The 242,558-nt window shown below is 37.3% G+C and overlaps 13 protein-coding genes and 2 long non-coding RNA genes across 22 annotated transcripts; 7 read left to right on the forward strand and 8 right to left on the reverse strand.

The window, feature by feature from the left end:
• Positions 1-9,825: 9,825 nt before the first annotated feature.
• hccsb (holocytochrome c synthase b) lies at positions 9,826-15,715 on the reverse strand. Its single transcript, XM_082185014.1, has 7 exons — positions 15,610-15,715; positions 13,705-13,839; positions 13,469-13,623; positions 13,242-13,390; positions 11,966-12,085; positions 10,876-10,962; positions 9,826-10,783 (listed from the first exon to the last, which is right to left on the reverse strand). The coding sequence occupies exons 2-7, from the start codon at positions 13,823-13,825 to the stop codon at positions 10,585-10,587; spliced, it is 831 nt and encodes a 276-aa protein (XP_082041140.1). The 5' UTR covers positions 13,826-13,839; positions 15,610-15,715; the 3' UTR covers positions 9,826-10,584.
• Positions 15,716-16,693: 978 nt separating this feature from the next.
• Positions 16,694-35,135, reverse strand: tlcd4a (TLC domain containing 4a). 3 transcript variants are annotated; one of them, XM_082183705.1, is made up of 7 exons: positions 34,798-35,135; positions 29,684-29,853; positions 28,086-28,175; positions 27,881-27,939; positions 26,408-26,502; positions 20,169-20,242; positions 16,694-18,561 (listed from the first exon to the last, which is right to left on the reverse strand). In XM_082183705.1, exons 2-7 carry the CDS (start codon positions 29,836-29,838, stop codon positions 18,246-18,248), a joined length of 789 nt encoding a protein of 262 aa, XP_082039831.1. In that variant the 5' UTR covers positions 29,839-29,853; positions 34,798-35,135; the 3' UTR covers positions 16,694-18,245. The 3 variants fall into 3 exon arrangements, with proteins under 3 accessions (XP_082039831.1, XP_082039830.1, XP_082039832.1); XM_082183704.1 differs by lacking the exon at positions 34,798-35,135 and adding an exon at positions 30,218-30,388; XM_082183706.1 differs by lacking the exons at positions 26,408-26,502; positions 34,798-35,135 and adding an exon at positions 30,218-30,388 and having other exon boundaries at positions 27,912-27,939.
• Positions 35,136-42,911: 7,776 nt separating this feature from the next.
• Positions 42,912-57,874, reverse strand: cnn3a (calponin 3, acidic a). The gene is made up of 7 exons (XM_082183617.1): positions 57,400-57,874; positions 46,132-46,253; positions 45,576-45,642; positions 45,098-45,235; positions 44,842-44,958; positions 44,278-44,424; positions 42,912-44,182 (listed from the first exon to the last, which is right to left on the reverse strand). The coding sequence occupies exons 1-7, from the start codon at positions 57,454-57,456 to the stop codon at positions 43,841-43,843; spliced, it is 990 nt and encodes a 329-aa protein (XP_082039743.1). The 5' UTR covers positions 57,457-57,874; the 3' UTR covers positions 42,912-43,840.
• Positions 57,875-60,378: 2,504 nt separating this feature from the next.
• Positions 60,379-72,214, reverse strand: alg14 (ALG14 UDP-N-acetylglucosaminyltransferase subunit). Its single transcript, XM_082183618.1, has 4 exons — positions 71,889-72,214; positions 71,035-71,186; positions 70,162-70,284; positions 60,379-60,757 (listed from the first exon to the last, which is right to left on the reverse strand). Exons 1-4 carry the CDS (start codon positions 72,043-72,045, stop codon positions 60,527-60,529), a joined length of 663 nt encoding a protein of 220 aa, XP_082039744.1. The 5' UTR covers positions 72,046-72,214; the 3' UTR covers positions 60,379-60,526.
• Positions 72,215-94,126: 21,912 nt separating this feature from the next.
• Positions 94,127-98,417, forward strand: f3a (coagulation factor III, tissue factor a). Its single transcript, XM_082183649.1, has 6 exons — positions 94,127-94,350; positions 94,495-94,603; positions 95,426-95,619; positions 95,712-95,896; positions 97,106-97,274; positions 97,710-98,417. Exons 1-6 carry the CDS (start codon positions 94,272-94,274, stop codon positions 97,853-97,855), a joined length of 882 nt encoding a protein of 293 aa, XP_082039775.1. The 5' UTR covers positions 94,127-94,271; the 3' UTR covers positions 97,856-98,417.
• A 1,170-nt stretch (positions 98,418-99,587) lies between these two features.
• Positions 99,588-104,822, reverse strand: acp5b (acid phosphatase 5b, tartrate resistant). The gene is made up of 6 exons (XM_082183647.1): positions 104,617-104,822; positions 104,242-104,432; positions 102,474-102,601; positions 102,190-102,381; positions 100,145-100,292; positions 99,588-99,987 (listed from the first exon to the last, which is right to left on the reverse strand). The coding sequence occupies exons 1-6, from the start codon at positions 104,684-104,686 to the stop codon at positions 99,742-99,744; spliced, it is 975 nt and encodes a 324-aa protein (XP_082039773.1). The 5' UTR covers positions 104,687-104,822; the 3' UTR covers positions 99,588-99,741.
• Positions 104,823-106,316: 1,494 nt separating this feature from the next.
• Positions 106,317-117,495, reverse strand: abcd3a (ATP-binding cassette, sub-family D (ALD), member 3a). The gene is made up of 23 exons (XM_082183668.1): positions 117,314-117,495; positions 116,716-116,749; positions 116,329-116,427; positions 115,751-115,839; positions 115,173-115,242; positions 114,810-114,907; positions 113,731-113,854; positions 113,558-113,614; positions 113,331-113,473; positions 113,170-113,239; positions 112,386-112,455; positions 112,198-112,295; positions 111,959-112,050; positions 111,740-111,831; positions 111,583-111,649; positions 111,428-111,491; positions 109,990-110,067; positions 109,816-109,881; positions 109,642-109,731; positions 109,412-109,531; positions 108,734-108,838; positions 108,551-108,607; positions 106,317-107,131 (listed from the first exon to the last, which is right to left on the reverse strand). Exons 1-23 carry the CDS (start codon positions 117,421-117,423, stop codon positions 107,054-107,056), a joined length of 1,971 nt encoding a protein of 656 aa, XP_082039794.1. The 5' UTR covers positions 117,424-117,495; the 3' UTR covers positions 106,317-107,053.
• Positions 117,496-118,654: 1,159 nt separating this feature from the next.
• Positions 118,655-125,420, forward strand: fam168b (family with sequence similarity 168 member B). 4 transcript variants are annotated; one of them, XM_082183708.1, is made up of 7 exons: positions 118,655-118,804; positions 120,076-120,164; positions 120,321-120,404; positions 121,567-121,709; positions 122,063-122,258; positions 122,334-122,453; positions 124,218-125,420. In XM_082183708.1, the coding sequence occupies exons 2-6, from the start codon at positions 120,095-120,097 to the stop codon at positions 122,441-122,443; spliced, it is 603 nt and encodes a 200-aa protein (XP_082039834.1). In that variant the 5' UTR covers positions 118,655-118,804; positions 120,076-120,094; the 3' UTR covers positions 122,444-122,453; positions 124,218-125,420. The 4 variants fall into 4 exon arrangements, with proteins under 4 accessions (XP_082039834.1, XP_082039836.1, XP_082039837.1 ...); XM_082183710.1 differs by having other exon boundaries at positions 122,081-122,258; XM_082183709.1 differs by having other exon boundaries at positions 118,656-118,804; positions 122,078-122,258.
• A 3,987-nt stretch (positions 125,421-129,407) lies between these two features.
• Positions 129,408-131,400, forward strand: LOC309509155. Its single transcript, XR_014209810.1, has 3 exons — positions 129,408-129,969; positions 130,160-130,325; positions 130,758-131,400. It is a non-coding gene; the product is annotated as an uncharacterized lncRNA (long non-coding RNA).
• Positions 131,401-132,196: 796 nt separating this feature from the next.
• On the forward strand, positions 132,197-137,585 carry cremb (cAMP responsive element modulator b). The gene is made up of 3 exons (XM_082183725.1): positions 132,197-132,334; positions 135,774-135,924; positions 136,436-137,585. Exons 1-3 carry the CDS (start codon positions 132,259-132,261, stop codon positions 136,578-136,580), a joined length of 372 nt encoding a protein of 123 aa, XP_082039851.1. The 5' UTR covers positions 132,197-132,258; the 3' UTR covers positions 136,581-137,585.
• Positions 137,586-138,054: 469 nt separating this feature from the next.
• cpne3 (copine III) lies at positions 138,055-151,951 on the forward strand. 2 transcript variants are annotated; one of them, XM_082183680.1, is made up of 17 exons: positions 138,055-138,275; positions 140,040-140,194; positions 140,281-140,460; positions 140,560-140,634; positions 141,251-141,322; positions 141,402-141,482; positions 142,778-142,867; positions 145,952-146,050; positions 146,140-146,226; positions 146,326-146,385; positions 147,185-147,318; positions 147,423-147,477; positions 148,242-148,293; positions 148,389-148,522; positions 148,602-148,838; positions 150,115-150,229; positions 150,973-151,112. In XM_082183680.1, the coding sequence occupies exons 2-16, from the start codon at positions 140,045-140,047 to the stop codon at positions 150,223-150,225; spliced, it is 1,617 nt and encodes a 538-aa protein (XP_082039806.1). In that variant the 5' UTR covers positions 138,055-138,275; positions 140,040-140,044; the 3' UTR covers positions 150,226-150,229; positions 150,973-151,112. The 2 variants fall into 2 exon arrangements, with proteins under 2 accessions (XP_082039806.1, XP_082039805.1); XM_082183679.1 differs by lacking the exon at positions 150,115-150,229 and having other exon boundaries at positions 150,973-151,951.
• An 840-nt stretch (positions 151,952-152,791) lies between these two features.
• On the reverse strand, positions 152,792-167,265 carry cngb3.1 (cyclic nucleotide gated channel subunit beta 3, tandem duplicate 1). Of its 2 annotated transcripts, XM_082183660.1 has the most exons (18): positions 166,928-167,265; positions 165,962-166,031; positions 164,788-164,923; positions 162,646-162,809; positions 161,669-161,968; positions 161,373-161,581; positions 161,239-161,289; positions 161,073-161,159; positions 159,789-159,853; positions 159,342-159,464; positions 158,897-159,038; positions 158,462-158,621; positions 158,231-158,328; positions 157,956-158,039; positions 155,993-156,111; positions 155,739-155,891; positions 155,484-155,637; positions 152,792-155,331 (listed from the first exon to the last, which is right to left on the reverse strand). In XM_082183660.1, exons 1-18 carry the CDS (start codon positions 167,066-167,068, stop codon positions 155,299-155,301), a joined length of 2,289 nt encoding a protein of 762 aa, XP_082039786.1. In that variant the 5' UTR covers positions 167,069-167,265; the 3' UTR covers positions 152,792-155,298. The 2 variants fall into 2 exon arrangements, with proteins under 2 accessions (XP_082039786.1, XP_082039787.1); XM_082183661.1 differs by having other exon boundaries at positions 152,792-155,637; positions 164,788-164,911.
• A 424-nt stretch (positions 167,266-167,689) lies between these two features.
• Positions 167,690-177,998, reverse strand: LOC309508818 (cyclic nucleotide-gated channel beta-3-like; the record flags this gene model as incomplete). Its single annotated transcript, XM_082183288.1, has 17 exons — positions 167,690-167,991; positions 168,693-168,852; positions 169,719-169,871; positions 169,961-170,079; positions 170,151-170,234; positions 170,319-170,416; positions 170,504-170,663; positions 172,327-172,468; positions 172,948-173,070; positions 173,443-173,507; positions 173,646-173,732; positions 173,832-173,882; positions 174,066-174,274; positions 174,473-174,835; positions 174,982-175,142; positions 177,431-177,644; positions 177,920-177,998. 17 exons carry the CDS (start codon positions 177,996-177,998, stop codon positions 167,971-167,973), a joined length of 2,289 nt encoding a protein of 762 aa, XP_082039414.1. The 3' UTR covers positions 167,690-167,970.
• A 5,230-nt stretch (positions 177,999-183,228) lies between these two features.
• Positions 183,229-239,446, forward strand: cnbd1 (cyclic nucleotide binding domain containing 1). The gene is made up of 11 exons (XM_082183719.1): positions 183,229-183,329; positions 185,689-185,808; positions 212,025-212,170; positions 214,269-214,360; positions 216,275-216,412; positions 217,313-217,452; positions 226,470-226,554; positions 226,715-226,865; positions 227,029-227,099; positions 227,394-227,453; positions 237,649-239,446. The coding sequence occupies exons 1-11, from the start codon at positions 183,259-183,261 to the stop codon at positions 237,760-237,762; spliced, it is 1,188 nt and encodes a 395-aa protein (XP_082039845.1). The 5' UTR covers positions 183,229-183,258; the 3' UTR covers positions 237,763-239,446.
• LOC309508719 lies at positions 196,819-197,956 on the forward strand. Its single transcript, XR_014209691.1, has 2 exons — positions 196,819-197,010; positions 197,739-197,956. It is a non-coding gene; the product is annotated as an uncharacterized lncRNA (long non-coding RNA).
• Positions 239,447-242,558: the final 3,112 nt, after the last annotated feature.

A 242,558-nucleotide genomic window follows, 5' to 3' on the forward strand; every position in this document is an offset into this window, starting at 1 on the left:
CATATTGCTAATGACAGCTCGGTTAATTCGCTGACAGAAGACCCCATCACTTCATGCAAGAGTGGAGGAAGGCAGAAATAAACATTTCTACAGGCTTATACACAGTCTGACAGTAAGTGTTATTTAAAGAAGCCCAATTAAGCATAATTCAGTGCATAATGTGTCTATCTACTCTCATTAATTTGAGTTTATATTTAAAGGGACTTATGATCAGATGTGACACATTCACCCACGCAAAGAGAAAGCGGTCACTTTGTTGAAGGGCAACGGTGTCCTCTTGTGGCTCACGAGCAACACTACAGCTCAAAGAAATGAGTTACATCAAGCACTAAAAGTCCTGAATATGCATTATTCAAAAATTGATTTTCACATAAAAGTGCAGAGAAGAAACCATAATTCATAATTTGAGGTTAAAATGCAACCTGACCATGGCATATGTCATTCAGAAGAATGTGGCAAAATACTGTAGTGTTTGATTTGACACAAATTTCAACAATAAAATATATTGCATCCAATATATCCAGCCTCATTAAGCAAATGCAGGTGTTTGTCTCGTTACAACCTGCCTCGACTGAGTGAATACAAGACATCTGCACAACTTTGATACATATTTCATGAGTGCACAGGGTGCATGCTAATGAGCTACTGTAATCTGGCTGTTTTTGTAATTAAGAAACCGTAATGATAATTTGACAAGGCCAGGGGACTGACTTGTAAGTGCACTAAACTGCACACTACCAGTATAAAAAACACAGTGAGACTCCAAACTCCACAGAAATGCTATTATACTTCTAAAATATTTCTACATTATTCAAGAAATGGCTTTAAAATACATACAGTTGTGAGAAGAAATTTGTAAACCCTCCAAATTGCACCTTAGAAGACATGTTTAACTTAAACAATGCTTTTTAAAGCATCATTCAGTCTATAATCAGGCAGACCAAGGCAATTCTGCACCATCACATTCTCTCTGGAAGCAAATTTGCTTTTTAAACCATTTTTACTGGCACTTGAAAAAATGTGTTGCTTGTTACTTATTGAATTACTACTAGTGGCTCCAAAAGTGTTTGCACACTTAAAATGTATGAATTTTAATTTAATATCAAACCACATTTTGTTATTTTCTAATTATTTTTTAAATAAATTTATTTTCTTCTTTTAAATAAATACATTTATTTGAATTAGTTTGTGTCATTTATTTTAAAGAAAGATAGCACAAGCATAAAACTACTACTAAAATAGTCACTGAAAAGTTGGTAACCCTTTGTAAAACTGGGTAAAAGTGAAAGTCTCAAGCATTATTTGTTTGCAGCAGTGTTATTTTAGTATCATAGAGATCATTATAATTTTTATTATTAGTTTTTTTCTGTATCTATATGGTTTTATTAATTTTTATTTCAGTTTTAGCACATCAAATTCAACTAAATGAAACATAAAAATAGGTTTAAGTTTTTTTTTATATTTAGTTTTACTTCAAGTAACAATTTTTTTTGTTTATAATGGTTTTAGTTTTAGTTAACTTTAATAACCATGGCCGGTCTGCAGTTTTGATATGTTGTTACCTAATGCAATTTTAGGCATGATTAAGGGTGTCCAGATTCTGAGGTCACTGTATATTTAAAGGCCATTACTGCACAAATCTAGATGATTAGTTTTTCCTCACAACTTTGTTTAAAATACTTTATTTATTATGATATGTTTTTAATGAGATTAAAGCTAATAACCTAACTAATGAAGCCATGCAGAGAACTTGATGTAAACAAAATACTAACTTTAAAACCGTAATCACCTCTCAAGTGTTTCTAAAAAAAAAACACACTTAATAAAGCACAATAATCCACCCACACCATTTTAAAGGCCATCCATCTACAGTCATTTCACAGAGAACAGCAGAAATCTACACTCTCAAGTTAAAAGTTTTCATTCTGCTTCGATGTAGAGCTGAGAAAATGAGTTGAACCTTATCAGAAAAGGTTGGTTTTGAGTTTAAAATCGTTCTGGGAAGCCAAACATCCCGAATCCCACCTACTGACGTGCCGCAGGGCGTCCGTTCATGTACTTTATCGTCTGATTACAGTAATCTCGCCACAGCCTGTGTCTCTCACACACACTGTTATTATTTAAGACCTGCGGAGATAATAGCAGCCGTGCTCGGAAATGGCTGTGTGTACATCTTTCCTCCCGGGGGCCACTGGGGCTCCTAACCTGAGGGAGCAGGAGTGTCTTTCCTCCTCTCTATTGTGCTGTTTGTCTTCGGTGGTCTATCTCTCTGTCTATCTGACTGGGTCCCTGTTGAATAGGGTCAGAGGTTCCTTCAGCCTTTATCATTTATCACAGCCACAGAGCTGATATCTGGGAATTGGGGGGAGGGGTGTCAATCTCACGTTTCCTTTTCCTGAGAAAACGCCGGCTCTCGTCCCCTCCCGTGGCCCTCAAAATCCAGTCCAATCCAGCAGGTCAGAAGCGGATTTATCCCGCTAATGAATCCAACCTGAGCCCACAAACACAGGTAGCCTCTCAGGTCACCAGCCAGTAATTGGATAAAAGATCATCATCAAAAGCTATTACCACTCATGGCCAGATAGGAGCACCATGGTCGGCCATTACAATGAGACGGGTATAATTAATCCACTGTGCTCTTCAGACACCCAAAAGAGCTCATTTTAATTCAACATCAAGGATTAATTCAACTAAAACACGCCGGAAGCTAAAAAAAAAAGAGAGAGGGAAGGATGTGTGCGATTAGACGTATGGTCATGTGGAAAAGAAACTTTATTGGAGGGTTTTTATATGGCATTTCTTTTCTTTCTCCACACTTTAAACTGGAAAATGTAATTATATATGCAAAAAATATATATTCTTGACATTTAAATCGTTAAACTGAATCTCTTTGGTGAGTTTGTGAATTAATGTGTGAATCAAATATTTTCATTGAATCATTGATTCAGTTCACACAACCCATAGATATCATATAATAAAGGCTAGATGTCTCGTCCGCGCTGCTGGCCAATGGAGGTCGACGTCCGCACACGGCGGCCATCTTGCCACAGGGAGGTCGCTCACTCGTAACATTGTGTTTTAATGGTGCATGTACTTTCAAATAACCATAACTTGCTACATTTTCTACCGATTTTCAAACGATTTGGCTTGTTATAAACGTCAGAGATGTAGTTATGACACTGCATACATATGAATAATTATAACATACATGTTCAAGCATTCGGAATTATAGCCACGTTAATAACGTTTGTAAGAAACCAAACCGTTTGTAAATCCGTCAAGATTTCAGCGAGATAAGAGGATTTGTGTTCGTGCTGATCACTCACCTTACATCAGATACCACAGAGCTCGCCATAAAGCTTCCCTGTGACAAGATGGCCGCCGGTGATGCCGTTCGCAACTCCGCCTTAAGACATCTAGCCTTATATGGATATCTATGACACAACCTGTCTGAATGATTCGTTCATTAATCGGACTGATTCTATTGTCGAATTCAACTCATTGACTCAGTGATCCATTTGCCATGGTCAAAAGTAGTTTAAAACGACATTAGAGTGAGTAAACAATGACAGAATTGTACTATAGTACTTTAAGCCCGATGACAGGCGGTCAAATCAAATAACTATAACACATCAATAATTCTTATCTCAGTTTCAGAAACGTTCACTCGCACAAAATCATGAAGCAGTGTGGCTCCAAACGTCTGGTTACATTTGATTACTTCAACAACTAATCTAAGAAATAATTAGTGTAGGTGAGAAGTATGTTTTGGGTCATGAGCAAAGCCAATCAGACAGGATGAACATCCATCCAATCGTGATGAGACAGAAAATGAGGTCACGATGGCGCAAACAATCGAAACAATTATTCTACAGCTGCTGATATTCCATCTTTTCAGAGCGCGATAAGAAGCCCCAAGTGAGGGTGGGTTTATTGATCAGGGTGGAGTGTGAGATGTCTGATCATTGCAATAGTCATTATGCATGGGCTGGTTTCCCCCCCTGCACTTATTAAGCTGCTTCGTTTTCTACCTGTTTCCATCAGAGCTCATTAAAAAACAATGCAGAAGGCCTGCCTATCTCAGCGTGCTGGTTGACTGCACTATAAAAGTCAAGAACTCATCACTTCCAGTGCTGCGATAAGCCCACGGCACAAATTGAAACCGCTTTGATTAGGCCTTGTGGAAGGCTCTCTCTCTCTCTCTCTCTCCCTCTCTTTTTCCAGTGGGCTGCGTATCAAATCTCCCCTGAGGGTCGTCTGAGATGGATCCACGCCAATCCTTTGGCCACAAACTACTCGGGTCCTTTCAGAACATGACCTGTGGTGCACACATAAACTAACAGTGTGAGGTCCAGTCGTGGAGCCTAATGTATTCAAAAGCCCTCTGGCGGTGTGCTGTGTGCATAAATTATCTGAGGTGAGGAAGTCAGACTGGATGTTGAATGTTGACGTCTTTGGATTTCTGCAGCCTAAGGGCTGCTCGGACTGACTTGATGTTGTAAACGCCTTAAAGACCTCCCAAACTTTCTCGGGTCAAGGATAAATTTCTCTTTTCTAATTCTGGGGCCTTGCTTTTCCTTGTTGCATGGAACCGCACGTATTTGGCTAGAGGAAATTGACAAATTTTGGGCAAAGCAGAAAAGAAAAAATAAGTCACAGAGTTAAAGCATTCACAATCACACCTCTACAAGCACCATAAATATTGTTTTGCTACACACTTCGAATACAAGATGTAAACAGATGAAATAACAAGTGTGTGTGTGTGTGTGTGTGTGTCCAGAGGGGTTATTGGTTTTTAATATTTTTAATATTTTGTTGGTTCTCTCTTGTTTCTGCACGTGTATATCATTTCTTTGTATGACATCCTGGCCAACAAATTATGTCCGCACAATTTGTCATGTTTCATTAATTTGCGATATCCAAAATAAAACTATTAACTCCACAATACGCTTGTTACAAGATGTACATATTTCTATGCCAGACATTACTTTTGGCCACTACAGTTCATTAAGTTTAGCATTTTTAGCTGTTGATCCGTTTAGTTTTAATCTGCTTTGGAACTATTTAAAGGGATACTTCACCTCTAGAAAGATGAATGTGTATTTAAAATAGGTCATTTATGTAGAAGAAGTGTGAAATTATTTTTGAATTTGGAGCTTTCTAGACTGAGAAAAGCCAGAAAATGTATTTTTGGCTTATGTGGATGAAAGACAACAACTCCCAGAATGCACTTGCTTCGCTGCTCTACAAGGCCACTCCCAAGCCACGCCTACCGGTAAGAGAGCGCAGTTGAAAACAACAAGGCTAGGCTACTAGTGAGACTCCGTGACGAGTTTGCCCAGGATTTCGAGATCGCCCAAAATGTCCGGGATTCGGCTTTTGCGTTCTACAGTCGCCATTCATTATGTTTACTGTGGCGAGCAGGACGAGGCTGAGGGGCGCGGGAGAACGGCGCGAGGCCGGCGGCGTGATCACTGAGACGCATCTCTCACGGAGGAGCGGGAATTTTCTTAGCAATGTTAAAACGCACATCAACCGATCACTTGTTTAGCGTTCATGTAAACACTACATTCAGATTCACCAATCGGAATGAATTCAGTTAGATTGAAACAAAAGGTGTGCATGTAAACAATGAATGGCGACTGCAGAAAGCAAAAGCCGAATCCCGGACATTTTGGACGATCTCGACGGTTGGACATGTCCGGGAAAAAGAGGATGGTAACCCCTACTACTCAGCTTTCTCCTACTACTCAGCTTTCTCCACAGAACAAGAGCCTGCTAGCTTAGCTTCCAAAGAAAGACGGCTGACACTGTGTACATTCTGTGAGTGAGATCCCACCCTCTATGGGCTGGTTGAAAACATGCGGGACAGCCCCTCCTACTGGCTGTAGTTTTCAGCCTCTGGCCAAAAAATCCTCCGATGATGCAAAATGACGATTTTTGCGTCATCGGAGGATTTTTTCCAGACAAAAAATACATAAATCTCTCATCTCAGGGGGATATGAGGGTGGAAAGCATGGTAATTCGAAAATACTACAGGTTTTCTACTAATACAAAGCTTAATGCTAAATCCTGAAGTATCCCTTTAAATAAGCTCTAAATAAATTAGAATTGAATAAATTGTACCTAGTTTTATATTGTATAAATCAGCAGAGAGACTATTTAGGATTTATTGTTATATTGACAAGGTATGTCATTACTTTTGAAAGGTATTATGGCTGCCAACTTGAAAATGTACAATTAATTTTCCTGAAATTCTTGAAATAAACATTGCTTTTTTAATTTCAATGAATATTTTGACTACTGAAACCTTTACTGAGAACTGTAATAAAAATTTTTTTTAAACCTGATGTATAATATAACTGCAAAACAAAATGCATGATGTGTGCAGAATAAACTCACACTGATTGTACAAAATGGTAGTGGAGTGTCATAAAATTGTCTCCATGGTTACTACATTTTACTTTCAAATAAAACTCTTAAGTGCAGTAAAGCTTCCTATGGGACTCTTGTCTTCCTGTTGTAGGCCCCAGACTGACAGCCCTTAAACACTCTGCGTGCATTCATTTTGTTTTAGCATAATGCTCTTTTCTTTATTATTATCATGTAGAAGAGCACAATTACCTATTCAGTGTGTGTGTGTGTTTTTTACTGATGTGTGTTTACGGTAAAGTGTGTGGGAGAAGTGGTCCAGATGCAAATCATGCATGGGATTTGCATTTAAAACAGTTGCTGATAAACAAGCAATTTCACTAAAACTGGGGAGAAGACACAACATTACATGGATTCACTGCGGCAGCTTTTCTCACTGCTCCAGATAGGGCAGATACATATTTTGTATAAATATGCAGTGACCCTAAAACCAATTTCGACACTTATGCCACTTAAAAATGCATGAATGAAAGTGTGCTTGCACTATCCATCCTTCCAAAAAATGCCACATGGATTTATATAATTCAGTGACATTTATACATTTTTAAGTGCGGCCTAAAGATTCAATAGCCTACAAATATGCCTGGTTTCACAGACACGGCTTAAAGGAACAGTACACCCAAAAATTTAAATTCTGTCTCCAAACACGTAAGACTTTCGTTCATCTTCGGAACACAAATAAAGATCTTTTTGATGAAATCAGAGAGCTTTCTGTCCCTCCATTGACAGCTTACGCAACTACCACTTTGGCCTCGTTTACACTGTCAGTGAAATGTGACCCAATTCCGATTTTTTGCTCATATGTGACACAGATCCGATGTGTTCTATGACAGTGTAAACAGGAAAAAAACGCATGCATTCGGATATTTCGAGATCGGTTTCAGGCCTCATTCATATGTGGAAATAAATCGGATATGTGCCAATTCCTGTCATGTAAACAGGCAGATCGGATTTTCTGAGGCATTAGGCAACGTCTCCGCGGTTTAATGACGAGTGAAACCGCGACATGCATCTGCAAAGTGACGGATGACCCGACGAAACGTTGTGTCGTAGGAGAGGAATGTGAACAAACGTTGACACAACAAAATTTCGGACCCACTGCTCCTCGTTAAAGCCAATGACGAGCCAAAGATCTCTCTCACACACAATAACTGAAGCATATGCGCAATGATGGCACTTTTCGTCCTCCTTCGCCTCAAAATCATGGTGATGTTTGGCGAACTTCGCATATATCGCAGAGCTAGCATCAAGCATATTTCGAGTTCGTCCATCTGTGCAAGATAATTTACCCCTTTAAGCATGCGTGATGTTTCAGATAGTATGGCAAGTGTAAACACATGAATCGGATATGGGTCACAGTTGAAATTACGTGTAAACGGACGGTCAAAAAAATCGGATAAAGGTAACAAATCAGAATTGGGCATCAAGACCTGCAGTGTAAACGAGGCCTTTGACCCTTAGAAAAGTTCATAAAGAGATCGTAAATCTAATCCATATGAATTGAGCGGTTTAGTCCAAATTTTCTGAAGAGACACGAACGCTTTATACGATGAACTTAGGCTTCATGCATTTATCTTCTAACTGGTCACTTTTAGACAAGCTCGTCATACCTGAGCCTTTAAAATACAGTAAGTCAGATGGAATCGGCAAACCACAAGCTTTTCCAAAATCATCAGCATTTGCAATCAATACAATAGCAAACACATCAGCCAACATCTGAACGTCCATGTCAGGTCAGGACCACCACTGACCCGCTAGCTAGAAACTTTCCAACTGTTACTCCTTCCCATAGTTAATGTTACAGTTCTGCAATCTAGACAAGGCCTGGTACTTGGCACAGCTGGGCATCTTTTGGTATGTAAATGAAACAGACTGGAGGGATTGCAGGGGGTTTGAATCCCCCCCCCGACAGACTTGACTGCCACGGGCTGTTTGTATATCTGTTCTGTGCACTACAAGGGGCTTGTCTGGTTCCCTGCCAAACAGAAGCCCTGACAAAAAAAAAAACCAAATACAAACATACAGTATCTTTGTCGCCACACATACATTATTCAAAAGACCAGGGCGGCAAAATGAACTCAATGGACCCCAAACTGCTGGACTGCTGAGAGATCAGTCACAATTAAAACTCTTAAAACTCAGCAAAGTTAGATTCCCATCTGTAAAGGACGGAGAGATGGAAACTTACCCCCCGGAGGATGAGGTTATTCTGGGCCGCGAGTGTAGATTTCTTTCCCACACCTACTCACAGATATGAGGAACCTCTGCTTCTCCTCTTGGGGCTTCAAAAAACTCTCACAGGATTGACTTCATCACCTTTAGGGTAAATATACTGTTAAACACCAAGTGGCATCATCTGAAGCAGCTGTTTTTGTTTCTATCTATGGGCAAAGGATTCAATGAGGTCTGTAATACAGGTGCAAAAACACAACTAACAATAATAACTGTTGGGAAAAAATATTGTGTTGACCTTCTTACTATAATTCTAGATGTGGTCACATATTTTAACCCAGTCTAGATTAGAAGCCTGTAGTTTTAGGCATTGGCAAATCTAACTACTTATCTCAGAAATGCTCAATGTAGCATCATGCTGCTAACCCCTAAACCAACTTAAAAATGAAGGACTCATTGTAATATAAAACTGTCAGTGTGCAATACACATTGGACTACAGAAAAAGGGTCCAAATTAAGGGCTTATTACATACACTGACTTAAACACACTATGGCTCGGTTTCACAAACAAGATTAAGACAGGATTAGGCCTTAGTTCAATTAGGACATTTAAGTAGATTTTATAAACACGCCTTATCACTGGTGTGAATCTTGAGACAAAACAATGTCACTTGCATGATCACTTGAACAATGTCACTTCGCACAAGATATGTGCGTGCAAGTTGCTTTCAGTTAAAACAGCACAAACATGCATTAGTCTCTTGTCTTGTATTGAATAAACCTGTCCTCCATGGTTCCTGTTCTTTCCGACAACGAAGCACTTGAATGAGATCAACTCGTAATCGCGTCTTGAGAAGTGGGAAGTAGGACTTTACCGAGAAGTCAGCATTTAGTCTGCAAGTGCTTAGCTGACTGACCTAAATTTCAGTTAACTCCTCAAACCAAAGGTTCATGATAATTTCATAGGAAGCTTTAAAAAAAGTTAAATAGTTAGTTAAATTAAATCCTTAACTCTTATAAATCATCGGTGACTTTGTAAATTATCAGTTTTAATACTGATAATTTACAAAGTCACCGATGATTTATAAGAGTTAAGGATTTAATTTAACTATTGTTCATCATCACCGATGAACAATAATGAAAGAAAATAAATTTGAGGAAAGTGCACCACCTGCCGGTGTGATCTGGAAAGTGGCAGAAATGAAGAGCAGACACCCAAGCAAAACTATGAGAAACGTGTATTTGAACACTGTTGATTTACTTCCTGGAATTGTTGGTAAAGGTCAGATTTAAAACAATAGAAATGGGTTACAAATTGTATTTAGAGATTTTCTTTTTTCAGGAACACTCACTCAAAAGAGCACAGTCAGCAATACATTAGCATACACACAGACAAAAAAGCAGTTTGCGCAAAATAAATAACATCAGGTATGAGAAATGACATTTTAAAACTGAACCTGAATATGGAAGAGCTGAACATGGGCTTTTAGTAAAAAAAGCCAAAATATGTTATGATTCATCAGATCAATTCATGAGCAAAGACTACCAAACCGTTTGGCCAAGCTACAAACACCAACAGCTGCCAGTCGCTCTGCATATGAACTAAAACACTCAATAACTAGCCTTTGAAAGAGAAAAACAGCCAGCAGATATGTTTGACCTCTGGGTAAGATCAGATAGCGAGCTTTCAATTTAATAACCATCACTCAAAAAGTCGAAAAAGAGATGATTGCCAACAATGAATTCAGAAACTTTATCAGCAGAAACCCCCCCCCCCCACTGATTTATTTTGCTCTCCAACAGAGGATCTTAACAACCTGTAATTTTCTCAATGTGCAATAACTTGCAAGGATTCATGTTAAAGTCAGAACTCAAAGAAAGTTGAGCAACAGCCAATCTCAGAGAACGTCGAATTTCTAGTATTTTGGTACCAATGTCTTATAGTGGTGCAGAAATGCTAAAACTGTGTTAGGATGGATTCTACGATGTCCAGCGCCACCAGGCCACCTTCATCCGATCCCAGACGGCCCCCATAGAATCGATGGCCGGACGCACGTCCAGGATGGAGAACTGGTAGGTGTCTTTATCGATCTCCCCGTCGTAGTAGTCAATGACATAGCGGACTTCCTTTCCGCAACGATCTACAATCCAATCATGTCGGTCGAACGGCAATTCATATCTACAGAGAAAGTTAGCAGAGAGAAATCAAGCACTCTGCAGTGTATTAAACAACATGAGAAAGATCCTTTGGGATTCACTTTTATATCTCACCCCATCCAGTGACGTATTCTGGCTCTGGGTGAAAACTCTTTGGCTTTGCCCCCGAATCTCTTCAGAGTTGGACCGCATGGACACTCGCTGCCAGAAACAAACATGTGTTTGAAACTAACGGTAGTCTAGGGCGCTATGATCATTCTTGCATACTTGGCAGTTTGTAAAAAACAAAGCAGATCACACTGCCAGTGACCATCAAATGACAAACAGAAGGCGACTAAACACAATATTATCACCTCGTTTATCTGGCAGCAACAGGGCTGCAGAGGTGATGATGCAGCTTTTGTTTGTGTTAACAATATAAAAACTGCATTGGAACACATTGTAGTACAGCACAAAGTCTGTTATACTCACCAAGGCTGCATTTATTTGATCAAAACTACTGCAAAAACACTGATATTGTTAAATATTCCCTTTTCTATGGAAACTCGTTTCCGCCATGGAATAAAACATTTAATTGGGGGGTTTTTACCTCACAATTCGGACTTTTTTCCCGTCGCAATTCAGAGTTTATATCTCACAATTATGAGAAACAAAGTCAGAATTGTGAGATAAAAAGTCAGTAGCCTTTTGTCATTTCGAGTTTATGACTTCTTTTCTCAGAATTGTGAGATGTAAACTTTGAATTGTGAGGAAAAAAAGTTTGAATTGTGAGATATAAAAGCAAAAAAATGTCTCTATCAATTGCAAGTTTATATCTCACAATAATTTTTTCTGAGAATTGTGAGATTCACACTTGGAATTGTGAGTTATTAAGTCTAAATTGTGTGATTTAAAAAGTCGTAATTACCTTTTTTTATTTTCTATTCCGTGCCGCAAACAAACTTCCGTAGTTTTCTATTTTAATATTTTGAAATATAATTTATTCCTGTGATATATGTTTTTAAAGATTCTTGGATGAATATAAAATTGAAATCTTTTGTAAAATGATAAATGTCTTTAGTGTCACTATTGATCAGTTGAATGCATCCTTGCTGAATAAATGTATTAACTTCTTTTAATTAAAAAAACACTTTGCTCTCTGAATCACACAGTAAAGTGATTTCAATCACTGATCGTGTTGAAATGAGAGTTGTGTTGCAGTCACCTGACATGAAGGGCTTCCCACTTCAGGATTTCCTGCCAGGCTTGATCGTTGTTTCGATTGTGGATCTTGATTATATTGGTCATGTCTTTGGGATCAAGACTGTCATCCTTCCAGCGCCACCTAGCAAAACAACAAATAGCAATTAGCTATTAACAGTAATTCATGACAACAACAACAACAATAAAAAAAGAGCATGACTTGTCTGCAAAGTACCTTAAACAACAGCTCTGTTCCAAAACTTAGTGTGCTCCCTACATAGACAGCATTTTTAAAGAATCATAAGCACACTCCTGACATTAATTTTAATGTGTTTAAATTGGCTACTTTTGTTTGTAAAGCCTGGATGCGGCGGCAGACTTGTTTATTTAAATAAGTTCATGTATGTTGTGCCTACTGTCTTACAACTGGTTTTTTTGTTGGTGATATTGGTGTCTTACAAGCCCATTAGGGCTGGGCATACAGTAGTATGCAAGACACAATAATAAAAACTATTCATTCATTCATTCATTCATTAAAGCTGTTGTTATTGTTGGTTATTCTTTTTTAATATTTTACACACACACACACACACACACACATATATATATATATATATATATATATATATTATGTTAAAACTTTTTAGTAAATAAAAAAGTATGTTTTTATTTAATAATTTATGAAGAATAATTAAATAATAATATTTATTATATTTTTTTATAAATTATATATTTTTTTATTTTTATTATTTTTTTTATTATTTTTCAGCAAGGATATATTAAATTGATCAAAATTGATAGATTATTAGAATGATTTCTGAAGGATTATGTGATGACACTGAATACTAGACTAAAGGCAGCTTTGCAATCACAATAAATTATTTTAAATAAATTTAATTAAATAAATATTGTAATAATATTTCACATTATTACAGTTTTACTGTATATTTCATCAAATAAATGCAGCATTGTGTTATAATCTTACATAAGTATAAGAGACTTCTAACATTATAACATTCAAATAAATCTTACTGACCCCAAACATTTGAACGGTAGTGCATTCGCCCTAGCTCATGTAAAACCACTGTTGTTGTCTCTTTCTTGACATTGGAGAATAATGTACAATATTTTCTATGTGGGTAATCAAGTTACAGCACTCACAGACTTCCTGAAACTAAGCCAAATGACATATCAGCTCTCCAAATCATGAACAGAATGTATCTGGTTGTAAAACATGGATTTAGGAATCTTTATACAAGCGTATGCTTTTGTACATAGTCCAGCACGCCGAAACTCACCCCTTCCGCAGCATGGCATTCCAGAACATCTGTTCAGAAGGATAGACCCAGTTATTTTCCGAGCCTGCTCGAGGGATTTTAGACTCCTCTCTTTTGATGGACAAAGGGAATGGCTGGTCCGGGGCGGGCACCTGGTTTGGAGGGGGCATCTGTGGTACACAGAAAAGCAACATTAACACACATAAGCCAAAAACTAAAATCAAAATTTAGGGAAGTGCCCAGCTCACCATATTTGTGGGATCGACGGCTCCTTCAGAAGCTCTCATGGGACATTCGACAAACTCGTACGCTCTCTCCTGGTGTGCTGGACTGGCCGGAGTCGTCTCCGAAGGCGACGGAGACGTCTGAGCCTGATGCATCGGGCACTCAGGAGGAGGAGAGCCTGGGTTTATATTGCACATTACAAATGATTAGCCTACATATATGATATACAGCTCATGATAACAGATGGAGTATGACTCACTTTTAGGGATCTCTTGATGCATGGGACACCCAGGGGGTGGGGTCGCCCCACCAAAATGAGCCGCTGACATTGCAGACTCTGCCCGGATATTGGGGGCAAGACTGGATACGGATGCACCCATGACAAACACCAGTGCTGAAGAGATCAAGGACACCCTGTCGCATCATTACTTGTGTTATGCTGTTCAAAATCTATATCACATGACTTTAAATATTTAAAAATATAGCCTATTGGTTGTCCTGCATCCTCAATAAACAAGCTACAGTTAGTCCAAAATGCCGCCGCTAGAGTTCTTACGAGATCAAGAAAATATGATCATATAACACCGATTTTATCATCACTGCATTGGTTACCTATAAAGTTCCGTATTAATTACAAGGTATTGCTACTGACTTATAAAGCCCTAAACGGCTTAGCTCCAGTCTATTTAACGGATCTTCTATCGCCCTATAATCCATCGCGCTCTTTAAGATCACTAAATTCAAGGCTTTTGGTCATACCTAGGATATCCAGAACCACCAAAGGAGGGAGAGCATTTTCACATTTGGCTCCAAAACTCTGGAATAGTCTTCCTGATACTGTTCGTTGCTCAGACTCGCTCTCCCAGTTTAAAACTAGATTAAAGTCGCATCTCTTCAGCCAGGCATTCATATAATCCTACAGTTCAAACTACAATCCGGCCTCTAGCTCATAAATGCCAGAGGAGAACTGGCCCCCGACTGAGCCTGGGTTCTCCCAAGGTTTTTTTTTTCTCCATTAAGGCACCTGATGGAGTTTTAGGACACCATTAGGTCACTTGATGGAGTTCTTCGGTTCCTTGCCACTGTTGCCTTTGGCTTGCTCAGTTGGGGATATTTTGGGGATATTTAATTTAATTTTATCAATCAATAAATTCCTCTTGAAACAAACTTTGTTGTATTATTTTAATTTAATACTGTGAAGCTGCTTTGATGCAATCTGTATTGTGAAAAGCGCTATACAAATAAACTTGACTTGACTTGACTTGACTATTGCTGAATGATGTTAAAGGGACAGTTCACATTGACTTCCATACAATTTTTTTTTTTTTACACTATGGAAGTCAATGGGGTCCATCAACTGTTTGATTACCCACATTCTTCAAAGTATCTTCTTTTGTGTTCGGCAGAAGAAAGAAGTTCATACAGGTTTGGAACAACTTGAGGGTGAGTAAATGATGACAGAATTTTTTTATTTTTAGGTGAACTATACCTTTATTTGAATAGTTCACAAACACGTACACGCAAATTAAATGAATTGTTTATTAATATTCATGTTGTTCCACAGCTGTACACTTTCATCTGACAAAAAAAAAAAAGGATCATACAGTTTCCATAAAATAGTCAATTTGATAATATTTAATCTTCTGCTCTTAAGACTAATTTGTGGGGTTTTAATATGTGCATCAAATTTGGTGTTGTTTTTAGTTATGAAAAGAAGAAGTGACATTTGGAATAATTTATGTCAAACCTCACGTGAGAGTTTGATGTGTTATATTTGAATATAGGCAAAATATGGCACAAATAGTATGAACCTTATAGTGCTTTTTATTGTCATTTTTGGAGCTGGTCACCATTCAATTTCATAGTTTGTAAAATAACATCGTAAATATTCTGTCATACACATTCAGAACAATATTACAATGTTGTTTCGGGTGAACTATTACACCTTTCACTATTCTTAAAAGTGATATTTAAGAGACAAATCCTAAAATGTAAGAGTTACAAAATAAGTTATATAACATCATCCATACAGTCATGTAACAACATAACTGAATACCAAATCACATATTCCACTACAAACTCCATTATAACAACCAGCTTTTTAAATATCTTCACATAAGTATCTCAATTACTGAAGGTCTACAGTTTTGAGAGCATAACTCACCTTTCTGTGGCTCTTATGTGTGGATCGGACGCTCTGCAATGTCAACGTGCACCACTACTTCCGTTTCACCCAGTATGCAATGCGCGCGGGGCGGGACGAAGACGTAGCTCATGAATATTAATTAGCCAATGTCCATGATACACTTTTCAAAGAGGAAAACATTTTATTCATTTAACTTTTTTTTCATGGAACATATATTTTTTTAATTACAGTACTTACATTAATAATAAATATGTGAAATCTTTAAAAGCAATCTCCGTTCTGTGTGCTTTCTTGTTGTAAAAAATAATACATTAATTAAATGATAAATAGGAAAGGCATATGCCTACAAACCGAACTGAAGAAGAAGGGACATACAAAATGATTATGGATCAAAATGAGCATATTGCTTTATTGAGGCAAATGGCATAATGTGACAAATTAAGGTGAAAGAATAAACATGTTCAAAAATAACTTGTGTCATTCCTCGTGTACATGCACTTTCCTTCAGTATGTGGGAACATGATCCCTGTGGCCACTGTAAGCACATATGTAAACATTTACATGGCAACAATTTCCTGTGACATTATGGAACGTATCAGCAATAAAAACACATACAGTCGTGATATTGTGCATCTCCACATTTATAAACCAAAAATAAATGCTGAATACTGAGGGTTTGAACCTTTGTGCATTGAAAGGATTTCCCAAAAATCATCAGAACTGGAAAAGTACAATTCAATATTGTCTTAGCAAAACAAACAAACTCTTGAATGACATCTAACGGTCCATATATTCGTAGATCAATCCTGTCTTGGAAGTGATCTGCAACAGGTCATTACAATGAATAAACTGTCTTCCCTTGTTTTCCTTTGCTTGCTTCATATTATATTTGAACAGTGTTATAATGCCGAAAACAGGTGTGTAACCACTCACTTTCTTATTAATATGCAAGATTAAGAACAGACTTCAAACAGCCATTCTTACTTCTGACCTTTGGTTGCAACATTTGTGAGAACTAAAAAGATAAAACAATCAAAGTGATAATCATTCATCCTTAACATGACTATACAATGAACCATGTGGTATAAAATGACACGAGAAGTAGTAAATAAAGATGTTTATTGAAGAAAACAAAAAGGCATTTTAAGTGATTGAATGCAAAGGCAAAAATCACAACATGGATTCCTGTATAACTCGTGCCAATAAAAGACAATTCTTCATAGGTCTGTCGCTCAGAACAACGCATTTCAATATTCAAGTACCAAGTTCAATAAAAACAGAACCGATTTCATATCGTTTCAACGCAAATCGATGTAAGCCATCTCTAGCTGTCTTTCATAATCAATAAAACTACTCATGCACTCAGATCTGTGCCGCCACTGAATGCATGTGTGTACAGCATGAATATTCTACACTATATTTGTCTTACATAGTGACTATGAATTTTAAAACGGATTCATATAAGTATCTCTGTATTGTGAAATCTCTCATATGCTGTATATCTACTCGGATACATTGACGATTTTTATATCTTTCTGTTAAAAAATAATAAATATGTCGTACAAACATTACCATGCCTTCCCAGTGTAAAACTGGTTCAATAAATTAGATACGATGCAGGAAAACTAATCGACACCGGCGTCGAGAACTCTTCGGCTCGAACATTCATGAGCTACGCAAACCAAAAAGAATTTCCTTTTAAACCCCATTTACCAAAATCAAAATCGATAATTTAAAGTTCAGTATTAATCGGATATACTGTACACAAACGTAATTCAAATTATTATTGTATGTTCAATAAAATTTCTATGTACAACGCAAACATTCAGAGAACAACATATTGCCGCATGCAATTAACTGTACAGTGCGAACAAATCTGGACGTCTGTTTCGTGGAAACACAACTGAATCCGAACGGAATCTGGAGCGAGTGTAAACCGATTTCATTCTTAAAACAGTTTCGTATTAATGTAATCGCAATAAGAAGAGTTCACCGCTCGTATCTGGTATACATATAAAATAATTTGGCTATTTAAACCCACATTTGACCACGTCGACAGAAGTCAGATCTCAACAGTCCCATAATTCCCAAAATACATCGTAAGTACAGCATGACGGTGGATTTTCCAAGAGGTTCGTCTCGAGTGCGCTGATCCCGGTCGCTGATTTTCCTTGTTTAGTGCAGTGCAGTTGTGTGGATGAAACGTTCACAGTCAGTATCCGCGGCTTTGAAGTAAACGTGAACATCGGGTGACTCACTGACCGCTTGGCCCCTTTGCACAGTACAGTGATTGAGGGAGACGGACTGAACTTTGATGAATAAATAATGTGGTTTACCTGCCCACAGTTTGAAATTAGAAACGTACAGTAAAATACAGTTCAGCCGGTGGTCTTGTACAGTGCGTCGTTTGCACATCAAGGTGTACAGTTTTTAAAACAAACACAAAATAAAAGTGAGCGGCCAGTCTTTTCTGGTGTACTAGAATCTCTATTTGACACTTTGTCAGAGTTTCAGGTCTTAACTCTGTGAAATATTGCTCTGGGGTGGTTTTCATCCTCGACCGGTCACTATCATGCAATAGCGTCCGCTTCCCTTGAAGACCGTCAGTATGACAACGACCCTGTTTGTGAACAAAATTCGAATGTCCCGTTTGCTCAGTCGGTTTTTCCATTCTCCTGGATCTCAGGTTTGGGCCTCCGGCTGGATCGCAGGACTTTGTAGCAGCCGCGGGCGATCTTATGCATCCACATGACGTTCATGATGTCCAGACAGATGCTGGAGAAGATCCAGGCGCTACGGCCACCGAGGGTGACCCTGTAGAAGGCCTCCGTGCCGTACACGGAGAACATTCGGCTGTAGTATAACGGCATGACAGCGATCCGCACCAGGAAAAACACAGCCGCCATCAGGACCCCGTTAGCCATGTTGGGCTTGGACACTTTGGGGTAACCTAACACTTCAAAGAACCAGCTGGAAAACACAGGTGAGCAAAGTGACATGCTGTAAATGTATTTACTAACACAACATTTCTGTCATTTCTTATTAAAGACAGCATGAAATTGCATTTGATACATTTAATTAGGGATGTCCCAAACAAGTTTTTTGTGCCCCCGATCCGAGTCAGTGAATATGCCGATGCCGGGTCCCGATCCGATACTTGTATTTTACTATTTTACTCCAGACTAACATTTGAGAGCAGTGGCACCGGTGCCACTAAGCCACCAGCACCTGATTTGGTAGATTGGGTGGATTGTTAATCATAAAGGCAATTTAATCAAAATATTACTATTGTTTTGCATAATAAGTGCAGTTACTAATAATATTACATGTTTTTTTCTTGGAAAACATTTGACAGTAAAGCACTGAGCATGAGTTAAGATGCAGATAAAATTAACTTTTAACAACAACCTCATTTTTATAGGGAAATTTTTTAATATTGTACTGTTATTAAAGTGTTCTTCTATAGCATTGTTCCATCTATAGTATCATACTGAACTGACCAACAGCTACAGTGATTATAAAAGGAGCGCTCTTTGCTTGCTTTCTGTGTAATTCTGCACAATTTGTTTTTCGTGAGACTTCGTGACTTGTCCTATTTCATACTTCAGTACAAAAAGTGTCAAACCTTGACAAAACATTTTTTCTTGATTTCTTTATAATAGGGATTTCATAATATCTAAATATAAATTTAAAAGCAAACCGAGTGAAACAATTTTTTAGGGAGTGGACATGGCTATAATAAGCCAATAAGTGCTCCTCTGCCGCCATCTACAGGTTATAGAGGTAATTTCATGTCTTAATTATAAAACAAAATTATAAAAAAAAAAGCGTTTGTTGCCAAGTTTTGTTTTTCCAACATCTTGAAACTTTTCGTTTTGCAAATGAGTACCATCTTTGATAGATGAACAAATAATGTTTTTGGTCATCACTTTAAAAAAATAAAACTGGATAATATTTAGAGTGTTGGAAAAGCGTGAAGCACTTGAAGGCTCTCAAAAGGTTTTACAGCCCTGAAGTATATTAAAGTTCTTAAAATCAATCCAATGTATACAGGGCCGTGCAGAGTGTTTCTCAGGGATAAGGGCACAAAAAAGGGGCATCCATTACTAAGAAGTAATTCCAATATAACAATTATTACCAATCCTTGAGAAACTCCTACAAATGCACATGCATTTTCATTGTTAATTTCACACTGAAATATTTTCCTTAAATTAAATTCCTTAAATTTCACAATTAAATTTTGTTTCCTTAAATTGCATTAGGCAGTTATTTATATAAGCTATTTATTTTGTTTACGTTCTGATCTCAGAAAAGTTAACGCAATGTTTGCCGGTGCGCGCGCTTGAGCACTTCATTTATATTTTAAATGCTCATTATTATGGTTTAGTATTTCTCCCCTGACTAATCGACTAATGACTTAAGATAGTCAACTAGGCTTAGTCAACTTTTATTCAGGAACATTTACTAAAAGTGTTAATTTAGATTTTATGTTGTCTTTAATGGCTTTAAGACATGGTGGGCGACATTAAAAAGTGTGCCTGTAAAATATTTTGAACTTTAATCAGCCAAATACCTACCGTTGGTTTACACACGGTGTGGAAAACTCTGCAAGCAGACGGAAGTTAGCAAAATAAGGCAACATTCCTTGACCCTGGAAAAACAAGGCAAAGAACAAACAAACAATGACACAGACACGAGTTATATAGAAAGGCACAGGCTCATGACTCAGCTCCATGAACAGTCCCAATCTCTCCTGCTGTCAGGTACCACAGTAATTGCTTGGGTGCTGAGTTATGATACATCACTCTGACAGACATAAAAAAAAAAAAAAAAAATTTTTTTTTTTTTTAGATCAAATAATGCCTTTTAGCATTTACTGCCTATATTTAGTGTGTTATTTTTGATAAATTACTTGAATTGTGAGTAAAAATAATAGATTCATGATAATTACAGTGATTATGTTAATATATCAAATTTATGATCTGTTAAAGTCATACATCATAAAGGATTGTCTATTTTCCCTTAAATAAATAATCTGACTTTAATAGTGCAGTCAAACTGAGCCAAACAAGTTTTTTTGTTGATATCACTGATATTTGTCCCTGTAATAATTACTGTAAAAGGTTAACAGAAACAAGATCTAACAAATTAAAAGTTAATTATGAAATCAAAAACCAAAACTTTGTTGTCAATAATAACGGTCAGCATTTCAGATAAGCCACATATTGTCAGGCACATACAGTCTGAGTCCAAATATCTGAGACCACTAGTGCAAATTCTATTTTGATTTATTCACTATAAATTATATCAGATAATATTACTGAAATTAATCAACAGTATTAGACACACACATATATACAGTACAGGCCAAAAGTTTGGACACATTACTATTTTTAACGTTTTTGAAAGAAGTTTCTTCTGCTCATCAAGCCTGCATTTATTTGATCAAAAATACAGAAAAAAAAATGTAATATTGTGATATATTATTACAATTTAAAATAATTGGTTTTCAATTTATTATACTTTAACTTATCATTTATTTCTGTGATGCAAAGCTGAGTTTTCAGGATCATTACTCCAGTCTATCACATGATCCTTTAGAAATCATTCTAATATGATGATTCATTATCAAAGTTGGAAACAGTTCTGCTGCTTAATATTTTTTCATACTTTTTTAGGATACTTTGATGAATAAGAAAAAAAAAGGAAAAGAAAATAGAAGCAAATGTTTTAAAAATAGAAATCTTTTGTAACAACAATATACACTACTGGTCAGTAATTTGGGGTCAGTAATTGTTTTTCTTTCTTTTTTTGAATAAATGCAGTTCTTTTTAACCTTTTATTCATCAAATATATTAGGCAGCAGAACTGTTTCCAACACTCATAATAAATTAGAATGATTTCTGAAGGATAATGTGATAGACTGGATGTCACATGTGACACTGAAGACTGCAGTAATGATCCTGAAAATTCAGCTTTGCATCACAGGAATAAATGATAATTTAAAGTATAATAAATTGAAAACCAATTATTTTAAATTGTAATAATATATCACAATATTTTTTTTTTTAAAAATCTGTATTTTTGATCAAATAAATGCAGGCTTGATGAGCAGAAGAAACTTCTTTCAAAAACATAAAAAAATAGTAATGTTTCCAAACTTTTGGCCTGTACTGTATGCGTATGCGCGTGTGTATATATATATAGATATAGAGAGATATAGAGAGAGATAGAGAGAGATATAGAGAGAGATAGAGATAGATAGAGATAGAGATAGATAGAGATAGATATATATATAGAGAGAGAGAGAGAGATAAAAATATAACAAAGATTTTTCAATTGAATTGACTTTATAAGTTTACATAATGTGACGTCATGTGCATGGACTCTACTCAGTCAGTCAGTCAGTAATCAGTGTTCAGACTAGACACAGTGTTCCTTTACAAAGTGGCATCATCAAATACTGGCATGCATAGTAGTGTTTTTATTTGTTTTCGTGGATCCGTGTGAACGGGGATCATTTGGACAACGTTGTCATCTATACACGAAAAAAGCAAAGGAAAAACCTTTCCGTTTTTAGTACATCATTGTCATGTAAACGTATCCCTTAAAGGGATAGTTCACCAAAAAAAGAAAAATTGGGTCATTTAATTACTCACCCTCAAGTTGTTCTAAACCTGTATGAAGTTCTTTCTTCAGTTGAACATAGGAGAATATATTTTGAAGAATGCAGTTGCTGGACATCCATAGAATGAAAAATTAAACTTTTGTGTTCAGCACAAGAAAGAAATGAATACAGGTATGGAAGAACATGAGAGTGAGTAAATGATGACAGAATTTTCATTTCTGGGTGAACTACTATAATAAAATCCCAGATTTGCAATGTGGTCTCAGACTTTTAGACCCCACTGTATCAGTGCAGCAATGGTCAGCCATGCATGTTTTCTCAGAGAATGAAGCCTTTCCTTGAGTCTGTGCCAATGAAACATTGCTCTCAAAAAACATGATCGTTCCTGAACATTTTTGCATCTTGGTAACACACTTACCTTGAGGGCTGCAATTAAAAAACACATGAGAATACTTACTGCAAAATGGACCATATATTAGAAATAAAATAATCAAATAATATTCAGGTTGGCTAGCAGATGCATGCTGGTACCCCTAAGTACTGGTAAGTCCATACTGTAACTGGGCTTCAGTAACTGCTCAGAGTTCCATAACAGCAGAACAGCAGACAAGACAGGAGAGAGTCCATCTAGATCAGCCAAGCCTATAGCCCTCATCTCCTAACCCCACTAAAAGTGACACTGGTAGTTTTTGCATGAAGGGTTTTGCTGGTCAAAGGAAGTGAGGCTGCGTTATTCAAGAAGTCATGTTAGGTGGGACAGAGACAGACTGACAGACAGATTCTTGGAAAAAAAGGTGCAGAAAAAAATGCAAAAAGAACGAACGACAAAAGCAGCAACAACATTTAAGACTCGTTGGACATGCACTATGAGGAACAAATCGCACGACACACTGACAAATTAATTCAATCTTACACTACTTAAAAATAATAACGTTTGCTATACTGTTAAGGTTATGTGCCAGCACTAAATACAGCGAAACGCTTTGTCCTTAATATGAAGCACAATTGTTAAACGCTGAAAAGACTGATGGGGTTTATTATGCTTTAAATGTTCTAAAAAGAAGGCGAATGTTATAATTTTGTCTGGGAAGTACGTAATAACAAAAAGACACTAAAAAGTTCTGCTTTGAACACTAATAGCATTTCTAAACACAGGAAACAATAACAACGAATGACATTTCGAACGACAGACTTGACTACTCAGTGAGACCCAACAGAGACTCCCAGATCCATGTTAAATTACATCTATTATCATGTAATAATTTAGTAAAAAGGCTTGTAAAGGCAGTCATAAAAGTGACCAGTGACAGTATGGTCTACATCCTGACAACAAAATGCACGTTCAGGTTTTGAGGCGATCCTCAAAGTTGCATCAAATCAAGGTAACTAAGGTATACAAGCAACAAAGCCATGAATATCATCAGTCGCTGCCCCAGATGCATATTTAGGAAGCAGATTTTATGTTTTTGCAGCTGATTTTTAGAAATGTACACACTAAGACAACAAATTAAGCCACCAGAAATCATTTGTCATGGTCATTGTACATAACGTGTGCCTTTTGAGTCCCTGTTGTTTAGTAATATATCAGTGAAATTTAAAATTATTGTTATCATCATCATCAAGGTACCGGTAGATATTACAGCTGATCGTAAGTAATAATACGTTACAGTATATGACAATTTTTTAGTGCACACAACGTGCAAGCATGACCAAGAAACATATATGTTAGTTATGTCAGGTCACTAAGGATTATATATTAATGACTTGAACAAATAAATGCTAACTATATGTATATACTGTTTATTGAAAATATATTTGTCCTAACATCAGCAAAATATAAATTTGTATTTTTTAAGATAAATGACCTTTCTAATACCAGCGTAATATTGTAGCGTCATGGCTTTGAATGAAAGCTAGTAATATCTATAAAAAAAATTATCTATCCTAAAAGTGAGCTGTGCTTTGCGACACAAGAAATGGGGCTGATGCAATATGACAAAACAAGATCATTTCAATTAAAAGCATAGTGAAGTTGGAAATCTTCATTCATTTTAAAGGGAACAATCTAGTTGTCACATCGCATCAACCCTGTTACCTTGCTGAAATTGCTAACATTAAAATCTCAATTTAGCTTGAAATGGCACAATGCAATTTATTATCATTTCAAGACATTCTTTGTCTGATATACTGTTAAAAATATTAAAAATATTACCAAAGGCACCCATTTCACAGAATCACCTATGCCAAACAACTGAGCATCAACTGGTGCTGTTTTAGGTGTTTGTTTTCTTTCAAATTTCTATCAAAAAGCACAATGAACAACTTGTGCAACAAGTTTCCCAGTTGTGTAACAACTTGTGTAACTAAATGTAGTTATTTAGAATTCAGTTGACGACCAGATCAACCTGTTATTCTTCAAAACCCTGTGTGGATTATAGAGAATTTCGACACAGCCCAACAAACAAGTGTTTTCTCGCTGTTACTCATCCTGCAGTTGAGATGTGGATGTTAGGTTTCAGAAGAGAAAGTTTTTAGGAGGAAGATCGGCTCAAAGCAGGGGAAGGTATCAGAGCATGCACACGGGAAACCCTCCAACGGCACCACAGGAGCAGCGAGCATCAACACATGCACACAATCCGGTGCAGTCTGGCCCGAGACCGAGACCCGGGCCACAACTGACCGTTTAGAGTTGCTGGGGGGGGGGGGGGGGGGGGGGGGTCAGTGAGGTAGAAGAGGAGTTGAAGAGGAGAGAATGGACTTCTGCATAACCGTCAATGAGCATTCCATGCAAAAAATACCATCATCATCATCATCATCATCATCAGCTACAGAACCTGGTGACCTAGAGGGTAACCGTACAACTGAACCAAGAGTGAACAGCAGTGGCCTCAGTGGGTGGTGTAGTCTAGTGGTTAAAGTTCTGGGCTGGTAAATGCAAACATTTGGAGACCAAACTAAGGATAGAGTAAATAGGGATGAGCAAAAAATACAAGTTTCTTAGAAACGGTTTACATAAGATGTGTTATTGTGCTCAAAACTAGACAGAGCACAACAGAACAGGACAGACTGCATAGCTTAAGATTCATTAAAAAATTCCAACTCTTTAACAAAAATGTTAGCCTGAATGTGTTGTACGTAACGGTGGTGCTTTTTCCAAGACAGCTGTACAGTGCAAACTAATAAATAGTACAAAAAAACTCACATAATCAACTAGTTAGTTGGATTGCTCATCCCTAATTGTATATTTTTTACAAATGAGAACTTTGAATACATTAGTAAAGAAGTAACAAGGCCCTTATTTCTTCAGAGAAGGTCACAGGCCCAATATGGGGTCAAATTTTGTTATAAATATCCAAAGAAGGTCACTAAACCAGAATGACAGTGTGCGGTTATTTGTACAATAATTCCTGGACATTTAAGAAATACAATGTACGTCTGTTATTATTGCTTATTGCTAAATAAACCCTATAACGTTGATACAAGATTCCCCTGTTGGGGTTTATGTATCCAGCTTATTACACTGATACTTGTATGCATAGATAAATAAATGCATCAATAAATGCATAAAAAAAATAAAGATTTTAGTTTAAATGATGTGGGAAAAAGACAGACCACAGATTGTAATGACACACATGAAACTAGCTACTGGTGGCCTGCTCCTGTCATTATACAAATATATTTGCTGCAATTTGCCTGTGGTGCCACAGAAATGACCAATCAGATTAGTATTCCAGAAAGCCAGCAGCTAACATTCACTTTAAAGGGTTAGTTCACCCAAAAATGAAAATTCTGTCAGTAATTACTCACCCTCATGTTGTTCCAACCCCGTAAGACCAGTTCAGTCTTGCGGGGTTGGAACAACATGAGGGTGAGTAATTACTGACAGAATTTTCATTTTTGGGTGAACTATCCCTTTAACAATGTTGGAGGAGTGCTCTAAATGCTTAACATGTCTGCAATACATTATAAAAAGGTGACGCGTGTATAGTGAATGGAATGACACAAATGGGATAAATCCTTCTGAAGAAAATGACTTCCAGCAGAATTCTGTTCATTCTGTTCCTCTGTTTATAGGGAAACACAGAGCTTTCAGCACCAGCTGCACACCTGACACTACCACTGCTCACTCTTGGTTGTCTCTTTCCCATCTTGCCTGCATGTTCTGTTATGGGACAACAGGGAACTCACCAGTACAAAGTAGTAAGCATACAATGCCGCCAGGTGGTGGATTACAAAAAACTTGTCTCCTATTGCTCTCCAATAGTAAAATATAAGCAGCAGATCTGAAAAACACACAGAACAAAAAAAGGCAAGAAGAGTCAGAACTACTTTCAGGAATATGAATTTAGCATGTACACAAAACACTGCCACAAAAGTGACTTAATACATTCAAAGAGCTACTTTTTGGTTTCCATGTGAGATGAGGCCATATTATTGTTTAATAACATGGCCTCATCTCACATGGACATTTATCTAGGGGCTTTTGCAGCATCTCTGGTCATTTTAACCTTGTTTCAGAGTATTCCTTAAAGGGATAGTTCACCCAAAAATGAAAATTCTGTCATTAATTACTCACCCTCATGTCGTTTCAAACCTGTAAGACTTTCGTTCATCTTCAGAACACAAATGAAGATCTTTTTGATGAATTCTGAGAGCTTTCTGTCCCTCCATTGACAGCTACGCAACTACCACTTTTGACACTTCAAAAAGTTCATAAAGAGATCGTAAAACTAATCCATATGATTTGAGCGGTTTAGTCCAAATTTTCTGAAGAGACTCGATCGCTTTATATGATGAACAGATTGGATTTAGGCTTTTATTCACAAAAACATTCATCAACTCAAACATCAGTTGTGGTAAACAGAAGCTCAAACATGTTTGCTTGACATGCGAGAACCAATGAGGTTCATTCTCGTGTTACGCGGGTTCGGTTGAGCTTCTGTTCATTTTCACTGATCAATGTTTATATGTGAATAAAAGGCTAAATTCAATCCGTTCATCATATAAAGCGATCGAGTCTCTCGAGTAGTTGCGTTTGGAACGACATGAGAGTGAGTAATTAATGAAAGAATTTAAATTTTTGTGTGAAATATCCCCGTAAAGTCTCTGCCAACATCGGATGACTTTGATGGCTGTGAAGCTGAGAGAACTTTAATGCAAATATTACATTACGTTATCAACTTATGTCAACTTATCAACCCTTACCCAGCATCACAATCATAAGAATATAAGCATTTTCATAAATTGAAATAAAATAAATAAAAATAGAAAAACTGAGACTAAAGTAAAATCCATTATAATAAAGGTATCATTTGAAATGAAACATTGATAACACTTTACAATAATGTCTTGTTTGTGAACATTAATCATCTAAAACCAGGTTAAAAGGGCCACATAGATGGTGAAATCTTACTAGAGAGACATTTCTTTTGTGAAACTGGACTGACTAACAACTTAAATATGTCTGTCACATATATCTTTAAATATATCTATCAGAAACTCCCAAAAATGCAATCAGGGGCAAGAACAAGATATCACATGAATTTTCAAATCAAACTCAGTATTACAACAAACAAAAATATCCTGCATTTCTATGCATGATGCAGCTCTCAAACAAAAACCCTCCACCTCCAAAGTCAGACATCTGCCGTAAGCTCTCACCAGATATGAGGTAGCCTGTAGTAATGCTCACGTTTATCTTCACCAGAGTAGGATCTCCCCTGTTGTGGTAAAGATGAGAACAAGGCACTGAGATTACTGCAAGACCATGTTACAACAGTTACTGAAAGCGTCCTGCTAGTCTGTAAAGAGCAGTGCTTTCCCAGCATGCAGTGTGACGGGTCGGTCTCGAGGGCAGGGCGCTCACCATACGGGGTCCTGATTGACGGCCTCATCGAAGAACAGGATGTAGAGGCAGAAAAGGCCGACCAACAGGGCGTGGAGCGTGGACACTGTCCTGCAGACACACGCAAGGGAAAGGGTTTAATCACACATGACAGAAGTCTTTACAGTGGGTTGCTTCTCCCGTAGAACCATGTCAAGTTGAAACAATCGAAACGGAGCAATTGACTGCTGTCAATCAACCACATACTGTGTGCCCTACATCTAAAGATCTCCTCCAACTGGCTGTTCTCTTGACAGCCCGCTGCAGTGAGCAAATGATCACTGCTATCTTCCCTCAGTTTCTTTCTGCATACACAGACATTAGTCATTCTGAGTGACAGCTTACAACCTGCTCTCCGTAGGTTCTCCTGATAAGACCTTTAACAGGGAACTATTTAAAGTGCCACTGCGAATCCACTGGCTATATTCAACATACTGCCTGTTAACAATGGCTCTTAGCCTATAGTTTGACATTATTGTAACTGTATGTATAATTGTAATTTTACTGTAGTGTGATTCCTGAACAAATGACTCAGTTCTTCTCAGTGAATCAAAAAACAGTTCCCTAAATGATTCCTAAACGAATGAGTCTGAGTCACTTAAGCATAGTACAGTTCCTAAACTAATTACTCTTATGTTATGAGCCATGTTTTTTTTTTTTTTGAGAGAATCAAAAACATACAGGACATACAGTGATTCTTTTTAGCGATTCAAACGGTGCAACCAGTGTAATTTGATTCCTCAACAAATGACTATTACAGAATGTAATTATTTTTTGTGAATTTAAAAACACAGTGCAACCAGTTTTTCTAAATGATTCCTGAACAAATGAGTATTTCGAGTTCTTTTTAGTGAATCAGAATTCCTATCTGATTCCTCAACAAACGGCTCTTATGAGTGAATCAAAAACATACAGTGCAACCTTACCACTTTTGTCTAAATTATTCCAGAATGTCTTTTGATTCAGTTCTTTTTAGTGAATCAAAACCACGCAGAGCAACCGGGTTCATCCAATTCCTAAACAAATTACTTCTGAGCATTTTTTTTTTAGAGAATCAGAAACATACATTGCAACCAGTTGTCTAAATGATTCCTGAACAAATTAGTCATTCGAGCCAAATCACTATAGTAAACCAAACACATACAGTGCAACCAGGTGTTTAAAAGATTCACAAATACCTAAACAAATGACTATTATGAGCCAGTTCTTTTAAGTGAATCAAACCATGTGTCTAAATGATTCCTGAATGAATGAGTCAGTTCTTTTTAGTGACTCAGAAACACAGTGTGTGACCAGTACAGTCCATTTCCTAAACGAATGACTCTAATGAGGCGGTTCTTTTTAGTGAATCAAAAACATACAGTACATAAAATGAGTCTTTTGAGTCAGTTCGTTTAATGAATCAGACCTGCACAATGCAACCAGACTAGCATGATTCCTAAACAAATGACTTTTACCAACTGACATGTTTTAGTGAATCAAACACACACAGCTATGTTGTACATAAACACTGAATATCTACAGATATATCTGATCATGAGAAGACAACACATACAAAAAGAACAAGCATGCTTCATTACCTTGAGTTCCACTCGATCTTCTGTTTGTGGGTGAGTTTGAGGAAGCCAGGGCTGATTCTGGACGACACCCAGGGGCTCACGCTGTGAAAGAGCCACTGGAAGGTGCAAAAACTCACCACCGAGATGAGCAGGATCAGCTGGCTGAAGGGGTCCATGGCCACCCGACCCCACTGCAATAAAAAGAGCACAGGAGACAGTTGAAGTTGCTTTAGAAAAAGACATGAACATCAATGTGCCGTAGAGATCACACCACGGAAAAAACTCTAGCCAGGAGAAAAGCTAAGTAAATGTTTAACAGACATGCCCTCTGCCATTATGGTGTTAGTGAGGAAAAACAAATGAGGTGATATGAAGCCCATGTCTCTATCTCACACTCAGAAAGCTAAAACAATCATTGGTTGATATTAATGCAGCCAGGCATGACGTAAGAGTTTGTTGACCATTCCAAAAGACTCCAAAATCTCACATTCTGGTTACACAACTGTTCTGGAAATCAACAGTGGGCTTTTGTTTGTAATAAACGAGAATACGTACGTAATCCTTGATGGTAGCGCTGTATATACACATCATACTGAGCTCATATCTAAATGTCAACCTTCTCCTAAAGGTGAAATCATACGTCTGGTGTTTAAAAAGAAAGCAAGAGTTTGAACAGTTCCTCTTTCAGCCTGGCTCATTGTGCACCAGAAAAACAAGTCTGTCCCCTTTGAAGCACATAAGGAAGCAGTGATCCATAATGATAATCCTTTGGCCAAAATAATCACAGCATTCCAGCTGGGTTTAGCAGGAGTAAAATTGGCACAAAAAGCAAAAGACAGACACTGCATTCATGCTCACCTGAGCTATTCTCACTTCCTGTAACAAGCGCTTTTACTTTCTTCCATATATGGTGGTTCAGTGGAAATAAAAGCCACAGGGTTAACATCCAAATGGTCAGCTGGACTAAATCTAGTTTGAGGCTTTGAGCAGGGTTTTTCCTTTTTTTTTTTTTTTACCTTTCATTTGTAAACAAGCAGTTAATTCACTGAATTAAGTGTGTGTGCGTGTTTGACGTCACTGCCTGGAAAAATTTTATTTCCTAATTTTATCTATCTATATTCTAGTTATTTTAAATATATTTATTCATATAACAGTATATTTACATAACACTGATTCAATATTTTTGCTGAAAAATTCTGTGAAATAAACTGTTATATCCTAATACAGAAGACATACAAGTATGTCCTTGAAAAATAGAAATTCTAAAATACTCATGGAAGAAGCATTATTTTACAAGATATCTTCCATTGGCCATCTAAGTGCTCGTAAAATTCCCCGCTGATCTACTTTCATGACCTCTGGCCCATAGCGACTAATGGAAAACATGAATTGCACTCTTACCTAAGGCTACAAGTGTTCAAAGGACGATAGAAATATACAAAACATGAACCGTTTGAACTGAGAGTGTAGTGAAAAGAGACTGACACAGATTTGAAAACCATGAAATTGGAGTTTTGTGGCTTTTAGACCATGTGTACTAGCTTAGAGGTCATCTACACTGTAGAGCACTAAGTTTAGCAGAGATACATATTTAAAGGAGTGGTTGATTATGATTTCACTTTTATAACTTTAGTTAGTGTGTAATGTTGCTGTTTGAGCATAAACAACATCTGCAAAGTTACAATGCTCAAAGTTCAAAGCAAAGGGAGATATTTGCTTTTAAAGAAATCGTTTTTTAAGGACTACAACAAACGGCTGGTAAGGACTAAACGACATTCCTCCCGGGTTAGTGACATCACTAACCCTAAAATTTACATTAACCCCACCCCCGGAACACAACAGAATATGCTAATCAATGACTAGAAGATAACTACACATAAGCTACATAAATTCATCAACTAACCATTCAGAAATGTCCTGTTGCTTCTACATGTTGTCACTTCTTCTTGAGTCTCTCCATCATTGTCTAACTCCGGTTTGAACATAAAAGGCTAAAAGTTTTTGAAATGTTCAGTGCATGTCTGTGTGAGTGCAAGCTGATGAAGCTCCGCCCTCTGTGCCGGGAGCAGCAGCTCATTTGCATTTAAAGGAACAGACACAAAACGGTGCATTTTTGCTCACCCTCAAAACTTGACAATTTTAACATGCTATATAAAAATATATGTGGGGTATTTTGAGCTAAAACTTCACATGCACACTCTGGGGACTTATTTTACATCTCGTGAAAAGGGCGTTATACCACCTCTCAAAAATGTACATTCTTTCAAATATTAATGATCCATCTTGTTCACGGGGGTGTTTAATTAAAAGTCAGCCACTCATGAGTCATAACTATCCTGACATGCCTTAACTTGCTAATTATTGTTACAACAAACAGTGCCTAATCAAATCTCCCCAAACAAGGGTATTCCAACGACCTTAAAAAATAAAAAGTGTCCCACTAGCGGTACCAGAACTGCAGGTTTCCCTACACTAGTCTTCCCCAAACTAATGTTTAGCAACTAACGTGGCTGTCTGTAAATCGGACGGTTCATTACCATACGATCTGATATTGATTCTCGTAGCCAGCGATACAATATTTGCTGATGCCTCAAAAAATCCTGCGATACGATTTGATTAGATTCATGGGTATATGGATCTATATAGTGGTATGTGCCTATTTTACACAACCAGTTACATTTTTATGAACTCTCAAATGCAACCAAAATATATCAAAAGAAAACTTCTCTGAAAATTGTACATCCCGTGCAAGAAGACATGACAGAAAACTTGCTTTCTGTGGGCACGCTACAGATGTGCGCGCACAAAACTTCTCACACAGTGCACGAGTAAGGAATTTAATTCTCTTTCGTGTCTTTTTTGCGCTTGAATAATTAAATTAGCAACAAAGTCCCTTTAAGACAAGTCATTTCACTCGGCGGCCATCTTTGAAACTCCTCTCGGGCTTGAAAGTGCAGCTCCTTTCTCTTTGAATGGGGTAACATCAAATTGTCCAAAACTGTTCGCCAAGATTAAATTTCATATTTGAAGTCAGCAATGAAATATGACAACAACAACAAAAAAAAGGAATTTTCCAGGCTGGACCAAGCTAATGCGCATGCGCAATCATAACCGCGCGTCTCAGAACACTACCTGTTTCTATAGGAACCGGAGATTTCTACGGCAGCAGCAGTGACGTGATGACTTTCCCAATCAGCGATTGGTTCTTATTTAGAAGGCAGGGCTTATTTAGCCATACTGCGCGTTACACTTTCTACCATTCATAGTAATACGAGTGCACCATCTTTCTAAATATAGTCTTTGTTAGCAAGGCTTAAAACACATTCAACTGTCCTGAGCATCTTTGTGTTGTTTGAGTGTCAAAATAAAGGTGCCTCTTATACATATATAATAAATATATATAGAGAGAGAACCGATTCAAATCAAGAAATCAATATATTTCTTTCACCCAGCCCTAATTGTAACAATACAAAAGGCGGTTGAAAGCTGCATAAGCATTTAAGAGGATCTAAACAATTGAGTTGATAGTAAACGAAACTGGTTCACTTACCATCTATATTTTAGAACATGGTCAAAGAACGGAAGGAGATGTGCTGTGACATCAGCACATCTCCTCATGGGGTGATGGGAGTCAAAAAACATGCAGCGACTAAATTTAGATGTTCTTTATGATGCAATAGGTTCCATGCACACATGTCCACCCAACTCAGGGGGAGGGGTGGGGGTGAGTGTATTTACAGTCCCTATACAGGTTCATGCAGGTTGTAAAGGGCAGGCATCCAAAGAGGTCAGGAAGCAACGTATGGAAATGGGTGTGACATAACAGGAAGTTCAGCAGTTCTCAGTCTCACAGATGAACACGTGTGATTGCACGTCTTCTGCTGTGTGTGCATGTATCATGAACAAAAAAAAACCCCAAAAAACAGTAAAAGCCTTCAGTGCTGGAAAAGTCTTGGGTAGATTAAGATGCTTTCCATTCTGATGTACAGATTTATCATGTAGAAGGCAGATCCCAGCATTGATAAAGCTGCATTGCTGGCATGCTTTAGTGCACTGAGTGAATGCATCATATATTAAGAAAAGCAGTGTCGCCTTATGAATGAAAGATTAGCTGAGCAAAGCAAGGCTCATACAGCAGCAGAATGGATGAAATGGATGCTTTAATAAACACAGAGGAAACTGCAAAGCAAAAGCAAAAAATCTGCAAAGTACATATACAAAATGAGAATTATAGTCAGGATTCAAAAATTCATGATATTTGTAAAATTATGTTTGTCTTGAAAAGAGGATAAAGGAAATGCTTTACCATTGCCTGATGGTTGTACCACCAGACATTAACATCAAAACGTTTGTTGAAAAATGCCATTAAAGTTTTTTTAAACAAAACTTGACTACAAATATTACATTTCTAAGAGTTTGGCAAGTGTTTTAAACGATATATATATATATTTAATCTCTTTTCATTGGTTATTTTTTCCACACACACAGCAGCTCTCAAAACTGAAAGTAAAACAAATAAGAAAGAGCAGAATAAAAGACCCCAGAAGAAAGTTTTTAGAAGTCAGAATGAAACATAGTTTGATGAAAAACCTCAAACACTTCCGCAAAACCTGTGCTGCATTTCATATTTTCATTAGATAAAGTAAAAGTTCATGTTTTTCCTAGTCACAAACCTAAACAAAATGTTTCCCTTCATACTGACATGTATCTTCAGTGCAGAGTCGACCATATAGCCTATTTAAATGTTAAACTCAGATATTGGCCTTTAAATGTCATTTTAGCCTTCATTTGTCAAAGTCGGTCATATAACTTCGACTGATATACTGCATTGAACCGCATGGCTTGTGTAACAAATGCACATTATCTATATTTTTGCTTTGATGTGCATTTTATGAAGACGGGCGCGTGTCAAATATACATCGACTGCAATTCAGCACTGACTATTTGATAACACATAATGGATCACATCTCTATAAAAGGTCTCTAAAAACATTGCGATGGACGGAAATCGACTCGTGTTGTTACCGACATGCCTTTCTTTAGGCCAAATCACACCGCAATGCTGGCTAAAAACACAGCGCTTATGCAATAAAATATTGTTTGATATCATATGCATTAACCCATAATATGCTTACCTCTTATCAATCATCAATAGTGTCTGTTGGTTAGTTGTGCATGGTGTCTGAAAACATGGGCTGATAAAAATCCGTGTTTTTTCGTCAGTCAGACACATGCATGATTCTCCTCTCTCCACGGCGATATGAAATGCATGATTTCATATCAAACAGAAACGTAAGGTTCTTATAATATTCTCAATCTACGATGCGTGTGGGTTTTATAAACGCGCGTCGGTGAGAACATGTTGAGGATGACTGAAACTGATGATGGCTGTATCTGCTGCTGGTGAAAGGATCAAATTTCAGCTTCATTCTTAAAGAGATATTCACACACAAGGATACACTACCACTCTCTTCTGGTGGGAATTTTGATTCATCGGTGAGTCGAATCTTTTGGATCCGACCAACAAGATTCGTTTTGAGCGAGGCGATTTCTACAGGATACGTCGGTTACGTCCATGGTTACGTCCATGGTTACGTCGAGTTGGCGGCGAGACGTGAGTGACTGAATAATTCCCTCAACCGATTCGTTAAAAAAAAGAGAGAAAAAAAGGGGTTGTTCACGAAATATGAGTTTTCTATGGAAGCTAATTGTTTCCGCCACAGAATAAAAAAGGTAAGTCACACTATGCAAGATTAATATAACAGCTTCTAAATAATTTAGATGGTAAACGAACTGATTGTCGTAATCAAGCGAATCATCCTGATAGCAAAGAAAAAGCGCTGGAAAAACCAGCAATGCAAGTTTGAGAGGTGGCGTCCCGACAAATCTCGCGAGACTTTTTTCTCACAAATACGAGTTTACATCTCACAATTATGACTTTTTTCCTCAGAACTGGACTTTATAACTCACAATTGCGATTTTATATCTCGCAATTCTGACTTTATAACTCACAATTGAAAGTTTATCTCACGCAATTCTGAGAAAAATTGAATTTTTCTTCTCAGAATTGCGAGATGTAAACACAAGTTTGAGGGGGAAAAAGTTAGACTTTTTCTCACTTTATAATGATTTTTGGGGGGGACTTATGCGTAGCTGTGATGGTAATATCATTGTACTTTGATACTTTTAATAATTTTACTAATTTTAAATTGAATGATTACCACATTCACCAAAATAAATCTGATTTGGATAATCATCTAGAAAGATTTTAAGCTATTTTTGTCCCACAAAGCTAAAAATAGCTAGGTCAGAAATGTATTTAATTGACACACCATCCGTCAGTCCTCTCCTCTAATCACCATTCTCATTATTAAGATATTTTTAGGATATTTTAAATTTTTTGTCATTCATGAATTTGGGCCTACTGGATGTAGAGTGAAAAGGATTTCCCATGACTGAGCTTTCACCTAAACTAAAATTATATTATGCAGTCCCATTGTCAGAAATGACACAAAAAGGCACAATATTTGATCTAGGCCTACTGTTTTAATTCTAGAGCCATAATATAAAAATACCCTTTTGTCACTTTTGGTGGCTTTATACCCTTGATAATTTCTGACCCATGCAAGCCACTTCACAAAAGACTAAACTGAGGGCAATTTTCCAGGTATTTTTCACCAACTTGGATTATGATATAACTTGAAGTTTGGTACATATGTAACAGAGGCCAGCTAGTGAGAGCTAAATCTCACTCCCCTGATCTAAAGACTGCGGTCTCTAGCTCGTAGCGGGGCGGGACGGACCGGAGGGGTTACACATACACAAAGTTCACATTATATTGACCAAACAAACAGGTGGGATGTTAAAATTCTGACCCCTGCCCTGTTGTGGTAGAACTAGGGCACTAGAACAGCTCTTTCATCACACTTGGCAGAATGCTCATAACACACATGCCAAGTTTGCATCACACATGCTCCCATATCTCAGGACATCAGACAGGTGCCAAACCATCGTGACAGTACAAGGGAATACAGACAATGAGACTCTGCATTTGTACAGGCGCCAAGAGGCAGTATAAACCACAATACATTGTTGTACATGACACCCACACACAATGCAATTTCTTCCACTCACCACCAGAGAGCAGTCAGTCTACAGGGGTGTCATTGCGATTTTGAGCAGGAACTAGAATAGCACAGATTTGATACAGCATTCTTATTTTCCACATTTTTACGCAAATTACTACAGTAATCAGATTAATACAGTAATTTAATTTTCTTGTTGACTATCCAAAAAACTAGTTCATGGTTCCAGGATTATTCATGCTGTGTAAATCAGATCCATCAACACGATTTTCCTGCATGTGTGTCACTCTCCACCCTCCACTTCATTAGCCCCCATGCGGAAAGGATTCCATTCTCCAGACCTTTTCCTGAGGAAATGGAGTGGGCTAACTTAGCTAACACGTACAAGAAAAATGAAACAGGCCTGACTAATAGGAATGTGATTATGTAAAATCTTCTTTGAACTTTCATTTTTATTAATAGTCTGTGCTGTTTGCCAATGTACAATGTGAAATTTCTAGAACTCCAGCTGTCTGAAGACAATTATGAGTGTCAAGTTATAATTCTGGAATCAATTTTGGGGCCTCAGGAGGGAAACATTATGAGTGTGTTGTTGTTGCATAAATCAGACTAAATTTTATATTTCACCAGCACTCACCTACTTGGTCATGTAAAAAAATATATAATACATAATGTTAATTAATGATATAGTTTTTATTATTTTAAATTTTAAATTAAATTTATATTTTAATTAAATTTATATATATATATATATATATATATATATATATATATATATTCTAAATTAAATTTGTTCATCATATAAAGCAACCGAGTCTCTTCAGAAAATATGGAATAAATCAGTTAAATTCATATGGATTACTTTTATGATCTCTTTATGAACTTTTTGAAGCGTCAGAAGTTTCAGTTGCGTAGCTGTCTATGGAGAGAAAGAAATCTCTCAGATTTCATCAAAAAGATCTTCACTTAGTGTTCTGAAGATGAACGAAAGTCTTACGGGTTTGGAACGACATGAGGGTGAGTAATTAATGCCAGAATTTTCATTTTTGGGTGAACTATCCCTGAGCACTAACAAATCAAACTACTTCTGTTCATTCATGACAACCTAAGCAAAAAACGGTTGTTTAACCAGAGGAACATTCCTCCCTCCAAAGAGAACAGGCTCAAAGTTACAGACAACCCTCTGTTTGGATCAAGTCAGTCCAGCATTCTGAAAAAATACTGATGTGTGTGTGTAAGAGAAAGAGAGCAGTGGTTTATGCATTCATAGCAAGGTTATGTAATGTTCCAGAACCTTTGCATTACTTAGACCAGAGAGGTCTAGGCTCTTCAGCTGGATTCCTCTTCAATAAAGCCGTTCAAAATGGCTCTCATGCAACAGACTGGACTCTTTGGCAAGAGGCCAGCCAGCCACCAAAAAAAATACAGTAGGAAGGTCTGTTTTTCTTCCAGTGGATTCACTGCCAAAGTGAACGGCGATTTCCTTTCTACCACCGTGTCTCACATGTGTGCTAGTCTTCCCTCTCGACGTGCGAGGACATTCCTCACTGGTTGGTGATTTATCTCAGAGGACTTTTATAGAAGTTGAGAGCATGTCATAATCCCTAGGGCCATAAATGCCCGTGTTGTTGTAAATCTAAAGTCAATGCATCTGCAAATGCGCTTCCATTGACATCTAGAATCTTGAAAATCAAGGTTCCAAATAGAACCGAAAAATGTTTTGCAGTCAGTTCTCTAATAAATACTGTCCAGTTCTTTCAAAAACCATCTATGAGCAGGAAATAACCTATCAATCAATATTTAAAGAAACTATAGGATCATGTAAGTTTTTAATATCCTAAGAACCATATAAATAATCAATTTGGCCTTCAATGAAAATTGTTCCTAAAAAACATCTTTACAATGAACTTTGACTATTGCACTGCAAAAAAAAAAAAAAAGTCCTCATCAGTATTTTTCTCTTGTTTTCTAGTACAAATATCTAAACATTCTTAAATCGAGATAAAAAAATATGTGCACAAGACCAAGAAAGTGTTTAGAAAGTATATAAACATGGTCAATTTATCGATTTCACGCTTACTTAAACTGAAAGATATTTTATTAAATATTTGGTTTTTATATATTTATTACATTCTAACATTACTTATAGTCCGGGATGATTATAATTCAGGCCGGTTGCTGTTTTCCGCCTGTTAATAGAACAAACTATTTGACTAATTGGTTGTAAAACAGAGGAAGTCTTACCTCCTCTTTTATAAGCTGACTAAATGTGAGAAGGTTCACATCATGCTGGAGAAATGTGTGTTCAGAAGCTGATGTCATAAACTTCCAGGTAGTCCAGAAACCAGAAATGCTCTTACTTTGCTGTAAATTCACCTTTGTCTGCTTGGGCGTCACGACATATGAAAATGACTTTGGGCTTCATGAAGATAACATATGATTCTCAACTCAAATCCAGCTGTTTTAGATTAACAGGAGGTACTGTAACAGAAACTCCTTTTAATTAATAAAGAAAACCTTTGTGCATTCCAACATACAGCATGATTTTCCTTCTCTCTGCTAAGAAAAGATCCCTCCCTTTCAGAGTTGAATATCTGGGGGATGAATTGAGATGGCTAGAGGCCACTGGTTTGGATTTGAAAGCTGAAGAATCAATACCGAACTCTTCGTTTTGAAAACCGTAGAGTCTGAGCGGCCAGGGAATGTGAGGGTTCTGCAGCAAAAAAAAAATAAAAAAAAAAATATCCACAGGCATGTGAGGAAGTCTCAGATGTCACAGACACATGGTTTCAGCTTGTATCCAGGGAAATTTAAACTGGGAGAGCTGCTATAAACCATCTGTGGTTCTCATTAAAGCCCACTTCTCAATCTTTCACCTACAATAATGATCGTAATAATGTGTAATATACATTTAAATTGATGGAATGGTTTGGTTAAAAGAAAACTGAGGCAATCTGAGCACAGACAAAACATTTGAATGCATTCGTAGAGCAAACGCAACCAGATTTTAGAAAAATGGGCAGCTTTGATCAGATTTTTTAGCTTGAACCCATTTCATAGTGGGCCGGAGAGTCGCACAAACAAACAATCTTCGCCCACGTATCCTCACTGATCTTTCATCAGGCCTGTTTTCTCACAAGCGAGGATTGAAGTCCATGGTGATCAGCAATTCCTCCAGGCGTGCTTGTCTAAGGATCAGTATATCTTTGTCCTTCATCCTCTCCCCCTCTGTTCATTCCAGGCTGGTTGCAGTGAGGCTAAGAAACTGCTAATGAACTCCAGGCTGTTTCCACTTCTTTTATCCTTTATTGTTTTTGGGTCCACAACATGCCTCTGACCACCTTGGGACATAAAATTCAATAGACAGCTACTTTTATATATGTGAAGCATACCATTTAGCAAAGCTCATATCTTATAATCAGATACTATATATTTTCATTATGAGTTTTGGTTTGCTATGCGTAGGAGTTCTGAATGGTTTTTGGTGTGTTGCTATGCGGATGCTATGATTTTCTGAATATCATACAGCATTACCCAAAAAATTTAATTTCTGTCATTCATTTCTCACCCTCATTTCATTCAAAACCTGTGAGACTTTCGTTCATCTTTGGAACACAAATGAAGATCTTTTTGATGAAATCTGAGAGCTTTCAGTCCCTCCATTGACAGCCTACGCAACTACCACTTTCAAAGCCCAGAAAGGTAGTAAAGACATCATTAGTAAGTAATCCATGTGACTCCAGGGGCCGGTTTCACAAAGCTATTTTAGACCGGTCTATAGTGTTAGACAAGTCTAAAATTTGCTCATAGACTAGTCTAAAATTTGCTCATAGACTAGTCTAATGCAAGTTAGACTGTTTCACAAAAATAAAGACTGACTTAATTTAGACCAAAAACATTTGACACCTTACCCCCAGGCTAACTTAGGTCTAAGACTCTATGTTACCTTGGCAACCAGCATTAACAATCAGTTACATTACAAACAGCCAAAAGAATAGGGAAAATAACTTCATAATTTAAACATTTCTTCTTGTTACTACATTCTCCGCTAAATTTCCCATGTAAAATGTCCTTGTATCTGTTATACTCCTCCAACAAACATATTTTCCGCTGGGGTAAACTGCACTGAGCGATTGAATGCGCTTACTCGATCCGCCATGTTTTTTGTTTTGAAAAGTGTCTTATTTTACCCAGAATGCATTGCAGTGTAGTCCTACTTAAGATAGTCAGAGTCTTAAGTGCTTTGTGCAACGGTCTGATTTAGATGTCTATCTGAAGTCTGACTATCTACTATATAAGCCATAGTCAAAGTCTATCTTTGTGAAACCGGTCCCAGAGGTTTAACAATTTTATGAAGCGAACCGAGTGCTTTGCGCCCAAAAAAAAAACCCATAGGACTAATTTACCACTTTATTTACAAAATATTAATCTCCAACACGTTCACAAGAGCACCATGACACATGCGTGTTGTGTTGACGCGAGAGCAGACGTTGTTGCGTGAACGCGCGTTGGAGATTAATATTTTTTTAAACATGGATTACTTTAATGATGTCTTTACTACCTTTCTAGGGCTTGAAAATGGTAGTGGAGTAGGCTGTGAATGGAGAGACAAGCTCTCAGATTTTGATTTGTGTTCTGAAGATGAACATGTCTTATGGGTGAGTAATTAATGGAAGAATTTTCATTTTTGGGTGAACCCTTTAAGACTTCATATTAGCAATAATAATAATAATAGCGATGCTTGCCTTTACAAACACCACTAGCTCATGCTTTGGCACAGTGATGACTGCACATGGTTTTGGCCCCGGGCTCCTCAATAGCAGCGTGACGCAGTATACAAAAGCTGCGGCACCGGTTAAGTTCACGTCTGCCTTTAAAGGCTTTTGTGGTTGCTGGGGTAACAGTCTTTTTCGGACCTTCTCTATAATTGAGTCTTGCGTTTTTGTCCCGGATTCCACAGCCAGCACAAAGCACTGATTATGCCGGAGTAACTTAGTCGGGAGGGGCCGGGGGCAGCACTTGAGTGAATGCCATTGCTTTCTCATGAAGCCGATTGTCCTGTACGCACGGTTATACTTTTATATGGTCCTCCCCTCATGTGGACCCACTTATAGCAGTTTAACAGAGTTCACGGACACCCAAATTTAGCACGAACATGTTACTTAAATTAGTAGACTCAGTTCTTCATTTATGACTGGAACCACGAGTGCTTTTCTGAGGCAATGAACTACGTATTGAAGAGAATTCTTACATATTATTGGCCTTTCATTGGCCCAAATCACTATGGAATCTCGGAATGACCCAGAATGCAACATGCAACATGTTATTTTCTGCACATATAAATCCCCTTCTGCTCTCGATTCGAGGCTGCCCCCTCAATCCAGCTCAAACTAGTCCAATACTTCTGGAATGTTCCATCATGAGCCCCATCACACCATTTTACCATTCCGTCATGTTTCGGTTGACCATGCAGCCCATGATAATGGAGAAAGGTCACGGCATGGGAAGCGTAATTCAATTCAGTGGTGCGCTACCCCGTAGCACCAAATCCCTCCACAGACGTCGGCTGAACTGAAGTCATCAAGTGCAGCATTTCATTCACTTAATTGAAGGTTTATAATGCAAAGACGCAGAGCATTTTTTTTTTTTTTTTTTTGACACAAACAAATGTTTTCAGTAATTCATTTAAAAACTAAAATATGTAAGAATATGACACATACAAGCACAAAATGCAGTAGTTGCTGCACAGACACCGACTTGCTCTACTTTAGATTCTGGTTTTCACCACTTTGTGTGGTTATATAACTGTTTCCAGAAACTCTGGGCTATCGACACAAGGAGCAGCTTCCAAACGCCTCTGAGGCTAGCCTCAAAAACACAAGATTTATGGCTCCGCTGTGATATTCGGGCAGAGTCAGCGCACATCTGAGGCTCTGTGCCACTTCAATTCACCCTCATAAAAGATACAAGAGCAAAGAACCAAATAACAAAATCAGGGCAGTTTCAGAAACCACACCTCAGCTTTACAAAAACTCTGAGTGCTAGGAAAAAATGTGTTATTTAATCCTAATAAAACCAAAATCAATAAGGATTTATAGATTATCAAGCAGCTATTTTTAAATTTAAATGCAATAATGGTCAAAACAATAGACATACATGGAGAATCAAGTATTGAAGACATTCAATACTTTATTTATAACATAAAATTTATTCATAAAAGAACCATATAACAGAAGGTTTATAATGAAAAGCAGGGCAATAAATACAATGGGAAAGATTTTTTTCCGAAATCATGGCACAAAAAACTAAGCAATAGCGAAAAGTTTTTGGTCGTCCAGTCAGCTAATCTTTAAAATGCTAACATTTGTAGCTTGTAAAATTTCCAGGCATTTGGAATTCTAAATGGAATGACTAAGGAAGGAATGTCTTCGGAAGGCTTTCAGTCCATAGCAGTCTGTAAGAGCGGGATTTCAGTGGTGGATTAGCTTTAAAACTAGTAAAAATACTGATTTTCTGTGATGCAAGGCCAAAATAAAACTCAAAAGACAAGGCATAGGGCATAAAACAAAGAATCATACTGCAAAAACTAGATAATTCTTTTAACAGTTCTCCATACTTCATAAAAAACACTTAAAAAATTATAAAAGATCAGTTTCACCATTGTTAATGTGTGGTCACATTAGCGATATTTCAGGGAAATTTTGCAGGCAAAAAAAGGTCCATTGTCTCTTGTCAATAGCATAGCGAAGTATAAAGCACCGCGTAAACAGAACTCACTTTCAAACCAAGAAGCTTAAACTTGAGTGAAATGTGCATGGGGAATTTTTGCCCACGCACAAAACTCAAGAGGACTCCAATTGGAATGACTGGATTTCACCCGCAAAATTTCACTTGAGCTACGGTAAATGTGACCGCACCTCTAGGATGGCAGATTGTAGATTATATCTCACCACTCACCATCATTTTACCCAAACACATGCGCTGGGAGGGGAAGGGTAACTGTGAGAAGCAAAAGGCATTGCAAAAAAACTTGCTCTGTTGATATACATGGTTGGTGTTAATACTGCTTTGACTAACAGCGCAGCAGAGTTCTCTAGTAGTCGATACCCTGGTCGTTGTAGTGCCCTCTGTACTCATCGTGGTATTCGCCCTGGTACTCCTCCTCCTGATATTCAGCCTGATAGTCACTATCGCTGATTTCTGAGCCATTCGTGCCTGTGCCCTGGCTGCCATTGGCGTGGATCATGGGCTCCGTGGGGGTGGCGCAATACTTGGGGTCGTAAACCTGCCGTCCCAACCCGTACACGCTCATGCCCTTCTGAGAGGCCACCTTATTGGTTCCCATTTGCAATGAGATAGTGGAGTTGTCAACTGGTTGCAGAGCTGCCTTCTGGTCATAGATGTCCCTCCTGGTGCCTGGGGCAGACATACCAGCCTGGAGAGAGATAGACACAAGAAAAACATGTCATTTTCGATAACTTGACCTATTTGTGTGCTATATTGTTGGTACAAGTCAATCTTTGGGTATACCTGGCTGGCTCCTTTATTGGTGCCCATTTGCAAGCTGATGGTGGTCTGGTCGTAAGGTTTCTCTGTCTGTGTCTTGGGGTCGTAAAGGTGTCTCCTGGTCCCGTAGGCGGTCATACCAGCCTGGCTTGCGCATTTGTTGGTTCCCATCTAAAACGAAAGTCAGAAACACTTCAAAAAGTGCTTCAAAAATCACCTGTAGATGATCCTAGATGGTCATTGTTACTCTCCTTACTCTTTATAAACTACTCCCAGAAGCAGCTGATACTGGTTGTTTAGCGGTTTGTTTCTAGATTTGGTTTTGTGATTAAAGGGTTTTAGGTTTAAACGCCACAATAGGCGATCCTTGATCTATCACTATTGTGGCCTTTAGTAGCCGCCTAACCGGAGGTTATTCCAGTCGCTTTCGATAAAAGCATCAGCTGAATAAGTCATTCGTAATGCGCCTTCCCTTCATGCCCTGTCACAGATCAAATGAGGTAACACTGTGGTCAGGCTTCCTCTAAAAAAAAATTTATGATATTCATCCAGAAACATTATGGGAGTTCTAGGAAAAGTGCCTATAACCTGAAGTCCGATGACACACTGGCCAGCCTTCATTTTCTCGTCATCAAAATGTCTCTGCTGCTTGTCTGCATATTTCACGCCAATGTCGACATTTGTTTCCATGCCTTTGGTCTTTGCCTGTTGAAAAAGAAATAAACGTTTCATAGTTGCAAAATTTAAAATGTCAATAATATGTCTAAAAAATGCCAATTTCTGGGATTTGCCGAATATTCAACAAGATTAAAATTTAGCAGAATTGAAGGACTTGTAGACGTACCATACTGGCCAAAGCGAGAAGTGTGGTCTGGACTTGCGTCAAGTTCCCGTTTTCGAAGAGGTCGTTGGCCTCAAAGATGTCGTTGGGCTTCAGCCCGTAGGCTAGGATGGCTTTGATGAAATTCCCAAGGTTCTCTAGCTGAGGGAACAATGGTAACAGTAAGGGTGTGTTTCTCAGTAAAATGATTGGTTACCTCATTTTCAGATAAAAGAGTTAGAGATAAATCAAAGATTGCATGAATGGGTCCATTTATTCTTACAGATTCTTCAGAGCTTTTATACTATAGGGTCTATCTGCAGTTGTTAGGAGCTTCTTCTTCGTGCGTCATGTTTTCTCAGCTGCCTTTCCTAGTATTTGCCAATAATTTGATTTGAACACTGTATTGTAAGTCACTTTGGAAGAAAAGCGATTCTCACTTTTTTTTAAAGGGACTGATGTGGATGAAAACAAAGACCTCAAGAATCTCTAAAACATTTACCTTATGCCAGTTTAACTGTGTATGGTTTATTTTCTTTATCGATCCAGGCTGAAGCTTGTTTATCAATCTGAAAAGAATAAAAACAGAATAATTTCAATTCATTTATTTTCCATATCCATCACATATATAAGCATCTTCTATGGGCACATTGAAGGTCAAGCGTGTAATAGCATCACCAAATTGAATTAAGAAAATAATGATTGTTTCAAACAAGTTTTCTGCCATTGGTCAGTCAAATAGATAGTCCCACCCCAAATTCATGTCATTGGTTGAGCCACTGTCATAACATCTGGCCGGTACGCTTAAACAAGCAATGTCATGATAGTCTTCAAGCCTGACAAAGCTGGTGTTTAGTAGGTTTAGCTGGTCAGACAAGTGGCCTCCCATTCTGACCAACTGAAAAGTGCCCAAAACCACTCTAAAAACTGAGCAACTCTGAGAAAATCCAAGACCAGCAAACTAGCGTAGGCTGGTTTAAACAGTTTTTTTTTTTTTTTGTATTTCAGCAGGGAAACCTTGCCCACGTGGCCAAGTATATTTATGTTTACCAACTCACTCGCACAGTATGACGCCATCCTTAAGGCCTTTCTGAAAGCTGTCTCCGATCGGCATGCCGGTCACCTCCTCGATCCAGAAACGAAGCTCCTCCTCCTTCTGTAGGTCATATTTCTGTGCGATCTGAGGAGAAATAAGCCAATCAGTGAGTTGGCCAATACACATCAGTAAGTTATGAGTCAAACCGGCTCTACGGGATCATGGTTATGTATCCAGGATAATCTTACTTCAGATTCTATAGTTATGTGTCAGCATGCATGCTTATCTCAACTAATGTAATGTCAATACACTTTGCTGATACTCGCACACAACATGTTTGACTTCAAAACACATGACACAGGACCAAAACAGCAGTTTGAAACATTAAAAACGCCTCTTTGCCTGTTAAAAGCTGCATTAGAGCAAATGGAAAATCATCAAATGCAGCTTAATCAAATCAGATTGCCAATAAAACCTCTTTTCTGGCTTCCTTTGTATTTTTCCTTTATGAATAGAACTGTTTGCCTTTAAAGCATGTGATGCAACGCCGTCATGCGATTCCACCAGCAATAGAGCATAAAATCCCCACAAAGAGTCGTCGCATTAATCTATTCAGGCCGTTTCGCTCTTTCTCAGGACTTTTCTGACTGTAAATAGCACCGTTGACCTGCTGACATTGAATAATGTACTCAGAATGGACAACTACGACTAACAACAGAATAAACTAGATCTTTACAAAATGGCAGAATGTAATGTGAGAGTTGTTTACCAGTGCAAAAGCATCCTATGGCATTTGCAAAGGTATTCGGAGGGCTTTTTAGTGCATTGCTATGGGGTAATTGCTAGATAATTGCTTGCTCTCAAAAGAGCCCATCCTTGTTGATATTCTGGTCATAAATATGGCCTCAGTTGTGCCTTTAACGGACGTTTAGTTGTCGATCCAGTAGGCGATAAAGTAAGTCTTAGAAAAGTAATAGTACACCTCTAATTAACAAGCTGCATGATTGGAGGCATCAAAGTTTAATAGTAGGGTTTAGTAAGTTTAGTAATTGGTTTATTCAAAGAGCAAACCCCAAGTATGAGTAATAGTAAAAGCGAAGCATGCCTTTGCAAGTATGTTTTTCTTCTTCATGAGTGCTAAACACTACTTCATCTTCAAGTACAAATCTTCAAAAACAGATTGCATGATTTTGTTTTTATTCTGTTAATAAATAAAAGGGCATTAAATGCTTCAGTTTCCACACTTACAGCAAGATTATACCCATTTAAAGCAGCTATTAATATAAGTTCCAGGAAATGGCTTTTATCACAGAGACTCCATTTCAAGCTCAGTGTTCAGGGTCAGACTGTACAAAGACAAAGCTAAATGTGGCCATCAAGATTGATCATGAGAGAGAGGGACAAAGAGACATACAGTACAGGGAAAAAGGGTGGAGAAGATATTGTCAGCAGTTGGCGTTGGACAGAGGCTCCTGGAGATCCTGGAGTCTCACTATACAGCCAAAACATGATAAGAGCTTTCCTCGCGTCCTTCAAGAAGCAGTCTGCTATCTCAAACCTTATTTCCAGCACAAACACAGTCCTAACCCTTCAGATTTTACACAGAAACTCTTCCTTATTCCTCTTAGTGTTTAGCTTAGGTTCTATGCTAATTTCAGGAACTTCATTTCCTTCTCAGAAGCGGAGGGAAACGTGCGCCAACAACAGCAATATTTTTTGGTCATGGTAATATTATGTTACAAACTGCAAAAAATTATTCTGTTTCTGTCAGGTAACACATGTGCTTCGTTTATACTTCTGTTCAAAAGTTTGCGGTTGGTACGATTTTTTTACTGTTTTTGAAAGCTTCTTATTCTCACCAATATTACAATCATTTAAAATAATGTTTTTCTATGTGAATTTTTTTTTAAATGTCATTTATTCCTGTGATTCAAAGCTGAATTTTTAGCATCATTACTCCAGTCTTCAGTGTCACATGATCCTTCAGAAATCATTAGATTATGCTGATTTGCTTATTATTATTAGGGATGCACCAAAATGAAAATTGTAAGCCGAAACTAAAACCGAAAATTCTGGATGCACTTGAAGGAAAACTTTTTTATTTTTTATTATTTATTTATTAATTTTAAATTAGCTTTTTTTGTATAATTGTATTAATATTAAGAGTTTTTAATGAAATTCAATCATTTTAATGATACTGAATTTAAAAAATACAAGCCAATAAATAAAAAAGTAACACTCTAAAATTGGACAGAAAATTATTTAACAGATTTATTTTTTAAAGTCCTACAAAGAAAACCATGATACATTTTTTCAGGATTTTTTGTAACATTGTAAATATCTTGACTGTTACTTTTGATCAATTTAAGCATCCTTGATGAATAAAAGTATTTATTTCCTTCAAAATGTCTTACTGAACCTAATTATTTTTCAAGTAAACTATTAACATGAACTTTACTCCATTAATGAGACATTTTTAAGGGACAAATCAGGTGAAAACAGCTCCTTAGGGAAACAATTTCACAGTTTAAGTGGCACGTTTTTCAAACAAGTGCCATGAACACACTATTATTATACCATTTAAACACTATGGTATGATACTAATTTAGAATCACAACATTATGAAAGAGTGAACAATGTCTCAAAGTGATTTCAGTATGATACAGTAATGTTTCAGCTCTAGACTCTTACTGTATGCCAACAACTGTCTCATTTGTGCCTATTTTTATTTCTCCTGAGGGATTTTAAGATATAGCTCGGGGCCCATAAACTTCCATAGAAGGTCTCTGAGCAAGCTGAAGATCAATAAGACATCCTCCCACACTGAAGCCCAGCAGTCAGAATATGAGACCACTAGGAAAAAATGGTGTGTGGGGTGTTGTGGCAGTTCACTTGTGCAATTTGAGGTCAGCCGAGATGACTTTTCTCCTATAATGACAGACAAAAAAGCTTAACCGTACACAGTCTCTCATCTTTGAAGAACTGCAGAACTTTTGGTATGCTTCAAACAGTTCAAAAGAGCACTGGAAGATTTCAGATGTAGTGGGAGACAAAGAACGTTATATCTCTGATATAATGAACCATTGACTGGGGTGATTTATAGTAGACATAAATCGGAAAAATCTAAACTGACAAAAAGGAGGGGAAAGAACAGAAGAGCTCCACAGAGAGACTGAGGAAAGATTGGAGAACCATGTGCCTGTCTTGTCCTTCCTTCCAGTCCACTGGGAAACCAGCCAGTGGTAGAAAAAAAAAGAGAGAGAAAATGTGGAAAAGTGACCCTTGATGGAGATGTTGGAGGCATTTGCAGAAGAAGAACATTCTGGAAGGTTGTGGGCTGATCCCGCTAGAGTCCGACCTCTAGCTCTCCTCCCCCACTCATAATTCTGAGAGCTTACTGATGACAGCACAAAAACCGAGCAAACATCTGACTGAAAAAGGTCAGGGAGTGAAAAGGCTCTCAATGTGACACGATCAATTCGACAAACAGTCCCTCAGAGATCGATAAAACAGTAATGACAACGGATGAGGGGAGGGGTGACCTTTTCACCTTGAGTTTTTAGGCTAACATAACATACAAACACAGAAATCTATAGTTTAGAAACAATCTACTAGAATCTACAATCCTCTAACAAAAATCCTATTTGTTTCCAAAATAAGCATAGCTTCTATATGATCAAACTCAGTTTACAGAATGATTAAGAATTCTGCAAACTTTACTTCGCAAAGACAAACTATGAACAAAAGAACGCACTCACTTAACCTTCCTCTCAGACTAATATTGAGAATTGTGCTGAAATCAAACATAAATGCCCACTTATTTGCATGTGAGCAACTAGTTCAGCCAGTATTAGGCAATATTTAACCATGCGCTCTGGAAATATTTGCTCTACTTTTACAGTACCTGTGAATTCAACTGAAAAATAATGTTTAAATCACAGAATGCCAGACAACATTCATCCTGAAATACAGTAGTAACTAGTTTTTTTTATTTATTTTGTGTTGAAAATGTGTGGAATATTCACGTTTAGCAATGCTAGGGGGCATAGCTAGATGATAGCTGAGTGGTTGCCAGGTTTGCATAACAAAAGCAGCCCAATTGCTATTCAAAACCCGCCACGGGAAAACCACGGAATTGGTGATTGATTGTGCATTGCTAGGTGGTTGCTAGGTGGTTGCTAGGGTGTTCTGAGGGGTTGATAAGGGGTTACTTACTGGTTTCAATCAAAAGAGCCCACCCTAACAAGATTGTTTTTATATTTTATGAAGAAAATGTGTGTAATATACCGCAATTCTAGTGCATTGCTAGTAGGTAATTGCAAGGGCGCTCTGATTGCTAGAGTCGAGTGTAGAACGGCACGATTAATCCTTAAAAGATCGCGATCTCGATTCAAACACCCACGCGACCTTATTCCTAAATGACAACGATTCGCTTGTGTCTATAAAACATTTGACAAAATCCCACCAGAACATTCAGATCTGCGTTGGCGCTGAGCCAGAGAGCGCAGTTGTCATGTATAGGTGTGAAACAGTCTTTTCAACCACACAGTATGGTTATTTCTGTTACAAATATTTTTTACTGATGTCTACGGTAGCGAACAAAATAGAGTAAATAACCTTTTGAAAGTAACTTGGCGCTTCATTGTATCAAATACAAATGACTGTTAAAAATGAAATTGCCATTGAATCATTCACTCAAGAGATTCATTCAAAAACGCAGATTCAACCAGTAATGAAACAAGTGAAGACTTTATGTGAGAGTCATTGAATCACTCATTCAAACAGATAAAAAAAACATTCATTTAAATTAAATAAACATTTTTAAATAGACTGCAGCAATTAACATTTTGCCAGAACTTCGAGTAGATAAAGTTTTTTTTTTTTTTTTTGTCTGTTCAGAATTGCTGTAGAATCGTGATCTCTGTTTGAAACTATATAATTTTCATATATATTATATTACTCGTGTCTCAGAGCACGCAGACGAAATGCAATAAACACATTTTGGAGGAAGATGCCTGCTGTTGTCATAACAGTTTGACGACAGACTTTGCTCAGGCATTTCAGAAAACAGCATTTCAGATGCTGTGCAGAAAGATCGGTCCGGTGGTTAGTCCAGTTATGCCGTCCCATCATGCAAAGTCACATGATTTTTTTGGATGCGCATCGAGGAATTTATTCTGTAAATGTGTTTCCATGATAGTTTATGCGCATGCTTTCTTATCAGATAAAACAAAATTATCCGACTCAAACGAGCGCAAGTTTTTTTTATGCACATTTTTAGAATTTATGCGCATCTTGGTGTTTCCATCCAGCAGTTTTTTATGCGATATCCCAAAATGCGCATAAAAATAAGTGGGTGGAAGCACAGAATGACACAAAAACCACAAAGCTCTTAAAAGCTTTAGAGTGCAGAAAAAAGGTTCAGACAACAACTTAAGACAAAAGCTGTTGTCTGTGAAACTTTTTCCTGCACTCTAAAAAGCTTTCAGACCTTGAATAAACGTTGATAAACTTAAAAAAAAGGCTTTTCAAAGATTTTTCTTTTCAATGTTTACACTGTTATAAGATCCTGCTGTACAACAGATGTTAAACAATAGCCTCAGGAAAACACACTTTCCTGTTCTTCCTAAAATGGCAACACGGGGTTAAATCACTGTGGCCACACTTTGCAGAGCCTCATACAATCCTAGAAAATATTGCTGATCAGCACATTGTGGGGAATGTAATGGCCCCTCACTGGGCCGGCTGCCCATCAGCAGTCACAGTATGGCAGTAAAAGTTTTTTTACGCCGAGGATCAAGATGGAATGTTGGAGAGCGACGGATCAAAGCCGTCAGGTTAACCTAAAGTCTGGGTTTACCCAAGAACCACCGTGACCTCCCCAATCTGACCCACGGCCTCTCCCAGGACACCGGTGCTTGAGCTGTGGGCCCAGTACTGGCGTATTTTCAAAACTGCAAGACGGACATGTACGCTAAGATAGATGCAGAGTGAGATGAGCGTGAGAGCCAAGAATAATTACAATTTATTACAGTCTGAAAAAGTTTTCCCCCCATGTCTGATTCCCAAGAATCAGGGTTTCTGTTGAACCACATCCAAACATTTCAGGGGGAATTCCTGCATATTTAATGTTCTGACAACGGAAAAGTCTTGGAAGCAACATATAAGACAATGTATTAAACTAACTACTAAACAGAGCTACCAAAATCAGAAACATTTCTATTGAACATTGCCAATGGCTCACAAAAGCTCACAGTCAGGAAAGGCTGTTCTTCTATCCACTACCTGGGGGAAAACAACTGATGTGATTAATATAATGTAACACAAATGGTCAGAATAAAAATAGGTTGTTAACTGACATCTCTTCCATGTGTAAAAATAAACCAGCCTGAACAATATCTTCACTGTGCTGAATTTAAACAGATGATGATGCTTTGGCAATAAGCCCGTAATGAACGACCCCTTGTGTCTGCTGTTACATAACCAGAGAGGGTCATTAATTTGGTAATACATCCTTTTCTATTATGTCATTTGTGGGTTATATTTTAAGGGATAATTCTATTTGACAAGGTGGCGTGATTCGTTGACATTTACAGGCTGATGTACTGGGAATCTAACATTTTTAAATCTCACTGTGAGCTTCGACTTCCCACATTTCCAAAGTTCAGCTTGCAGGAAAACAAAGGCAGAAAACAGCTCTCAGCTTTCAGCAGAGCAAGAGTGCTGATGAAACTCAAGAAACGAGACAAACAAGTCTTCGGAAATCACATGACCTATAAAAGGTTTGAAACAAACCTGGTTAGGAACGTTCTCGTAGTTCCAGGTTAATACCGCTTGAAAGGTATAGGTATTTATTATATGAATAGCATAAAAATGTTTGCTTATAAAAAGTGTATTATTTATCTGGACATTAACATGGATGCCAATCAGGCTTAATGAGCCACTATGATGTATTAAAGTGTCATTAAAGTGACAGTAAATATATGCATACGTTACATTTTTTATTTCACAATATTACTGTTTTTGCTGTATTTTGATCAAATAAATGCAGCCCTGATGAGCATAAGAGGCTTCTTTCAAAAAAAAATTTATTAACCTAAAACTTTTGGACATGTGCTCAATTTGCTATTGAAATATAAGGATTTTCAAAATGCTGAATATACTTCAAATCGCTAATAAATGCCTGAAGAGTCAGCACAGCAAGTCAGTTCTACTAGTATTACACATGAAGAAGTACACGCCAAGATCAACGGCACTTTATTGCAATAAACCTCAAAAGCATACTTTAAAAAAAAGGACCTGTAAGGAGGCAAGGGACTTTTCCTGTAGACTTTCATTGTCCAGACAAGTAAAATGGAAAATAAGTCATGGATTAAGAGGGGAAATGGTGTAATGGAACTACTTTCCACTAGAAAGTAGTCAGGATCAACGTTGCAATTTTAGCCACATGCTTTTCATTTTACACATAAAGGACCCAAAAAATTGAATGCTGTCATCACTTACTCATTACTTTTATATGTTTTTCCAAAACTCTATGTCTTTCTTTCAGCTGCGGCACACAAAAAATGAATTTTTGGGCAACATTCTGGCCCCTCTTTACAATAATAATTGAAATTGGAGCTCCAAAATGGCAAGAAAGCAACATCATATGTGTTCTGTCTTCTGAAGAAATGATTGACACCTTCATAAAAGTTCAAGTAGCAATTGGTGAATTAATCATTTCTTCAAGTTTAACTAAACAATTTTGATGATTTGAATTTGATTCTTGAGATCAACTCACTAACTCAATGCTTCTGGATGCAGCAGTTTACAGCTCACTTATGAGAAGATTGCAGAGAACAACAACTTAAATATTTGTTTGTTTGTCACACAAATATATGGTTTCAGAAGACCGGAAATCTAGCACACAAGTTAAATAGACTACTTTTAAGTGTTTTAGCATCCTTTCTGAAACTTGAAAGCCTTCCAGCCTTATTGCAATTCTCTCTTTGTGTTGACGAAAGGTCATAAGGGTTTGAAACAACATGAAATTACAAAATTTCTGGGTGAAATATTTCTCGTAAAGCATCTGGCTAAAAAGCAACGTTGTTTCTTTGAGCTAAAGAGGTCATTATCGCAATGCACACTTTGACAGTTCAAAGCCATAAACTGAACTCGTCTGAATGAAACAGGATCATACACATCACAGCTGTTCCGGCAACGTCGTCACATTTTAGGAATGCTTAAAATTCCAAGATGAAATGCTTACTTCCGAAGGGGTAGGATGAAAGACGGACAGATACCTACCAGGATTGCTCACTTCAGAAAAAAAAAAAAAAAAAAAGTTTACTTTACAAGGTTTCTATTTAACACCGTGGCTAGACTAACAAATAAACAGACGTCACCCGAACAAAATATCCCGTTACAGTTCAGTAGTAATGATTTCATGAACTTCTTCACTGAGAAAATAGAAAGCATCAGAACCACAATTATAAACGTTCAATCTTCAATCGCGCCTTACAATTCAGCTTCAATTATCACCCCGAAAGAACAATTACAGTGCTTTACAACTATAGAACAAAAAGAGTTAAATAAACTTATCACTTCATCTAAAACAACAACATGTTTATTAGATCCTATACCAACTAAACTACTGAAAGAAGTGTTATCTGTAGTGGAAGAGCCTCTCCTCAATATTATTAACTCGTCTTTATCTTTAGGTCATGTTCCAAGAACATTTAAACTGGCAGTTATAAAACCTCTCATTAAGAAACCACAATTAGATCATAATAATCTAGCAAATTATAGACCCATTTCAAATCTTCCATTTATGTCTAAAATATTAGAAAAAGTGGTGTCCGCTCAACTGGGCTCTTTCTTGCAACAAAATGATATCTATGAAAAGTTTCAGTCTGGATTCAGACCGCATCATAGCACTGAAACTGCGCTCGTTAAAATCACAAATGATTTACTTTTAGCTTCTGACCAAGGCTGTATCTCAATACTAGTTTTACTTGATCTTAGTGCTGCGTTCGATACTATAGATCACACAATACTCTTAGATCGACTACAAAATTATACTGGTGTTCAAGGACAAGCACTAAGCTGGTTCAAATCATACCTATCTGACCGCTACCATTTTGTCTATTTAAATGGAGAAAAATCGATCATAACTCCAGTAAACTATGGAGTGCCGCAGGGATCTGTATTAGGCCCTCTGTTATTTTCAATATATATGATGCCACTTGGAAATATTATAAGGAAACATGGAATTAGTTTCCATTGTTATGCTGATGACACTCAAATATATATTTCATCACGGCCGGATGAAAACGCTACATTTTCCAAATTGACAGAGTGTGTTAAAGATATAAAAGATTGGATGACGCGTAATTTTCTTTTATTAAATCCAGACAAGACAGAGGTAATACTTATCGGTTCAAAAAACCGCCCACAAAACCTCGCACAATACAACTTTAACATCATAGGATGTCCTGTTACTTTATCCTCTACAGTAAAAGACCTGGGTGTTACACTCGATTGCAACCTGTCTTTTGAAAATCATATTTCTTATGTTACAAAAACAGCCTTTTTCCACCTTAGAAACATTGCTAAGCTACGTAATATGCTATCAGTTTCTGATGCAGAAAAGTTAGTTCATGCATTCATGACCTCGAGACTGGATTACTGTAATGCTTTATTAGCTGGTTGTCCTGCATCCTCAATAAACAAGCTACAGTTAGTCCAAAATGCCGCCGCTAGAGTTCTTACGAGATCAAGAAAATATGATCATATAACACCGATTTTATCATCACTGCATTGGTTACCTATAAAGTTCCGTATTAATTACAAGGTATTGCTACTGACTTATAAAGCCCTAAACGGCTTAGCTCCAGTCTATTTAACGGATCTTCTATCGCCCTATAATCCATCGCGCTCTTTGAGATCACTAAATTCAAGGCTTTTGGTCATACCTAGGATATCCAGAACCACCAAAGGAGGGAGAGCATTTTCACATTTGGCTCCAAAACTCTGGAATAGTCTTCCTGATACTGTTCGTTGCTCAGACTCGCTCTCCCAGTTTAAAACTAGATTAAAGTCGCATCTCTTCAGCCAGGCATTCATATAATCCTACAGTTCAAACTACAATCCGGCCTCTATCCAATGCCAGAGGAGAACTGGCCCCCGACTGAGCCTGGGTTCTCCCAAGGTTTTTTTTTCTCCATTAAGGCACCTGATGGAGTTTTAGGACACCATTAGGTCACTTGATGGAGTTTTTCGGTTCCTTGCCACTGTTGCCTTTGGCTTGCTCAGTTGGGGATATTTTGGGGATATTTAATTTAATTTTATCAATCAATAAATTCCTCTTGAAACAAACTTTGTTGTATTATTTTAATTTAATACTGTGAAGCTGCTTTGATACAATCTGTATTGTGAAAAGCGCTATACAAATAAACTTGACTTGACTTGACTTGACTTTAATATACCTGTACTAAGATTACTTAAGTCTAAAATAGCTCTTTAGCACTGATGATGTCATGCTTGAGAAATTTGAATGGGGGTGTCCTTCTTTACCCTGGTTCACTGGCTTTACTTATCTTTACACATAATCCTGTCTGATTAATTTGAGGAATAATATCCTGAATAAATCACTACTTAGAGACAAGATATTAAACATGCTCCATTATGTTTTCTCCAAATTACCCTCCTGCTTCTTTTGATGGGGATGTTTTCACTCAACAACTTTTTTTATATGACAGTCATATTAAAAAACTAAAACATGGAGATCACCTCTGACCAGCTCATCTCTGAACTGGGCAAGCTCAACTTTACGAGAATATGTCTTGTATTTAATATGATTTTTTTAAATCCGAAACTTTTTTATTGGGGGATGCTTACTTAGCACATTTTCCATTTTAACCAATTAACTCAATACTAAACACAATACATCATATTAAACATTTAAATAAAACATTATTAGTATTAGTTACTTGTATTAGTATTATTAATGTGCCATTTCATTCAAATTCACTTGGATTCAACCTCCACGTAACGTTCATGGCCATGCTTAAGTCTTATCAATAATACATTGGGAAAACAAAAAGATAGGTTTAAACTATTAAACATATTAAAACCAAACTAACAATAGTAACGTTATCAAGCACAAACAATAAACTACTTTTGAAAGGTAACGTTACAGTAGCCTAGTTTCCCCATCCTATAATAGATACATCGGATAACCTGAACCACACATACCACAAATGTATAACGTTACATACAAGGCTAAATTAATATTCCCAAAAATATTTACCTTGTTTTTAACCTCCGCAGATAACCCGTAGGCTGGTCCCTTGTTAAATTGGGTCATGATTCACTTTTTGAGTTTTCTCCTGAAGTCAATGAACTGGCCAACAGAGAATGAGAAAAGTAAAGTCCTAAAGCTGCAGTAAAAATCACAGTACAGATGATTCGGTGCTCCGTGTGAATGAATAATCCTCGCGCACAGTGAGTTTACACACAACAGACACTCTCTCGCGCAAAAACTTCCAGCTACTATCGCGGATTTGGGGGTGGAGCGAAGTGACTGGCGCGCCTCTACAGCCAATCAGAAGCCTAGGCTCGTCTATTGTTTCTCCGGCTCTAGGTGGCCAAAGTAATGGATCACTTGGCAAAACCATTGACGAGTTTCTGTTTACTGGAAATCTGTGGCTTATCTCTAGAACTGTATGGTGTAATAATCCTTCCTTTGTCTTTTTCGACGTTTTTTTTTTTTTGCAAGTTTAATAACTGCAATAACAAGATAAGCATTTAATTGTAACTTTTTTAACTAAAGTCAATTTGTGAGGTAAATTCATGGGAGGTAAATTCAAATATGACTATATTAAACTAAATGGAAACTATATTAATGCAACTTATAAATGATGAGTAAAAAATTATTTATCAATAATACATATAAATTAAAAAGTTAAAACCAATATATATATATATATATATATATATATATATATATATATATATATATATAATTAAATAAAGCAACATTTTATAAGATAATTCTAACAATTTGACTGTACATTGATCTGATTAATGATGATTAATTGATAAACATTACATAATTTAATAATATATTATATAGCACATAGGGCAAATTTATTAAAAACAACAGAAGCTGACCAAGTTATTTCTAGATAAGAGTGAAAAATAAAATAAAAAGCAAATAAGACACCAGTCTTTTACTGCTGTAACAATAACTATGGTAAAATATAGTGTCAAAAAATAAAATAAAATAAAATGGTTACTGTGGTTTGTGTAAAGTATTGCTTCAGTATAGATTGTTATTATTGCCTGAAGGGAAGAAACCAGTTTTGATATAATAAAAAAAATCAATTCATAAACAGAAATCAAACGCACAACAGACACATGCAGGCTCTGTATGATCCAATTTCTGCATTATCATGTTCGGTATCATCAAGTAGCTTTAAATAACCATTTGATGCTTTGAGCGTGATGTGAGGGCTCTAATGTCAGGGTTTGTTCTTGTCTGAAAGGTTGAAGTGAAAACATGAAGAAAAAAACAACTATCATGGAGGTTGTTTGTCAAAGGAGATCAGTATGTTGAATAAAGAAAACATGAAGACATTTTTTCAAAGGTTGCTTTCTATTTGTGAATATTTCTAATAACTTACATATTAAAGATTAAGCAGAATAGCAACCTGTTTGGAGTTTTGCCATGTGTTGTCTGTCCCTGACAACTTGATGTATTTTATCAGACACTGAAGGCCTTTTGCCAGTTGAAATCAATTGCAACATAGAATAATACGAGCGAAACTGAAGGGACATTCTGCCTGGTCGGCTGGGAAAGATATTGATAAGAGGTGCTTTGTGATGTAAATACTAACCAGTCAGTCAATGAGAAATAAAAAAGTTCCTTTTGATAACAATCAGGTCTTTCTTGATAAGAGTCTGTAGTTTATGACTAGGTTAGTCAGCACGTTTTTGTCTGCAAATCCAGGCGATAAGATGCACAGAATGCATAAACATGAGCATGTTAAATGTTTTTTGTTGTTGTTGTTTTTAGATAAGATTAGGATTTCAAACTCAATCTGGATTAGTTCTAGATTTACAATATTATTTTCGGTTTCTCTTAAACTAAATCACTTTTGCTGTTGGCATTTGGTCTTTACCCCCTCCTCGAAAAACGTTCACTGAATTTAAGGTCTGGACTCAGAGGTTCACTTCATGTGTGAAAATGATTCTTCATGCTCCCTCCTAACCATTCTTTCACAATTTGAGCCTGATGAATCTTGATATTGTCATCCTGGAATATGGCAATGATGCGTCTTCCTACATGGTGGTTAAAGAAATAAAAAAGCTAGACACCATCAATTAGAGTTAGAAGAACTGTTGCCAAACATATAACATGCTAGAAACATAATCACTGCAATAATGATGCAATAATAGACTCTTAAGCATTTAAATCCAATTTGGCCGGGCGGTGTTTCATCACTTATTTTCGAAGATCATGGTAAGTCTGCGTAGAAATGTTTATGTTATTATAAATAAAAAAATGAATGTGATTTTAATTTCTGCAAGACTCCATCTATGTTCATAATAACCAAATTATACGTGACATCACATACCTCTGACAGACATGTTTGATGAGATCATCCACTTACAGATGTTCAGAATCGTCAAAGTCGAGGAACTTAATGCTGAGAAGTAAATGACTAAGTTACCTGCGTGAACTTGTCCTGGCAAACAAAAGAAACCATCAGGGTATGTTCTACCTCATGCTACAGGTATAAGAGAGCCACAAAGAATAACAGGAAATTACAGAGCAATAAAATAAGATCTGCAGCTGAGAATCACAGCTTTTCCATCTCCTCTCACTGTTTAGTCTTTAACTCACACCATTTCCTCAACCACACGCCAGCACAGGAAGAGATCAACAATGAAGTACTGCTGAATAGTGTAGTGAGCTGGACAATTTTTCGCAAAAACACTGAGGTACACTTCATACACATGTAAGAATGAGGTATGGCTATCTAAACAAGTCTAACCTTTGAAAGGGACAAACCTGTGATCAAAAGCCGATCTTTTTCGTGTGCAGTGTTGGAAAATGCTGAAACTATGAATGGAATTAGAAGCACCTGCACATGTAAAAACTTCTCTTTGGTTGACTGTTCAAGGGCGTAAAAGGTAGAAAAGGTGTGATAGGATATTTCATCAGCCCTATCGTGACTGTTTGGCGTAAAAAAAAAAAAAAAAAAAAACAGAAAACGCTGATGCCGTTGTCATAGTTGTGTATTCAGCACGTCTGTAACTGCATAGGAATGATTCGCATCAGCTTCACTGAACAGTATCAAAATGCATGGAATTCTCAGTTGAATTCATGAAGTCATGCAAAAAGAAAATTTGGTTTTCTGTAAATGTTCTCCTCACTCCAATCTCCCTAGGTAGATGGACTTAGGGTATTTGTCTTTCAGTGGTGCCCACTGCACAAAGAAGTAGTCAGAAAGGTAGTAGAGGATCTTCCCAGATAGAGACAGTGTCTCCACGCGACAGATGCTCTCCACGTAGACGATCAAGACCCTTTTAAGGCCCAGGACGCCCAGGAGCAGCCCAGCGGCACACAGTGGGACACACGTCCCTGGACCGTTACACAGCACCTGAAACACACACACACACACACATACACTTTAAAAATACAAAAAAGCACACAATAAGATTGAATTAATTACCTGTAGTCATGAACCAACAATGAACAACATTGTTTACAGCATTTGGTAATCCAGGTTTATGTTCATTTATAAATATACATTATTGCTCACTGTTAATTCATGTTTGTTCATAATAGTCAGTGTTAATTCATACCATTTAAAATTTAACAACCAAACTAATTAAATGCTGTAAAAAATATTGTTCATTATTAGTTCAAATGCATAGCTAACATTGTCAAAGTGAACATTTATTAAATGTTACACAATGAAAAGTAATGTTATATTAAATCAATCAAGTTGTCTTAATTAAACATAATAAATCATTACTTAAATGTATATTTGAAATAAATTAATGCATTAAATTAATAAAACATAGTAAAGACATTTACATTGTTACAAACCATTTATTTTAAATAAATGTCTATTCATCAAATATCACGAAAGAAAAATATTAAGCAGCACAACTGTTTTCAACATTAATAATGATAAGAATGATAATAATTTTTGATAAGGATAATGTTTCTTGAGCACCTAGAATATATATATAAATTTGAATGATTTAAAAATCCATAAAATGAAGATTTTTAAATAAAAAAAGAGATTTTAAAATTATTTTTTTTAAATACATTTTAAATAAATAAATACATGTAATAATTAGTAATACTGATTAAATCTCAATTTTAACTTTTATTTTTGTATTGTTTTAACAGAAATGCAAACCTTTAACAGGTTGCAATAGTTTTCTTCTTCTTTTGATTGCTGATGTTGCTTTGCTCCAATTGGAATAGAGTTTTCTTTCTATACCGTATGCTATAATATGACTTATTTCCATTTAACTAAAATTATTAAGGGACGATAATGGTATTTTTATTATAAATTCGTGTAATGCCAACTTGCAACAAGTTATCTTTACATAAATGGTTAAGTTCACTCTTTGAGATAAACATATCAGGTGAACTTGTTGACACACACTTTGAGAAACACCATTCATTTGGGGATTTACAAGTTTCTGTAAAGCTGTTTTTGGATTTTGTAAAGCAGTATCATTAAAAATGAACTGAACTGATTTGACTTATATAGGCTATAGGACACAAAAACAGAAAGACATCTGCATAAAGTATCCTTCTGACTATCCTTCTATACTTCAGTCCTCTGAGCTGGAGAAATATGAGCTTTCTGGTTCAAAACTGGAGACAGCGAGCGGCACAGGAAGGCGGTTAGACTTCGGTGGAGACGAGCCATGGGGTCTGGAGAAATCATCTTACACCGACTGCTCAGACACATTAACACTGGAAAAATCCAGCCTCTGTCTGCTCAGAGCCGAAACTGATACGACGCAGGAACCGAGGACAACGACCGAAGTGAGAACATCAGAGGTGAGGGACGTTTCCACTCACATAGGCTTCAGTTCTTCCCCCTCAACTCATTTCTGTCTGCTTCAAGGTCCACTGGTGCTCGGATTCGGTTTACTGCCAGTTTCCAAACAGTCTAAAACACTCCATTTCCCATCCAGCACCTGGAGACAGATGAGCGATGAGGATGGGCATGGACGGAGCACCAGGTGGGCGATCTGTCTCGGCCCGTGTTTACATTTCACACACACCTGTGAATTCACCTCGGGGAATGAGATCACTCTCACCCAACAGAGAGACGCTGACTTCAGCTCTGAAGGGCTGCTGGATTGTGTACAGAGATTGGTGAGTGTTTGCTATGGGAAAATGCCAAACCGCCAGAGTGCTATTTGAGTCTGTCATCAGAGTGGTGCAAATTTAAATGGCCATTTTGTGAAACTTCAACACGACATAAATCAAACGTCAGAAAAACTCAAGTCTCTCTATGTAATAAGGAGAAAAAAGCCTAAGAGTGAAAGCTCGATATGAGGCCGTCTCTTTTTAGCCTCTTCCGCATTTTCCCAAAAGAAACACATGGCACTACCAATCATGAACTAAAACACTAAAGCTAAATCACTGTTCCACCAAGCTTGACATAAATCTAAACAAACATAGAAATAGCTGGATCAATGGTACAGTCTAAATAAAAAATGTTGCCAATATTTGTGTGTGCTGCTACATATAGTTATGCTCATACAGTATGGTGCCGTTAGCAAAGCAACAAGCAAAAAAAAATCTAACTCTAGATAGATAGATAGATAGATTTACATAAGCCTGGGCCAACATTAAAAAAACTGTATTTTTGAGCCCTGAAATGACTCTAGTAATCATGGAACCAGAACCACTAGTTCAAACCTCTACACTTCACCACATAAACACGACATTTAGCTCATACAAGCAGTAAGTCATACAAGCAAAGTGAAAATCTTAACATCTGTTGACGGCCAGTGTGTTTAACTGCAGAGTGGGGATTATACACTTATGAAGAATCAAAGGCCTTCTGGAGTGATTGTTCCTGTGATGACATCACTGTGAGACATGCTTGTGTCACAGCTGACAGACAGGTGAGGACGCCGGAGGGAAGCCGCATGCGCAGGTGCTGATACATAACTACTGATGAGGTCATCGAGGTCAGGCCACATCATACAGAGCAGCTCCAGGTGAGATTAAACTGTTACCAGGTTTTGTTACTTCTCTTCTCAGGCTTCAGATGAGTCAGCACAGACCAGACTGAAGGTGTCAGGTCTATAAATGACAGACGAGTTCATTCTGAGTTTTGTAAATCAGTAACAGAAGAAAGTTGTCTAGAGCGTTTTATGATTATGATTATTATTTTACAGGTCTGTATCTTCTACCACAATAACGGCACAATTGGATTGGATGGATGGGTGGGTGGGTGGGTGGATGGATGGATGGATGGGATGGGATAGATGGATGAATGGATGGATGGATGGATGGATGGATGAATGGGGGGGTGGATGGATATAATGGATGGATGGATGGATGGATATAATGGATGGGATGGATGGATGGATGGATGGATGATGGATGGATATAATGGATGGATGGATGATGAATGGATATAATGGATGGATGGATGGATGGATATAATGGATGGGATGGATGGATGATGGATGGATATAATGGATGAATGGGTGGGTGGATAGATGGATGGATGGATGGATGGATGAATTGGTGGGTGGATGGATGGATGGATGGATGGTGGATAGATATAATGGATGGATGGATGGATGGATGGATATAATGGATGGGATGGATGGATGGGTGGATGGATGGATGATGAATGGATATAATGATGGATGGATGGATGGATATAATGGATGGGATGGATGGATGGATGGATGGATGGATGATGGATGGATATAATGGATGAATGGGTGGGTGGATGGATGGATGGATGGATGGATGGATGGATGGATGGATGGATATGATGGATGGATGGATGGATGGATGGATGGATGGATGGATATGATGGATGGATGGATGGATGGATGGATGGATGGATGGATGGATGGATGGATGGATGGATGGATGGATGGATGGATGGATGAATTGGTGGGTGGATGGATGGATAGATGGATGAATTGGTGGGTGGATGGATGGATGGATGGATAGATATAATGGATGGATGGATGGATGAATGGGTGGGTGGGTGGATGGATGGATGGATGGATAGATAGATAGATATGATGGGTGGGTGGATGGATGGATATTTTTTATATTATTTACAGAAGGAACTTGTCATTTTAATAAGCCTAGCAAAATTAGATTGTGTCCTTTCTGGCATCTTGTACATTAATGTTTATATTCTGTTTCTCACTTTGTTATGGTTTGATATTAGATTTGTGATTAGGAATACACAACTGCATGCACGTTCTGACATATTCTGACATGCAGACCCTTTTATGACCTATCCATCACTGATTCTCATCAACACATGGAGGAACATTAAATAAATAAAACATATGGAGCTCCGTCCACCGCGCTTTCCAACAATTTCCAAATAAGGCTAAGATGAAACATATGGAGTGCTGGGGTGCACAAACAAAAAAAACCAATGTGCAGACTCAGAGGAACAGTGAGGAGTCTCTCTGGAATGTGTGGGACGTCCACCGCACAACATCCAGACCCCTGTTATTTGTTATTGTAAATCAACCCCCCCCTCCCCCCCTCACTAAACCTGTATAAAACAGATTCTTTAAATTGTTTTCCCAAATTCGTTCTCATTTTGGACTTGCGTCACAATTTGACTCACTCATGAAACAGACTCCATTTCTCTGACAATCAGCATTTCTGCGCATTTCGGTCAACAAGTTTAAAATACAAGCTTCAAGTGTAATCTTATCAAAGCGAGTCTAAGCGGGAGGAGATGAAGAAAATAAATAGCAGAAATCATAACACTCAACCTTTTTGATTACAATAGAACATTTTTACTTTAACCTAAAAAAATAAATCATTTTGTTTGTGATTTGAGCTAAAGAAGCTAAGTATATAATACCATTGTTGTCAATTTTATTCTAAATAAATGATTTAAATATATAGACCTGATGTAGCCCCGCCCCTTTTTCAGTGCTGCGCTCGTTCTGTTCTATATTTCCACAGTATGAAGGTAAGATCTTACCGATTCATGAATCTTCGTTAATCATTTGTTATGACATCCCCTTCGACCATTACAATGCTCAAGATAACTTTCGTTAACTCTACAATAAGTAAATTCACTTCACCAGCTAAATACTCTTCGACAGAGATGCCATAGAAATATACAGAAAACTGAAGTTCAAACACAAAATTCTAAAGATTGATGCAAGCTTGTTTCTCTGGCGCATAAGCTCAACAGTCTTGAAAGTTTTGGAGATTTTAGTCTAAAAATGAGCTGTAATTATTATGCAAACATATTACTTGCATAGAAAATTGATTTTTAATGTCTTTAAACTAAGCTAATATTTATGAATAATAGTAAAATTATACAAATGCAGGCACTTCAGTCTAGACTGACGTATTGATAAACTGAAGCTGTAAATAACAGGGATCAGTAGTATTCACTATTAACTGCTCCTCACGGCATGCAGAATCCAGGACGCTTGGCTTGTGCTGACACATCTGGAGCTCATGAGTACCCATGACGCACTTATTTCCTTTTATGGCTAAAAGAGGACTGAATCCACCCCCTCTTCACCTCCGGATTTCAGACCTGACCCCCCATTTCCCCCAATTCCGCTCTGGTATGTGGACGAACGGGCCTCGGCTCCTCACCGAAATGCTCAGGTTTGGTTAAAACAAACAGCTGACATTTGAGTCACGCTGAAGGACGCTCCCTCACCGCGCAGACACAATAGGGGTGCGGGACCCCCTAAAGAAGATCTTAGACATTGTCTGCTGGACTAAAAAGGAAATCCTGCTGTTGAAGTCCGATGGCGGATCAAAGGCCACCTGGTACTTATATTTTAATCTCACATTACAAATAAACAACAAAACGTAAGAATAAAATATATTAAAAAAATAAATTACATTTTATATTTTATAGCTTTTAAAAAACTTCTAGATATCTGCCATATTTATTTCATCTTCATTTAAAAATTTATATTATATTTTATTATATACTTTTTTATATTTTTTAAGAATTTTAAAAAGCATTTTTATTAAAAAATAACAATAGTTATTGTGTCCAGATAGGGTGATTTGTACTGTTGAGACATGTGCTACTTGTAATTATTGAATTAGTGTTGTTATTAAATTAAAAGTTTGTTTGAACTAAAACAAAGTAAAAAAAAACAAAAATAAATAAAAATCAGTAATTGGAATAAATAATAGAAATAAATAATAGATGAAATAGAAATAGAAATATTGCCATGGCAGCTAAAATTACTAAAACTAAAAAATTACAAATTAAAATGAAATAAAAATATATTAAGGCTAAATAAAAATACAAAAACATATGTAATAAAAAAAGCTAATTCAAAATACTAAAATAAAATACTATAACAATATATAAAATATAAAATAACACTGCAATGTGTCACAATGCAAAAAAAATCTTAAAGACATATATAATATATTATAAAATAAATAATATGATTTTATAATAAAACAAAGTAAAATTCATTTCCTAAATTTTTTTTAATTTTAGGGAAAAACGTAAAAAAAAAAAAATTCTGAGCTAAAGCAATTTTGTCTAAACTCTTTTACCATGAAACTAATGTGACAACAGTCAAAAAAGGCCCCGATCGTTCTTTAGTTTCCTAGAAATCTGTAAACCTCTTTCCCATTAAAAAACTGGCCTGACTGGAAAACTAGGAAATGACGTCAGCATGAGGAGAGAGGGCTCTAATTAGAGCTGAACAGAATACTAGTGTGGTGGTCCGTGAGAGATTTGTCTGGTTAGCTGTGACCTTTGAGCTCTGCTGCTCAAGCACTGCAGCGCGGGCCGCTTAGTCACGCTCCGCCTCCTCTCAGCTGGTCTCCACGGCAACACAGAAACCCGAAACTGCTTGGCTCCGAGTGAGAGGAGTCAGGCCGCTGGGCCAAGGAGCCAGTCAGGTCTCGCCACATCCTGAGAACAAGACCCCTCGGCTGCCCCGCTCACAACCCTTCATTACACAACCACAGGAGGAGGAGAGAGAGAAAGGGGCTCTGGATTACGGATCATTCCTGAAAAAGGGATTTAACGCTGCCCATCCCTCTCTTTTTTTACTAAATCAACCCCCTCGCTCACTTTTTTATCTATCCTTGAGTGTTTTCCCAGCAGCTCTCTCTCTCTTGCTGAAGACAAGCAGAGAAACAGCAGGATTAGTGTTTGCTTATACAGCAGATAGTCTTCCAGCGGTAATATGATAGTCTTATCACCTGCTGAAGGAAAAAATGTCTTTATCACCTGCTTAAACATTCCCTTTGCTGCTTTGTGACATGCACAATAACTACTGCTTTTGTGTTAAAGGGATAGTTCATACAAAAATTGCCATCATTTACTCACCCTCATGTTGTTATAAGAAGATATAGTCCAAAAAACATCGGATCCTATTGACTTTTATTGCATGGGCAACTAAAACACATTTTTCTAAATAACTTCTTTTGTGTTTCGCAGAACATAGAAAGTCTTACAAGTTTGGAATAAATAATGACAGAATTTTCATTTTTGGGTGAACTATCCCTTTAATATCTTGGTTAGGGATTTCAGGGAATTTTTTGCCTTTGAATGTTATTTCCATCTAGCCTGGAAATCCAGACCTAAATCTAGAAGATTAATGGTCTGGCGTCGACTAATGAAAATCGGCAAGCTCGAAGGGCGGCACCAAGCATGCATTTGAAAATCTCACTGCACGCAATTGGATAACACTACGACCAATCACAACAAGTTATCGCTTAGCTACCAGGGGAGCTAACTGGTAGATTAGACTCTTACCGTATCCGGTCGGCAAAACAGCAAAAACGTCCTTCTTGCAAAGGAACGATTCGAGCGGCGTCTTCTGTTCCTTTTTTAGATAAAAAGCCAAGTCTAACTCGATCATTGTAGCGGCCAAAGCCATTTCAAACAACTGGTATTCATCCATAGCCATCTTGCAATGTTTACTAATGACTTCGACGTCACAGCGCTGTCGTCATCTCGCCTCTGGCCCGCCTATATCAGATACCCCGATGTGATTGGTGCAGCTCAGATAGAGGGGCATATTTAATGAGCATCGTTACCCGACACCAGAGTAACTCGCTGAGCAAATTCAACTTGTGCTCTCGCGAGAACTCTGGATTACCAGGGTAATTTCCATCTATTTTTGGTCAAGATCTTGTATTGACAATGCAAGAGTCCAGCACTCTGTAAAGTCTCCTCCAGCACATCCCAAAAACTTTCACTGACTTTAAGGTCTGGACTCAGAGGTTCACTTCATGTGTGAAAATGATTCTTCATGCTCCCTCCCAACCATTCTTTCACAATTTGAGCCTGACGAATCTTGACATTGTCATCCTGGAATATGGCCATGATGTGTCTTCCTACAAATCGCAAACACATTGCTTTTGTATAAGTACAGAATTTGGACTACATTTCGCAGATGACATGGCCTCTATAAATAATAAAGGGTGGAGATATTTATAAAAAGCTGTTTTCCAAAACAGTGCACAGGGTGTTTGAATTCTCAAGGTTATGGACCGGGCAAAAGACGCCACAGTGTTAATCTGAAGGACACGCAGTTACAGAGATTCGCTTTAGAAAGCACATTAAAGAATGACGAACAATATGGAACATTAATAATACAGTATAATAAATGTACATGTTACTTAAGCTGAATAATAACACTATTGTCTTCTGTAGAGCTGCTTACACCTGAACTGAACTTTTTTGAACTGGTGCATAGATATATACACTAGATGTCGCCTTAAAGACATTCGTTCAATGAACTGCCGTAGACAAGGCGACATCTAGTGTGTATATATCTATGCACCAGTCTGCGCACACGTCAGATCAGAGCACTTCGACATGGCTGCGTATAAGAGGTAAAAACGATATAAATACTGTTCGTTTTCTCACACAAACCGCTCGTTTCGTGTCTTAGGCCATCAATGTGTACTTACGATGGGGAATTGTTTAATTTGGACGACGGGGAATTGTTTTAATATGGACTCTGTGCTTGCTCTTTGAGACAGTGACCATAGACCTGCATTATATGACTGACAGACAAGAACGGTTTGACCTAAAAATATAAAAATTTAAACTACTGCGGAAAAAAAGACACCTACATCTTGGATGTCCTTGAGGTAAGCTAAAACATACCAAAAATTAATTTCAAAGTGAACTATCCCTTTAAAGAATGACGAACAATATGGAACATTAATAATAGAGTATAATAAATGTACATGTTACTTAAGCTGATTAATAACACTATTGTCTTCTGTAGAGCTGCTTACACCTGAACTGAACTTTTTGTCTTTTTTGTTTTTATAATTGATGAACTTTGCAACATTGACAGCTATTGAACTGAACTGAAACCACACTGAACTAAATTGAGCAGAATAATGACACTATTGCCATATGTGGAGCTGCTAGAGATGACATTAAAGTTGTTTTAATTGATTCATAATTTTACAACATTAACACTGTTATTTATGTTTATTAATGGGACAATCTGTACTGTATAAAGCGTTATATAAATAAATGTGACTTGTCTTGACTACTTAATAACATTCTCGAATCTGGTAATGCAAACTTAATATTTATCATATCCATAAGTATGTTTGGATAATTCTTATATTTAAATATCCATCTAAATTTGAATAAAAGGCTCTCATCATACTCAAAACAGAGCTGGGCTGCCCATAGGCACAATCTCATAAATATGTTATGATGTGCTATTTCTGGAGGGTGTTATACAGAATACTCTGCAGAAAAGATGAAATGAATACTTAATGAGGATATGATGGGGGGATGAATGAGAGGAGAAGTTAGTTACCCACCATATCCGGCTGAAGCCTGAAGACCAGCGGTACGGATGACATCAGAGCGCTCAGGGAACTCAGAACGGAGGAACTCCATGACTGACGAACCTCCCGACTGCGAGGAATCCGGTGGAGAGTGAACTGTGAATAGTAAAATAAAGGAAAACATGACAAATGTCAGGGTTTTAATGAGAATAAAAGCAGAAAAACATTTTACACCTGACTGAATAAGGGAATAAGATTAATATCTATCTATCTATCTATCTATCTATCTATCTATCTATCATTTCAAAACCACAGTCAATACATGAAAAGACAAAGGAACTGCTGCCATCTGCTGGTCAAAGTAAGACAAACCCAATGAGAGTTTTGAGTTCCACAGAAGAAAGTGTTTTTGGAGTAGAAATATGTGTTCAGTTCAGATCCATCACATATTCTGGAGTAATGTTAATGCCTTGATTGTCCAAAATGTGTTCTGTGATTTTTCCATATCTTATAGACTCATTCTTTTGGGGTTTTATATTAATGACAAGAATCTAATCAAAGTAGTTTTTTTGTATTAACCTCCTTTTATTTATTGGAAAGTTGTATATTCATATATGTAAATATACAAAGAGTAAACCCCGCTTTGACATCTTCAAACAAGAATTGAAGTTGTACTTTGTACCATGTTTAATATTATTTCATAATATGCTTTTAATTTTTTTGTGCCCCCACTTTTTTCTCTTTCTAAATAATTTTCAATAGATAAATCAGGCTTCTTTATATCATTTATCTTGTTAACTATTGATCTATAACTTGTTGATTGTCTGAAAGTTTGTCTGTTTTTGTATCTTACATTTGTAAAAAAAAAAATATATATATATACATATATATATATAGATCCATCACCTGAGAGGATGAATCATTTTTCTTCCGCTCTGCTTCAAAAGTTCGGATCTTCTCTTCACTCATTTTGTCAGTGTCTGCGATCACATAATGTCGAGGGTTATAAGACTGAGATAAACTCCCCAACAGACGGATGATTTCTGTTGTGTGTCCTCCTAAGTGAGACAGAAAAGAAACATTTAGAGTCAATAAAATAATAATAAAGGATTATTGTTGAAATATTGCTAGTTGGCTAATAAAATGCATATTACCTTTTTATGAATATCAAAACATTAAGTTAAAATATACAAATGTAAAAATTAAATGAAAGAATGAATCTATCCATCTTCTATCTATCTGTCACTATTTCTTTCAGCAACTTTAATCACATTAAAGCTACATTTTAAATGCAATTTTGGTGAAATTAGAGAAATTATGTTTATTCAGATTTAAAGTACAAAAAAAGTAAAATGCACAGAAAAATTTTAAGAATTGTAAAAAAAATAAAAATCATATAGGGGTGAGTTTCAAATAAATTCTATTTCGTTTTGAGCTTATTTTCCAATCCCTTTAACTAATAAAAGCCAGTTCCTCAAAGGCATCATCCTGCAGGAAGTGACATCATTTTGGAGGATAACAACAACACAAATGGATTTTATGAATTTGTGATGTTTTATGGTATTAATTGCTGTGTTATTATGTTGCTGTCTATGCATGTACGCTGCTACGAAACAAATTACCCTCAAAAACAATAAAGTTAAGTTAATTGGCTATATATATATATAAGCGTGTAATATTATAGTGTAGCATAGTTTAGGCTATTGTTTATTATTACTGTGGTTAGTATAGTATAGTTTGTTTACGAGGTTGATTCTTACCTGATCCAGCCACCACCAGCACCGACACATAACCCTTCTGTCCTGGTTTATATTCCGATCCATGTCGCAAAATCCCAAATAATCGTACAATAAACACTGTTATTAATACTACAGCAGTGAGGATGACACCACTCACCACAGCATACAGTAATGCCATCAGTTCCCAAACTAAACGCTATCAGTTACTGTCTCAAAACGTTAGTAGACTCATGTTCGTTAAGAAATAATGCACATTTATAATTTAAACTACTTTATAAACTAAATCTGAAATAAGTGTGCTGTAGTTTTGAGAATGGAATGATTTGTACACGTACAGCTGCTACGGAAAGTCATATGGGACAATAATGATATTAGGTTTTCACTGGAGTTTAGAAACAGCGACGCCTACTGACCACTTTGAAAACTGGATCAAATGTATCAGGCTGCAGAGTGTGTACGTTACAGTAATTGTGTACACTTTTTTTTCCCCCAAAGTTTATTATTTAGATTATAAATTATTATTATATATCCTTTTAGTCAAGTGAATATTTTCAGCTTTTATTTTTGAAAGTCATGTCTGCTCAGACCATGGCGACACAGACACATAGGCCTACCTTAAGGTAAAAAAAAAAAAAAAAAAGCGGCATTTCCTGATTTCAAACCCAAACATAAACAGTATTCTGCTCGGAATCTTTCCGATGAATGTATTTATTTAAGCTTCTCTGAGGTTCTGTGGGAAGTTTTCTGTGTTTGTTGTCTCATGGAAATGGTCCTCAGTTGTTTTGTCTATAGTGCTCCGGAAGTGCTTCAAGCGCAACATGCCACTTGAATGTCTTGTAAACTGGCATGAAATAAATATTTACTAGTGTGAAATTTTAGACTCATTATCACAGCTTAATGTCTTGATGAAACTCCAGGCTATTTGTCATTGTCAGTTTAGTAATGGCTCGTTATTGTAATCAGATGAGACACAGTCTCAGTAAAAACTTTACTCAGTCCGCTCAAAGCCAGACCATCCACAGCTGTTACTGTCTGGGATTTATAAAGGGAACATTGTCAATTACCATCTGACACTGTTCAACAATGGCTCTCAAGATGTCTTAAAACATGTTCAGGTCTATTTTGTTTTTCAGTTTCAAGTTTGCATGGTTTGTGATGATTTGATGGGTTTGTGGCTCAGAGGAATAGACTTTTCCTGACCAGGGCTGAAACATTACAGTAGAGTTTTCTGGATATTAAATCAGCTCTCGCATCTTTATTATATTTTTATCTGTTAGTGAATAATGAGAGTTTTGGATCATAATAGTAATAATGAAATGTTATTATTATAATTTATTATTAATATTGTTGTTATTATTATTATTTAACAATAAGTACAACACATAAATGCACAAATTAATTGTTGTTTTCCCTTGTACACCCAATATATATGGCATTTAAGCTTGAAGGATACAAAAAAAATGATAACACAATAATAATTTTATATATAATAACACACTATCTTAACATTATTATTATTATTATTTTGCCAAGAAATATAACATCATAAATAAATAAATAAATGCACAAATGGATAGATTATTGTTTTCCATTGTTCACCCAACAACATTTATGATTACATTGAAATGTAAGCTTGAAGGAGACCAAAAATGTAAATATTAATATTTAAATAATATAGGTTTTTATTATTCTTATTATCATTATTCTTATTATTATTATTTAACAATAAATTAATATAATGCAATAAATAAATGCACAATGCGATAGATTAAAATGTTCTTTTTCACCCAATATACAATATATCATGATATCGGAAATGATTAATAATATTAATAATTCTAATTATTATTATTATTATTATAACATTAATAATAATACATGAATATATTTATTAACATAAGTGCTCAAATAGGCACCATTTCTGGTGGTCACTGAGATTCTACTTTTGGTCTTTTGGCTAATATTTATCTAATATTTGGTTTGCCACAGCCAATCACAGCGGGTCATATAGTTCCACTGACACGTTTCCTCTCATTTGACTGGGCCAGCAGATAATTAGCTTGAACTGAATATGTTCGGACTGAATTGCTTACGGCCTGTTTAGAGAACCAGTCATGCTCTGATTAATAACTCTGTCATGTTGTTGGTTAGATCTTCATTCAGGCATCAGCTTTTGGACTTTATTTGTTCAATGTCCACCAAGATTCCCAGCAATGCAGCCAACTGGCTTTTTTTAAAAGGGTCATTCTCAGGGCATGAGGTATGTAAGCCTGTAATCATTCTTAAATGTACCACAAGGGGACAGACTGCACAGGGCATTTTGGTTCAAATTCCACAACACAAGCCTTTGGACTAAAATAGAGTCTGATAATTAGTGCAAACATGCATTGCTTTGATGTTAAAGATCATTTATATATCTCATACTATTTTCCTTTCCCACCCATCAAAGTATAATTTCTGTTAAAAGCTTTCCATATCCATGTGTCCTAATAAAAAATGCCTTACATCAATAACACAAGAATTTACAAGCTGCTTATGTAGAGAGACCCTGACCTTTGCACCAGATTCCAGACAATTACAGCTTCCTTCATATTCAGACGGATATGAAGGCTGACCATTTCACTCAACACGACACTGACTTTATTTCTCTCACTGATTTCAGTCAATCATTTCTCACTTACAACCTCTGTTCTCTGTCCAGAAGCACAACAGCATCATTTGAACTAGTAAGGAACAAGCATACTGTAGGGAAACTGGGGCTAGTTGTCACACAGGCTATCAGTATCAGTGACTGAGGTTTTGGGTTAAAAGTCCTATTGTGTAAATGCTTGTTTTCTTTAGCAGTATTTCATATGGTAGTTTCTAAAACCTATTTTAACACTTTGTAAATTCTATTCTCCAATCTAAAATTCTAGGGTCAAAATAAGGGTCAAAACAGATTTTAAATGAAAGTTAACTAAAACTTTTATTAAGATAACAGTATTCATCATAAATGTCAGGAGGCACTTTATTTGTCACACAATTTGTTATAGTTGTCATTTTATACAACTGATTTAATTTCTGCGGTTTAATATTAGCATGTTCCTTTTTTCATTTCTGCCGTTTCATGAAATATTTTGTGTTTCATAATAGTTGAAAAGCTAATAAATACATTTACACACTGACATTTTGTGGGAAATGTCGGGCGGGGGGGGGGGGTAATATAGGGGTACTGTAGGGTACTATATAACCCTATAGTATATACGCCTAAATGTACATATGCTAAATACTGTGTTTGTTCTCATTGTGACAACTTACCCCAAATAGTGCAAAAATAAAATAAAATTGTAAGTGTTTAAAAGCTTATTTGTAGCAAATACTTTAAAGTACATATGCGTACAAACCTTGATTTATAAAATAACCCAAACCTAATAAATATTCACTAGAGTAAAAAGTGTGACAACTCGCCTCAGTCTATTAAATTACAAAAAGTGTTAAATAAACATGTTTAATTTAAGTTTAATCTCAGAGCAGATCATTTATCAACCGTAATTCGAGACTCAGATATGAATATGCTGAGATAGACTGGCAGATCAAACACCAAACCAGTTTCCCTGGATTAATACATGCCAAGATTCCTGTTCCAGGTTGCCAGTCTATTTGCACAAAGCTCCTTTTGTAAGTGCATCTGGCAAAAGAACTGCAGGGTGTATCCAGCCTTCGGGGAGCATGTGACCCTCCGAAATAACACACCATTTCAAGAGTAAAAGGTGAGGATCAGGTGCCTGACGATGAACAAGTTTTAATTGCAATGGAACGTAATGAGTCAATCACCTGGAAAAGGTTTTTCCTGGAAAATAAACTTCCTGGCTTATTTGTTGCGTCTTTGTTCATGTGACTTTTGCTTTGACTACTGGGCAGGATGAAGCAACTTTCAGGTTGACACACCTGTATGCTTTCTGCTGTGAGAGAGGGGTGACTGATGTTTCATTCTGATAAAGGAGAAGTATCATCCCTCGCTTCTGTCATAAATCCTTTTAAGGAGTTTAGGATGTGGGCTTAGTGGTAGGTCACTCACCGACCGAGGATATGAGCTTAGAATCATTGCTAAAGGTCCCCATAAATGTGTTGACGAATTTTAAAATAGGATTTAAACTAAGCAAACTAAAAACTGATAGGAAATGGTTTGCTGGCATTGCAACTCAGTGCTCACTGGCTTAGAACAATTGTTAGGCCTATATTAACACTCTCAGAAAAAAAGGTACAAAAGCTGTCACTGGGACAGTACCCTTCAAACGGGTTCTAATATGTACTCGTTTGGTACCAATATGTACCTTTGAGGGACTTATATGCACTCTTTAGGTACAAAGGTGTACCTTTTGAAAAGGTACCGCCACAGTGACAGCTTTAGTTCATTAGCTAATGTCAGTATTTTAATGTGTTGATGTCGTTTAGCGTTTAACAAAATAGCGTTTAATTTATATCAGCTCGGTCAGAGCTGTTGAGCTCAGTAAAGCTGCAGTTTCCTCACATTAGTAACACAAACATGAAACCAGACTTTATTTGCCCCAATGGGAAGTATATTTACACTGTCTGAATCGTTCTCAATCCCCTATATAGTGCACTATGTGCCATTCACCAAGTGACTGATTTTAGCCGCAGCTTTGACGTCTATTTGGGGGCGGGACGCTGTAGATTCTAGAGAGCATTTGATTGGACAAAAAATCTGACGAGAAGCTGAAGTGCAGCGTGATGTCATCAAAATCACTGATTCATATTGGCAGAAGTGAGAGACTGTATGTTTTAATTGCTTATAATTTCTAAATGCGAATTTTGTCATTGTTTTGGAGCCCACAATAGCTTATAGAAAACAGTAAGGCTAGATTCAAACTAAAAAACTTTTATTTCATGGGGACTTTAAAAGGGGCACTTCATAAGAGACATTTGTTTCAGAATCAGACTACAGTGGTCGTGCTGCAGGTTTTTGATCCACTAAAATTAACCATGAGAGTCACTTGGTGAAGTGGACAAGCCAATCGCGTTGAATTTTGATCTAATCTTGCATACAGCCCGTGACAATGGAAAGACCTTTCTTGCGACATTATTTCACGGCACATTGTATTTATTGCATCACATTCATTACAGACTGAACTATTCTGTAACTCAGTCATTCATAAATACTCAGCTGAATGAACTCACAAAGAAGAATCAAACCATATAGCTAGAATATAACTTGACTTCACTATCTTCTTTGCTTAATTAGAGATGTCATCAAAGGACTGTAAGAAAAAACACCTCCATATATGAACACAGGGAGGTGTCATTCTCAAGTGCTTCATTAATAGCTCTTTATTACTCTTCAGTGTCACTACAGTTTCACACACACTCACATAAGTAAGCAGTGACTCCTCTTCTTGGTCTCTCAGTATGATAATGCTGCAGTGGGAACGGTGATGTCATGCCCCGTCAGCAGCTCTGAGTGGACGGCTGATGACATGAACCATGATGAAGAAGCTTCTGGAATGCAGTGACCCCGTCAGGCCTCCATCCATGTCCACGCCTGATAAATATGTCACTCTTCAAACCCGTTCAGGGTCGTGGTGTCTACTTTGGCGCTTACCTGCCATTCAAGGATGTTGTTTAAGTGGTTTGTCCTTATCTAAGCTATTGTGAAACTATCCAAGGCCAGTTCATATTTCCCTTTAGACATTCCCCTTGAGGCCCAAGATGATTTTGGCTGAAATGAGGGATTCTGAGACTCCTTCACAGGAAGCTGAAGTGATTTTGAGGACCAGCGTCTGAAGTATTGTGAGAAAAAGCTGAACGCTGGACAGAAGTGATTTAGGCATGAGCTCTAGAGACTGAAGGACCACAGAAATTATGTGAACGTCTGATGCGTGGTAGCTGGTTTAATGCTTCACATGGTTTTCTACGATTTTCCAGATATGAGAAGAAGTATCAATGCTGGCCACCCAAAATCTTCACACCAAAACCATATTTCTAGTACTATTTTTAACCAAGAACGAATACTAAGCAATGTAATATTTAGGGTAACGCTTTACAATAAGTTTCCATTTGTTAACCCCGTAAAGGCAGACATGAAATACGTTTTTTTTTTTTTTTTTTTTTTTTTAAATAGAACAGTTGAACTTTTAGCAAAAGTTTTCATATGTGCGTTAATTTGTATTAATTTATATGATTGCTCATTTATTATGTAGTAAGAATATAGAGTCACTCAAGGAGGAAAACAAACACCTCAATTTTATTCAGAGGCCCAAATGGAGCAAATATATGCAATCCTATTATTTCCATAAAATGCATATACAGTGTATATATATATATATACCAGTATATCAGTTGTCAGCTATATCTCCCAATAATATGTCTTAGTAAATTATATTTAAATGCTTAGTTTTATGATCAAAGCTCTGTAGTTGTATTCATGGGCACAAAATATATAATATAATTAAATAAACGTTCCTCAAAAGCCTGTTGTATCATATTAGATACATTTTAACAAGATTTTTCTTAAAATTGATGTATGGATAATCAAGTAAACCATTGCTTCAGTCCAGTAAATGTTCATCTTGAAATATTAATAACAATATACAAGTTATTCTTACATTTACTTTATAAAAATCATGAAATATTTCACAGAAAAAAGTGTGGTTGTAATGTTAACAAAGATTAATACTGTAACAAAAGTATTGCCATAATACGGTGTAGAGATGTTTATTTGTGTTTGCTAATGTAAGCTGTACTAATTAGTATGTAGGGTTAAGGATTTAAACAAATCCCTAAATATTAATATATATATACACACACACACACAAAACAGGTATAAAAATATCTCGTAGATTTACAATAAAGAGATCAGAACATCATAACAGCCACCTAGCATTCAAAACACCTTAACCAAAGTAAAAAGTTGGCAGCATGAGGTGGGAAGTTCTGTATAGGCATGTAACTACCACCCACTAAAATTATGTAAGAATTTATCTTTTGTATCTGATGTTTCAAGTCTAAACGTTTAAAGTTTATTTGAGTCAGAAAATTGAAACGCTGTCGGGAAAGCAGATGATGACAACTCAAGCTCCAAGAGGAATTCACAACTGAAGTGGAAGGATTTGACCCCTTTTGAGGCCCCTTTGAGCCCCAACACAGCTCACTAGCTCAGAGGATTTTCCCCTAAAGTTCCTCTAATCTCCATTTAATAAGCAATCCAGACACATACCGCTTTGATGACAGAGACTATTAAAATGTTGGTTTAAAGATTTCAGACTGACGTGTTTGTGTTCGCTTAGCACCAACAATTTTCTTTACCCTGTGTATTTTGCTCAAAATGAAAATTGTCTAAGATCCGTAATGAACCGGTCACTATTGCGGAGGGACCACAGCTGTTTGTTACTCATGGAATGCCGCTCACCCCAGGAGAGCTACAGAACTAAACCTCTGGTCTGAAGGTCACTTTCAAACATTTTTTATGTTCCCAGATAAACATATTAATCGGAAAAGGCTTTTCTAAATCGTGAACTGATGTACAGCCAATTTTGTGATGGTAGAATATGTAAAAACGTATCTTTGATAATCACTTTTGACTTTATCGTTGCACTTATCAAGAAGAATTTTTTATATTGAAGCCAAATAAAATTAAGATTTTTTTTTAATGTGCTCAGATTTCACAAACAATCCAAAATATATTGGAAAACAGTCCAAAATACATCAGTTGCTGTCAAAATTAGTTATTTGAAGAAGAAAAAAAAATATTTTTTGCACATAATTCCCTGTGGGCACAGATAACATGTTAAATTCAGCTTTGATGAGAATACAATACACCAGTCTGGGTTCCTGTAATGAGTTGCTGAAACATGCTCTTATTTTGCATTTTCAAACTCAAAACAAGCGAGGACAAAAGGGTATGTTGTTGTCAAAAGTCTAGTGATATAGGACTGTGAAACACAGCTCACGCAGAAGTCACTTTTAAACCGAGCAGTTTAAGATGAACCTGTTGCAAATTCTGCATTGCGAAATATTTCTCGCCCTCACGCGATTTAAAAAATTTGAACTATTGAAATTACTGCATTTCGACCGTGAAAATTCGCTTTCAAGTAGGCCTATTACATCGCGGACGTAGCCTATCGTCGCGCGTTAAAATTACCTCAGAGTATTTCATTACTGTAATAGTGTTCCGTCTTGTTGCTTGGACGATTGTTTAAGGATTACTTTTAAAGATAATTCAGATAAGATTATCCCTCTACTGCACACAATTTGATGGCACATTATATAAATTACTCCACATCATTTCTTGGCTCATTTGGGAACGTTTTATTGATAATTCCCCCACCCCAAAATATTTTTGCGTTCCCGTTATGCAACAATGGTGCAGAATCATCGAGAAAATGACCATAATACAATGCTCAGAGAGCAATACAAAAATCGCAAATATTTTTCAATATTTTTTTATTTTACAGTTTTAAGTGTAAAAACACTTAAAACACATTGATATTTGATTTGATACAGGCATAAGTTTGTATCATTGTCATGTCATATCATATACTTCATGTTATGAGATTTGACTCTGTGTGAAACTCCAAAAAGCAGTTCTACCAGAAAGACTCGGGAGAATAAATACTGTGACAGTTATACATTTATTAACAGCCCAGCAAGCGATAAAATTCTTTGGCGTAGGCCCTGTCCGTAGCTCGCAATCTGAGGGTCCGGACTCTGCATATCCTGCCTGAAGACAAATGCAGGGGCGCAGCCGACCCCCTGTGAGGTATGGGAAGGGACCATCCTGGTGGTGGTGGGGAGGATGGAGGGAAGGATCCGTCTTGGAGGTGGTGGGGAGGATGGAGGAGAATGGAAGCGTCAGCATCTGCAAACTCAAACGTGTGTAAGTACCAATCTTTTATACCACGAGTATTAGAATGTGATTGGATAGATGAGACGGTAAAGTGACAATTGAGTCTTCCCAGCAGAACTTATGCTAAAGCTTTCATTTCTTCTCTGCTATGAAACTGAGGTGCACGTTACACTTTTTTGCACATCACATTGGCTGTTCATATGCTCCAGGAAGTAACCCTGCATCTTCATTTCTTATCACACATTATTTGCCAGTGTGAGGTAGGCTACTGTCCAAGACATCCTTGAAAAGTAGCTACCCTTGTCACACATTGCCCTGGAGCAACAGAAAGAAAAACTAAATTTCTGAACATGCAAAAATAAAATAAAAACCACACACACATATTTTTATGTACAGTTCATGTCATTTTAAATAAGATTACTAAAGCAAATAATCTTGCCTTCTTCTCAAAAACATGTACTGAACTTAGGGCTTAAGAAAACTTTCCGTTGCCTGAGGGTTAAAAAAGAATTTCAACTCAAATCAACATTTCATGTCCACAGGCTATTTACTGTCCTATATGTTGAGTTCTCTTAATATGAAGAAAGTTGTTGTTTAATGTAAGAAGTCATATAAGCACACATATAAGCACTGTGGTAAATGTGGCATATTACCCATTAGACTATTAAAAAAAAATCAAGATTTCCCATTAGAAGATATGGTGCTTGTTTAACCATGGAACCTGACATTTGAGTCTCAGACAACAGGGAATAACATTTTCATTATAACAATTAGAGGAAGTCAGACACTTGATGAGGCAACTGTAACCACGTAATTCCTGAAAGTTTCAACTACTTCCACAATAACTTCAGGAGCTTCAGTGTTTTTGGAACTTTCCCCATCACTTACAGTATACGCATTCAGTCAACATCTATGTCACTCTGTAATGTTCCATGCGTGAATCAATTTCCCAGATGATGGCAAGTTCAGTGTTTTTACAAATGGTCTGACAAGCTAAATAACAAGCCCATGCACAATGAGAATGTATTGCAGTATGTTATATTATTAGCTGTGTGACTGGGATCAAGAGGGATGGATCAAGTACTGTCAAAACCCAACACTGATATTCATAAAAAATTATGATACCTCTATCCTAATAATTATATACATATATATCAATAAAAAGCCATAATTAAAATCAGTTAGGCCTTATTTTTTTAAGTAATAAAATATTAAATATTAATATAAACAATAAAATATTACAAATTCCATATTTAAAGTTATATCAAATTCCACAAAAACCTATTAGCCTAAAATAAATGTCTATTTTAGCTTCGGCATTATTTGCTGAAGTGAAATAAGCTATTTCAAATATGCTCTTCCATCAAGGACAGAACTCTTATTGATATTTGCAGTGAAAAAACTAAGATTTTCGCATTTGTTCGTGCGCACTGAAAACTTGTGTGTGCGAACGTGTCACATTTATGGCTGTCTAGTTTGCATGTGTGCACACACAACTTTTCCGGTGCGTGCTTGAACTATTTACTAACATATACATTTTTTCTCACTTTGAAGCTTATGATACACAATGATTTTCATGTAAATGCATTCGAATAATAACTAATAAACAGTATTAAAAACAGCTAGCATCAATCTTAGGTCACAAATATTGCTATTTCTTGATCAATCTGTCCGTTCATATAATTAAGAGATTATGAAGAGAGCAAGATATGTATCTTCTCAGTAGTTGTATAACATCCAGGCAGTGAGCCATGAGACACATGGGAAGGCGTCTTCCTCCAATTAGAAAATAAGAGACTCAGAGGGCCACTTAAGCCAGAGGTTTGTATTCCAGGCCTGATCTTACTCTGCATGCTTGGGGTTTCGGGAGTTACGACATATTTAGACTTCTCTAAGAGGTGAACATGATACATCCTGAAACCTTTTAGAGGTCAGCCCTGTTGAGTCAGAGAGTTGATTTGTCACCTTGTAAATTCTCAATAAAGTCTTTGGTTCAAAAACACGGGCGGTAACATCAAGGTAGCAACTTTGAACCCAACAAGACCTGCGATTTATCACTATTACAGCCAGCTAACAGGGAACGTTCTCAGAACTTTAGATAACGTTGTGGCAAGGTTCTCTCAAAGTTATGAAAAAGCATTATATCAGTAATGTAAATAAAACAGTCATTCAAATTAATCTGGTCTTCAATTATTATTTTATTTTTTAAGTCAGCACAAAAACATAATTCATGGAATTTGTGTTTACTTGAAATGTTTAGTTGGATGTTCACTCAAAAAAATGAAACCTTGACTTTAATTAATTTTTTCTTGTCAACAGGTTCCACTTAATTTAATTATGAAAGTTGATAACAAATAATTAAGTTTATCTAACTTAATGTGGTTGTTTTAGGGATAAATAATATTTTTGACTCCACTCTTCTCCACAATGGTAACCCACTATAATTTAAATGGTTCTAATAATTCCAATGTAATTGAACATTAAACACAATTACACACAATCAAGTCCTCCCCTTTTCTCATTGTCTCAAAAAAACATAAAATAACACTTAATTTTAACATTTATTCTCTCTTAATTCAAACATATGCAAAGCATGCTGGGAGCTAACAAGCACCGCCAAGTTTCAGTTAATGCAACACAAATCATTCAAGTAATCCAACACAAACGGATTAAGTAAAATTAAATTTGACATATAAGCAGATTGAACACAATCAAATTAAGTTAGGTCAAAATGGCAGTTGGCGTCGCACTATACTGCCACCCTCTGGATGTAAGAATTATTTACTTAACATAAATGGTTTGTGTTTAGACAACGCGTTAGGATTTTGTAGGATTTTGTACTGTTAAGTTGAGACATAATTACGTGGACCTTAATAGAAAAAAAACATTTCAAGTCAACAAACACAATTATTATAAGTAAACTAAATATAAATATATCATGTAAAGTGCACAACCTTCCTCGTTCATTTTTTTGAGTGTTCGTATAATGTTATTTAAATGTTACTACTGTTCAGAGAACACTCAAAAGTAACAATTCCATTATGTTTGCAAAATTACAAAATGGAATGTTCCATAAACATTAAGGTCGGTCAGAAATCTAAATCTTGGAGTAATATTGGATGACCAGCTGACCTTCACAGACCTCATTTCAAAGACAGCTCGATCATGGTTTGCACTGCACAACATCATGAAGATCAGGCCTTTCCTAATTGAGCATGCAACACAACTTCTCGTCCAGGCCCTGGTCATTTCTAGGCTTGATTACTGCAATGCTCTTCTGGCTGGACTTCCATCATGTGCAACTAAACCTCTACAAATGATCCAGAATGCTGCAGCTCGTCTTGTCTTCAACGAGCCAAAAAGGGCCCAAGTCACTCCTCTGTTCATCTCTCTGCACTGGCTACCTCTCGCTGCTCGCATCAAGTTCAAGGCATTGACGCTTGCTTACAGATCTATCACAGGCTCAGCTCCCTCCTACTTTCACTCCCTACCAGAAGCCTACGATCGGTCAACGAGCGACGTCTCGTGGTTCCATCACAGAGAGCCACAAAATCACTTTCCAGAACATTCTCATTCACAGTTCCATGCTGGTGGAATGCTCTCCCACCCTCATCCGGAATGCAGAATCCCTGACAACATTCAAAAGCCAGCTGAAAACCCATCTCTTCCGTGAGCACAAAATTCCTTTTCCTTTAATCCTCCCTTATCGGGCTTATGCTACTCTGAACAATGCCTGAACTTCGTATTTTGAGCACTTCTTGCGTTGTTTTTGCCTCTTCACGATGACTCGCTTCATTTAGTCCTAATTTGTAAGTCCCTTTGGACTAAAGCGTCTGCTAAATGACTAAATGTAAATGTAAACTTTTACATAACCAAGAAAGAAAAAAACTGGCCAGAGGAAATTCAAAAATATATATTTTTTAACTTAATGGGAATGTTAGCAAAACATATTTTTGCTATATTTTGCATGTTCTGTCTGATCAGAATTGTCTGTGCAACAAGGCCGTCTGTTCCCTCACACATAATGCAATCGCATTATATTTCAACATGTAGGCCTAGCTGTAATGCATTGTCATTTTAGCGAGAAAGTTCATAGGAAGGCCCACATTACTAGCTGCATGTTGAATCTAGTCTGTTTTTGTATAGTGAACCAGATTAACCTCCGCAAGGAACAATCATACCTGCATGTTTTCCTGATGTCTGCAATAAGTAAATAAGAACTGTGCATTCCTTATCAAGTGTCCAGCATGCTTCAGCGTGTTCTGAGAGAACAGATTGTGACATTAAAGCCGTTCTGATCTACTGTATCATGCATAGTACATGACTGTATCAGTCATTGTAAAAGAATGTGTTTTTTTTATTTGCTGTAAGCTTCCCACGATTATGTTCATAGTTCATATCTTTAAAGAAACAGTTCATCCAAAAATGAAATGTAAAAAAAATCACTCATCCTCATGTCGGGACTTCTGCCTTAGCTCTCATCGGCACATTCATGAGAGAATTACTGATGTCCGACTTGTGAAGCAGTCGATTCTTGTCAGTGAATTGGTTGATCCAGTCGACAAAACTGAATGATTTGTTCACAGATTGAACCAGTCAATCTGATTCTCACCCAGTGGTGTTATGACTTCAGAAGATACTGAATTGTGTGTGTGTGTGTGTATGTGTGTGTGTGTATGTGTAGGCTATATTTATTATGTGGCTCTGTGGAATACTTGATTCTGATTGGTCAATCGTGCCAGCCAGATGTTATTCCCCGAAAAACTGCTAACACATGCTCATAACTGAAGCCGGCACTGCTTGCTAGGAAAGTTTTTTTTATTCGTGGAGGCTTTGCGTTTGGCGAGCTAATAAAATAATAAAACTTTGATCAATATTTTGTGTACAATTATTTAATTTTGTCATCCGGGTATCGCGGATTCGCTCTCGTTTCATACAAAAGCTGCTACCATTTTTTTTTCACACCATAATAAACAAAGGAAGTCATATACAGTATACCCTACATCTCACTTAGTATTTTAGGTTACTTTCCACTCATGTATAATTCAAGCATTTGTATATTTTAAGCATATGTGGCATTACTTTAAAAGTAAGCAAAATAAGATTATTTTTTAAAATAGACAAATAATAGCAATATCAATATCCAAAACAATAGCTAAACTATCCCTTTAATTTTTAATGCATATTAGTGCATGGGAACAAACAAAAGTCATCAGAAGATTTCAGTAAAACTAGTCACATCTTATGGGTGTGAATTAGCATAATTCTAATTTGTTCATGATAATGACTCCTCATCTTCTATTTCATGTTTCCAAGCAGATGCGCTATATGGTTATCTTATATGTTTGGTGGAGGATGATGTGGGTGATGTGTCAGTTCTGCTTTTAGGCATTTAGTTTGTATTGAGTGTGTCCGACTCATGCACTGCTGGAAAGCTTTGTCATTTGATAATTTGTTGTGATATAGTCTTGCACAGTCGGCCTTTTTGGATAACATCTGGTTTAGTTTGCAGCTTATCAATAGCCAATGTGTGATATACAGTATGGAGAATACTCAATTAACCGTAAGCCACTATAGTGTGAACACCCACAGCATGTACATTGCTCATGGTCTATCTGCAAATGTTCATTTAGCTGTGTTTTCTCTTTCGCTCTCTATAAACCTTTCATTGTAATTGGCATCCTAGAGGGAGCACGCTAAGGTCTGAAATCTGGAGTTTTAACTTCTCTCCAGGATGCCTGTTTGATGAGGAAAGAAAGGTAAACAAATAACAGTGGATTTTTCTTGCTCATTGGCTCAAGTTCAGTCACATGGCTTGGAAATGTGGACGTACCCGTAATTCGGAGCACTTTGCATTCTGCTCAGTTAACAGATGTTCCTCGTGTTGTTTTGTCTTTGTGGCATTTGGTCAGGACAGAATCTTTTCTGATTGAGGAATATATTCACTAGCTATTCTCTGTCGAAAAAGTCCTGCAGGGGATTATACAAATATAGCATTTACTTTTAAAATATGAAAACTTACATTTAGATTTTTTTCCGATTTTAAATATGTGTATGATTTCAGCAAAGAAAAAGCAATGTAAAAGGTTTCCTTCATTTTCTTTTTATTCTATGAACACTGTTTTTTTACAGTGTTTACCACCATCGTTAATGGCAGCAATGTAATTGCTCTTGCTCATAAACCAAAGTCCTCTAAAGTGTACAAATCAGTCTGCCACAAGTCTAGCCACATGTAAAAGCATGTGGTCGGTACAGATGTTAGTTTTCTGGAGGGACCCTTGAAGGGGGGCCTGTTTTGTTTCTGATCAGCCACTCACAGAGAAGGGAGTACAGAATAACAGCCTGGCTTTTCAACCAACAAACAAAAGAGTTAATGTAGTGTGGGAAGAATGCGTCCGGACCTTCTGATATTAACAAAAGCAGCTCTTTACATTTAATTACATGTTTCAGACGTGCAAAACTCACCGCTACAATGTTACTGTGTTGTGTGTGTTTGCCAGGATGTTGCAGTTGTTAGAACTTTCCTATGCCACATCTTTGCTTCATTATTAAATAAATTACATTATTGAAATGATGTCAGCTGCTAATAAGTTCTCTAAACTCTGTTTAACATATTTGACCTAAAATATTTGACTCTGTTTTTTACCTAAAATTTAGCTTGAACATTCAGTCACCTATATATGCATCCAAATATAAGTTATATTGATGTGAATAAATGTCAGATCATACAATGGTCAATGAGCATCTCATGGAGCAACACAATCTTTTTTTTTAAATCCCAGAATAGGAAACATTTATCCACCCCAAAAAATGAAATGAAAAAGTCATTCTCTCCATCATTTGACCATGTTTAAATCCATTCCACAAAAAAAAAATTGCTGATTTTTGCATGGATAGTTTAGATATTCCTGGGCCTAGCAATAACAAAGCAATGTTGCATGCAATGCCATGAATGAACTAATAAATCAACATCAAAGGCATTTCAGTTACTCATCAGCTACAGTGAGAACAGGGCACAGACTCAAACGAAACTAAATATCTTTCTGGCTAATGTTGTTTTTGTTCTGATTTCAAGAGCATGCCAGTAAGATCATGCCAGCCTGCCAAGAATGATAATGGCAGGAGCACATTCTTGCTTTTGTGGTTTTATGTTTAGTTCTCTTATACGCCTTATTTAAGTTTGATAAGTTTCGTCCATTAACTTGAAAGAGTTAATATGCTGTTTAAAATGTTTGAATGCCAGTTTGTTTATTCATTTTAAACCACGCATTTCTGAATAAATAATCTGTATTCTCTGTTTATGCGAACTATTGGGCGCTGAGAGACATTTTCTGAGAAAGTCTTTCTGAGTTATACATGAAGCTGAACATTGTTTTTGTTTGTTTTTATGCGGTATGCAGTAAAAACAGTAATTATGGTGAAATCTTATAACTAATCTTAAAATCTTAAATAACTGTTTTCTATTTTTATATACTTTAAATTGTATTGTATTCCTGTGATGCAAAGCTGAATTTTCAGCATCATTACTCCAGTCTCTTTAGAGTCACACGATCCGTCAGAAATCATTATAATATGATGATTTGCTGATCAAGAAACATTTATCATATCATCAATGTTGAAAACAGTTTTTGCTGCTTAATATTTTAGTGATAACCTTAATAGCCTACCATTCAAAACGTTGGGGTTAGTAAGATTAAAATAACAATAAAAAGAAAGAAAGAAATATTTGATCAAAAGTGTCTGTAAAAACATTTTTAATGTTACAAAAGGTACCATTCTTTTTTTTTTTACCATTTTCATACAAATTTATTTTTTTTATCTTAGTTTCCACTCAAATATTAAGCAGCAAAAACTGTTTTCAACATTGATATATCTATATACTCCCTATGTACAAATCTTGGTTAAGATGGCCCTGTGAAGTGCACTTCAGGGCACTATTGAGTGATTATACTGTAACTTTACACTGATAAAAATGATTTTGTGGTAAAGTAAATACTACAGAAAAAAACAATGTAATTTACATGAAAAAGTTAGTTCAGGCAAGAGTTAGTACTCAATTCAAGCGTGTAGAAATGAAAGCGTAAATATCAACGTTATAAAATTAAGTAAAATTACTCAACTTTTCTGATACTGGTGTTCCCATCATGCACTGGGCCTTGAATAATTAATGAGGTTGATTTTTCACTGTTTTCAAACTGTATTTACACTGTTTCATCATTGCTTTTGTTGTTAGGATTAGTAACATGCCATTTTGTGACATTTGGAGTTCATTTTCTACTCAAAATGACACATTCAAACACAAAAAGGAGCCATCAAATGTTACCGTCATTGTGTATTGTCTACCAAGTATTGAGGTCTCTGCATTCACATGATGCTTAACTTCCGATATTTAGATATGCTGTTTTACACAATATCTATTGAATTAATTACTTAGGTGTTTTTAAGTAAAACAACTTATTTCAATAATATATATTGTTTAAGAGAAATGTATTGCAAGGAAACTTCAACTAAATATTACTTAACCTTTTACTAGCCAAGTTAAAATTACTTATTTTCTTTGTTACTTTCACTTAACTTAGTTAAGTAGAGTTTACTTAATTCCGTATGTGAACTTTACTTAAAAAGTATTTGTGCAAAAACTTGCCAAAGAAAAATTGAGTAAATTTTACCTATTGTTTTTTTCAGTGTAGTTTGCATTTGGAACACCTTCATCTGATAGTAGAAAGAATGTAAATCAACTGTTCACTTGTTATCTAACATCTGTCTTGAGCCTGAAGATAAGAACAGAGCTGCTGTTCGCTGTTTGATTCTGAGCCTGCAGTTTTGAAAGGAGTGAGTAATGTCTGTACACATGTGCACCGATCCCGATAATTAACATAATTGTGGAAAAAAAATGCAGCTCTTGCTTTTTGTCACAGGAACTCCAGCCTCTATTTGGCCTAACAGCATAAAGTTGATAGATGAGACCCAGAGTTAAACAGGAAGTTGCTTCCAGACATGCTATAATGGTGCGAGTGATTATACAAGACATGCCGTGTGAACCTTAAGCTGATGTGGAATTTCTGGAAGTGCGTATATGGTTGGCGTATATGACTCCGTTCGTACCGTCAATATGGAATTATATATTCACTGGCTGCGTATGCGTCTGGTGTTTCAGGTTATCAGGTGTTTTTGCAACTTGTTACTGTAAAAGCCTGTCAAAAGTCAATAATAAAGTTTCAGGTTGTCTTCATCATGTCCTTATCAGAACGGCACGGAAGTCTGATTCAGGATGACACACGTAAATGAAGTGTACCAACATCTTGGAGTAAATCAAGTGTAGCCTGGAGACCGTCTGTCAAAACATAGGGGTTAAACTCACAGTATGTGCTTGTCTTCACAGTTTCTCTGTCAAGAAAACACAAAACCGATGTAATGAGTAAAATGACCTCATGTGCCCACAAGTCATGAAAAAAAATCAATCCTTCACTCCTAAAATATATAAAACACTAAATTCTTTGAATAGGTTTGGATGGGAACCTGAGAAAAGGATGAAGGTGCAAGCCAACATGCACAAAAACTTTGTCCTGGAATTTTAATAGTAATAACAAATCTGTCATCGGCCTAAGGGACTTTCCATTGATGCAGAATTTATTGATCCTTAAATTAGGATGTTGTTTCCAATTCAGAGAGCAATAATGCCATGGAAAGACAGGAATATGCAGGAACAATTTGGTTATGCAGTAAGTTGACCTAATTTTCCAGCATGACTTTTGTTAAAGGAATACTTTACCCAAAAATCAAAATACGCAGTCATCATTTACTCATGTTGTATCATCGTTCACAAAATCATGTTATTCCAAACCTGTATGCTGTTATTTTTTACATTTTTCCATGTTCTTTTTCTTTTTCATACGAAGATGTTTCTCCAAGTCCTTCAAGATCTGAGGAGACAGTTATATATTAAGTCATTATACAAATATCACCCTTCCCTAATATTTTATATATTTAACTGGTGCTCATTCTCCCTAATTTCATATAAGGATGCAGTCAAATAAAATTAAATGTTTAGCAAAGTATTCATTTAATACAAATCGATCATCTTCAAAACATTTTCATTGTATTTCCATTGTTTTGATGCCTTAATTCACTTTACAAAATAATTGATTTGAGTTTTTTAGTATTTTATCATAGAAACTAATTGAGGTTTTTAATATAATAATTAATTTGTAGTCCTTTTTCCAGTAGTCCACTGTTTTATAGCAGCCTATAAAAGGAAACACTTGCAGAAAGGTTAATATGTCACTTCCTGAATCTCTATCTCTGGAAAGGTCAAACAAACTAAAGCAGTTTTTGTGTTAATGTTTCTTTATAGATGTTTTCCTAAACCAATCATTTTTACAGTATAGCCTTGAATGTTTTCTTAAGCGATGTGTGTGTGTGTGTGTGTGTTTTTTTTTTGAGAGTGTAAATGAGTTCAGCCAAACACACTCTGCCTATTGTTTCAGACCTCATATCCTCTCACAGGTTCCTCCAGGAGCATTTGTGATTATCTGGGTAATCTGAGAGGTCAGAAAACCCCCAGAGGAGTAACGCTCACTGCAGAGGATCCTTTCTATTGTAGAACAAAAATGGATGATGACTTCATTCACATGAGGACTACATGTGTGATAATCACATTTCTGTTTTCTGTTTATCCAAAGCGACTTACATTGCATTCAATGTATTAATAATCATTATATCAGTACATGCATGCCTGGGATTGGACCCCATGACCTTGCCATTGTTAGAGTCATGCTCAACTGGTTGATTATGCAAGTGCATTATTCATGACTCATTAGTTTTATCTCTGGCTATTTGGAGAAGTCTTGCATTCAAGTATGTTTCATTTACCATTACAGTAATAATCTAAAGACTTTAAAGAGGTATTGTTATTCTGCATACTATGCAAACCCATAACCTTAAAGTCCCCATGAAATCAAGTGAAGTTTTTTGGTTCTTTTATGAATATGTTAGCCTTACGGTTATCTATAAGCTAGTGTGCTCCAAAACAATAACAAAACTCACATTTAGAAGATATAAGCGTTCAAACCTTACATTCTCTCACTTCTGTTCAATATGGATCAGTGATTTTGATGCACTTCAGCTTTTCTGTCCAATCAAATGCTCAAATGCCCCCTACATTATAGACGCTGAAGCTGCCGCGTCTCAAAATGTGCAGAAATGTGTTTTTCTGACACTAATTTTATTTATTTTTTATCTAGATTGATCATTTTAAAATTGTAGTCAATAGAATAGCCTGGGATTGGACCCCATGACCTTGCCATTGTTAGAGTCATGCTCAACTGGTTGATTATGCAAGTGCATTATTCATGACTCATTAGTTTTACCACTGGCTATTTGGAGAAGTCTTGCATTCAAGTATGTTTCATTTACCATTACATTACATTACAGTAAGACAACGTTATTTCAATGGTCCACTTTAGACACTAGCCTACTAATTATAAGTAACTTTGCAACCATGTCAATTAACTCTCATTAGAGTAATAGTAGACTGTCTGTTTAATATCTGCTAACACTTTATTTTGATGCTTCATCAACAAACATTCAACTGACTATAAGTTGCAACATGTCAACTTGTCTTATTCTACTAACCCGAACCCTAACCCGACCTAACCCTAACCTGACAGTCTACTAATACTCTAATGAGAGTTAGTTTACATGTAGTTGCAAAGTTATAGTTAATAGAATGTCTGAAGTGGACCATTGAAATAAAGTGTAACCAAAAATTCATATAGCCTAATAATATTGAAGGAGGTTCGAGACTTGCAAAAACATCCGCCACTCAGCTCAAAGATGTTAATTTACGACTTTATTGTTTAAATTAATTCATTAAATTCATGTTTAGGCATTGAAATTCCCTGCACACTTGAGAAGGGTGACAGACAACTGCCTAAAAAAGATTCTCAAACAGTAAAGTATGATGAGACTTCTAAGAAAACCTGCATTTTCCAGTTTGATCTTGTCTTTTGTGTGGTTTTGTGTGAGTTTCTCTGAGTCCTGTGAGTGTTTTAACATGCAAAGCCACATGCGAGAGTGAGGTGCCAGCGGCTCATTAGCATAAGGATCTGAATGGGCAAAAGATCCCTGCTGGCATTCAGCACTTTAGAGGTGCCAGCGTCACACACCGCTTGAAATACGGACAGAAATGAAGTCATACTTCCCGAAATACCAAGTCATTAGCATGTCATGAGTAATTTTCTTGTGTTGTCATGGCGGTCAGCGGAGGGGTTCATGTCCATAATGAGTTGAAAGCCTTTTTACGTGACACAGTGCATGATTACATCATCATGGTGGCTTGTTTGTGTGTCATCACTTCATTCTGCTTCAAATGACTTTTGTTATTCAAATACAACAATCTCAGAAGTGTTTTTTTTGCTGAACTAATTTATTCATGAAATCAGATTTCTTTTTAATGAGATATGAGGTTGTGTTGCTCTCAGATGTAATATTTGAAATGGTTTGCCTATGATTGTTGTTTTTACATAACCTGCAGAAAAGCTGATGCTGTAATCGAGGGGTTGCTTTGATATAAGGAAAGGAAATTCATTTTAAAATCCTTCATAAAATCTTGTTAATTCATCCATTTCTAAATATTCTGTTATTGATGAAACTTGTTCATTTTGTGGTTTTGTTGAAGAAACAGCTGTCCATTTATTTTGTGATTTTAGCATAACCAATACATTTTAACATTCTTATGTTTTTAGCCCTACAAATGTGACCCACACCTACATCCTCACAGAGGTTATCTTTAATTATGATTTTTTATTTTTATTCACAAGCAAAAGTCTCGTTTATGTTTTCCATGATATTTATGCTTTCTTTTTTTCTTTGTCGTTATGATTGTTCATTGTATGTATAAGTTATGCACTAATAATAATTATAATAAAAAAGGGAGATTTAAGTTATATAAGTTGACTTTTTGTTTTTGAGAAATCTATTTTTGTGACTAAACACATCAAATGATGGACTGATCAACTTGTGTTTAATGAAACACATGTGTTGGAAATGTTCAATATTTATTTATTCAATCATTTATTTATTTATTTCCAGCAATTTTATATAAGCGTCTATATAGAAATTGACTTTCAAAAATAAACCAAATTAATTACATATTTTCTCTGCTGGGGTCAATATCAAAACTGCATAGGTAATTAATAAACTAAACTAAAAAAAAAAAAAAAAAAATGCATACATATTATTTTATAATTAAGTATATGTATTTCCTTTTAAACGTGCGTTTTTTAAACGCGAATGCTCTTTGGTCATTTTGTGTTAATGCGGAAATCCATAAATGGTCAAATGCATAAGCGGACAGACTTATTCTGGGCGGGGCTTAATTAGTCTCACTCGAATCCCAACTGGTCTGACTGGGTTTGTTGCGCTCACACACACTAAATCAGGAGGACTTTATAAACCACTTGGGAGCTGGATACACTATCATATTTTTATCCTACCTGGTTAAAGGAGTTTTATGTGGTCTTCGTACTGTAGTTGGATTAGTACTGTCATCTTGGGACAACATGGAAAGCAACAGGCAAATGAAATTTCGCATTCTTGTATTGGTCCTGGTTTCATTTTTCACGAAGGCTTTCGCCTCAGGTGAGTCTCTTACCTGTGACAATGATTGTATGCGTGTTATTCAGTTTTTTAACCAGCTATTTTAAACCATTTCTATCGTTTTATTTTAGTTAATGTGTTATTTAAAACAATCTAATTGATTCATTTGCTTTGCTCTTTTTATAGACAACTTTCCAAAAGCACAGGGAGTAACCTGGTCCTCTTTCAATTTTAAATCCATGTTAACATGGAGTCCAAAACCAACGAATTATTCCTACACTGTTGAATTCTCAGAGTAAGTCATGTTTTTATTACAATACAGGTTGTTTGTTATTACATTCATTGTTCTGAATGCAGTATTAGGCTATAGCTATCAAAAATGTGCAGGAATTAGCAAAACGTAATTTGTACATCAATGTAATTTATTACATCACATTAAAAGATATAGTCAGAAAACAATAGTGAAAATGGTCTAAATCTTTTACACCCTCCCCAAGTTTAATATAAAAGTGAAATGTACACATATAGAGCTTTATATGTAGCATATAATGTATTATTTTAACATAACTGTTAGTGGTATTGCAGTTATCTAATATTACTTGGATCATATTGATTCTTACCAATCAAGTCATAATTCATTGATTATCTCAAAAGGTTTCTCACTGTGTAATCTCAGCATGGCCATAAACCAATAAAAGCGTATAGTGTATGGGCAATAAAAGTGTATATTATGGATTTTCTAATTTGTTACCATCTATTTAACAGATATCAAAATCATTTCTGCCATTTATACTAAATTTTCTACAAGTGTTCACCACTAATTTAATCAAAAGTGCATTGGATTTAACCCTCCAGGTTGTAACTTTGGAACCACTTTTTAAGGCAGCGATTAAACGTACAATTACAATTTTAGACACTCTTTTATTAACGTGTAACCCATAAAAACCTTTATGAACAAAAAAATTCTTCACACGTGTAGATTTGGCAACTCTAGCATAGTTCCACACCCTTGACTTGTTACAGCAGGCACCAACCTGTCACTGATTCTCATGTAATGTAATTTTATTATTTCCAAAAGTTGTCTTTACATTCTAAATGTCTGTGTAAATGTTTATAGACTGGCCCACGACAGAGAACGAACGCCACACTGCATCAGGACCATGGAAACTGAATGCGACCTGACTGCGGAGTTAAAAAACCTGAAGGCCAGTTACAACGCCGACATCCTGTCTGAACCCATGCGGGGCGTCTCCACGGATTTGGTTGAGTTTCCTCATGTCACTTCTGAGAGATTCTCCCCTTATTCTGACAGTCAGTATTCTCAACAACCAACTTTACGCTCTATTTAATGACATGAAGATTTTGAACCATTATTAAGATCTTCTGCTTTGATTGTCTTTCAGCTGTCATTGGCAGACCAGAGTTTAAAATAGAAGTAAACAATGACGAGAGGAAGACAACGCTGCTTGTAACGGATGTCCCCACAGCTCTCTTTAAGAATCTTAATGAGAGACTGAATATTCGGGATGTTTTTGGGGACGACCTGCTTTATAAGGTTACCTACAGGAAAGCCAAGAGCACAGGAAAGGTTAGTGTTGTCTGTCAAATTTATTATTTCTTTTCTGAGCGCTTTTGCCACTTTGACAAATTTCAATCCGGATTTATACCATGTTAACTAAATAATAAACACAAAGTCATTTAACCGTTTTAGCACCTTGCATTTATTAAATGATTAGATATTAAATGAAAATGAACCATCCACATTTTCTTCAGTTAGAGACTAAAAGCTTCCTCCACAAATATATATATATATATATATATATATATATATATACACATACATACATATCATACATATATATACATTTGACAATTATAAAAAAATATTACTCAACATGATATAGGGCACAATAGACAAAAATATAATATAGTTACTATATATAACTATAGTTTCTGCAAAATAATCTATACTACTATTCAAAAGTTTTGGGTTAGTAAGATAAAAAAAAAAAAAAAAATAGATACTTTTATTCAGCTAAGATGCATTAAATTGATCAAAAGTAACAGTAAAGACAAATGTTACAAAAGATTTATATCTTAAATACATATTTTTCTCGATTTCATCATAGAATCCGGGGAAAAAAATGGATCATGATTTCCACAAAAAATAAGAAGCAGCACAACTGTTTTCAACTTGATGTTAATAATAAACGTTTCTTGACCTGTAAATCACCATATTAGAATGATTTCTGAAGGATCATGTGACACTGAAGACTGGAGTAATGATGCTGGAAATTTAGCTTTGCATCACAGGAATAAATTACATTTTAAAACTGTTATTTTAAAATAAAAATAATATTTCACAGTGCAATCTTGTATATCAAATGAATGCAGCCTTATTTCAAACACTTTTTAATTTGTTAACATTAGTTCTACATGAGTTAACATGAAGTTACAATGATCTTATTAAAGGTATAGCGGAGGATGTTTTACTTCCTGGTGGGTAGTCTAAACTATTGGTCCTCCTAATTGTCAATCATTCTGGTGAATCAATCAAACTTTTCAAAAAGTGGAGAGGGCGGGTTCTATCTAAAATTTGGAAAGATCCTCCGCTATACCTTTAACTAACGTTAACAAAAGGTTAATAAATACTGTAACAAATGTATTGCTAATTGTTAAAACCTTAAGTAATGGGACCTTATTACACTTTATTTTAAGGTGTCCACTGCAAAGTAAAGTGTTACCTATATGATACATTATACGTATTATACATCATTTTATGTGTTTGCCTCTTCAGAAAGAGAAGATCAGTAAAAGCAGCATCATTGAGCTGACGGATTTGGACCAAGGAGTGAGTTACTGTTTCAACATTCAGGTCTACCTCCCCTCCCGCGCTCTGGAAAAACAATATGGGGAGCTCAGCCACATCCAGTGCTCTCCGGAAGATGGCACATCTATATTAGAAGGTAACGCTTTCACTCTTTAAATAACAAGACTTTAACTTGATCTGTCAGGGATTTTCACCACAACTATCCCAGGAAAAGCAAACGTTGGGAATTTTGTCTGATAGGGAATGAATCATTTTCCCAAAATAGACTCACTCCCCTGATCTGGACTCTCGCTGGAACGCATCCATTTATGAAGTGTCGGATAGCTGATATAGTATCATATCAGAGGATTATATGGACTCTATGATTGTGTGATTCACAGCGCTGAGACATTTAATGCAACTCATAATTGATAAGAAATGTGTCGGGCGGATTATGATAGTAACTTGTCAATGAATCATATCAGCGTCTAGGGACCAATAGAACTGCAAAATTCCTGTGGTGTCCAATCAGACTCATCATTGAATCAAGTGTTCGTGTGACCATAATGACGATGATGTAATGTTTTTGCAGAGTACAGCATGGGTGTCATCGTCGGAGCCATTTTTATTATCATTCTGGCAATAACAGCAATCATTATTGTCATCGTGATGTGCTGCAGGCGAAGAAAGCAACCGGAAAACACAGGAAAAGAGGGATTACCATTGAATGGCGTATGAGGAATGCAGATGCTCTTTTTGGTACGTTTAAATTAGACTCTCCCTTATGAAGGGAGGATGGTGTGCCGTTTTACCATAAAAAAAAATTGTGTTTCTGTGAAACCTCAAACTGTAGATATGTTAGACATATTATTTAGCAAGACAAGACCTTTATACTGTCCGGTGGTGGGTTCTTTAGTCTAGCACTGAAGTGTACTGTATAATAATTTTTATAAGCACTGCCTTGCTAACAAATGGAAATACTGTATGATTTAAGGGAGGTTTTTTGTACGCACTTGGGAGAATCAAAATCAGATCATATTTTATGAAATGAAAGAACTAATTTATTTTTTAGCTAATATTGTAAACTGTATTCGTTTTTAAAGTATTTTTGTTGTATGTTGTCATATTGCAACTGTACATGGCTAACTATTAATCAAAAAATAATGTTATATCTGCTGTATTGTTGCCATTGTGGTGCGCAAACTTTATCATTACACTTCAGACCTGTGAATCCAGTGAGAATGGTACTGATGTGGATTTAAAAAACACACACACAAATAAATAAATATACAAAAATACACATGTGGACTAATCAGCATTCAGATCTTTGCCTTTATATTTTCTAACTTCAAAGAACATGTTATATATTATGCCTTATATGCAAGTTCAGTCAGAAATATCAAACTCGGATATAAAGATGTTAAATAGCTCAATGGCGCCCCCAATTGTAAGTTAGTAGATTTACATTAAATGTAAATCAACTGTTAAATATTTACAGGACCAAGTTGTTTTATATATATATATATATATATTAGGGGTGTAACAATATATCACAATACAAAAATGAAACAATATGTATCGTGGATAGTGACAAAATGTATTGTGGATAGTTCACCCAAAATAAATATTACTGTGTGAGAAAAAATAGTATCTCTAGTTTTCAGAGTTTTAGTGTCAGTACTACATTAAACTACTATATATAATGTTGAATATAATGCAATGAGGGAATATTTGTGGGTCCTGGTAATGCCAAATGTCTTATGTTACCAGTAAAAAGTGGCCTACATTATTTTAAATATATCTAGTCGGTGACAGAGTGCGAGCATATTCGTCTACATTGTTTGTTTACCTTTTATCATATGTCTTGAAGTATCGCAATAATATCGTATCGTGAGTTCAGTATCGTGATATGTATCGAATCGTGAAATGAGGGTTTTGTTACACCCCAAATATATATATACGTATATATAAATGTTCTTTAATACAGTATATACATTTAAAGAATATACATGTGTGTGTATATATATATATATATATATATATATATATATATAATGTTTTATTTATTTTTAAGTTGTATTATTTAAAATACTTAAAAAATATGTTACATTTCAGTAAGTGAGTCAGGAGTTCATTCAGTCACAGCTCTGATAGATTTATTTTTACTAAAAAGAACCAGTTCATAAGAGTCATTAATCAGACTACACTGGTTGTGCTGCATGTTCTTGACACCGAATTGGCTCATAAGAGTTATTTGCTAGTGATTCAGGCAACATTGGTCGCATTGTATGTACAACCTGATAGGACAAGTCATTAAAAAGTTTCTTGCCAAGAACTGGTCTTTCGCATAACATCCAGTACAGACTGCAAACTCACATTCGCAACTCATAGAAAATACGATTTCTGCACATACACGTAAAAAAAAGAAAAGTGGCAAAAAAGTATTTTTGCAATAATCTCAGCAAACCACTTTTTATTAAATATAAATGTTTTATTTTGTTCACCGCAAACTAAACAGGAATTTAACTAAAAACAACCATAAAATATACAACAGAATTATTAGTGCAATTAAAAAGGGACTTTCGCCAAAGTGACTGTTGTGTTTATTAAAAGCCCTAATCATGTCAAAGTTGGACTTTGCGTTTAGGGACGGACGTCTGGTACACACACTTCCCGTCTGGCTGGATGTAACTTATCAGCATCTCATTCATATCGACCTCAAAGTACACAAACGCTCCTGTCGTCTGATTCACAATGTTGGAGAAAAGTTGCCAAGAGGACGGGAAGCTGTTCTTGTGGCCAGTGTAAATGTCCTCTTCAACTCCAGTTCCGCTGACAACATACGAACTTCCATCGTCTTCTCTGATAAACTGATGAAACAGAAATACTTTTTAGGACGTATTTATAGTTCCATTCCTTAATGCTGATTGGGCAATACAGTAACAGCCATAATGTAAAACACTTAGAAGTCACTTTAATACATTCAATGTTTTATTACAAAGCTGCTTGATTTCCCATTCAACCGACCTGTAGACTGTGGTCATGACCACACAGATATAAAGAGACTCTGTACTTCTTCAGAAGGGGTCTGAGTTTCGATACCAGGCACTTAGTCGGCCCATGATGGCCAATGGACCAGACTGGATAATGACCGGCCACAATGACAAAATCTGACCTGAGGATTAGAAACCAAAAGATGCATTTATTATAAAAGCTTTCGATGAATGTCAACTTTGTTTGACTTTCTGATGTGGAAAACAGCTGTGAGTGTTATTCTTGGGGGGGATTTTGACTGTATTTTCCACTGCACGTGTGAGGGCATGTGCGGCTTGACTGTAGTTTTATCTGGCTGCTAACAGTTTCGGCATTAAACACAATCCTCTCAGGCGCTTATAACCTTTCATCCCTTTTTCAAGATCAGTTAACAAGTATTCACTCGTAAGAACTGTGTTTTCAATTCATAAAACTAGGCAATTAAAAAAGGTTTGATGTACATTTATTAGTACTATAAACTGTCCTTGTACGGAAAAGAGTCAGAGCTGTAAGATTATATAACCATGTAAAGCCTGAAATATGAAATAATCGTCAGAAAAAATCAGTTTTTTGTTTATTTTACGGAACAGTGTATTGAACCTTTAGACAAAATATAAGAAAAAGAAAAAAACGTTTGCATATCATATTTGATACATCAGGCTTGTATGACCCATAGGCCTATAGTATGACAGTGAGAGTATCAATATTATTCAATTTTATTCAGAGGCCTAAATTTTATTCTTACCCAAAATATGTACTAGATGTTATTTATATGGCCAAAAAGTAAGAAGAAATTCTGATAGCTTGAAATAAAAATCAGTAAGATTATCATAACATTATAAATACAGAGCATCTAAACTAAAGGGACATGGTGGAGGAAAAAAAAATAATAATAAAATATATTTCAAAACTTTTGCCTTCCCCTGAGAAACGTTGCGTTCGCTCGCAAAGAACTCAAATTTTTTGCAAGAGAACGCAAATTTTCTCAGAGGAACGCAAAACATTTGCGAGAGAACACAAAAAATATTGGCATATAATTTTTCCTCAGAATTCTATTTTTTCCGCCTTCATTATTATTTCTCTTTAGGGGCTCCATAGTATAACTGACTACTTACATAAAATGCATATTACCATCAGTTGTCACTCTATATCTCCCAATAATATGTGTTAATAAGACGATATTTAACTGCTTATATTTATGTATAAGCTCTGTAGTTTTGATTGTGGGGGCAAAATATAAAATGCAATGCAATGATTGAGAGATGTACAAATGAATATCCATCAAAAACATGAAGTATATTTGATTCATTTTAGTATGATCTTTCTCACAAAAATAAAATAAAAAATTGTACCAAGTAAACCTAAAGTAAGTTGCTTCTGTTCAGTAAATATTCATTAATAACAATATGAAAGTTATTCTTACCTTTACTTATAAAAATCATATATTTCTCAGCAAAAAGTCATGTACCACAAAGTTTTACTAAAGTACTAAAAGGCCTTTTGCTTGCAAAAAAGTATAAACTACCAAACACAGATGACAGAACACATATAGAATATTGTATTTTTCAGTTTTGATCGTATTGATAATTTAGAGGCCTTAGAAATTCATGTATGAAATATGACACAGTAGGAATTTATAGGGTTAAACGTTTCCTCTTTGTGTTCCCCACAAAACATAACAGCAATTGTTGGGTGAACTTTGTCTTAAAGACTTGGTCATATTTTTAAACATGAATGCCAGGAATGTTTTCCAGGTCCTATCGGAATTTAAGAGAATGTGAGGGTGGATCTGAGGAGGTGAAAGAGTGAGAGAGAATAAGTGAAGGAATGTGACAATGGAGGAGTGAAAGGAGTGTGACAGGTCAGGGCCTTTAAAACATGCAATAAAATTCCAGTTTCAGGACTAATGTTTGCTCAGTAAAAAACAAAACACTGGATTTCAGTGTTGTTTGTTCACCTATATATTAGATATTGGGCCGCTTGTGCAAGTGTTTGCATTTGGGTGTTAATTAACTACTGTTGTTGTACTAATATCTCACCTGGTGTTTTGAAGTTTCTGCTCGATCCACTTTAGCTGTTGGTTAGCAGCAACGTAGTCCTCGGGACCCACCGGGTCAACCCCGTCATACGTGTTCCCACACAAAACCACTGTGTCGATCATCAGGACTGTGATGGACGTGTTGCTGTGAGGAACCTTGAGGTTCAGCTCATAATAGAGGTCGGGGTAGATCCTGCCAAACATTAACAGCAGCTCACTGTGGTCACCAATGCTCGTGTTTACATTATTTAATGCACAGATGTTGACCTTTGACCTCTGACTCACCATCTTTCAGATCTGTTTGAGTAGGCGATCTGGGCTGACACGTTTCCACGGTGATCGTGATTTCCTGCTACCAGGTACCATGGCACGTTCATCAGCGCGGGATGAGAGAACACACTCTCATAGGTAGACTGAAGAAGTTATTAGAGCCTCATTAGAACATCATTTAAAAAATGTATATATTATACATTATAAATATTAAGTAATATATATATATACACACACATTTTATATATAATTGCATATATAAATATAAAGTATGATATTGTATTTTATATAAATATAAAGTATTATATTGTATATATATATATATATATATATATATATATATATACACACACACACCTGTATATATTAGTAAAATAAAATTATATTATGTAATTTAATTTAAATATAAAATATAAATGCATGTGTGTATGTATGTATATATATATATATATATATATATATATATATATATATACACACACACACATTTGATATATAATTGCATATATAAATATAAAGTATTATATATTATATTGTATTTTATATATATATCTGTGTGTGTATATATATATATATACACACACACAGACCTGCATGTATTAGTAAAATAAAATGACATTATATAATTTAATTTAAAAATATGTATATATTTTTAAACAACTTTAACATTTTAAAATATTATATAATTGTACATTTTATTATTCTACATTTTTCTAAATATCTATTTTGAAATATTGTAAACATTTTAAAATATTAAATATTGTAAATAAATAAAAGTAATCATTATTAATAAAAGTTCATGTTTATTTATAAAAAGTACATTATGCTATTTAAATAAATGTAAGTAATTTTTAATTTTTGTAAGAGATGTAAATGGTTTGTGCAGATGGTATCATTCAGTACCATGGTAGCGAATATGAAAGCACTATGGTATTACCATCTGGAACCTCACTGTACCATATGGTACTTTTATTTTATTATTGTATATTATTTTAGAGTTTTTGCATTTGTTTAGGCTTCAATTAACAATTACTTTATTTACACTGATGTAAATATGGTGATGCTTTTACCAGTTTTACTTGTGCTTACTTTGATCCTAATACAAATGCAACAAGTAAACCAAATAAAATACCATAAAATAAAACACCATATGGTATCATTCAGTACTATATTACAGAATATATCAAAGGACACTGGCATTACCATATGAAGCCTCACTGTACCATGGCACTTTTTTGTAATATTCTTATTTATTTTATTTTATAGTTTATAAATGTGTTTAGGTTACTAATAACAATTACCGTAGTTGCATCTATCTAAATATGGTGACAAGGAGCCATCGCTGAACCCCTACTGGACTATTATTACTATGCACAAACCACGGTAAAGAAGGCAAAAGCTTGAGTGTGTTCTGTTCCTCTACCACTAGAGGGACCTATTTGTCTTTCACACAAACTATATCACATGACCTGTGTAAAGACAGTTCACTGAGCTAAAGTACCCTGCATGGACAAGGTCCCACTGTCTGCTCTCCAACCTGTCTCATCCTAGTTACATCATCAACACCAGACATCAAACCTTGGCATGAGGGCGGGGCAACCTGTCACTCACATGAGATCGACCAATAGCAAACCACAACCATCCAATCAATTCCCAATAGACAAAATCAAGTCCAGCCCTAAATATTCACTAAGATATGCGTCACAATAGGGAAGAAAAGACTATCACCGTTCCCTTTCATGGCGACTTTAATAAATAAATGCAGGAGAAGAAACTTGATCACCTTAAAGCGGGTGTCATCTACATCCCTGACCCCACTGTAGTAGAAATGATCTCCAAGACTGAGGACAAAATCCAGACCTGAGCTCTCAGCAATTCTGCCCAGCTCGTTCGCTGTGTCAAACTCATGTGGCGTGTAGTAGGGGTATGAAGGACGTCCACCCCAATCTCCAATCCCAACAAACCTTAGAAAAGCTGGAGAGACATCAAAGCACATTCAACAGACCCATTCCATGCTAGATAAGATCACATGGAAAATTCTTACTGAACCAGTTTGTCTGCACTAGCAATCATGTGGCCAGGTGTATGATTACACTTCCTCACGTTTTCAAATTTGTATCATACAGATCATGAAGAAAATACATCAGAAATACTCTACCTTGTTCATTCGCCTGACATGGGCTGAATATCTGAAGGCAGGAGATAAGAAGGAAGGCCAACCACGCCATTTCATGCCTTCAGATGGCTGATCTGATCCTGGAAACGGTCACAGTGTAAAGAGTCACACAGACACTGACAAGCCACAAACAGCTTAAGACTCTATTCTCTGCAGCTAAAGGGAAACTAGATGTGGTTTATGACAAGCTTCCTGTATTGAGCTCCGCATGAAAGAGTGAAGCACATGATGCAGAGGACAATGTTCACCAGTTTACACTGTAAACAAATGCATTTTATTATCAGCTATCAGAAAAAAAAGTGCTTTGAATTACAATAGCAATATTAGTAAAACTACTTATAATATATGAATTGTTGCTGGTGATAAGAATGATTGAATACGAGTTGTTATTTTTAATTGTAATATCATTTCTAATTATAAATTTTTTTTAATAACAAGATCAGCTGCCAAAAGTATATACTAATAATTAAAAATAAAAAATATTATTATTTGTAACTGTAAAAATAATAACTGTATAGAATTTTTATTTTTTATCATCATTTAAAATTACTTTTTTAATATAATAATCTTTTTAGTTACAACAAGAGTGCTTAATCATAACTACTATTAGTATTATTATATATTAAATTAGTAATCATATCAAATATATTTTTCTTTATTAATGCTAATGCTAATTATAATTTTAAATAAGAATATTAAACATTTTACTGCACTTACAACAGTGTCATATATATGTGTGTGTGTGTGTGTGTGTGTAAAATATTAAATTTTTCTTATTAATAATTATTGTATATTTTAATCAATTAAATTATGTATAATAATCTTATTAACAATTACAAATGAGTGCTTAATAATAATAATAATAAAATAAATCATATTAAATTATGATATATTATAAAATAAATCATATCTACTTTATATTATTTTAATTGTAATTTTAAATACATATGAAATAATAATAATCAATATTTCACATACATTTTTAAATATATTTGTACAAAAAAATTATCTATGAAATTAAATGTTCAGTGTGTTACTATGACAACCACAGTTAATCTAAAATTCTATTTAGTGATCAATTTGTAATATACCAACCTTTCATATCATATCAAGCAGATTTGTGTTTTGCAAGGCACTGGTTAGAGTTTACAGTAGAAGCTATCCAGCAGATCTCATAAATCATTAACATACACTGAATAGCAAGTCATGCACAGGCTACGTTACAAAACCATTGCAGTCTTCCATGCGGTACCATGGTAAAGTGCTTGTACCAAATGCTAATACCACGGTACTAAAAAAACATAATAATGCCAAAGACAAAAACTTTAAAACCAATAAAATAAGATTGATTGTAGTTTAAAAAAAATTAAACGGCACAATTCCTTAGTATCACTTTTGCCCAATAAGATGTCTGAGTTTGTGTTTTACCACCTTTGGCCAAGAACAAGCGACTATATGTAAAAATACATAGTCATGTGGAGGGTGAAAGGTCAAAGGAGCATCTAATCTAAATGACCTTTCACTTACATTTGATGCATGTTAAAGGTCAACATTCGTCTTTTCAAAGATTTCCTAAAGTAACCAGCCTCATAAACCAGTTCAACGGAATTGACACACTCTCTCGAAATCAACAACACAATCTACAACCGTTTCTTCAAGACAAAAATAAATTGCAGACTTCATAGTATCAATCTTTTTTAATGAAAACATACAGCAAAGTGGTTCATTTGCTTGATGCGTGAAGTGCTACGACAATGACGTTTCTTACAGTTCTTACGTACAACAACCGTTCTGCAGAGAAAGATTCCTTTCACATCAAGAAATGCCAACAAAGCTGGAGTAAACAAGTGCATAGGCAACTTCTCATCCAACAGTTGTTCTTCACACGGATTCCTGGTTTTTCAAATCACCATGCCAGGTAAAGTGCACCAAAAAGCAACTCGCACACATCCAAAACACCCAACCATGCTGCAGTGAACACTAAGGCCACTTAGTAGCTAAAAGAATTCATAATGAAAGTTTAGCTAATGAGAAAAAGGCAATAATAGTTCATTATCCTGCTTCTAACATAATTAAACGTTCGGTTCAGTCCGCTGGCATTGATTTGTTTGACCCTATACAGACACATTTCATTTATTAAACAATTTAGTGCACAGACACAAGACGTATTTCCATGGCATACGTTCCCATGCGTACTTAACGGATGTCCTTTAAATTGGACTGCTTAAATTACAAAATTATGTACAATCGTTGAGGACAAAAGTAGTGTTAATACATTTCTAAACACATTTTCATCCCATTAAGGTTATTGATGATTAAAAACAAACTCCTAGATTAGGTTGGCATGTGACTCCTTTAGAAGTAAATAGCTAGGGCCCCTAAACTAGGGCCGCTGATAGTATAGTGCTGTCGCTCCTCTTTAGGAGCCGAACTCCACAGTTTCAGGGGTGATGAGTTTGAATTCATAGTTTCCTCTGCCGTCCATATGGAGGTAGTGCTGTAAAGAAAAAAGGACAATTTGTGCTTAAAGTGTAAGTTCGGTAATCTTAAACTCGCTTTGTGTCGTTACAGTGATGGTAGTAGATGACGTAAAACGCACTTCAGGGTTTTCGTGAAAACTATTATACTTCTGTTTTTGTATCCCCACCCACAGGCGGTCGGATCGACGGAGGGTTATTAACAGAACAGATATTGTAAGAGTAGGTTTATCAATGAAAATTGTATCGTACTTTACTCTACCCTTTAAACAGCATTACGGTAAAAGTGGAACACTATGCCAAGAGTTTTCTTTCTTGTACGCAACAGCGTTCTTCCAAATTAACTGATGAAATGGCAGTTTCTTTCAGTTTGTCCCCCTCCGTTGGCCTAAAACAGTGTCATCCAGTTGGAAATGAGACTCCAAACTCAGAGGTTTGTATCCTTATTGGATCCTTCTCTGGAATCCTAACTCACCCGCTCAATGTTTACTCTTTGAATTGCTGCACCTGGGAACAATACAAGTCGACAGCATTGTGACTAAAAGTTTGCTAAGAAGGGTTTCCTACTCAAACAATGCACTATTTGAGTGGCCTTGGATGGCAACATGCCCAGTGCATAATGGGTGTTGAAGTTTTCCTAACTATTTTAGCATAAAAGAGAAAACAACATCCCTTTTTATCGGTTTTCTCTAGTAAGGTAGCACCAACTTAAAGGGATAGTTCACTTTGAAATAAATGTTTGGCTTACCTCAAGGGCATCCAAGATGTAGGTGTCTTTTTTTCCACAGTAGTTTCAATTTTGATATTTTTAGGTCAAACCGTTCTTGTCTGTCAGTCATATAATGCAGGTCTATGGTCATTATCTCAAAACACAAGCACAGAGTCCAAATTAAAACAATTCCCCGTCGTCCAAATTAAACAATTCCCCATCGTAAGTACACATTGATGGCCTAAGACACGAAACGAGCGGTTTGTGTGAGAAAACGAACAGTATTTATATCGTTTTTACCTCTTGAACACAGCCGCGTCCAAATGTTCTGATCTGACGTGTACGCAGACTGGTGCATAGATATATACACACTCTACGTACGTACCAGTCTGCGTACACGTCAGATCAGATCACTTCGACATGGCTGCGTATAAGTGGTAGAAACGATATAAATACTGTTCGACAGACAAGAACGGTTTGACCTAAAAATATCAAAATTGAAACTACTGCGGAAAAAAAGACACCTACATCTTGGATGCCCTTGAGGTAAACTAAAACATACCAAAAATTTTTTTCAAAGTGAACTATCCCTTTAAAATATTTTTTCACCTATCTACTTAATTGACAGCCAAGTTGTGTTGCAAGTTCATTTTGTCAGCCGTGAAGGACCTTTTAAGCATACGGTGAACGTCAATAAATATTGCTCATGGAGCAGCACCACTGATCTTACCTCATGATGCTTCCACAGGGACTTTCTGTGTGAGACTGTGAAAAGGGTGATGCCAACCTGCCAATTAAAAAGAATAAACCACACAAGCAGGAACATTTCAGCAAAATGTACTGAAATATGAAGGGGAAATTTCTTTAGGAAAGAGAAATCTCTTCAACGCAGATGTGATGCGATGTCCGGTACCTTTCTGCAGTGACTGTAGATGTAATCCTCCACGTCTACGCTCACGGCACTGGTGCACTCATCCAGGATGGCAAACTGGGGCTTATGGTAGAAGAGCCTGGCCATCTATGGAAAAAAACATAATTTTATAAACCTTAAAACATCTCTAAATTCTCATTTATAAACATACAAATCTAATTTACATAATTTACTAACCCCCAAAAAACGGTGCCACTGTTTTTAAACTTCGGACAAACTAGATTTCACTGTGGGCGGGGCTACGCATTGGAAAATTACAGGTTGAGAGCTCTTTTAAGAAAGATGTTATAAAACCTCAGACTTCTCTCACTTGGCTGCCATCATAACATCATGTAAAATGTGACAAGTGAAATGAAATAAATAGAAACTTCCTGAGTCATTGGAGGAGTACAGCTTAATGTAGAATTTCTAATTCATTACCTCATTACTAAGGTAATTCTGACAGGATGTGCTCAGTCTAAGGGTGGTAGTGTAATAGAATTGTAAAACATCTGGGCTTTAACGCAAATTCTTGTGCAGTGATTCAAAAACAGGATGTTAATGAGGTGAAAAAGTCAGTATACAATATCAGTATTGTTCCTTTGACTTCTGTCCCTGCAGCTGCTCTAAGACACTTTGCCTTACTGTATGTCAGACTTTGTTGAAAATGTCTTTGTTTACCGCCATTCTCTGCTTCTCTCCTCCACTGAGCACATCCATCCAGTCCTGAACCATGTCCCATGATCCCTCTCTCTCCAAAATGTGTCCTAACTGGACATTATCCAGGTACTCCTTCAGCACCTGCCACAAAAAAACAGGGCGATGGAATGAAAATGTTAAAAACTAGACATGGATCATTATAAACTTTTTAGAGCCGTTTAGTTTAGATCGTAAAAACTCGTTTACAGTACCTGGTCAGAGATGCCTTTTCTCTTTTGGTCCTCATGGGTGTCTGGGTAGATCACCTGATCCCTAAGTGAGCCAAGGGTCATGTAAGGCCTCTGAAAGCAGACAAAAAAGGGAAGTTATTCAGCTGCTGTGGTCCATTCAGATGTTCTGCTATGAGAAAGGAGGTTTATTTTCACCTGTGGGACGTAGAAGAGCTTCCCCCTCTCTGGTTTCGTCAAACTCCCACCAAACAGTGGCCACAACTAGAGAGAGACAGACAACTCAACATTTAGAAGACAAAATGGAAGAGTTTCCACAGAGAGCCAAGAACAAGGGCAGAATTCCAGTCTGAGTACCACAGAAGTGCTCACCTCTCCAAGAACCCGGAAAAGTGAACTTTTTCCACAACCATTGGGACCACACACCAAAACATTGGCTCCGGATTTCACCTTTGAAGAGCAATACAAAATGAGATGAGCACAATCACACACATGCACTGTACCACTGTACAAACATCACTCTGACAGGGATGGAAGCCTGTTTCCAACCAGACTAAAAACTAAACAATAAGTTGCAACAAAGTTGCAATTGCAAGATATACAGTCACAATTAGGAAAAAAGTTGCAAATGCAAGAAACTGTTGCAATTCCAAAAAAGTCACAATTCTGAGACATGGTTATAATTAAAGTTGCAACTACAAAAAAGTTGCAAATGTAAGATATGAAATCATTTTGTGAAAATAATGAAAAACAGTCGCAATTACAAGAAAAAGTCGCAATTACGAGAAAAGATGCAAATGTGATATATGAAAATCACACTGCGAGAAACAAAGCTGCAATAGGGGAAACAGTCACAATTGCAAAAATCTAAGTAGCAATTATGAGAAACAGTCGCAATTACAAGAAACAGTCACAATTGTGAGACAGTGATAATTAAAGTTGCAATTATGAAAAAAAGTTGCAAATGCAGAGATATGAAATCATCTTGTGAATAACAGTCGCAATTATGAGAAAAGTTGCAAATGTGAGATATGAAATCACATTGCGAGAAATAAAGTTACACTCGCAATTACAAGAAAATATATATTATATGAAATGCAGTGATAATTAAAGGTGCAATTACGAAAAAAAGTTACAAATGCGAGATCATTAATCATCTCGTGAAAGTCACAATTGCAAGTAGCAATTATGAAAAACAGTCACAATTACAAGAAACAGGTCACAATTGTGAAAGATGTAAAACTGATATCAAGTGTAATGGGAGATTTTTGATTTTCATTACTTACTTTGATTTTCATTAACATACACAGGATTGACTTCTATGTGTGCTGCTGACCATGTGATATAATGATTAATGTGGAACTTCTGTGAGGCAGGAGAAGAGGGGGAGACGCCGAGGCCCTGACCCCTAAGGTCAAAGGGTGTCCAATTTAGGACTTGCAGGCTGTAAGTTAAGCTAAACTAAAGTTCAGTGTATAATAGGATCACTGGTGGAGTGTCTTATCCATCTATGGAGTGTTTAGAGAACCTTGAAGATAAAGACTGGCCTGCCTCTCTCTCCTGGTCACACTTGTTCCACAGACTGTACTTGTGACTTCTGTGTGGCAACTGGGCCTTCTTGCAAGAATAAATTACTTTTTAATGATCATTTGATTCCAGACTGTCTCTTACGCCAAAGATGATTGTTTAGTGAATTAAACTGCCACAACAATTGATATCAACACAAGATATCAAGGTCAAAATTGTGAGAGAAACGTCATGAGCTGACAAAAATCGACTAAACTATAAAATCAAACCATGTGGAACGCACCTCAAAGTTCAGATCTCGGATCAGAATGTCTCCGTTAGGAGTCGCCAGGGGTGTGTGTTCGAACCTGATGAGAGATCGCATATTAAATTTATCATAGCTGGTTCTCCTGATGGTGAAGCACTGAAATTGAGAGGACTGAAGGACGCTGCTCTTACTTGATGATATGGTCTACGTTGATGATTCTTCCACTTCCAGGGATCAGTGTGAGCTTTTCTGAAGTGTCTGTTCATGAAAATCATGAACACACAGTTAAAAATCAACTACATATCTCTCTAAAGTTTGTTTTGGAGCTTGAGAGTTGCAGAAGCTTACCTTTCTCTGAATGAGACACCATGGTGCGTTCGTATTTCCCAGAATTCAGCTCTTTCAGGACCCTCATAAGCTCAGTGATGCGAGCAGTGAAGCTGAAGGGAAAGACAAACTCGTTTTATAGCATCAAATGTTGTTAAAAGTTTTTAATTAAATGGCAAGCGATCAAATAACTTGATTAAACACGCTGATGCACTGTGATGAGGATGTGTGAACTTTTACCCTGACAGACGTGTCATTTCTCTGCCTGCAAGGACGATTCTGCCCAACGCCTGCGACATACGCAGCAGCATACGGCCACTCTGGTAGTAGTCCTGCAAGAGAACATGCATAATCAAGCCCCGTACCTCATTATTTCAAATAAATATTACGTTTTGCTCGGAAATAGCGTGCATTGTGAATGCAATCAAGGGCTACAAACTACTGTAGGAATAATCACAATGTCAGGAGTGAAGTTTTACCTCCAGCAGTTCAGCATGGGTGCTGGTCAGGTGTCGAGGGTGAGACAAATCAAGGAATGGACGACTCACCACTAAATACCCAACAACGGTAGCAAAATCTGGAACAAGAGTGAACAACATTCATCTTTTACAGTCCATGTTCATGTGTATGTATGTTATCTTGGCAAGATAATGAAACTTCCTCTTACACTTGGCGATAATGCTGTCCACCATCCCCATGGAGAAACGGAAGAAGATGAAATTGTGCAGATGATCGACCTGCAAACAAACTCAGTTCAGCCAATAAACTCAGATATCAAGATGAACCATGCCATGCAAACGGTAACATGCAGATTATAGGCCGATATTAGAGTATTATATACATTTAATTGTGGATGCTCATTTCATCGATTTTTACATTCAGATTACCTTTGCATGATCACAAAGGTAAATGCTAAAAAAACACTAATAATGTAATAACACTGTTAAATGTAAACAAAAAGAATATAATAAAAGATTTTTCATAATGTACATTAGAATGTTGTGAATCCTAAATTCACTTGCATCATTTAAAACATCTGATTTTAGTTATAAGTAGAGCTGTCAAATCGATTAATCGTCATTAATTGCATCTAACATAAAAGTTTGTAAATACTGTATATAATATGTATACACACAAACAATATATATATATATTAGTGCTGTCAAATCGATTAACATAAATGCATGTACTGTTAACATAAATGCATATCATGAAAATATGGACATTAGTAATGTTGTAAAATCTGTAAAACACAGTGTGTCTCATCTGATTTTGTTTCAGGAAATAATCCTAAAGAGTTTGATTGGAAACAAAGCCGCAATAGCCTTAATATTTTAATTAATTAATAATAAAACATTTAAATAAATAATACTTATAAAGAAAACATAGAGTGCTGTCAAATCGATTAATCGTGATTATTACAGCTCCGATTCATATGGTCACATACTCACCAGTTTCTTGAAGGTTGAATGAATGGTCTGTTTCTCCCTGACATTTCCATTGTAGAAGGCAATCTCCTCACTGTAATACAAGTGTGCATCGAAATTTGAGAAAAAAACATTTATAGTAGACAAAACTATACAGTTAGATAGACACAACTAAGAAAGCTCACCTGTTTGTGATGAGACGAGAGTTGACGTATCGGTATTCTCCTTCGTACTTCTGTTCGGTCACTGTCATCTTACCGATCGGCCTGCGCAGACGGGTCAGGAAGAGGCCGGAGATGAGTAGGTAAGCCATCATAGACGAGGGACCCTGTGCGAAGAGACCAACAGATCTTCAAAATATCCTGTGGAATTTATCCAAAGAAGAATTTCACATCGTCTTTCCTAAACTCACCTGAGCTCCGATCGCTGTTGTCAATTTGAATATGTACAAGCCAATATCCAACAGTGGCTGGAGAGGGGTGGGGGAAGTAAAAATAAATCACTGCAAACACAGTTCATCTAAATAAAAGAAACTGCTCTTAATGGGAAAGTAAAACTGGTATTTTAGACAAAAGCGTGTTGTACCTTGCTGAGGTTGGAGTAAAGCTCCACAACGCTGTTACAGAACCTTTCCACATCCTGCGTCAGCAGCTGATCAGCATTAGCAATGCGGTTATCCAGGTTTCCCATTTTGTAGTACGTATATCCCCTAAGAACCCAAAGATAGTGACATTGGTAATTAGATTCTTACATTTTCTTCAGAGAATCATCAGTCCTATCACACAGTGAGGTAAAAGCTGACTCTCCTCAACAATCTGGTGTCCTTATATTAGCACAGTATCCAATATCAGTTATTGGCTGATATTAGTTTTGTTACTAATAATATTTTTAGTTTAAAGTGTTTTTCATATATGTTTACATTTACTTTACCTTTGTACATAGTGGTCAGTTCATATTTGTAAGACTAAAATATTAAATTAATCTCTAAATGAAAGCATTATATACTTATTTTAAATAATAAATAAAAAAAATTTCACAAAAATTTATATTTACACAAAATACTTTAGAATTTTAATGTCAATGCATCCATTTTAATAAATCATAATTTAGTACATTACAACAAACGCATAATCCAGTATGAGCAAATGTAATAAAAATGCATTGCTTGCGAAAATAGCATTATGCAGTTTTTCATTTTTGTAAAGAATATTTAAGTTGGAACATTTAGCGCCTTTCACACATACAGTCTTTATTGGTAAATTACTGTAAAGAGATAATATGTGAACAACAGGACCTTTTCAAAAATGCCGGTAAATCAGTTCTGGCAGTTTCCTGGTATGAGAAGTTGTAACATTACTGGTATGATGCTGTGTGTGAACAAAGAATGAAGATTATGAGGTCTGAACATGCTGACGTAAGATGTTTGCTTTGAGGAAATCGTAAAGCTCTGTCTGAGCTATTTACAGTAAGTTCCACTGCTTTTGTTTTTCTATAAACATGTGCTAGACGAACATGGTATCTTACCGGTGAAAAGACAGACTGCCATAGCATGTGTGAACAGCGCGTTTGTGTATTTACCCAAAAAGTCGTTCTGGAAATTGTATGGTAATTTACAGGCATTTCTGTGTGAAAGGGGCAAATGTCACGGCAGTGATGGGTCTTACTTCAGGTACTCATCGTAGAGATGTTTGGTAAGTCTCACACGAAAGCACAGCTTCAGTTCATTCAAGCCCAACTTCAGGAAGTTGTTCACCAAGGCAATCTGAAAGATTGAAATGCAACCATTTACACCTTCTATACCAACAAACTCATACAATTCTTGCATGCAGCTCTCTTACTGATATTAAACAAATCCATTCTAGCCTCAAAGATGTCATAAAAGTGCTGATGTCAACAGGAAGTACATATTAAGGTTATTATTGGGAAGCAGTTTTAGTGTTGAATTCATAGATTAGACTGTTAATATTCTCAGAACTCCTCTGACTATTAACAATTACTACCGACTCTGATAAAAAGCAGAAACTTACAATTGGCATGGCCGTGATAAAGTTGAATAAGTACTTCTTGAAACCTTCAGTGGATCGACCAATGATCGCACTGCAAACCACAGGGTGCACACAAACACATGCAGACATGGTCAGAGTTAATGCAGAAGGGAATAAACACACATCCTGCCATTCTTTCCTTCATGTGCATGGAAAACAAAAAATGTATGCAAATTCTCTTCAAGGAAGCACACATTCATGACTACATTTGTAGACCAGAGGAGATCTGAAAAGTGAGCATGTGAGGAAACACAATGGACAGGTTCAGTGATGTAAATTACATGATGCCACCACAACTGTAACAATACATTAGTTTTCACAGCACATGAAGATACAGTAAATTACCCCAGGAATGACAGTCAGGTAGGAATAAAAGTGCCTCTTGAACAATTTGATATCTCTGCTAATGATTCCACTGTCAAAGATTCAAAAAAATAAAATAAAAAATACAATCAAATCACATTAAAGCAATATTTAGCTGGTTGCCTGGCGTCTTCACAAGTGAAATAGTGATATATTTGACAGCACTAACAAATTTGAAGTCTAGATCCATGAAGTACCTTTCAATCATAGTGCCGTTCTGAATCATCCAGACGTCGCAATAGGTCCGAGTCACAAGCATCACTGCGATCAGGAACAGGTACCATGTCTGTGACACACACACACACACACACACACACACACACACACACACACACACACACACACACACACACACACACACACACACACACACACACACACACACACACACACACACAATAAGTAAATAATTTACTTATATGTAGCAGATTTACACACAATATTATTTAAAAGTTTGTAGTTGGTAAAAAAAAATTGTGGAAAGAAGTCTCTTCTGCTCACCAAGGCTATATTTATTTGATAAAAAATACAGTAAGAACTGTAATATTATGAAATATTATTCATATTTAAAAAAAAAACATTTCTATTTGAATATATTTTTAAATGTAATTTATTCCTGTGATGAAAAGCTGAATTTTCAGCATCATTACTCTAGTCTTCAGTGTCACATGATCCTTCAAATCTGATGTGCTGATTTGATGGTCAAGAAACAGCAAACCCAACTTCCAGTTTCAGTAACAACTGTCGTAGGTTAAAAGTAGGTTACAACTCTCACCTCTTTACACAACAATCTCGGCACCATAATCTTGAGGATCCGTGCAATCCGGATGAAAAAAAGCCTGTCCACAGCGGCTCTCTCTTTCTTGCCATCTTTCTGTTGGTTTTAAAACACAACAAGTGTTGAAAGTCAAAGGAAACTCATGGAATATAGTCTCACACAGCCAGACCTTGAACTAAAGATCATGATTGCCACTTATTAAGTAATAATAAATATGAATAGTGAAAATGTGTAGAAACTGCAGAAAAAAAAGTACAGACTATCAGACAGTTCTGTTCAAGGACATTCAGTCCCTCGATTAAAACTGTGAATAACAGATTACTACAGCAGCAAACCCAGTAAAAGACTTATATTATATATACTATACACATATAGTTATCTCACCTCACTGTTCAGATCATTGGGAGAACTCTTCTTCCTGTTGAGAATGATGAAATAGATTAAAAATAATAATAATAGCACCAGTAAACAATAGTAGTTGATTAGGTCTAATCACATTGAATATGAGGCGCTACATAAATATAGTGCATTTCTTTTTTGTGTGAAAAGTATGCTTAATCCTCAGAAATCAAGTGAGTTCAAGGTGCAAGCATGAATCATTTTTTACTATTTCAACCACTAAAAACTACTGTAGATATTTTTATTATTATGCAAACTGTGGCAACATTTGTCCAACGAACACTGTCCTTTATGAAAGAGTCCTTTGTTGGACAGTGAGACTGCAACAATTAATAATCATGTTCAATAAACTTCTTCATCTGGATTTAAATGATTGAATTTCAATATAAGGTCATGATATAGGGCGCGTCTTAAAACCTACAGAGCTGCCTACCTAGACAGCACATTTGGAGCATCGCAGTATATTAGGTTTTTTGACACATGGCCATCAAACTAGACTAAATTTGCTGGGGTCACTCTGACACTGAACTCCGGTCCTTATCTGAATTCATGCATTAGACACTTAATGTGCGTTTTTAAATACCTGTTAAGTCCAGCGGATCTTCGTCTCTGCTTTAGGAAATATAAAACGAGTAGGACACCGCCAGCTACAGCGGAGTTCTTCGCTGTCAAGTACTTACTGACGGCCGCCATGTTTCCTACTGAGACGGTCAGGAGAACAGCGACACACACAAGCCCGGAAGAGAGAGAGAGAGAGAGAGAGAGAGAAAGAGAGAGAGAGAGAGAGAGAGAGAGAGAGAGAGAGAGAGAGAGAGAGAGAGAGAGAGAGAGAGAGAGAGAGAGAGAGAGAGAGAGAGAGAGAGAGAGAGAGAGAGAGAGAGAGAGAGAAAGAGAGAGAGAGAGGCTACCGTACTCATGATGACCTCATCATCACACCATCATGAACCTGCTCCGTGTTTAACCCTAGGAAACCGTACATATTAATACTTACGTACGGGAGATAAAGCCTAATGAATGAATTACCATGTTGAAGTAGCACAGGTCTTACTCGGAAATTACAGATTCTTATTCACTTTAGTAGATTATAACTTTTATTAGCATATTTTCCCTTTCAAGAGTTTCAATTACTATAGTATGATGGATTTTTTTTAATGCTTTAACAACATAACAACACAGCCAGGGGGTTAAAAGAACGGGCTTATTTTATATATAATAATTAAAATATATTGATAAGTCGATCCACAAATAAACGACCTTGGTATTAAACAAACACCTTAAAAAGACACAGCGATCTTTCTTGATAGCTTTCCTAGTACTGCTAAACTGATTAACTTAGTTTTCTATTTCTGAAAGCTATACAAAGAAAATTGTTGTATGTTGTTGGAAAAATTTATGCATTTAATTTTTTTAATGGGCCTGCCGTTATCATGCTTTAAATAACCAAAGTTGACATTTTCAAAAAACAAAAACTTATGAAGATAATCAAATTCACAGTTGTCGTTTTTGCAATAATATATATATATATATATATATATATATATATATATATATATATATATATATATATACGTTTTTTAAAAACAATTATTTGCTGTATAAGGACAAAGGGGAAAAAAGAAGAAAAAAAGAAAAAAATTGAGGGTGAGACAAAACCTTTCCACTTTTATTTAAAATATCTTACATATATTACAAAACATGCATATAAAACAAGGTAAAACTGGAGTAAAATTGACCCACAACACGAACGTAAACACATGATTACACATTTTAAACATAGTGGCCTATTTCATAGCATGCGATTTTATTTAATAATAACAACCATTCAGAACAAATCTAGACATAAAAATTAGCTAATTACATATTTTAATTAAAAAAAAAAAAAAACTTGGCTTGCATTCCCGATTTAAATACGTTCTTCCGCTTTGTACCAGATGCGGAAGTGACGCACGGTGCTGCCAAGGCTCGCTGCTGTGCGTAGCGTTCGCATCCGACGTAAGAGCGCGAGACAGACAACATCATCAGACGCGAGCGAAATACTGGATTAATTCGCAAGCTACAAAAACAACCAGCGACCGTACGTACCCACAGTCACTATCCGATTAATATACATGGCTTTAGCAGCCCACTTGTGCGGGATTTTTTGGGGGGGAAATAAACGGATGGATTGAGGAGTGGGACATGTAACGTTAGAGAATTGGTATAAAGTGGGATGCGAGATGCTGCTGTTGGCCTGTAACACCGAGCCGCTGCGCTGCATCTTGCGTGCACAATGTCACGTCTATTATCATGATGTGTTTGCGCATAAAAGCACGGTCGTCATATGCAGTGATGCTAAAAGCAATCCTTTTATCCTTGCATGTAAAATATTAATTGGCCGACCGGTAGAGTCATTTTACAATCGGGACTTCAGGCTAATTGAAAACCACACTTGTGTTTCAGATGAAGGCACTGAGGCAGATGCATCGAATCCGATGCGTTATGCACATTGACTTTGGATCATATATATTTAAATATTTTTTCAATTACATGTTGGTGCATGTTTTGAATCTCATATCTCGGATGCACTCGACCAACTCACTCGACGTGACGTTGCATCTGACATCAGCACGCGGTTTAACACATTCCTTTTCATAATCTCGACAATTTCTTGATAGATCATTGAGTAACACAGGATCTAGCTTTTTACATGAACATTTACATTTACTGAACTCATGCAATGCATTAAAAATCTGTCAAAATATATGTGGCTTTGTGTTTCCAGACAACAAATTTGATTGACAGGTCTAGAGAGGATGACATGTGATTATAGAGAGACTGAATTAATTAAAATACCCGTTACACATGATAAAACTGAACCTTGGCAAAGGTTTTTTTTTCTTTTCTTTGTCCTTACCAATACTGATATGTATTATTTTTTTGTCCAATAGCCAGTATGGAGAACCATTTTAATAATTTCTTAAACAGCCATGTATGAGACACATCATGGCCATATTCCAGGATGACAATGTCAAGAGTCATCAGACTCAAATTGTGAAAGAATGGTTAGGAGAGAGCATGAAGAATCATTTTCACACAATTCACTCTGAGTCCAGACCTTAAATTCATTGTTTTTGGTTTGTGCTGGAGTATACTTTACAGAGTACTGGACTCTTGCATTGTCAATACAAGATCTTGAACAAAAATGTATGCGCCTCATGATGGATCACAACATTTATTTTCCATCAAGAGGTGCATGCATTTTTGGCCTGTAATTTTTCCAAAGAAAAGTGATGCACAAAACAACTGTCTAGTAATAGGTCATTGTTTGGTTGTATGTAATGTCTTCTGCTGCCTTCCTCTTTAAAGGTGCAGAAAGATAAACATCATGAACCCTGTTTATAACCCTGCGTCATCAGGGGTTCCTTATGCCAACCCTAAAGGAATAGGATACCCAGGTAACCAGAGATGAGCTCTGTCTCACTTGCATGCAATCGATAGAAAGTGTTTGGAGTTTTCACACTATACAATTAAGTTCCAGCATATTGTCTTTGTTGTTATTGTTTATTGCTGTGATTTTATTTATTTATTTATTTCTTCTGGACTTCTTGCAGCGGGATTTCCTGTGGGTTATGCAGCGGCAGCTCCAGCGTACTCCCCCAGCATCTACCCTGGTGCTAATCCAGCCTTTCCTACAGGTACGAGAAGTCCAAACTCGCTCAGCTTTACTGTGTTTTTCAGACAAAACACAGCTTTTAATAATGCAATGAGTTATTACAGGGCTCTCCTTTGCTCAGCCAAGTGATATTTCCATAGGTTTTGATTTTTGCTATGTTTTAAGAAGCTAGAAAGTGGAGTTCTTGGAGCTTAATTTGTTTTTAATTTTAAGTATTTGTCTTTAACGTTTCGTGTTATACCTCAACAGTACAGCTTAAAGACAGTCAACTTGAAATGACATTCACTGCCCATTTTGCTTTCATAATCTTTAGTGATGCACCAAAATTATTATTGTGAAACAATGAAACCGAAGTTAAAGTTTTAATTTTGAGAAATTGAAAATCGAATGTATTTAATAATCAGTTTACTAATCAAATGTATTCAATAATAAATAGTCAAATAAAAACGATGTTGTATATACACATTTAAGTTGCATGTAAGGCAGTTTTATATCAACTTTCTAATGATAGGCCTATAATTATGTTTCTACTCCAGTTTATTGTTGAAATATAAGCATTTAAATGGTGGCTGTAATAAATTCTTGCTTTCATGACAAATTTATTCAAACATGCATTAAATAATAAAGACAACAGGTTAAGTAAAAATATAATGAATATGTAATATAGTGCAATCGGCCATGCCACAGTAAAAAGCATCAAAACAAAATTTTATTTGAATTTCCTTTTAAAATTGACAGAATCAGGCTTAGACTTTTTCGTTTTAAAAGTAACAAAGCATATTGTGTTTATTGGATGGTAGGTATGCTACAAATATTGTTAAGTTTTGTTCACGCATCATCTGTAAACAGCATATACTAAAAGATCGCAGTTGAAGATTGATTAAAAACGACAAATAGACACTGAAACAGTCAACACACACCATCGGAGAAGCGCTGAATCATGTCACAGTTTCGCTGATTTTGAACCGGACGAATATTTTTGTTTGCCAAAATTTCGGTGCATCACTACAAAATTGCATATTTCCAGTGTAAAATATGTTCGAGAAAAATACAGGGTGGTACTTCATTTTATCCAACTATTTTTATTCATAGGGTCATGTGTGATGCTCACTTTTTAAAAGCATCGCACATTTTTAAATTACTTTATTTTCTTTACCTCTTTAAATGCATTGTCATCCCTACAGGTTATGCTCCCGGGACCCCTTTCAAAATGTCCTGCTCCCCTACAACAGGTGCTGTACCCCCCTATTCCTCATCACCCAACCCCTACCCTGCTGCCGTCTACCCTGTGAGAAGTCCCTACCCCCAGCAGAACCCCTACGCACAGGTAAGGCGATGTCACCATGAAATCAAAATTGCAAAATTGTACATCAAAATGTACAATTCTTATTTTTTATGGAATTTTGCAGTATTTATTATGAATGATTAATCTCCCTCTTGCAACGAATACTCTTGCAACGACTTCTCTGATGACGTGTTTACTCACACGAGGGCGGGGCAACCTGTCACTCAAATGACATCACAGCAATAGCAAACGACAACCATCAAATCAAGTCCCATCCTCAATTTTTTGTTTCAGCTATATGTCACAATAGGAAAGAAAATACTATCGCAACTTCTGTTTCATGCCGTCTTTAAGCATAAGTAATGTCAACCCTGGGCTGTATTTTAAGAGATTAGATGTTTTTTCCACAGCAGCAAGGCACTTACTACACACAGCCCCTTTACGCAGCGCCGCCCCATGTCATTCATCATACAACGGTGGTCCAGCCCAACGGGATGCCGGCGGCCATGTACGCCCCTCAAATTCCCCCACCCCGTCCTAATGGAGTCGCCATGGGAATGGTTGGAGGCACCACCATGGCGATGTCGGCTGGTGAGTCTCATGGAAATAATCAATGGAAATTCATGTAGTTGGACAAAAAAGGGTAAAATACTTTTTCCTTCGCAGGGACGTTATTAACTACTCACTCTCCAACCCCGGTCGCGCCCCACCCCTCAATGCCCACGTACCGCCAGGCCACCACTCCTACCTACAGTTACGTGCCCCCGCAGTGGTGAACACGACACTGTGAGTGCAAATCCCACATTTACCAGCTCTTAAGGTGCGCTCACATGTACTGAAATTTCACTGGTGAAATCCAGGATTCTACACTATTGAGAATTTCATGCGAGGACGAAAGATTTCCCCATGCAGATTTCGAATTGGGTTCAGTTGGTCACGTGATTTCACCAAGTTGACTGACAGACAGCTGCTTAGTTTAGAAGTGATTCCTGTGTGAGCTGTTCTTCATACATTGCTACACTATTTACAATAGAGAAATTTTGCCTGTAAAATTTCACCGAATTTTGCTATTAGTGATCGCACCTTCTCTGAGTTAATCAGGGGTTCTCAACTCTGGCCCTCGAGATCCATTTTCCTCCAGAGTTTACTTCCGACCTTGATTAAACTCACCTTCCTACAACCTTCTAGTAATCCTGAGAAGATCTTGATTGGCTTGTTCAGGTTTGTTTGGCCCCGTTTACACCTGGTATTAAGATATGCTTTGTTCAATCGGATCACAAGTAGATGAGGGAGACGCATTCCCGTTTACACCTGGTATTTTAATCCTTCTCTTTTGTCCACTTTCAACCACTTCTGTCCTGATTTCTTCGAGGGGAGGGTCTATAGGCAGGTTAATGTACGGGCTTTTTCAGATCTTCTGATCAAATGGACGATGTAAGCTCACGCAATTTACATATACAGTATATTTACCCGGAGACGACGGAAAAACACACGGAGAACAGAAGCTTTTTGTTTCGTAATGTTTACGCATTAAGTCAGTAGGCAGAGAGTAGGGGGTCTTTTGTGACTTCGAACACATTCGACCACGTGTTTACACTACGAAAGCAATCCGGGCGAATGCGTTTTTGACTACCTCTGAAGTGGTCTAAAGCGGACAAGCTCAAAGGGTTTTAGTCCCTGTTCACACCTGTGTTTAGCGTCGTCCACTTGTGATCCGATAGACCAAAACACATCTTAAAGGACAAGTTCGGTATTTTACACTTAAAGCCCTGTTTACAGATCGTATCTGATGAAATAGAACGGTTAAGATTAAAATTTGGACACATGCTCCTGTCCCGAGAATTTTAGGTTTATTTTGCTTTTGTGGACCTATTTTGCCAAACGCGTCACACCCGTGATTCTTCCGTTGAGAGCTTGAATAATAGACACTCCAGCCCAGTTGGTGGCGATAATGCACCTTTGCCAATTGCAAGCAAACCACGGGCATTTCATTGAATACACAGAAGAAGCAGAAGAAGAAGCGGCGGAGTAATACCGTAAAGGTGCTGCGGTCTCACAGCACGTCCTATTAAGTCAATGGAGTTGGACAAAAACTACGATAAAACCTGTTGGAATGCATATTTTTCAGCGATTTTTGATGGAACATATCAGTGAACACCCCTGACCACTCGGTGAGTTTCACGTCTTTGTAAACGAAAGTTTAATGTGTTTTTAGGACGGAATCTTCCAGTGCATATAGACAACCATTGTGGGGGTGGTGGGGGGAAGCGAAATAAACCTAAAATTCTCGGGACAGCAGCATGTGTCCAAATTTTAATCTTAACCGTTCTATTTCATCAGATACGATCTGTAAACAGGGCTTTAAGTGTAAAATACCGAACTTGTCCTTTAATACCAGGTGTAAACAGGGCCTTTGATTAGGGTTGGAGATGAACTGCACAGGAAATTGGATTTCGAGGGCCAGATTTGAGAATCCCTGGTATATACCCTAACAAAATAACATGATTTTGTTGTCTCTATTTTAAATAATTTTCTTTTTGTCATCTTTAGGTCAAAAGATGGTAGATATGCATTCTCACTGTCCAGTATTTTACAATTGGAGCTGACACTACAAGTGCTATCAGCAAGTTGCTCTTCCTTCCAAACATAATGTGAATCCGACTCCAGTTGGAAGATGAAAGGAAAGAGTATCTTCCCAGTCCGGCTCTATAACAACTTCCCATCCTTCACTCATTCTACGACATATCTCACGGCCGAAGAACAGACAAGCTCTTCATGCTGAATTGTGTTGTGTGGACTGTCTTGCAGTTTTTAGCTAACTCTTTAATTGGTGAAACCGGAAAGGGAGTTGGAATTAGTTTTATTGGAATACCTATTGAATGCATGTATATATTTAAAAAAAGGAAAAAAAGAGAGAAGAAAAAAAATAAATCCCATCAGCACTAGCTCATTCTACCACCTATGACAGATGCAAAACCATCAGCAGTTATCTCAAGCAAAAATCCAAAGGGATTGGGAGAAAAACAACTGTACATTAAATGCAATGTCTTAATTGTTATTTCATACAAGATATTAATAACGTTAGCATTTAAAATAACTTTTTTTTGTTTGTTATTTTTCCTGGTTTTAATTTGGGTATTTGTAACTGCAGGCATGGTTCGTCTTCTCTGGGTGACGGTGTGTTTGTTACCGCTTTGCCCCGCTTGAAGACGAACCCTTAGGGTTTGTGCCTCCGCTTCATATGCCTGTTTTTAGTTGATAAGTTTTATCACTCTACACGCTCTCGCTGCAGTTAATTGTTGCACTAATTGCCTGTGTGTGTACATAAATTGGTTGATTGAGCTGTATTGGTGCTGAGAGCATGCTTACTCATTTGTGTACCTCTGGCTTGGTTTTCTTAACTTTTAAAGTCTGACCGAAAAAAATTAACATTGGAATCGCACTGAGTTTGCGAAATTTTAAATGGTAAATTGTTTATGTGCTTAATTCAAGAAAAAAGAAAACTCAATTAAGTTGATTTGATAACACTACTGGTGGTTACCTTTGAGGAGGTGAATTTGAGTTTAGTTATTATTGACCCAAAACTCTACATTGCTTGTTTCCTCAAGATTACACAGTAACTGAATTTCATTGTCTTTTTACTTTAAACATTGCCTATGTCACTTCGGTTAAAGAGTGTTTTGTAATGTTTAATGTGTTTTTGTTTTGTATTTTCAAAAAAGACCAACAAATAAATACAATAATAAATTAGGAGTTTTCTGTGTAGAAATTAAGGACACTGTCTTAAAGGTTCTAGTCATGGAGAACCCCTATCAAATGCCTTTTTTTTTTAAATGACGATTTATCAAATCTGTCTGAAATTGTATGAATTTTAAAAATAATTGTCTAGTAATCAAAAATGACTGGAGAGGACATGGAACGTAAGATACGTGAACGTGATTCTATTCCAACTTCTATCACTGGATGTCGCCATTAGTCCATTTCAATTAACTTTATTTATTATTGTTATTAAAGAAAACGTTAAAGACAATGTATTACATTTCCCAGCTCTCTTCCAGTGGTTTTGGCATCCCCAATTTGGACTTACTTGCTTAAATTTCTAAAAATCGTAGTCAGGTAATATAGTTTTACTGCGCGCGAGTCAATTTACTTTTAAACATTTAAGAGCTCGCGCTTATTATGAAATTGACCGTTACAAACCGCTCCGCTCGCCTCACACTGTGTAAGTTACTCGACGACTGCACTGACTCGTTCACTTTACAACACAAACGACTTTCTCATAAAAAAAGAAGGTAAGAAATTGGTTTAAACTACAATATTAGATGGCATTCGACTAATACATTAACTTTTCTGTCCCTTGACACTTTTTTTAAAGCATTTAAAGGACATCTCAAATTTGTTGTGAGAAGAACTAACGTTAACGTTAGGTTAGTATATTTTTGAAAAACACAAGTTACCTTCTAACACAAAACCTAAAGTTAGCCAGTTTAAACATTCAGTATCGATAGGCCTAACGTTACGTTACTCCTCACACCTTAAAATGTTTATATATTACATCCTAATTTAGGCTAACGTTAAATCTCTTTTCAAACCACTCCGAGTGTGATTTGTATTTTATTACTATTATTATTTACTCATTTTTACTTTATCTGAGACTCAGAAATGCTTTTTTTTTCTGTGATCTCTTTCGTGTAAAGCAGTATGGATGCAGGAGATTCAAGCATTGTCTCTGATTCAAGTCAAACAATCACTCGGTCTGCAGAAGATGCACAGGTAAAGTTGACTGAATTAATGCTACAACTTAAAAGTCACTGTCTTTACTGCCACAATTTATGGGATTTCAGTTTAAATTAAAGGGTAATTCTGTGTAGTAAATGTAGGGTTTGTCCTAATTGTCGCACTTATTCACTATGTAACTTATATGTGTACTCAACCGTGTAGTGTATGAATGTTATATGGTTGTGTCATTCAACATTGTAGTCTTTCTTCAGCAGCGCTGATTCCGGAAGTATATTTTCTATTCTTTTTTCCCATAGGGATTTTTTAAAAGTCTTAGTTAAAGATTTATAAGCCATGAACCAAGTCAATCAGCTACGAGGTGACTCATAATATTACAAACTTTGATTTGAAGCAAAAACTTTTTACAAGACTGTGACCTTAATAGCTTTACTGAGGAAAGGAACTACAATCCCATGTAGCATTGCGAACAGCATAATCGAATCATTTTTGAAGAGATATAAAACAAATGTTGATATATATAAATATATATATATATATGAAGAGTTCAGATGCAAAAGCCTCTAAATGCCATCTGAATTTTTCTTATAGAATGATCATTTTTTATCAAGCTTGTATATTTAAGTTCAGTAATTTCACTTAAATGATAATTAATAGGTAATCTTCATTGCCATTTAAGTGAAATTATTGAATTTAAATATACGAGCTTCATAAAAATGATCATTCTATAAGAAAATTTCAGATGGCATTTAGAGGCTTTTGCATCTGAACTCTTCATATATATATATATATATATAAAGTTTTTTGTATATATATTTATATATAGCCTATATATATATATATTAGAGGGAGAGAGAGAGCGAGAGACTCACTAATTTGGTCTAATTTTCTGTACAGCATCATGGGTAATGTAGTTTTTCACCATGAATTCTGCTGTTAGATACAATTATTTAAAAAGAACAAGCTGAAATAACGCAGGCTGATTTGCTTAAACAGAAATCAAATCCGAAATCAAGTCTCTTGAGTAGGTACTTATTTTGAATAAGTAATAACTACATGGCCACTAAAAAGTATGTTCTATATGGTGTTAATGTGTGCAGTATGAATATAATCTGGACGTACTATATTCGCCATGTTGTCATTATCATGCGTCAGTTGCGTAGCTTCATCTCCATTTCATAAATCGCCTCACGGGATAGTAAAGTGTCCATCGAATGCGCACTTAAGAAGACTTTTTGCCTTCTTTTTTATGAGTACTCTGAATTCGGACATACTTTTGTCACATACTGTTTTTCGCCTGCTACATACTAGGGAAGTATGCGATTTCGGATGCAGCCCAAGTCTATTCAGTAGGTACACTTCAGGCAGACCAATAGACCACAATGCAACACGATTGTGACATCACAGCAGATCACGCTTAATTTACCAACACCCCCCACAACTCTTTTGTATGATATTGGAGTTATTTTGACATACATTTAACTAGGGATGGGTATCGTTAAGGTTTTAACGGTATTACTACTCTTACCGATACTCCTTATCGATCCGGTACTTTAACGGTATTCTTATCGGTTCTTTTTGTTATATTAAAAAAAGGGGAAAAAATTATTTAGAACATAATTAATATTGCTTTATATTTTGAAATGTAAAATAAATATCTATAGCAAAAGAAAAAGCAATGCTTTAACAAAACAAATAAAACATGTATGTTATGCAGAAGGGTGCTGGCTTTTGTGTTTTATATAGACAGACAGGACGCCAAAAACAAAGTACAAACACATGGTCAAACAAAAAAGTATATAAAACAAATTATATACCCAGTGCTTTAATTTCAGTAATGTCCACTGACATTACTGTTCAGGAGTAATATGGGCTAAAAAGACATCTAATAAAGTCAGATGTAAAATAACACTGCATAGTTTATCATTGATAGATTAAAGCTTATATCATTCAAGAGCTGTGACTGATTTTCTCTTTGCCTTTTGTTGTTTGATTCACATTAATGGAGCAATCGTCAGCAGGATTATTAGACTGCTGCCTCTTTAAGACCAAATGCAGATCTAATCATTATTAAGCCTCATATTTTCTCCCAACTATTTACGCCGATTTAAGACATAAACTGTATTTAAGTGAATAAACTGTTTAAGTGAATCTCCAAGACGGCCATTTTGACATATTTGTGTATTTGATCGTTTAGATGCGCACACGAAGCCCAAAATATACGTTGCTTGTCTCGTTGCGGTGTGTTTCGGAGCGTGCGCCGCATTTTGGAACAGCGTCTATTGCGTCAATTTTGGTACTTTTAATAGCCTTTTATTATCAAACGCGTCCCGCAGTTTAGCAAAAGTATAGACTACATTTTACAACAATCACCGATCGTGCAGATTCTGACGTTACTTTTGGGTTTTAGGGAGAAATGACAGCGCATCGCTCTGTGAAGGGAAGGAAGTTGCGCTGGAGAGAATGTGGCTTTAGTTTTTAATGGTTACACCTCAAAATATCTTCTTTTTTATAATCATTGGAAGCCAAAATCTAAATCTAAAATAAAATTTGTTTAATAAAGATCTAAAGTGTAACCTTTTGAATGTTCTGTCCTCATCGTCACTCATTAAGCAGGGCTGTTGTGTTGCGCGCGCCGTGGCTTTGCGTGAAAGATCGCGCTCTCTCTCTCTCTCTCTCTCTCTCTCTCACACACACACACACACACACACACTCTCTCTCTCTCTCTTTAGCAAAAATGCATCACAGACAAATGGTTCAATATTATTATATATAGAAGTGGCTGGAGAGATTAAATTCGCAAGATAATAATTTCTTAATAGCAATAATAAATAGCACGTGTAGCCTACTTTCATAATTTCTCTAGTACCGACAGCAGAACCGTTAACGATCCAGCGGTCTTTCAAAATTCAGCACCGGGGCCCGTTTAATACCGGGTTTCGGTACCCATCCCTACATTCAACTGTGTAATACTTATAGCTACCTTAAGCTGACTGTTTTTTACACAGTTATAGTTTATTGTATTGTCTAGGGCATTTAAACACATTGCAAGGGTTCCGCCAGTAGAGGGCACTCGTGCAACTTAAACAATGATGTACATCCGAGTGAACGAGTTGGAGGGAACAGGGAAGTTAGCGCGGGAAGGGCATAATAAATGGACTTAAATGCAGTGTAAACACTACTCGCACTATTTATACTACAAAACAGGGAAGTTAGTGCGGGAAGGGCATAATAAATGGACTTAAATGCAGTGTAAACACTACTCGCACTATTTATACTGCAAAACAGCACAGAATAGTGCATAAGTACTCAAATTGGGATGCACCTACCACCTCTGGTCACAAGGGTTCCCTTTAAAACTCAATTTATCATTTTTAATAGTGCACAGTCTCTGAACAGCTTCAGTGTTATGTGGTGTCTCTGAGTGACTGAGTAAGACAGTGGGTTCAGACGTGTGTGACTGTGATCTGGTCGCGCATGTAGGTGGCAGGTGGAAAGAAGCGTAGGAATGACCTTTTGTGCTTTGGAAAATCATATGTGTGTGATCTAAACCTCACAGATTACTGTAGGTACTCATCACAAGATCACCATAAGGTCCGTCTTGCAGCCTATAATGTAACCCTATGTATATGGCAGGTATAAAATCAGGGATTCAGAAAATAAGTTTTTAAGGAATAGTTCATAAAAAAAAGTATTCTGCTGATTTGTTTTATTTATTTTTTAAATCTTAATAATCAAAACCTCTTTCTACTCAGGCATCATCAGTAATTTGTAAAGACAAAACCGCTAGAGGGGATCTCCCAGACTCTTCTACCAGTACACATCTGGGTGACTGTCTAAAAGATGAAGATGTAGAAAAGAAGTCTGACGCTGAGGCATCCTCAAGCATCCTCAATAACAACACCAATGCAGGCCCTTTCAGTGAGGCATTTCAAAGACACATTTCCCATGTACAGTGGCTCCAAAATCTATTTAGGCACTTTTGGACACACTCTTAAGTTACACTTTAAAATGAATAAATGTCATTGCATTATAGAATAAAATATCAAACCAAATGGCTATTCCCAAACAACTAACTTTACTTTTCTGAGCCATTTTCTCATTACGTTTAACATCCAGTAAAAGTATTCAAATATTTTGCGCAATTTTAAATCTGTTTTATTATTTAAAACTCAGCAAACCTTTTTTGTGAAATGTTTTAAAAATGTGCTTGTGCTGTCTTTCTTTAAAAAAGAATAAAAAAAAAAACTTTTTGAGGCCACTGTAGGTGATTGTTTAAACATTATCGTAAAATCAAAAGTATGCAAATGCACAGGCTTGTCCTCATGTGACTTTTGTTTTATTATTCTGAAGTCTCCGTCAACCAGAGCGGCAGTGTCCAATTTCTCCCCTGCCAGCAGAGATATGAAACCTTCACTTCATGGCCTAGGTCTCCCATAATGCAGTTTGCTGTCCACTCCAGGAATGGCACCTACATTGTGTCTGACAATATGGGCCAAGGTAATGATGTTGTCATTTATTACATTCATTTGGATTCTACTTTCATTTTGTTATAATACCATATAGACAAAACCAAGCTTAATAATGGGAGTGAATGGTACCTTAGATTTTTAAGTCCAAAAAAGCGCATCCATCCGTCCATCATAAAAGTAATCCATACAGCTCCAATGGATTAATAAAGGGTCAGACGCACTCGGGCCAGAGGTAACTCTTTTGCCCGAACTGGACTCGCGTACGACCGTTACCAGAAGCCAGTGATTATAGTTTATAAAGTTCTAAATATGGATATTTTCCTTACAAAAACGCATCGTTTCGCTTCAGAAGGCCTTTATTAACCCCCTGGAGCCATATGGATTCTTTTTATGATGGACTTTTTCTTTTTTTATGATAGACTCAGGGTCTATTCACTTCTATTATAAAGCTTGGGTAATTCTTATGAGAACATGCTCTGGTCACTTTTGGCCTCAAAATGAATTATATTTTGCAAAGTGACAATGATACCTTTTTTTTTTTTGGAACATTAAGATTATTTTTGTTTGCCTTTGACATTAATTCCATGACAATTAAGTAACGTGAACGGTTTTGCAAAAAAGTCTTTTATTAAAAAGTTATTTTTTATATACTATTTAGTTCAGAAGTTTGGAGTTAGTCATATTTTTTTTATGTTTTAGAAAGAAGCCTCTTGCTTCTCAAGAAAGATTTTCTTGAAATAAAATAATGTTTTCTATTGATATTTTAAAATGTAATTTATTTCTATGATGGCAAAGCTGGTATTTCAGCAGCCATTCCTCCAGTCTTCAGTGTCACATGATCCTTCAAAAATCATTCTAATATGCTGATTTTTTGTAACAATGTAAAAGTCTTCAGTGTTGCCTTTGATCAATTTAATGCGTCTTTGCTGAATTTCTTTCACAACATCTTAATGCCCCAACAATCTGAATGGTATTGTAATTCTTTCTTTTTATTTTTGGGTGAAATGTGATCCGTATATGTTCCTGACAGGTTTCATGCAATTCACAACCTTCCAAAGAACTTTGGTGCTTAAATTCATGTCAGCACTGCTTGCTTGAAATGAAAAGCAGGCTTTCCAAAACAATATCACATGACATTGTACATAATACATCTTATTTCTGTTGAAACCATAATAGAAAACAAAATCTAGAGACAGTATTATACATTAAAAAACTGCCTTTGCTTCTATAGTCTGCTTTGGTCTGACAGAGGGGGGTGGGGGAAGGAAGGGCTGGCTCCGCTAGCCACTGCGTTACTGACATCAGGAGGCCAATGATGTCATAGTGATGTCAATGGCCCTGACAGTGACTGCACACTTAGCTTGTGGTTTGGGCATCATTGCATGCTGACAGCAGAGAGAGACAGACTAGCTTTCAGCTCACTATATATGGCTGTGACTGGAGATGAGACAGAATCAGGTACGTTGGCTGTTTCTTGTGGTTATTATGCGCTTTTAACCACATTTAACAATACATTTAATACATTTAAAGATTGCATTTAAAACGCCTCCGTTTATTTTGGTTGTTTTTCCTCTGGATTTGGTTGGGTAATTTTAAATTTGATTTGACAGTGTTCAGATAATATGAACAGACAATCAATATTTCAAATGCCCAAACAAACTTTGAAGTTTTGGTAGAGACACACAGAGAAGGTACTGAGAAAATGATGTACGATTTTCTTGAGTATTGAATCTGTTTTCTTATTATATTCTTGCTATGGGTCATCTCTACAGCATGCAACAGGCTAGAAAATTTAATTATTACATAAGTGATTTTATTGCTCCCTGTTGAGTCCCTCTGTTACCCTCACTTGTTTCTCTCAGCACCTCTTTCGCTCTCTCTCTCTCTGAAACGCATGAATGCGCTGCCCACTCACAGTGCAGCTGACGTCATCATGTTTCCTGGAATTGAACACCAGCAGGGAAATGTAAATGCTGAAGAGAAAATAAGATGTACATTGACGTCAGTTCAGAGTCATGCTGTGAATACAAGCAGCTCCTTTTGCGAGAGCAAGACTTCTAAATTAATCATCTTTTAGACTGTGCCACAGTCTCCAAGGAGACAACGAGAATCAGAGACGTAAAGATATGTTGCTTATTTTGCTGTGTGTAATTTTTTAATTGTTCATAAGCTTTGTACATTTATTTCATTAGTTTCAGTGAAGAGAGATCAAAAAGTAAGAACTTTCAATCGTGCAAGTCTCCCATGTGACCTGCCGCTTGGTGTAATATGTGACTTGTGACCACATAGTTTGCGGCTTCTGGTGGAAATTGATTCACTCTGCTTTCAAAAGAGCAGGATGGTTGCATGTTGCACGCTGCACAAATATGTTGGAGCCTTCATTGGTGTGAAATCCAGTTTATAACCTCACCTCGAGTAGATCGGTGTACAGTCTAGCAATGTGACATACTCAGTGGCAACACAATGTGTTTGCTGATCTCTAGTGGGTATTATTTCAATGCCTGTGGACCTTGCAGACATTTGATTCTGTTGATCCTTAGGCCTGTTTAGTAGCATGGTGATATTCATGGACTCTTGATATCAGACTTCAGAATGAACTCTGTTGTGGAAATTCTCAATACGAATACAACCTAAATCTGACTTCTTCACCACGGACAATTTAAACAACTTTCAGTTGTTAATAATAATAACTACAGTATCTCAAGGTAATTCCCTGAATACTTACAATCCAATCCAATACTTCCCTGAAGGATTGTGACGGCGTCCCGTCAAGAAGCTACAATAACTACCTCAATCACACGAGCTCACAGGTCTTTAGTATCTATACACTCTCACCGCCTTCTCAGGTGTACGCTGGTCCGACACAGGATCCTTAATACTAAGAGTATTATAGCCTGACTAATTGACATGTTTGTTGCAAACTGTCAGGGGTTCCACTCACCCTGGAAAACCTTGAATTTTATAATTCATGTAAGAGGAAACTTAGAATAAATTTCCTGGAAAGTAATTAGTTGTTTTTGTTGTAATGTTAACTCTACTAAACCATTTATTTTCAGATTGATTGATTGATTGATTCATTTATTTATTTTTTTATTGCATACACAGTGCCCTTGGATAAAAACAATTACTCACTCATTATCTTGGTTATGAAGTGGGCCCAAAAAAGCTTTAGAACACTTCTTTTTGTGAAATGTTTTGTTTGATATCTTGCATTAAAATGGTTTACAATTGTTTAATATTTTGACCTTATATGCATAAGTGTTCATAGCGTGCCATTAGTGTCCAAATACTCTTTGAGACCTCTGTATATAACTGGAATAGCAGTAATGCCCAGCACAGCCAGAACAATAACCACAACAATGTACTGTTATTGCTTAAAATATTGCTGGTGCAGGGCTAAACAATAAATATGACCTGGGACCAATGTGAGAGAGATTTGGGTCATTTGTTGTAAATAGTTTTATTCATTTGTAGAGAAAACATACAGTTTATTGATAATTATAAATATAAAAATGAAATATTATTTTGGTATTTTTGTGGCCAAAAAAAATATTAGCAGGGTCAAAAATAGGGCTGGGTATCGATTCAGATGTTACAATTCGATTCGATTTCGATTTGCAAGCTCTAATTCGATTCGATTTCGATTCGATTTTTCCAATTTCGATTCTAAATTAATTTCGATTCGACTCACTCAATGAATATTAAATACAAATCCTATATTTATTAAAAAAAGAAAAAGAAAAGAAAAAAAAGTGAACAAGTTTTCAAGTGTTTAATTAATAAAAAGAAATTAAGAGCTACAAACCTGTATATTAAACTCTTTTTATTTTAGGTACACTTGGGTACATTAAAACAGAACCCAACTCTATATTTCAAATGCATACAATGACTAGACAGGATTTTGATGCAAGATGAAAAATTGATGCTGAAAATTGGACAAGTCAGAACAGTCGCATGTCTTGATCAAACAGGTTAACAATCCGCACATAAACCCACATATAAAAACGTTGCATATAATATAATATGTGCCCTTCCTGTCTAACAGCTAGGCCATACAGAAATTGAATAAAATGATCAAACAGTCTGTGTTGCATTAATTATAAATTATATATTGACTAATCAAAGTTACAAAAGTTCTTTATTCAAGAGCAGTGAGTGTTTTTCTCTGTTCTCTTTGTTCTTTGATTAACTTAAATGACAGAGATAATTAGTGGCTACAGTGTACTGTCCCTTTAAGACCAGCCGCTGTTGACCGAGACACGGAACTCACACGCGGACTCATTCTCTCACGAGGCACAACTCTTCACGTTCGTCATAAGACTGCTCTTATGTTATAAAGATATTCGACAAAAATACATTTTGCCATAATTGTGTGTGTTCTTTGTTCAAGCGCGAAAGATAATTCTATTCTGTGCTGTCTTGTGCGCACGCACGATATCATCGCAAGTTTTTCTGTCACAGTCACGACAGCATTTTGGCAGCATTTTGGTCATATAGCCTAATTGCGTATAGGCTTGTCATAGCGATTGCGATATGATTAAACGTGCAGCACTAATTGAGGTTATTTTATGATTTAGATAAAACTACCATAAAATCTCACAGCATTAGCTATAAAATTGAGTTTGCAAGCCTATGAACAGTGGAGGAAAACTAATACATAAAGATGGAAAAAAATCGATTCTTGGCGTTTGAGAATCGATTTTGAATCGACCACATTTTAAAAAACGATTAATCGAAAAATCGATTTTTTTGCCCAGCCCTAGTCAAAAACTCAACTACTTGCCAGCAAAATAAAAATATTCGTGTTTGTAACAACATTATCAGTAAATGTTTTCTAATAAAAGTCTTTGAAAAGAACTGTTCCTCTGTAAACGGATGTGTTTATGTGTGTTTGCAGCCACCCCTGGAGGTATGTCTGCATATCAGATTTCCTCTCCCGCATCTGGACAATCCCAGGTAAATGACAGCTCATCAGGGTCTCTTCCCAGCCCTCAGCAGCTGGATGATGACGTGTCACGCAAGAGGGAACACCGACTAATGAAAAACAGGTAACGCCCAGACATCCTTCCCCATTCCAGGATTACCACTGTATTCTGTAGCCTTAGAGCATGAAATCATTATATCAGCCTATTCTTTTTGCATGATATTACAAGCAGCTTGTCTGTCTTAGTGTGTTTGTTGGTCTTTCCATCAGCTCTTTCCGCATCTGTGGCCTCACAAGTTCTTCTTTTGCATCCATTGGCCTGCTTTCAGCTTTCATACTTGTTTTATCTTGGGTTTGAAAATGATGTCTCAGTGTGTGGAGCATGTGCTAAAAGCTTTCTTTGTTCATGGCAATGCTTAGAATAGAAAAACTTGGCTTGTGGAATCATTCGCGTTGCACATGCACATATACAAGTACTCACAACTCAAGCTTTCCCGGTTTGGACTTAATTTGCGTTTTCCATGCTTGCCACGATGATATTCTGCATTTCTGACTTGCATGAAGTGGGACCTGAAAACAATATGTAAGATTTACTGGATTTCATGCTCACAGAGCCTCTCTGTTGTTGCTTCCAGGGAAGCTGCCCGGGAATGCCGGCGGAAGAAGAAAGAATATGTCAAATGTCTCGAGAACCGAGTTGCCGTGCTTGAAAAACAGAACAAGATGCTCATTGAAGAACTCAAGGCTCTTAAAGACCTATACTGTCACAAAACCGAATAACAGTCCATTGCAAGCCGAACACTAAAGACTATATCGTTTACAGAGCTGCCACAAATTGGCAAACGTGCTTTTCACGCAATGTCTAGCCACCGCTCGTAATATTCGATAAGATGACAGCTGCATGGTTGTGTAGTCCCTCGTGTGAAAGATGGTGATGTGTGCATGTGTGTTTGCTGGAGGCCAGAGGCTCCAGAGCCAGTCAATGTGGTGTGTTGCCCGTGTTGCTTGTGCTTTTTGCAGGGCGGCGGCCAAAGACTACAGACGCAGGCAGAAGGACTATGTGCGGAGCTTAGAGATGCGCATCACCATGATGGAGAGCCAGAACCAGGAAATGACAGAAGAGCTGAACCATCTAAAGGAATTGTGCACTGGGAAGTCCCAAGTATTTTAGTGGCACACTAGACTGCTGCAATCTGTCTGATTTGGTTCCTGTTTTACTGTAAAATATTGTTGTCATATGTGTGTTTTATATCTTTTGTGAAAATTGAACAGTAAACCAGCACTGCCTATGCTCATTAGGCTTTTTAAAAATAAAAAAAGTTTATATTGACAATTGGATTATATATTTCAAATGTTTCAAGGTTGACAACTATCTACTTTAAGATAATTTTTTTTAATTTTAAAGGGCCGCTTATATGAGTCATTCACAAATACACCAGCTCCAAAATGAATATAGCTAGTGTATAAACTTACTGTAATAAATGTAGGCTGAACAGATATATGTTGCTTAGTTCAACTGATGAAGAATTTTTGTGTTTATTGCTGTTTATGGCATTTTAATGAAGTTTAGTCACTTTTAAAACATTGTAACTAAATAAACCAAATACTTAAAACGATGAAAGATTGTTTGTAACGAATATATTCTTGAATACTTCTTGGTAAGTGGCACAATCCTTAAGAGTTTCCATAGAGACTATCAGCACAGTTTTATCTGTTTCTCTGTCTGACATTATTATAGTACATAATACTTTTTGTTCAAATAAATATATCGACTTCTCAATTTGATTAATTTTGCTGTTGTTGCTTTTTTATGGTGAGAGATAGTTTTGTGTTTGGAAATGTTTCACAGTAGCCTACCATGACTTATCCCTGTAACAATTCCCCCCCTTATACTGAATTGCTTTTAAATCCTCTCTCTGTATTTCCTGCTTACTTTCAAGATATTTAGACTGGAATAATTTAAATTAGTTGTTACTGCCTGAAGTTACATAACCTACTGCTCACGGCCTAATTTGAATTGGAGAAGTAAGACTGATTACTACTGCTTGGTGAAACTGCTATTGGCCATAACATTGCTGAATTCAAAACCGCTTTCTAACACTCTACTTTTACTATTTGTGCCATAGAAAGAAACAGGGGAATATAGGAAGAGAAGTATGCTAGTAGTATGCGGTTCTGAATTCAGTGTGCAACTTGCCCTTTGTGGAGACACTCCCACTGACTGGCTGTCACAGTCATGTTTCCTACTCTACCGCGCATGCGCAGTGTTGCCAGCGGGGCGGCTCATTCTCAACGGTCCCACTCCCTCAAGTACAGATCAAAACAGTCGCTTTACATTAGGGTCTGGGGACTCGGCTATTTAACTATAGGTTTATAACAGCCAGCCTCACATCATCGAGACACAAGGAAAGAGAAACCAGACTAAACCAAAACTATTAACTTTCCTTGTCAGACACCAACTACTAACTACCCGAGGTAAGCTATTCAGACTATTTTCATGGCTTGAAATCGAGATCTTCACGGTACAAAATTGTAGTGAACGCAATTATTTCCGTAGCAACATGAGTATTGCCCAATGTAAGATGATGACGTCATTGTAAACATAAATGTGTCTCTAGCTGATCCATATCTATAGGCTACCGTATGTGTCAAATGCAAAATCAAAACGGCGTTAGTATGTAGCCTACATGAATTACTTAGTTTAATATTGATAGAGCAGTAACTTGGTAACTTTTTATATGTGTTTTATTATCTGGCACCTTTTTATTTATTCATGCTCTAATTTTATTGTGAATATGTTTCTGCATAACTGTTTAACTTTATTTATTTTTTGTTATTTTAGTACATCAAGTTAATCAAGTTTTAGTTAATTTTGTAGGCGATACACTTAATGAAAATCAGCAAATAGCTGAAATAAAATACATTTGTTTTTTATATTTTATTTCAGTTAACGCTATTAAGTAACAATTCTTTTAATGTTTTTGGTTTCAGTTTCAGTTAACTATAATAACCCTGATCACGTACCAGTTATTTTTTACATGCCCAAAGCTATTTGTGAGAAGTACCTTGGAGTTCATTTAGGCTACATATACCATGGTATAATATGAACAATTTAGTATAAGAAAACATTATGGTATATTGCCATCTGGTACCCTAGTTTACTGTAAGGATAAATAACTTTTATCACGTATTGAGCATCTATTAAAACAAGTCTTCGAAATCTATGATCTGTGGTGAGATCTGACATAAGATGACTGACTGTGCTCTGATATTAAGTAAAATTTTCCATTCAAGAGCCTCCATTGTTCCTCCTCACACACCTCCTCTCATGCCTAAGGTTTCTGTTCAAATTACTGTAGCCTACAGATCACTCTGCTCAACTCCACCACACACCCACACACACACACCTGTCAATCACTGCAGTGCAGAGGCCTAAATTACTCACGCTACTGTATTATTCACACTTAAATAAGATTACACTAAAATATAACTATGATTATTATACATTATACAAAGTAAACTGCTTAAACACATACATAAACTTTGGCTTTATTATTATATGTTGTAATTAATTACATGTATTTGCTTAAATTTATGTGTGATGGGTCAATTTTCCTTGTCCGGACATCACTTTTGGGTCTTGGCATATATACTGTAAATGTGGTTACTACAATAAGTGTGGTTATGTCATGTGTGACTAGTAATGTTATAGTACAAATGAGATGTTCAAAGTACGCTATGACTTTAATTGAGCAGGGAGAATGCAAACCACCATTATCAGTTCAAATGAAACATCTATTTACAACGAAACAAAACTAGAAACACTGAATAAATCCTTTATTGATTCTAAACTATATTCACACTGTCGTACTTTAGCTGCAGAACCAGTTGGATTCAAACAGAATGTGTTCTGACAAGTCAGACCATTCGAACAAATAAGTAGCGTGGGAAACTAAAACTTTGCTTATAACTCAAGCTATATTGGCTAGTGTTTCAGGTTGATTATCCAACCCCTGTACATGTCTAGGTGCTAAAAACTAGCCTTAAAAAATGAAGTAGGCCTAAATGATATATATGACCTTATCATACATATTGCTACTTGGCCTATTTAAGTAGTGGTTATAGAGGCCACATCATGTTATTGAACACGAAGGGGAATGAAACCACTGGATTGTTCCTAATATGACTATTTGCCAGTTTTGTGGCTTAAAAATCCTATTTTATCACAAATGCTTTCAGTTCCCATGGCAAGTTCAGCAAGTCCAATGGCAACTCAGTGTGTGTCCAAAGTGGAGCTGACGGTCTCCTGTGAAAACCTGCTGGACATGGATGTGGGGTCCAAATCCGACCCGTTGTGTGTCCTGCTCAATGCATCTGGAAACCAGTGGTTTGAAGTCAGTCGACTTGTTGTGCAAATTGTTCAAATGTCTGTCTATGTGAAAATGAATATTTAAAAACAGAACGTGCTTTTGTTTCGTAGGTCGACAGAACTGAGAGGGTTAAGAACTGCCTGAACCCAAAATTTGCCAAGAAGTTTGTCGTTGATTACTACTTTGAGATCGTTCAGAAACTCAGATTTGCAGTTTATGATATTGACAATAAAACCATCGATTTAAGTGATGACGACTTCCTGGGCGAGTTTGAGTGCTCGTTGGGTCAGGTAAGACAGTTGAGTGTATAACAAAGCATCCATGTTTTAATTATTTTTTTAATATTATCTAATGTGTTTCCCCCCCCCTTTTTTTCAATTTCTGTACAGATTGTTTCCAGTTGCAAGCTGACGAGACCTTTGGTGCTGAAGAACAAAAAACCTGCAGGAAAGGGAACAATTACGGTGAATGTCCATGATATTTAACAGCATATTCATATCAACTGAAAGTTCACATGAATATGTAAGGAATAATCAGTGATACATAAACTATCATTAAAAAGTATGGGGTGGGTAAGATTGGTTGGTAAGTGTCTTCTGCTCACCAAGGCTGCAGATACTTTTTTTTTGTTGAGTAAAAACAGTAATATTGTGAAATGTTATTACAATAACAATGTTTTCTATTTTAATATATTTAAAAAATGTAGTTTATTCCTGTGATGCAAAGGTACATTTTCAGCATCATTACTCCAGTCTCACACGATCCTTCACAAATCATTCTAATAGGCTGATTTTTCTGCTCAAGAAAAATATTAAATGTTAATGTTGAAACCATGATACAGTTTTTCAGGATTCTTTGATGAATTGAAAGTTCAAAAGAAATCAAGCTAAGCATTAGTTCTGGCACACAACTAAACTAAGACCAGAACCAGACCGCCAGTCCAAACTGTATGTCACTTTCGATTAATTTAATGCTTCCTTGATGAACAAAAGTTGTGCTGACCTTTTGAATGGTACTGTATGTCTTTGTCCATATGATCACCATTGCCGTGTTGTAACAGCAAATATTTGATCACATTAGATCAGCGCAGAGGAAATCAAGGACAACAGAGTTGTGAATTTTGAGGTGGAGGCCAGAAAATTGGACAAAAAGGTAAGACGTGAGTTTGTGAATTATCTTTACTTTTAAATGGTAAAATGCATTCGATGTCTAAATGTGGAATTTGTTGCAGGATTTCCTTGGAAAATCAGACCCGTACCTGGAATTTTACAGGCAGACGGAAACAGGCTGGCAGCTTGCTCACAGAACTGAGGTGCATTGTGTGTTGTGTGTTTGTATGTAGATGTACACAAACTTAAAGGGGTCCTATTATGCTTTATTACATATTAAACTTTCTTTAGTGTGTAATGTTGCTGTTTGAGCATGAAAAATGTCTGCATAATATAATAATAATAATAATATATCAGTGCACACTGTTTCTGAACTCCCTGAAACGCCTTGATTGTAGTCTTCAGTTTTCTTCCAGGAACACACACATTACAAAATATTCCTCATTTAAAGAATTTTTTCCAAGCCAAACGCGAAAGAAAAGGGACGAGGCCTGGTCGAGTTAGTAGTCTGATTTAACTCACAATTATGGTAAGAGTGTGACATTTCCAAAACACACACGCTAAAAGAGGTTGACCAATCACAACACACTGGTCCAGTCGACTAATCAGTGCACATTGTGGTTTTCGGAAGGAGGCTTTATAGAGACAGGATCTAAAGAGGGTTGCGTTTCCCATACAACAGCGTAACTCGCTGCTTAACTACCATAGTACGATGCATCATTGAAGAAATCAATTAGCTAGTCATGACTATTTCCTGAAACTGCTTTGTCGCAAATTTGTCATTCAACCACGTTGGATAATGATGTCATGCACGTGGTGGAGTAATAACTTCTTTTAATAAATCAGTTTGAGATCATTATTTTTTTTTGCTAAATTCCGGTGATTTAAGGACTAATTCCTAAATTTTGGTTTATTTCCAGATTCTTACATACTAGAACATGTACGCACATGCACACTCTTAAATAACGGTGCTTTAAATCTTTTGACAAACTAAAAGACGTAAATAAAATTTGTATGTATTCGAAATGAAATGTATAGATTGCACTGAATGTCAGCTTGCTTATTTTGTTCACGATAAGGATTTAAGTCCACATGTCATGCAAACAAGAAACGATGCTTCTAACCACAGTTCGAGAGCTGTGTCGTTACAACCACACAAATTTGTGATGATGCTTGCGAATGTTTATTGGAACTATGGTTTCTGGAAACACTGACTCGTTGAACTATGCTGATTATGACAGAACTTGCGACCATAGTTGGCTATGCTTTGGGGAAACCCCAGAGCGTTACTGGAAGGACTGGGAAGAGAGGTGCTGCAACAATGTCAAATATGTGAAAAAGAATGTGTTTTTGAACATTCAAGCATGAAAACCTATTCTAGTAGACCACAAAAACAAATTACAACACTTTGAAAGAGGCATAATAGGTCCCCTTTAAAGTTTCTGAATGGTTGTTGTTAATGTTTATTGTAAGTGTTAATGGTTATCTTTTATACCAGGTGGTGAAGTATAACTTGAATCCTTGCTGGAGGCCTTTTAAAGTCCCTCTACGGTCTCTTTGTGCAGGGGACATGGAGAAACCAATCAAGGTAGAGTCTGTGTTTATTGGTCCTTATGAAAATGTATTATAATGTTAAAAAGGCTCCCTGTGCTAACACAAGTGTCATATGAAATGCTTGCCTCTTAGATTAACATTTTGTAATTGTTCTGGCTTAATTGTACAGGCTATGCAACTCTGGCTTTGCTTTGGCTTGTCAGACAGAGGGTTTTTTGGTGGCTTACAATCAGTGACTTTTTGATTTTTCTTGCAAAAGCATCTTAATGGGAAACTCACTGTCAGCATACAAGAAGGTATTTTTCATCAGAATGTCTGATTCATAAATGTGTGTGTCGCTGAATAGCTGCTAGTGTGTCTTTCATAGATCAGTAGAAGGGAGCGATTCTGTCAAACTGTTGTTTCCTGAATGAGGTCATTTCATGTGTGAACTCTTTTACTACTAAGGTCATTCTCAGGAAACAATGGCATTTGTATCGGAAAATTTTGAAATCCTTACATTTTCATTTGAAAGGTTAATGCTAAACTTAAAGAAACAAAACCAATGAAAGCTATGTTTCTGCTATGGAATAAAAAAGGTAATTGTGACTTTTTATCTCACAATTTTGATTTTTTTATAGTCAAAATTCTGAGATATGAAGTCGCAATTACAAGTTATAAAGTCAGAATTGCAAGATATAAACTCACAATTATGTTTTATCTCGCAATTTTGAGTTTATATCTCAATTCGGAGAAAAAAAAGTCAGAATTGCGAAAAAAAACTTGCAGTTATGAGTAAAAAGTCAGAATTACCTTTTTTATTTTTTTATTCCCTGGTGGAAACAAGCATTCATAATACCCAAATGGTTCAAATAAGATGAAATATGAATAAAGGTGAATTAATAGGACTGAAGTGAAGTGAAAGCCAAGTATTGCAAGTTGCAACCCATTCTCGGAATCTGTCCTCTGCGTTAAACCCATCCAAGTTAGTGCACACACATTAGGAGCAGTGAGTATTGAACACACACACACACACACACACACACACACACACACTACAAACCATGGACACACAGTATTTAGAATCGAGTTACAAGGCCACAATTGCCCCAAAGGTAAAATAATGGACAGAAAGTGGAGGGACAAAGACCATTTTTCTGGATATGTGTAAGGCATTTAAAAAAAGTACATAAACAGTGAAAAGCAATTTAGTATAATTTTGGTCAAATTCATTTATTTATTACAACTCGTTCAAATGAAATGGTGATGAATGGGATATGCGAATTTACTGATAGAAAAACAAAATTAATTAAATAGAATCTATAAATATGTAGAATATATACAATTATATTATTAAAATAATACAATTTTTTTTTTTTTTTAAGTTGTGTATTGTAGATTTAAAAATCTTGCTTTTCCCCTGTTGTTTAATTTCATGGAAACAGACACCAGTTATTTTGTCAAGAGATCTCTTATTTATTTATTTTTATATAAGACATAGGAGAGAGTGACAATGGACCAAACAAAGGTCTTCATTCCAGCTTCTTGGTCATCTTCTCTGCCATAGACACAGAATTTCAGTTCTTATATGCTGACAAAAAAAAAAACTACATTACCAGATAATGATAATGGCATGTTGTTTCCATTAACATAGGAATGTATATACTATTCCACTGGAAACTATACACTGCAAATACTTTCAGTCTCTCCCCGCACACACTCAAAGTCACCCAAAGTCACTCTCCCCACATATGTATTGAAGAACATTATGATTCACAAAATACAATGATTATGAATGTATATAAAAAGTAATAATACAGATACATAATACCAATGATTATGAATAGTAATAAAAAGTAATAATAATACTAAAAACAATATCAAATGATGAAATTTTAGTCTTGAGTATAATTAATTATACTTATTTAAATTTTATATTTGCATTACACATTAAACAGTTACTGTAAATTAAAATATAACTGCGTTCACAATACTGTTAATTACTGTATTTCAATAGTAAGTCATGGAGTACAAATTACGCAATTTCCTCAGAAAGACTCGCTGTTCTAGAAAAGGATTCGGAGAATGTTCTTTTTTCTAATCTTATGTAGACGACAGTGGAGATGGCAGGTTGCCCATCTAGAACATCTTTCATACATTTCTTCACTTAGGCCCTGTTTACACCTGGTATTAGTTTTAGTCGATCAGATCACAAGTGGACGAGGGCGAGATATCGACTTCAAACCAAATTTGGGTCTTCCGCCGACAAAGTTTAAATGCTGTCTGGCTATCGCGTTACCCATAATGTTTCCGCGTCAGGTCAGTAGGCGGAGAGAAAACGGTCTTTTGTGGCTGTTTGACCACATGACTGTTTTCACTACAAAAGCAATCCGGTCGAATGCATTTTCGACTACAGTGGTCGAAAGTGTACAAGGTCAAAACGTTTTAAACCCCATCTACACCTGTATTTGTGACCCTGGATCACAAAATTAGTCACAAGTCGCACGGGTATTTTTGTGGCAAAAGCCAACAATACATTGTATGGGTCAAAATTATCGATTTTTCTTTTATGCCAAAAATCATTAGGATAATAAGTAAAGATCATGTTCCATGAAGATATTTTGTACATTTCCTACCGTAAATATATAAAACATTTATCTTTGTGAGTGAATGCAGCACTATCGCCAACATAATTGTAGAACTTTAAAGGCGATTTTCTCAATGTTTAGATTTTTTTGCACCCTCAGGTTCCAGATAGTTGTATCTCAGTCAAATATTGTCCTATCCTAACCATAGATCAATGGAAAGCTTATTTATTGTGCTTTCAGATGATGTATAAAACTCAATTTCAGAAAATGTACCCATGTGACTGGTTTTGTGCTCCAGGGTCACATTTAGCGTCGTCTTAATACCAGGTTTAAACAGGGTCTTCGAACTAACCTGTTTGGTGTGCTGTTTTCCTGGTGTCTAACTAGTTTTTGAATGAAGAGAAGAGAGTGACCCATAGATCTGTGCTTATCTATGGTTCTTCATTTAGTGGGCTTTTTTGCATGACCTCTCTCAATTCCCTTCTCTTTTATTCTCCAATATCATTCACCTAAGATCACTTCATGCTGTATTTTTCAACCCCCTTTTTTAGGTTGAATGTTACGATTACGACAACGACGGATCTCATGATTTGATTGGGATTTTTGAGACCACTATGAAGCGTCTTCAAACGGCCTCCCGCAGCGCTCCGGTGGGATTATCCTGAACACACTTTTGATTTCCGTACCCGATGAATGTGTGAAGGTTTCTGAACTAAAGCAGCTGATTTGTCTCCTTCAGGCCGAGTTTGACTGTATAAACAGTAAGAAGAAACAGAAGAAGAAAAATTATAAGAATTCTGGAGTTGTGAGTGTGAAAGTTTGTCAGGTACGGTGACATTTAAGCATACTCGTCTGATTTCATTTTAAACATTCCTCACATTACATTATGCAAAACGCTTCTGGACATGGTTGTTTGATGTCTCAGATTACCAGGGAATACACCTTTCTAGACTACATCATGGGAGGCTGCCAGATAAATTTTACTGTAAGTTCTACATTCAACTTCAATTATACAGAAAGTCTTACTTTTCTATTAACATCTGTGTGTTGCTTTATTTTCACATAAATGTGATACATTTATTTTCAATTAAAATTGTATTATAATTTTTATTATATACTGTATATATATTTTGTGTGTGTGTATATATATATATACAAACACACACACACACACACACACACACACACACACACACACACACACACACACACACACACACACACACACACACACACACACACATATATATATATATATAGACACATTTATTTATGAACAGACAGCATGTATTACAATGTTTTATAATACACATAAAAAGTATTATAAATACTAATATATAATACTAATTAATAAATAAAATAAAAGTTATATTTAGAATATAAATAATATATTTATTTAGGTATTATTTCATTACTTAATTTATTATACATGCATACATGTTTGCATAGAATTGTATTTGCTGTTGTATTTGCTGACAAAGCATATATTTCATATATCATAATATATCGTATATCGTATTCATATATATATTAATACATATAAATATGTTTAAAAAACAATATAAATTATAAAAACAGTACTAATACTAAATAATAACATTATATATTTAAATATAAATACTTTTTAATTTGTTATTTTTTTTATTTGTGATGTATAAAAAGACAGGAATTTTTGCAAAGACTTATATTTGTTTGTACTATATCTTGATGATTTCTATTCCTTCATGTTGGATCGAGGTTACTCGTGTCATACCCATGTGGTTCACATCTTCCATCTCCTCCAGGTGGGCGTGGACTTCACTGGGTCAAATGGTGACCCCAGGTTACCTGATTCTTTACATTTCATCAGTCCTCAAGGTGTGAATGAATATCTCTCAGCCATCTGGTCAGTTGGCCTTGTGGTCCAGGACTATGACAGGTACAAGGACGCCCGTTACATTTTTTTATTCATCATACATTAAAATAATTAAAAAACAACAACAACAACAACATATGCCTCATGCTTTTTTTCATATCCTATAGTGACAAAATGTTTCCTGCTTTTGGATTTGGCGCCCAGATTCCTCCTTCATGGCAGGTAAATGAAAGCACATCTGCTGTTATTACTGTGACAAACTCCCAGAAGCCTCAGTTTAGTATTGCCTATAAAGCTCCGTATTAATTATAAGATATTGCTACTGACTTATAAAGCCCTAAACGGCTTAGCTCCAGTCTATTTAACAGATCTTCTATCACCCTATAATCCATCGCGCTCTTTAAGATCACTAAATTCAAGGCTTTTGGTCATACCTAGGATATCCAGAACCACCAAAGGAGGGAGAGCATTTTCACATTTGGCTCCAAAACTCTGGAATAGTCTTCCTGATACTGTTCGTTGCTCAGACTCGCTCTCCCAGTTTAAAACTAGATTAAAGTCGCATCTCTTCAGCCAGGCATTTATATAATCCTACAGTTCAAACTACAATCGGGCCTCTAGCTCATAAATGCCAGAGGAGAACTGGCCCCCGACTGAGCCTGGGTTCTCCCAAGGTTTTTTTTTTTCTCCATTAGGTCACCTGATGGAGTTTTAGGACACCATTAGGTCACCTGATGGAGTTTTAGGACACCATTAGGTCACTTGATGGAGTTTTTCGGTTCCTTGCCACTGTTGCCTTTGGCTTGCTCAGTTGGGGATATTTTGGGGATATTTAATTTAATTGTATCAATCAATAAATTCCTCTTGAAACAAACTTTGTTGTATTATTTTAATTTAATACTGTGAAGCTGCTTTGATACAAACTGTATTGTGAAAAGCGCTATACAAATAAACTTGACTTGACTTGACTATTGTTTTTTCCCTAGGTGTCGCACGAGTTTCCTCTCAACTTCAATCCTGCAAATCCATTCTGTGCAGGTATGTTACAGTGACAATATCAGTTTTCCACCCTCTGGAGCACCAAGAAAGTGATTCACATAAGAAGAAATGGTGTGTGTAATCTGTTCCCGTAGGTGTGGAGGGAGTGGTGGAGGCCTATAGGATGTGCCTTCCTCAGGTCAAACTTTACGGACCTACGAACTTTGCTCCTATTATTAACCACATGGCTCGTTTCGCACAGCAGGCTTTACAGCAGAAGACGGCGTCGGTGAGGTTCAACCCAAACTCAAACATGTGATCCACTGGTTCTTTGATGTCTCTCTGACTCCGCCCCCTGTTTGTTTCAGCAATACTACGTCCTGCTGATCATCACGGATGGAGTGATCACTGACATGGATCAGACGCGGGGGGCCATAGTCGCCGCCTCACGCTTGCCCATGTCGATCATCATCGTGGGCGTAGGCAAAGCCGACTTCGGAGACATGGAGATTCTGGACGGAGATGACGGACGTCTGAAGTCCATCACGGGAGAACCGGCTGTGCGTGACATCGTGCAGTTTGTGCCCTTCAGAAACTTCCAGAACGTGAGTGGAAAACTGGTTTGAGGAGTTTTGTACACAAACTATTTTGGGCTAGCATTTGCTTTCGCTTTTTTTCTTTTGGGGTCAAACTCATGCAGCTTTTTGTGTTTTCTGAGGTATTCTTTTTCAGATCTACACTACCGTTCAGAGGTTTGGGGTCAGTAAAATGCTCTTATCCTCACCAAGCCTGCTTTTATTTGATAAAAATTCAGTGAAACAGTATTATTGTGAAATATAAAATAACTGTTTTCTATTTGATTATATTTTAAAATGTAATTGATTCCTGTGATGCAAAGCTGAATTTTCAGCATCATTACTTTTAGTCTTCAGGGTCACATGATCCTTCAGAAATCATTCTAATTTGCTGATTTTTCTGCTCAAGAAACATTTATTATTTAGAATTTCTAAAACAGTTGTGTGTTTTTTTGTAACATAAATGTCTTCTGGCTACTTTTGATTAATTTTATGCATCTGTGATGAATAAAAGTGTTAATTTTTTTTTATTATTATTTTTTTTATCTTACTGGCTTCAAACTTTTTTGTATTTTGAACGGAAGTGTACATTATTGCGTAACTAATTGGAGTATTATTTTATCTTTAGCAGTGATACTCCAGTTACGTTTATTTATATGTTCATTTTCATATGATATAAACATATGCTAGGGGATATATGTTTATTTCCATTATTTTATTTGCATATTCATGCTGGCCATAATTAGGGATGGGAATCGCAAGGAATATATCAATTCAGGTTCTAGATCAAATCCTTGATTCAACAATTATGGGTTCTTAATTATTCATGTTTGGGGAAAAATTGCAATTCAATTGCCAAGTGATTCGATAATTTCGACTAAATAAATATGTAATAGTTCTTGCAAAAGGTATGTATTTTAGAAGTAGCATAAATGCATTGTATATTTAATAACAGCTGAAACAAACACATTTTTTTTTATAAAATACTACTGTATCATTTATCTAAAAGATATGAATAAGCAATCAGAACAAGCAAAAGTGTTGCAAAATTCATTTGGCTTCATTAGTTCAGGATTTAGACTGCATTTATTGGTGTTCTGTCCAAATCGGTGGATAATATTTGTGCGAAGACCATTAATGGAACAAATCATCTTTCATAATTCTTTATGCCAGTAGACACTGAGCAGAGCAGAACAACACAAACTTTATTCATAGTGTTTTAGTCCCTTAATAAAGCATGTAAGTCCCTATAGCATGTAATGGCTTGTAGCGTCTCACCTGTACCTTTGTGTCCATTTCATTTCAGGCCTCAAGGGAAATGCTTGCCCAATGTGTACTTGCAGAATTACCACAACAAGTCACATCCTACTTCAGCTATATAAACCTGCCGCCTCCACACGAGCCAAAAAACTCATAGACATGTAGGGCTCTCTTCTTTATTTGCACCTGACCTCTGCCATGCACCTGTCTGTCTGAATGTTTTTAATGCACACTAGCGCTCCTCAAAGCATTCGGCTGTCAGACAGGAAGCTGTTTTTTCTCAGACTCATCTGTGTTATTGAAAGCAGCCTTCACTGTTGCAGGATTAGTGGTCATGGATGCCATATTTGCCCTAAAAAGGCATCACAAACTGAGGCAAAGGAAGGACGTTGAATGATAATGAAATGCAAGGCATGAGGGGTTTCTAAAGCATGATGAATTTATGCTGCATTTATGTCAGATCACAATTATGAAACTGTTTGTACTCGTGTTTATGTTGTTGGACTCCTAAAGTATTAGTTTCTCAAGACACAGCTCACGTCTGTCAGGTGGTTGGCTAGCTTTTATTTTGTTAGGAATGTTAACATTAAACTATACTTTGGTTTTGGTACCTAAAACTATAACTATTAAAAAGCATTTTTGTTAATTGAAGTAAAGTTATATCCATTACCATGCCAAACCGGTTAATTTCAACATGACATGACTGCAGCATAAGGTTTATGTTGTCTGCCTTGTCTTGACCATACTCTGCTGGTGTGCGAAGACCATTAACGGAACCCTTCCGCCTTTCCGCAGCATAAAGCTTATGTTGTCTGCCCTGTCTTATAACCATCTCAAACCATACTCTGCTGCTCATAGAGGAAAATACGATGACTAATGTTTTCTCCTCTCTCTCTCTCTGTAGTCTCCTAAAGAGGAGCTCGCTAAGTCCGTTCTGGCAGAGGTTCCTGGTCAAGTCGTCACCTTTTTTAACATGATGAAGCTTCTACCTCCGAACTCAAACACTCCAGTGGACGCTCCAAATGAGCCGACTCAGAACTGAAGGTCCTGTTGCCTACAGCTAAACATCATCATCACCATAATGTTAATCTAACTTTAGATTCGCTTTCTTGAAGAGCTTTACCACTTGGTTTGAAAATCAGTTTTAAATTAGTTTACTTTTTTTTTACAAAATCATTGTATATTTATTTACATGTTTTCATGTGCCAAATGATCTTAAAATGGTCTATTATTTTAGTTTTTTGTTGTTATTTCCAGTAATTCCTGCTAACTCCTTACAAAATTACAGTCAGCATTATTATGTTTTTAAATTTTCATGTCATTATCATATACTTTTCATCATGTTTTTTTATATCTGTATATGATTTCTTAATCAGTGCCTTGAAAAGCTATTTTGTCATATATTATGCATAATGTCATATTGACCATGTTAATGTGCCTGATCATTTAAGTTGCAGTGCCTATACAAAAAAATGATTTCGTTTAATGGAGATCATATGGCAGCTTACATGCCATGTTTGACTGTTGACCAGAATGCGCTTAAAACTAAAGACACTGAGTAATGGTGCTCAAATCTCAATCTGCATGTATAGATAAAAGTCATAGAAATACTGACATCTGGATGGGTCAATGGTCCTGTCATGTGCCTGAATACTCAAGTATAACAAAAATAAATATGCCTATAGCTGCGGGATCTAGGCCAACCAGAAATATTAGAGCTGACAGCCTGATGCCATAACATATCCATGATGGAGAATATGTTATAACGTATACAAAAAAGAATGAAAGGCTTGAACATTAATACTTAATACACTTTATGCATGCTTGGACACACACATTTTGTTGTACATATAGATATTTGAAATAAATGATAGGTTACTAAATGCATATTGCAAATCTCCTTTGTATATCACCATTTTCAGGTTTCACATTAATCATTGTGGTAGAATTGTCAAAACTGAGGGCTCAGTACAAATTAAGTAATAAACTCTGACAAAATATGATTATGTTATAATAGTAATTGTTATACAAGTGATTTTATGTCTAAATATGAATGCAAAAGCACATGTGAAAAGACTTTATTAATAAGTAGAATTACCAGCAGATGGCAGCAATCATTGGCTCACTTTCATTTTAAAAGTGTTGGTTTCCACCGGTAATCAATCACACACACACACACACACACACACACACACACACACACACACACACACACACACACACACACAAATGTTTTTTCAATGCTATTGGGATATGTCATTGTGGAAATATCTTTTAATGGTCTATAAGCTTTTCACATGTCTTTGTAAACTATTATTCAGATTATTCAGAATGTAATCAGAAACCTAGGACTACACACACACACACACACATTCTGTTGTAGATACAGACATTTGAAATATATGATGGGTAACAAAATGTTTACTGCAAGTCTCCTTCAGGATTCACATTACTCAATATGGCACAATTGTCAATACTAATACTTAAGTAGTAAACCTTGACAAAATGTGACTTGTAATGTTATTATAATGATTTAATGAAGTTTAAATATAATTTCAAATGAAAAAGCCCTTGAAATAAACTATTTTAGTGAGCAAAATGAGCCAATTGCCATCTGGTGGTTTAAAGGTCAATATGCCAAGAATATGCCAATATAATCATATAGGAACATTGTAATGTTCACGTTTTGAACTGTTATAGAGGCACATTTTGCCCGATCTACCTGAAATTTTGCATGCTTGTTTAGAGTCATATGTCACATGTACTTACTTAAGATCTGAGCATTCTCTGAAGATATATAGGTTTTCAGGGACATTTTGTCAAAGACACATTTTAAAATGACCCTGTTATAGCCATCCAAATGCAAAAGTTCAACATTATTTGATCATTATTGATCTAGAGTACTGCATTTGGTTTTATTCAGATTGAGCAAAAAAACCTAGGACTAGTTTGCAAAAATAGGTTTTTAACATAATCACGAATATTTAATGAACGATTTGATTGACAGCAGTGGTTCTTAAGGTTGTTCAGTATGAGGAGATCTATCAAATGATATGCATATTGTGTGGACGTGTGAAACACCACGTGATTACAGAAGTATAAAACTCTTTACCGCTAACTAGTGGCCGATTTCTTTCAAAATTCTTATAGACCTCTAGGACCATGAGACGAACATGTCCATCGAGTTTCATTCCGATTATGAATTATGCCTCCGTTAACCTTGTCTAATAGGTGCTCAAACTTCATTTTTCACGAGACCAAAGACCGAGCCTGACCATATATGTACTGAGTTTGGTGAAAATATCTAATTTCGTTCTTGAGTTATAGCCATTTTAGTAAAAGCGGCTCCACCATGACAAATATGTCTACGCCCCTTAGCGACCGTGAATCAAAATTTCGAGAATCTTTCTGCGTTGGTTTGATTCCAATCGGGCGAAAAACCTAGGACTAATTCGCAAAAGTAGGTTTTTGACAAAATTCTAAATGGCGGAAATAAAATCGGAGATGTACGTTTTGTTATATCCAATGATATAATACCCTTTGAGTCTACGACAAATGGTCTTGGAGTTATAAGCGATTTTAAACTTTTGATTGCTATAGTGCCCCCTATTGGCCAATCAGGGTCATATCTTGTCAGCCAAGTTTTAAGTCTCTTGGCCTCAGGTTTGGTCTGCACGATCAGTTTTACGGCCGAAGATTAATAATAAAAATCCTTACAATTACAATAGGGTTTCAGCACTACTTGCTTGAACCCCTAATAACAAAAACAATATGAAAATATAATCAGCTTTTCGGATCAGTATTAACTGTTTAAGATGCAAGTTCATTTTACATTTAATCACAATGTTTGTACCAGTCCATTGTGCGCAATTAGTGCTGAGAGGAATATATTAGATAATCTTAATTGTATTTTAATTAAAGCAATTGTTTCATCAGATATCTTTGTGTTGGCATTGTATAGGCCATCTTTATAGTGTACATGTAAAGTGTCATCTCAGCGCTGTAGAAGTGTCATGTGTTTTGCTGTTGTATGTGTCTTGCATCTGTGGGCCTGTAGCATGCCTTGTTCCTCATACAGTAAATAAAACTCTGAAAAGTACCATTGTTTTATTTTTCCCAATATTATTGAGATGAAAAGGATAAAGATAACAATAAAAGATAAGAATATTTATTAAAGAATATTTTAGGCAAAACATTGACCTATTTACAGTATATGAAGGCTCATCCACCATGACTCTGCTTAAAGTGTTGAACCGGTTGAGTAATATGTCTGTCACAAAACTTTAAACCGAAAACATAAAGTCAGTATTTACAGTATTTTTTTAATCATATTTATGTAGATCTGAATCCAATCACAACCAGCAGTAAAACAACAGAGGAGATGGATGGATGAGAGATGGATGGATGATCGATAAAGTTGATAAAGTAATGGATGGATGGATGATGAAATGGTCAGATGGACTGATAGATGTTACTGTATATGGATGAATGAATGGATAGATGAATACACTGATGAAATGAACAAATTAATTGATGGATGATGTAATTGACGAGTGGATGGATGGATGGATGAATGAATGAATGAATGATAAAATGGTGGATGGATGATGTGATGGATGGATGGATGATGTAATTGACGAATGGATAAATAAATGATGAAATGGTGGATGGATTGAATGAATGATGGATGAATGATGTAATTGACGAATGGATGAATTAATGATGAAATGGTGGATGGATTGATGGATGATGTATTTGATGGATGAATGATAAAATGGATGGATGGACAAATTATGAAATTAACGGAAGGATGGATGAATGATGAAATGGTGGATGGATTGATGGATGATGTATTTGATGGATGAATGATAAAATGGATGGATGGACAAATTATGAAATTAACGGAAGGATGGATGAATGATGAAATGGTGGATGGATTGATGGATGATGTATTTGATGGATGAATGATAAAATGGATGGATGGACAAATTATGAAATTAACGGAAGGATGGATGAATGATGAAATGGATGGATGGATGGATGGATGGATGGATGATGAAATGGTGTATGGATTGATAGATGTTATAGATTGATGATGTATTGGATGGGTAGATAGATACATGTATATGGACAAATGATGAACGGACAGATAGATAGATAGATAGATAGATAGATAGATAGATAGATAGATAGATAGATGCAATTCATGGATGGATGGATGGATGGATTCTTAATCCTTTTTTTCTGCTGCTGCTTGTGCTTGCTGTAAAGAGAAATGATTAATTATTCGTATTAATTCTAAGAATTTGTTGCTGTTTTAATCTTTCAAATGTCATGTGCTAAATCCAAACCTTTAGCAAATCCACAGTCAGATTACAACTGCACTATTATAACTCTGATCAGATCATCACACACCTTGAGTTTTTCCAGAAAACCTCCTTTCCCGAAGCCTCCAAAAGCACGTAACATTTTGGGAGTGGGAGGTTTTTGTCCGAACATAGCCAGTCCTTTCTTCTTTTCTCCTTCATCTTTGACAGGAGCAGTTTTACCTTTGGCCTTCATCAGTTTCCTGAACAGAGAATGAATCATCCCTTATTGTAGCCATTGCATTTAAAATCTGTTCTTGAAGAAAAGGTGCACATTGCATGACTGTGACCCGCTTGGGCTCACCGTCCCTTCTTGGCCAGCACTTTCTGAGACTCGGGATAGTGGACCAGGATGTCATTGAGATCTTTCTTATCCAATACGAAGAGGTTGGCGAATCCATGAGCCGCTACATTTGCTGTCCTTCTGTTGCCTCCATCTTTTGCTGACTGTAAGAGACTGAAAAAAAAAGATATTTTTCAGAGATTTGTTTTTAGACAGTCTTGCCTTTTCACTTAATGATTGTCCACTAGCGTATATAGATGTCGTCTGTCCAGTACCTGATCTCCCCGAACACACAGCCTGCTTTCAATGTCACGAACACAATCTTATTGTCCGGCCCACCGATGACCTGCACCTCTCCGGCCTTAATAACGTACATTTCTCTCCCAATGTCACCCTGCATGAAGCAATGGAGGACATTTGCCCATGAAGTAAGGAATAATTGATGACGGACCGTTGTGCGGTAATGCGGTCACGACGCATTATTTTTCCAATAATTTAACGGCCTGGAGTCAATTATTCCGCTTATACTACGGTTACCACACTTCGAAACATTGTTCAGATGATGTATTTCAAGACGTTTGTCAAGTTTTTGTCATTAAAACGCTCTTGTGTGTAGGACTAATTTCTTACGCATTGAATCCCAAGCCTCCATTGCTAATTCCAAAACGTAATTTTAGAGCTAGTAACGGAGGATTGAGCCGCTGATAGCAGACTAATGCAGTTATTAAAGAGAGAGAGAGAGATTGCAATAATGAGACACAAAAGCATGCGTAATGCACAATGTTATTTGATTTATTTATTTATTAAAGAGATGGTATAATGCCCTTTTCACAAGATGTAAAATAAGTCTTTGATGTCCCCAGAGTGTGTATGTGAAGTTTTAGCTCAAAATACCACACAGATATTTTTATATAGCATGTTAAAATTGTCACTTTTTGAGGGTTAGCAAAAACGCACCGTTTTGTGTCTGTTCCTTTAAATGCAAATGAGCTGCTGCTCCCGGCACAGAGGGCGGAGCTTCAACAGCTGCAGTCACACAGACATGCACTGAAAATGTCAAAAACCTTTAGCCTTTTATGTTCAAACCGGAGTCAGACAATGATGGAGAGACTCAAGAAGAAGTGACAACATGTAGAAGCAACAGTACACATTTCTGAATGGTTAATTGATTAATTTATGTAGCTTATGTGTAGTTATCTTCTAGTCATTGATTAGCATATTCTGTCTTGATAATCTATAAATCGTGTTCCGGGGGTGGGGTTTATGTAAATTTTAGGGTTGGTGATGTCACTAACCCGTGAGGAATGTCGTTTAGTCCTTACCAGCCGTTTGTTGTAGTCCTTAAAAAGTGATTTCTTTAAAAGCAAATATCTCCCTTTGCTTTGAACTTTGAACATTGTAACTTTGCAGATGTTGTTTATGCTCAAACAGCAACATTACACACTAACTAAAGTTAGAAAAGTGAAATCATAATCAACCACCCCTTTAATTCATTGTTTGAATTAATTAGTTAAAAAAAAATCTATTATTGACAGTAGGCTAGCCTAATAAATGAAACACAAAGCCGTTTTAATAAGTAGGCCTTTCAATATTTATTTATTTGTTATATTATCTGCAATAATAACGAAAACCGGTGAAAACTTGACACTGAATACTCCGCACCGGATGTGTTTGGGACAGTGGCGTAGAAAGCCCATAGCCGGGTATTTAAAGCGTCTGCCCCCCCTCTCTCTACTTTGTCCACAGACATATTGTTGGCCTTAAGCCAGTCATTAAACACATTGACAGCCCAAGCTGTTGTTTTTTGTGGTGTTTTCTTCATGTTTTTCGCCCTCGAGTCTGTCTAGCTGTTCTTCGCTGATTGTTTTATGTCTTTTGTTGTTGCCGGCTGCCTTTGATGTCCGCTTCCGTTTATTTGTTTTTTTATTTTTTTATCTGGGCTATCCAATACTGCTGTCGCCCAGTTGTTAAAATGTTCATGTTCACCATAAATATAAAAAATTTCCTTTCGGAAAATCTAAATTGTCGTCCTATTTTCTGTTATTACAGTTGACTACGCGAAGTGATATGGAACTGTAATGCAGTCAAACCTGCCTGGAACTACTTTAGCCGTGCGTTTCCCTGAAAATAATTGCACACCTTAGAACGTTTGTCAACCAATCAGATTCAAGCATTCAACAGCCCCATAGTATAAAACATAATATCAGATACAAAAACGATTATATCTGATGTTCTCACCTTCTTGCACACAAAGTCTCCTGGCAAGTACACAATGGATTTCAGACGTAATAACATGTCCACCAGCATCTGGTTGTCACAGCCCTTGAAAGAAAATGTTAAAAACAGCAAAAACTAATATGGATTCTTCTAATATGGATTTACTTCACCAGAATAGATGACTGTTCCTCAACTGTTGGCAGCAGTAGGAAGCAATAGTTTTTTTCCTTCCACAAATCTTCAGTATAGAACCTCAACAGATGAATGCAGTCATTACTGACGATAACCAGTCTTACCTTGAAGAGGTCGATCTTCTGGAAAGTGGCGAGGTTGATATCCACAGCGATGGCTATTCTCATCACCAGAGGCATCTGTTCCAGTAGCTCAGACTCATCTGAGGAAACATTCGAGATTTTGATCCAGAAAAATTTGCATCTATTTAGATTAATGGTAATTCTATGAACTATCAGTCCAAAACTACCTCTATTAATTGAGCTCTTCTATTAAGATGTAGACTAAGGACTTACCCAGCATGCCCTGGGAATCCCAGGTGTAGTTGTACCAGGTGCGCACTCTGTTCTGCACCAGCTTTGGAATGGTGTAGGTGTTCATATACGCCACACAGCAGTCCATGGAAGCGCGGAAGTAGGTCTGACCCGCTGTAGCTGCTCCAATGACATCTCTCATCTGAGTTTAAACAGATTTAGATCAATGTAAACAACTTCCTTGTATTGTGAAGTTATTCATCTGGGTCATCCCTGCTGATAAAAGTTAGACAACCATCTAACTAAACCGTTCCAAAAAAAAAAAAAAAAAAAAGGTCCATGAATGTCAATGTTTTGAGAACATTATTAAAGACCAGATAACTTTGAATGAACGTTCTATTAACATTACTGGAAGAACATTTGTTCGTAATTTTGAGAGAACCGTGCCAAAACATTAGGAAAGTTCTAAGTTCTCACCTGTCCAATCAAGCTAGAGAAGACAAAGACTCCTGTGAAGAAGTTCACCAGCTGGAAGACGATCTCGAAGAGTGTATGGGGCTCAGGAAGACCTCCGATAGTGATCAGCGTACGGGTAGCGAAATAATAACAGCGGAGATACCTTGGCATAGAAAAATGACAAAATGATCAGTACAATGTTTTTTTTAAATATATTTATTAATATTCATTTTGAATTTATTTAATTGTATTTAATTAAGTGTAATTGTAAATAATTATATATTGTAATAATATTATATAATAATTAATATATTATTATTAAATAATATATATTTAATCTATTTTAATTGTAAATTATATATATATAAAACAATTTAACTGAATATGTAATTTTATTTATTTTAATTTATAAAAACTTATTTAGAAATAATGACAAAGGTAAAAAAAAAAAAAAAAGAAGTCATACGCATTTCCTTTTCCATCATATGTCCATTTAGTGCTGCCCAGCCCCTCGTATTCTGAGGCTACATAGTAAAGGCAGGAGTTGATATGGAGACAGAAGAGCAGATATCCAGTAGTGCGTCCAACTCTGAAAAAAAGCCAGCGTCACTATTATTATTGTTGTTCATACATACAGATATGGGTTTGAACACATTAACCCATGCCATTTGTTCAATACTGTTTTGGACACTAATGATACTGCTTGTTGAGAGGTAACTTATCATTTTCACCTGGTGGGTGATAAAATGGGGGGGATTTGTCCTTACACATATTGGAGGAGGGATCTGACCTGACCCATATCTAGATACCCGAATATCATGGAGACTTGGGACAGGATAGTAAGCAACAACATCACAACACCCTAAAAAAACATTCAGTATAGCATACAGAAATCATATATTTTCAGACATACCTCCAGATATACGCCTTAGTCATGATGCTTTCCAGGCGATCGCTGAACTCAAAAAAGGATTGATACTGAAAAGAGGGAACATGCACATTACACAGAGCTCATTACACACCACCCAGGGAGCCAGTTTCCCCGAAGAGATTCTTACTAATGGGAAATCTCTGTCATCATTAAGTCGTTTGGCAACATTAGCTTCAGAATTTGATATGGTAATGCAAATAATCTGAGGGGGAGGTTGATTACGCAATTGCAATCAGTTGGAATCAGAAACAGTTCATCCCATAGTTTTGGATTCAAAACATCCAGTTACCAAGCTGCTTATTCGACAATAGGACAGTAACTTAAAACAAATCCTGGTGCAGAATGTTTATTTGCTGAGTTGTGGAGGAACTGGATTCTCAGAGCTGTGAGAAAGGAACGATGTATCTGTGCAGTGTCAGAAACGGACAGCTCAACCAATATCTCCACAAATGGCAGATTTACCTCCAGCACGTTTATATCAGCCACCCTTCTTCTCTACGGGGATGGATTAGTTCGGGCCACTTATTAATTGGGTTGAAGAAATGAGAAAAGATTGGGAATACTATTCAAGTTTCTAAACACAAGAGCTGCACATATTGAAGTTCAAACCAGCCTTGATATTGATTCTTTATTGATGTCTTTAAGACATTTTATCTCTCAAAGGGGAAAGTCTGCAATGTTATCTGATCAAATAACGAAGTTTAAAGGTTGACATTGAGAACTTACAGATGCATTCAATGTCCTTCACCCAGACATGAAAGCCCAATTAGCTGAGTATCAGATCAAATTTTCCTTTAATCCACCTCATGCACCACACTTTGGAGGCTCTTGAGAGAGGGAGATTCGGTCCATTAAAACTGCCCTAAATGGTAACCTTAATTCAAACTGTAACAGTCTTGACCACAGAGGACATGCCAAATACTTGCTAATAGGTTTTGGTCACAATTCCTGAGAAATTACCTATCGACTCCTGTGAGATGCCGTGGTTTTAGTGGTGGACTGGACGCCCAGCTACCAAGAGCAGGTCATAGGTCATATCATTAAGAGCAGTGCTGGCCTTGACTAATGTATTTTGATATGTGAAATGTGTGCATGCATCAAGTTAACCACACCGTGGCTTGATCCACATGTTGAGCCATCTCAAATAAAGGCAACTAATAGAACTTAGTGCATTATATAGACATTATATACACGCATATATACACACACACACACACACACACACACACAAACATAGACATATATAAATGAAGTTGAGTAACTGACCCGAACAAACCGGTTCATCCTAAAGACTGATGTAAACCCAAAGTGGAAACACAGCAAGTCAAATGGTATGATGCTCATCAGGTCTGTCTGTTGAAAGAAAATAAAATCATTTTATATAATTATAAATATATAATGATTATTTTTATAGATATTATTTTTTACACACCTGAAATCTGGCAGATTCTCTGTAGTTCTGTTTTGTCATTATTCTGTCTTTCTGAGGAAATAAATGTGTAGGTTTTTGAGTTGAAATCCTAATGTCACAATTTGAAAGGTGTAAGCATCGTTAAAAAGACTTACTATGATGTCTCCTGCTTTCACAAACTGTAAGCGTGTCTGAAACATGGTGATGTCTATGATGTTCACCAGGTCTGCCAGGACATCGAAAAAGATCCAGAAGGGGATTGACGCGGGCGTGTGGTACGGGAAACACAGACGTGCCGTGGCGAGCCAAACATTATAGTTAAAAGCGATTGTGACGACACTTAGCCATTTAATATACCGCCGATCTGATGAGATAAAATGAGGCAGAACAAACATGTTTAGGCCAATGTTTTATCCTTTAAAAGCCATCTTCAGTTCTTATAGTGTCCTACCTGTGAAAGGGTCGATGGTTGTCCCCAAATAGGAGTCCATCTTGTCTTCTAAAGGTTTGAGAAGTGTGTCTATGCATGTGCATTTGATTTTAGGGCAGATAGCTTCGGCCTCCTCCTTATCAGCCTTCTCCTTCTCGGCTTTCAGCTTTTCCTCTTTCTCAATCTTTTCTTTCTCCTCTTTTTCTTTCTTTGCAGCTGCTCTCTTAGCATCATCCTCTTTTTTCTTCTGCTCAGCCTCTTCTCGTTTAATTCTCTCCGCTTCCTGCTTTCTGTTCCAGTCTTCCTTTCGATAAACCGGTGCTGGAAATCAACAGCAAAAAAGAGTTAGGAAACAGATGGATTCCCTGCTGGGAAATTCATCTAAAACCAGATAGGAGCTAGTTTTTCATGTTTTTTGCTGGACAAAACTGGTAATTTATGGGCATTAGATCTAGATGGTTGATCAGAAGGACTAGCAGCTGGTTTTGACTTGGTAGACAATTTTGTTTGTCCACTTTAAGCTGGAATGACCAGGTTTTTCCAGCAGGCTGAATGAATCAAACTGTTTAAAGTCACCGTGAAATCAAAATCATTCAAAATCATCAAAATATTTTTTTTTATTCATCTGCCTCATAATCTTTAATCAAAATAACTTCCCTTCCCTCTTGCAGCGACATCACTTCTCCGATGACATGTTTACTGGCCCGAGGGTGGGGCAACCTGTCACTCACATGAGATCGACCAATAGCAAACCACAGCCATCCAACAATCCAATCAATTCCAAATGGACAAAATCAAGTCCCGCCTTCTCATTCGAGAAGCCATTTTACTTGGATATAAGACTATAAGACTTGGAAAGACTATTCCAACGTCACGCTGACTTTAAGAATACAAGCCCTTGAGAAACAGATCAATGAGAAACCCCTGCTAGATCATTTATTTATCTTGCATTATTAACTTGTCTGTCAAACAGCAGGATTCAGAGAGACTCTACTCACTGACGGGTGGGCTGCGCTCTGGGGACGAGGCATAGGGATCAACAACTTTCTCCTTATAAAGCTCTGTTCTCTCCCGAAGTTTCTTCACAATTTCTCGCAGATGGTCGTCAGAGTATCTGTTGATGACGATGGGTGGAGAAGGTGGTGGTGGTGCTCCTTCCTCACTACATGCAAAAAGAGACAGGAATTTAGGCTTAAATAAAATTAAAAAATCCCTAGTTGTGGTAATGGTGGTGGTAGTTTTAGTAGTAGTAGACTACACAAAGTCCTGAGGATATAGGTTTCCTGTTCTAAACCTGAAGAGGAAATTAAAGTTTGATTAGTCAAGAATATTCTAGTCAAGTCAAATGTATTTGTATGGGGCAATACACAGTTTCAAAGCAGCTTTACAGAAAATTACGATGTTAATGTTTATTTTAATGTTATTATTTCAAAAGAGGGAAACTCTTTTTCACACAGTCACAGCCAACAACAAATCTATTTTGAGCAGTTCCTCTACTCACAGCCTCAGTCCTCAGACAAACTTTAGCAGCTGAACTTAGACGACACCTCATGCATTCATTATATACTCAGGAATAGACAGTGTATGCCTGTACGTTGTCTATGTACTTTCATTTTAATCAGTGCAACTCTTCTGCATTTGTATCAAATCATGGGCTTAAACGGCTTCACGACTATTGAGTTAGGATGAGGACTGTCCTGAAACACTCACAATTGCACATCTTTAATTCTGAAGACATGCCAGTTCTGGGTGTTCTTGATGAGCTGATGCTGTCCTGTTTATTAAAGTCAACTAAAATGGGCCCACGTGGTAAATTTAGCACTAAATTTAGTCTCACTCCAGACATAAGTATCATCACATATAGCACTGTGACTGGAAAATGGTGACATCTTAGTATTGTTTGCTGAAATCAATACACTGTCAGTACACTATGTACTGACACAAAGAACAATAAACAGTATAAAACAGAGACTCCTGTTTGCACGTGAGGCCGTTCCCATGATCTTCTTAAGTCACAAATACAGCAGATCCCCTAATCTTCTTTCAGCTACTTTTGGAGTCACACTGCACATCAATTGAGATCCCACACATCCATACAAGCCAACGATGACATGATAAAGGGGAAAAAGTCACATATTTTAATCGACCCATTCAAACACTTTCCTAAAATATAAAACAAAGCTATATTTATACATTGCCTGGCCAAAAAGAAAAGCTTCTGTATGGATTTAAAGGAATAATTCAATAAAAAATGAAAATTCTGTTATCTTTTATGCATCGTTACTAGTTGTTTCAAACCTGTATGAATTTCTTTCTTCTGCTGAACACAAAAGAAGATATTTTGAAGAATGTCGGTAACCAGACAGTTGATGGACCCCATTGACTTCCATAGTAGGAAAGAAAATACTATGGAAGTCAATGGGGTCCATCAACTGTTTGGTTACTGACATCGTCTTTTCATTATTGCAGTTATTCTTATGTTTCTGCATGTTATCTGTTTGGCAACTGCTTTTATAGTCCTAATTGATGGAGTGTGTAGCTTTTCATTTCTTAAACAACCATGTAGGAAGACGCATCATGGCCATATTCCAGGATGACAATGTCAAGATTCATCAGGCTCAAATTGTGAAAGAATGGTTAGGAGGGAGCATGAAGAATTATTTTCACACATGAAGTGAACCTCTGAGTCCAGACCTTAAATTCATTGAAAGTTTTTGGGATGTGCTGGAGGAGACTTTACAGAGTGCTGGACTCTTGCAATAACATCACAACATTTATTTCCATCAAGAGGTGCATCAATTTTTGGTCAAGATCTTGCACGAGTCTCTGCCCAACAATTCTTTCACAATTTGAGCCTGATGAATCTTGACATTGTCATCCTGCAATATGGCCATGATGTGTCTCATACATGGCTGTTTAAGAAATTAAAAGCTACACACCATCAATTAGAGTTAGAAGAACTGTTGCCAAACATATAACATGCTAGAAGCATATTAATCACTGGAATAATGATCCAATCATAGACTCTTAAGCATTTGCCTATTTAAATAAACAGTGACTTTTTTTTAGTGTTGCTCTACAAGTCTCACAGTAATACACTACATATAATGAGATCATTTACAGGTTATCTAAACTCTTACCCCTCTGCAGCTTCTGCTCCAGGATTGGCTGGATCTGCTGATTTGGCCTCTGGTTTAGGGGGCTCTGTAGCAGGAGCCGGAGCCGGAGCGGGAGTGGGAGCAGAAGCCGGAGCCGGAGCCGGAGCTGGAGCCGGTTCTTAAAAAGTACAGAGCTGAATTAGATGTTTTGAGATACTGTTTATTTGATATTCCTGATGTTGAATTTCTGCTAATTTCTGGATTTGCACATAAAGATAACAAATCTGTGATTATTAACAGTATATGTGCATGTGTTTGCTCATTCATTGCCACTGAACATGTTAAGACTCATTAATAGTTGTTTTCAGGGGTTAAGCCTTAGCTTTTCCTGACATGATAGTTAATTAATTAAAGGACAAGTTCGGTATTTTACACTTAAAGCCCTGTTTACAGATCGTATCTGATGAAATAGAACGGTTAAGATTAAAATTTGGACACATGCTCCTGTCCCGAGAATTTTAGGTTTATTTCGCTTTTGTGGACCTATTTTGCCAAACGCGTCACACCCGTGATTCTTCCGTTGAGAGCTTGAATAATAGACACTCCAGCCCAGTTGGTGGCGATAATGCACCTTTGCCAATTGCAAGCAAACCACGGGCATTTCATTGAATACACAGAAGAAGCAGAAGAAGAAGCGGCGGAGTAATACCGTAAAGGTGCTGCGGTCTCACAGCACGTCCCATTAAGTCAATGGAGTTGGACAAAAACTACGATAAAACCTGTTGGAATGCATCTTTTTCAGCGATTTTTGAGTGAACATATCAGTGAACACCCCCTGACCACTCGGTGAGTTTCACGTCTTTGTAAACGAAAGTTTAATGTGTTTTTAGGACGGAATCTTCCAGTGCATATAGACAACCATTGTGGGGGTGGGGGGGGGGGGAAGCGAAATAAACCTAAAATTCTCGGGACAGCAGAATGTGTCCAAATGTTAATCTTAACCGTTCTATTTCATCAGATACGATCTGTAAACAGGGCTTTAAGTGTAAAATACCGAACTTGTCCTTTAAGTATTCTAATACTATTTTTTATGATGATACATTTTCATTTTAACCTCGGCGGTTCAAGATGATCATACCTATAAAACAGTCACTCTTAAACAAAAATGTACACAGTGAATTGTAGTTTCCCGTAATGGAACATTATGAAGACTCACCAGCAGGCTTTTCCTCCTCCTTTTTCTCATCTTTTTTTTCTTCATCTTTCTTTGTATCTGACTTTTCCTCCTGTGAACACCAGAGAAAGATTTCTTTATTTTTTCCCCCTTACAACACATTTTACAGTTTATAGCAATGACATTTGAACTAACGGCATCAGAGGTACGAACCTTTAGTAGCCTGATGTTGACATACGGTAGCAGTTTTATTTATTAATATATGACAATAGCTGACAAATAATAAATATAAGTAAATATCCATTGGTTTTTCCCCACAAGATTTTAGATTTAAAAAAATTCCACCATTTTTTTATTATATTTTAGCTTTTCTGTCTTAGTCTTAGTATGGCAAATAATTAATAAATGTTTACAAATATTCTACAAATTAATGTGAGGTCACAAACACTAGATGCATAATAATTAGAGAAAGAAAATAGAAAAGAATGAAAGTATATCTGAGTCCACTATATAATTTACCTCGTAATCTCCATCAACCGACATCCTAAATAAATATATTTTAAGTATATGGCATTCAAATAATGAACCCGAGACTTGTCTTATACATGCATTTATGCTCTAAATATTTTTGATTTGTCTTTCAGACAAACAATTAGTTATCAATTTGATCCCTACAAAGTTTCCCCTGGTTGTGCAAAAATTAAACACAGAACTGTCCAGACAACATCACTAATTCACAAGAAGCACCAGCTACGATTCCCTTTTTAAAGTGTAATTATGTCACAATCTCCACAAGATGACTTGCTCTTTTACATACAATAGATAAATGGCTTGGGATCCCATAAAAGTAAAACATTATTAATAAGTAAATAATAGCTATTTAAATACACATACATAGCTTATTCAAATCACATATCCAGAAAACCAAGCTATTTAAAGAAATGAGAATTGAGTTTAGTTGTGCGTGAAGGATGATGTTGGTGTTGTGCTAAAGCCAGCTGGTCATACCTTTGTCGGAGCGGCAGATGCTGGGGTCGAAGCCGGAGCCGGCGCCGGCGCAGGTGCAGGTGCAGGTGTCGGTGGTCCTGGGATCTGAGCTACTGTGGCCACAGTACTGGGCCAAAAAATCTTTTTCAACGTGCTAAACATGGCTGCACTGCACGCAATCCCATTCAGATTGATCCCTCGACTCCTTATCCAACTGTCGCTGATATGTGAACTCCGACCTGCTTCGATTAATTCTTAGAGCTCTATTAATTCCTTCTTAGGAACAGCCCATTTCCCATGGTTCACCACAGTTTGACTGACCTATCACAGGCCTTCTCACTTGCAGTCAACCAGTCACAATCCTTCTCTTAAACCTACACCGTGGAGGGTGTTGCAAAGGGCCTCCTCTTTTTGTAAAGCCAAGAAAATATGCAATGATTTTTGATTGATATGTAAGATCACTGTTTTCAAAGTGTGCTAGACAGGACTTTAATAGTGAGGTCGGGCAGGCTATTCTGGATCTGTGAGCTATTCCTGCTCTGTTTGTACTGTATATTTGCTCTGGGTCCACATTTAGAATGACCATTTAGTTAATTAAAACTCTCAATGTCCCTGCCAGACTAAAGAGATTAACTGTGAGATCTCACGACAGACTGACTCTACCAATCCTTGGCTAAATAAGAGCATATGTGAGCTATGTGAACTCTCAAGGATAAATACTTGATATATTATATATTATACGTAGTGTTATTACATTTTTGTGCATTGACAAACTCAATATGCTTCAGAAATGAGGTCCAATGTACTATGGAATTACAAAATCATTTTTATTTAGGTTTCAGTACAAAATAGATCTACAAACATACTGTTTTGGAAGATTGGATAGTTGCAATCTCAATGCATGTATCGCTATTAATACAACTCACTGATTGGCAAGTACTGCAGTTGGCAGGGAAAGGAGCTCATTTTCAAAACTTTTAGATACATATAAATATATTTATTTTGTAAATACATGACAGTAGATGATTTCAAAATGAACTAAATATTTAATGAATTTCATGTGATTATTGACCTTCTGATGCAGCCTAGAAAAATAAATAAATAAATAAATAAACCAAAATGTACTCTTGTTGAACTGTCTTTTTGTATTATATTGTATTATACATCCAAAAGTTCAGAGTTTTATTCAGTATACACTACCACTCAAAAGTTTGGGGTCAGTAAGATGTTTAAAAAAAATATATATATATATATCAACATTGCAAATCTACAAATCTACAGTAAAAAAAATCATTTATTCCTGTGCTGCAAAGCTGTATTTTCAACATCATTATTCCAGTCTTCAGTGTCACATGATCCTTCAGAAATCATTCTAATATTCTGATTTGCTGCTCAAGAAACATTTATTATTATTATCAGTGTTGAAAACAGTTGTGAAGCTTAATATTTCAGTGTAAAACATTTTTCTCAGAATTATTTTGATGAATAGAAAGTTCAAAAGAACAGCATTTATTTGAAATATTGATATTTTGTAACATTATAAATGTGTTTCCAATCACTTTTTTTTTTCTTTTTTTTTTTTTTTTACAATTTTTGTACATATTACACACACACGGCCCAACAACATCAGACAAAACAGTAGGGACAATACAGCTAAATATATCGACAGGGCAGTAAAGAAAGATAAAAAAAAAAAAAAAAATTCCTATCACTTTTGATCAGTTTAATGAAAAATCTTACTGACCCCAAACTTTATACTTAATATATATATCTGAGAATTTCTTACCTTGAGTCTGTCCAAAAAGCCTTTTTTGGTGAACGTTCCTCCTGCAAAGGCACGCAAAAGTTTTGGAGTGGGAGGTTTTGGTCCGAACTGATACGTTTCTTTTTTCTTTTCCTCGCCGGCTTTAGCAGCAGGAGGCGGACCCTTGGCTTTCAGCAGTTTCCTGTGAACAGTGTTAACTGGTATTTAAGATTTCACTGTTGGTAGTGCATTTTAGTCTTTGTAGGCTAGCAATGAGTCGGAGTCAAGACCAGACCCCTCTCTAGATTCTAACACCAACACATCTACTCCAGCCAAAATGGCATTGAACTCAAATAGAGAAATTTCAACCAGGCTGAGAGATATCTGAGATCGGGATTCTTGAGATTGAGGCTGGGTGTTCTTTTAAATGAACCAATCAAACCATTCCAGGAAGAAAGGTGTGTTCTCATTTACTGGTGGTCTTTAACATTTCACAGGCAAAACCCAGTCAGAAATCCACACGATCGTAAGTTTTGTGCACATGGGGCTTTTAAGTGATGATTAATATACTTTAATCATAATATACTACATATACTATATATATACTATATTTAATCATTATATACTAATATACTATAATATAATATACTACAGTGAATTGGTTCATTAAAAATGATCCATCTGAGCAAATCAATTCGCTGAAATGAGTCAGTATTCTTAATCAGTATTTTGTTATCCAGTAAAAATAAATAAAAAATGCAAGATATACTTACTTCAAAAGCTACATTTATGAAATATTAGGACTTTTTTAGAAGCTAATTTTTCTTACCTTATTGGCAAGTAGATTTTTCTTGTTTTAAGCAAAAATCTAACACAATTAAGTGAGGTCTTAATGTCTTGCAGAACCATATTTACCTTGTTTTAAAAAATAATATTTTAAAAGTAAATCATCTTGTTTTAAGGATATTTAGACAAAAAATTCTGATTAAGAAAATGTCTCACTGCTCATGTTGGTGCATCTGCATCTACATGAACTTCTGCTTGAAAGAATAATGTGACATAACTCACCGTCCTTTCCTAGCCAGCACTTTCTGAGACTCGGGGTAGTGAATCAAGATGTCATTGAGATCTTTCTTGTCCAGCACAAAGAGGTTGGCGAATCCATGAGCCGCTACGTTAGCAGTTCTTCTGTTTCCACCATTGGCTGAAGACTGTAGCAGACTGGGGATGATTATAAATACATGATAGTTCATATGTCACATTCATGACGTGTAGCTGTAAAAGCAGATTCTCATTTTAATACCTCTCACCTGATCTCCCCGAACACACAGCCTGCCTTTAGAGTCACGAACACAATCTTATTGTCCGGCCCACCGATGACCTGCACCTCTCCGGCCTTAATGACGTACATTTCCTTTCCAATGTCACCCTGTGGAGAACCAGGTATGAGGACTTGATGTTTTTGGTGTCTATGCATAAATAAAGGGCAACAAAGCTCACCTTCTTGCACACAAAGTCTCCAGGCAAGTACACAATGGACTTCAGCCTTAATAACATGTCCACCAGCATCTGGTTGTCACAGCCCTGTATGAAAAAACTGCAGAAACGTCAACCAACTGACCATGAGCAGCAGATCACTGTCTGGTTCCTTCCTTAAATCAAGCCCACCTTGAAAAGGTCGATCTTTTGGAAAGTGGCGAGGTTGATATCCACAGCGATGGCTATTCTCATCACCAGAGGCATCTGTTCCAGTAGCTCAGACTCATCTGAGGAAAAAAATAACCTTAATCAGAAGGACCCCGCTGTCATTGCTACTCATTTCAGATCATTTTAAATGTAAACTAAGATTTTACCCAGCATGCCCTGGGAGTCCCAGGTGTAGTTGTACCAGGTGCGCACTCTGGTTTGAACCAGCCTGGGGATGCGGTTTGACACCATGTACGCCACACAAGAATCCATAGATGCACGGAAGTAGGTCTGGCCGGCAGTAGCTGCTCCAATGACATCTCTCATCTGTAACATCAAAGATTAAAGGGATAGTTCACCCAAAAATTCCTCAACCTCAAGTTGTGAATTTCTTTCTTCTGCTGAACACAAAAGAAGATATTTTGAAGAATATGGGTGACCAAACAGTTGATGGACCCCATTGACTAAAAAAATACTATGGAAGTCAATGGGGTCCATCAACTGTTTGGTCACCCATATTCTTCAAAATATTCTTTTGTGTTCAGCAGAAGAAAGAAATTCATACAGGTTTGGAACAACTTAAGGTTGAGGAATTGATGACAGAATTTTCCTTTTTGGGAGAACTATCCCTTTAACATCTATACATCTGATAGGGATGCACCAATATTAACATTTCAACTGATACTGATAAACCGATAATTAAATTTCATGTTATGGTCGATAACTGATGAAAGACCTATATTAAAATGTATACACTATTTTTGTCAAATTAAATTCAAAATACAATACTAAAAACAAAAATCAATCGTCTGAAATGCTACAAATGAATTTAGGCAAAAGTACATCATGAAAAATGGATATTCATTTCGGGATTTACTAAAGATTACATTTAACAATGTTATACAATTAATAGTGTAGTTTTTTTTATTAATAGTAAAAAAAAAAGAAGTCAATTTAGATTTCATGATGACTTTAAATAGAATATTGCAGTTTTTATTATAAATGATTTATCCTTGCATATCGTTATTTTTGATAATGTTATAATTAATAATGTTAATAATTACCCCCGTAAACTTTAATTAAAATAACCTCCCCTCCCTCTTTTAACGACTTCCCTTCTCTGATGACGTTTACTGATGTGAGGGCGGGGCAAACTGTCACTCACAGACAACGAACCAATCAGTTCCCGATGTCCAAAATGAAGTCCTGCCCTGCATTTTTTCGTGTTCGAAAAGCCATTTCACTCTGGTATAGTCATAATAGCAAAGACTATCGCAACATATAGTCATTTCATTCCAATAAACATTGTGTAAATGAGCATACACAACTAAATATCCAATATCGGCTCTCGGCTGATATATAAATAAACAAACAAATAAATCAAAATATCTCAATATGTGTGCATCCCTAACATCTGGTAAAGATGTGGCACTATATAGCTAAGCCTATATACTAAGCCAACAGGAACACCATAACAATAAATCAACATGGTTACTGATGGAAGAACAGGTAGAGCTGAATACTATGATATGATTGGCTGCCTGGGATTAGGGGGAGGAGCTCATGATGTTTACATCATCACATCATGTACCTGTCCAATCAAACTTGAGAAGACAAAGACACCAACGAAAAAGTTTATTAACTGAAAGGAAATCTCAAAGACTGTGTGAGGCTCAGGCAAGCCACCAATGTTGATCAGAGTCCGCACAGCAAAATAATAACTGCGCAAGTACCTGTGAAAGAGAAAAAGAGAGATAAAGTTAGTGGTCGGTAAAGAATAAAAACATCTTGCATTCGTATCTGAATCCGTATTAGAGATTCAAACGTATTACAACAACGTCAAAACAGCAGACTTCAAACACTGAGCAAAGCCAAGGCCAAGCAAGAAAGCAAAGGAAATCAAAACTAAGCAAAAAAAAAAAAAAAAAACGACGAAGCACTTCAGGAGCATAAGCTTTACAGACAAAAGCTTTGGAGACAAAATGTCTACCTGGCCAAGAACGATGGACAAAAATAGGGCACCAAAAAAATAGTTGGTCATCTGAAAGATCTGACCGAACATGGTCTCGGGGAAAGGAAGTTCTGCGATCATCAGGAGGGATTTCTCCGCATAGAAGAAGCAGCTCAGGTAGCTACGAGAATATGAAAAACCCCCAAAACCTGCAATTATTGCAAACTACATTTTACATTTATTGCTTAAACTTGCACTGTGAGTGGAAGAAAAGAAATAAAAAGGAAAAAATAACATTAAATTGTCATTTCAAACTCATTTAAAGGTAATGCATGTTTTGTGTTGTTTTTTTTTTACCTTAAATACTTTTGTCTGTCCCGGTTTAATATGCTGAGACTATAAATAAGCAATTCGTAGGTTGATTTGTAGAACACATTCTTATACAGCAGCACTGGCTCAGCCAATGGCATGGGTTTAGGGGCGGAGCTTTTGTTTGTTCAACGAATGACAGATGGGGAGAGTGTTTGGGAAACCTCTTTGAATCGATCTTTATTTTTGCCGTTCTGTTTGGAGCTGCCAGTGGTTACACACTTTACCTTTAACAAAATAGACAAATCTGCATATTCTGAGTGAATCAGAAGGGTATATGGAAATACATACGCGCTGCCATGTCCACTGTAGACCCATTTGGTCTTGCCGATCCCCTGGTAGTCAGATGCCACATAGTAAAGACAAGCGTTGAGGTGGAGAATGAACATCAGGTATCCAATAGTGCGAATTACTCTTAAAAAAGAGCATAGGATTGTGGTTACAATTATTTATTGAATTAAGAATATCTTTTAAATTCCACTTCAGTTCCTGAATTTGAATTGAGAGAGCAAACAGGATGTAGAATTTTAATTAGAGTAGAATTATAATGGAATGAAGTTAAATCAGAGATGTGTGTTTCATTTATTTGTTACATTTACAAAATTAACGTTTTTGGACCATGGTGAAATAATATACAATGCTCTAATTTTCCTCAAAATCTTCAAAAAGGAGCAAAACAACATTCACATTTTTTATGAAATGCAGTCATTTTGTAAATTGTAAAATTGTTTCCCATCCATGCTAGAGCAAGATCAACTCTTAACTAGTAAAGACGTGGTTACGCACCTCCAGATGTACGCTTTGGTCATTATACCTTCAAGACGGTCACTGAACTCAAAAAAAGATTCAAACTTGAGGAGAAAATGTAAACAAAACAAGGTTAGTGCATATTCAAAAATATAATCAGTTCATGAATAATTACGCTTCTCATAGCCAATAACGTCTCCTTTCAAAACACAAGCATTTATAAAAACTGCAGTGTTCATTACCTTCATCAAACGATTGATCCTGAAGACGGACTTGAATCCAAACAGGAAACATGACAGGTCCGAAGGCAGGACGGATATTAGATCGTTCTGAAACGACAGGAAATAATAAATAAATACTTCATGGCTTTTTACTGGGAGATAAAATTCTATTTTAAAGATGAACGTCAACTAAAATATCTGCGATACCTGAAATCTTGCCGATTCCCGATATTTCGTTTTAATCACAACTCTGTCATACTGAAAGAAAATGATGAAATAAAATAAAAAGTTAGTGCACTTAAGAAGTCTATGGGGGGAGACATATTAAACATTGCTTTATATCAAATAATTACATAAGCATAAATAGATATTTTCCAGAAAAGACTGCAAACATAAAACGAAACTATCAAAAAAGTGTGTTAAAAATAAATGTTTTCTTACAATAATGTCTCCTCCCCTACAAAACTGCAGTCGAGGCTGGAAAACGATCATGTCGATGACATAGATGATGTCAGCAATGATGTCCAAGGTGAACCACAATGGAATGACCTCCGGGTCATGATATGGGAAGGCCATACGGACTGGTATGAACCACAGGTTATAGTTAAAGGCAATGGTCACCACGCTTAGCCAAGCGATATACCTGCGGTCTAACGGAAATCACAAGAAAAGAGCAGAAGAAAAAAGATTTATTCAGATGGATCTTTTTCTGTCCATCTGTCCAAGTTGATTTGAAAAATGTAGGCTAAGTTGGACAATTAGAAATAGTCCCAATACTTTGGACTTAATTTTGGGCAAACATAATTTTGTATTCTTATTCAAAAGTCGGCATATTTGTGAGGAGTAACCTGTGAAAGGATCGATGGAGGTGCCCAGTCTTTTGTCCACGCATTCCTCGATGGGCTTCAGAAGGAAATCTAAAAAGGTGCATTTCATTTTTGGCCAGATGGACTTGTCCTCTGCCTCCTCTTTCTTCTGGTCATCCTTCTTCTCTTCCTTTTTTTCTTCTTTCTTTTCCACAGGCTTCTCTTCTTTCTCTTTTCTCTTCTCCTCCTCCTCTTTCTTCTTCCTTTCCTCCTCCTCTTTCTTCTTCCTTTCCTCCTCCTCTTTCTTTTTTCTCTCCTCCTCCTCTTTTCTTTTCTTGTCCTCCTCCTCTTTTCGTTTCCTCTCCTCCTCTTTCTTCAGGTAGTCGTCTTTTCTCAGGACGGGTGCTAGAACAAGCACAAAATAACTGGTGTGTTATGTATTTACTTATTGGTGAATCTCATGTCATGTTATGTGGCAATATGTACCATTTACGTATCATGCAACTGTAGTAGTCATTAATTGCAGAGGCATAGGATTGATTTGTACTCACTGACAGGTGGGCTGCGCTCTGGGGAGGACGCATAGGGGTCAATGACCTTTTCTTTAAACTGATCAGTCCTTTGGCGGTACCGCTGAACAATCTCGATGAGTTGAGCATCAAAATGCTCACTTATCACAATGGGCCGGGATTCGGGCGGAGGGGCCACCTCACTATTACAATCACACAGAGAATGACAAGAAGGTGAAATCAATGTATTAAAGTATAATAAGTAACTGCCACTATTACATATCAAAATTACATCTGAAATTGTCACACTAAAGAAAAAATTATTTACAAATCTTAATAATTAAAAAGAAAAAAAAGAAGCTTATTTTGGGGGGAAGAAGCTTATCTTAAAGAAAATAATTCAGATTTGTCCCTCAGTGAAAAACAGAATTCTGTTTACGGTAATGGACTTACAATGAAAGTATGGGGCATATTAATTTTAAAAGTAGAAACCTTGTGTGTTTTTTAATAGTGTTTATATTAATTCCTCAATGCAAAAATAAATGTATCTATGTTGTGTAGCGAACTTGCGATATGACTAACGTTACCTTTCTAAGCGAATGAACTTCCGGTTGATTTTCCTCTTTGTAAACAGGATGCGTATCATGACATAAATTGTAATGACGGATTTAAAATTACAGTGAGTAAAAGTGAGTAAAATTATCACTCTAGTTCCATTTTACCATTTATAATGCTCACATTTTTGTAAACCGTGTATGAATTAATTATTCATTCCAAAATGTGTTGTTTGAGCTGTGAAGCCGTCTAAATGCTTTTAATTACATATTTTTACGTTGACCCATAAGCTTCCATTGGATCCGTGTAAACACGACTTTTGTTTCTTCAAATGAACTGTGAGATTACCTGAGGTGAAAGGCAGCATATGTAACGTTAGATCTACTGAACACCTGAACAACGTGATGTTTACAGGAGCTAAAACTGTTAATCCGCATTTCGCTTGTAAATGCTGACCTCTACTGGTCATGAAGGAGCATTACAACAAGAAGAGCCAGTGCCTCTTATTATGGGTGTCATTATATATGACACATTATACACTAATGACACACACACACACACACGCACGCACGCACACACACACACACACACACACACACACACACACACACACACACACACACACACACACACACACACACACACACACACACACACACACACACACACACACACACACACACACACACACACACACACACACACACACACACACACACACACACACACACACACACATATATATACAGTACAGTCCAAAAGTTTGGACACATTACTATTTTTAATGTTTTTGAAAGAAGTTTCTTCTGCTCATCAAGCCTGCTCAAAAATATTTTCTAATAATATAAATCTTCTTTACTATCACTTTTTATCAATTTAACACATCTTGCTGAATAAATAAAAGTATTGATTTATTTCAAAAAAAGAAAGAAAAAAAAAGTACTGACCCCAAATTACTGACCAGTAGTGTATATTGTTGTTACAAAAGATTTCTATTTTTAAAACATTTGCTTCTATTTTCTTTTCTTTTTTTTTTCTTATTCATCAAAGTATCCTATAAAAAGTATCACAGGTTATGAAAAAATATTAAGCAGCAGAACTGTTTCCAACTTTGATAATGAATCATCATATTAGAATGATTTCTAAAGGATCATGTGATAGACTGGAGTAATGATCCTGAAAATTCAGCTTTGCATCACAGAAATAAATGATAATTTAAAGTATAATAAATTGAAAACCAATTATTTTAAATTGTAATAATATATCACAATTTCACCTTTTTTTTCTGTATTTTTGATCAAATAAATGCAGGCTTGATGAGCAGAAGAAACTTCTTTCAAAAACATTAAAAATAGTAATGTGTCCAAACTTTTGGCCAGTACTGTATATATATATATATATATTTTTTTTTATATAAAAAAAATTATCATTATTATTATTTAAAATCAGTCTCATTCAGTTCCAGTGAATGTGAGTATACTTTGAGGATCATATCCATCATAAAACCACTATGGCATTTTCCTATTTTGGTGTCGGCATTATTTTTGTTCTCTAAACTTAAGTGGCTCGAGAGATCTTCTTATATCAAACACACTGTAAATCTTTTAATCTCCTCTCAGCTCATGGTCTCATAATCTTCCAGGTCTCTGTTGGACAGTCTTGGATCTAATGTGCAGTGTTTGCACAGGCAACTTACTCTCATGGTCCTTATCAAAACAACGAGAGCCTAGTTAATTAGCCTTTATTAATTAAAGCTTATCAACCGCGCTCAGGGCATCAAGAGCGTCTCTTGGCACTTGCATAGCAAAAACAATGATTTATATAAGTGAATGAAAACAAAATCTACTTTATTCACTCTTTTGCCGTTATATTAAAAAACCTTTTGACCAAACTGTTACAGGGTTTATCAGATCAAATGTTTCTAGTATTAGTTTACCCTTCAGCAGGTGGCGGGCCGTTGGCTGGGTCTGCAGGTTTTTCCTCTGGTTTGGGGGCCGGTTCTGGTGCTGCAGTCAGGGCCGTCGGTGCTGGAGCCGGTTCTGGTGCTGCAGTCGGGGCCGTCGGTGCTGGAGCCGGTTCTGGTGATGCAGTCGGGGCCGTCGGGGCTGGAGCCGGTTCTGGGGCTGTCGGTTTTGCTGCTGGTGCTGGAGCTGGGAAGCAATTTTAAAATATCTATTTAAAATGAAGCAATTTTGTTCTGCGTGATTCCCGACTGGAGGAAGACTCGGGGCACAGGTGGAGGAGTGACACCTGAAGCAGCTTACTGACAACTGAAGCCATTACAAACATTACTGCTAAGAAACCTGTGACAGACTGTAAGAATTATTCCAAATGCCTCTCATCTGGAACATATCTTCTGCAGGTGCTCAAGCAATGAATGATGAGATAATTTAGAGGCTAATTACAATGATTACAGATGACTTACCGGGGCCTTCATCATCTTTCTTGTCTTCATTTTCCTTGTCTGCAGGTTTTTCTTCCTGCTGAGTGCAGAGATTGATCATTATCCCTGAGCGGTTTTGCAGTTATGAAAACATTCTCATTAATGACATATGATGGTTTCCATTATTTTAAATTACTCAAGCACCTTAAGCTATAACTTTTACATTTTTAAATTATGTTGGTCCTTTACGTGGTGTTTGACATAATAGCAAAGCACCACCAAACATGTTAATAAAGTTAAGCAAAGTATATAAAAATATACAATTATTGTAATATTGTAAAATTGTTACATATAATCATATTTCATAATAAAATGATTTTAAAACAACACATCTTTATACGTATATATGTATATATATGATTTTTTTTACACATATGTATATATAAAATATAATATAAAAAATATACAATAGCCTACTTGTAAATTATACATGTATAGAATATATATATATATATAAAATACTTAATATATTAAATGCTACAGAAAACATTTGCTTTACACAGTAATGTGATATACACACATGCATTTAAAAAATGTAGCATTTATCATTATTTGTGAGAAAAATTTTCCAAAAACATTTAAAATGAATAGCTAGAAAGTTTACAACATTTGTGTAATGTTAGCAAGTTGATTATTACATATGTTTGAGATAAAAAGTACCAAAATGTTCATAAAGTCAATTACGGGCCACTTGTACTTACCTTGGCAGGGGCAGGGGCCGGGGCCGGGGCCGGGGCAGGGGCAGGGGCCGGGGCAGAGGCTGAGGCCGGGGTGGGACCCACAGTTGGACCCCCGATGATCTTCTTCAGCTTGCTGAACATGGCAGGCAGCGTCTGATGAGATCGCTGTTGTGTTGGTCTTTCTTATGTGACCGCGCCTCCTCCTAATGTTGTTGATGCAATTAGCACTTTTAGACCACTAATACCCATCTGCAAACAGACAGAAGTGAGTCGAGGCCACAAATCATCACAGTGTCTGTCATCTGCAGACCACGTTCCAAACCATGCCAACGGCCACACATTTTATACATATTTTAATATTTCATTGTTGTACAACTAGCTATTATACTATTTTATAAAGTTATAAAACATGTCAAATATAGAAAAAGTCATACAAAAAGGACGTAAAAGTGCTTGTTTCTGGTCAATATAACCCATATAGTTTGATTCACAGTATGTTTCTGTAGTGTTTGCAGCCTTTTTACGTCTCCATACAGTACGGAGTGTTTCAGCAAATTGTCATAGCTTTGAGCAGATTTCACTGGTGGACCTGCGAGCTGTTATGCTGGATTAGTTCGACTCATATGGGGCGGTGGACCACTTACTTAATTAAACCTTAAAGCTTTTAGTTCAGTTGAGGGGATTTACTGTTGTGGTTTCACAGGGAACAGACAAGGCTAACAAGAAGAAGAAAAGACGTCTTTGATCTTACTGGCCTTCCATCTCTTTATTCTTTCCCCTTTTTAAATTTCTCTCTAAAATAGAGACATGTTCATTTTATATTTCTGTTTCAACTGGCTTAAAAGGAATAGAATAGTTACTCACCTTCTGTTATTTAAAGATAGCCTGTTCAAGTTGTTGGTCATCCTTATTTGCTATTAACCAAAAATGATTAAAACGTTTTTAAAATGTAGTTTAAAATGCAAATGTGTAATTTTAGTATTATTTATATATCTGCTATTATAGTCTTTATTAATATTTTGAACTAGTTTTTATTTTTATAAAATAAATAGTTTTATATTTGTATTTAATTTGAGTTAAATTCATTGATTAGAAATTTTGTAAAATACTTTTGTCATTTTGTTTTTGTTCCTTTTAAAGCTCCATAACTTTTTTGGGGTTAAAAATTATCCCAAATACATTTTTGAGCAAGTACATAACCAGCCAGTGTTCAAAACTCTCTGCTTGCCTTTGCTCGATTCAAGATCGTAAGCTTGTAATAATGTTTTTAATTCCAGTGGTACAGGTGGATTTCCGCGGGAAATTCGAGCATGTCTTTGCGTCATTACGTCACACCTGTACACATAAAGAAGGCGTCTCGACGTGTGAGTATGGAGTCCAGTGGAGACATTTGTTAAGTCATCTGCTTTAAACATTACCGTCCTCATGGTAGCTTTCGTTAACTTTACATTAAGTAAATCCACTTCAAAAGCTAATTACTCAAAAACGGAAGTTCAAAGACAATATTCTAAAGATGGCGGCGCCCTCGTTTCTCTGGCGCATAAGGTCTATATTTAACAAACGAACTAAATAAATGCTCTGCTAGTTAACTGGAGATGTTTTGTTTATTTGTATTGGTACATTCGTGCCGCGAGATGTTTCAAAAGTGGTGGGGACAATATCGACCTTAGCAAAAAGTGGTGGGGACAAGTACCACCCGTCCCACCCGCAAATTAAGCCTATGGTAGAATCTGTGATTCAGAATGACAGTATCCACACCGTGTATCCACATTCTCCTCAAAACATTGGATTAATCCGCGCTGTGCCGTTCCGAGACATAACCCACGTAAAGTTGATAATTCCGCGAATAACTGCAGATTTCGAACAGAGATGGCGACAAAGGAAAAACTACGGACTGCAGCTTTAAATATTACAACTCAAATGTCAAAGCAACATCTCTAATTTTCCCTTAGTTTCATCTAATATTTATATCTATTTATCTTTCAATTAACAAAAATGTTTTTAATGTTTTTAGTTAATAATAATAACTCGTGTGTTTATTTATTTATGTGTTTGATTTTTATTTATTCTGTGACTGTTTCGCACGTTACTTTAAAGGGGACATATCATGCTAAATGCACTTTTTTAGCCCTTAAATGCATTTTGTTGTATATTTGGAGTGTTTAGAAGTACAGAAAAGATTAAATTATTCTCTTCAGGTGCTTCGTTGATATCTTTATATTCTGTTTTGGTCATATTTTTCAACCGGTTCAGATTTTTCTGTTATCTATGACGTTTTTTGAACTATCACGTCACAGTATTTGCAGCGGAACTGCCAAATAAGGACATTGACTTCCGGCCCAACACTTCGAGCAATCCGCCATTATTATTTCTCGCTGCAATTTTGTAGTCCAAGCTAAAGGATGCAGAAGTTACGAGAGGGTAAGTTAAAATGTTCGGTTGTTGGATGTAGTAACCCACACGCTTCATTACACCGTCTAATTTAGATGAACTGCCGCGCTTGTGACAGGAGCATGTTTAACTGAAAGAACGAGCAGAGAGAGACCCGGTCGCGCGCGCGCTCACTCTCTCTCTTCAGAGCCAGGCGAAAGTGTAAACAAGACATCACCGTCTCCAAACTAGACGCTGTCTTGCTCTCTCTCCCTCGGACATATTAATCAAAATAAATCGACACGGTGGTAAAAGGTCGGAAGACCAAAGTTTCATGTGTAAATACAGTACACACCATTGCGATACATCCATATGAAGACGTTGTTCTGCAGGTTCGTCGTCTTCATTTTCATCTCGCTCCGGCTCTGGCTCGAACATGTAAGGCTGGCTGGACAAGTCTTCCGTTGTTGACATTTTGTTAATAACGTGTGTATAAAAGTTTCTGTGCGCTAGATAATCCTATCTCTGCTACCAGACTACAAAAATGGCCGAACGGGGTGGAGTTGAACCGAGTGTCACCGCTACAACCTGGAGAGGGGGCGGGGTATGAAGTGTCTCAATATTATTTAAAGAGACCGCACCAAAACGAGTTGCTTTCAGAAGCACATTAGAAAAGGGGTAAAAAAGGGGCCTGTGGAGCTATAATAATGAGGAATTCAGACCCAAGCATTGCAGTTCCGCTTTATATAGACTACAAATGTATGATTTATATGTAAAAAGGAACAATTTAAAAGCATGATATGTCTCCTTTAAGCCAATGGGTGGCGACCACAGTCTATGGTGGCGACAAACTACCGTCTTTATGAGCGAGTCATTAAATCATTCATTCAACAGAATTGTTCACAAATACTGATTCATTTTGGAACTATAAAAGTGTCTTATGAGTGACTCAATGAGCCATTCATTCAACCGATTCGTCGTTCAAAAACACTTGATTCGCGACACGCAACGGCTCTGTTCCTGTTTCCTGGCTTCTTTTGGAAGTAGTTTTGTTGGCGAAGCAAATATAGACAAACTAACTGGAACTTTTTGTGTCTGAAATGTAAGTTACTCAATACGAAATTCTTGTTTACTGAGTTGTTAGCCGGTTGGCCCACTTAACATTACCTCATTAACTTAAATTTGAGGTGCCAACAGTTGTCGCTTTTTTATTTTGCGTGTGGAAGCGTGCCATCCCAACAAGAGACTAATAATAATGAACTTACACGTTTTATTAATGATGTTTTAACACGATAACCTGTCTGTAATATGAGTAAGTTACATGGCTGTTGCCATGACGCACAGCGACGTTCGGGTACAGAGACATATCAACATGTTTAATAAGTTATTGTACATAGTCAGTTATTGTACATATCATAGACCTAAACGTTTAGTTCATATTATAGGCTGGATTGGCATCACCTTCTGTAAATGACAAGGCTATATTCTGCATAGACCAGATAGAGGAGAAGGAGCTTGTTGTCACACAGTCTATTGAATGTTTGAATTAGGTAAAATAAGCTTTAGATTTGATTTCTGAAGTCTTACAAACATAATTTTAGTGCATTATTTTCCTCATACTGTTGAAGTCAAAGGGGCCCATCAACTGTTTGGTTACCCATATACCCATTTTCTTCAAAATATTTTCTTTTGTGTTCAGCAGAAGAAATAAATTCATTCAGGTTTTGAACAACTTGAGGTTGAGTAAATGATGACAGAATTTTCATATTTGGGAGAACTATCCCTTTAAATCATTACTGCAGTAAATAACTTACATCCCTAATTTTAAGAGAGTTAGCATATAAGACCATGCATATAAAATGATCTCTCTCTTAGATCAGCATATAAAACCATGACTAGAGATTTACACACATTTGTGTAAACATAACAGTTAGATATATAACCCTTGTGACTACTAGCCCTGATCTTCACAAAATAGGACAATGATTTGTGTTGGTTGTTACTGATCTGCCAAATGTGGCTTTTATACTTTTATCACAGCTGAGTAAAGACTCTCAGACATCGACTACACGCAGCTAAACCCAGCTGAATGAAAGGTAGGAATGGTCATTAATGTTGTAAATTAATTTTTGTCATTTCCGAATGTATTAGTTGCTTGTGAACTTATTAAACTAGTGTTTTAATATTCCATTTAAAAAAAAAAAGAAGGTAAAAAACAGTCTCGCTTCTCTTCACAGTATCAGTTCTACTGAAGAGGCCCATAAAAAATTCATGAAACTTTATCAAGGAATATTTCTGCGCGCTCAGACATCTTTACCCAGAATACAACTCAAGAGTAAGATGTGAGTAACCATGTCTTTAATATTTTAAAAATGACCAATTAATACAAATTACTAATTGGTAATCTATCATGAGATCATACCACTAAAACTAGTTTCACTAAAGAAAAGGTTTTGCATTGAAGTCTATGGTGTAGACATTATGGAGTCAGTTATTTCCAATGCAAGATTACCATTCCATGAAAGCTTGTTTCCGTCACTGAATAGAAAATTAAAAGGTAACTGCGAGATATAAACTCGCAATTCCCAATTTTTTAATTTTTTTCTTTTATTTGTAAATAAAATGTCAAATACATGTCAATTTTTTTTTTCAGTAGCGGAAACAAGCTTCCATACCATTCCTAGTACTCCGTCTAAAATAAAGTGTAACTCATGTCTGCTTAGTTTCAGTGAGCTGTTCATGATCAGTTTCAGGTAATGCCGTAATGCTCTTACCTGGAGAAGTAGTTTATTCAGCTGCAAAACTTAGTAGTAAACACTGTAGCAAATAAAACTTAGTAAAGCTCAGGATTAGATTAGATTACCTTATAAATTAAACAGTGATCCACATACTGTAGGTCAAAGGTAATCAAAATAAAGATACTTTACAAACACATGTAAGTAATCTATATAATTCGGGACCGTTTATTGTTTGTAATTTCCCTTATAATGATATTTTAAAAGGTCATCATTTTGTTTATTGGGCGTACTAGAATTGGTTAACATGCTTTTCAAATACTGTACATTATTGCAGCACCTTTATTCCCAGTCTGTCTGAAACACTACAAAGCCTCTCCTTCTGAGAAGCCAAGAGTGCTCTGATTGGATACTGACCACAAACCTTTGAACAGTATTGTACTTTGAAATCAAACTCACAGGTTTTTTTAGCAGTCCTCTGCATTCAGTTGTAATATTACTATTGTTTTGCATATTGGGGATGAACGAAAAACTGTATTGCTCTGTAACTTTGGGCCCTACGTCAAACTTGCGTCATTATTCTAAAAATCGCCCCTTGTGTCCTTTTGGAAAGTCACATCTTGTAGAGTGAAAGTCACCAACAGGAAGTGTTTTCTAAAAGACACGTGGGCCGCACCCCTGCCGAGCCGTGACGCAGAAACTGAGGAGCTGTCAGTCATTTCAATCTCACTGTAGTCCCACTCAGAGATGCTCTGAGTAATGTTTACAGTCTTCTCCGACAGCCTGCTGGAGCAGCAAAAATGAATGTTCTTGCGGGTAGTGACATATGAGTCATGGCTCTAATTGGCTGGAATATAGATCTGCTCCCAGTTGGAATCGTGCGTCTTGAATAGCGCTGACAAAGAAGGGTTATTTAAGGATTGGTAAAAGTGAAAAATGGCGAGTGATTATCTTGTAAATCAATTTTGTGACTGTGGTTAAGGTAATCCTGACTGAATGCACTTCTTAATATGGCTGCACATTTTTAGTTATGCTGTTAATCAAAAGTTTGGACACACCTACTCATTTTTTATTATTACTTTTCCAAAAATTTTGAAAAATATAAAGCCATTAAAACGATAAAATCAGACAAAATAAAGTATGGAAATTGTTTATAAGTCATATCAGTAACACTTTACTTAAATAATTTATGCATTATAGTATTTTTAATGCATTAATAATGCCTTGTAATGCACCTTATAATGCATTTACAGTCTCATGAATATTTGTAACCACAGTTGTAATACATTGTAATCCTTGGTAACACTTTAATTTAGGGTCCAGTTTTCACTATTATTAGTTGCTTATTAGCATGCATATTATAGGATATTGGTGGTTTATTAGTACTTATAAGGCACATATTAATGCCTGCCCTACATGGCCATATTCTATATCCCTTAATCCTACCCCATATCTACCTTACTAACTATTCATAAACAGTAATTAGGAAATAGGAATAGTGAGTTAATAGTTAATAGTGAGAATTGGACCCTAAATTAAAGTGTGACCTAATACTTATCTATTCATTGAACATGCCTTTAGAAAGTATAATGCATTAAAACATGACAAACAATCAATTTCAGATGTAACCAGGAATCTGCGAATATTATAATTCATTTTAACTTTGGTTACAATTCTTTATAAATTATTACATGCATTATGAAATACCTTAATAATGCATTATACTTAAGGCTTTTGTAAAGTGTTACCGTAATATCTCAGTCTGCATGTTTGAAGTCATGCAATCACTTACTGTAAAATATAACCTCTTTTATTATTTCTTGCAGCCCAACAGTGTTAAAACTACACTTTGTCATGAATATCCTCATTTATTACATTCTGATTCGACAGCACAAACTTTGGAATTGGCAAGTGATGGATATAAACTTTATGAGAATCATCTGATCTTCTCTATTCCTCTTGGCAGCCAACCTCCAGTGAAGCTGAGAGTATATGAGTCTGTCCAGGAGGTCAGCAGACACCAGCCACATGGAAAACTGGCTCAGGATTCCTTCATGAATCATGTGATCAAAGCCCTTAAGAAATTGTGAGTATGACTAAAAGTTCTTTGTGGGTAGTTTAAAGGCCCTCTGGACATAATGATGACACAAATGACTGATATAAAATACTCATTTATATGGTTTGTCTGACCTGATTTGAAGCTGCTGGGGTGAAGTCTGGCGAAAAAGTCACAGTTAAAGGGATAGTTCACCCAAAAATGAAAATTAGCCCTTGATTTACTCACCCAAAAGTCATGCTAGGTGTATATGACGTTCTTCTTTCAGGCGAATACAATCAGAGTTATATTAAAAATATTAAGGCCTTTATTAACCCCCCGTAGCCCTGTGGAGCACTTTTATGATGGATAGATGCACTTTTATGGACTTTAAAACAGAAACTGCCATTATAAAGCTAGGAAGAGCCAGGAATTTTTTTTAATATAACTCCGATTGTATTCGTCTGAAAGAAGAATGTCATCTACACCTATAGGATTATTTGAGGGTGAGTAAATCATGGGCTCATTTTCATTTTTGGGTGAACTATCCCTTTAACCCTAGAAATAAAAAGTGCAGTTAAATAAGCACATATTCTCCTGCAGTTCTCATTATTTATTTTACTGCACATTTTCAAAATGCAAAATAAAATATCATATTTTTAGAATTTATTATTAAATCTATTCCAAGTTGTATTATGTGTCCAAACGCATAATATTGTGTCCAAGCAGGACGACTCTCATTACTGCATTACAGTAATTAGAAGAATCACAGATGAGAATTAGAAACACCCACATGTATTACGCTAATAAGAATTGTTGAATGTGTCAAGTCTATTGACTGCATTCATTCACTCTCAACCAGTTTATTATTATTAGACCGACACTGTTTTATCTGATTGTATTTTATAACATTAGTGCTAAAACTGACATCGGACTGTCCAACATCCAGTGTTTCCATCTACCAACAGAGGGCAGTGTATACCCTTTTCAGCTTGTCAAACAATCATGATTTAATTCTGCTCAGGGCCACATGCATCCCAGAATGTCTTTGGATAATATTTGAAGCGACACAGTTTTAATTAGTTTTAGCCGTATGAAATCTTTGGCAAATTAAAATCGTAGCTTTCATAAAAAAATCAAGACGACATTTTGAGAATTCACTATTGAATGACATTTGGTAACACTTCATTAAGAGCATAATAGAGGATGGGAATAATCTCCTGCCCTCCCTGCCATTATCTTACAGCGTTATCTTAATTCATATCAATAGGCCCTGTTTCATTTTCCTGCTTACACAGTTCATTTGTGAGAATAGAGAGGGAGAGAGAACAATCCAGCTTTCTTTAGTTGAGCAGTGCAGGATTGTGGGATTGGAGTATCCAAATAGCATTTCCTCTTCTTATATGTTTCTTGTAGGTGTTTGGATATCATTCCTTGTGATATATTTTCCCTCATTCATCTACTGAACTTCCCAGGGATAATGGATCTGTGTTTTATGGTTGTTCTTGAGCTTTGTAGGACAGATAGACACCAGAGACACAGGAAAGAGGATATGGAGATCTTTCAGTGGAGGATCAGCGCATGGTTGTTGTGAAAAATTTATATGAACTAGATTTTTATATGTTCTGTTGAGAGAGGCCAACCCTAGGATTCTGTGATCATTTGCTCCCCATATACTGTATGGCACCGATTCCACTTTTAATGTACATTACTGTTCAAAATTCTAGGGTTGGTACATTTTTTAAAAATGTTTTTGAAAGAAGTTTCTCATGCTCACCAAAGCTGCATTTATTTGATCAAAATACAGTCAAAAATAATATTGTTATATGAACTGTTTTTGCTGATTTTACTGGATTTTTGATCAAATAATTGCAGCCTTGCTGAGCATAAGAGACTTATTTCAAAAACATTAAAAAATCTTGCTGACCACAAAATTTTGGACGGTAATGTATTTTAAAATGAAATTTATTTCTGTGATGGCAAAGCTGAATTTTCAGCATCATTACTCCAGTCTTAAGTGTCACATGATCCTTCAGAAATCATTCTGATATACTTATTTAGTGCTCAAGAAACATCTCTTAGCAATGTTGAAATCAGTTGTACTGCTTAATATTGTTGTGGAAATAGTTATTTTTTTCTCTCTGTATACTTTGATGAACAAAGTTCAAAAGAACAACATTTATTTAAATTAGAAATCTTTGTAACATTATGAATGCATGTCACTTTTGATTAATTTAATGCACCAAATTCAAAACATGGGAGTTTTTTAAACCACTAAGCATTAGCATGCACCACCATCCCATAGAAGAAGCTAGGACCAGTGCACCATGGTAAAACATAATCAGCGTGAATTCTGAGCACTCAGTGTGTGATAGATGGACTGTGCCTTAGGCGGAGTTAATGAAGGCAGATGGCAAAGCATTTCTCCTGGATTGCTTCACTACTTTGATTTGCTTTGCATGCTTAGTTATAACAAGGGAACATTTGTGCTTTAATGTGCCATATTACAACTGAGTAGCATGTATCACACACATAGAGCTTCATGCATGGGCAGCTGGAAGCAAAACTTCCCGTGATGCCCATTTTGCATTTGTAGTGACATTACCTACGGGGTTTTGCGATGCCCTTGTAGACGGTTCTTAATGCTTTTTCATGTCTTCACGTTTTTTTTCCCCCTTCCAGCTCAGTGTCTAGATATCTCGGTCGTGTATGCCAGTTGCCACCGGGGGAATGTAAGATGTGAGCTGGATAAGAGAAATAGGTCACGATTCTATTCGATTTGGGAGACTCAATCGTCTCGTCCCTGTGATGTTGCGCCCTGTGACATTCAGCGGACTGTATTGTGAAAGAATCTCAGCCATGTGGAAATGAGATTAGAAAGGGTAAAAAATCGCAAGCCCACAGCGATAGACACTCGACGGTGCCACAGGAAGCACTATCAAATGACGAATGAGTTTGCTTTAAAGGTAAACAAAATAACTGATTTGGTTTAAAGTCAACAAGAAATCCAAATTTACCTTGTTTACTTTTTTTAAAAGCACATTGCTGGTCTTATTGTGCACAATTCTTTAGTGCATTTAAAGAAAAAAGCTTGTCTTTCTATCAAAAATCCAATAATTGCTTTGATTTTGAATGAAATGCTCTTACATTTCAACACTCCCATTTCATAGCCACATTCCAGATAGATAAATCAAAGATCCAGCCTATGGTATTCTCATAGAATTTTCTGTTTTATTGTTAGGCATTGCTGCTAGGTCAGAGTCCTGCAACGGGTCGGGTACCCGCGGGTATCCGCGGGTACCCGCATAAAAGTGGCTAAAACGGGTGGATTGTGACATTCCTAAAATTCACGGGCGGGGACGCAGGCGGATAATGAACTCCTTGCGGGTGGGTAGCGGATGAAAAATATGTGCAATATTTGTATGTCTAAATTACCAGCATTACACATACGCAAATATGTGTTTTAGTCAGGCCATCCTTAAAAATATTCTTGTTCTTGAAAATATTTTTTTTTAATTATTTTCTCCCCTTTTAGTCCGACCAAGTTGCGACATAAAATTTCTCTGTACTGTAGGCTAATAGGCCTATGTGTTGTAGCCCAGTCATTAAAAAACGATTTAGTTTCATATTTATGTTTAAATAAAATAATATAATTTGTTTTATATATTTCATGTTGATTATATGAAAAGTGAAAAGCATGAATAAGATAAGATGATCCCGAATATCGGGAGACAAATGGAGTGGGCAGACATGATTTTGACCACTTCATTAAGTTTGTTCAGCCTTTCTTTAAAGTGAATTTCGTTTGTATTAATTGTATCTTAATTTTAATCAATGTTTCATCTACCAAATTCCTGGATTTAATAAATAAGAAGTAAATATATAGCAGGCAGGCAATATAATCAGGACACGGCCGGAGGCGCCCGCGCGTGAACTGATGAACTTAAATGAACCGAAACTCAACGTATAAGCTAGGCTACTTGCCTCACAGACCTGAGAAATAGAAAGCATGAAATGTGTACTTTTAAACAAAACAATTCAAAACGAAAGAAAACAGACTGTTCTCTGCTTATAATCCGTATGAAATGTGCATTTCTCTCTGGCGCGTTCACTACTGCGAAGATCGCGAGTCAGCATCATCATCTTTGACACAGAAAACACTTGCTTATTAATAAACAATTGAAATGTCTCATTGATATATTTGACATAGGCCTATTAATAATCATTACTTTTCCAAGTTCTTTGTGACAGCTTTTAGGTGCGTTATTGGCAGCGCACCCTTATGTTACATGAACGCGTCACCTGTGTGGTTTATCGCGGGCACGGGTCGGGTAACGGGCCAAATATTAACGGGTCTGGGCGGGTGAGGATTTAATTTTGATATTATCACGGGTGACGGGTCGGATCTGGTGCTGAACTTTGCGGGTACGGGCGGGGGCGGGTCTCCAATAGGGCCAAATATTAACGGGTCTGGGCGGGTGAGGATTTAATTTTGATATTATCACGGGTGACGGGTCGGATCTGGTGCTGAACTTTGCGGGTACGGGCGGGGGCGGGTCTCCAATAATGGACCCGTGCAGGACTCTGTGCTAGGTATCGTAACCTGTACACCTTTTGTCCCGAAAAGCCATTTGTCTTTGTCTGCTGCATCACAGCTCATATAAACATACACGCAAATATTTTATTGTAGTACATGTTTTGCCAGCGGCAGCTTTGACTTTATTTATATTTGATTCATGTTTTATTATTATTAATAATAATCATTAATATACATAAAAGCTTGAACATTTTATATGAATGTTTATGTTTTTCTTTGTTTGCTGCTTTTCACAACTTGGGATAGTCGTAAGTGAAGGGTTTGGGACTGTACTTATTATAGTGCCATGAGCCAATCAAGCGTTGCTGTGATGTAATTTTCTAGTGGTTTTACAGTGATTAGTCACTTGACATTTGTGGCTCAGCCGATTGGCTCTAAAAAAAACATTGTGAATGTGAAACTGAGCGCCCGTGAGAAAAGATGGCAGATTTCAAATTGCATCATTCCAGGGTGTGAATGTAAATGCTAAGAGTAGTTTTCTTTATCATAAATATTCTTTAATGTTGAATATCCTCAGAAATATGTCAGATTACAGAAGTAAAATAGGGCGCGAACTGCATTTTGTTTTGACTTTAATGTGGACATCTTGAATTTGTAAGAATGATTTACACTACTGTCATTTCTCAGCTCTTCTAAACACATTTTAAACGCATCCAAAGGTCAGTTAGTTGATCTGAAGGTCATCTGATGACCTGGTGTGTGTGTGCATACACTAACTTATATGGGTTTGTTGTCTAGTATGTCTTTACATCTGCTCTTGTCATGAAGCCAGTTTTCCTCATCCAGGTCTCATGGGGAGCTGGACCAACTGTGCTGGCAACTTACACACTCACACACACACACATACACATACTTCCTGCTCTTGCACGCTGTTCCCGTGAGAGCTTGTCTCTCTGCCAGCTCTGGAGGCAGGAAGTGCTTGGCTTCCCCCCATGCTGGCTTTGCCCATGTAGCTCCACGTCCAGGAGTCCATTGTAACAGTCAGAGCAGGGCAGTGACGGGGGGAGGGTTGCTCCAGGAACCAGCGGAAGACGTTCAGCTTATTTAACGAAGGAAGCCAGCCAGCACAACCTGCTTTGTGTGCACTTTCTGACTGTATTTTTTTTATAGTTCATGTATTTATTTTGCTCTGTGTTTCAGGGCTCTGACCCCTCCTCAACACTTCACCCTTTCCCACAATCCTCCTCTGTGTTTCCTGGGGATGTGTGCTGGACAGAGAAACACACTTTGACCCAGAAAAGATTACAGTGTTACCTGAAACTCTAATCGGTGTAAATATGAGGCATATGTGTATAATATTTATTTATATTATACTATTACATTAAAAATGCAATTTAACATCTGTCATCATCTATATATTCAGCCAACAGGCGTGATTATCATCTAGTGCAGTTCAGATGTGTAAATCACGTGAAATGTTTAGTTTTATGGTGTTTTCTTAGAGTTTAGATAATTTGGAAAGCTCTGGGGCTCATGTGTGTGGAGACAACGGTTGGCCGTGTTCCCTATCAGCCTACAGTCCTAAACCACTGATGTATTTGCTGTTTAAGATGTTATGGAAACGGCCAAATGAAAGCAGAGAAAGAAGCCTCCTAAACTTTGAACCTCTTTTGTATCTTCTTCTCTGTGGTTGGTGGTGATATTTGAATTCACTTCTTTTTTTGATAATTTGTAAATCAGAAATTAATCCTCATTTAAGAACCGTCTATATATTAAATGTCCAGTTCAAGGTCTTAGTGCTCAATGGACATTCAGATGGACAAACACAGATATTATGTGGCATTTAAACAGCATGCCTTAATTCAGCTCAATAGTGTCTAGTGCAGCTTATTGGAGAAACCATGTCATATGATCTTAAGGTGGTAAAACTGATTTGTGCAACATGCTAGCTGGTTTGTTGATGGTCCAAACTGGTCTAAACTGCTTCTACCAGGTCGAAATTAACCATCTATCCCGGTGCTCTGGAAGTTGAATTGTTTCTCTACCTGTGCCAGAAAATACTTTCTTCTCACTTTGCTGTGGATCAGTTTGTTCTTTCACAAGACATTCATGATCAGATATTTAATATGTTGGCGCATTAAGAAACTAGAAAACCCAGGATTGTATTACTCTTCTTCACAGTGGGAAAGGAGCACCAGAGAGAAATTAACCAGACTGTATTTTTTCTGGAAATATGACCAGCATCAGGTGCTGTTCACAAATGGTATCGCTGACGGTTCTGAGTGATGGAGTCAGGGGATAAGTGCACTGGTAAATCTCTTTACTGGAGGAGTGAGGTTTCTTTCTAAAGAAACTCTGAATAAAACAACAGCTGCAGTGGAAACTTCATCATCATTATTGGAGAGGTCGAATGGGATTGGGAAGAAGGGAAAGTCCGGTTCTGGGCAGGTCAATCAAGGCTTGGTGCTTTGGACCAGACTCCCTTGTTGTCAGACTTGAGAGCAAAACTAACACCTAAAGGATTTATTTGTCCCAATGCTGAGTAAATGAGCTCATTGACTTAACTAGCTTTAATATAAACCAGGTATTGTCTTTTTCTATGCTGTTATTTAGTAGACTGGCCTGATTCTGTTGTTTTCATGTCAACTCTACAGCTTGCAGAAAAGAAAAATCATATATCACAATGGATAATTTTATGTTCTCAGATTCAAGATCAAATTATTTGTGCTTAACAATTTACGTTGTTTTAATAGCTACAAATTTGACAAATTTGTTTCTGTTTTTATTTATACAAGGACATTTTTGGTGATTTTTGTTGGTGTAACCTAATGTATTCAGGTTGATTCAGTCATATTAAATTATATTTGACTTGAAAAGTGTATGTTAACAAAAATGTTTTGTTTTTTTCTTTCAAAAGGAGAAATAAAATTTAAATATTAGATGAAAAACGTAAACTTAAAAAACGTAAACAATAAAGTTTAACTAACCATGACAAATTAACAAATAATATGTGTGTGTAATAAATATGACAAAAAATTACCTAAGCTAAATTTAAAATGAATAAAAATGAATTCAAAATATGAATAAATACTATAATAGTATATAAATAATACAAAAATTACACTGGCCCTGAACCAAACTGGTAATGTAGGAGCAACTACATGATAAACGTTTTTTTGGTTACCTGACAAAGGTTTATTTATTATATTTTTGTACAGGGCAAGTGAAGTCCATTAAGTCTTCTGAGCTATGAAAAAGTAACCTTTAAGCAATAAAATTTTACTTTGGGATTTGTTGGTGAGTGTTTGGCCCAAACAAATGCAAAGCAGAAAGATGCACACTTGTCTTAATGCCTTTGCTTCATGCTTTTATGGCAGAAATTTCGAAGAATGATTGATCCCTACAGGGTGCCGCTGACAAACCTCCTCACTTTGCCCGAAATGTTTATGAGATGCAATATCAAGTTTGAAAATGTGTTGTTGTTTTTTTGAACAATGACTTTAGTTTTTCCATTTAACAGAATCTCCTGCTAGGCGTGTGAAATGGTTTTGTTTTCACAGAGTTGTGTTTTGGTCCAAAGAAACGTTCCCAGTTTTGATGACATACACACGTGTTGGCTGTGGACTCTTATTTAACAGCTCTGACAGTTATAATTTGTGCTTGAGCTCTGTTTTGTCAGGATTCGGGACTTTGGCTGTTAGTAGGAGAACCTCAGAACCAGCTGTGAAACTGAGACTCTAGCTCTGCTACACGTGAGGAAACGGATCACTTCTTCTCTGTCTCTCTCACACGTCCATGGCAGCCAAGCTCTGGTTGGTGGATTTCAATTAAGCCAAATCACAGAAGACCAACTAACTGTTACAAATACATGTTTAGTTCTCTCGAACTTGGTACTTCTGATTTGTTTGACTAGCAACCAGCATAATCTGCTTGTCAATCAGTGATGAAATGAAATCATTTACTCACTCTCATGTCCATCCAAACATGTATGACTTTCTTTTTTTCTGTGGAGCACAGAAGAAGATATTTTGTAAAATGTCTTGTTTTTGTCCATACAATGAAAGTCAATGGGGTCCAATGTTGTTACCAATATCTTCTCCCTTTAAGACTAGCACTTAACCGGCACTAACCAGAATAAACCAACCTGGACCGCCATTTTTCTTGTCTCTTTCAGCAGGGATATAAGACTGTAAGACTGCTGCATGAATGTGGCATTGGACATTTCCGATAAAACAGATATTGGACCAGTCATTGCTGGATTTTAAAGAGCTTGTCTATTCTGACTTTCTTGGTGGCATAAAAGGGATGAAAAGCTAAATATTTTTTTTTCTTCTAAATTCTGGCTTGACTTTTTACCTCCTATTTTACTTGAGCTCTAGAAAGGGTGAAGACAATTTAAGAAAAGACAGTGGAGGTTATCAGCAAGGAGATTTGCACGTTCAGATTGAATTGATTACCCGGAGAAGGTTTCCCTTTTATCTTCAAAGTAAAGTGGCACTTAGAATTTGAATTAAGTTTGCTGGCCATTCTAACCCCAAAACAGCTTTGTGGCTTTAACTTTGAGATAGCCCTTATCGATGTACCTCTTTCTCAGTGATTTATGTCAGTGGCTGCTCTCGGTTTAGTGGCAATTTTCCCGGTGCATTCTCTGGAGATAGTTCGCAGGAAAGTATTTGGTGGCTGATAAGATAGTGTTGTAAAGGCGGCCTGCTCCACAGATAAGGACCATTACAGTTATTTGTTGAAAGACAAAGCCTCTCGCTGTCCGACAGACCCGTGAAAGCTGCTCAGTGAAAGCGGCTGGCCACTGAAACCTCTCTGATGCGGCTGTAATTGTCTCCCGAGCTGAGCAGCACAAACATGGAGAACGGTCCTTAACCCTTCTCACGGGAGGTGAAATGAGAGTGTCTTTGCTGTAGGCTCTTTGTGACACTACATTTCTCTTTGTTTTGTTGAGGTTATTGTTGTTCATTGTTTGCTTTGATAAAAAAGGGTAATTTCATGAAACACTTGCCATTTACAATTTGATAAGGCTATTTTAAAATACTTTTTTGTAAGATTTGAAACATTGTTTTAAATAATTATTTAAAGGTGAGTTCACCCAAAAATAAAATTTCTGCCATCTGTCAACCATCCCTTATGTCGTTCCAAACCCATAAGATGTTTGTTCGTTTTTGAATTACAAATGAAGATATTTTGAATGAAATCTGAGAGATTTCTGTCCCTCCATTGACAGTCTATACACAGCTACCACTTTGACGTTTTAAAAAGATCATAAAACTAAACCATATGAATTGAGCGGTCTATTCTAAATTTTCTGAAGAGACTCAATAGCTTTATATGATGAACAGATTTAAGTCTTTTAGTCACATATTAACATTGATCAGCGAACATAAACAGAGGCTTAACCCTACTAGCTTGACGTGTGAGAACAAACCTCTTGTAGAAGCACAAATGTCCTGTGTAACACGAGAATGAACCTCATTGGTTCTTGCGGAAGCTCAAACGTGCTGCGTAACACGAGAATGAACCTCATTGGTTCTTGCGGAAGCTCAAATGTGCTACGTAACACACAAGAATGAATCTCATTGGTTCTCGCACGTCAAGCAAGCATGATTGAGCTTCCGTTTACCATAACTGTTGTGTACGTTGATCAAAAATTAAATGTTCTTTAGAATTTGTATTAAGTTTGCTGGCCATTCTGACCCCAAAACCAGCTTTTTTTAAAGAACTTTTTGAAGCGTCAAAGTGATAGTTGCATAGCTGCCAGTGGAGGGACAGAAAGCTCTCAGATTTCATTAAAAATATCTTCATTGGTGTTCTGAAGATGAACGAAAGTCTTACGGGTTTGGAACGACATGAGGTTGAGTAATTGATGACATAATTAAACATTTTGGGTGAACTATACCTTTAAGTGTTAATCATTTCCATTGTTTAAGTTCCCTTTCGAAAGGGAACTCTACACTACGTCAGAATGACGCTATGGGGAACGCCTCAGGCGTGACAGGTGTCTGAAATCAAATATCAACTCACGTCAATCATGTTGACCGGCGACAGCCCGTGAATCATCAGCTTGAATGATTAACGCGCGACCTGGATGTAACTGTGAGCGTTTTTCATTTAAAGATGCTCCGCTCTCGTCGGACCCTTTTCTCGAGGGAAGAGGGTTCAGCATCTGAGCTGTGGTGCGTGCGATCTGTGAAACAATACTGTTTGGGTACGAGGCGTTCACAGTCAGTTCCTGAGGGTGCTGGCAGTGTTCATTAAGAAATATCTCGGCGCGCGTGAGAAAGAAAAAATCCGTGCGCTGTCGGATGTTTCAACCTCGCACCTGGTGACTTTCTTCTCAAGGGATGAAAGCCAAATATATTTTAACGGCTCGTTTCTCGAGCTTGCCGAGGCAGTGTAGATTACGAGAACGTATAAATGTTAAAACAGTATTGTCTGGTGATTATGGCCGAATTTAATTCTATGAATTAAAATGATGGAATATTATCTGACTTTTTAAGAAGTTAGATATTTAGTAATTCAGCCTATCATCCAGATCGCGTTATCCAGTGTTTTTGGCTGCATTTTAATTGAGGAATTAAAATGATGAGCAGTGAACAAAAAGAGCAGGTGTAATTCTGGTCTTTTTGTAAAATGTGAAATTAACATATTTCTGTTTCTTTTCAGACCACGTCTCCTGTTTTAGAGTCTGGGGCAAAATGTTGTGGGTAAGAAAGTAAATCTAAAGATTTTTTCTTGGTCAGGTAGTAGGTCCTATCAGGCCTCCTTGACCAGACAGTCCCCATTTTGCAACCGGACAGCGCTTGGGCCTCCCTGAGGTGAGCTCCCAGGAATTGACTGTGGTTATCAGGTCAGAGGCCTCACCAGGCCTTCCTGAATATGAGCTCCCACATACTGTGGTTATCAGGTCAGAGGCCTCACCAGGCCTTCCTGAGGATGAGCTCCCACATACTGTGGTTGAATATGAGCTCCCACATACTGTGGTTATCAAGTTATAGGCCTCACCAGGCCTTTCTGAATATGAGCTCCCATACACTGTGGTCGCCAGGTTACAGGCCTCGCCAGGCCTTCCTGGTTATGAGCTCCCACATACTGTGGCGCCAGGTTACAGGCCTCACCGGCCTTCCTGGTGATGGGTTTCTACATGTCAGGTTGCAGGCCTCACCCGGCCTTCCTGAATGTGAGCTCCCACATACTGTGGTCATCAGGTTACAGGCCTCATCCGGCCTTCCTGGTTATGAGCTCCCACATACTGTGGTCGCCAGGTTACAGGCCTTACTAGGCCTTCCTGAATATGAGCTCCCACACATGGTGGTCGCAGGTCTTCCTAGTTATGAGTTTCCTCATGTCAGGTTACAGGTCTCATCCAGCCTTCCTGAATGTGAGTTCCCACATACTGTGGTCACCAGGTTTCAGGCCTCTCCGCCTTCCTGAGTATTAAGCTCCCACATTCAGTGGTCACCAGGCTTCAGGCCTCCTAGGCCTTCCTGGTTATGAGTTTTCACATGTCAGGTTACAGGCCTCTCCAGGCCTTCCTGAATGTGAACTCCCACTCACTGTGGTCGCTAGGGTATAGGCCTCACTGGTTGTGAGCTTCCACATGTCAGGATGCAGGCCTCATCAGGCCTTCCTGAATGTGAGCTCCCACGCATTGTGACTCACATGCTGTGGTTGCCAGGTTACAGGCCTCACCAGGCCTTCCTGGACTCAGAATGGCTAAGTACACGCACTTTCGTTTCGTGCACTTTCTAAAATCCATATTTATGGTAAGGGTTATGCGCTGTACGCTTTGTTCCCTTTTTTATGTGGTTCAGACTCCGGGTCTTCACCTTGGGTCCCACTTTAGATGCGTCTTGCTGTCGCAATGGATTACGACAGACGCTTCCCTCTTGAGCTATCTCCCACATTCAGGGGTGATCAGGTTACAGGCTTCATTAGGCCTTTCTGAAAGTAGCCCCCACATGGTGTGGTTGTCAGGTTACAGGCCTTACCAGGCCTTCCTGAAAGTAAGCTCCCACAGGTTGTGGTCACTAGGTTTCAGGCCTCACTGGCCTTCCTGAGTATGAGCTCCCACCTGCTTTGGTCGCCAGGTTACAGGCCTCACCGGCCTTCCTGAGTACGAGCTCCCACATGCTGTGGTCGCCAGGTTTGAGGCCTCACCAGGCCTTCCTGGATTCGGACTGGCATAAGGACACGCACTTTCGTTTCGTTTACTTTCTAAAATCCATATTTATGGTAAGGGTTATGCGCTTCCGCTTCATTCCCTTTTTTACGTGGCTCAGACTCCGGTTCTTCACCTCGAGTCCCACTCTAAAGGCGTCTTGTGGTCACAATGTTTTACGACAGACGCCTCCCTTTTAAGCTATCTCCCACATTCTGTGGTTACAGGCCTCGTTAGGCCTTTCTGAAGGTAGCCCCACATTGTGTGGCTGTCAGGTTACAGGCCTCTCCGGCCTTCCTGTAAACGAGCTCCCACTTACTGTGGCAGGCCTTCCTGTGTATGAGCTCCCACATACTGTGGTTGCCAGGTTAGAAGCCTCACCAGGCCTTCCTGGATTCGGAATGGCTAAGTACACGCACTTTCGTTTCGTGTACTTTCTAAAATCCATTTTTATGGTAAGGGTTAATGCGCTGTCCGCTTCATTCCCTTTTTTACGTGGCTCAGACTCCGGTTCTTCACCTTGAGTCCCACTCTAAATGCATCTTGTTGTCACAATGTTTTACAACAGACGCCTCCCCTTTTAAAGCTATCTCCCACATTCTGTGGTTACAGGCCTCATTAGGCCTTTCTGAAGGTAGCCCCACATTGTGTGGCTGTCAGGTTACAGGCCTCTCCGGCCTTCCTGTAAACGAGCTCCCACTTACTGATTTAGGCCTCACAGGCCTTCCTGAGTATGAGCTCCCACATACTGTGGTCGCCAGGTTAGAGGCCTCACCAGGCCTTCCTGGATTCAAACTGGCGTAAGTACACGCACTTTCGTTTCGTGTACTTTCTTGAATCCATATTTATGGTAAGGGTAATGCGCTTCTGCTTCATTCCCTTTTTTACGTGGCTCAGACTCCGGTTCTTCACCTTGGGTCCCACTCTAGATGCGTCTTGCCGTCACAATGTTTTACGACAGGCGCCTCCCTTTCAAGCTATCTCCCACATTTTGTGGTAACAGGCCTCGTTAGGCCTTTCTGAAGGTAGCCCCACGTTGTGTGGCTGTCAGGTTACAGGCCTCTCCGGCCTTCCTGTAAACGAGCTCCCACTTACTGTGGTCGCCAGGTTTTAGGCCTCACAGGCCTTCCTGAGTATGAGCTCCCACATACTGTGGTCGCCAGGTTAGAGGCCTCACCAGGCCTTCCTGGATTCAGACTGGCATAAGTACAGGCACTTTCGTTTCGTGTACTTTCTTGAATCCATATTTATGGTAAGGGTAATGCGCTTCTGCTTCATTCCCTTTTTTACGTGGCTCAGACTCCGGTTCTTCACCTCGAGTCCCACTCTAAATGCGTCTTGTTGTCACTATGTTTTACGACAGACGCCTCCCTTTTAAGCTATCTCCCACATTCTGTGGTTACAGGCCTTGTTAGGCCTTTCTGAAGGTAGCCCCACATTGTGTGGCTGTCAGGTTACAGGCCTCTCCGGCCTTCCTGTAAACGAGCTCCCACTTACTGATTTAGGCCTCACAGGCCTTCCTGAGTATGAGCTCCCACATACTGTGGTCGCCAGGTTAGAGGCCTCACCAGGCCTTCCTGGATTCAAACTGGCGTAAGTACACGCACTTTCGTTTCGTGTACTTTCTTGAATCCATATTTATGGTAAGGGTAATGCGCTTCTGCTTCATTCCCTTTTTTACGTGGCTCAGACTCCGGTTCTTCACCTTGGGTCCCACTCTAGATGCGTCTTGCTGTCGCAATGTTTTACGACAGGCGCCTCCCTTTCAAGCTATCTCCCACATTTTGTGGTAACAGGCCTCGTTAGGCCTTTCTGAAGGTAGCCCCACATTGTGTGGCTATCAGGTTACAGGCCTCTCCGGCCTTCCTGAATACGAGCTCCCACTTACTGTGGTCACCAGGTTTCAGGCCTCTCAGGCCTTCCTGAGTATGAGCTCCCACATATTGTGGTCGCCGGGTTACAGGCCTCACCGGCCTTCCTGATATGAGCCCTCATGTACTGGAGCTCTCCATATGAGGAGGTCATCAGGTCTTAGGTCTCAGTAGACCTTCCTGGTTTGAACCCTCTCTTACTTCACCAGTGTTCGGAGCGAGCACTGGGTAGACCCGTGGATTGAGTGGACGACTTCCGTCGTTTCTTGAGGTTGAGTCACACTCTCCGGGAGATCCCGTCTCTGTGTTCCGGAACTGAATGGTTTCTGCCAGCTTCGCAGGCCTTTGGTTTTGGATGCCTTATCCAAGGCAACTTCCAGAGGCTCTGTCTCGGACAGACAGGCTATGGCCAGACTGTGTGTCTTAGTATAGATCACCAGGCCAGCCTGGTGGTATTTCAGGTGGCACGCTCCCCTGAATAGTGACTGGCTGGGGGTCCCTTGGGTCCCCTAGCCACACTCCCTAGAAGTGACCCCTTCTATTGGAAGCTGTGGTCCTAAGCCTTTGAGCTGGCCCAGATTTACCCCCCATTGACTATGTTCTGGCGGTTTCTTGGTTCATTAGCTTGGGCTATGACCGGTAGGGAGTGCTGTCACTGACAGCCTGATGTGACCTAGGGGTGAGTGGTTCCAGTGTTTTCTGAATTACTGGTTCGGACAGTTGTCACTGCCTTTGGGCATGCACTCCCCTCAGCATGGTGGCGTTGGTATATCGTTCCCCATAGCGTCATTCTGACGTAGTGTAGAGTTCCCTTTCGAAAGGGAACGTCTCAGGTTACGACTGTAACCTATGTTCCCTGAGAACAGGGAACGAGACACTACGTCTCCCTGCCATGCCTCGGGGCCTGCCTGCAACAGTCCCTTCAGACGATAGGATGTTGTCATGTGTGCAAGGCTCCCCTTTATACATCCAGGTCGCGCGTTAATCATTCAAGCTGATGATTCACGGGCTGTCGCCGGTCAACATGATTGACGTGAGTTGATATTTGATTTCAGACACCTGTCACGCCTGAGGCGTTCCCCATAGCGTCATTCTGACGTAGTGTCTCGTTCCCTGTTCTCAGGGAACATAGGTTACAGTCGTAACCTGAGACGTTTTAATACGTTAGGACATAATTATGTCTTCAAAAAAAACAACAAAGTTGACAGTTTTACAGTTAAAGTTGACATGTCAATCTTTGTAGGGCAAATGCTGTAATCCTGATCTTTCCACAAATCCAAAAGTTATAGAAAATAAAGACTAATTGCTAGCTTTTGCTTTCCTCAAAATGTGCATATTTTCTAATACATCAAAGAGAAGCAGAGGGCAAAAATGCATTGCATGATGAAAAGAAAATAATTAAACAAATTAAAATGACTGGACATGTGGTGATGTGTTTTAAAAAGTGACTCTATACTGTAAAAGTTAGTATCAACTACTATTTGTGTTGGTAATTTTTTGCACATAATATGAAGAATACAAAATGGCACTTGTTTTGTAGAATGGGACTCTTGGGATTTCAATAGTTCTTCCTCACTTTCTCAGCTCTTTCCTGCTTTATTCTCTCCTTCACTTCTGCTGTTTTTATTCAGCACCACAGGCTCTGTATATACCGCAATCAGAAGATATTCTCACACAAAAAAAAGTTATAATTCAGTTTTTACTCATTCATTCAGTGATAAGTTCCCTCCAGTTAATTAGAATCTTATGGAGGGATTAAAGCTTGCAATTATTATTATTATCTACAGAGAATTCATAATTAATGGAAGTATATGGAAATGTCAACGAGGATCCTGGAATTAAGCCAGAGACCATTTCCTAGTCAGCATCGGTTAGCAAAATTTCAACATAGAAAATGGTTTTCAGGTTTAATTTGGCCTTTGACATGAAATACTGTTGTTTTGCAACAATGCACTTTTATTAAAGTGAAGTAACATTTTATTCAGGTTTGAAGAAAAGTTGGCGAGATGCATATCTGACTGGTTGGACTTCAGTGCCGTATTCTTAGACTAACAATCAAAGAGAGATCTGATCTGACTTACAAAGCCATGGCTTTAGTTCCATACACTACATTAACCTGTTCTTACATTAACCACAATACTTTAACATTTTCTGCATCTGAACTTCAGGTTTAGAAAGTTCAGAACTTCCGAACTTCAGCGTCTGCCTCGCTGTCTGCTGTGAGTTTGTCTGCTTCGGTGCTGTAAGCTCCGTATTAGCCTCGTATTAGCCTCGTATTTCCTTGTTTTGAACCATCATTTACTACAATTTCTAGTTGTTTATACTACTACTAAATACAGCTTACCCAACATCGCTGGCTTCCGTTACTACTAACACAACACGCTGGTAATTCGCTAGCCTGTTAGCGCCACCCGTGCGCTCAGCTATTTTTATTTATTTATTTTCTCTCGCGCCTTTGAGTTCATAAAAACTCAGGTGAGTAAGAATCACTCAACAAACACGGTGAGTAATGTCTTGTCCTGTTATTATCATGCGTCGCGTCTGAATGCGTTGTTGTTTTTGGAGCTCTATCGATTTGATTTATAATTCTTGATTTTTCTCTTTAAACTCGCTTACAACGAAGATTTTCTACTTTTCCTCACTGAGAAGCACTACTGCTCAAACCTCATTGTTACAACGCGGACTGTTGAGCAGACGCGTCTCAAGCCTATTAGTGATCCAACGCTGCATACTCTTAAAGGTTACGTCCGTGGATCACGGCTGAACGCGTCTTCTCCACACTCACTTATAAACAAAAATTTTTATTTATTTTTTTGCCTATCGTGCGTCTACTCTACACCCCTACCACTAAAAAAAAAACTAAAAAACCTCATAGTTACAACGCGGACTGTTGAGCAGACGCGTCTCAAGCCTATTAGTGATCCAACGCTGCATACTCTTAAAGGTTACGTCCGTGGATCACGGCTGAACGCGTCTTCTCCACACTCACTTACAAACAAACAAACTTATAATATAAATTAGTATTAATATTGATAGCATCACTGGTAGCTTCGTTGCTAACTCACTGTCCATCTGTTAAAATGGCGAATATATCAGATGTAAGTAGTCTACCGTTTGGTGCAGGTGAGGACACATTTGAGCTGCACGCACTGCAGTCTGAGCTGGAAGCTGTTGAGAAACAGATCCACAACCTTTTATTGAGACAGGCCGAGCTGAGAGACCGGTGTTTGGCTCTTGAAACATCACGTGCCGATGCACACAAATCAGTGTTTAACGTTACTAACCTGCTGACTCCGACCGCGTCTACTCCGTGCGTTCCTCAGCATCGGTCGCAATCAGCCATGGTCTCGTTCACTCCGGCTCCAACACGCCACCACGAAGCCTGGGTGGTTCCGCAGCGGAAGACGCGAGTCAGGTTTAGACCAAGACTTTCTCCGACCCTCCCGGTTTTCGAGTTATCCACACAAAACCGCTTCTCCCCTCTACGCGAAACAGAACACGATGCTGTGATCATCGGCGATTCCATCGTTCGGCACGTACACGCTACGTTAGGTAAAAGTAAGGTGCAAAGTCACTGCTTTCCTGGTGCTCGTGTTTCTGAAATCGCTGCTCGCGTTCCCGAGATCCTGAACGGTGACGAGCGCGTCGGAACTGTGGTCCTGCACGCGTGAGTGAACGACATCAGGCTGCGCCAGACGGAGATTCTGAAGAAAGACTTCAGGAATCTATTCGATACGGTACGCAGCACATCGCCTGAAACAACGATCATTTTGTCAGGACCGCTTCCCACGTACCGACTAGGGCATGAAAAGTTCAGCAGATTATTTGCGCTAAATGAATGGTTAATGTCATGGTCAGAGCATGTGAGCGGAGTGGAGCGGGAGCGAGCGGGGAGCGCGAGCGGGCGGATCTTGGACAGAGCGCAGAGCGGCAATTTCAAAAGGACGGAGCGTCGCACTATTTCCCGCTCCAATTCCGCTCCGCTCACGCCACGCATCAGTCAAAAAATGCGCCATGAAGAACAAAAAACATATATAGGCATAGCCGTCGCACTGGACTATAAGTCGCATTTATTTAGAAATTTGTTTCACACAAAAAAAACTAAAACAATGTTACAGATGGGACAGTTCTCTGTTACGGACGTGAGCGCTCTGACAGCGGCACTAAAAGACTGCTTTAAAACTTTCACTGAGACCTCAAACAGAAAGCACAAAGCCTGTCTTTAAATTTAATTTCGTTTTGTATTAATTGTATCTTAATTTTGATCAGTGTTTCATCAACCAATTTTCTGGATTTAATAAATAAGTAAATATATTAGATAATCACGACACGAAGGCGCCGGCGGGTGAACCTGGAGTTTGTCTCATAAATGAACCGAAACTCAGCGTATAGCCTACTTGCCTGACAGACCTGAGACATATATATAAAGCCTGAAATGTCTACTTTTAAACAGAACAATTCAAAACGAAAGAAAACAGACTGCTCTCTTGAATCCGTATGAAATGTGCATTTCTCTCTGGGGCGTTCAATACTGCGAAGATCGCGAGTCAGCATCTTTCCAGCCACAGACATAAAAAAAAAAATGGTTTATTAGTAAACAATTAAAATGTCTCCTGCTATATTTTACATATACATAATCATTAATTTTGCCGGTTCGTTGTGACAGCTTTTAGGTGCGTTATTGGCAGCGCCACCCTTATGTTATGAACGCATCAGCACCGAAAACATGGAGATTTTTTTTCTTTTGGGGGCATTTTGTTTGTGTTCAGACTTTCAGTTGTCTTTAGGCGCGATGTTAGAGGACGCTGCTAATAAAGTTGCTAGTATGGCCTACACATATTGGATTCACGTTTATTATTATAGGCTATTTAAAAAAAATACCCCATTTTTTATGCCGTGCGTATCATTTTATTTTGTTGTATTTATCCGCCACACCTTGGCCGGTCCGTGAAAATATTGTCTGATATTAAACCGGTCCGTGACGCAAAAAAGGTTGGGGACCGCTACAAGTGATATACATGTAGATTTTTTTCCTTTTTTGGAGCGAGCGGGGGGCGATTTGAGTGGAGCGCGAAGCAAACTGCGTTGAGCGCTGAGCGAAAATGAGCGGAGCGGCCTGATGTAGCTTTGAGCGGGGGAGCGGAGGGGTGAACAGTTCCGTGAGCGATGAGCGGAGATTCTCACCGCTCCACTCCGCTCATATGCTCTGGTCATGGTGCAATGAGCAGAAACTGCTCTTTGTAAATAATTGGAATCTGTTTTGGGAGCGTCCTAGGCTTTTCCGTGCTGATGGCTTACACCCAAGCAGATTCGGAGCGGCTCTTCTGTCAGATAACATCTCCAAAATGTTAAATACCCTTTGACTAGTAACCAAAAGTTCAAATCATAGTCTCTGCTGCACCAATTCAACTGATATAAATACTAGTGTAGAACATTGCATAGAAACCGTGTCTATTCCTCGTTTAGTGAGATCAAATAATAAATCTAATGCAGGATCTAGGAAAAATCTAATTGTTATTAAAACAGAAAATGTTGCTATTAGTAAACAAAAACTATTTCTAAAGCTAGGTCTTCTAAACATTAGATCACTCACACCTAAGGCAGTTATTGTAAATGAAATAGTCACAGATAATAGCTTCGATGTACTTTGCCTTACTGAAACCTGGCTTAAACCAAATGATTATTTCGGTATTAATGAGTCTACTCCTCCTGGATACTGTTATAAGCATGAGCCCCGTCTGATTGGTCGTGGCGGAGGTGTTGCAACCATTTATAGAGATATTCTAAATGTTACTCAGAAAACGGGTTAGAAGTTTATTTCATTTGAAGTACTTGTACTAAATGTTACGCTCTTAGATGTTAGAAAGACATCCCTATTATCTCTAGCCTTGGCTACCGTATATAGACCGCCAGGGCCTTACGCTGATTTCCTAAAAGAGTTTGCAGATTTTCTCTCAGACCTATTAGTCAATGTCGATAAAGCATTAATTGTTGGAGATTTTAACATACACGTAGATAATCCAAATGATGCGTTAGGAGCTGCGTTTACAGATTTATTAAATTCATTTGGGGTCAAGCAAAACGTCACCGGACCAACACATCGTCTTAATCATACACTCGATTTAATTATATCACATGGAACCGATCCAACCGATATAGATATCATTCCACAAAGTGATGAAGTCACTGATCACTACATGGTAACTTGCATATTACGTACTGCTGTAATATGTCATGCGGCGTCGCGTTATCAACCAGGCAGAACAATCCTCCCATCCACCATAGATAATTTCTCAAATTGCTTATCTAATCTGTCTCAGCTGCTGCCTGAACCCAAACAAACAGATGAACTAGAAGAACTAACTAGCACTATGAGCACCATTCTCTCTAGAACATTGGATGTGGTTGCACCTATTAAATTAAAAAAGGTCAGAGAGAAAAATAAAGCACCATGGTATAACAATACTACGCATGTTTTAAAGAGAGAAACCCGTATTTTAGAGCGTAAATGGAAACAAACTAATTTAGAGGTCTTTAGAATCGCGTGGAAAGACAGTATGTCACGTTATAAAAAGGCCCTAAAAGCGGCCAGGGCTGAGCACCTCCGCAAACTAATAGAAAACAACCAAAATAATCCAAGGTTTTTATTTAACACCGTGGCTAAACTAACAAATAAACAGACGTCACCCGAACAAAATATCCCGTTACAGTTCAGTAGTAATGATTTCATGAACTTCTTCACTGAGAAAATAGAAAGCATCAGAACCACAATTGTAAACGTTCAATCTTCAATCGCGCCTTATAATTCAGCTTCAATTATCACCCCGCAAGAACAATTACAGTGCTTTACAACTATAGAACAAAAAGAGTTAAATAAACTTATCACTTCATCTAAAACAACAACATGTTTATTAGATCCTATACCAACTAAACTACTGAAAGAAGTGTTACCTGTAGTGGAAGAGCCTCTCCTCAATATTATTAACTCGTCTTTATCTCTAGGTCATGTTCCAAGAACATTTAAACTGGCAGTTATAAAACCTCTCATTAAGAAACCACAATTAGATCATAATAATCTAGCAAATTATAGACCCATTTCAAATCTTCCATTTATGTCTAAAATATTAGAAAAAGTGGTGTCCGCTCAACTGGGCTCTTTCTTGCAACAAAATGATATCTATGAAAAGTTTCAGTCTGGATTCAGACCGCATCATAGCACTGAAACTGCGCTCGTTAAAATCACAAATGATTTACTTTTAGCTTCTGACCAAGGCTGTATCTCAATACTAGTTTTACTTGATCTTAGTGCTGCGTTCGATACTATAGATCACACAATACTCTTAGATCGACTACAAAATTATACTGGTGTTCAAGGACAAGCACTAAGCTGGTTCAAATCATACCTATCTGACCGCTACCATTTTGTCTATTTAAATGGAGAAAAATCGATCATAACTCCAGTAAACTATGGAGTGCCGCAGGGATCTGTGTTAGGCCCTCTGTTATTTTCAATATATATGATGCCACTTGGAAAAGGAAACATGGAATTAGTTTCCATTGTTATGCTGATGACACTCAAATATATATTTCATCAAGGCCGGATGAAAACGCTAAATTTTCCAAATTGACAGAGTGTGTTAAAGATATAAAAGATTGGATGACGCGTAATTTTCTTTTATTAAATCCAGACAAGACAGAGGTAATACTTATCGGTTCAAAAAACCGCCCACAAAACCTTGCACAATACAACTTTAACATCATAGGATGTCCTGTTACTTTATCCGCTACAGTAAAAGACCTGGGTGTTATACTCGATTGCAACCTGTCTTTTGAAAATCATATTTCATATGTTACAAAAACAGCCTTTTTCCACCTTAGAAACATTGCTAAGCTACGTAATATGCTATCAGTTTCTGATGCAGAAAAGTTAGTTCATGCATTCATGACCTCGAGACTGGATTACTGTAATGCCTTATTAGCTGGTTGTCCTGCATCCTCAATAAACAAGCTACAGTTAGTCCAAAATGCCGCCGCTAGAGTTCTTACGAGATCAAGAAAATATGATCATATAACACCGATTTTATCATCACTGCATTGGTTACCTATAAAGTTCCGTATTAATTACAAGGTATTGCTACTGACTTATAAAGCCCTAAACGGCTTAGCTCCAGTCTATTTAACGGATCTTCTATCGCCCTATAATCCATCGCGCTCTTTAAGATCACTAAATTCAAGGCTTTTGGTCATACCTAGGATATTCAGAACCACCAAAGGAGGGAGAGCATTTTCACATTTGGCTCCAAAACTCTGGAATAGTCTTCCTGATACTGTTCGTTGCTCAGACTCGCTCTCCCAGTTTAAAACTAGATTAAAGTCGCATCTCTTCAGCCAGGCATTCATATAATCCCACAGTTCAAACTACAATCTGGCCTCTAGCTCATAAATGCCAGAGGAGAACTGGCCCCCGACTGAGCCTGGGTTCTCCCAAGGTTTTTTTTTTCTCCATTAGGTCACCTGATGGAGTTTTAGGACACCATTAGGTCACTTGATGGAGTTTTTCGGTTCCTTGCCACTGTTGCCTTTGGCTTGCTCAGTTGGGGATATTTTGGGGATATTTAATTTAATTTTATCAATCAATAAATTCCTCTTGAAACAAACTTTGTTGTATTATTTAAATGTAATACTGTGAAGCTGCTTTGATACAATCTGTATTGTGAAAAGCGCTATACAAATAAACTTGACTTGACTTGACTTGAACTGATACAAATCTCAGCTCACCAGCCGCAATAATTGGTAAAACCAGAAATTTAACAGCTATTGTGGGTAGTAGGCAAAAATATTTTTCCATCCTGGTCCCATGGCTTTTCCGATTAATATAATTGGCTCAAAAATGCTATCTGGAAGTGATCTGCTTGTTGACAGCAAGTAGCTTTTCTGTGTATTTTTTAATTTTGTGTAATAAATCTGTTGCATTATTTTATAATCATCTCTCTTTTTGAGTAATTATATGTGGATTTTGTATGTAAAACCAAAAATGTCTCATCCTGTAGGTGGCTTAATTTCCAAGGAAAGCCCTGCTTATATAAGTGTGTATTTGTCAGCCAGACCAACATGAAATAAACAGATTATTTTGAGCTAAAAATGCAAAAAAGAGCTCACTTCCATGAATTAGCTGCGTTACCAAGATGGCTTTAGACAATTTTCTATAAAAAAAAATTAAAAAAAATTTGTACCACTGAACATAGAAGCAGTTTGCTCATTTTGTAGAGGAGTTTATTGACATATCTTCATAATTCTCATTAAAAACAAACAAATTTGGTACCATCGTTTGAATCGGCTCGTTCTGTAGAAACCAGGAAGATCAGAACTTTCAATAATGTCTCTCAATTACCTAAAATGTTTAAAGCAGGGCTTGATCAGGTGACCTGACATGACCATTGCCTTATTCCCCTCCATAGATAGATGATGTTACTGCTAATTGTATCTTTTAACAGGCAGTTCTGCTCTCACTCAAGAAATGACCCACAGTGTAAAATATGATATCCCATTATCTTAACTGCATAATGTGTTTCTTTTTATCCACATAGTGCTTTGGCAGGAGGATGGGGAATTACAAACTTGGTGCAGAGAGGATGTTTTCTGAACCCTGAAATTAAGACTGCCAAACTGTATGTGAAACGTTCCTGTAAATTGTAAACTCACGCTTGTACATCTCTGCTATTGCTATTAGGACTAAGCTCTGCCATCTGTGTAGTGTTTTACAGCAAATGCATTTGAGTTTATTGATTTGTTGTCTGGAGTGTATCAAAGATAAAAAAAAGAAAAAAAAGTAGGTTTATAACGCATTTGAGATGTTTGGAGACTCTTTGGTGAGTCATTTCTGTTGTGCAGTGTTTGACCTCAAATCAATAAGCTTGTGTAGTAATTTTTGTAAGGTAAACAGACTTTCAGAAATATGTTGGCTCTTGCTTAATGGGTGAATAAGAGTTAACATACTTAAGGTAAATTTGGGTGTTTTTTAACTAACACATTTTGATAGTATGCTGATTTCTGCGATTTTTAACAAACAGGATGGGATTAGTAAAACAGATTAGATAATATCATAAAATATTACAGAATTCCTCAAATACATTACTTATATTCACTGATGTTAGTACTGTGTTACTGTTAGTGCTTCCTGAAGGATGATGTCACTCAGGAATTGACTTTTGTTTACTAAAGGAATGTTACAAAAGACGGGATGGAAGGTGGGATTGCAAACATAGAAAAACACCTATAAACTGTTAACGAATTAAAACAATACTCCCAGCAAAACATTGAAAAACATTCACTAGAAAAATGATTAAACACCTGTAATATTTCTTTACACGCACACACGCACACACGCGCACACACACACACACACACACACACACACACACACACACACACACACACACACACACACACACACACACACACACACACACACACACACACACACACACGCATACACACACATATACATAGTTTAATATTTTGTTCAATATTTCAATATTTCAGAAAATATAATATTTCAGAAAGTGCAATAACAGGAAGTTTTTCTTGTATTTGGCATGGAAAGGCTGGTGGATGTCAATCATATTTTAGAGATGGAATATTCCAATACAAGGCCGAAGCCGGCTCTGAGACTGACACTGATTTACTGAACACACAAGCACACGCAAGCGCTCACAAAGGATTGATTGGTGGATTTGACCTTCATCCAGCATAAGCAAACTCGTGCGCGCACAGTCTATCGGCATTGTGATTACTCACTCATGCTGGCAGCGGTGGGGTCTTGATGGCTAAACTCCTCCCCGGCTATTGCGCTTGAGATTTTATCTCTTGGATGCCCATGAAACTAGACACCATGCTAAAACCATCATCATCACACTCTAAGACACTAGTTTTCCCTTAAGAGTTAGCTTTAAACATAATAACATGATGCAGAGGATTTTCTTAACAGCAAGTGTTCAGGTTTCATTATCTGAGATGGTGCCTGTAGGACAGAAAGGGTGTAAAAAGATTAAGGAGTTTTTTGTTTGGGTTGCAGGGGTTTACTTTTAATGCAGATGAGACTAGATTTTTAGTCAGTTTATCTTTTAAAGAATGGCTTTAATGGACTCTGAATGTGCGATTTAATAGCTGCAGGTCCCTAAATCGCTGTTCTTTTGGTCACTGGTAGCTGTTACTAGTAGACTGCAGTGCTCAAGTGTATCGAGGTGAATCAGTTGAGCATAATTACTAGACAGTGAAGTTCATATAACTAGTCAGATGTTATGGTCAACTAACTAGTCAACTAGTTAATGTGGATATTTTCATTTTTGTTTTTCTATTTTTCTATTTTACTACTAGACAGTTCAACATATAACAAAACATAACATCATATCATGTATCGTATCATCGTATCTCGTATTGTGTGACGTGACGCAACAACATGACATGACATAATTACTTCTGTGCCAGAGAAATGTTGCCCTGATTGCAAAAATAAGTCATATCAAATAAATCGAATAGAAAATTTCAAAAAGGTAGTTTGTCCGTGGCTTAATTGCTTTAAAGAGTAACAGTTTTAGAGTAGCTTCCCCAACACTGGTGTGAACGCCCATTGAATAGAGTTTGGTGTTTAGTCTCCTGAAAAATTAATTTGTTTTTCTTTGTTTTGCAGCCCTAGTGAGAGATCCCAGTCAGAGCATCATGTCATTTATAAACTGCTGAAGGGAATCCACCGTCTGACCTCACAGCTGGGCTCGCAGGAGCTGAAACAGATTAGTACCGTCACCACCGTTGAGACCTGGGACCGCGGACAGATCAGTGAGATATACACACACACACACACACACACACACACACACACACACACACACACACACACACACACACACACACACACACACACACACACACACACACACACACACACACACACACACACACACACACACACAGTCACACTCTTAAAGTGCATATGCTCTGAAAGCGATGGTACTCCTAAAAACGAACATTCATCATCATTTACTCACCAACATATTGTTAAAAATTTGACTTTTTTACAAAATAAAGATTTGTACGAATTTTTTAAAGAATATCCTGGCCATTATTTTCAAGTATATTAGAAGGACAAAAGAGCACCAAAAAGTTATCATAAAAGTGGTTCATTTGATCCATGCACTATATTCAGAGTCTTCTGAACTCATCCAATAGCTTTGTGTGAAAAACCATTTAAAATTGAAGTAGTTATTGCTTAGTATGTATTGTAAAATAATAACCCATTAGACTTGGTATAACACATGAACTAATGCTTTAAGAGTGTAGTAAATCACATGGCTGTTTGACAGGGATTGACTTAGTCTCATCTGGAGATGATTTAATCTATCATTTTCATCCACCATTTGTGCTTTTGTACAATGACAGATGGGAAATTTACCACACTCATTTTATAGATGAATTGTGCATCTTTAGAAGTTTTCCTTTTTCTAGCTCAGCATGTTTTTTTTTTTTAGATTCAGAACAGATTATCCATGATATATATATATATATATATAGGCTTCATAAACAGTATTACCACATGTCTTCGGATGCAGAGCCTTGCAAAACATTTGGCTTTGAAATCACTCTCCAAAGAAGATTCTCTCTTTCAAAACGGTTAGTTTTATATATTATATATCAGTGGCCTCATGCAACACGATCTATCAAGACAAATCGAACACATCTTTCATCGACATCATCTTTCAGTCTTGCCTTTGAATATTGTCAAGTGTTTGGATGCGTTTCTAAAAGGTTGAGAGCCCAGCCGCGTGCTAGATTTTTCTATCGATGTGTCCATTCGTCTGCTAATCTGTGCTCAATAACAGCCACATGTTCTTTCAAGGCCACTAAGCAAAAACATAAAGGAAAGACAATTTGATGCAAGTATGAATTCGTGCCTCCACTCTGATGGTTACCATTTTGCAAACGTCTGGTGTTTTGGAGATGGAGATTTCTTTATTGATTCGTCTGGAGTGGTGGTAATGGCTGTGGCGTGTTGTATGTCACAGATGGAGGGGGGAAGGGCTTCGTTATAGATGCAAGTTTTAGCTGTAAATGATTACAGAGCATAAACACTGTGATTTGCTGTTGATAGACGTCTGCGCCAGGCTGAAAAGTTTGCGTGTGAGGAGTGAGAGATTTCTCTGTCTGTTTTTCGTATATTGAGGGTTTGCTTTCAGACTGCAGGTTTACATCTCATTCAGATCTTTGTGTCAAGGTGATTTATTTGCCTTAAAATATAGATAGATGACTGAAGGATATGAAAACTGCTCATTCCATAGTGTCTGTATATATTCCTCAAAATAATTTTGAGGTTTTCACGGATTTGTGTTTTTATCGTTTGCACGGAGATGATAATGTATCGTTTTCAGGCCCACAAAACGCCATTGTCTTATAAATGAACGGCCAAGACGCATAAAAAGTTTTCTCTTTTTAGTTGATAACTGTGTCGTGTAAATGGCCCCTAAATTTGAAATTCACTGCAACAGCAGCAGAGAGAATTGCTCATTTAAATGCAGTTGTTTGGGTTTATTTCACAAAGTTGAATGCAAGAAAACTTTCAGAACCCATCAGCCAGCATCCATTTTTACATTTACTCATTTTTTTTAGGATGAGACCGGCTCCAAGCGACTGTATGACACATCTCTATTGTTGTTTTCCGTTCTGAATCATTGTAGTTTGTGGAATCTTATTCTACATGTACATTATTTCTGCACATAACAGATACAGTGATAAGATTCAGTCAGCCTCTTGCCCGCCTGCATAATAGCGTAAAGTGTTTTGACCCAAAACAGCTGAACCGTAACTGTTGAGTGGAGAGTTTTCAAATTGAGTATGTTGTCTTCTACCTTATTTATCTCTCCTTTTTTCTTTCTGTTTACAGTTTTCGGACATAATGGATTTTGCCTCATTCTGAAGGGCTCAGTGAAACCGTTCAGGCATGAAACCATTAAAGAGGATCGGGTAGCCTCTATGGTAGAAAATTACACTACTTGGCTGTCAGTTGTTAAGTTTAAATTGGCCCTCTGCTTTACCTTACCTTAAAAACATTGCTATGCCTACCTTGGCAATTGTTGCTGACTACCATATTCTCTGACATTCTTTTGCTTTTTTCTAATCTACAGCCGTGGCCAAAAGTATTGGAAGTGACATCAATTTTGTGTTTTGCGAAGTTTGCTGCTTCAGTATTCGTAGATTATTTTTCACATGTTTGTAGTGTATACTGGAAAACAATGATAAGGATTTCATAGGTTTTAAATGCTTTTATTGGCAAAAACATTCAATATATGCAAAGAGTCAATATTTACAGTGTTGATCCTTCTTCATAACTTCTGCAATTCGTTCTGGAATACTGGATATCAGATTCTAGGCAAATCCATGGCGATCCATTCTTCCCCTAATTAGTTCTTAGAGTTGGTCACAATTTGTGGACTTCTGGTTGTCCACTCGCCTTTTGAGGATTGAATCAGGTTCCCAATGGAATTAAGATTTGGGGATTTGCCTGGCCACAGATCCAAAATATCAATGTAATGATCTCTGAGCCACTTCATTATCACTCTTGCCTTGTGACATGGTGCTCCATCTTGCTGGAAAATGCACGGATCATCACCAAATTGATCCTGGATAGATCTGAGAAGTCGCTCTTGCAGGACGTTTTGATACCATTCTTTATTCCTGGCTGTGGGCAGAATTGTGAGAGAGGCCACTGTCTTAGATTGAAAGCAACCCCACACATGGATGGTCTTTTTGGAGAGAAGTGGCTTCATTGCTGCCCTTCTTGACACCAGGCCGTTGTCCAAATTTCTTGGCCTCACTGTGTGTGCAGATGCACTCACACACACCTGCTGCCAATATTGACCAAGCTCTGCACTGATGGTGATTCAATTCCTTAACCGACTCTTCAGGAGACAGTCTTGATGCTTTCTGGACACTCTGGGATGTCCTGAAAGCCTTCTTCAGTGCAGTTGAACCTCTTTCCTTAAAGTTCTTGATTATCCGGCAAATGGTTATTTCAGTTGCAGTATTCTTTGCTGCAATTTCCTAGCATGTAAGATGCAAAGTGATTATGGCTGAACATCTTTCCTTGGAAGAAACCATTGCTAACAAGAGCACAATGATTGGAAGCACTTCTTCTCTCCTTTTATAGCAGTCGGTCTGCTCTTATAATCCAATCACTTTCCTCATCATCCAATCATGATATGATTTGGGTTGGAAAATTGGGATTTTTGTGATAGTTGTTTTTTTGTTGTTGTTTTTTGGCCAATGAAGCTTTTTGCAATTTTTAAAATGCATCTGATCACTCTGCACAATAATCTAGAAACAATGTGAATCAACACCACAACAACCGAAGCAGAAAACTTTGCGAAACGCAAAATTGATGTCACTACCAGTAATTTTGGCCACGCAGTGCACACTTTCAAATTGGATGAATTTTGATTGGCTGTCAATGTTTTTATCGTTCATCAGCTGGACAAAAAACATCCCTTTATTGAAAAAGTGTGATTCCTTTGGATTGACTTGGTAAATTAATATAATTTCAGTTAACGTTAATTTTTACATAGTGGTCACAGTTGTTCGCAATTGGCCTACCTTAATTAAGAATATTGTGGAATAGTTATATGTACAGTAGTTAAGTGCGTAATTCAACAATTTCTTTAAAGAAAACTAGCAGAAATCATTCATTCTAATGTGACAGTTTGTTCCATCCCACAGAAGAATATAAATATCTATTCAAGTATTGCATCCAGTAGTGAAGCTTGTCAAATCTAGAAACAGTAACTTAACTGGTGCAGGGTCAATTCAATAAAAAAGTAAATAATGTCCCTGAGTTCTGTCCTCTTGTACAACATTTTGTAAAGCTTTTCATACAGTGTACTGGATTTGGTCTAGATTGCAGTGGGAGGTTCTTTTGGATCCTGTGAACCTGTAAATTATATAGATGGAGATGCCAACATCCAGTGTGTCCTGACACTCAAGACCTGCGAGATTCTCAAAATATCTCGCTCTGGATACGAGAAAGTAAAAAAGGTGCTGCAGCGGGATACCTCATATAACACAAAAGACTAATGTCCTTTGATAACTGTAAGCTAGGGATGTACTGATATTTTACATATGCTATGTGTTTTTGATATGTTATTGCTGAGAAATAAAGATTACATTTCACATTATTGTTTTGTAAAAATGTAAACAATATTATGTAAAAATAGGGCAAATGGGCATGCACAATTAAATTTCCAATTACAGATTTTTTAAAAGCTACTGTATGTTTTCTAAAATTGTACCATCAATGGCCCTGTTTACACCTGCTATTAGGTTGCGTTTCGGTGGATCAGATCACAAGTGGATGACGCTAAATACAGGTGAAAAACAGAGTTTTGACTTGTCCACTTTTGACCACTTCCAGAGGTAGTCGAAAACGCATTCGACCAGATTGCTTTCGTAGTGTAACGGCCACATGAATGTGTGCAAACAGCCACAAAAGACCCCCTACTCTCCGTCTACTCTAGCCAGACGGGATTTAAACTTTGTCGGATGAAGACCCAGTTTGGTTTGAAGTCGAAAAACGTACCAAGCACAATCTTCTCTCACCATTCCTGATCACACACTCACAGCGTTCGGCATGGTCCTGCGGCTGTCAGAGCAGAAACAAACGCTTCTGCTCTCCATATTTTTTCTTGTCGTCTCCGGTCACGTTCATATGTAAATTGCGTGAGCTTACTTCGTGCATTAGATCAAAAGATCTGAAATAACCCATAGATTAACCTGCCCATAGACACTTCCCTCTGAGAAATCAGAACAGTGGTTGAAAGTGGACAAAAGAGACGTATTTAAACACCAGGTGTAAATGGGATTCGACCGACCAAAATGCATCTTAATACCAGGTGTAAACAGCTTTAATGATACAATGTACTCTATTGTTATTTGTAGGACTTCCTGGCACAGGACCATCATGTTAAAATGTCTTTGATCCAGGGTTGCCAGCTGTACCTTCACTGGCCAAAGCTCTCCATCAACCACCTGGTCGACAACATTCAGCTAAAAACATTCCCTGCTAATCAAGGTAAGTGGTTGTCTTGATTGAATATGTTCTGACACAATGAATCACAGCAGCCTCTAACACGCTTTAGTTTAGTTTTGTTCTGTTGACTGATGCTTAGCACCTGGATGGCATAATGGTTTTCCTCACTTAGTACGATACTCAACACGTTTGCCCCTAAATAAATGTGTTTATGGATGGAGAGCACTCGAATATGATTAGAGAAAAATACAAGCTGCTACCATTACCCCACACAGCTGACTTTAATTACCAGGACGGCTGCTTTTACGCCTCATTTGGGAAATATCGAAACCCAGATATTCATTTGGGAAATATCGAAACCCAGATATTCATTTAGGTGCATATGTTTATGTGTGTGTCATTGCAGGAGTGCTGAAATTGTGTTTGCATGTCTGATTTCACTCAAGTTGAGCTGTAGTATGCATGAAAGACTTTGTATGCAGTCTCTCAAATATGCACGAGAATGAATCTGAATTGAACACAAAATCTGGTAGGCTGTTCAGTCTCAGTTCCTGTCCTGGAGCTGACAAGCAGGCATATGGTGTGCTGTGGTTGCATTGAGATATTGGGCGGAGATCAGCTATCATGGCTGAAATCTTTATTTAGTTGCTGTAATCTCCTCTTCTGTGGCTGCATCCCATTATCCCTATCCTCCCTCCAATTATACGTCTTCATTTGGATCTTCCTTTTTAATGAAAGGCTTCAGCTTTTAAGTACAAAGTAAATCTGTTTTCTTTCAAGACACTTCTAAGTGAGATCATTTCACGCTAGACCACATCTTTGAAAGGCCTTTTTGTGCAAAACGTGCGAACACTTAAACACAAAATTCATGGTTCATAGATTAGTTCATACACTAATATCTAACTCGTGTGTGTGTGTGATCCTTAAAATATCTAATAAAATAATATTTATGTATTTATAATGTAATTCAATATAATAAAGAACAGGGCACATCACAGGCCAGATTTGAACCTAGTGGTCTTAGAAATGTGAAATTATTACTTTTGAACAACTATGAATAAATTACTTGCATAACTATTAGTAAATGTATTAGTTAGAGAACCAATGTGACTTCGCTGGGGTTTTGTTCTTTGCAGAATGAAACCTGGTTGTATATATCAGCGCTCACAGTTTATCCGACTCGGCTGAGGGTTGGGCTATCATATCATGGCTGTTCTTTATCAGACGGAGAGAGAGACCTATGGAACGAGACGTGATTAGAGAGGAAGACAGGTGTGTGGGAGAGGAGATTGATTGGCTCTTATCTGAGTGTGCAGCCGACAGCTGATGGATGTGCGAGAGCCCTGATCATTTCAGATGGCAGAGGGGTGGCTATTCTTGAACCAACTTCATCAGGAAATGCTGTATTTCATCCAACAGGCATCATCAACATTGTCGCTTGGCATAAAACAAGTTTTTTGTGAATAAATACACTAGGCATGTCAATTGATTACAGATCAAACTGAATTAAGTATATGCAGATTAAAATAAAATAGTAATCATAAATAACGGCTCGTCAATATTTGCCAAATGAAGATAATTCATACGTTGTGGCAGATAAGTAATTAATTGAACAGACATTTTTGGCTATTGCTTAATTCTTTGTTCTTTTTCATTATCTCAAGTTAGAGTAAAAAAAAAAATTTTTAAACACAAGACTCTGTACTCCTATTTGGTTCCAGCTCTGATGGGTTGGAAAATTTCTAATAGGGAAGGTGTGGTTTCATAAAAAATTTTAAACACTTAATTTTATTATTAATATTATTTCTGTCAGGACCATTATCGTCAAAGACGATTGACAATTAGCATATAGTTTGGATTGGCGGTATGGTTCTGTTCGGGGCAAGAACTCCCTAGCATGGATAAGAGCAGGGAGAGCACAATAACCCCCCTTAGGGTAAGCAGAACAGAACCAACATGAATGCGATGCAGATATGATTAATTCAATATTTTAATGTACAATATATTTAGAAAATTTTGTCTGATTCAGAGGGGAATCAGAATGTCAAATCCTGACTGATGAGAGGAGGAGCTGGGGATGGAGGAGGATAATTAGCTCCTGAGAAACGCGATAGCTTCTGATAATACTGAAGGAGCTTATATACAGTGATAGGCGTCGTATTCCTATAGGTAGACGTGGATCAGCTGAGAGTCAGCTGATGCGACCCTGACTAACGTGACCTGCCAGAACTAACGCTATGCTTAATTATTATAATATTTTGTACTAGTTTTATATAATAGTATTAATTTAATTTTTCATGTTATATATTTATAAGTAATTAACCATACTAAATTGTGTTAAATTGACAGCCCTAAAAAGTATTTGTCATCAAACTGTGTGGTGTGAGCAACTCTTTGAAACTTTTTCCTGTCATGTTTAGTTTATTTTACAGATCAAGGTATGCCCCTATTATGCTTTTTCGGAAATTAGTATTACCTTTCCACATACTGAGTAATATATCTGTTTGTGAATGTAAAAGGTCTGCAAAGTTTCAAAGATCAAAGTGCATGATAAATGGAGCTATTGTCTCCCAAAAGAAAGAACCGATTCTGAACTTCATGAAACGTGTCGTCAGTTATTTCTGTCCTTCTTCCCGCTTGAACCTATGTAGGGTTGTTACAAATTTGCATAATGCAACAACCTATGGTTTTCATTGGAAAGGAAAAGGAAGGGTTTAGAGAGACTGAATCTTTATCGAACCGTTTCAGACACTGAGAAAAGAGGTGATGCTGCAATGTATAGTATGAGAAAATATGTCTTTTGACCTTGGATGCATGAAAACCTATTGCAGTAGACCTCCAAAACTACAGAATTGGGATCCTTCATAATAGGGGAACTTTAAAGCTCAGTGGAGGCACTGGAGTGTTTGTAGTGTCTCGTGTGTGTGTGTGTGTGTGTGTTTGGAGGTGATGGCGCGGTGTGAAGTCATTCTCTTTTACACTTTCTTTGCACACTGTTCAGCACCTTGGATAGCAGCACAACACGTGAACACGGCTCTGAGAACAGGTGTGAGAATGACGATAATTCACATGTGAACACGATGGACTCAGCGTCCCAGTTCAGGGAGCATGCAGAGCAGGAAATCCCTAATGGGTTTTCCCTTTGGATGACTCATTGTGGACCAAACTTGACTTGTGGCCTAACAACCCATGACCACCCTGCCTCACCAAAGCCATTGTCCTCATTTGAACTTCCTCCTGACTGTGATGTATAACCACTGATCCAGAGGCCACTGCACTTCCCTTGTTCAGCTGTCTGACTCTTAAGGTCAGCTAAACCACAAACTTCAAACCATTAACACTCTCCTTTCCATTAAAGCCTTCTTAGGGGCACCCAACTGCACTTATTTCTATACTTGTTTCTGTAGTAAATCTTGTTTTAAAGATATTCCGATATTTTATTGTAAAGAGAATAAAACCTAAGAAAATAGTGTAAATCATTTGTTGTGGTATTGGGGGCCAATGTATGTTTTTTTTAGTTTCTTTTTGAGAGATTGTTAAAAGTGATCCAGAGAGTGGAACAGTTACTGGGCATGATAGGCACAGTGTGGACAGATGTTTATTGATGCATCTCCACACTAACTATAGTTGTGTCATCTGATTTTTGCCCACTGTAAGAATGGTCTCATGTCTTTTTCTCCCTTCTTCCCCAGGTTTTTTTTTTTTTTTTTTTTTCACTCGCAAGACGCAACCTGCATTGGTGTACAAGGCCGAAGTCCACCATTCTCCAGTTGAATGGTTGCTACACACACATAGTTTAGATGTGTCCGTTGTTGATGGCCAACCAACCGCCCGCAGCCAGAGTCTAGCCCTGGCAGCATCGTGGGGAAAGATGCACGGGAACTTTTGCACCACGAAAACAAACGCGCTCCCATCATTGTCTCTCTCATCTACTACGCGATATCACAGTTTGACATGTCTGTCATTGGAAAGTTCCACGTGGTGTCATGAATAATTAAGAGCAAGTGTCTTCTCATTGGATTAGAAAACTCAGTCACATGAATAATTATGAGACACCGATGAGTCATCAAAGTACTATAGAGACAGAGCGCATTTAGGCCACGCCCACACCGGGGGGGAAAACAATCCAACCGTCTCCATTGACTTTGCATTGCGAGAGGCTGCCTCCTTGTCATTTCTTGCTTCTAACAAAAGACAGAAAAATGCCTAAAAGCTGCTGTGTGACAAGGTGTACAGCAAACAAGCTAAAAAAAAAACAGAAATAAGTTTTTATTAGGTCTCGACCCCAAAAAACGAGTGTTTAGGACATAAAAGTGGATACAGGCAGTTAAGACAGAGCATTACATGTCTCATTACTCTGAGAACTAACGTACGCCCGCTGGAGGAGACCGTAATCGGCAACACAGGATAGTTTATCTTACAGAAATATAATATATAAAACTGACATTTGGATATTTGACTCACCAGTGACCAAATGTTTAACTTACTGCACACGTAGTGTATTTTTAGTGCATACTGAGTGTCAGGATCCCACAATTTACCCATTCGTTCCAGCCTGTATCCACTTTTATGTCCTCTAAACACTCGTTTTTTGGGGTCGACAGCTTATGAAAACTTATTTCTGGGTTTCTTAACTTGTTTGCTGTACACCTTGTCACATAGAAGCTTTTAGGCATTATTCTGTCTTTTGTTAGAAGCAAGAAATGACAAGGAGGCAGCCTCTCGCAATGCAAAGTCATTGGAGACCGTTGGACTGTTTTCCCCCCCGGTGGGCGTGGTCTTCAGATTATCTCTATAGTGCTCTGCACACACGATGAAGATTTTAAACCCGGAAGATGAAAATAGCGTAAAAAAACGTAACCATTTCACCCCTACTATTAAATCTAACAGATGCTAACATTGTCTTCAATGGTGTTCAACACACATACCTCTGTTAAAATCTCTGAAAATTTGGTTTAGGGTTTCATGACCCTTTAAACAAACATGTCATTGAAGATTAGAAGTGAAATCAGTTCATCAGTCCTGCTACTCAAGACGTCACGGTTTGCCTCTCCAGAGACATGAGCTGTAAACTGTAATATCTTCTGTTCTACAGCAGGATAATGTCAAACAAAAGCCTGTTGTCTCCATCACTGGACTGCGTCAAACTGCGTCCAAAGCTGTCCTGTTCTCATTCACTCTGGCCTGGACTGCCACCCCTAGGCTATGAATCCAGTCAGGTCCAGGTTTTTCTAGCCATCTTTGCATCATGTTCCATGGCTGGACTTGCAGTCCAAATATCCAGTCCAGCATGACTGTTTTTGATTATCTGAGCAGAAGTTTACTGATCTGTTGCTGTTTGGCCCACCCAGTCAGAGAATATCCACTGATGGCCAATGTTCATGGTAATAATTAACCAGCCAATTATTATTTTTTCTTTAAGGCGAGACACGGCAGGCAAAAACATAGATTTTTCATGCAGTGGTCAGTTTTGAGATTTTGGGCTAGTTTACTCCTTCAATATGTGTTCTTTCAAGCTGCTATAAAGAAAACGTTGAAAATATTCATTAAGATGTTTATTTTATTACATTTTGTTTACTTGCGGCAGTAACTTTCTCCCGAATTTACCAAGAGGTTATCATTCCAACGCGACACGCTGAGATCCGTCTGTTTACTGAAGTCTGTCATGACCGGTATCGCTGTAAAGCTCCGAGTCTTCTGCACAACGCTATGTAACCCAAATATGGGCATTTCCTTTCTATCAGTAACCAATCGTGAATGTCTAAAGGGGGATTTAAAGCTAATGATGAAATCTCATTTAGAGCTATTTAAATCTTTAACTACCGTTTTCTCGAAATTAGTTTTTTGTCATTCTCCAGTACAAACATCTCAGCCTATGTACACCAAACTTTCCAGTTATACACTTAGCAGTATTCTGAAGATATTTTCCGAGGGATTTGTTAATAAATCATTCCTGGCCTGATTTATGGGACATTTTTATAAAAAAATATGGTGAAAATCGATTTTTTAAGGCTATGGACAGTATATTTTGATTTCCTAGGTAATGAAAGCAGATATCCTGAAATCCCTCAGAATTTTTTTTTCATCTTGTGTGTAAACAAAATGAAAAAATAATTTTGCACCTGGCTTTATCTTATGTTCAGATCTATCTACCGAAAATATATGCAAAATCGTGCATATTTAATGAGATAATGCCTAATTTGCATAATTAAACATACAAATTTCTAAAACTTGTAATTACAATCTTTCTGACATGACTTGAACGCATCAATAGTCATTGTTTTTGCGATCTGCTGATACTTGCAGGAAATGAACACAAGAAAATGTTATGGGTGAAAGGAACATGGTTAGGGTCATTCCTTCTGAGAGTGAGGACAGTGAGCTTAAGGAGAGTCAGGAAGAGTGGATCCCTGAATCAGGTTTGAGAGACAGTTAGGAGGTCAGGGGTCATTTAGGGGTCAGTCAGCAATGTGTGGGGGGGACACATTTTATGATGGATATATTATCAAGGACCCCCAAGCTCCCAAAAAATGGGGTGAAAGATTTTTTCCCCAAAAAAACAAAAAGTCATGCCATACAGGGTCAATACATTTTTTTTATATACTTGTGTAAGTAATCAACTGAGGAAGTTTCATGGTGATATCTATTATTTTAAAATTGTACCCTATTCACCTGTAGTGTCTCGCCTTAAAAGGGACCTTCTACCATTGACTTCAGCTTTTATCATAGAATGTAGATCAGTTAACAGTTTAATCACTTCCCATTCCAAATAACATGCTATGAGAACACTACCATTCAAAGGTTTGGGGTCAATATGATTTTTTTAAATGTTTTTGAAAGAATCGCATATTCTCACCAAGTCTGCATTTATTTGATCAAGTAAAAACAGTGATATTGTGAAATATTATTACAATTTAAAATAACTGTTTTACATGTGAATACATTTTAAAATGTAATTTATTCCTGTGTTGCAAAGCTGAATTTTCAGCATCATTACTCCAGTCTTCAGTGTCACATGATCCTTCAGAAATCATTACAATGCTGATTTGCTGCTCAAGAAACATTTCTTATTATTATCCGTATTATAGAAACCGGTATTCTTTTCAGGATTATTTTATGAATAGGAAACAGAACATTTGTTTTAAATATATATTTTTTGTCACTTTTGATCAATTTTATGCATCCTTGCTAAATAAAATTATTAGTTTCTTAATAAAAAAAAAATCTTAATGACTTTCGAATGGTTTGTGCATATTATTTATATATATATATATATATATATGCATTTTCTATTTTTGTTCTTATAACATTGGGATTACTTTATATACATTTTTACATTTTTAAAAACAGAAGTATTGCAAAAAACTATAAAAAAAAAGAAAAAGTAATCCATAGTACTGTTTTGTTGATACATATATGATACATGGTAAGCTGTCAACATTTTTTAAGGGCATATGGGCCATATTGCATAATTTTTATTAAAATTCCAAAATACTTTGGGATTTTAAAGTGATACTGCCGACGTAGGGAAGTTGGAAGAGTATAGTTGCGTAACAGAGCAACAGTTGTATGTTGTTCTACAGGAATAATAGTGTTGTGCGGTACAGAAATGCAGAATTTTGGATGTTAATGCCCTGTAGGAGGAGGTGTGACTGCGGCGTGTTCATCTAAGAAGACAAACGGCGTGTACCAGAGCCTGCTGTGATTTCCCAAGTGATGCAGACATTTGCTTTTTAATGGCTTGCGAAGACATACGGAGTGGGCGAATAATATAGTAACGGCAGTTTTGCTCTGAAAAGAGGGAGAGTGTGAAGGATGAGATTAAAAACTCTGTGTTGAATCACGACTTCCTCCTGCCTCTAACACTTCTGAAGTGGAGGCCTAGGTTCTGTCAGCGGCCAGACAAATGGACTCTGCTTGTCCCGCTCCCTGCTTCACAGAGATGGGATTTACCTGTCAAGGCTGATATACAGTGTTTCCCCCCTGATGTTAAAGGCTCACTGTAAATCAATTTAATCCTCACCTCCACAAACCAACCTCAGGTTTGTCACAATAAGAAATAATCCACCGCTTTTGGGGCTGCTGCCAAAACATAGATTACTTCTGTCGTAAACAGTCTGTATCTTTTTTTCTCATTCTTTCCTGCCTGGGTCTCTTCTGGTTTACATTGAGATGCATTTATATGGTGGGGAATACCTTGGGTCATCACAAATGTGCACGGTCATGATCGAAAACAGGACGCGAGTCAATATATTGTGTTTTTTTATTAATCTGGTGCTATTGTGCACAGCAGAGTTAATTACATTTTGCTGTATGTGCGTTGCATGAAGCAATCCAATAATGAAGAAAAATGGAATAAAATTTGATGTTGATATTTTGATCCATTTATCGCTGTGGAAATGGAAAGTCAAGTTGAGCGCATTGTTTTGTGGGGTTCATTAGTGTACTCTGGTTGCATAATGCACATTTTGGCACATATAGTATGTCATCCAGGTGGTCCATTCATACCAAAAGTGTGTGACTGTGTGCCACATGCATTCTGGATATGGTAAAATAACTCAGAAAGCTTGGAAATATATTATTCAGACCATACTTTATATTACAGACCTACTTTTTCTAATCTACTCGACTGTTTAAACATTTATTAAAAATAAAATAAAAAATAATTCAGCAAGAATGCATTAAAGGGATCAATAGTGACGGTAAAACATTTATAATGTTACAAAAGATTTCTGTTTCACATAAATGCTGTTCTTTTGAACTTTCTATTCGCCAAAGAATCCTGAAAAAAAGTATGTTTTCCACAAAAATATTAAGAAGCTCTAAATCAGGATGATTGCCATCACAGAAATAATTTACATTTTAAAATATATTAAAATCTAAAGTTTTTAAATATGTAATATTACAATATTACTGTTTTTGTTGTATTTTAATAAGTAAATGCAGCCTTGGAGACATTTCATTTTATTTTTTTATCGTAATGACCCTAAACTTTTAAACGGCAGTGTACACATATAATATGTTTGATGAAATTGTTTATTGATTACAATTTAATTGGAAATTTAGTTGTTTCCTGCTTAAGCATGGAGAACGTGGAGAATGTAACATCCTTCAGGACGTGGGATCGTTGAGAAAAACAGTTGACAAAAAGGTTTAAGAACGAGCTTGAGGCTTCCATATGCACAGCATATGTCACACTTAGAAAAAGTAAAATAAGAAAATGCATGAACTGATGTTTCTTTTCAGTCACAAATGATAGTGTTTAATGCATTTTTGTTCAGTGAAAAAGAGCGAAAGTGTGTGATTTGCAGGACTGCAGGATCAGATTCGTGCTGGTTGGTAAACTAGGTCCAAAGCAGTCATTTGGAGAGGTCAGCATCCTATTGAACCAGCCCTCCCTTTGTACTGTTATCACTACCACTGAAGTTCATGGTGGAATCATTCAACCGGAATGTCTTAAAGGTCAGTCGCGACACTTTACTGCTTTCTATAGAAACAAGGATAACCATGACATTACACCTCAGAGGTAATAGCTTTAAACTGACATGCTCGCAGTAACACACATTAAGGCATGTGTTTTGTATTCAGTTGTTAATCTGAATGAGGTTTATTTACCCATGCACAGGTCTGGACTCAGTGACAGCCACCTCTCTTATACTGCAGACTGCACAACCAATGTGTGGAAAGCTCAGTGAGGTAAGAAAAAAGGAGAACAGCATTTGAAAGACCTTTATGAACAGGAAGCTCTCTTTTAGTGTGTGAGTATAAATTGAATTGGCCACGTCCCATAGGATCTTGAGTATGAATTTAAATTAGAATGGTCACACAACAGAGTCATTTCATTTGTATCGCATCCTAAAAATGAACAGCGTTATTAGAGCATTCTGGAAAATGAATAGACCATAAAATGCACGTTGCATATATAAGGATGTTTTACCTTGAGGGCTGTTTGCTGCTTTTTGTTTCTCATGAATGTTTTTCTTTGTTTAGGAGGAAGTCATGAAGGAGTTCCTGACACAGGAGAGGATGAAGAAATGGGAACATGAGAAGGTTGTTCACTTATTAATTTTTCTTTTTGACCCTTTAACCCATAAATGCTATGTGTGTCCTCCTTTAGGGTGTGTTGTTCATGGAGAATGCCCAGCGGGGTAAATTATAGTGCCGAACCCTTCTGGAACACTCTCCAAATCCTCCAAACAACGCTTCAAAAAACAAAAACAAAACAGAAATCGAGCATCGAGTTCATGAGATGTATAAGCTGTACTCACTCCCAGACACCCGTTCAACTTTGACTTTGTTCTCAGAGACTCCAGACTCTGCCGTCTCTGTGTTCATGTGCCGATTTGCCAAGCGAGAGAGACCCACACGCTCTGATATTTCACAGCATGGTCTGGTCCTCTCTGGTAAACACAAAACGCATTTGAAACGCTTTTCCTTTTGACGTTGTAAACCATGACTCAAGTGACCATAGTTATTGCTTAGTATATGCATTGGCATGCATTTCCACACAGCGAAAATGAGCAGCACTGCTTTACAATATTTATTCATGAGAACGACAGAAAAACATGGAGATGAACCCAGACAAGGAAAAACTTGTTATTAAGGGGTATAATGTGAGGCAGAGTAGCTGCATTAATACATTTAGAATCAAAACTATGTATTTTATATGTTAGTTTGCCTCTTTTAACATTTTTAACTGAATTATTACATAATATGAAGCTATTTTTTTTGTTTGCATCCATTTTAAAAATAGAAAGTAATCAAAAGAGATGAAGTACCTGTTAGTTGTAAAGTATTTAATTCACTAGATTATCCCATAATAGGGCCTACAACATGGTTATTTATTATAGAAACTTTTTTTTCTTCGTATTAATTTCCTGTGGAAATGTCCTATATCATTAATCGTGACACTCAAATATTCCTCTCTGGCAAGCAGGTTTTCTAGATTCCACGGCCTAGTGGAGATCTTCTAAGTGTGTGTGTGTGGTCTGTATGGAGCTCCCAGCGCTTATAAACACAAGAGACTGGCGCTTTGTGCGTGTGTGTAAACATTTCCCAGCGAAGTGCTCTGATCCTCAGAAGCGCTCACTAGAAATGTTTTTCAGATGTTCCTGTATCGTTCACAGTATGTAACTGTGCCATCTGGAGCTCCTGTTCAGGTGTAGCTTTAAAGTTACAGTTATGTGCTTGTCAGATAATAATCTGTCTATATTCTACCTCTATATACTGTAATATCACTCCCTTTATATTCCATATAAAGCTTATAAGCCTATGATATAATTATAATAATGTAAAATAAAATATAATACAATTCTGTTTCTTTTGTAATATTATGAAAATAAAATGCTTATATTATATTATATTATATTATATTATATTATATTATATTATATTATATTATATATGTTATGTTATTCTCTGTCTGTTCCATCTTGAATTATACATGTGTGTTGATTGACAGACAGACAGACAGACATAGATAGATAGATAGATAGATAGATAGATAGATAGATAGATAGATAGATAGATAGATAGATAGATAGATAGATAGATAGATAGATAGATAGATAGATAGATAGATATAATGTGTATAACGTCATTATCTTCATCAAACATTATGAACTGGATTAAATTGGATGTTATATTATTTATTATATTTATCATTTAATTTTAGGCGATTTGTGACATTTTGTACTTTTTTTAAAGCATTTAAAGTAGTTTTATTAATGAATGTTAAGCAGCCTGATAAGTTAAATAATAATGTTTAATGACTATAGTTACTCATTTTACAAAGACTCATTTTTTTGCATCAGTATCAGCAGTATTTGCCTTGGTGCAAGTACTTGGTATCAGAGAAAAAACAAAGTAAGTGGTGCTGTAGTGCAATGGGTTGTGGGCAATATTAGACCAATAAGGATGCCTACTACAAAATACCACCACAATAATATGTCATTCAGGCATATTTCTATGATGCACACTAATCCTAATCTCATGTTTTTGTGCAGATTGTAAGCGATTTAGGATGCAGTTATTCTTTGTATCTTTCATATAGTTCTGTACATTACTCCTTGACTGACTTTGTATGAGATCCAGCCTTTCTAAACTCCCTGGAGTCATGTAACCTCACCCCACTCTTCGCCCCGTGCGCATTCACACCTGTTTCTCATTCTCTCATCATTACACTCAACGAACAGCATTATACTAGGCCAACAGAAACACACCCTTTATTAAAACAACTGTTTTTGCGATGTGATTTGGAGCTTGTATCATCTGTTCCCAGTGTAGTTTGCCTTCCATCAAGGGTACCAGGCAGGAAAAATAGGTTAATGTAAATAGTCGCTGGTCTTCGGCAGCCAGTGATTATTCAGTTTAATGGTTAATCTGACAGATAAGCTATTAAGAGTGAGGCTTCCCATTAGTTTTCTTTTTTTTTTTTTTTTTTCTTTTTTTTTTTTTTAAACAGTTTTACAAATTTTCTGTTCATATTTGAAGTCAAGAAAGGAAAGCATGCGTCATTAAGTAGTTAAATTAGTGCGTACTGCGTATGTGGCAAAAGACTTTATTAAGTGGGATACATGTCTTCAATAATTTAAATACATTTGGAATGTCCTCTATGCATTCATTTAATTACACTTATTACAAATATTACTGGATAGCTTTGTGTCAGGAAAAGACCATTTAGTTTTCAGCATAATTACTCCAGTCTTCAGTGTCACATGATCCTTCAGAAATCATTCTAATATGCAGATTTGATGCTCAAGAAACATTTATTATTATCATCAATATTGAAAACAGTTGTACCGCTTAATACATTTTTTTTGAAAAATGTGATACTTTTTATCAGGATTTTTTGATGAATAGAAAGTTCAAAGAGAAATATTTGGTAACATTTTAAATGTCTTTAATGATACTTTTGATACATTTAATGACTAAAAGTAACACCCCCTGGGACTTAAGTCTTGTCTGCGAACCCAGGGGAAAGCGTCTAGTGGCGAGTTAAAATATGCATAAGCAACATGAGGTTTAGGAAATTACAAAATTTACATTGTTCAATGAGCTATTGCTAAGCCTCAGTTAATTCTAGGTTGACTTTCATTGCAATAAGTGTACTGCAAGTGACTTTGATGGTTAATCATTATATACTTTATTGGATTATGTTCACAGAGTACCTCTGGAGTCTCTGTTTAGAAATATGAGTATGAAACACAGTTCTGAATGAACTCAAACATGCCTGTGAGCTTTGAGATGTAGGAAAACAATAGACATAAATTAATGAATAGTGAACATAAATCATGCAAACTCCTCAGGGCGAATTGAGTGTGTTTTTACCGTCTGTGTAAGATGTGCATGTTTTTGTTTAACCTTTTTTGGCCATGTAGCATAAAGCAAACAATACTATTATAGTCAGATAATGTACAAAATATGTATAAACACCAGCGGCTTGTAAACAGTCGGTCTCTGGACGGACTCATTTGTCTTCAAGCAGACACAGTAAATCTCTGCAATCTGTGTCATGTATTTAGGGGTGTCAGACGAGAGGTTTTTAAAATGACTTATGGGCTTGATACTGAACACATGGCACTGTACAAATTATGCTGATGGAAAATGGAAACACTCCTGTTGTTGGAGTTGATTCATACTTTATTGCTGAAATAACAAAGGAAAAGAGGAAAATGGGGAAAAAGAATAGCACAATAAAATGATCAGAATAGCAATGACAATTGTAAAGACATCTCCTGCCCAAAACATACCTGAGAGCCAGTGTGACCTTAGTTGTGACCAGGGGCCGTTGCTGGGGTATCCGGGGCCCTGGTGCCGGTTGATGCTTTGGGCTGTGGGATTTCTCCACATTCTCCAATCGTGGGGGCCCACCTAAAGCCGGAGGCCCCTAGAATCATCATCACCTTTCGTCCCGCTACGGCCCTGGTTGTGACCATCTGATGCATATTGCAAATTCTGCTCATTGAAATATACATGTTCACAATGTACTGGGTTGATATGAGTGCTTTGAAATATACTAGAGTTTTGTTTGAGCACATGGTAGCACGTCAACTCGATATCCTCAAGTAGAAATGTTAAATTGTAGTTCCCTTTCGTAAAGGGAACTCCCGCTGCATCGATACTCGATACTTTGGGGGAATGCCTTCGGCATGAAGCGTCTGAAGTCAACTATGGAACTATTCCAATCTTGATTGGTGCAACGTCACCCGTGACGTCGCATGTGACGGTGATCCGGAAGCTACAAAAGGGTCACAGGAACCAGGAAATGTTAGCTTCTGGTCTTCAGCAAGCGCTCTATGTCATCTTGTCTGTTCTATTTGGTGTTGTCTGTCCCGTGAAAAGAGTATTATTTATGGTGAATAAAAGAGAAGCTATTCAGGCAGTGTGCGTCCCCTTGCCCACGTTATTTAAGCGAGGGTGACACACACTCGCTTTGTGTAGTTTGTCTGGGAGTGGAGCATGCACGGGCGGTGCTCGAGGGCGCTGTCTGTGCAAACTGTTTTCAATGAAAAAGCTCCGCTCCCGTTTGAGCTTGTTCGATCAATTAGATCAGGCTCGCGTTTCCAGTGCATCAGGTCCCGCGTCTGTTGAGGCAGCGCGCCGCTTGTATGCATAGGATTCGCACGTGGGACTGGCAAATGATACTGAGACGGTTGCGACCCTTTCTCAGTGTTTATTAACCAGCTCCACTGGTCTCGCGCACGGTTCGGAAGCCCGCGCTGCGGCTTCTTCCGACCGTGTTAAAGACAGAGCGTTTGATTCGATCAAATAGATCAGGCTCGCGTTTCCAGTGCATCAGGTCCCGCGTCTGTTGAGGCAGCGCGCTACTTGTATGCATGGGATTCGCACGTGGGGCTGGCATATAATACTGAGACGGTTGCGACCCTTTCTCAGTGTTTATTAACCAGCTCCACTGGTCTCGCGCACGGTTCGGAAGCCCGCGCTGCGGCTTCTTCCGACCGTGTTAAAGACACAGCGTTTGATTTATCTGGCTCCGAGGAGTTAGATATTATTTATCAACACTGAATCACGTGGATATGGGGATTCGCCACCCCATATTCCCGTTAGTGAGGAGTTGCTGGAGGTTGTAATCTGGGCAGTGGTTAAATTAAATGTTAAATGGCCATATAATAAGCAGGAAGCGACTAAGAAAAATAAAATGAATGAGCGCTTCCTGCAGACCCAGTCACAATCTTCGTGTCAGAGCCTTCCCTTTTTTTCACTGATCTCCATTCTGAGGTATCGAGATCGTGGAAAAATCCATTTTCATCTCAATTATTTCCCCCCCATGTATATATTTACTCATCCATTAGGGAATCTAATGAAAATGGTTATGAGGTGATGGCTCGGGTTGAGGAATATTTTGCGAAATATTTTCTCCCCGACATTGCGTCACCCCTGATAGCTCAGATACTTCCCTCCAAATCTCGTACATCGAATTTGTTAGGGAAAGCATATATGGCGGTGGGTCGAGCCGGTGCATGCCCACACACAATGGGGTTATTACAGGCATATCTGGCTGACCTCCTCAAGCAGGTGGATGATAACTGGGAGGTCTCACTCAATGGTATTACTGAATTTCATAGAGTAGCTGACTTATCTCTCCGTATTATTAAAGAGACGGTCCGTGCTATTGGCCGTTCTATGGCAGCACTAGTCGTCTCAGAGAGACATTTATGGCTTAATCGCTTGTGGATCGGGGAGAAAGACAGGGCTTTCCTTCTCAATGCTCCCCTTTCACCTTCCGGCTTCTTTGACGACGCGGCAAGATCCGTTGTCGAGAGGCTTCAGGAGGCAGAGCGACAATCAGCTATCCCCAGTTGTCAGTCCAGGTCTCATGGGGTTGCTGCCAGGGGGCAGCCTCATGGGACAGCCGCCAGCTCCTCATATTTTGAGAAGGTTTCCTCTCGTGCCCCCCCGTATAAGGCTTGGGGCCAGAAGAAACATTCTCGCACGAAGCACTCCATACCGAAGACAGGTCTGAGGACTGTCTCTCGGGCTAAGATGGCTTCAACTAAGAGGTCTTGTCGTAACACGCAGACCCTTATGGGCATTCCCCCAGGAGAGCGAGTACAGGAGTCTCGCCCCCTTATGCAGCCCTTAGGAAATCGATGTTTGCTTCCTGCCGCCGATGGCGCTTCGGGACACATCGGCTTCCAGCGAACACAAATCGCAGTATCTGCCCGATGACGTTGCGGCCCTGTCGAGTTCGCCGCCTCTCAGGAGGTCTGTAGAGAGCATATTTCGGTTAGTTCCTGCCAGTTAGCTGCTTCAGGTCACCGAAGCCATTTGGAAATTTATAGCCGAGGCCAGTCTCGAGGGACTGGTCCCCATAATGGCATATTTAGACACCCCGAGGGGTCTTCAAAATATATCCTAGGGGGTCCTGCTTACAGTGGAGCTAATATACAAATATTATCTACTAAGGGTGGTTCACATGTCGGCCAGCCCCGAGCAGGGTCGGTTCTTGGAACAGGAAGTCTAGTCCCTCTTAACACAGGAAACCTCAAAGTGGGCTCTTCCTAAAAGAAAAAGAGAAAAAATGGTTACGGGAGCCTGGGTTCTACAGCTGGCACTTCATAGTTCCTATGAGGGGGGGAGTTAGGCCTTATTTTGGATCTCATGGTACTGGATCAACCTCCGAGGGGGTTCAGATTCAAGTTACCGACTGTCAGTCAGACCAGCTCCGAGGACTGGTCTGTCTTGATAGATCCACAAGCTCCTTAACTCCTCTTTCCCTTCTAACCCTATCACAGGAAGTTTCCGAGATCCGCTTTTGGGGGGAAAAGCGCATCAGTTCTGGACTCTTCCAGTCGGCCTAGCCTTATCCCCTCGCACCTTCACTAAATGTATGGACACGGCCCTTGCTCCATTGAGACTTCAGGGGGTCCGTATCTTATAGATGACTGGCTCATTTTGGCTCAGTCGAAAAGAACTAGCAATTCAACATCGAGATGTTGTTTTGCGTCATCTGAGGTGTGTGGGGTTGAGACTCAATGTGAAGGAAAGTTCCTTAACTCCTCTTCAGAGGACTACGTCCCTGGGAGTAGAGTGGGACTTAGTCACGATGCGGGCACAATTGTCTCCTGCTCGTATAAATACTATCTTAAACACATTGAAGAGTATTAGGTTAGGCCAGGCTATCACTGTCAAACACTTTCAAGGAGTTTTGGGTCTTATGGCTGCAGCTTCCACGGTAGTACCCTTTGGTCTGCTCCATATGAGGGCCTTGCAGTGGTGGCTCAGGAACAAGGGTTTTTGTCCTCTGGGAAACCCTTTTCGTACGATCAGAGTTACGCGCAGATGCCTTCGTTCTCTTGTCGTATGGAAGAAACCATGGTTCCTGTCTCAGGGCCCGGTTTTGGGAGCACCATGTGAGAGAAAAACTCTGACCACGGATGCGTCCCTAACGGGCTGGGGTACGGTTATGGAGGGCCGTTACACCCGAGGTACTTGGAAAGACCATCATCTCACATTGCATATTAATCGCTTGGAGATGTTGGCCGTATTTTTGCCCTGAGGCACTTCCTTGTAGACCTCAGAGGCCATCATGTTCTTGTTAGGACAGACAATATGTCGGTGGTCTCTTATATCAACTGCCAAGGGAGGATTGAGATCTCGCCCTCTTTGTAGATTGGCGCATCAAATTCTTCTTTGGTCCCAGGACAAATTTCTCTCCATCAGATCTATTTATATTCCTGGGGTTGATAATATGGGAGCAGACATCCTGTCGAGGCAGGGGCTGAGGCCCGGGGAATGGCGGCTCCACCCTGAAGTGGTTGAGCTTATATGGAGAGAGTTTGGCCGGGCGGAGGTTGACCTGTTTCGCTTATCATGAGAACTCTCATTGCCCGCTCTGGTACTCTCTCTCACATCCAGCTCCTTTGGGCTTGGATGCCATGGTACAGATGTGGCCGAGGTCACATCTGTACACTTTTCCCCCGATCGCTCTGCTCCCTGGGGTTCTAGAAAGGGTCAGGAGGTACGGAGTGAGACTACTCCTTGTAGCTCCGTACTGGCAGGCCCGAATTTGGTTTTCGGACCTTATTAGTCTCTTGGAGAGTTCTCCATGGAAAATTCCTATTAGGAGAGATCTTCTGTCTCAGGCTGATGGTACATTATTTCATCCCCGACCAGAGTAATGGAGACTATGGGTCTGGCCCCTGAGGGGGTCCCACCCATAATTAGGTTGCCCTTTCCACCAAGGTGGTCAGGACATCCATACTAGAACCCCACTCTACTAGGAACTAAACAATTAAGATAGGGAGGGCATTGAACCCAGTTTATTACTGCCCACTGGCTTCAGTACTGGTGTTCCATCCCGCTCTCTAACGGGATCTCCTGTTCATGCTTAGGGCCTCTGTGGCGGCCTCAGTGCCCTCCGCAAGCCTCTAAGGGTGTTCTCGAAAGGACGTTCCCACTGAAACTCCATGTTCCTGTAGATTGGAGGATGAATCCTTTTCATCCAGCCTATTGGCATCAGGCTGATGGGTTATCCCTGGCACCCATCATGTCCTGTGGGTGAGGTATACGAATATATATTTGAGATATATAAGTATATATAGGAGAATCTATTGAGTCTGCTTCCTGCTCGTCTTACTCCCTGGAAGAGTGGTGGTGCTGCCCCCTCTTACTTGCTAGCGTGGGAGCCACTCAACGTTATTTTTGCCCGGTACTGAGGTACCTGTAGGCAATGTTAAGATTCTTCGGGTATTCCATCCTCCATCGCATGTGTCGGATGGTCAAGGTCGTAGCCTTTGAGGTTCCTACATTAGGCCTTAGGCTGAGAGGAGTCAGTCCATCTAGTTATGCATCAAGGGTTAGGAGCTATTCCCTTTATTAAGAGTACAGTTGGTTATCTAAAACCACTTATATTTGAAGTACAAGGTGCGCTTTTGCCTTCACCTCTCATCTAATATTTTCTACGGTCTGGGGCTCCCATCCATGAGGTCAGTCGAGCCTCCGGCTCCAGACCTCCCCTTCTTGCACCAAATCTTATGACAAGCTAGTTTGGATCTGCCCTCTACTCATTCTATCGTCCGTGAGTGTGCCAGATGCTTTACACCAGGGCGTTTTCTCTCAGTGTGGCGGCGTGGGTATTCGTTCCCCAAAGTATCGAGTATCGATGCAGCGGGAGTTCCCTTTACGAAAGGGAACGTCTCGGGTTACGTATGTAACCCTCGTTCCCTGAGTAGGGAACGAGACGCTGCATCCCTCGGCCACACTTTTCGCGCCCCTGAGAACGACTTGCTTTGACCAATTAGAAGCTAACATTTCCTGGTTCCTGTGACCCTTTTGTAGCTTCCGGATCACCGTCACATGCGACGTCACGGGTGACGTTGCACCAATCAAGATTGGAATAGTTCCATAGTTGACTTCAGACGCTTCATGCCGAAGGCATTCCCCCAAAGTATCGAGTATCGATGCAGCGTCTCGTTCCCTACTCAGGGAACGAGGGTTACATACGTAACCCGAGACGTTTTACAACAACAAAAAAACCTGCACTTGGACAGAAATTGTACAGACTTTTTTTTGTGTGTGTGTGTTTTATGGAGTTTTTCATTCCATTATTTGCTAGTTTGCTGCTGTATTGATTTCTTAACAAGCTTGTGGACTTGGTTGACCTGCAATTTTGTACCACCACCATGGTTCAACTTTGACCAATATGAAAATTCATTTGTTTTTTTTATTATGCATCTGGTTACATTACACTGTCTACACCGGACACGAGCGGCTTGATGCGACAAAAGACATGGATGCGACAGGACAAATCCCAGACAGTTTTTTTTTTTTTTTTTGGTAATCCAAGTGCCTGCACTACTTTTCACATGAAGGACAAAAGTATTTGCAACGTTAGCTTTGTCCTGTCCTGTTTGGACAGCCTCAAGCTGTTGCGGCACGACAATGGTCGCATAGACATGGTGTTTGAGGCATTTTGGCCTTTTTCTTACATTTACCAAATTGATTGGTACTGGACATGTTTTGCCACTGAGCCATTAGATGCTTATCCTAAATGAACCCTTATTTTGGGCCCTTTTTGAGCTGATTAGACATTGTTCTGCATGAAACTCATTCATTTCTTCTAACTAGTGCCGATATGATTGACAAGCCTCATTGCACAAACTGTATGTCTTATCAAAGGGTTTAAAATAAAACCTTTTGTGAAAGTACAATACATAATCTATAGTATTATGATGCATTTGTATTTATATATTCTCTCTCTCTGTCTTTGTCTCTCCCTCAGAGCAAGATTCTTTCCGATGCTTTGTTTTATAATGGTGTTCACCCAGGAAGAGGCAAATGGACTTTTAACAGAGGACCAAGAGGAGAAACTGGGAAATCCAAGAAGTCCATTTGAACTTCAACAGATAAACATACACACACACACACACATATGATTTATTGGTTAATTTGGTTCATATACAAGCTTAAATTCTTGCCCTGAAATGAATCCGGTACTGCCCTAAGAGCATTTGTGTTTTTTGTAAAGTTTATGACAGTTAAAGCTGCATGAAAACTGACATTCTCTCCGCTCTCATACTCTGTCATTGCTGCAGATAATACTATTATGGATGCCTAGTCGGCTAGTAAACAGAAGTAGTCATGCAAGCCCTGAACGATGTACTAATGAACATATCTGATGCCTTCATGAAGAAAACCAGGCTTCTGAGCACATTCAGAGACCTGTCAAAATGATCATCTTCTGTTTAAGCTGGAAGTGGTTTTCTGGATCCCACAGCTGATACCCGCTCCAGAGACACAGATACTGAGAAACAGAACTCAAGGGGTTTATTTCCTTCACTACAGCATTATAATCCTTCACCTTCCTCTTTTTCAAAAGCATTTAGATTCTGACAATACGCAGGGTTTTTCTGCGTACAGCTGCCTAGAGGGATTGAAAATACGGACACACAAGGATGCAATTAAACCCACATGAATCGACAAAACGGGATGATCCCCAGGTGCGTTTACTTAGCCCAGTCAAGGGTGATTCAAACCTGTGGGTGGCTGCAAAGATCGAGCCACATCACTGACTTCTGCTGATGTCTCTGTACTTTTCATACAAAGCATTGTGCTCCTACTGTCACAGCTTCTCATGTCAGTGACAAAAGGGCAAATAAGCCCTTCAGTTGCCATTCAGACAATTGCAGTTTACCCCAAGCATGTGTGAATGCATTTCACATTATGCCGTCATGTCAGCCCTGACGTAATCTTGGTGAATATTTGGAGAAAAGCTCTAAAATCATAATGTAAGCAAGTGAAAAATTATTTCAAACATCAACATATATAGTAAAGACTACAAAATGATCTTAAATTATTGCGTCGTATCAACTAGACTGCCATGTCTTGGATGCATGCTATAAACTTGATTTAGCGATTTAGTTCTTAAGCTGAATACTTTTTTGCAACTGCCTTGTGTCAACTCATGTCTGACAGGCCTTAAATTAATAAATCTGTATGGAAACTCCTAGCCTAGAATACTTTAAGTTTGTTTAGGTTCAGGGAACTTTAACTGCCCCCATTGGGGATGGCTAATCTCAGTTTCCTGAAGGAAAACAGCTATACTAATTCTTTTTATAACCATAAACTCTTATTTAGTCTACGTCTGTCCTTAGATGATTGTCTCCAACCTTAGATGACTGACCTTGCATGGTTTCTGTGATCTGGTGACTGAATGTAAACTAATGTTTGTGGTTGATTGATTGGTTTTGATCATTCTGACGGCTTAATTATATTAAGTAACTCCAGACAAAACAAACACTAAAACAGGTCATAGTAAACGTCTCAGCAGGATGCTAGATGTTTTGGGATTTTATTTTTTTAAGTTTGTTTTCTTAGTCTTCTGTCATGGTTTTGATTCGCTAATGAACTAATACTCTTGCAGGTGAACATATTTTTCCATTTAGTGCATTTGTTTGGAGAAGGTCACGCGACAACCACAGAGAACAGATGTTAGAGATGATGCGAGGAATGTTTGCAGACATCCTTCAATGACCTCTGAACTCTCCTTTGCACCTGCTACCAAGGTATTTGCATGGTACTCCAATATACTTCCAAGAATATTTTGGTAGTACTTTGGTGCTTTTTATAAGTGCATTGTATAAATCCAAAACAAAATCAAGGTATTACCATGGCACCATGTTCAAAACTATGGTGTTTACATGGTACTCTTAGGTATGTCAAATAATAGCATGGTTTTGTGGACATTTTCAATAGTAGTAATGTTATTTTTGAACATCCTTGGGATACCATGTAAATACATAGTGTACAGTACATGTGTTTCAGTAGCCTAATACTGTATGACCATTATAGTATTATTGTTACAATATTTTTTGTAAGGAATGGTACTGTCATGGTAAATGCCCAAAAAACAATGTATTGCCATGCATGAGACATGTCCAAAAACCAGGGTATTACCATAGTATCATGTCCAAAACTATGGTTTTTACAGTGGTTAATTAACTATGGTTAATACTCAATTTGAACGTCAAGGAATACAATGGTAAATCTCTAAAGCATAGTATTGTTATAATATATATTCAAAAAGCCTTGGTAGTACCATGGTAAATCTCCAAAACATAAGGTATGAATCCAAAAACAGTAGTAATATAGTATATCTCATTAAACATTGTGTTTCCAAAGTATATGTTTCCAAAGTATATATTCAAGACATAAGACATGATACTTCAGTTGTACATATCCATAAACATAGTATTTTCATAGTATACTGTATTTCCAAAAAGCCATGGGATTATCATGGTGAATCTCCAAAGACATAGTATTGCCATAGTATATATTCAAAAAGTCATGGTACTATAAATCTCCAAAGACATAGTATTGCCATAGTATATATCCAAAAAGCTATGGTAGTCCCGAGGTACTTTGGCCTCTTTTTGTCTGTGAACAGTTGCGAATCCTAAATAGCAGGAATTCTCCTCATCGTAACTGAAATGTGCCGTAGGTGTTTTACAATGTTCAGCTTCATTTACCACAGGTCTCATGACCTCATAACTAATGTTTGCCAAACAACAGGAAGCCGATATTTCGCAGACACAAACACACATGAACGCACCCGGTGACATCCACCATTGTTTTCCCTCTGCCTGACATGAACGGAAATAGTAATGGATAAACAATGCAATTATCCTGGCGCTGTGCCCGTCTCCCTCCAGACCAAAACCTCTGTAGCCTGCAGAACATCCATCATGCTGCCTCCACCATCACTGCAAATACCTCGCATTCAAATAGAGCAAAGACACGGCGAATCCATCTCCCCGTCCTCCCCAGACCATTAGATGCTTATCATCTATGTCTAGAAGTCTCACGCCATTTGTTATATTTGAATACATGTCGTCAGCCATTGCTTCGCATCTCTTTTCTCTTGAAACCCAAAGATTAGTTCAGAGTTCAGATTAAAGACAATACAAGGCTTTCTTTTGTGTCCGTTGGAAAGATGATGAATGAACGTAAATTAATAATTTCAGGCACTTTTGTGATGCGGTTTTCACTTACTGTTCTTCATATTACTCTGTCCCATCTGTTCTGGTCGTATCAAGTTCAGATATGCGTCATATCGGGGAAGGTTGAGACGTCCTGTAATTTTAGATTCTGTCACCGTTTAATGTCCTCTGATGTGCTGTCATCCATCTGCACCGTCCGTCAATAAAGAAAGAAAGAAAGAAAAAGAGTCGTGTGTTCACATTGATTTAACTTCATTGCACTTAAGCTCAGTGTTAGCTAGCATTTACATGAATAGGTGTGAAGGCATTGTGGGAGATTTTTGACAGCACAACTGTTTTCAACATTTATAGTAATAAGAGATGTTTCTTGAACACCAAATCAGTATATTAAAATAATTAATGAAGTATCATGTGACATTGAAGACTGATGATGCTGAGAATTCAGCTTTGCCATTTACAGAAATAAATTACATTTTAAAATGTTAAAACAGAAAAAAGTTACTTGTTGTAGTAATATTTTTACTTTACGTTTACTTCATTTTTTATCAAATAAATGCAGTCTTGGTGTGCAAAAAAAAAAAAAACCTCATACTTCCTTCAAACTTTTGAACAGTAGCGTACTGTATATTAGCATTTAAATGTATTCAGCATTTCTTGTTTTCTTTTTGATTTCTATAGTTGAAATTTCTATTTTTGAGAACATATACTGTATGGTTGGATTTATCTCAGATGAGAACATTAACAGAATACTTTTAAAAGACTTAAAATACCTTACAATTGGCTTTGAGGTCCATGTCTGTTAGCTTTGAGGTCATGTACGTGCTAGTGTACTCCTAAATGTTGATGAGAATTTTTTATAAAATATTTTTTTTGCAAATTTACAGATCTAAAACGTACACTCGTTCTATGATGATGATACTTATGATGACTCATGTACTATAGATTTCTGTCCAATCATATGCTCAGTAGAATGTGAATGCCCCTCCCCCTCATACCACCTGCAACAAAGTAGCAAATCATGGTTTATGGCTGATATTAAATCATTTACACGACATCGTGTTCAACTAAAAACAGAATTTTTTTTTTTTATGCGTTTTGGCCATTCATTTACACGACAACTGCGTTTTTGGGGTTTGAAAACAGAAGCTTTTGAAATCGGGTTTCAAAGTGCACGTTTTTAAAAACGGTAACGTTATTGTCTCCATTTAAACAACAAAAGCGTGAATTTGTGAAACGGTGAAGTCATATGCATGCGTATTACGTGTTCAGTCTACAGAACTACAGAGTTTTTTGTTTTTTTTTACAGTGATGTCGCCAACTACTGGCCTGGCAGCAGAATACAGCGTTTTTAGTCATTTTCGCGGATTAGTGTGAACGGGATCGTTTTGACAACGTTGTCATCTGTACGCGAAAAAAACGAAGGAAAAACGTTTACGTTTTTATTACTACGTTGTCGTGCAAGCGCACTCTAAATCTGATTGGCTAAAGTTCTGTATTAACACAGGAAAGAAAAGTGGCATTGTGTACCAGACAAAAGTTCCCAATTCGATATTTTCTTTGTTCATTAAGTCTGGAAATGCAAAGTCAGGCAGTCATTTAGGAGCTTGGATGAGAAGCAGTGGGTAATGCACCAGGGCCTACAAATTAGAAAAGGACAGAGCGAGATTGATTTACCAGCAGCCCCACAGTTCAG

Source organism: Leuciscus leuciscus (genome assembly GCF_965113295.1).
Source record: "Leuciscus leuciscus genome assembly, chromosome: 11".
NCBI lineage: Eukaryota > Metazoa > Chordata > Actinopteri > Cypriniformes > Leuciscidae > Leuciscus > Leuciscus leuciscus.

Bases quoted from the DNA above. Each gene is read 5' to 3' on its own strand.
- alg14 (XM_082183618.1), bottom strand. From the start codon at position 72,045: ATGGCATTACTGTATGCTGTGGTGAGTGGTGTCATCCTCACTGCTGTA. The intron at 71,187-71,888 runs GTAAGAATCAAC...TGTCTCACTTAG, and splicing joins GCTGGTGGTGGCTGGATCAG to GAGGACACACAACAGAAATC. The intron at 60,758-70,161 runs GTGGGTAACTAA...TGTGTGTTTCAG, and splicing joins TCAGGCTTCAGCCGGATATG to GTGCTGTGTAACGGTCCAGG.
- acp5b (XM_082183647.1), bottom strand. From the start codon at position 104,686: ATGGCGTGGTTGGCCTTCCTTCTTATCTCCTGCCTTCAGATATTCAGC. The intron at 104,433-104,616 runs GTAGAGTATTTC...ATGTCTCTCCAG, and splicing joins ATGTCAGGCGAATGAACAAG to CTTTTCTAAGGTTTGTTGGG. The intron at 102,602-104,241 runs GTGATCAAGTTT...TAACTTCTTCAG, and splicing joins TAGATGACACCCGCTTTAAG to TCTACCTATGAGAGTGTGTT.
- cnn3a (XM_082183617.1), bottom strand. From the start codon at position 57,456: ATGACCCAATTTAACAAGGGACCAGCCTACGGGTTATCTGCGGAGGTT. The intron at 46,254-57,399 runs GTAAATATTTTT...ATTTCTCCTCAG, and splicing joins CTGCGGAGGTTAAAAACAAG to ATCGCACAGAAATATGACCT. The intron at 45,643-46,131 runs GTGAGTTGGTAA...TATTCTTTTCAG, and splicing joins GATGGCGTCATACTGTGCGA to ATTGATAAACAAGCTTCAGC.
- cnbd1 (XM_082183719.1), top strand. From the start codon at position 183,259: ATGAAACTTTATCAAGGAATATTTCTGCGCGCTCAGACATCTTTACCC. The intron at 217,453-226,469 runs GTTGTCTTGATT...TTGGAAATTTAG, and splicing joins CCTGCTAATCAAGGTAAGTG to TTGTTTCCTGCTTAAGCATG. The intron at 226,866-227,028 runs GTCAGTCGCGAC...ACCCATGCACAG, and splicing joins TCAACCGGAATGTCTTAAAG to GTCTGGACTCAGTGACAGCC.
- fam168b (XM_082183708.1), top strand. From the start codon at position 120,095: ATGAACCCTGTTTATAACCCTGCGTCATCAGGGGTTCCTTATGCCAAC. The intron at 120,165-120,320 runs GTAACCAGAGAT...GACTTCTTGCAG, and splicing joins TAAAGGAATAGGATACCCAG to CGGGATTTCCTGTGGGTTAT. The intron at 122,259-122,333 runs GTGAGTCTCATG...TTTCCTTCGCAG, and splicing joins CACCATGGCGATGTCGGCTG to GGACGTTATTAACTACTCAC.
- cpne3 (XM_082183679.1), top strand. From the start codon at position 140,045: ATGGCAAGTTCAGCAAGTCCAATGGCAACTCAGTGTGTGTCCAAAGTG. The intron at 140,195-140,280 runs GTCAGTCGACTT...TTTGTTTCGTAG, and splicing joins CTGGAAACCAGTGGTTTGAA to GTCGACAGAACTGAGAGGGT. The intron at 140,635-141,250 runs GTGAATGTCCAT...TGATCACATTAG, and splicing joins CAGGAAAGGGAACAATTACG to ATCAGCGCAGAGGAAATCAA.
- cremb (XM_082183725.1), top strand. From the start codon at position 132,259: ATGCTGACAGCAGAGAGAGACAGACTAGCTTTCAGCTCACTATATATG. The intron at 132,335-135,773 runs GTACGTTGGCTG...GTGTGTTTGCAG, and splicing joins TGGAGATGAGACAGAATCAG to CCACCCCTGGAGGTATGTCT. The intron at 135,925-136,435 runs GTAACGCCCAGA...TGTTGCTTCCAG, and splicing joins CACCGACTAATGAAAAACAG to GGAAGCTGCCCGGGAATGCC.
- tlcd4a (XM_082183704.1), bottom strand. From the start codon at position 30,253: ATGATGTGTATATACAGCGCTACCATCAAGGATTAC. The intron at 27,940-28,085 runs GTGAGCGCCCTG...TTACCACAACAG, and splicing joins GTCAATCAGGACCCCGTATG to GGGAGATCCTACTCTGGTGA. The intron at 18,562-20,168 runs GTAGGTATTTGG...TGTGTTTTCCAG, and splicing joins ACACCGTGTGTAAACCAACG to CTGGTTCTTTGAAGTGTTAG.
- cngb3.1 (XM_082183660.1), bottom strand. From the start codon at position 167,068: ATGTTTAGCACGTTGAAAAAGATTTTTTGGCCCAGTACTGTGGCCACA. The intron at 161,969-162,645 runs GTGAGTAGAGTC...GTTGATTTCCAG, and splicing joins AGAGCGCAGCCCACCCGTCA to CACCGGTTTATCGAAAGGAA. The intron at 161,290-161,372 runs GTAAGTCTTTTT...TTATTTCCTCAG, and splicing joins TGAAAGCAGGAGACATCATA to AAAGACAGAATAATGACAAA.
- f3a (XM_082183649.1), top strand. From the start codon at position 94,272: ATGGAAAGCAACAGGCAAATGAAATTTCGCATTCTTGTATTGGTCCTG. The intron at 94,351-94,494 runs GTGAGTCTCTTA...CTCTTTTTATAG, and splicing joins CACGAAGGCTTTCGCCTCAG to ACAACTTTCCAAAAGCACAG. The intron at 94,604-95,425 runs GTAAGTCATGTT...AAATGTTTATAG, and splicing joins TACACTGTTGAATTCTCAGA to ACTGGCCCACGACAGAGAAC.
- abcd3a (XM_082183668.1), bottom strand. From the start codon at position 117,423: ATGGCGGCCGTCAGTAAGTACTTGACAGCGAAGAACTCCGCTGTAGCT. The intron at 113,474-113,557 runs GTGAGTTTAGGA...CTCTTCGCACAG, and splicing joins CAACAGCGATCGGAGCTCAG to GGTCCCTCGTCTATGATGGC. The intron at 108,839-109,411 runs GTAAACAAAGAC...TTTTTTCCATAG, and splicing joins GAGAGAAGCAGAGAATGGCG to ATGGCCAGGCTCTTCTACCA.
- hccsb (XM_082185014.1), bottom strand. From the start codon at position 13,825: ATGGGTGCATCCGTATCCAGTCTTGCCCCCAATATCCGGGCAGAGTCT. The intron at 13,624-13,704 runs GTGAGTCATACT...ATATAAACCCAG, and splicing joins GCATCAAGAGATCCCTAAAA to GCTCTCCTCCTCCTGAGTGC. The intron at 10,963-11,965 runs GTGACTGCAACA...TGTTTCTGGCAG, and splicing joins TGGGAAGCCCTTCATGTCAG to CGAGTGTCCATGCGGTCCAA.